Raw genomic sequence first — 246,088 nt, 5'->3', positions numbered from 1 at the left:
AAAGCCTTCAGGATATGGGGGAGTGGTGGGGGTAAGGCCCCCTACTATACTCCCCGTAGGATCATAGAGAATAAACCAAGAGGAGTAGAAGATGAAGGCGCCTTTGAGGTTTCGATTCGATTTCTACTTCTAGTTAGGCATAATAAATAAAACAAAATGCAGGACTTCTTAAACTGGAAAATGCCTTTTGATTCTTTGGCATTGAAGACTTTGAACTTTCTATTCCTTTTACCATATTTTCTTTGTTAGGAACAAGCATCTTTTAGAACAAAAAGGAGATGGGGTAGTATGAAGGTGGGTAGGGGCGGGGTGCGATTTGGCCATTAATGGATCGTAGTCGAACAACTTTCAGCGCCTTCTAAGGGACTCATCCGTAAACTGTCACCATCAGCCCATACTCCTATAAATTTCTCCTTCGACTCTCTCACTCTTTCTCTCGATAACACGCAGCTACAATCGTATATTCGCCCCCCCTCCATATATATACACTTCTTTATCAACCGAAAAAGACTTGATCCAGGAATAGCCGGAGAACATATACTCTATTTTCATTCAAAACCGTATTCACTAAAAAACATTATATACCTAGGAGAGAATTTTAAAAAGTTATTGATAATAATATACAGTGTGTTGGCATAAATTAAGGCACGATTTTGAGTCGTAAATGCAACTTCTATCTCCATTTTGCCCTAAGGGACACTGTTGTCGAGTTAACATTGCATGAAATACTTTACGGATGACCCCTTATATTTAATTAACTCTTAACTTAATTTGCTTTTAATAGAAGTAAAAGAATTCTTTTCATCTAAGAACAAAATACTAGAAATTAAATTAAATAAAAAATGCGCAAGTCAATAGTAAGGCGGAATGACACTTAACCCAGATAGGAAAAAAATAGTCCTTGACAATTAAGGTTATACTACAACCCATCTGTACAATTTCGCCTCGGACGTATCAAATGACGCGAGGAGGTTCTTCCGGTTTTTAAGAAATTTGATCGTGTCCACTTTGCGGTCATCTAGAGAGACCGAGCCCCCTCCTCCTGTCTTACTCCCATGGATATACTGACCGAGGCTTAGGACTTGGACGTCTCTTAGATGGGTTCCCTTTTTCCCAGGACACAGTTTGTCTTTAATCTTATTAAGGAGCCGTCTGCTACGTGACTCGCTTATTACAATCTGCCAATGAAGGGAGGGGTGCGTTGGCGGGGGCCTTGAGCCCCTCAATATTTTTAGTATCTTTTTCATCCCCCCAGGGGGTCGGGGGTCTATGCCCGCCTCCCCCTCTCTCTCAGGGTCCGAGATATATCAAATTTATTAAGTAGGGTGGCCAAGATATTCGAACCAGTATAGTAGCCCGGGTTCTATGGAAAATCAATTATGAGTCGAAAATGTAATTTCTATTACATTTTTCCCCAAAGGGCTACGCTAGAGAAGTTATAATTAGAGTGCTTTGAGGATGACCCCTTAATTAATTTAGGATTGTCTTTCAATTTCTTACTTAAATTTAAGGGGTCATCCGTAAAGCACAGATGGGTTGTCCCTTCGGAAGGCAAAATGTTACATTTTCGACTCAAAATCATTTATAGAACATACTGCGCTTCGGTTCTAACACCCTCTTTTTGAACACCATGTATAATATTAAATCAAAAAGTTATATCTAGTTTATTAGGGAGAAGGTATAAATTCACCACATTTATAATCTAGCTTTATCTCCAGTCTAAACGTAGGTCCGGAGTTAATCCCCGCCGCCTCTAAATTACAACCAGCATCTCATTGGTTCTTATAAACTCACATCAGTGCGACGCGAATGACGAAAATTACGTATTTTCCGACTGAGGAGAGGCAAAATAGCCCGGCCTCCTTTTTACGTCCCACCTTTTATTTCGAAAGGGGGACTGGGACTATATGGCGCGCGAATACTGTGGCATCTTATACCTTCTCCCTAATAAACTAGATATCACTTCTTGATTAAATAGAGCTTGAAGCGTTGATTGGTCGTACAATAAAAGGTACCAAGACTTGAGGAGTATGTTATAAATATCTAGGAAAACAAAACAATTACGGATTCCAGTGATTTCTGTTCAATTTTTTCTAACTATTAAGCCCAATTTCGAATAGCTAACCTAACCCGTATATTACAGAGTACAGCTTCCCGTCATGTTCCATGCTTAGACACACGAGTGTTTTCGATTAGATGGAAACTTTTGAAGGCTGCAGTAACTAGATAAGTTTCTCCCCAAAAAAATAGAAAAAACTGGGCGACAGATTTGATGGGAAAAATTTCAAAATATGACTCGGTTTCGTATAAAATGCAGTTTGTTAGTAAACTCACGTTTCCGGCGTAAAACTAACTGCGTATGATACATTAATTTAATTTAACTTAATTATTCAAATTATTTTCCTACATTTTGAATTTTTAACTATATACTTAAGTAATACCAGAACATGGTTTCCTGCACTAACATAGTTTAACAGTGAAAAAATAATATACTGTATAAACAGAACAGAATAATGCTTGCACGTGATTACACGGTTAAAGTTTGCTCGGTTACCAAAAGTTCAAAGGTCAAATATCGTCATGCCTAGGGTTTTTTCCCCCTCGCCTCTGATTCGAAATGATTTTAAACAAACCATTTCTTTACATAAAAAAAAAAAGAAAATATGACTGGTTGATTTAAACGAAGCATATCATCAAATAGAGGTTGAGCACACATCAACTGGGGGTCTAAAGCCCCACCAAAAACGGAAACTACATTTAAAGGAAGGAAAAAAAAATGTTCCCCAGTTTTGAACAAAAAAGAAACGAGAGAAAAATCATGATTTTCTCTTCTGAAACATTTTTATACGATCTGAAGCTTACGTCACATATTCGCTACTTGACGAGTAACGAAGAATATTGGTTCAGACTACCCCCCAATGTGTTGCTCCATCTTTAAAAAACTGTGGGGGATAGACTCACGCTGTGAAGGGGGGTTTTGAAATAAAAAAAAATTCAATTTCAAATTGAACCAAAAATTGCTGTTATCAGCGCAAAAAAGGGCCATTTCAGCTCTTGCCAAAGACTAAAGCGACCAAACAAAGGGAACCCCAAGGATGACGTACAGAAGGGGGGGGCGATCCCCCCCTAAAAATATCAAATGGAATTGTGAAGGTAGGAAAACTGCAAGAGGCAGTAAACCAAGACTAGCTATTTCTTTCTAGACTATTTCTGACTGAATAAGAATATAGTATAGGGGGGAAGGGGGTTCATCTTTTCTGTTGCAGCCGGAGGGGAACGGGGTGGGGGGGTCTGAAAAGAGAAATCGGTGGAGCTTTGCGAGAAGTAAACAGTCAAGGGGTTTTGGTTTGGCCCCGATTTGAATACAGTTTTTGGTGGAGACGACTAAGCGAAAGGGGCAAGAGCCCCACAGATAAAAACGAATCAATACGCGAGAAAAAGGCCTAAAAAGGCATGTGCACCCCGTACCCCCCGTCAAACAAGAAGTCGCGTTGATACAGAGTATGCCCTATCTATCTAGAGAGGTAATTCGAAATAATAATGAAGTTAACCCCTTAATTTATCAATGGTGTAACCCGAGTCCTGAGGAGTCACAAATGGACAGACAATCTTACGAACGACCAAATTCCATTTGACCACCCCTGAGTAAAAACTCAAGAAGGATAAAGTTGTTAAAAGAACTTGGAAAGCGATCGCCTTGGATTTTCCAAACTGAAGAGCATATATATATAAAGGCGCGTTTTCATTGCATTTTGAACTGGCGTTTTACATCAAGGTGGTGCTAAAACCATTCGGATATAAGATAAGATAATGCGATGTAAAGCCGCCTTAAGTGAAGTTAAAGGAGAGGAAATATAATGCACGGCGGCACCTTTCCTGATCTTACCCGGCATGCATTTCGCCGAATAAAAACTCGGGGCTCAAATCTGGGTTGGTTGCTTGAGAGAAGCCGCAGTCAGCCAGATGGAAATGGCTTTCCTATTCAAAGGAAAGCCAAAAATACTGGACGCAATTGACCCAAGGAATTGGAACTCCACAATTTTGAAATCTAGCTGCACTTTTAAAGCTAGGTTTTAAACTCTTATTTACTTCATTTGTTTTTCTTTTTTAGGCCAAACCGTTTTTTGGTCAAATTTTGTCAATGTACCACCAGGGAGAAAAGCGATAAGATGGAGCGGCATTGATGATGGGCGACTTGAGGCAATGTAAGTCTCCCAGTGCACCTCACGCACGCCCCCTACCCTTTGGAAGAGGCAATAGTTAAGTGCTGCCACGTAGCGCCATTGTATTTACACGAGAACTACAGCTTCTTTTTTAAAACCCAGGGGGCCTCCTCGACGTTTCCGTTCCTTACGACCCTACCTAAAAGCTGAGCATGCTAGGATGGCTTCGTTGCTGCTCCATAGATGGCGGTACAGACTGCAACGAGGATTGCAACGTTACAAGTATGGAGGTTCTACTCCATCGCTTTATCTCCTTCAAGTGGTTTGCTGATCATACTGGGATAACTTCGTTACTGTTCCATAGATGGCGGTACAGACGGCAGCGTTATAGGTATGGAGGTTTCTACTCCATCTCTTTATCTCCTTCTCCTTCAAGGTACCACTAACAATTTGAACCATCAATTCCTTTGGTCTATTATCCATGTCGTAAGAGATAAAAAGTCGGGATAAGAAAATGGCTTTTTCGCCCTTAAAAATGGGTACCCGAAGATTGCTTTGAGATAAAAAAAAAGAAGTTCAAATCTTTCTTGTGCCGGCCACGCAGCCTTTGCCATGAAATTTCTTCTACAGTACTTAACATAATTCTCTTGACGGATAACATTAATACCGTATGAAAATGGCCAAAGCTTCAGGCTTAGCTTTAAGATATTTTGGGGATTATTTTAAGGTGGCCCCTTATTTTTTTCTTGCTATTCATTTTTAGGGGGTCCAAAGTGGAACCGAGGAAAGCTAGATCGTTTCCCACCAAACCAGATTTAATCCTATTAAAAAAATAAAAAAAAAATCATCTTTTCTTTAAAGTGGAATATTTTTAAATCCCCTTAAGGTATAATCTTTTATGACCGTTGATAGTTGGGCTTAAGGGTCATATCATTTTATATCACGTAAAATATAATTGAATTTTTCTTAAACCTTGATTTTTATTCTATAGGCCTACATTTTATTTTTATTTTCTTAGCTATAATGCTTTAATCTAAAAACTGAAGCGATTTCATTGTATAATTTGACACGGATTTTTTTCATCTCAAAATAGACCATTTTCATTATTACAGTAGTACCTACCTACTAGCATGAATTAATATACAGGGTGTTTCTGATAAGTCTGCATTCATAAATTAAGAGGGTTGTTCTTTGGGAAATCAATTTTGAGTCGAAAATGTAACTTCTATCTCCATTTTGTTTGCCCTAAGGGACACTGTTTTCGAGTTGTGATTTGAGTGAGAGAATAGGGAGTCTCGATATCCGCGAGGCTTCCTATTCTCTTGAGTGTTTTAGGGATGCCCCCTAAATTAAATTAGAAATCATTGTCTTTTAGTTTCTTAATTAAATTTAAGGGGTCATCCGTAAAATACTCCATCCAATCTTAACTAGAAAACAGTGTTCCTCAGGGTAAACAAAATGGAGATAGAAGTTACATTTTCGACTCAAAATCGCTTAAAAATAACATACCCCTTAATTTATGCCTGACTTATCAGAAACAACCTGTATACTAGTAGGTACTACAATAATAAAATTACCAAAGGTACCAATAATATGAAATAGGCTGTCATTTAAAATTCGCTGCAAGGTACGCGGAAAATGTTTGCTTTTACAAAATTTATTTTAAAAATTAAATAAAAGTTTAACGTTTACTTCCGCAAAACGAGTCGAGGAAGTATAATAGAAGCGCTTCTTCCTTTATTAAATTATTTTCCCAAAAATCGAATCGGTCATTTGAAAAGCTTTAAATTTTCAGAATCGATTAAACTCAGCGGCAGTAGTACGACGAGGCGGAGGCAAGGACACGGTCGTCGAGACAAGTGTCCCGCTGTCGTGTCGACAGAGTCGTGGTTTGCGAGCTTAAGGGGGTCTGGACAACTCAAATCTGTAACCGGACTGTTCCAATATAAGCCAAGAGAGACCAGTAATTAAGTTCCTGATTGACAACCTTAGTAAACTGAAAAGCCCGACCTCCTTCATTGCTTCAACAAACCCCCCAACCCCGGTACTTTAATCCAATCAGCTACCAAGAATACGGGGCAGTGGCTCCCCAAAAAGCTATAAGAGCTTTTGCCGTAATTTGAAATTAATAAATAATTTTCAGATTGAAATTTTCCTGTCTGATTTTAAAAATTTTAAAATCTGTATTTTCTTAATTGGATTTCGCCCATATTATTTTTGAGGTCAAATAAATCCTATAGTTGTCAATATTAAGAGGGATTTTCGTTAAGAATATTGTTTGTTTGTAAATATTAGTCAACTCTTATTTTGGAAATAGATTAGTTCAACGCTGCTGGAACATTCACTGTTCAACATTGATCGGAATTTGGATAAACCCAAGAAAGTTTCCACACGAAAAACCAATTCCCTAATCCTTTTGGCCCATGTTTTCAACTCCGTCTTTTTGACCTACTTTTCAACTCCCTAACCCTTTCGGCCTATTTTTTCAATTCCCTGTCCTTTTGGCCTATTTTTTCCAATTCCCCGTCTTTTTGGCCTATTTTTCCAATTCCCATCTTGTTTGGCCTATTTTTCCCAACTCCCCGTCTTTTTGGCTTATTTTCCAATTCCCCGTCTTTTTGACCTATTTTTTTCCAATTCCATAACCAGATTTTAAAACCACGTACACTTCACTTACTGTCGCTTAAATATATATTATTACCTTATGTTGAGCGCAAGTACCTAAGCACCTCGTTCGTATTCATTGCATGGACAGAGTCATAAGTTTTATTTGCACTGGGTCCTCCATCCCAACCAACCAACCACCCAACCGGGAGCGGGTCTAAATATTTGATTTCGTGGTAGCCACTGGGCCCCCTGCACACCCAAAATCAATAATGTCAAAAGGGGCATATGCCCCCGACGGACGTTACCCTCTGTTTGCTCATAACTTAAGCGTTTCTTGGGCTTTCCAACAGTGTTGCTATGAGCTTTTCTTTCCGGTTGAGATTTCAAGGGGTAGAGAGGCGTCTATTTTTGGGGTTTTGGGGGGACGTGCCCCTCCTGTATCGAGATGACGTAAGCTTAGAGTTTTACCTTAAGAACCAATACTCCCCTCTCAAATCTAATACTAACCAAAAGAGCATTGCAAAACTATCTATATCCGAGTTTGAGAATGAATACAAAAACAGGGTTGCAACTGCAGATTTTTCAGTTCAAAATTCCCTTTTCAAAAACAGAAAAGAAAGTTTTTCCCTGAACTTGTGTCATTTTTTCTGACCAAATTTTTATTTCCCAAAATTTTTATTTGTAAGTACTTAGAAAAGTAAGAAATGATGTTTTGGTTTTGATAATGACTACAGTACCATGAATTAGGGATACATAACAGCTAATAGGAATTATCGTGTATTAACTTTTCTTTCTTTTCAACTGTATCTAGGCGGATTTTATGGGAAAAGCTATAGACTAATCATTATGTATGTCTTCCTGTTTTCCAGGAATATCCAGGTAGGTTGGTAACCCTTGTCAAAGTAAAAGTAGTACAGGGCTATATTTGCTATTTGGGATTCTATCGGTGATGCCGTGTATCCCTCCGCAACGCCCATTTCCGAGAAGAGCGTATCCAACTTTAGCCCGCACCAAATATTTTCTGATCGCGTCAAGGAGTTTGGCTTCCGTTCCCTTAAGTTGCCTTCTTAAGCCGTTGCCACATATTCGGTGTGGACTATTAGTAAAATTGTTTTGGTAACCTCACGGCTTGTTTATATAATGAGTTTACTGTTTTTGTCGACGAGACTCGGGTTGTATACGGGCGTTCAGTTCACATACCGAAGAGATTCGTTGTGTGTGTGTGGCTGCCTTAAAAACGGAAATAGCGCCAAATATTTATAATATTATATATAGATATAGTTTTGCTCCATCTTTCATCTCTCGAATCCATCCAATAGTAACACTCGGTTAATATTTATCGAAAAAGACTTAACGAGAGCGAGCAACCCGCATAACCATAAATTTTTATCTTCATCCACTTAACTGGACAACTGACCATGGATGATAGCTTACGATAAGTTAAGCTAAGCCTTAAGTTATATTTAAATTATTTACATTAAACTTAACCTTATTTAATTTCATCTGGAAAACAGACCTAGGATATCTGATGATAAATGAAGCCATACGCGTTAATTAAATTAAAACCAACTCATAATTAATTTTCTAAGCTTCTCTTTAAAAAAAATTAAATTCTTTCTTTTAAGATTTCCAAAAATAGAAATTATTTAAGAAAAATAAGAGTATCAGCACCCCATATTATTTTATTATATAATTATACAATTAAAGAAAGCGAACTGCCATTACTCTAAACAAACATAACCTCTTTCAGCTGAAAACGAGAGTCGGAAATTATAATCTCATTTAAAAAATTAAAGCCATCCTAACCATAATTAATACTTCAAAGGGCTAACGTTTCTTTTTAAAATTTCATAAATTAAAATTCAATTTGAGCTTTCCAAAACTCATTAAATTATAAGTGATACGAGAAATTAATTTCGAGTCTAAAATGTAACTCTTTCTATGACATTTTTCCCTAAGAACCACATGCAGTTCTGATTGGGAATGTTTTACGGATGACCCCCTTAAAATTAAGTAAGAAACTGAAGGAAGACAACGCTAATATAATTAAGGGGTCATCCCTAAAACACTTAAACAAATCATAACTCGTAAACGGCGTACTTCGATTTACTGTATAATAACAGAAGTATATAATAATTCTCTTCGAGAGAAGTGTACGACAAAGCGGGGTGATTGTAACGTCATCTTTCCAACATCGGAACACTTAGAGCAAGGTTACTAAACCGAATCACATCCACGATAAATAGTTCCCTCATCATTACTATATTAGCGTTTAAATATTTGGCAAGACGCGCTTGTGCATTTTGTCCCACGTCAAGACGAGGTTTGTGGGATGGTTGCTGGGGATTTAGTGCCAAACAACTATTGAATTCACCTTACAGGTGCGATGCCCATTTGTAGTTTGATGAGCGGGAAAGCAAACTAAAAGGGGGAGCCTGGGAAGAATGACGTTACATAACTAAAGCATTAAGAGGATACAGTGTCATCCTTCTTCTATTATCCCCTTCTGATAATAATAATAAGTATAGTCAGGATTGGCAGAACTCATACTCGGACTATAAGATCACATCTTCATTAACAATAAGTGAGCATCACACTTAACATTATAACATTACAGATAATTCCTTTACAAGTCCCTATGACGTCACTGAGTTTCTTGGAAAATTCCCAAGTCAAACAGGGGAGAAGGGCCAGAGAAAAGTTAAAAAAAAAAAAAATCAATCACGATATGTTGTTACAAAAAAAAGAATAAAAAAAAGAAAGATACTAAAAATTCCTTAAGCTTGTTTCTGTCCTTATTTCTTAGCCTTTGACTTAAGATGATAACATGTGGGGGGTAAGTTCCCCACGTTGTCAACCCCCTTTCCCTATCGATCACTTCGATTAAGCAATCCTTCAAGAAATCGTCAAACTTATCTCTCCCATATAACCCTCTCTTTGATTTTTTTTTTCAACATACAACATCTGGGGTTCGCTGGCTTTTTTTAAAAGTATATATACGTATACACTTCCCCCGGGGGGTAAAGCCCCAAGGGACGTGTCTAGGGACTAGGGACTAAATGTCATTCTTTGATAAAAAAAATGACAAGGAGGAAGTACGTACTCTAGTTTTGCATGTAACTTATATACTTCGTTGGAGCAGTGTTTTTTTTTGTGTGTGATTTTTGAAGGGGGCAAATCCCCAGGCGATATATCCATGACCGTGTTCCACACACGCCATATTTTATAGGGTATCGGGTTTTGTCAGAAAAACGGACCATTTTAAATAAAATTGCGCGCGCAAGCTATACTCCCATTTCAGGGAAAATGTTTGGAGCAATTTTGGTTACGACTGGTCTATTATTGACCTATTTCGTTTTTATCTCTTTCTAGTAGCATAAGTTCATAAGAGATGTTCACCATAGGTTTGTCATTGGTTACAAACTGGAGCTTGTCATGAAGTGAGTGAGGTAGGTCATAGATTCAGGGTAAAGCGACGCCTGGTGAGCCGCTGTCAAATTGGGGCTTAGTGCAGACTAAATAGGACCTAGATAGACTGCAAAATTAACCACCGAGTGTAGGACTTCAATTCTCGCTTGTCGTTCAATAACTAGCTCGAGCTGTAAGTCTCTATCATTACGAACTTGTATATGTAGTGTGATTCATACTTATGGAACATATCTTATAAACTTATGCTAGCAGCAAATTCACACGGAGTTGCCAGTCAATATTTTATTCAATATTCAAATTTGATAAACAAACATCAAAAATAATGGTTTGGGTTGTTTGTCCCAGTTATAACGAAAAGTTACTCCGCATACCATTTGCAAAAATTTCTTACTTGACATAACTTGAGAGAGAGAGAGAGAGAGAGAGAGGGGGGGGAGGGAGAGAGAGAGAGAGAAATAATAAAATAACGCTTCGATTGATAAGGGAGCATTTTTTCCCAAACCATTTTAAAGTCCCGAATTGACATAAATAGGTCAATCGTTTCAACTAGAAAGGTTTCGAGTTCCAGAGAAAAAGCAGAATGATCGTTACGAAAAAATATAAAAATAGGCCTACAAACAAGAAGGGGAAATGAAACCAACCAAAATGATAATTTACATAAATGGAAATGAGAATAATCTGTAGCGATTCCAAAAAACCTTAAGCCTTGGTTGAGAAACAAGTACGGGTCTTTTATTCCACCAGTCTTTATCTGTTTAATGTTGCGAATTAAAAACTTAAGCCTTGGTCCAAAACTTAAAAGCATTTTAGTTTTAGCAAAGCGTGCCCCGAGTTGTTATTCAAAACACTCTTATACATTTTCAAAGTATTATCATACTGACCGAGGCTTACTTAAGACAGTAAAGTTTATACTTAAGGAAAGAGAACGGCGTATCATAAAGTAAATCGCCTTCCTTTAAATAAGTCAAGCGGGCAATTACATTGGATCGTTTTGGTCAAGGACTCGTAAATCTAAAATATTGTCCAGTCATTTAAGTTTCGGCCAAGGCTTAAGAGGGAACCAAAAAACTGGGCTAAAGACAAAGTAAATAGATGGAGAGGGAGCCTTTAAACGGCGAACGCGACGGGATCTAAAGTATACGCGCCAGAAAATTAATGCCGAAAAGGGCTTTATCAAGTTAGAAGTCCTTTAAACCCCTTTGTAGAATAGAAATTACGATTAAAGGGAGGGTATATCAGATCGCTTCTAGTCCCATCTGCTGCATAGTGAAACATCCAGGAAATCTCTAGAAATGATTATAAAATTTGCACCTCCGACCAATCGCGTAAAGCCCTGCCTTCTTGTTAACACCAAGAAAATTCCCGTGGCACGTTCTAGGCCTATATTTCGCTCCACGATTATCACACGTATCGCGCGCAATTTCTATCAAATCTCGTTCTTAAATTTCATTGGAGCACGTGAAACGGGAATTCTCTTAACAAAACGACATTCCGTTACGCGATTGGTCGGAGGTGCTAATTTAAAATCATTCCAAGATATTTCCCGGATGGATATTTCACTATTCATGTAGGCCTTAAAATTAGTAGAAGAATCGATAAAAAAAAGAAATCACTTAGTTTCCCATCCTTTTCCACCGTCCCTTTAACTGTTAAGGCTGGGCTCGGTTGGGTGTATGTATATACAAAGGGATTCCGAGACAAGGTAAATTATGTCCGGCTATTAATAAAAGTGGCCGTCGGACGAGGGGTCACGAAGGACCATAAGGCTTAAGATGGAACGCCGCCGCTGCCACTGCCTTTCTCTATATAACAAGAACTAATTTAAGCCCACTTTGCGTCCCAAAGATATTATACAATCCCCCTATACCCTTCCAAAAGTAGCAGAGGCTCAGACTTAAAGGGTAAAAAAAAAAAAAAAAACAGGAATCCCAAACCACGAGAAACATTAAAGTTTTATGATAATTGTTAACAAGGGTATAGTACATTACATTACATTACATATATCTTTGGAGTTGCCTGCAGAACCAAGTTTGGGGGGTCATTAAAAAACAGATTTAATGGGCCCAAGTGGATTTTCCTACATTAGTCCAAGACCAAGTTAAAATTAGGTAAGACCCTTTGAAAAAAATAAAAAGCTTGGTTCGGCTTTCTACAATTAGACGTGGTCAATTAGGTTAGGTTAAATTAGATTCGATTTCATCGAGTTCAAATAGGTCAAATAATAACTTCATAATGCTAGAGACTTACAGCTCGAGCTATTTCGAGAACGACAATCGAGAATTGACTACACTCGGTTTTCAGTCCAACTTTCTATTTAGTCTGTACTAAGCCTTTGACAGCACCTCACCAGGCGTCGCTTTACCCCGAATCTATGACCTACGTCACTTCATGACAAGCTCCAGTTTGTAACCAGTGACAAACTTAAGGAACACATCTTATGAACTTATGGTTAGATCATAGGTTATTTCTGGTTAAATTACATTTTTAGGCCCCAAACCCTTGAAAACAACTATAGCTTTTAACATCCCATCATATCCTTAAAAAAAGGGCGTTGATTAAAAAATTGTTCCACATTTTATTAGTGTGTTTTTATGGATGAGGAAAGTAGTTGGGTCTTTCACACGACAAGAACAAGATAAAAAAGAAACCCTTAAAGCTAAGGGCATATATTCGGTAATGAACTAGAGCTATCCATTTTAGAAAGCGCCAAGTACGTTCAGGCCCCATATCTTCACTCTTCGGTTAAGGCTATAAAACGCATCGTAGTTTCGAAACAAGAAGCTCCTTAACGATAAGGCACCTTTTACGAATAACCCTAATTAAGGTGGATGGAGAAGGGGAGGGGAGAGACGGGGAAACATTAGGGGCGTCTGCTTTTTGCTGCTAAAACACTGATAAAGATATTCTTGTAAAACGAATAATTAAGCCTTTGCGTCGTTTCGTTTAAGATGACTAAACGCTTCTCATTTTCAATAGGGACTCGGACGCCATTCTGGTATTAATTTTTTTGCAGTAGCAGTTATTTCATCCCCTCTTCCGACCATTTTTTCTAGCTAGCATTAGGTTGCATAACGTAGTACTGCCAAGTCTCTATTGTTCTTACAGAATTAGGCTTAGGTTTATACGTGAGAAGTAGAAAATCAGTTTGAAAATTAGGCTTAACAGAGGCGTAATGTTTTTAAAGAATTAGACTAAGCTATTTACGTCTGAAGCAGACGACACTCGGAAAATAGGTCATGGTAGATTAGGCTTAACGAAGGGGGAATATTACAATCCATATTGCTTAGGAGACGACGTGCCACGCAATTAGACCAATTTTAGATCTAATCCAATGAAGGAGTAAAAAAAATTGCTTAAAATGGTGACACGCAGTTTTAATTCTTTGAAACCTTAAGCCTTGTCTAAACAAAATAAAACGCGGTAATGAAAGTTGGGCGTGATGTAAATTGCAAAATCAATTTTCCCGCTTTCCTTTCAAGCTTTCAAAAGCGCGGCTATACACCCGTACGTACACCATGCATGGGCTGAAACATCTCGTCAGGAGTCTAAAGCTAGGCATAGATTAATAGTAAAATGACCCCGAAAGGCTTAAAACCTCACCAAGGCCTAGATAGCGCGCGGCTCTGCAGAATGAATGCATTACAATGAGTCCCATCACCCCGTGAAGACTTTTCAAACTTTACCAAGCAAGCTGAGAACAAAGTTTTCAGGAGCTGCCCGCATTCATCACATACTTAATAGACGAGATGGTTAAGAAATATTAACAACATAATAAAAACGATATCAACTCATAAGTAACCTAATAACAATAGATAATTAAGAATATCCACTTTATATTGCCTGTTTGTTGTAATTCATTTCTTAAGAATTGATTTAAAAACGGATTTTGTTCAAGTCTAAAACCATCCGTATTATGCAGGACCTCAACGCAGTGGGTCCTTTGTCCAATTTTGAGTCGAAAATGTAATTTCTATGACATTTTGCCCTAAGGTCCATGCCAAAGGAAGTTAAGTTTGGAATTTTCCGCAGAAGAAATCTTAATTAAATTATAACTATCTTTCAGTTTCTTACTAAAATTTAACGAGGTCATATGTAAAACATTGCAATTTTCATAAAAGTTGCATATTCGACTCAAAATCGATTACCCATATAGAAACCCGTATACAGTTCGGTCTTACCATCCTGAATATTAAACCCTTTCTCCCCGTTGCAATAATAAGTAGTCTGAGCGAAAGATGCAGGGTTTAAACTTAACTAAATCTCAACCACCCATATATAGATTATATTTTTCTGTTTTTGCAGCTTTAACGGAGAATACGTAGTAGGTTAGGTTTTAAATTAAAACCAGAGAGAGTGAGAAAGAGAAAAAAAGAGAGAGAGAGAGAGAGAGAGAGAGAAATCGAGTTAAGGCGCTAAACATCTAGAAAAAGTCATCGTAATTCGTCCGAGAGCAGAAGAGCCCTCGCAATGCATGCTGCTTTCCAAAAAGCCCCGTCTATTGTAATCCCCACACATATTACATCCAAAACCCATCTCTCTCTCTCTCTCTCTCTCTCTCAGTAGATTAGGTTATTTTTAAAACGCCCCTTTGTTAAAAATGCGATGTTTCTCTGTGAAATGCCTTAGAAGATTCACCTTGGCGGATGATTAAAGAAACTATTTTCATCCATTGTACCAATCCGCTCTGAAGTTCTACTTTCGCTAGTTTCCTTTGAACGAGTCAATGGGTAGAAAAACAGTCGAAAACAACCTCGGAGGAATACAAACTATTTTACCGTCTAGATTATCCATCCAGGTTGCAAAAATCTCATTCTCCTCTCTTATTAAAGAGTGTCTGGTCTATTTGGAGTATTTACTAAAATTAAACTAATACCGTATAAAGGCGGGAACGATATCAGAATCGGTATATTGTCTTTACTCTTAGCTGTATTGGTTCCATTTTTAGTGACAAATTTAAGCGTGTCTGGGTTTTAAGTACAGCGTGGCACGGATTAATAAAATAACGCAGAAACATAACAAGGAGATAAATATTGAAATTAAAATAAAAAATTCATTTATGCGCAATGCGGACGTCACGTGAGATTCCACGAATATCCAAATCATTGTAATAAATATATTGACGCGTTTGATCCGTACCACGTGATGTAATTCTAGAATTGTATTTTCCGCGGAATGGGATACGAAAATTCCAGTAAAAAAAAGAACATACTTAAACCATAATGGAAAAGTAAATTAAGATTTCCAAGTTGAAATCACTCGAAATCTATTTACTTCAAAAATATTTAAATTAAATTTTAAACCATCCAATTCCCTTAATAATAGCTTAGCTTAATTTAATCTAGCTATATTTTAATTAAGAATTGACCTAACTCTATTTAAATTACTAAAAGATAAAAAAAACAATTCCCGTTACCAAAAAGATCTATATTGGAGTCGAACTTTTCAATATAAGTTACTGGGAAATAATGTACATTTTCTTCTATATTTTTTTTTTTCGTTTTAGAAGAACTCTAGTCTGACAATACACGAAGCCCCAGGAATCTCTTTCATTAAATTCAGAGAGGACACGAAGACAGTATCGAGGGGGAAGACACTATGGTCGATACAATTTCGAAAAAAAAATTGATTCAAATTAACACAACATTATTTTAAACGACATATCAACTTAACTCGGCATAGACATAAATAATTCAGGATTACATACATATATAAGGTAATTTGGTCTTCAATTTGATTCCAAAAACGTCAAAATCGGTACAGAATTCGTGAAGATACGAATTTAATAAAAATTGTCGTACACTGGTGTATTGCGGGTTGGAGTTTTACAGGGGCCCATAGGAAATACATTAGCGGTTTTACCCCTGGAGGATCGGCATCTCATATTTTGGTAAAAATCTTCAAAGATAATTAGTCTAGCTATTCACCCAAATCCGCCTAGATACGTAGATAAAATGCTCCACAATGAATCCTAATAGCTCTATGTATATTTGGTTATAGGGTCTTTGCGCGTGACGTCAAGTTACCTACCCCCTTTCCTCTCCCCTTGCCGGCTGCCCGCTCTGGCCACGTTAGAACGCCATGTTGACATCCCCTGAAAACCGGTTTTCGCCCCCTATTTCTTCTCCCTTTTTACTCTCGCGGAAACACCCTATTGGAACACACGTAATGTTACCCTCGACTCTAGTGTTTGTCCCCTCGGTAGTAACGTTAGGGATGCTTTTCTACTTCTTCTAGAAAGTCAATTTAAACCTTTTCTTTGAACGTAAACCTGCGAGAAGAGAATATCAGAAGAAGAAGAAGCTAGCTGCAAACGCCAAACTTTCAAATGAACTATTCGATAGACAGCTAAGCCTACTTGATACCAGAAAGAGAAGAATAAAAGAATGTTTAGGAAGAAACTCTTAAAAGTCTTAAGCCTTTGCGTCAAAACCTTAATACAAGTCAGCGCGTGCACCTCAGACTAAGCGACAAATAGCAAAAAGAAAAAAAGGTACACAAAGAACGTAAAAGGTACTCGTAGCAGACGACAAACAAGAAATATATGAGTAAAAAAATTTTTTTTTACGTAATTCAAACAGTCAGTCGTTCGTGCTGTTGCTAAGGTACCGTTAAAATCCCGTTTCATAATTTAAAATACATCCAATAGTTCTCTTCTTATTTTATTTCAGAGAATTCGAGATCATCATTATTATTTTCTAAATTAAAATTTAATATTGAAGAATTTTGAATTCGTTATGTTATATTAATGCACGCGCGTATTGCGGGTAAATGATTTACAGGGGCCATAGTAAATAACATTAATATATTTCAGCCTTAATGTCGGCTTCTCCAAAAATATTAATATTGAAAATTTTTAGTTATATTAATACACGCGTGTATTGCGGGTGAATGATTTACAGGGGCCATAGGAATAACATGATGGTACTTCAGCCTTAATGTCGGCTTTCCCAAAAAAAAAGAATAAAATTATTCTAATAAATTTAATTCAAAACTAATTAAATAAAAAAAAATTAAATTGCGTTAATTTTATCTCAATTAATAAATATAAGTAATTTAGGTGCATAAATAAAATGTAAAGAACGCAAAAAAATAAGTTTAATTAAGGTTACTAATAAAGTAGAAACAATTTTACTCGAATTTCCTAAAATTGCTGCTATATTATTACACGCGTGTATTGCGGGTGAATGATTTACAGGGGCCATAGCAATAACATGAAGGTACTTCAGCCTTAAAGTCGGCTTTCCCAAAAAATAATAATAAAATTATTTCAATAAATTTAAATCAAAACTAATTAAATAAAATTATATTGCCTTAATTTTATCTCAAGTAAATATAAGTAATTTAAGTGTAGAAAGAAAATGTACAGAACGCAAAAAAAGAATTAAAAGTTTAATTAAGGTTACTAATAAAGTAGAAACGATTTTACTCGAATTTCCTAAAATTGCTGCGTCAAATTTACAGTCTTCTCGTATTCGGATGAGCGAGATTTAACGATTTAAAATTTCCTTGGCTAAGGGGATGATTTACGAAACTGGGTAATACAACTCCCCTTAGTCTACACTCTCCGTTTAACGAATTAGAAGCAAAGCGTACGAAGCTAAGGAGACCCAATCCCAATCTCTATTGGCTTTCCCTTCATCTCCAAACGTGGCTTCACTGCGTGTAAATAAAAAAATTAAAAACAGAGCAGAGCTTCTCTTCGCTTTCCATCTAAACAAATACTACAGCCAAGGCTTAGTGCTTTCAAATGAGACCTTCGGGACCTTTTTAGAGCGATATACAACTAGGGAGCTATTGTTTGGCTACGCCAGATACCTCCAAGCCCTCTAAAGAAAGACAATTAATCGCGTTACGCTTTCTTCGCCGAGTTTCAAGCGAGAAATGTCGAAGAAGGGAAATGGATAAGACAAAAAAAATTAACCAACAAGATCCGCCCGTTTCAAAGGAGACCACCGCCATCTTTTAAAATGACCGCCGGAAATAACCTACGTCAAGAACCCATAAAATAACTGAGAACTATGAAAGATCTCTTGCTGCTCCAAATCCCTACTCACAGTGCACGTTCTCAGTTACATAAAACCAACTGTACTTCGGGTTCCACCACCCTGTAGAAGTAGCAAGAAGTGATATCTAGTTTATTAGGGAGAAGGTATAAGATGCCTAAGCATTCGCGCGCCATAGTTCCAGTCCCCTTTTCAAAATACAAGGGGGGAGGGGACGTAAAAGGAGGCCGGGCTATTTCGCTGCCTCTCCTCAGTCGGAAAATACGTAATTTTATTCGTCATTCGCGTCGCGCTGACTTGCGTTTTCAAGAACCAGTGAGATGCTGGCTGGTTGCAATTTAGAGGCTGGGATTAACTCCGTTTGGACTGGAGATAAAGCTACAAATGTGGCGAATTTATACCTTCTCCCTAATAAACTAGATATCACTTCTTGGTAGTAGTAACTAACTACCCATTCTATCGTCATACTCGCTTGGGATATAAATAATTTTAATGACGATATTAAAATTTTTAATTTCACACCTAATTAGACGATGTGGCAAACAAACGAAGCGAGCGACCAACACCTAAAAAAAGAACCTTAATTAAAATATAAAAGACTTTACGCGGTTTTTAAAAACCTCCCGTAAAAATGAAGTGGGGGCCCCATTTTCCCTACTGATTAATAGTCCAAAACACCTCCTTAGCTCGTGAATTCCCGCCATTAATTCAGAGCGTGTTAAGCCTTTGTTAAGGAGAAAGAGAAAGAGAGAGAGGAGAGAGAGAAAAAATTATGAACATAAATAAAAATTGTTTTGCCAGTCTCTGTTTTTGAAAGTAGGCTTAGCGTTGTTGTTTGTTGCTAGAGATAACCAACCGTACGTAGCAGGGAGATCTAAAATAGACGGGTTAAGCCTTGGAAAAAGAAAATAGAGTTCAGTTAAGTTAATTTACAAAGTTGGTAGAGATATTTTTCATTTGAAAACAAAAAGTTTAGAATTTTCCAAGCTGATATTTAAAACTATAACTGAGGGTCGTGTTGGGCTTAAGTTAGGTTATGGGTTCAATGGAAGGTTTGCCGTTTTCAAGACCACACATTTTAAATGTCCGACTCCTGACGTTTACAGTGGTAACCTTGATTTAACTAACCAATTGAAAATATTTAAAATTAGCGGAGTAATTTTCTTTCTTTGTCATAACTTAACCTTACTAGAGAGGCTCGTAAGGCACACACGATAAAACCAACTTAGGATGAATAGATGAAAAAAAGTGTATCTGAGCCTTGTTCACTCGCCTTAAGGTTTAAGGCATTCTCAGCCAGAAAAATGCATCGGAGAAAAAGAAATATACAGTCGTCGTAAAGAGGTTGCGCACGATATACAAACACGAATTTATACAATTATCGCGCAAGGTTTTTCACATAACGTTGCAGATAGCAAATTAAATTTTCTGATTAAAATTTTGTGTTTTGTTTTCATATTTAAATTATGTGTTTTTACAGTTTTTCAATGCCAAATAACAGGGTTCGTACTGCATTTGTAAAACCGATTTTCCTGATATTTCCGGGTTTTTACCAGTGTATTTCAATGATAATTCCAGGTGCAAAGTCGTGTAGTAACTGCAACTTGTGATTTACGGAGTAATAACTATACGGTATGTTATCGATTGGGCGTGTTATCAAAACAGCATTGTCCAAAACGGCTATTTCATAAACGCGTTTGCCATTATAGCCATTTCTCGTTTTAGCGCATTTTGATTACAGCGTTTATATCTTGAGCGTACGAAAGTACGCCTTTTCCAAAATATTGTTGTTTATCTTCATTGACTTCCCAAAATAATATGCCTTTTCCAAAAAATTATATTTTATATTTACTTCCGATATAACATTACTCCTTTTTGCATAATATTGTTCTTTGTTCTATATACTTAATATAATAGAGATTTCCCTCCCTATCAATCACAGTTTGGGCGGAAACAGCAACCGCTGTTTTGGGAAATAGCGCTGTATTGAGAAACGCGGAAACAGCAACCGCGGTTTTGCTTCCACGCGGTTATGCAAACCGCTGTTTTGGGAACCGCTTTATTCCAAAACGCTCTTTTGAAAACCGCTCAACTACCCGTGAACCTAACTATACAGGAGTAGTTATTTTTAGTCACAAGCAGTGATGGGCACTATCGTATCTTTTTTGAATCTGATACTTTATTTGATAGTTGGAAAAAAATCTACCTATCATTTGACCGATTTTGATAGTGATAGATCAACCTATAAATGATAGGCTTGAAAAATTGAGTTTGAAAGTTCCGATTCCTAAGGAATTTTTTTGATACTTTTCCTGATTCATTAGTTTTTAAGAATATTTAATTTGATTTAAATTTGATAGGTATCGCTACCTATTAAAAATATTTGAAAGCAAAAATGATATTTCTAATATATTTAATAAAATTTTAGTGAATTCCTTCCTTCCCTCTTCCCGGTAGGTCTGGAGAGAGATCTACCCGAGGCCGACTAGTAGCTACTACGCATCAGCGGTGCGCAAGTACGTCATCACTGACGTTAGAGAGAGAAAAAACCAAGTTTCAAATTTCTAAGCCTAACGACCCGCGCCGTCGCGACTCACGCGAGAGTAAATTTTAGCGGCCGACGGTCCGGAGAAAAAAATCGCGCATGCGCCTGAAAAAAAAAGAGCCTCGGTTAGGTCTCAGGGCTCTAACCCGGAATCTGCTAACTCTCGCCACCCCTCCCACGGTCCCACCCTCCCGGTGTGAACGAAAGTTTCAAGCGATGGACAATATGCCGAAGGAATGAAAGGCTGTAACTCCTCAGTTATTTTGAAGCTGTCCCTTTTCGCGGTATTTCTCCCTCCGAAGCTGGCCTGCAGATTCATTGGATTGTTTCCGCGAATCGGTTTATTTATTCTAGTGATCAGTCAAAAGAAATTACACATAAAATTAATCGGAAATTTCGCGGTAGTAAGTTAGTAACTAAGCTCCTTCTCCTTATGTCTGTTATCTATTTCATCACGGGAACTTGTAAAAACCTATCCTGATAGGTGCAAAATCCAAAATATTTTGATAGGTGCGAAATCCAAAATATTTTGATAGGTAAAAAATTGATAGGTGCGAAATCCAAAAGATTTTGATAGGTAAAAAATTGATAGGTGCGAAATCCAAAAGATTTTGATAGGTAAAAAATTGATAGGTGCGAAATCCAAAATATTTTGATAGGTAAAAAATTGATAGGGGCGAAAACAAAAATATTTTGATAGGTAAAAAATTGATAGGGGCGAAAACAAAAATATTTTGATAGGTAAAAAGATATATCGAAATAAATGTGCCCAACACTGGTCACAAGTAACCCCATTCATGGTAAACTTACTCAAGACTAGGAAGTTTCCCTGAGTTTTCCGTGAATTTTAGAAAAATTATACATTTCCCTGGGTTTTCCCTGAATTTTACTAAAAATTATACATTTCCCTGGATTTTCACTGAACTTTACGAAAACTTATTTACGACCCCGAGTTCTTCCTGAATTTTACTAAAAATTACATATTTCCATGAGTTTTACTAAAAAATTTATTTCCCTGTCATTTCCAGGTAATCCAGATTTGTACGAACCCTGAATACAGTGTTCATTTTGAATTGTACTTCAAGTGGCGAGTCTAGATTCCGGGTGAATTTAACGGATTCATTTCCCTCCTTGAATGGTAGAAGAAGCGAGTGAAAAGGTTAATGACGCCCTATTCGTCTTCGTTTGCGATAGATGGGCCATTCTCCCACATATATACCAATCTCCCCTAACACCTGTCACTAGCAACGAGCCTAGATAAAATCGAACCGAGAATAGAAGATACGGTGCAAAGTGACTTTCGTTGGGATAGAAATAAAAGATACTCTTTCAGGGGGCCGATAAGAGATTCAGGGCGGATTTTCCTGACTATATCTCTCTCCCCCCTCTATCTCTCTCTCTCTGTAGTCAGCGAATTATTGGCTGAAATGTCCTAACGAATTAAGGGCAACCATCAGGCTGGGCTCTCTCTTTAGGCACTACCTGTGGGAGCTAAACATGAGCTAGGCCTACTAGCAATGAAGAAAACCAGTCAGTTTTTTTTACCGACCACTACTTTAATCCATGGCGGAAGAATTATTCAAAAGGTTATTTACCATAAACCCCGACAACCATTAAAAAAACCCTGAAAAACATTTAAAAAAACCCTGACAAACATTTAAAAAAAGCCAGACAAACATTTAAAAAAACCCTGATAAACATTTAAAAAAAACCCTGACAAACATTTGAAAAAAAAACCTCTGACAAAAATTTAAAAAAAAAAACCCTGACAAACATTTAAAAAAACAAACCCTGACAAACATTTAAAAAAAAACAATGACAAACATTTAAAAAAAACAATGACAAACATTAAAAAAAAACCCTGAAAAACATTAAAAAAAAACCCTGACAAACATTTAAAAAAACCCTGACAAACATTTAAAAAAAAACCCTGAAAAACATTAAAAAAAAACCCTGACAAACATTTAAAAAAACCCTGACAAACATTTAAAAAAAAACCTGACAAACATTTAAAAAAACCCTGACAAACATTTAAAAAAGAAACCCTGACAAACATTTAAAAAAATCGCTGACAAACATTAAAAAAACCCTGACAAACATTTAAAATAATCCCTGACAAACATTTAAAATAATCCCTGACAAACATTTTCCAAATCCCCCTGAAAAACATTTTCAAAATCCCCCTGAAAAACATTTTCAAAATCCCCCTGAAAAACATTTTCAAAATCCCCCTGAAAAACATTTTCAAAATCCCCCTGAAAAATATTTTCAAAATCCCCCTGAAAAACATTTTCAAAATCCCCCTGAAAAACATTTTCAAAATCCCCCTGAAAAACATTTTCAAAATCCCCCTGAAAAACATTTTCAATATCCCCTGTTTTCGCAGAACAGTATCAACCCTGAAACGTGTGTTAATTTTCACTTTGGTACAGGAAGGACAGACAGACAGGGAGAGATGAAATAAATTCTGACAAATAGAATGGTCGGTGGGCATGCAGCGCCTCGTTTGAGATTTGAGTCCGAGTCTCGAAGGTCGCCAAAATTCCCCGGGGTTAGAAATAACACGAAATAGCTTTCAAGTTTTGAATCTCCTTCATAAAACACCGTTAAAAATATTACCCAGCACTCACTTTCCCCATATCATAGCCTAACATCCGCCGAGCTCTTAATGGAAAGTTTTAATTATTAAAAATTTGGCAAAGCGTGACTAGGAAAGCGCCGCTAATTAGTTAGTCACGAGTATGTTCAAAATTAATCTTCTACGTCATATCCCTTAGGGAAACGAATATTAAACCGTGAACTACAAAAGGAAAAAAAATAAAATCGCTCTTTCAAATCGCCGTTTATAAAAAAATAATTAGAAGTAAATAGAGTAAAGTCAGGGATAGATTTAATTTTAGAAGTAGGAATGGAGAACAGAGTAATCTGTACGCGTGTCAAAGTCCCGGACCCACTTCCACGGACGGGGGGGTATGAAAGAAGAGGCGGCTCATAGCGACAGAGGTAAAAAGGAATTAGGTATTTTTCGCCCTCCCCGTCAGCAACGTAATCAAAACGTAGTTTAAGTGAGCCAATAAGATAATTTAAAGTTTTCGTTACGTGTTGGAGGGGGGGGGCTCTATGCTGGACTGCGAGTCAGACTGAAGTAAAAACTAACCGTTCTCCATTCCTACTTCTAAAATTAAATCTATCCCTGGTAAAGTATATCAGAATTGGGATCATAACTTTGAAAAAAATAATTTTCAATCATCAAGCTAGGTTTTATAAACTCTACAGGGTGTTTCTGATAAGTCTGATTTTTCCAAGTTTCTCCTGAATTATTTAAAAAAAAAACGTGCAATTAAATTATGAACTTCGTCTCAAAAATAAACTACGATACGTTTTAGTATGAATTAATAAGACATATTCCATAAGTATGACACTATCAATACTTCTTAATGCTAGAAGAGACTTACAGAGATCTATAGTTCTAGCAGAACAAGCGAGAATTGAAGTCCTACACTCGGTGGTTAATTTTGCAGCACTTCCATCTAGTCTGCATTACTAAGCCTTTAACAGCAGCGCCTCACCAGGCATCGCTTTTCCTCGAATCTATGACCTACCTCACTCACTTCATGACAAGCTCCAGTTTGTAACCAGTGACAAACTTATGGATGCAGAGTATCTTATGAACCTATGTTTCTAGGGGTTAATTCTAGTCGAGGAGCCTTATAAGAAAGGGCAAGGCGACTCGGAAATAAGATTAAGGTTTAAGGGGAATGCCTTGATAAGGTTTATTGGACCCCAGAGTATCATTGAGGCCTTCGTGCGAATTCGCGTCGTCATCAGAGAAAACCGCTATACACCTTAAGAACGTTGTATAACCACGGTTTCTACCCAGATTTCTCCATTGAAAAAAACCGTATCAATTTTCAGTAAAACAAGAGGCTAAAGGACTATATAGTTATAGCTGAGGACTCGAGGGGAAGGAGGGGCATGGACAGAAACAATGATACTAGTCTTCGGAAATTACGATTATTGGGCTAGGGACGTCTTGGATTGGCATAAGGTTCACTTCCTAGTTTGGTTATAGTTGTCCATCCAGCAAAGTGGACTTCAGTATCATTCCATCTCTTTTAAAACGGAGCGGGGGGTCAATGTAGGTCAGGCCCCGAAGGAAAAATTTGAACCTTTCCGATTTACGAAGAGATAATTTTAACTTTCTCCTTTGATTTATGTTAATACTCAATGATGAAGACCTCAATGGGGATTTCAACGTCTTTTTCTTACTCCTTTTCCAATATAGAGGAATTAACGTAATGAAGAATAAGTTTGATTGCCGTTATGCTCAATTTCTTAAAGGTTATTTTAATCAGTGTGACGTCATTGGAAAAAGGAGAGAAATTGGACTATAACATACTCAAAGGATTTTGATGTATCTCTTAAAGATAAGAGTTAACAGGTACCGTGTAAATAGTCCTTGTTAATCCTATGGAGAGGAGGTCTATGAACATTTCTCTTTATTACTCAGGCCCTAATTGTCGGAACGCTATGTCTTTAGTACCGTTTGAAAGGGGAAAAATAGGGCTATAACATACTCAAAGGAAATCCAAGTATCTCTTATAGAACCAGAGTTATGAGCCTTCAAAGTGTCATGCCAAAAATAACCCATGATAACCCTATGGAGGGAATGTTTATGAACATTTTGCTTAATTACTCGGCCCCTGATTGTTGTAATCCTGAGTACATAGTACTCTTGACAGATTAAAAATAAGACTATGCCATACTCAAAAGATCCCCTTGTATATCTCACGGAACCAACCTCCAAAATAATGTCGAAACGTATTAAATTCAGCATGCAGTGAAATGATGTATATCCCTATAGAAACTTCAGTCATGTATACTTAAGCTCTAAATAAATGCCTAAAATGAAAACGAGGTAATAATCTATTTAAAGCCCTAATTGAAACATCTCTTCCTTCGTTAACAAATTATAGATAATTTTGTACAGCTCATTAATACTTCATTCATTAAAATGAACCCTTATACATTCCGACTAATTTCGAGTCAATATACAAAAATAACTAGTTTATAATGGCTCGCGAGCTCTCGCGCTCAAAATCAGAGAAAATTGTGTTTGGAATAGAAGGCACGTTAATTTCACATCGATGTCACGGTTTTGTTTCTCCATTGATTAATAGATAATTCGTCAAATAATTTGAGTATGCACCTAATAACACCTTGTTTTTCCATGGGTTTACGGTATTTTACTGTTTTTGTCAACGTCACACAGGGTTATACAACTTTTGGATAACCGATTTCTCTGAGTTTCCAGGTTTTTCCCATATATTTCACTGTGTTTTCCAGGTTTTTTCCCATATATGAAGTAATAACAACCGGAGTGGTTTTTATAGTTGAAGCAACACCTTCAGAGCAACCTTAAACCTCATACATTTCCTTGATCTCCTGAATTCTACTAAAATTCTAAATTTCCTTCAGTTTTAAGGTTTGCATGAACCCTGGTGTGATCGGTTATCCCCGCTGAACGCCGTCAACAAGTCACCGTCCTACTCTTTCCGTAAGTTATTTAGAAGTCAATTTCCGGGAAACACAATTGTCAGCTTCCGAAAGAACGAAACTAGTAAAAATTGATCTTATGAAATTTTTAGAATCATCTATTTCCACTATTACGTCATAACTGCGGTATGGATTGAAATTAACCGCGCTTTATGGTCTACCTTCTATTCCAGAGTACAATTTTCTTTGGTAAAATCGAGAAATTACCGAGTAGTACATTAGAAAGAATCATGGGAGTATATAGCTCTTAACGTGCTATTCCTAATAGGATTTTGCTATACTAATGGAGGTCGTAGTAGTAGTAGTAGCTTTAAATTTTAAAGCTTATCATCGGAATATTCCGTTCGACATTAGAGTATACCGTAACGTCAGAAACCATTAAACCCGGACCAGGACGCGAGCTTAATTAATCTCAATTAAATAGTTTCAGTAACAGGGGTAGAAACCTATTGGAGATCGAGGGGAACGACTCCCCCCTCCCTCCCCTCTCTGTAACGAGCTAACTAGCTAATTGACACTACTATAGTACCACTACACTTGTCACTTGTCCATGAAACGTTCAAATTGGAATATACAGTTTAAGTATCTTTACGTACTGAAAACTAACAATGTAATACGATGGTTCAATATGGATAGGTTATAGAGGGTTATGGGGATTGAATTACAAGGTCTAATATTAATTAATAAGTAGACCTAACTGAGATAATCTCTCAATAGCTAATCCCTAATTGTTCAGTCAGTCCATTATCAACAGATTTTCAAATGCTAATGCTTCATAATTGTTTCCCAGAATGCATTAAGGCGTGCGGATACTTAAATTTTCGTCTAGTTCTAGATTCGAGTGATTAAACGTGAAAAATACATTCTTCATTTAAAATTCCCCGATTTTTCAACAAAAAATAATTAAATAAAGAAGGTGAAGTTTCAAACCGATTTTCCTTGACCAATTTCAGGTAAAATAACCAAACTAATATGAAACTCGCTGAATTTTCCATAATACTCATTCAGGGTTCATACAACTTTTGGAAAACAAATTTCTCTGAGATTTCCAGGTTTTTCCCCACATGCTTCCCTGAATTTTCCAGAGTTACGAGCCTCCAAAGTTTAGTGTAACGCTATTTCTATGGAGGGGGTTGTTTGTTTACGTTTCGCTAAATTACTCGGCCCCTGTTTGTCGTAGCCCAAAGTTTTTAGTATGGTTAGATAGATGGGGGACAAATTGGACTAAAACATACTCAAAGGGCATCCCCGTATCTCTAGTAGAACCAGAGTTATGAGCCTCCAAAGTATAGTGTAATGTTAATCCTATGGAGGGTATGTTCACGAACATTTAGCTTAATTACTCGGTCCCTGTTTGACGCAAATTTCCCTGATTTCCCTGAATTTTACTAGATTTTCGAAATTTCCCTGAATTTTCCATGAGGTTTTTGTCAACTATTTATTTCCCTGATTTTTCCAGGTTTTCCAGGTTTGTATGAACCCTGTCATTAATTTTTTAATCTCCCGGACTTTTTCATGTATTGTGGCTTTGCGTAAAGAACAAAGATTCAAACAAACCAAGGTTATTTTTCAAACACATATAAATAAAATAGACATGCAATATTCCTGAAAGAATTAATTATATTCATAAAAGTCAATCCGCGTTTCTCTTTCATTATTGGGAATTCTACAGGGCCGGTAGGCCCTTGTAGATATGACTTGATACTCCTTTGTAACGTTAAAGCAAAATTCACATGCTTTTATCAATTTTCCTATGGAGATTAACATGGGGTTTTTCGTGATATTTAGCCACCTCTAACTGAAAAACTAGAGCGAAGTTACTTTTCGGAATACTTTTAATTTAACAATTAAGTATTCAGGGTGTGCCTTTTGCAAGTGTCATCAAAAACAATTAAGTCTAAGTATGTTAATTTTAGTTAATTCTGAAAGTACGTCAAAAAATTACTTTTGGGTCAGAAGTCAGCCTAACCTTATAGCGCGCTTAAACCTATTTCTTCATTTCGTTCTCGTTGACAACTAAAAGGGCCTAGTTTTGTGCGTGCTAACAAGTTACTTAATCGAGATAAACCTTTGAACTAAACTTAATCGAGATAAACCTTTGAACTAAACTTAATCGAGATAAACCTTTGAACTAAACTTAATCGAGATAAACCTTTGAACTAAACTTAATCGAGATAAACCTTTGAACTAAACTTAATCGAGATAAACCTTTGAACTAAACTTAATCGAGATAAACCTTTGAACTAAACTTAATCGAGATAAACCTTGGAACTAAACTTAATCGAGATAAGCCTTTAAACTAAACTTAATCGAGATAAGCCTTTAAACTAAACTTAATCGAGATAAGCCTTTAAAATAAACTTAATCGAGATAAGCCTTTAAAATAAACTTAATCGAGATAAGCCTTTAAATCAAACTTAATCGAGATAAGCCTTTAAAATAAACTTAATCGAGATAAGCCTTTAAATCAAACTTAATCGAGATAAGCCTTTAAATCAAACTTAATCGAGATAAGCCTTTAAAATAAACTTAATCGAGATAAGCCTTTAAAATAAACTTAATCGAGATAAGCCTTTAAAATAAACTTAATGGAGATAAGCCTTTAAACTAAACTTAATCGAGATAAGCCTTTAAAATAAACTTAATCGAGATAAGCCTTTAAAATAAACTTAATCGAGATAAGCCTTTAAAATAAACTTAATCGAGATAAGCCTTTAAAATAAACTTAATCGAGATAAGCCTTTAAAATAAACTTAATCGAGATAAGCCTTTAAACTAAACTTAATCGAGATAAGCCTTTAAAATAAACTTAATCGAGATAAGCCTTTAAACTAAACTTAATCGAGATAAGCCTTTAAACTAAACTTAATCGAGATAAGCCTTTAAAATAAACTTAATCGAGATAAGCCTTTAAACCAAACTTAATCGAGATAAGCCTTTAAACCAAACTTAATCGAGATAAGCCTTTAAACCAAACTTAATCGAGATAAGCCTTTAAACTAAACTTAATCGAGATAAACCTTTAAACGTAAGTAAAATTAAGGTGAAATTAACTCAAAAGTCAAAACACGATTTATTTGTTAAATTCATGGACACCTTATTTAATTAAAATTAAAACTACACTTATCTTTCACCCAGTATCAATTGTCCTATTTAATCTTTACAATTAAATGAGCACTTAAGTCCATATTTAACCGCATTTCAAGTCCATATTTAGACCCATTTCAAGTCCATATTTAGACCCATTTCAAGTCCATATTTAGACCCATTTCAAGTCCATATTTAGACCCATTTCAAGTCCATATTTAGTCTCATTTCAAGTCCATATTTAGACCCATTTCAAGTCCATATTTAGACCCATTTCAAGTCCATATTTAGACCCATTTCAAGTCCATATTTAGACCCATTTCAAGTCCATATTTAGACCCATTTCAAGTCGATATTTAGACCCATTTCAAGTCGATATTTAGACCCATTTCAAGTCCATATTTACCCCCATTTCAAGTCCATATTTACCCCCATTTCAAGTCCATATTTAGACCCATTTCAAGTCCATATTTAGATCCATTTCAAGTCCATATTTAGTCTCATTTCAAGTCCATATTTAGACCCATTTCAAGTCCATATTTAGACCCATTTCAAGTCCATATTTAGACCCATTTCAAGTCCATATTTAGACCCATTTCAAGTCCATATTTAGACCCATTTCAAGTCGATATTTAGACCCATTTCAAGTCGATATTTAGACCCATTTCAAGTCCATATTTACCCCCATTTCAAGTCCATATTTACCCCCATTTCAAGTCCATATTTACCCCCATTTCAAGTCCATATTTACCCCCATTTCAAGTCCATATTTACCCCCATTTCAAGTCCATATTTACCCCCATTTCATGTCCATATTTACCCCCATTTCATGTCCCAATTTACCCCCATTTCAGGTCCATATTTACCCCCATTTCATGTCCCAATTTACCCCCATTTCATGTCCCAACTTACCCCCATTTCATGTCCCAATTTGCCCCCATTTCATGTCCCAATTTGCCCCCATTTCATGTCCCAATTTACCCCCATTTCATGCCCCAATTTAAAACCCCTATTAATCTCATATCAAACTCCTGTTCACCCCATTTCAGGACCATGCACCTGATTTACAGGAATATTTATAGTCTTGTTCAGTGGGACTTCACTACCTTTCCTATTATGTTTGTACACGTTGAAGGCTCTCTTATTATATCAATCCTGACTGAACACGATTTTAAGTAAAAAAGTTAATGCCGTTAAAATTATCCAAATGAACTCTTTTGGGCAACAACTAATGTAATGGAGTCAGATTGGTTTTAATAATGAGCATGTTTTACTTTTTAAAACATCACTTAAAAACCTTTCTGAGGTCTGTATGCACAATTTTTTAAAAATACATGCTTATTGGAAAATATTTCATGGCATAAGAATTTTATTTTTATTTTACAAACCGAGATTAATATTAGGTCATTACTAATCAACTCGGGCCTTTTCCAAAAAAATCGTTTATTACTCAAGGTCCCTCAACAAAAAACGTTGAAAATATTGCTTGTTTTATAGGTCGGGTTAGGTAAGGCATATGTTATTTAGGTTACGTGTCATTGAGACACAAATTTCAAGCATTGTACCTCTTAATAGTAGACGTATTTATCCTATAAATGTTATAAATTTAATAAAAAAAAAGTTCAATAATAACAAACGTTTTATCGTTGACAGCGTTTAAAAATAAAAATATTTGCTTTTAATAATATGTGGTTTTTCATAGGCACTATATTACGTTAGAAAATTATTTTTGGGAACTCATTCTATGTTCAAACTTCGTTTAAGTTCGTTACAGTGTTACGTAATTTGACTTAAAAATTAAAATAAGAGAATCGCTTTATAACGGTGCATTTCTGCGATTTAAAAATATTTCATTCTTCTAAACTATAAATTTTGCTTAAAGGGAGGGTGAAGCGGAAAATCAAGTGATTTTTTATCGATTCTTCTTCTAATTATAAGACCAGTCTGCAGAGTCAAACATTTAGGAAATACTTCCGAATGATTTTAAAATTCAAATTAGGTTCAGATTTTAAGAATAATTTGAAGTATCCCCCTCCGACCAATCGCGTAACGCCCTGCCTTTTTGTTAACAAAATTCTCGTGGCACGCTCCATGTCTCGCGCCACGATTATCACGTCGCGCGCAAATTTTATCAAATCTCGCGATAAATTTCATTTGACACGGAACGTGCCACGAGAATTTTGTTAATAAAAAGGCAGGGCTTTACGCGATTGGTCGGAGGGGGATACTTCAAATTATTCTTAAAATCGGAATCTAATTTGAATTTTAAAATCATTTGGAAGTATTTCCTGGATGTTTCACTATGCAGACTGGTCTTATAATTAGAAGAAGAATCGATAAAAAATCACTTGATTTTCCACTTCACCCTCCCTTTAATGGTTTACAAAATAGATGGGATTATTGCTCCTTTTACATAACCACTGAAGTTAATCAGATGTTAACGGGCGTAGATAGAATTTTAATTTAAGCCAAGATGTTTGTCCCATTAGACCAAATCCAAAACCGCCAAATTGCGGTAGTTTTCAGCCGAATTGGAATTCGGTCGTAAGGCAGGCAAGCGGTTAATTACCATAGTACAATTAACTTGAAATGGGTCAATAGGGCCTTAAAACGGGGTAAATAGGGTCTTTAAATGGGTAAACAGGGACTTGAAATGGTGTATTGACCGGTTTGTTTTACACCATAAACGTGGTGCTAAATATGGAAAAAATAAATATTTAACAACTATTTCACTTCACTTGGTTTAATAATGTGACAGAGGTAGCGTACTTTTTCCATACTTTTAACACCATTAAACTAAGTAATATAGAAGTTCAACAGATTGCCTAACAAAGATGTTAAAAACCACTGTAAGTGGTGCATAAATGCCTAATATTTCCTTAATACTTACAAATAATATTAGCAAATGGCGTGAATTGATCATAAAAATGGGGTTAAAGTACACCCTAAATGATGTCTTTTTTGGCACCGGAAAAAACAGCATATATGGTGTTTGAATGCACAGTTATATTTTAGAGTGAAAATGTATGACGGTGAAGCAAACATGATTATTCAAAATTTAATTACATTAAGACTGAAGTAACAGATATTATAAAAAACCGTCTTGGTTTGGACCAAGGCCGAAAAAACAAACGATATGTTTGAGGTTTATCAATTGACTGAAGTTTCAGATATTGAAATTATTTTCTAGTTATTTTTATCCACTCAATCCTTAATCAATATTTAATTCAATCAACTGATTTTACTGTTAATCGATCTAGTCCCTCTAAATTAATTGAAAAAATTACATATCTACGCTTTTTCAAGAACAATTACATTTTCCGAAAACATTTTATCATGAAATTAATTATTTTAAAGGGATTTCGTGTCGATGCTAACTAACTTGTAAGCACCTTGACCAACATAGTTTTAATTGTTGCTGGCTTGACAAATTTTCAAGTTTGCACCAAAAGAAGTTTAAATCTGTTTTAAGTTGTTGATAAGACTGTCGTTTACAGTGAATGTCGTCTACTTAAGACAAAGCAACAAAGTTTATCCTGCGTGGTTAAGGGTAAAGATCACATAAACAGAAATACTTCTCAGTACCAATGACTTGTTATATACATTTCCCGCGGAGATAATATGGTTAAACACATCATTCATTACTAGTTTTGCCAAGAAGGTCACATTTAACTCCGACACCCCCTCCCTTCCTCTATTTTCCCAATATATTACATTTTATAATCACCAGTGGTTCCAGTGTATGGGTCATCTGAGCCGTCGCAACACACTATATTATATTACCATATAGATCGAAACCTTTTCACATTAGTAAACGGTACATGACACTCCGGACTTGCCCGCCAACCTTATTAACCTAACACTATAAAACATTCGTGTACATGAATGGTTATGGTTATGGCTTGACACTCGCTAGCGCCCGAACGACCGATCACTCAGTGTAATCGGTGTACAGTACATTTGTAAGTGAGTTTGGAAATTACATACAGAGTAACTAAAACACAGGTGTGATCCCGCCATTGGGGTGTTTTCTCTCTTTCATTTTCTCGCTCGCTTAGAAGCACCGCTATAGGCAGTGCTAGTTGACTAGCCTCCTGCCCGTAGTGAACTTTGGCACCGTCTGGCGATGACCCTTGGTGCGAGGGAGAATGCACCCCAATGGTGGCCTCGCCCCTGTGTTTTCCGAAATGATCTTTACGCTTGCTAAAATGATTACGCGTAATACGTAACCGGTGTAAAGTAGGGGGGTGACGTTTCAAATGAAGACTGAATTATGACCAAGAAATTCTAAAGTATGGAAATGGAAGTTCAAGTGCAACTTTACCTTCATAGAGGCGACAATAGAAATGTAGCATTTCGATATACGAAATTTAATGTATAAATTCGCGCAACACCCTGGTTTGGCATGAATTAAATATTTACATTTTCCTTTCGAGTTATGCCAAAGTTCGCTTGCTCTTTTTAGACATCCAGTAGAACATTTCAAATATTCAATACTGATCCCTCAACACGTACTCCCTAGAGCTCGGAATCGGATATCCATTATCGTTTGTTATTCACGTTTATGTCTACAAATTATTCGCGGTTAATTTACCCAGATATAAAATATAGTAGCTTCTATTTTATAGGTTGGCCTATTCGGTTGTAGGTTGAAAGATGTATTGTTTGCAAGCCCATATCAATCAACTGTATCCATTCGGATAAACGTTGAGTAAGTTACATTATGTATAGATAAGCTTACATATTACGTAACGTGGTAAGTTTTCTTAACTGTACATCAAAAACTAGTAAATGTATAACGTTCGTTTAAACTAAAACACTGCAAAGCATTAATATAATTGAGATAAGACCGATTGCCTATTAATCAATTATGAACCTGGTTTCAACATCTTATGTTAAAATAAGTATACAGTACAGTCATAATTTTATGATATTTCAACTTTGTGTCCTTGTTCTTGGCTAGAATCTGAAGTTATAAAGGACGAGTAAAGTACTATTCTCAATTACAGACGTACTTAAAAGTCATCATAAGATACTTGTACATGTCCCTCGAAGTCACAATTGTGCAGACAATGCCTCGTTAGTTCCTTTTCTGGTTGCTCTTCATTGCTAATTAACAATGTAATTGCGCAAACATCCAGTGAATTTATACATATTTATTTCAAAAAAACATTATTGGTTGTTCACATTAGTAATGTATTAACAAAAATACTCCGTTTCCACCACTATTAAATACAAGTGAAATATAAAATCCTGTCTGGTGTCATAGTAAAACGCTTCCAGAAAAATGTCCCTCAAAAGCAACTGACGACCCTTTAGTGAAAAAAATTCGCTTGCCATTTTGCTAACCGTTGGGTAAACTTATTTATTGACCCGTAATGGTACAGCTTGTTATGATATTATTCCACGACAATACTAACCTTAACCAGGTCTATACCTTCCACCATTCGAGTTTGTCGGTGTGAGGAAAAGGATGTTCATGCTTGTAGTACTTGAGAAGCACTGAGCCTTTGATTATCCTTCGAGATCTTTCGGATGGACGCTATACAAGTCGTCAAGGCCAGCGAAAGCTCCGTGAATATCCATTGTCGACGTTTCACTGCAATCATAGTATGCCTCCGCCCCCTTTTTACCAAACCTATAAGCTTGCTCATGGCCATGACAACCGCTGTGACCGGCACCCAGAACACCTGAACCCTTTTGCGGGCTGGCAGTCGCGCAAGCAGATCAAGGCAACTGTGCACCAGTTGAGAAGTTATCTGACACTGGTTCAGCGCTTCCAAGGAGGCCTAACTGTCAGAATAAATTCTTACAGTCCGTCCGGTATAACCTTTATTGACGCAATAGTCCGCGCAATAACAGATCGAGGCCATCCCCGTCTGGAACACACTTGCATAGGTGTCCAGACTCTCAGAAAAACCGACCTTTGTGGTAGTAACCGGCACCAGCGCCGGAATCAGCCTTAGAACCCCGGTACCAAGAGGCATCAGGTTAGTCCACTCGGACTGACTGGGGAAAGTGGGTGCTGAATGGCTTTGTAAAATCAAAACTGGTAACGGTTTTGTCAGAGCGCATCGTCAGCGACGGCTCAAGTGCGGCATGCTTCCAAAAGAGCTTGGTATGGCTGTGATCCCAAAGTCTGGGTACCCGCAAAAGCGATTTTTGTAGAGCCTGTACTCACCCATGACAGCCTCCTCCTCAACGAAGAGATGAAGAGGAAGCTTATCCAGGGTCGATCTCATGGCCCCCGTGCCCCAATGCAGGCCAGCCGGCACCGTTTAAGACGTGTATAACAAATATATTAAAGAGAGACTGAGTACATTATGCCTCTATATGTAATCTTTAAGTAATTTAATCCCAGAACTAGCTCAACTTTTCAAACTAAAGACTACAACCTAGAATAACTTGAATAACCGAACTTTAAGAGGTTATGTTCTTCTGCAATCGATTCGCGGAGATAAAGGTTAGTCTCCTAATATGCTAGGTAGATGGGGGTACATAGCACTTAAGCAACTGACAGAGAATATAGTATGCTAATAGCCCACTACATTGGTAAATCAAAGAAACAAAGAAACCTAAAGCTCAACTCATGTGCACGTCACTATGGTCAAATGTCAAAAAAACCAATTCTATTGGTACAGAGTAGACACCGAGAAGATTATAGTTGCATTTTACTTTAGCTACAGTATTGCCAATGCTTGATTCCAAGTTTGAAATCACAATGCCTTCAGGACCACATTTCTCTACACTATTGCAAGAAGGCTGGGATTTAGGGTGGTCATGTGAGCAAGGCAACTAATTCCATTTCCAGTTCAGAATCTAAGTCCTATTTGTGGCCTTATCTGGTCAAGCTTCTTCCTAAACCTTTTGTTATCAGAGGCATTGTCCACTGTAAAACATAATATTACTGTAGTGTGAACTAAGAGTGTTGAATAGTCTAGTTTCTAATGAATGGGACCTATACATGTTGTTTCTGATTAGTCTGCTATAAATTAAAGGACATTTTTCTAGATACAACTAAGTGGGACGTGTAAAAAAAAATAAGGGGTCTACACTATTTAGTTACGGATATATGGGCCTCTTAAACAATGACCCTTAAAATAGGGAAATAGTCCCACACGTGAAACAAGACATCATCCTGGCCTTCTGATTTAGAAGAAATACAGCACTTCGATATTACCTTTTGCGCTACAGCGGGCCACTGCTAACTAGTCTTTGTTATAACCGCGCCTTTGCTAGTAGCTATTAAGAGAAGCGTCACGTTTTTCCCATCTCGCTACAATGTTATTGAATCTTTATCTTGTAGAAATAAATGGATTGCAGTGTACTTGAGTAGGTAAAATGAAGCTAAATGAAAGTGTTGCAGTGTTTTAACATCTTTCAAAGACTTCTATCTCTTCTAAACAAGATGGGCAGGCTAGTACGTATTACTGCAAGTTTGAAACGTTTTCCTTGCTTTAGGGGCCTATGTTTGGGTGCCCGTATATTTGTAATTAAATATTGTAGGCGGCAGGTTCTAGGACATTTTGCTCTCAGTTTGACCGAACCCAGTAGAAAACTAGTTGGCCCAACACCAAACCTGATCAATCGGCCCGAAATAATTATCAGACTGTCGGTCTACAATACTTCATGTCCGAGCAATTTAGTAGGCAAGGTGCATTCCACGTCGTGTTTTGAGTTGTGTATCCGACTTAAGGTGGTTTGAAGACGTTTACCGACGTTTAACCGATTCGGACAACTAACCGCCTGTACCGACAATATCCGACTACAAAACGGATAGAAAATGCTACTAGGGAAAGAACACACCTTAAAATTTGCTCAAGAAGCATGATAAGAGATATGAGATCCTGATAAACAGCGACATTGAAGGCGCTTTTGCAGAAATGCGGTTGGGTACAAACAAAACAACCCTCAAAACGAATACCACGGAAACGGAAAAACAGGTGAAGATAATATGCGGGCTGTTGAAAGAATTGCCATATTTGAAGTCTGACGTTTTTAAACCTGTTTATGCACTGGATATGGACTTCTCCTGTTTATAAAAGTATGATTTCTATTCATCTATAGGTATTAGCTATTGCAATTCACCATTGATAATCGCGATCAGTATTATATTTGGGATGTTTCTTCTCAACGTGGTATTTCAAGTTCCCTGTCCTTATGTTGGTCTTGGATCCTTGGGTATACGACGCACTTTTGTAAGAAATAGTTACTAATTTTGCACATAATATACAACAAATAAGACGTTGGTACTTATTTATCACAGTGCAGTCATTTTGCAAATTGTTTTGCCATGGTAAGACTCTCGATATGAGATGTTGAAATGCCGCCAACAGTCACTTCACGTTTGTGCAACGTCAGGTTGCGACGATTCAGGTAAACTGAGTTCTGAAGAACAACCTGTAGCCATTAACCAAGGTCTACATGCACTAACATTCCGAAACACTAGTACCACCGTTCACGACCACCCGAGTGACCCGCCAGATCATTATAAACTGACAGTTGAAAATCCGTGTTAATGCATCAGCTTGCAGATAACGGATTAAGAAACGGTTAAAAATGGATAACTACAAAGCATTAACTTAACTCTGAATAAAAAATAGTATTGCAAAATCGGATTAGATAAGGTTGCTGGTTTTTTATCAAATTATATACACCTACTTTAATTGCAGATTAAACTATCCGGTAACAATATTATTTGTAAATAAAGAAACGTATTTAATTGACGTTAAAAATTATTATTTAATTATTTTATCTGTTAATTAATGCTCTTAAAACGTACGCAAAAGATTATGTCTACTCCTTTACGAATCCAAAATTACGCTACGAAATCATGAACGGATAAAATTACACATTTATGGTTTTGGTTTCGAATAAGGTTTTTGGAAAATATAGATAGGCTTAAATTATTTGAATGGATAGATCTGATTGATATTCAAGAGATCGTACCTAAGAAACAAAAGTTATACAAATTCCGAGCTCTAGTACTCCCTTCAAAATAATTAATTTCATGATAAAATGTTTTCGGGAAATGTAATTGTTCTTGAAAAAGCGTAGATATGTAATTTTTTCAATTAATTTAGAGGGACTAGATCGATTAACAGTAAAATCAGTTGATTGAATTAAATATTGATTAAGGATTGAGTGGATAAAAATAACTAGAAAAAAATTTCAATATCTGAAACTTCAGTCAATTGATAAACCTCAAACATATCGTTTGTTTTTTCGGCCTTGGTCCAAACCAAGACGGTTTTTTATAATCCTATAATGGTTCATCTGGATTGGATGGGTATTAAGAAAAACGCTGAATTTTGAGACGATTTTAAAAACTGTCTCTATCTCTCTCGCTCTCTCCTAATTTTGAACCGTGCTAGTCGTCTTCCTTCGTTAAAATTTGAGGAGATTTTGCGAAGGCGGAAACTGGCTTGTACTATATAGGCCTCGTGTTTCTAATGGGATTCTACGATTTCCTAGAATGACCACGTTGCCATGGGTAACGCGCTACTAAAATTGAGGATCACTATAGTACCCAAAAAAACATGGATACGCTTAGAAAAAATAAATAAAACAAAGCTATACTGTATATCTCTTCCATACAAATACGGGCCAAGGTTTTAAAAAATTTAAAATTGTAAATTCGGGAACTTATATTTCTTTTTCAGTATTCCCAGAATGCATCGCGTTACTTTATCTACCACCAAGGGGTTATACGACAGTCTCGATACATATCTTTATCGAAAGTTAAAAAAAAATTATCAAAGAATTGATGTCGATTATAAAAGAAATATAATTTGAAAAAATATTCAAATTATTTTCTCTGTTAGTGATCCTGACTGTCCAAAGTCATTTTCCCCCGACTGTCCAAAGTCATTTTCCCCCGACTGTCCAAAGTCATTTTCCCCCGACTGTCCAAAGTCATTTTCCCCCGACTGTCCAAAGTCATTTTCCCCCGACTGTCCAAAGTCATTTTCCCCCGACTGTCCAAAGTCATTTTCCCCCGACTGTCCAAAGTCATTTTCCCCCGACTGTCCAAAGTCATTTTCCCCCGACTGTCCAAAGTAATTTTCTCCCGACTGTCCAAAGTAATTTTCCCTGACAAAGTTTAATATCCACTTCATTTGTACGTAGAAAAGTCAGGAAAAATGTTACGAGTTCAAAGATGACTATAGTGCCGTAAATATATTACTTCAATCAATATGAAAAATCATTTTAAAATTTCCTTGAGAACCCATTTTAAGAAAACCCAAACAACCTTGCAGGATTTCCAGATACCATGGCAACCCTGCCTAAGATACACACGAGTTACCATCTCAATCCGTTAAGGCTCGGTTGGAATCTAGGCTTTTCTATATTTACAATATACTTAGCTTTTAGGGAAGAGATGATTTTAGGGTACACTTTGGAACGACAGCCGGAAAAGGATTGTTTAGACTAAATGATTGATAGAGTCAGAAATATCTACGAATATGAAGCATTAGCCTTAACTTTCAGTATATCATTTGAAATTATGTCATGCGCCCAAACCCAAAACGAACGTAACATTATTTACTCTTTGAAGGGCTCGGATTGGTTCATCTCAAATTGATTTTTAATTAAAAAAAATAACATTTTCAAATCAGCGTGTTCAAAAAAAGGACAGTGGTGATGGTTCTATGGGAAATCAATGTAACTTCTATGACATTTTTGCTCTAAGGGCCAAGTTAGGATTATAGTGTTTTAGGGATGACCCCTTAATTAAATTAGTAATCATTGTCGTTAATTTCCTTAATTATGGGGTCATCCATAAAACACTAAAATGTTTATAACTTGTAAACGGTGTCCCTTGAGGCCAAATATCATAATAGAAGTTATATTTTTGATACAAAATCGTCTACTGCACTTCGGTCCAACCAACATCCCTTTTTGGAATGTTCACCCTGTAATACTCGCGAGCTAAGGCCTAAACAAAGAGATAAATAGTGAAATAAAAAAAATCTGTGCATTTGTTTCTTATTTTCTTTCAGAAAAGACTAAAGCTAAGAATAAGAAGAAGGAGGGAGGAGTAGAAACTGTGGATATTAAGAGTTTCCCAGCAGCCTGGCAATCTATTCCGTTTGAAAAGAATAAAGAAGTCTATAGTGGGTGGTAGAAAGAAACGTTGGAAGCGGATCTTCTTGTCCAATGAACCGTTGGATTTCTTTCCTTGAGCTACGTTTCTTTTTCACGGGTCACTAGAAACCCCTTCCTCGGCTTCTCAGGGTCTTAAAACATCACTTTCGATATCCCTTCCCCCTTCCCTAACCCTAACCCTAGTTCCTACTCCCGAGGAAGGACTCTAAGGGATTGCTCTTGGTCTTCTTTTTATCCATATCCCCCGCTCGCCCATCGAGGATGGATGCTCGACTAAATTCAAGGACATTTACCAAACAGATATTATACGATAAAGCGTTCATTTCTAAACTATAACATGTATAATTTTAATAATTAAAACTATATTTCATAGACAAATATTTGGAGAAACTAAATGTATGAAGTTCTAATGCATCGATTTAATTAATTTATTTATTTTTTATTTTCAATTTAAAAGACGTGATTTGATTATAAAACATCAATAATTTTTAAAAAAAATTACTAATCGTCATGGGCGATTTTTAATTAACCAGAAATTAGGCAAATATTTTCAAAACAGTGCGTACATGTGAGATAATATTAAAAAATTAAAAGAAACCGTGATTGGAATTTTTCCCTTTAACGTCAGACCAGGGATAGATTTAATTTTAGAAGTAGGAATGGAGAACAGAGTAATAAAGGAGCACGTCAAAGTCCTAGACCCCTTCTTCGGGAAGGAGGGGTATGAAAAAGAGGCGGCTCATAGCGACAGAGGTAAATAGGAATTACGTATTTTTCGCCGTCCCCGTCAGCAACGTCACCAAAATGAAGTTTAAGTGAGCCAATAAGATAATTTAAACTTTTCGTTACGTGTTGGAGGGAGAGGCTCTATACTGGGCTATGAGTCGGACTGAAGTAAATACTAAATGTTCTCCATTCCTACGTCTAAAATTAAATCCATCCCTGGTCGGACATACAAATTAATTGGCACGCAAAAAATAGCCATGATACTTAAAGGTTTTAGAAACATTGGCAGTTATTTCAAAACATCTAAATTAATTAATTTTTAGAATTTCCTTGTCGCCAATATATAATGACAAAATAATTGCATTAAATCCTAGTGTAATGAGAATAAATATACAGTGTAGGCCAATACCTCTGAGACTGATGAGGTAGGTAACCTTGAATTTAAATTATAACCATACCCAAATCTAATTATAGCGATCACGCTAGATTTGAAATGATAACAAATTTACATTTGAGGCTATGGCAATGATAATTAACAGAAGTTAAAATTTCCCGAACCTTGAAAATTAATAAAACCATATCAGAATTTAAAAGAATAGATCAAGCTCGATTTCAAACTCAATTCGTACGTCGAACGCGATGGCTAACGACTACACCAGGTTTCCATTCACGTCTAGGAACACTATTTCCCTGTTAATGTCCATTTTTGCCATGACTTACTTTGGAACAGTCAAAAGAACCCACGTAATTACCACCGACCAATGGAATGATACGTACGATTACGTTATAAGTATGCTTTTAATTTTTTGTTTATAATTCGGGAATGATTAATTAAAGGTGATTAACTTTAAATACTTGGTTTATCAAGTCGGGGCGGGATCCGCAGGTTCTACTTTGGCTAATCGCCTAAGTGAAGATTCCTCAAATACCGTTTTGGTTCTGGAAGCTGGCTCGCAAGAAACGGTATTTAACGAAATACCAGCGGCCTACAGCCAACTGGCATTTACCTATCAAGACTGGGGTTATTTTACCGAACCCCAAGTTAACTCTTGTCAGGGACTGGCCGAAAAGGTTACACATTTTAATATAACATAAGTTCACAAGATATGTTTGTTTCATAAGTTTGTCACTGGTTACAAATTGGAGCTTGTCATGAAGTGACGTAGGTCATAGATTCGAGGTAAAGCGACGCATGGTTAGACGCTATCAAAGGCTTAGTAATGCAGACAAAATAGGAAGATGGACTGCAAAACCGCGTCACGTGTAGTCAATTCTCGCTTGTCGTTCTCGAACTAGCTCGAGCTGTAGTCTCTAGCATTACGAAGTATACGTAATGCGAGGGGGTAGACGCTCTAGATCTCTGTGTACACCTGAGTTCGAAAGAGTTCAGCTTTGACAGTGCATAGAGTTCAAATCCTTCGGAACTCAGAGTTCAGCTTTGACAGTACATTGAGTTCAAGTCATATTGTACACCTGAGTTCTCAAGTGTCTTCCCCCTCGACGTAATGTCATACTTATGGAACATATCTTACAAAATTACGATACAATTACTTAATTTCGATTATGGCGGTCATCTTATTTTAGAGGAGTTACTGGCCACGAGGTAAAGTGTTTGGCGGTTCGTCTAGCATTAATTCCATGATATACATACGTGGTAACAGACGAGATTACGATAACTTTGAAAGACAGGGTAACGAAGGATGGGCTTGGAAGGAAGTATTTCCATACTTCCTTAAGTCCGAGGACAATAGAAACATCGGAACTGTCGCCGATATTGGTAAGACTAGAGTCACTAAATTGCCATTTGACCGAAAAATATGCGCATGCGATCTTGAAAGGCGTGACGTAGTTAGTCCGATTAACTTCATTGGTTTAGACCCCGCGTAAAAAATTGGGTCTGCCGGGTTCCAGTCGTGGGAATCGACAAACTAAAAGACCAAAATTCAAGCTTGGCCAATAAACTAACATAACATAATTATAACCACGTTCTTCCAAAGGTTACCATAACACTGGAGGACCATTAACAGTCACTCAACCTAAACACGGCACTAGAATTGGTGACGTCATACTGGAAGGGGCCAGGTACATGGGGTATCCAACGCGCGATTTGAACGGCCTTAATCAAACGGGTATTTAATTCATAATTAAATTACAATTAAGAGTAATTAAATGGGAGGCGTTAGGTTTCAGTAGGACTCAAGGAACAATTCGAGACGGTTTGAGGTGCAGCGCCTCAACCGCTTTCTTGCGACCGGCTAGTTACAGAAAGAATTTGGACATTGTGTCAAAAGCCATGGTGACCAAAATCATATTTAATCAGCAGAAAGAGGCCGTAGCGGTTCAATTTGACCATGGAGGTACTAGTCACGTGGTAACTGTTAAGAAAGAGATCCTTCTATCCGGCGGGGCCATTAATTCACCTCAATTACTTATGCTGTCCGGCGTGGGACCCAAATCTCACTTGGAGAGTTACGGGGTAATAAAAATGTGCCTCACGCACACAAAGTCCGCGCCATAGTAAAATAATCACCAATTATAGATAGAGTCTGTCGTTGACCTACCGGGAGTCGGTGGTAACCTTCAAGACCACGTTAGTATACCGGTGGACTTTACGGTATCTAAAAAGGGTTATACCTTGCAGTTTGAAAACTCGGTAAACACGAACGAACTCGAGGTTTTATTTGGGAAACGTTCAGGTAAAATTTAAATTAAATTTCTGGGTACGGTAAAACCAAACCACCAAAAGTACTATAATAAATATTTCCCAGGTCCCTACGCGATGCTGGGAAGCGTGGAACTTGTGGGTTTCATCAAGACTAAATACGTTAACCAATCAGATGACTGGCCCGATATACAGCTTCACACGTCACCTTACTCCATGGGCAACGCCCCATTTGACTTCACGCGAATCTTCTCCGTTGATAAAACAGTGAGCGTTCATTTAATAATTAACACCAAAGACAAATAGAAATGAGACGGTAGTAAACATCACAATTACTTTTAACAACACGCGTTTAATTGCCAAAAAGGTCTTCCAAAATTACTACGAACCATTCGCCAAGAAATCTGCCTTTGGACTTTGGTTATTATTGCTACGACCGAAAAGTCGAGGGGTCGTAAGGTTAAAATCGAGTGATCCTTATCAACACCCACGAATCGATCCAAGATACTACGAAGACCAATTTGACGTTGATACCATGGTTGATGGTTGGTAAAAAAATAACTTTAGGCTAACCCTAATTAGGCTGTACCCTAATTATAACATAATCTTCAATAGGAGTTAAACAGATATTAGAGATGTCTAAGACGAAACCCTTTCAAGAAATTGGGGTCAAACCATTCGATCGACATATCCCTGGTTGCGAGCGTTACCAATTATGGAGCGATTCGTACATCGAATGCTTGATCAAACATTTAAGTTTAACTATCTATCATCCGTCTGGTACTTGTAAAATGGGTCCCGTTCAGGACATCGATACTGTCGTTGACGCGCGATTGAGGTATATTGTAAAGATTTTTGGAAAATAAGTCAACTGATAGTGTTTAATTTCTTGGGTTTATTTTTAGGGTTAAAGGGGTCAAAAGGTTACGAGTTGTGGACGCGTCCATTATGCCGACTATCGTATCTGGTAATACCAACGCCCCGACCATTATGATCGCCGAAAAAGCGGCTGATATGATCAAGATGGACAATAGATAATATTAATTGAAAATAATATTAACAAATAAAAATAATTACAAATAAAAGTATCCCTTTTGGATAAATAACAACATGTTGAATTTTTCCTTTGAAATTTCTACGATCTGAATGATATGTTCCATAAATTTGTCAGTGATTACAAAATGGAGCTTGTTCTGAAGTGACGTAGGTCATAGGTCCTGGTGAGGCGCTGTACAGACTAAATAGGAAGATGGACTGCAAAACCGATTGTAGTCAATTCTCGCTTGTCATTCTCGAACTAGCTCTCAGTAAGTCTAGAGCTATAGCATTACGAAGTATAGGTTGTGTCATACTTATGAAACATATCTTATAACCTTATGAATATACTAATTGAACGATTCTAAACAACACCTCAAACACTGTACAATTCCCATCTCCTATCATTAAACTGGGACGAAACAAAGACTAAAACTTTAAACTAACCAAGAACGGCGATTTCAAATTACATTTTATCAATCTTAGATCGTAAATAATAAGTTAGTTGACTTTGGTGACATTTCTATCATAAACAGCGACCCTATATACCCTTATGAAAAAGTAACCTAGACTGTCAGAACCTCTTGGACGCCAAAGATTAAGTTATAGAAAACCGAGCGAACAAAAAAAAAACCCCTCTTCAGGAGGCGAGGAGTCAATATGTTTTACGTTCAATTTATATGATGATCAGTTGCGTGTTCTTTTTCTCCACACACAGGACATATTTCGTAAGAAAGGTCCCGAGGCGACATGTGACATTTCAGTCTTTTTGTCTCCTAAATGGGGCTGAGCCAGAAAATGTTCTGTTTGACTGAAACCCTCGTCTCTATTTCTCCTTTTTTGAAAGGGTTCGAGTTCGTATGTCAAGAAGAAGGAAAGAGAGAGTTGTTTGGCAATAATGCCTTTTTCAGTGGACAGAGAAATACGCTCTGACAATATCATCTAGCTTACTATATTTTTCACACCCAAGAAAATAAAGAAAAAAGGATATATACTGAATCCCTGGTTTTAATATATATACAGAGAAATAAAAAAAGAAAGGTTTTTGAAGGGTCAGTGATATGAGAAAAAGAGGTCATCTCAGAAACCTTTAACTTAGACCTAAAAAAAATAGACCTCGACTACGAATATTGGCCAATTTTGAGCTAGAGGTCAATATTAGGGGGATTTTAAAGTTAATACAAAATGTTTTGGTGTAGACATAGATCAAAGTGTCCTGTATCCAACAGTACCAAGTACTTGGATTTTCTAAAGCAACCGGAGTTGTTCGAGTAACTATATAAGCTTTTAATACAAATTAATTTTTAGACCTTCCATGCCAAAAGGGTCAGTTTATAGACAATATTTGAGAGGACAGAACTCGGGGTATTAAAGGGGCTAACCGGCGCTGTTGGGGTGAAGTCCGCCCTTAGTTCAGGGGGAAAACACCCAGCTCTTTGGCCATAAGGAATGGCGCCACTGTCGCGGTGGGCGGGTAAGCAATATGCTAACCAACAGTTTGACCCCCCCCCCTTTCACCCCAACAGCTCCGGCCAGCCCCTTTAACATTATACCATGGACCAAATGGTCCTGTATTCAAAGGTACCAAGTACTTGGACCTAAATAAACCACAGCTCGAGTAATTCAACTTTTAACTTCCATGTCAAAGTGGTCAGTTTATAAACAAACTTTGAGGGGTCAGAACTTTGGTAATTTAAAAGGCACGTTTAAATCCCTTCGGAATATAATACACCAAATTGTCCTGCATTCAATGGTGCGTAGTAATTAGCCCCAAAACAAAAGGAACCGGAGATAACAAGCTTATTACGACTAACTCTAATATGAAAGACTATGGGGAAACATATCCATATCGAAAACATACAACACAAAAAAAAATAAATATATAAAGTAGCCAGCCGGCCTTTAGGCTATAAGAGCGGCAATAGGTAGGCTTTATAAAATGTGTCTTCATCCGAATAAAAATCCTGAAGTTGCTAGCGGAAAAAAGGTCCTGTATTTTGAACGTTAAGCCAAGAAGTGATATCTAGTTTATTAGGAAGAAGGTATAAGATGCTTAAGTATTCGCGCCGTGCCATAGTCCCAGTCCCCCTTTCAAAATACAAGGGGGGGACGTAAAAGGAGGTCGGGCTATTTCGCAACACTCTCCTCAGTCGGAAAATGTGACTCTAATTTTCGTCATTCGCGTCGCCGCGCTGACGTGAGTTTTCAAGAACCAATGAGATGCTGGTTGTAATTTAGAGGCGGGGATTAACTCCGGACAGGCTACGTTTGGACTGGAGATCAAGAGCTAGAAATCTGGCGCGAATTTATACCTTCTCCCTAATACACTAGATATCACTTCTTGGTTAAGCGAACGAGCATCCGAGTATAAAATATTGGATATTCCAGGGCGACGATATATAAAAAAAGTGTTTCAATATTGACGTTATAGAGCATTAAATTTTCACGAACCAATAACTTTTGGAGTGGGCTTCCAACATTTTTCATTCTCTGATATTATGTTAAGCCTAACACAAGGTACCTAACCCAACTCAAATTTATCATAATTCCAGCATATAGCTACGTCTCTAAAAAAAAATAGATCGACTCCCTAATTCAGAAAAATGACGTGTAATTTGCAGGTATCGAATAAGTATCCTATTTTCATACCTTATGACCGTATCTTATTTACACACCACCATAGTTTCAAACCATGATGACAATGACATTAACTTAAAACCGTAGCTTTAAATAGGCTTTTCCAACCTCAAGGCTAAGGTTTAGATAAAGTTTAAGACTTCCTGAGTTATATCGTAGGCTTATTTACTACCGTTGTTTCAAAACCACGAAATGTAACTTCAACTTCAAACTTTATAAACTAACTTACAAGTACTTAAACCATCACCAAATATCAAACTCTTACCAATTCCAAGTGATGACGAATCCACTGAAGCCCTGTGATCGCTCCATCCAATTTCTCAAGTGCACCAGTTGATACTTTTTACTTCACGAAGTTAAGCCTTGGCTATGATTTCCACACATGTTTTCTCAAATTTAAATACTTTTCCGTTTAAAATAAACCCGAAACGATACTCCCCGATTACTAAATATTAATATCTTAAACTTGAATTGTATTTAGTTATATTTAAATTAATAGAAAATTAGGATTAATGAGCCAGCGACGTTCCCTGTTCCTTAAACAGACTCACCCAACAAAGAAACCGTTGGCTGCCTTTGTTCCCAAAAAGGCGCCAACCAGGGGGCGAAACAGATCGCGCAATTTTTCCAAGTACTTTAAAATGATAGTTGAAACAAACTAAAATTTAATTAATTAATTATGAAACGGTAATTAGGCATATATTTTGAATATATTTTATTGCAAAAATTCATACGTTTCTAAATCTACATTAAAACAAACTTATGAACAAACACCACGAAACCATTTAAAAAAAATTATGAAAGACCAGAATTAAAATTAACTTTTAAATACCTTCTGAATATTTATGATTAAAAAGGTGGTTTACGAATAAAATTCCATGACACGTAGAGAGAGACAATTTCCGAACATAGAACAACGTTTAATTTTTTCAAAAACTCTTATTAATATACTTTTTACGTTAACTATCATTAAAAATGTGATGTTATTGTTAAAGATTTTAATGATTTTTAAGTACATAAAAACGTTATTTAAATTGTTTAATAAAATTAAAAGACACGAGTGATTGGCAGTCGTTCATTATGTTTAAAATTAAAATCTAAAATCGAACGTAGGGAAGTTAAATTAATGTTTATGTAACTATGTTTGAAGTTTTTGTGCATTATCAATAAATTTTTATGATTTTTTTTATCTCAGTCACGTTAATGGGTTTTATTTATTAATTTAATCCGCATTAACTAATTAGGGTGTTTTGATGTTAGTGTTAATTTCTCCGCTATATAATCTATACACAATCAATCTCTAGCCAAAATATTTTAGCTGAACGTTGATGTCCTCTAAATTCTAAATACTGGGTTTTCATTTTAAATTTCAAATTTACATTTTCCAATAATTTAATCCTCTCAAATACTTTTAATAATTTGTGCGTTATTTTTTTATTAATTTTTAAGCTTCATGGCCAAATTTCAATAAATTAAGTATAAAATACATGGTGTGTTTGGATTTTAAAAACCCCCAGAGTATTTAATTTAATCGTGATTAAACTTAATTAATCTACCTATGCTCTCTACTGATAACGTGGGCGTAAAAATCATACTTGCCATCGCAAACTTCCCCGCACATGTTACATTTCCAAGGATTATTATCGGAATGCATTCCTCTGTGTAAATAATACAATGTTCTATCTGGGAAAATGATTCCGCAAAAGGCGCATTCGATTGGTGCTGGTTCCGTCGCTTCACGCGAAAGTACCAACGAATTCCTACGTTCGTTGGAAACGGTAGAAGCCGTACTAACTTTACGATGCAAACAAGCGGAACCCAAGACGGGTTTAGCTTCCGGTACATCCCGTCCGCTGTTATTGCTGCCGCCCGATAGGTTACGAACGCTGGTCGACACTTTAGCGTCACCAGCTTCGCAACAGTGACCTCGGTGACAGGGTTTTCTATCCAAAACCCTTCTCCTCTCGTATTTAGAGCTTCGCGCGATTAGAGAATTTATTTCAGGCTTTCGTTCAACTCTCGACGATTCCGAGTCTTCGTTCTGATTGGATGTATCATCTTCTTCACTCGAATTGGCGTTATTTCTGGTAATTTGGCTGGGGTTACTCGCGGTGGGATTCGTTTTGTTTCGTAATTGAGCGGCGAAATGATTTCCAACTTCAGCGTCATCTTCGTCAGGGGCATTTGCGCTTAGTCGACGTTGAGGACAATTCTCAGTCGCGTCCATGGTACTAGTGGGTTGAGCTCCCGCGCTGCTGGAACAGGAATTATGTCCATCGTCAATGTCAATCGGTTCTTGTTTCAAATCGTTGTTCGAAGTCGAAATAGTGCTTGAAGTTGTAGTTGCCGTGCACAAAAACGGGCCTTCATTACTAGCTGGAAATATGGCGGCGCTCTTTTCTCTCATAGACGAAGTTACGTCCGTCAAGGTAGACGTTGAAGTGCCAGGGAAGGATGGATGTTCTATGATGGAACCTGTGAGACTTGACGAACATAGAGGTAATGGTAGAAACGAACTCGTCGTGGCTTGATAGCGTCTGAATGACGATTGATGCGTTGGGTTTGTCGTTGGTTCCCCGTTTGTATTATGGCTGGGGTTATCATTAGGAAACGATGAAGGGGCGGTCGAAGTAGGAACGCTGACATCTTGATTATTGAATGAGAAATTCTGAGATACTCTGGCCAAATCCATTTCTTCCATTAAATCAGCGGGGGTTTCCGTTCCCCCATCATTTTCTTCCGTCCCTTCCTCATCTCCGTGAGGATTGTTGATTTTCCCAGAGGCTGGCGTTGACGCGCTTCCATTTCTCAAATGAGTATTAGTATAATGTATTTTGGCTCCTGCTACTGTAGTGGCGCGAAAACCACATATTCTGCAAACTTTATCTTTAGGAATTCCCGAATGATCGGAAGCCAAGTGCGATTTCAAAGATGGTTTCATACTGTAGCTTTTAATACAAAACGGGCATTTATAGGGACGTTGTTTCGAGTGTTGTCTAACTAAATGTTCCATCAGATGATCGTTACGAGTGAATTTTTTGCTACAAATGCGACATTCGAAAGGACGCACGCCTAAATGACTCATGCGATGACGTTGCATGTTGGCACCATTTGTAAACTTCATTTGACATAAATCGCATTGAAATTCCTTGGGTTTTGATGTTGTCAGTAGGCCTCCCCCTACTAAAGCGGCTGATTTTGAATCGCGCGTTTCTCTGTCGACGTTATTATGAAAGGAAACTACGTGTTCAGTTAGACCTTCTCTATCGGGGGACTGAAAGCCGCAATGTCTAAAATGGCACGAATAGAGTAAATGTCCTCTAGCTGGCCTAGAATCACGGCCATCATCTTCTTTAAGTTCAATAACTTGATGGTATTCTTCCGCGTTCTCAAGGTTGATAGATAAAGGATTGTTTGATCTGTAGGTGCTACAAAATGTCTCCGTATCCATGGGAACAGCGGCCAATGAGTTTGAAGACTCACCGATAACATTTTCATAAAAGGTTACGTGAACTGGTATAGAGGGGACAGATACAACTTCCGCGTTTGAGGATGATTTGGAGACAGTAGCGTCTACCGGGGAGTTATTTATACTTTTATCCGCGTTGGTTGATTCCTCACCCGTTCTATTGTCACCTTCGTAAGAAGCCAAATCTTCCGCATCTGCCATCTTACGATGATGAGGCTTGGGCTTCTCCGATGCCCCACTCATTTATAAAGAGTTATACCGTGAAATTTCCCAAGACCAACCACCAAAACAATGAAACACACTTCATAGGAAGCTTTTCCGTCCTTCAGTTCATCCAAAAAAAATGATAAAATGGCTTACTTTCCGTGCATAAAGTTCTCTTCAGAAGTTGAAACAAAGTAAACCATCTCTAAGCCTAAATTTAAACTTCACATTTGACCGAGGCTTAGCGAAGGAAGGCGAAAAACATAACTTTTTTAAGTTCCAAAACACTTTTAAACGATTTTTCAAACGAAAACGGTATTAAATTAGTTTTTAAATGATATTTTACTCCGTAATTTATTAGATTTTGACGGATTTTAATTATTTATATGAAAACCCTTGGTGACGTGATGGCGGCGATGCTAACTACCGACGACTCGAGATAAGCGACTTCACCGTATTTTCATTTGGAGCTCGTTGATTGGTTATTCAGCTACTAGGGCTGTGCAAAAACTACGAATAGTACTTTTCTGTAGTATCTGTTTTCCATGCCAATACAAAAGTTTTCATACTAATCCGCCGTGCAAAAATATTATCGGTTGCGAGATATTTTTAGTTTATAGATATTAGCCTCTAAGACTGATTTAGCCGCTTAAAATTAGTTAATAATTTGGTCAGTTGTTTTGCACAGCCGTAGCTTTAAAGAAACACATTAGAGTAATGATCCAAGCCTATCACTGGAGTGGAAATATGGAGCAATGACACAACACAATAGACACTAGAGTGGAAATTTGACAACTAAAATAAAATTACGCAAATTACGATGAAATTACGCACTTTTTATTTTCAATTTTTTGTAAAAAACTTTAGGCAAAAAATGACGTGACCATTTTGTAAGTACGAATAAAAATACTAATTTCCTTATAATAATTTATATATATATATTAATTAATTACGCTTTTAGGCCTAGAATAATAATTAATTACCATTAAAAAAATTAAAATCAAACAAATTATAGGGTGAGTTATAGGGTAAGATTTCTCCGTTTTTAAAATGAATTAAAACGTTAAAATTGGTTCTTGTCTAATGTCCAATAAATCTTAAAAGAAAAAGAAGATCTTAAATAAGTAATTAATTAATTAATTAATTAAAAAGATAATTAACAAATGAATTAATATATAATTACCAGCAATTATATGATGCCAAGGCAGTGTGACGTATGTTAAATAAGCGTGCAAAGCGGGGGAACTGGCTCTCCGACTTTCTTTGTGAAAATGATAGGCTTGACTAAATCCTTTCATACTCCATAGTTGATTGTATGTTGTATCGTCCAATTCTGACGAGTGTGTTTCATTTATTAATTATTTAAACTTGACTGGTGTTAATTAATTAATAATTACCATCTCTGACATCACCGGCTTCAATTTCATTGACAACTTCTTCATAAGAATCGACTCCTTCATTTTCAGAACGAGATTTTTTCATTTCTTTTGAGCTTTTAAAACTCATTCGACTGCTACGAACGTAGTTATTTAAATTTGAACTTGGATCGGACATTCTACGTTGCATAAAAGCCTAAATAATTGATGAATAGATTAATTTTAATGCTAATTTTAATTAATATCTAGTTTTTACCGGGGGTTCTTCTTCCCAATCTAATTCCGTGATGGGAATTCCAGGTTCCGAAGTTGGAGTTTCGACACCGGCTCCTTTTTGTTTGGCTACTGCCATTTCAGCGTGACCTTTGGCTCCTGGGCCTCTCATACGAACAAATTCTAATCTCTGGCTGCCTTGATACCAACCTCGTGATACTCTCTGAGCCATTCTACTAGTTAAACTCGCCTACAAAATAAATAAAAATAGACTTAATCCTGGAAAAAAATGAATTAAAGTGGCCTAAAAATGAATTAAAGTGGCCTAAAATGAATTAAAGTGGCCTAAAATGAATTAAAGTGGCCTAAAAATGAATTAAAGTGGCCTAAAAATGAATTAAAGTGGCCTAAAAATGAATTAAAGTGGCCTAAAAATGAATTAAAGTGGCCTAAAATGAATTAAACTGGCCTAAAATGAATTAAACTGGCCTAAAAATGAATTAAACTGGCCTAAAAATGAATTAAACTGGCCTAAAAATGAATTAAACTGGCCTAAAAATGAATTAAACTGGCCTAAAAATGAATTAAACTGGCCTAAAAATGAATTAAACTGGCCTAAAAATGAATTAAACTGGCCTAAAAATGAATTAAACTGGCCTAAAAATGAATTAAACTGGCCTAAAAATGAATTAAACTGGCCTAAAAATGAATTAAACTGGCCTAAAAATGAATTAAACTGGCCTAAAAATGAATTAAACTGGCCTAAAAATGAATTAAAGTGGTTTAAAACTAAATGAATTAAAAATAATACTGACTCTAGCATCATAGACTCTTTTTAAGGCCTCGTATCTAATAGAACCTAAAAAGATGACCCCTTGCAATGTTCCTTCACGATCTTTAGCCACTAATTCCACACAAACCATTTCACCATCTCTCACTATAATATCTTGGAATACCTGAAATTAATCATTTAAAATTATTTTCAACTCAATTGTAATTTAAATAGAATAAAATAGAATAGAAACTAACTTCATCATAATTATCAACGGTAAAATAGAGATTTGGGTATGAGATTTCTTCAGATTCTCCTTTGTATTCCATACTTCTTCTACTAGGAGACGCGTAAACTTTCTATTTTAAGCCAATTAATGTTAATTAAATAATTAAGATTAATAATAGTAATGTTAATAATTACTTGGGAATGTCTTTTGAGTATTTGTAAATCTTTTGGACTAGTTCTTGTGCAAATTGCGCAACTTAATGTATATTCAAACTTTTTTTTTAAAAAAAGCCAAAATATTCATTAAAACTTTAATTCAAATTAACAGAATTAAATTAAACTATCAATTACTTGTTGTAAAATTAGATTTAAATATACAGTTTCTTCCCAATCAACATCGGTATCCCCAATTGGCAATTTTTTAGAGTCTTTTCTAAAGACTTGTACCTCAGTCTATGAAAGTGTTCGTAACTTTAATTTAATTTTAATTATCTTTAGTTAAACATACTTCAAACTGCGGTATATATCTAGCTGAAGTTTTCTTGGGCCTTTTTCTAACAAAAAATAACATATCGTCTCTCGAAGCATCATTAGTTGGATACAGAAACTGACGGATGAACAAATCAGTCCAAAATGTTGTTGGATTTAAAAGAACAAAGCCAGAGTCTGCAAAAGAAACGTTATAATTAACGATTAACTATAATTAAGGTAATTATAAACCTTCCATTTCAGCTCTGGCCATGTTTTTATAAGTAATAACTTCATTTCTAAATGATATAAGAGTACTCATAACTGCGTTAAATTTACTCTGACGTGCTCAGAAATTATGATCAGTTCCACTTTGGGGTGGTGTAAAGTTAAACGAAACGATAAGATAAGAAATATTAACTTTATCTAACCACTAATCTCCGATTTAATTAAGCTATTACACAATATTAAAGAGTAATTACCTTCTCTAGTGTATTGCCTTATTTCCCTCGTTCGATGATAGCTTATTTCAGATAACATCTGTTCTAATACCGTAGGCGTTCTATTCATTCTGTACGACATTCCGCCTCTGATTATAAATAAATTTAACTTAATCAACGCTTAATTAGCCTAAAAACTATAAAAATATCGTCTGAAACTTATCCCCTAAGCCTAAACGTCCAACAAACATGACCACCATTTTGTTTTTACGGGCGATTTGGAGAATCCGTGCCCGATGATGTCATTGAGAGTGACGTAATGCCCCTAAACAAACCAATTGATTTCTTTGGCGCTGCCGCTCTCCTCTCGCGCCCTTTTTAACCAATCACGTGTCTTAAATCTCTTTCAGCTGCTCCGATTGTGCTTTGCGCCCCTTCGTAAATGGAGTCCGAATAAATGTAAATAGTGGCGAAAACAGTGTTTAAAATCGAAAATAATTTAAATTTCTTTTATTTTTCGAGTCTTTTCTTTCTGTAAATTCTTTCTGGCACTCTAATCTATCAATCCTACAAATTTCCGCACCATTTCTAACGCGAAAACAAAGTGTAAGCAGGTTTCACTGTAATACTCGCATGCTAGCACGTTAAGCCTAACCACCTATCATTGTTTCGTACATTTATTTTGGTATTAAAAATTAATATAAACGGTATTTTTTGATGAAAACCCGAATTTTGTGTTATTTATTTATTTATTTATTTATTGATAATAATTTAACTTAAGTAAAATCTTATCTCCATCGGGTTAAAAGGTTAAAACTACCCCATGTATGAAATCCCACTCCTACGTTAACTTGGAAATTTTTCTATCGAAATATATAATTACTAGATAAGATCCAACCCCAGTAAAGTAGTTCGGGGTACATTCTTTAAAGAAGAAAAACCCATGACTTTGAACCCCCCACAATGTGACCTTCCGTGAACCTATTCAATAGAAGCCAGGTGTAAGGTTTTCCCCGCCTTCCATAACGCTTAGAAACTGAAGAGAAGCAAAGGAAAACCTAATCTGTCACCAAGATAGCCCATCGCTATACGTCAAAGTTACCTGAGGGGACTCACTCGAAGCCAAAAAGCCCAATAAGAATCCCCGCCTTTTCAAGACCGCTATTTTCCAAAGAAAACGCCAAAAATCCACCCCCTTACTTAGTGGCAGGTACATATCAATGCCTCCTGTATAAAATTAAAGGCCAAGATATTTTTACCCATTAAATATAAAATAAATTCATAAAAAAGGGTTAATAAAAATATGTCAGGTAGCCCTGTAATTCCATAACTACCTTGAAAAATATTCACCTCAGTGTTGCCAGGCCATTGGTGAACAGAGAAAAAAGCTAGCAGTTCAGTTTGTTCAACAAAAGAATATTTATACCAAATATATTCCTATATTATTCTATATAACTCCATTTTTTACCTATAAAATCCTATAAAACTGAAGTTAGAACGAGCCAATATTTTTTTCTGGGCTCCATGAGTATATGAAATACTTGGCCTTTAGTCTCATACAGGGGACACTGTTTTCGAACAAGTATTTCGTCAAGAGATGCAATGGGACAGGTCCTATTTATTTAATGTCCAGCGCCCATTCTATGCGAACGATTTCCGCGTGGAGAGGTCCGTAGTTTAAAACGTTCCGTCGAAAAAAACTAAAATTTTAAAATAATTTTTGACCATGGAAACGATGGATAAAGAGGATTTTTCTGATTTAGAATTATCAGGTACGTTAATCATTTAAGATTAATTAACTATAGTTAAGTTTTCAAGTACGATTTTGGCAATTTTTGTCCGTCCCTTCCAAGGTTTAACTTTACTTTTCTTTATATTTTACTACTTTTTTATTACGAATTGTAATATAACTCCCTCGTTAAATTTATAATACAAATATAACTCGTAATTTTACATAGTTAGATCATAAAACTTAAAAAAATATTTTAAAAGATAGTTTCAATTTGAATCTTCAGATACTACTTTTTTCTATTCGGAATTTAGTACTTGGTAGTAATACGCCATAGTATTAGTCCCACTGATATTTCGAAGTGAATCACGTTGGAATTTTGAATTCCACACCAAGCCCAAAACCAAAAATTCAACCATTTTGAAAAAAAAGTTGAAATTTATATTTTATGAAAAAAAAACCAAAATACTAGTCTATGATTTATATACATCATCCGTATTTGATTATAAATTAAAATTACAGATCATATTTTATCTTAATTTGCATAATGGTTTCTTTAACTTCATAATAAATTTCGAATTTTCCAACTATGGGCAAAACCCGACACGTGGTTAGAGTTCAAATTAAGATTCAAATTTGAAATTTGAAATTTTTTATAGGGAGCGGTACTTTGTTTGAATTTTAACTAACCAAATTATAGTACTTTAGCGGCGTGGAAAGTACCATAACCCCTAGGTTATATAGTTTTAAATTTTTTCTATATTTAGTTGAAAAATAATCAAACCATTACAATTAAATTTAAGTTTCGCTGAAGAAAATTTAAAGTTAATGTATTATAATATTTGAGCGGCGTGGAAAACTCGTGATAGAATCAGTACAAACCCTCGCGTCTGTGTAGGTTTTCTTTCTCTTACATTCTTTCCAATCCCCTCAAACCATAATAAAAACTTTAAAAAATTTTTATTACTTTATCAAAAATGTAAGAAAAAAATTTGAAAACCTTGAATAATATAATCGTGTGTTTACGAATATTAGGGGTTAATCGAGATAACGTACGTGCCTTTAGAGTCAATGCCAAGAAAATATTTTTAAAACATAATAGTAACATTAAGATACCAATTATTTTGGCAAGTAACGAGTATTTAAAATATTTAGTACAAGGTTACGAATATAAACTGGACTTTGTTTTTAATTATTTTAGGGATAGGGTTAAATTACAAGGCGCTCAAAGACTATGAGCGTCCTTAGAAGGGATTGCACGTGTCCTCCGCACGTGCGATGAGTAGGCGTATAGAGAGCTTTCAGTTGGAGGAGCTGAGTCTCGTGACATAATTTACGCTGCCATATTGGTGGGTTTAAAGCAGGAATGAAGCTGAGACCACCCAATATGGCTACCAGAACAGTGGTATGACTTGAGAGGGTGTGACGTACTACTATCCCATCTGAAAGCTCTCTATAGTCAGATGCTACGAAATTTCTCGTGACGTCATACCCTCCTATCTATTACCGCGGTTTTGGGAACCATATTGGAAGTCGTCAGCTCAGGCCATACAATTTAGACTACCAATTCATTGACGTCATGTCTCCATAGCTCCCCCCTCTCAGTACCACTCTATAGAGATTTGAGACTCAAGGGGTTTTCTAGGACTTACTACGTCATCAAAGCAATGAAAGAAAAATGCAAGAATCATTGGTGGTGGTCTATAGGTTTCGTTTCAAAACACACACACACCTAAATTCCCGCAATTAGCTACGCTTAAACTGAGGAAACGAAGTGTGTAAAAATATTTTTTGCATTCAAGACCAACAATAACACACAACTCGGTCCTAAGAAACACGATTTAGTGAAACAATGAACAAAGCAAATTAGGCTAAAGGTTACAATCGCAATAGAGTGGTACGGCGAGGGGAGGAGCTACGGGGATGTGACGTCAATATTGGTCGTCTATATTGTATGGCCCGAGCTGACGACTTCCAAGATGTTCGCCAAAACCGAGGTAAGAGATAGGAGGGTGTGACGTCACGAGAAAGTTCGTAGTAGCAGACTATCTAGAGCTTTTATGTGAGTTAGTAGTACATTATACTCTCCTAAGTCTTAACACGGTTTTGTCGGCCATATTGGTGGGTTTAAGCTTACCCCAGTGCCTTCAAAACCCCAGTATGGCGATGTAAATTATGTCACACATCGTAGCTATTCCTTCAGGCCTAACTGAAAATCTCAATTATATAAAAGTATCACTTTTAACCCCATAACAAATAAAATTCGTCAGAAATGACTTTTGACGGTCAGAGAAAGATGACCATGGGTCAAGCTAGTCAAAGTATAACATTTCAAATAACCTTCAGTGTAAGACGAATTTAATTTAAAAAAATTTATAATTCTCCAGTCAAAACAAGGAACCTAAGGTTGGTGTTCAATCATTTGCTTCAATGACAAATGTTACTTTTCTATCAAATTTACAAGTTCTCGTTTCTTGGGTGAACCGGTTACTAGAAAGATCTTATCTCTATCTCGAATTTACTCGAAATCCCCAAAACATATTGTCAAATTAACCACCAACCTTAAGTTTAAAATATCATTAAAAAAAAGTATATATTTAACTGGAGACGGAGGAATACTAGAGCCGCCTTACGAGGTAGAAAGTAGTACCAAGGATCTATTTTCTTCCATGACTTGAAAAAGTGAAAACGTCATGGAAAGTTGTAGTTGGTGGTGGGTAAGGGGAGGGCGGACCATGAGATGAAAAGCGTATTAAAAGGTTTTCTTGGCTTCTGTAAGGGTTAATTTGGGTTTGAGCTGAAGTTGAGGTAGTCAAGTCAGTCAGTTTCTCCCGTTTTTGGGAGCAAACAAAGTCAGGAGGTTTTTATTTTTAAGTCGGATTAGCGGTTAAATCAGTTGAACCGATTTTAAATTAAAACCAACAGAGTGTTTTTAATTGAATATATTATTTATTTAATTATTAATTAGTGATATATTTAATTATAAAAAATGGCACCTCATTCAGGTATGTAAATCCCTTATTGATTTATTAGTTTGGAGGTCGTTAAGTAGTTTAATTATTTAAAGTTAATTTTTTATGTTTTAAAAAAAGAAGTGGGTTTTTAAAAAAAATATAATTAAATGTCAGTTAATATTGGGTTTTCGTTAATTTTGTATTAAAACTTAATTTTATTGCTAATATAGCATTTGTTCCGGTGCATTTAAAATGACGAAATGGCAGAGAATGTTAGATTATCGCAAGTTTTGTACTAAAACTTCCATGGTATTGCCAATATAGCATTTGCTCCGGTATATTTAAAGTGTTTTGAACTTGAGAAATGGCAGTTAATGTTAGGTTATCGTCAGCTTTGTACTAAAACTTCCATGGTATTGCCAATATAGCATTTGTTCCGGTATATTGAAAGTGTTTTAAACTCGAGAAATGGCAGTGAGTGTCACTTTTATATTGTACTTTGTATTACGAACTTAAGGGACTTGTCAATACGCTGTCTTGAAAAGATTTCTGCACCTGACATTACTCTAGAAGTAGAATTTTCTTTAAAAATAAAACGAAAGGGAAGATAAATAAATGGGGCGGGATTTCCCGAGGGGTAGGATACTTAGAGAAAGTTAAGCCATTATGTAAATAATTGCTCGAATTCAAAAGTGCGAGTAGAGTCCGGGGGTTAAAGAAGGTGGTTGACTCCTCGGGTTTTTCCCTCAATTTCCTTGCCTGTCTAGCCAAGTACAAGTGATTTGTGATAAGAAAATTTATTTGTTTGGACAATCCATGAATCCAATGTCCTTGTGAAAGAATTTTTACCTTCGTGGTTAGAACCGCTGATAATAAACATTTTAATTCAAATAATATCTAATGCTAAATTATATGTCCCTAATTACGATTAAAATTGCCCTTAAACAAGCCTACACTTAGTCTGTTAGTGGCTTGGACATATTCCAGAACAAATTTTAGTAATTTCAACACCGCTTTGAGATGAGCTTCTAGAATCTGATAAAGGTGTTTGTGAAAGGTTTGTAAGAAATTAAGAGGTTGTTTTGCGAAATTTTGGAGTCTAAAATGTTATATAACATTTTGCCATCCAGGCCTAATTTCGATGTCTACTTTGTGTAGATAAGCCGACAAAAAGGGTATTATTATGGCACTTGAAGTAGTTTCAGTTGGCAGTATACCCAATATTTTCCCTCAAATAAATTATTAAAGTTTGTTAAAAGACGCAACAAATTTTTAGATATAAAATTTGGAATTCCTGTAATACATATTATCGAAGCGTGTAATTTAAAACTAGTTAAAGGTTATAGAAGACTATTAAATAGACTAGGTTCCCTGGCTTGCTCTGAGATATGTTTGAAATTCCAACCCACATTTTTTTATTTTTATTTGAAGGTTATATGTTGAAACTTAACTGACCGCGAAAACCGCGGAATTAATGCCTTTAAATCACAATTGCAAAAGTATACTTAGAAGTATATTAATCGGAAGTAAAAGAGTATACAAAAGCGTTTCCATAAAAGGAGGTTTTTGCCATTCCCCCTGAAAAGCTTTGTTACTGCATGATTATTGAATCGAAACGAATTATAACTAATTACTGGTAAGCCCCTTTAGTGCGAAATCAGCACTGGAGTAGTTACTTATAATAACGTCAGATTAAGTAACTTTTATATTATCTAGTCCAAACACGTAATTAAAGACATCGGGAAGGAAACAAGGTTAAGTGTAGTTTCACTTTCATTTTCATTATATTCGAGAAAAACCTTAAGATCATAAATTCATTATGAAATATTACCGTTATGCCCCTGAGGAATTGGTAACAATGGTAATGATATCGTTGTTTTGGCCTTCGAAGGACTTACGATACCGGGGCTTTCACCCGTTTATTTCTCAATCAAAATACTACCCTAGCGCAAAAATAAAACTAAACAGTTGCGTGTTTTCGTATATATTTATCATTAAAGACTTTAAAATATATTTTAATGTTCTTTATATCATGCAAATGTACGTCTAAAAGGCATTATTAATTAAATGTTTGAATTTTTCCTCGTTATTATCAGTCCTATAACGACTATACTTAATGATATTATAAAGATTTTTTGTCACATACACCTAGTTATTTTATTACTTTTTCTTTCTTAACATTGTGTCGAAAGAGCTATCTAGAGTTTGGTTAAAAACTAAGTTCCACGAATTGGCAGAAACGTTTTGGGCCTAGTATGTCGGTCTAAAGATTAAACTTTGGTTATATTGGGATGTGAAACGAATTGGCAATGACTAGTGAGTAACGTTTTTTCAGTAAACACGATTTGACGCGTTTTGAGCTCCACTAAAAGGGTTAGGAAACTGTATCGCTCATCGCTGACAAATAGAGAAATGACCACTTCAGTGAAATTTCATTGTCGAAAGTTAGACTTTGTAATAACATAAGTAACATAATAATATTATGTTACTTATGGTAATAATAATATTGAGGGTGGTTAGGACTGTGAGAAATCAACTTTAACTTTCTTTTGAGGCGAAAATGTAATTTCTATGACATTTTGCTATAAAGGACAGAGTTTATAAATTGGATTGTTTATGGATGACCCCTTAATTAAATTGGAAATCATTGTTCAGCTTCTTATTAAATTTTTAGGGGACCATCCGTAAAATACACCAATCATAACTTGCTTAGGGGTGACCCTTGCATTTCAGAGTCAAAATCGCCCACAGAACCCTACTATACCACAGGAATATCATTCGTCACTCGATCATTACGACTAGTATAAAATGGCTTCACCACTCGCCAAATAGCGAACCGATTTAACTAAAAATAAACTATTTCAAGTTTGAATTCGTAGAATATATAATATATAAGTCGCATTACACTTAATATTTAAAGGTCAAGTGTCATCTTTGTTATCAGTAAAAGGGGTGGGGAGGGGGGGGACATACTGATTGGTTCCTAGAAAACATATCAGTCAACAAAGAATAAAAATCAAAATTGGCATACAGGAATATAAAATCTGTTATTTTTAAAATATTTCAGACAAAGTGGATTGCAACGCAAGTTCGAGTTCGTCATCGACAACTTTCAAATCCAATAACAACATTCGCAACAACAAGTTCAAGGCCGAAATGCTTTCGGACGATGAAAATTCGCCAATTAATGAGTTCTTTAATGACAAGGGAATTTTTGTTACCGGAGCTACTGGCTTCATGGGGAAGGTAGGCTATTTAAACATTTCAATCAAAACTTTAAAATTACTTTTGAGAATCGTTACGTCAAAAGGAAACCAGTAGTAAAAACTGTCATTATATTTCCATTTTGATATGAATAAGAAAAAAAATTCAATTGTGAGATTGAAGTTTTCCATCAAAACATCTAGTCCTTGAATTATTTTCAAAAGAAATCTTGTTTTCGACCTTTACCTGACATATTTCTAAATTAATTACTACCCCTTTGGGCAAACTTGTTCGCGCCACCAAATGTGGGAGGAGGGATTATACACTTGAATTATATATATATATCATTATAATTCAAATCCCCATAGAAAAAACTGGTTTTTCCAGGTTTTTTATGGGGGGATTAGTAGTAGCTTTAGAAGATTGATGACCAAGCTGTATGGTTACTTTCGCGTTTTCGAATATCTGTTGGTCCAACCGGTTCCAACGATTTTTAGACCAAAACAATTGGTCAAGGGATTAAGGGTAGTCCGTTTGGTATCTTATCTAATAGTCACTGCCTATTAAGGTTTCTTTAGTTATGTCCCGGTACAGGTTTAAGTATAAGAGTGAATCTTAACTTACCTTGTCCAATTTCAAATGGTGATAGGTTTTGGTTGAGAAATTGCTCCGTTCATGTATTGGTGTCAAAAACGTCTATGTCCTTCTGAGACCCAAAAATGGACAAACAGCTCAACAAAGGCTCAATGATATGGTCAATGGAAAGGTAATATAAAATAACATCCATGTTAGGTCAACTGGAAGAGTTTTGCGAAGAGCGCGAGTATTTAAAAGGCCTTACCTTAAACTTAGGTGTTTGACCGAATTCGATTTGATAATCCCATTGCCTTGTCCAAACTGGTCCCCATAGTTGGGGACATATCCGCCGTCAATATGGCCCTAGAAGATTCCGATCTCGAAACACTGGTCAATAATGTCCATGTAGTATTCCATTCGGCAGCCACTGTTAAGTTCGACGAACCAATGAAGTAAGTTACCATCATGGTCCACCGCAAAATTTTTTTTTTTAATCTCCGTTCCGAACTTGTAAACAGAGCTTCGGTTAACACCAACGTCATCGGTACCAGAAGATTAGTGGAATTGTGTCACAAGCTTCCTCATTTAGTTGTAAGTACTTAAGGAATACTGACAAGGACAAGTACTTGACTTTAATTGCGTTCCCAGTCTGTAGTACACGTGTCCACCGCGTACTGTAATTGCGATCGGAAAGAAGTCGAAGAGATCGTCTACCCTCCACCATTAGCACCTCAACACATCATTGACACTGTCGAGTAAGTGCCGATTGGACATTACAAATTTTTTGTTCAAGTTCCAGTTGATGACACGGTTGCTTGTTGATTAGGTGGATGGACCAAGACCTGTTGACCACAATTACGCCAAAACTAATCAGCGGTCGACCAAACACTTATACTTTCACAAAAGCTTTGGCCGAGACCTTATTGGTCGAAGAATGTGGTAGCCTTCCCGTCGCCATTGTCCGACCTTCCATCGTAACGGCTGCCTTGAGGGAACCGTTCCCGGGTTGGGTTGACAACCTAAATGGCATGACCGGACTATTAGTTGCCGCCAGCAAGGGCATCTTAAGGTCTATGTTGATCACGTCGGGTATCAAAGCGGATTTCATTCCCGTCGACGTTGTTATAAACTTAATGATTGCCGTAGCGTACCACACGGCTACGCAAAGACCAAACAATATCATGGTGTACAACTGCACATCTGGTTCAGTCAACCCAATCACGTGGGGACAGTTAGAAGTCATCAGTTTCCCACTTATTCTTAAGATTCCAAGCGGCGAAGTCTTCCGTTATCCAGGGGGCAGTTTCAAGACCAGTAAAGTCATCCATAGAACCTGCGTGATGTTGCAGCATTATTTGCCAGCCGCTATCGTCGACGTCGGTTTGATGGTTTGTGGTAGGAAGCCAAAGGTGGTCAATATCTACAAGAAAATTCACAAGGCAGTGGCCATTTTGGAGTACTTCACCACACACGAATGGTTGTTTCATAGCGGGAATGTCACCGCCCTCAGCCAACAGTTAACTATTAGTGACAGAAAGGTTAGTTAACTTGTTTTCAATATAAGTTGTTGTCCGAGTTTGCCGTTTTGGATCTCATTTTGTAACACGAAGCTTCCTCTACACGCATCTGCAATGAAAATAACAAATAAATTAAAAGTCATCACACAAAACACGACCTTCCATACTAACCACGCATGTTTTCTTTAACTTTTTCGATTAGAACTTCAACTTCTCCATCGAGGACATGGACTGGAACGATTACTTAGAATCGTACTTGTACGGAATCCGTAAATTCTTGCTCAAGGAAGAAGAATCGACTCTTCCAGCCGCCAGAACAAAATTGAAGAAGTTGTACATAACTGGACAACTGACCAACTTAGCCATGATTGCCATATTCTGGCGTTTGTTAATATCGCGTTCGGTAATGGCCAGGCGATTATGGTTCTTCATTATTAAATTAGCTCTGAAATTTTATTCCTCGTTACCTTTACCGGCCATCGCGTCTTAATCATTTGAAAAACAAAACAAACCACCCATTGTCAAGTTTCCTTTTTAACGCGATAATGAAAACTAAATTACTTAACAATATCTCTACTACTTAATATTAATTTAATTAACGAACTTTTTTAATTATAACGCGACACAATCACCTAAAGTTCCCAATAAAGGAACCTCAACTAAACTACATATTGATAATGAAGTACGCGGAGTGTGCCAAAGATTGTTTTATTTTCGAAACTAAACTGATCATTTCTCCATTTTAAAGAAGTCTTAAGAATTGAACCCTTCATGTTCCATTTATGACTTAAGTCGGCGGTTTGCTTCTTTAATAATTCCCTATGGGAATTGAAGCTTAACGTACGAAGGGGAGGGTATACGTCATTCCTTGTTTTTTTTCACTTAATTTTCTTATAATTATTGTTATAAAGTTCATCAATAAAATATGTGTATTTTATCCAAAAGATTATGGTTTGTTTTTATCATATCTTTGTGACAAATTTCAGTATTGGACCTCTTTGGAAAAATATTGGCAAGTAGTAACCAAACCCATGTACGAATTTAAACGCTAGATTTGGCAAACAGCCAATGGCTTGGGACCCCATTTGAAGGCTCTAGTGTAATATACAGTATGCTCCACAAAGGGTAGGTACAACCGAAGTACTATAGTACGTTCTATGAGAGATTTTGAGCTGAAAACTTTCGATGACATTTTACCCCAAGGGTCATAGTTCTGATTATAGTGTTTTGAACTGAAAGACGGTTATTTGTAACGCTGTACCCAAGGGCAAAGTGTCATTGAACATTTTATGCTCAAAATCGTCCATAGAACCCAATGTACTAGGTAATAAATCTGACTTCAAAATTAAAAAAACACTGGCTAAAACCATCGCAACTGGACGCCTATTGAACCTAACCTAACCAAAGATATTTCAAACTTAACAATGAGGTGTCAGGTAGGTTACCTACCACCTTGGGCCCAAATATGGGGGCGCTTACCAACAAATGGACGGACCCTGACCAGTAAGTAGGAAAATAACAACCCTAAAAACCAAATTTGAAAAAAAAAAATAGGAAAAAATTTATTTTTGTAATAATATCTATGGACAAAAATGGCCATTTTTTTTATAACTTGATCGTTCGTTACACAAAATATTAATGGCGCGTTTTAAAAGAAAAACATTTAACAAAGGGGGGGGAGGGGTCAAACAATGAAAATAATGAAGGCGTTTTGACTAGGCCTAGAACAAAATTAATCCCCTACTAAAGTAGAATACAACACCTAAGGTGGTATCCTTCCTTAAGTATAATAATGGCCTAGTGTATAGGCCTAATTTCATCCTTGTATTTCAAAAGTCAATTAAAAAATCAATTAACGAAAAAAATAATAATAACAACATTCAAAAAAATTAATTCCTAATTAAATTTCATAAAAAAATGGGGGGAGAGAGAGGGGGGGGATGGAATGTAAAATCTACTAATTAACTTTATTCTTTAAACTACCTAAATTAATTATTTAATTAAAGGGGGGGGGGTTAATCCCGAAAAAACGAATTAAATCATTTTGATAATATTTAAAGAATAAGTATTTTTTTACTCTCTCTCTCTCTTTAAAACAATTTATCCTAATTAAAAAAATTAATAACGTAAAATATAATTAAAATAATCAACTTACCAGTAATGAGGGGGGAATGGGGTGGGGAACGGGGTCAGGAGAGTTCAATTAATTATTGCGACGATATTTGTTTGTTTTTTTATGATGAATACGAAAAGTCAAGTCCGAAAAAAACGTATTTAAAAAAAATATATATATGTATTCCATTTTCACGTAACATCAGTTCACGTGTAAAAATGAGATGGGGCGGGAAGTTGAGGGGGGTAAATATTTACTTAAATTATATTGCGTTACGTCACACCTGGTCACACACAAAAGGGGGACGAATGGCGTCATTCTAAGACGTTAGACTCGGGTTGGTTGGCCATAGACTGTCAAAGGGAATGGCGTTATATAGTCTGACCAAAGTATTAATGCCAAACCAGGTCAAACTGTTAACCACGGTTGACCTTGAGAAGACAAACTTCCACAAAGCGATGAATATACCGGCGTTGGCGATCTTGTACGCCAAAGACATTCTAAGGATAAAATACCCGATTTTCAAATTAAATTCCCTGACCTTTTTGGACAATTTTTATTAAATCCCCTGGTGTTTCAGATTGTCCCCGACGCGTAGTAACAACCCCGAGTCCAAAAACTGACCTTTTTAAGTGTCTCCTAGCTGCGGGAATGGTGGAGTTGTCTTCTTTCATGACGTATTGCCGAATTCCCAACATGTAGGTCTCCATGTATTCGTACCAATCCAAATCTTTGATATCGAAACTGAACATCTAAAATAGAAGGATGACATCGTGAAAAATTCTACTTTAGGTACCTCATGTCCGACGGGTCACTTACGTCTTTGTCAACTTTATTCATTTCTTGGCCGAGCGCCAAGACGTTCTTGCAATGGAATTTCCATTCGTTCATGGTGAAGTATTCCAAACTACCAAAGGCCTTGTGAATTTTGTTGTACAATTTAATCATACTGGCCTTCTTCCCGATGGCCAAACTGACCAAGTCCATAGCAGCCGCTGGGAAGTAATGGTGGAACAGGATGGCGATGTTGTGAGCCGCGCGATTGGTTTTTGTACTCCCACCTGACCAAAGACATTTGTAATTTCCTCACCCAACGGCGTCAGGTGATGAAGAGTTGGTTTCACTTACCGGGATATCTGTAAACGTCTAAACTAGGATATTTGTAGATAATTGGCAAAGAATGGTCCCTAATAAGACTCCAACTGAGGGCGTTGACGCAACCGGAAGTGCAGTTATAGACGATCATGTTATTGGGTTTACGAGTAGCGGTGTGCAAGGCCACGGCCAACATCAAGTTGATGGCTACGTCAACTGGGATAAAATCCGCGTCGCATTTACCATCCAGGATAACACTCTTAACAACGCCTTTGGCAATCTGAATTTTTTTGTAACCGAAGGTTATGTCTACTGAAATCTTGAATTAATAAATGATATTAATTACGGCGGTCAAGAGTCCAGTTGGTCCATTAAGATTGTCGATCCATCCTGGGAATGGTTCCTTCCAAGCAGCAGTCACGATGGACGGTCTGACGATGGCAACTGGTAATCCACCAGCTTCCTCAACCAAGAGGTTCTCGGCTAATGCCTTGGTGAACGTGTAAGTATTTGGTCGGGTACCCAACATGGCTGGGGTCATTTTGTTTAAGTTTTCTTCGTCAACCCATCTAAGTTAGTCAACCAACCAAACGGAAATCAGTACACTTAGTCATTTCAGAATAAACTTTCAGCTATACTGTGGCAACTATAGACAAAAAAGGACCCAAGCACTTACTCCGTGGTATCGATGACACTTTGGGGTGTGACGGACATCGGGTAAACAACTTCGTCAATCTCGTGTCGATCGCAGTTGGCATACGCGGTGGAGACGTGGATCAGGGCTTCCAAACGAGGCAACTTATGACACAGTTCCACCAGTCTTCGCGTACCCAAGACGTTCAACTCAACAGCGACCCTGAAAAGAGCCAGGTTTTAAAACGCTTGATCCTAATAGAATCAGATGGATTACGAAACTTACTTCATTGGTTCGTCAAATCTGACAGTGGCGGCGGAATGAAATACGACGGATACGTCCTTGATCATTTTCTTCAGGTCATCCTCTTCGACTCCTAACTTGGGTTGAGTCATGTCTCCACTGACAAAGACCAACTTATTGAAGATACCGATGCCATGTTCGTTACGAACTCGGTCAAACAACTATGAAGAAATAATAACGTTTTTTCTTATTATTTAACACAAACTTCCCAAGGTTAATTTAATTCTATAATAAATTTCGGTTTTATAAAAGATTTAAATATTAAAACTGTGCGGTTGTATAAAGCGGTCCTCAACGTCTTTTAAGAGAAAGTGACAGAATGGGGATAATTTTAATAGCTGATAAACAAACCAATTAAATGTAATTTACAAGTCTTTCGAAATTAGGTACCACATTAAATAATACTTTAAAACCGAAACGGGTCTCTGTCGCAAGATTATCCTATAAATTTATACAATAATTTTAATTTAATCTTGATTAATCTATCAAAGATGTCAAGCATATTGTAAGAGGGAATAAAAAATAACCACCGTTATCTACAAATTTTATTATTGTAATTTCGACATTATAATCCCCATTAATTATTAAATAAGATTAAGGTAATTCACGTCGAAATAAAATTAATTCTAAATAAAATAACTCACAATTTCACGACATTTTAAGTCAAAGCCTATAATCACGCAACTTAGCCTTACAAAATTAAAGAAAAAGATGAAAATGAAGTTGGGTTTTTTTATTTTATTATTATTTCCTAAATGTCCTTGCGAATGTATTAATATTTTTGACTTACATTAGAATTAACCAAGGCTTCCAATCTTTGTTTGGGATTTTGACCTTTCTTGCTTCGCAATAACATATAAATGTTTTGAATTTCTGGACAAGTACGTAAAATCTTTTCAATTAAAACCTACAAAAGAAAAAAAAAAGGAACAGGCAATTAGGAAAAAAAACTGGAAGGTGAACGAAATCCATTAAAATTTGCAATATTTAGTTAAAAAATACGAAATTATAAATTCAAGTCACAAATGTATCAAATAATTTACGTTTGGAGGTAATTCAGTAATTTAAAATTTTAAATAACAACAAAATTAAAAATTTCGTTTTAAAATGGGCGTGACCTTATAAGAGTGTTTATTAAAGTAGCCTAAAGGGAAGATGACATATTTTTAAAGAGAAATTTCAAGGGAATTCAATTGAGATAGTTTGTTACCTTTCCTAGAAATCCAGACGCTCCAGTTATGAAAATACTACGTCCTTTCAAAAATTTAACTATTTGAGAGTCCTTGTCGTCCTCATACGGATTATTGTTGTTCGAATCATTCCGCGCTAAACAACAAATAAATAAATAAACAAACAAACAAACAAACAATTGAAAATATATGTTACACAATTATTAAAGAATTAATTGGATATTGCTATTATTTTGAAATCAAGGTTATCATAAAACTATTAATTTCATTATTAAAAACCAAAAATTCTAGAATAAATAGAAATAATCATAAGAATTCAACAAACTTTTATACCAAGTTTTTTAGTATAAAAAGCGATAAAATAAAATATTCATATTAATGAGTAATGAAATATGTCTGGGAAATTTTCTTCTTAGTGTAATAAACAAATTAATTTGCGTTTGCGAAGATAACTATCGATAATTTAGAAAAAAACTATCCTTGAAATTCGGAAAAATATTATCGATACTAAAATTCAAGGTTTTAACCAATAATAAAAACCACACTTTAATTTTATTCAAAACGAGTTTCAATATGCAGGGTTATTCCATAAAGTGTAGTATAGATCCTACCATTCCTTTTAGAAATACCCAGCCTTAATTAGCCTATTATTCAAACGATAACTTATAAAGTAACCAGGAAGTTTTCCCATATACATACATACATAATCCTTAGAAACATAAAACGATAGTAAATCATTTAAATTTTCCATTCTTCTAGTAGTGTCTTCCCCCTCGAGCTTGGGTGGTGTGGTTTTTTGGTTAAAGATTAGCCGATTTGTTAAGCAAATAAAACCTAGCATCTTATAAGCGTTTGAAATGAAATTGAAAGTCGCCAAAGACGACCTACATAATTCTGACAGCTAAGTACTCGTTGCCCCCAATTGCCGTTCACACCTTAACTAAATACTAATTCCATTAACAAGTTATTCTATAGAAAATAATACAGACGATTCTTTCTCTAGAGTTCAATGTTGAGCTATTGAAAAGTCAATTGTATTACCGTACCCATTCTTGGTAATGCAATCATTTTGGCGCCTAAAGTGTGGGTGGATGCATGGATGGAGTTATTAGGAATAAGTCCTTAACAACCAGGTTTTCCCTATAACTACCTATTTCTTTAAATTTGAGTTCCTCAGTTTGTTATAAAACAAGTCAACTGTTAACTCGGAAATTACGTTTTAAAATACACAATGGAAAGGGTGTTAGGAAATCAATTTTTGAAGCTCAAAATGTATCTTCTATGAATGACATTTGGCCACAACCCACAAGGGAACCCCGTTTAAAAGTTATGATTGGTAGTGTTTTACGGATGGCCCCCTTAAAATGAAGTAAAAAATTCAAAGTCACTGCTAATTTAACTGAGACGGTAATCCATAAAACACTCCAACGTTCGTAACTCTTAAATGGTGTCCTTCAGATCAAAATGTCTTCGAAAAGAAGTACATTTTGACAATTGCCCACTGAACATCAGTTCAACAAAACTAACCCTTTATTTATTGCAAGGAAAACGGTAAACCCAAGAAAACTTCACACCCATATTTTGTTTATCTTCCATTACAATCCCAGATTATCATCCCAAAACCTCTTACAACCCCATTCGCCCACTTTATATTGGTACACACAATTTGGACGACGGGAAAATTTGCCGGAAATGGTTTTAATCTCGAATACACTCCTCTTCTTCAGAATAATACGCTCACAGGGGGAGGGGGGTATAGGCTTTTGTTGCAATGCAATATTTTGAAAAAAGATCAAAATTGAAAAATAAGACACTTGAAATGTTTTTATACTTCTATTTTCAATTCAACTTAAGCGCATTTCATATTTCTAAAAAGAGAAGAGGGGCTTTTCTTATATAGGAATTTTTTTTGGAAAGATCTAGTCGACCCTTGGCCCCCACGTTGATCGATACTCACTCAAAAGAACCAAAGTTGACCCAAAGAGAGATAAACCAATAGAAACTAAACCATGATTTCTTTGGCGGATTAGTATACATGGATTCTAATTTCTAACAAACAGTTACAATTCACCTTCTCTTTATGCCAAAGATCCAAAACAAACGCGTTCAATACAGATGACTAGTCTAAATATTATTTTTTTACTCATTATACTTTATCTTTTCGTTTGAATTCCAATAAATATAATTTAATTTCCCAAGAATGTAAAAAACATTTTCTCAAGTACTGAAGTGTAGGCCTACTAAATTTATCTTCAGAAAAAATTGATTTCGTTTATTTTTGGTATTTAAACTTTCTCTCCTTAAAAAATACGTCTCATATCGACAAAACCAAACTAATTTTAAGTATTTCTAAACTCTTTCGATAAGTTAATCTAAAAGAAATAAACCCGCGGTATCAAAGATTAAAAAAAACCCACAGCTTTCAAATAATGGTATTTAATATTTTTCTTAATCACTATTTAAATAGGGTACGTTTATTTGTTAACGATGTAATTTTTAAGTAGGCTAGCTCAATTAACTATAAAGTCTTAATTAATATTGAAATTAAGTCCCGTTTTATTTAAATATTAAAACATTAATATTAAAATTCATCTTAACGTCGCGAATCTTTTAATCAGCTTTAATTAATTTTTAATTGCAATTAAATCAGGCTATTATAATGAATTTGACCTGGTCAGCAAGCCAATTTTTAAAGTAAAACACAAGTCGTCAAACTGACAATTGAAATTAATTTCAAATTCAAAGACACCACAATTAAAACAATATAATTATAAACCAACTGAGATTTAAGTAATTTAATCCAGAATTAATATGACAAAACTATACTCCTGATAACGTGAAATAATATAACCTAATTACTCAGACCTGGTCAGACACTGACACTGATTTAAAATTAAATAAAAGCAAGTGACCAAGCATGAACCAAATGACCATTGAGCCCAAATAATTATTATTTTCATAACGGTGAAAGAACTAATACTAATACTAATCCTAATAAAAAATAAAACAAATGCAGCTTACATTTAGTGAAAACTGATGAACTGACATCAGTTTTATCGCTGATATAATCGGACATCTTTAGTTTAAAAGAACTAATTGCCACGAAATCAGATTGCAATTATAAATAATTCCTAGACTTTAACACCGATCTTTGAAATACCAACTGTATAGTGGCACTAAATACTTTAGAATGAACTAAAATATACTTTAGCGATTTTATTCCCCGACTGATAATTAGCCGCGTTCTTAGAGAAGACTGAAGATTGAAGAAGTTAGTATACTCTGTAGTCCGTATATAGTATACTTTCCAAAAGTTTGTTTTCACTGATATAAGCTTCTTTTTACTACAACGTCAATCGACACGCTAGTAATATAGAAAGGGGGAAGTATCCCCCTTTCGGGGGTGAAATCTAAAAGGGGGCAAGGTTAACATTAAGACTCTTGAGTCCCAGTATTGCGAAAAAAAAAGAAAGAACCGTACGCATTTGTTGAACACCCCCAATCCAACACTTCTTACTAACTCAAGGTGGACCAATATATCTTTCGGGTTTTTTTTTTTTACACCAGGGTTAACACTCAAATTGCGTGCGTTTTTTGCGCATGACCAGGGGATTGGTAACGCGCGAGGTTTAGCCACTTGTGATTTATACCATCATTATTGTCACAATAAATAAGTTATGTTCCATAAGTATGACACTTCCTATACTTCGTCGTGATACTAGAGACTTACAGCTCGAGCTAATTCGAGAACGACAAGTGAGAATTGAAGTACTACACTTTGTGGTTAATTTTGCAGGACTTCCATCTTCCTATTTAGTCTGTACTAAGCCCCAATTTGTCAGCGCCTCACCAGGCGTCGCTTTACCTCGAAACTATGACCTACGTCACTTCATGACAAGCTCCGGTTTGTAACCAGTGTCAAACTTATGGAAGCTATCTTACTTATGTATGTACTTCCCTAAAATGTTGTATAATTATCGTAATGCTAAACAGCAAAATCAGAGCTAAATTTCTACGTATTTACTCTAGTTTTAATTGGCAACAAAAAATTGTTTAACAAGTTGGTATTGGCGAAAATCGTTTAACACTGAAACTTTGAGTTAACTTTGGAGTGTCATACTTATTGTGCCGTTAGGTTACTTATGTTTCACCCTTTGTAATATCCCTATTCAATTTATCAACTTAAATTTATGGTAATTGCGTAATGATAAAGAAAATTAAATAGAAAACCTTTGTAAAACAAACCGGGTAAGATGAGGAAGATTTTAGAGAAATTCGTAATAGACATAGGCCCTATTGTCAATAATAATAGTCTAATATATAAATAAACTATGATTTAAATTTAATGATGATTAACGATCTTAATTTTCAGGCTTGAAAAAAGGTGCCAAATAAAAATCGATAAATAATTGTTCCTTTGACTTTGAAACGTATGATTACTACTCTAGCTTTGGAAACTCCTTGGAGATATCGTAATCCTTACTGCCACCTACCCAATTATGCTAAACATTCGGATTTACACACAGAGATATAATTATTTTACAATTAAAACAAGACTACAAACAAATGTTTAAGCCAAAGTCGATCTTGAACTTGGAAACATGGCGACCACTTTTCCTTGACCTTCTTATGCTTAACAACACTTTGTTCTTCAGCAAAGGGGTCTTTGAATAGTGGACGCACCGAAGTACTGTACTATTTTTGGAACCCCACAGGACCTTAACCCCGACTTCAAATCGAATCTACACCTTCCCTTATAGTATGTCATAGACACGTGCCACATGACCTTGAAATAATGATCTTTTCCATAAATAAATATAAAACTACCCTTTTTTTAAGACCTTTTAATTCTACAACGTTAAATCAAACCAAAGAACTGAACTGAACCGAAAAAAGATGATAAACGTTAACACTTACCTTTATCAAAATTATTGTTGTTTGTCAAGCAACACTTGCGGGGTTTCTTATAGCACTGCATCGTTTATAAAACCAAACGCAGATCGTGTCGGGCGAATGTTTGTTTAACTTGTTGTCGCGAATATTACGATTTCAGCAAAAAAGAGTTGTTTTATTTTGATTAAAAATCTAGATGAAAGATGACGCGATTGGACGGATGAACTTGAAAATTTCTTGGTTTGTTGGTAAGCAGTCTCTTCCTAAGCTCATGCACCCTTTTTAAAAATGAAATTCTAATTCGAAATTAGGGAGTCACGGGGCCAATAAGGGTCACACAGTTTCTACGACTCCGATCCTGCCACTCTGAAAAGTAAAAGAGAGAAGAGACATTTAAACCGAAGCCAGGAATATTTCTTTGACTAATTACAGTCAAACTGAGACACTAATTGCGTCGTGAACAAAATAGGGGGCGTGCTGTTCATACCAGAGAGTGTGTGTGTGTGTGTGTGTGTGTCTGAATATGGACCTTTTTCTAATATAGCTGTTCACCCAATTTTAAACTGAAAGTATTACATATTTATTCCCCATGTCACTTTTATAATAACCCGGTAGGTATTTAATGGGATAATTGGATATTTAATTTATTATTGGGGGCAGTAACCCCTCCCCCGCTTATTTTAAGAGCAGGTTACCAACGAAAATTCCCAAAAACAACTTCGGAATATTATTTACAAATCATATTTTAATTTATTAAAAAATTAAATTTCAGTCATATCTGCTTATTAGGCATTTGAAATTAATTAAGATTTAAAGTTCAGAAAAAAGAGCGCTAAATGACTCGACTCCTTTTATAAAAGAAAATACCATAATTACGGTCGGGAATTAAAACTATAAAATTATGACAGCTAATCAATCACTAATTAAAAATGAAATAATTTTTTTTTTTGAAAATCCTAATAAAGAAAAATTCACAATGGCGGTTTACCCGGCATGCCTTGGGGAAGCAAGTTATCTTATACTTTTATTTTTTTTTCTGGCGTATATAGTAGTAGTAATTTAGTTTAAGGCGCTATTTTCAATTTCCTTAGAAAAAATAACGGGATTCTTTCCGTTTCTTTATAAAACCTCGAAGCTATATACCTCAAGTTGCAAAATACTAAAAAACATCACCGAAATATATAGGAAAAGAAACTTCGGAAGTAAATAAAAAGCTAGGAAGAACGACTATAACTTACTTCTTATTTGAGGGATGTTATATTTATTTATTTATTTATTTATTTATTTATGAAAAATTCGAATTTAAAATGTTACCATAAATAAAATAACACAAAATAAGTGTGATATTCACTCAATTTTAATTAATTAGGTGTGTTAATTTGCTTGTAAACTGATTTCCTCCAAACCAATTTTAATTTGTTTAATAATTTGTTGCCAATCGAGGATTCGTTAAATAGTTATTAGGGGGGGAGCCAAACGCGTAGTGGTAATTAACAAAATTTAATTGCTAGCATTTTATTTAATATTTTATATAGATGCACTCAACGTTTAATTTTAATTAATTGCGTTAATTTGCGAGTGAACCGATTTCCTCCAAACCAATTTTAATTACTTAAAGAATTTAATTGCTAATCAAGGATTCGTTAAATAGTTGGCAATTAATAATTGTTATTAATGGCAATTACCACACAAAACTTAACTACATGTATCTCCTTTAATATTGTAGATAGCAACATGATTCCAATTTCGATATATTAATAATTTTATACGCTATTTCGATTAAAACCGAAATAATCATAGCCCCAGATTAACCCCTTTTAAGAAATTAACAATATCTCAATTAATGGAAAGTGAATATCATACTTATTTTCGTTAAGTTTACTTATGACATTACTAGGACGATATTAAATTAGGTACGACACCAGTTGCCAAGTCTTAATTTCATTAGAAAAAAAAGAACGCGATAGTAGCGCCTTGACGCCAATTATAAGCGTAATAAAAGGCATTTCATTGAAGGTTTAACTAAGCGTAACGGAATTGTATAAAGACGCTAAGTGTTTCACGAGTGACTAATACCCAAGTATTCAACAAGAGACCCTTTTCATTTCCTGAGCCATTGTTTAAGAGGCGATGATTTTGCCGATTTTCTTAAAAGATCTAATTCCAATCTAATAGATACGATGCAGATACATATTTATTAGACCTAACCGAGGGGACAGACACTACAAGTCAAAAAGTTAAGATTCGGGGTTCGGTTACACGCGACATTACACAGAACATTTTGTTTTTAATTTTACTTATAATTAACTCACCGACGGTTAATTATGGGTAATTAACTTATAACGCTTCTATTATAGTATTTGTGGTAAGACAGTTCAAGAGGAAATGAATTTTGAATTGAAAATGCAAATTTTATTATACTTTGCCCTAAGGTACGAAGTGTTTTGTTTCTAATCCCATAATTAAATATAAGCATTTTATTTTTAAGCTTTTAACTTAATTTTAGGGGTCATCAGTTAAGCACTCGAATCGTAACTTGTGAAACGGTTGCAATAGATATTACATTTTCGACTCAAAAATTTTCACCCGTGCAAAACACTGTATTTGGGTCCTCACACCATTTATGGAACACCTCTGCATATATTAAACTGAAAAATATTTCAGGATGATTGCAATAGATATTACATTTTAGACTCAAAATTGTTTGCCGATGCAAAAACTGCACTTTGGGTCCTAAAATCATTTATGAAACACCCCTGCATATATTAAAGTGAAAACCGAAATAAACGTTTACAACTTCAACGTTGAGATAAAATAGTTAGTATAACTTAACGATTATTAAGCACGGGTTAATAAATTCACGCGTTTCGAATTCAATAGCTGTCCTTGAGTTATATGATTAACAATTGTAAGTAATCATTAAATAACCATATTCATGTCCCATACAAATATAACAAGGAAAATTTATAGAACTAAATTTTTAAACCAGCGATTGTTATAATGAGATTCATCTCTCTTTCAAACATAATAAGGAAAATTTGTAAAACTTAATTCTCAAAACATGGATAATTATAACGCAAAATTGCATAATATTAATTTTAAACTGAAATTTAAATTAAGGTAATTATAGTGCAAAAAAACAAAATCATTTAAAACTCATAAACGAAGAAATTTCAAATGAACATATAATTATACAGACTTAAAAATCCAAAACCATTTAAAATTCATAAATGGACAAATTTCAAATGAACGTAATTATAGACTCAAAATTCAAACCCATTTAAAATTCAAAAAAAAAGAAATTTCAAATATCGCCTAAAAATATCAAAGTATGAACATACCTTTGTTGTTGAGTGTTTTCGAAACAAACAAATTTCAGGAAAAAAAAATAAAATAAAGAAAAATAAATAAATAGTTTTAACCACAACACGTTAATTTAACGCGAGTTTAATTTAACTATAATTAATTAATTAGTTGATTAATAATAATAATAAAAGTGACCCGCGAAAACTATACGTTTTTTTGAAGATGGCGACCGTCGGGGAGTTTGGGTGTTAGCGTCTGGAAGGACGGTAATAATTTTAATTTCCGGGGTCAAGTTACAAGTTAAGGAAAGGTCAAAGGTTAAGGGGGTGAGAGCGACGGGATTTCGAACGCGCTAAGCAAACGGGTGAATTCGAAATGGAAAGCGATTTCATTCGGCAAACGAATAATATCCGAAGCGAAATTAAAGGCCGGACTCGAGAAGAAAAAAAAAGTGTGTGTATATTTTGAACTGGAGGGGCTTCCGCCAACCGAGATTTCTTTTTCTTACTTTTTTTTTGACTTTATCCGCGACTGTGATGCTAGGAGCCAAAAAATATGTGGGTCATAAAAATGAATTGAACCAACTTTAAAACAACTCCTCCCGCCGCCCAGACTTAAACCTAACACGCCACTATAGACTGTCAATAGAAATATATTACCCGAGAAGTTACATCATTAACGAAAAATAAAGTTAGTTCAACCAGGGATAGATTTAATTTTAGAAGTAGGAATGGAGTCTAACGGTTAGTATTTACTTCAGTTATTCCGACTCATAGCCCACCCAGTATAGAGCCCCTCCCTCCAACACGTCGTAACGAAGTTTAAATTTTCTTGGTGGCTCACTTAAACTACGTTTTGATGACGTTGCTGACGGGGACGGCGAAAAGTACGTAATTCCTTTTTACCTCTGTCGCTATGACCCTCCCGCCTCTTCTTTCATACCCCCCCCGTCCCGTGGAAGGGGGTCCGGGACTTTGACGCGTGCCCACATTACTCTGTTCTCCATTCCTACTTCTAAAATTAAACCTATCCTTGGTTCAACAAGAGATGATTGCACTATGATTTAACAGATTCCTTATTTCAAAATTTTGAAGAGACTTTTCAATGGAAAGAAAAAGTTTTTACTGTCCGTTTTAGAGTTATTTTCTCCGACCAAATTTTAATTTCCCTTCTACTTGTAAGTAGAAAAATTAATATTTATGAACTTGTGGGTCTAAAAGTGACCCATACCATGAACTTCCACAGTATGTTCCATAATATTCTGGTAGGACAGTGGGATGATTCTATGCGAAATCTATTTGAGTCTCGAAAATTTACTTCATCCCTAAACAAGTTACTTAATTGAACTTCGCGTTAATTTACTTCTCGGACAAGGGAAGGTAAGGGGGGGGGAAGAGATTAGTTTCACGTTTAAAAGGAGAATTTTTTCACATTTCTATATAAAACCAGGGATCAGAGAATAAGAGAGAGAGAGACTCTCTCGCATATTCGCGTCATAAGCTATTTTCCTGGTAGACCTATATATATCCACCAACCGGACATACAAAAATACGGGAGTCAAGCCGAGCTAATACCCAATCACACACAACACACACACCACCACCCACCCAGAAATTCCGAAGATTCATTGAAAAACGTTTGAAACGTGAACTTTCTCTCAATTAAAATTAAAAATTTCATTTACTAAGTCGGAATGAAATCTACCATTTTAATTTTAAAATTTACTACCTAATTAGCTAACCGGCATTGCCCTTGGTGTTTAAAATGACTAGAAACCGGGAAGAGTTTCCAGTCTATATAGAAATTAACCACTAAGTAGTCTTTGGACGCATCCCCTAAGAAATAATCCACGTGAAAGATTTTTAAAAGTTGTTATTTTAGAACTTTAAATTTTTTTAAAATGATGCGAAATTAGTGGTTTGGAGTCTCGAATTTGACGTAATTTACTGGCTTAATGGTTATGGATTCGCCGGGTTAACCTTGAAAAAAACTGAAAAACAAGCCCGTCCTAATGAACCCCAATATCCCTAGTGTTACTGCTATCAATCACGCAGTTTGCAAGATGAAATTAAGTAACAAATTGTGTCTGTGCCTAAATAACAAACATGCAAGCAAACAAACATCTTAATTAAAAATACGTAAGATTAAGTGCACGTACACCTAAATCTCTTTAAATATTACTCCATAGCATATTGGCAGATTAATTAGCAGCCAATTAGTTGACGCGCTTTGGTCACGTGATTACTTTTGCCGAAAAAAATTCACCAAACAAATCAGGTCGTTTGAATTTTTACCTGGAAATTGATATCATCCCGTTGCTGATACCTCTGGCTATGTCAACTACAACATAACCGGGGTATCTTCTCGGTATTATATTATAATTTACCTATATGACTAATATAATTCATAAATAAAACTTTAAAGTTATCTTAAGGTAAGGTAAGAAAAGATTTTAACGAGATAAAAAAAAAAACTGCGCTCCCGGCTTGTTTACATATCGAACTATATTTTGAGTCCCGTTAACCGGTTCCGTATTTAACGAGAGAAAAAAATGAATGATCTATTTACCCTTAATCGACATTTATGTAAAATATTTTAAGTTACGAAAGACTATTTAAAATAATTATCCTACACAATACATTGTTTCGTTTTCAGGCTAGGAGGATGCATACCATTTACACCAGGATTCCTATAGCTACTTGGAGGACAAAGTCTCCATTTTTATCCTCCAACTTTGAATTATAACTCAGATCATAAGTTTATAAGATATTTTCCATAAGTATGACACTACCTGTACTTCGTAATGTTAGAGACTTGCAGCTCCAGCTAGTTCGAGAACTACAAGCGGGAATTGCATAACTACACTCGGTGGTTAATTTTGCATTTAATCTTCCTATTTACTCTGCATTACTAAGCCGACCGTTGACAGCAGCGCCTCACCAGGCGTCGCTTTACCTCGAATCTATTACCTACCTCACTCACTTCATGAAAAGATCCAGTTTGTAACCAGTGACAAACTTATGGTGAACATGTCTTATGAACTTATGCTCCGATGGATACATAGTTTTCAGACTAGAAGGATTGATACCATTTACACAAGGAGGCCAGGCCACTAGGACAAAGTGCAGTGCCAAATATGGCCTGAACTCCTGGTGTAAATTGTATCAATCATCCTAGTCTGAAAACTATGTTATAATAGAAGATAATTAGTTACTGGGTTTAGATATCTTCCGTTGACAGTTCATTATAGCGAACTTAAGACAAAACTAAATGAAACTAAGCATTCCGACCTCTTCAATAGATAGTTTTCACACATGGAGGATTCATACCATTTACACCAGGAGGCCAGGCTATCTGGAGGACAAAAGCAGACGGGTTTTTGTCCTCCAGGTAGCCCGGCCTCCTGGTGTAAATGGTATGAACCCTCCATGTGCGAAAACTATCAATACTGAATAATTAAATCAAATACCGTAGGTTAACACACTTCCGAATACACACGATATATACTTAAGACGTTAAAAATATACATATTAGTGTAGTCGTACCGGTACAAGACACCATAATATACTAGAGGTTATAGGTATACGTTATTTTTGGAGGAAAATTCGACCAATTTTTTTTTTATATTCTCGATTGAAAGGTAAGGAGAGGAGGGGAGGGTGGAGAGAGGAGGAGGATGGGGGGGGGGCTAAACTTTCCCATTAAAGAAAGAATGTAAAGTCAGTTTTGAAACTTTCGTTTTCTACGGTGTAAATATATAAAAAACCTAAATACGCCCTATGGTGATCTTTTTTTTCTTTCGGCTTGTCTTACAGAACGAGGCTAGTGATTAATATATTATAAAAATTCAACTTCCGCCATCAAGCTTCCGTTCTCAGCTACGACCCAATTTCCAAAAAATTCAAATATACCCCCCAAAAATACCCAAAGACATTTTGGATATATTGAAAAGAAAAAAAAAATATCATCGATATTCGATAAAAGTTTCTCTCAAAAGTGCAAAAACTCTAGAACATCGTTTTGAAAATGATCTTAAGATTAGGTAGGGGGGGAGGGATTCTTGAAGGGTATGACACGATGACGTTTAATTGTCAATTGGTACGAAATTTATTCGCGTCAAAAGGACCGATACCAGACGTATAAAATCATAAATGTATCTTTTTCTGTTTATATGGAATTCCAAATATAATTATTTATATTTAACCTATTGCATCACGTTTAAATACGCAATTAACAACACTTAAAAGGGAAAACCCTTAAGTGTATGATAGGCCCAATGGTCCTTCTCTACACAAAGATATGAAATTCGCGATAATACATCAATAACATCTCGAGAAAAATGGAGGGGCTAATCACTCTTAGATTTATCGTACAGCGATTACACTTCAAAAATAAAGACTTTACCTACCTATTAGAACAAGTACAGATACAGGTACAACTCGTACACAGATTCAAAAGTTAGTAACTAACCCCTCGGAGTAAATAAATATTCTAGATATTAATTCCGATCCGCTTTCTTAGATTTTAAACAAAAGACGGACGGATAAACGGATATACGCTCCTGATGATGATATCAAAGAATGATATCAAATCAAATCTAACATTGACTTAAACGCTTAAATGAATTTTCAGGTTAACTTTTACGAATGGGAGACACTGTCTCTCCTGTAGGCAATTTAGACTGAACTGTCACGTTGCGGAACATGTGTGTAGAACTACTCTAGACAAATTCATCACGTTGCGGAACATGTGCTTAAAGTCCTCGGGCTATTATTTGACCCCAAATAAATTTAAACAAATAAAATTGAAGTTAATTAATTTGAAATAGAACCCTTTTCGAAAGTTGACTCTAAAATATTTGACCCATTGTCAATAATACCAGTTTTTCTTAGTAGACCTAATAACCTATTCAATTTCATTAAAAAAACACAACTGAAAGTTCACTGTATCTATCAACAATATTTAAAAAAAAAAGAAATTATTTGAATTCCAGAGTTCGTTTTGACGCCCTAGGTCACCAAACCAAACTCAATTCCAATGATTAACTAAATTACATTCGTCCGTTTTTATAGTGAAAGCTACTAAACGGGTTTTGAATTTTGTATTAAAAAAATATGAGTGACTGATTTGCAATATTATTACGTAATTGGGTCTTTAATTACGGATTAAATAAATCTCGATAAACACCTTAAATCTTACCACACTCTAATCGTACAAACGAAATGCCTTGGTCTAACTGTTCATTTACTAAATAATTTATTTATTTCTAATTCAACAAGACATTAAGCCTAATTTGAATAAAGACGAACTAAATCCTTACCAGATAAATAACGCTTTGGAATTCCATTTCATTATGCCCGACTAATTAGAATAAAGTTAATTTTAATTATTATTGCAATTCGCGAACTCTCACGACCCCGGAATAAACTAAACTCAAAATTAAATTACGAACTCTCCGACGGGTCACGGCTAAGCCAAAATAGGTGAAAATAAATTTTGGTCTACTTTACACCGGAAATAAGATTAAAAGACCCGCTCGAAAAAAGCCGTATAAAAACACGGATTCTTTCACGAGTTTTATGTCGCCATCTATCGGCAATAAACTGAACTGAATAAAAAAGGCGGGAAATTTCCAGCGGGAAGTTCAAACTGCGAAACTGAGTGACAATTTTCTTTTAACTTTAAAACGATTCTTTTAACGTTTAGGCTTAGTTTTAATTAATAAAATTATTTATATTATTAATTTTAATCAAACGCTTAGTGTCGCTAATAAGTAAAATACGTGTCCGACGGTATAATTATTATAAAAAAAATTCCTTTGAAAACTTGAAAAAAAAATTTCTCGACGGGGTAGATTCCCGAATCCCTAGCGCGTGAAAATAAAACGTTTCTCTTCCTGTTCCGCTATTGGCTGATTGAAACGATACGGTCACGTGGTTACCAGTACAAACATAAAATTACAACCTGTTTTGCCATATTTCCACGCTTCTTTCAAAAAAATAGAAAAAAAGAAATAGCTCCTAGGGATGATTTTATTCGAAATCAAATGTTAAAAGCGTTCTGATCAAAAAATTACGTTGCCTTTGCCTTTATCGATTCATCCTAGGAACTTTAATTTTAATTCCAACTTGAACTCTAAATGAGTAGTTAAGTTTAATTAATTTTAAATTAAATCAATAATGTCCAAATCGTGGGCCGTTGACGTAAAAAATTCCAAATTCTACGGAAATGCATCCAAAAACGGTGAGTTTGATAGATTTTAAAATTTCAAAAGTTTTAACATTTTTTAAAGTGAAGTCGCGGCTGTTTAATACAATAAGGAAAGAAAATACTATTTGTCAGCTGTAGTTTAATCTACTTTGAAGAATAATCTAATCAGGGTTAGTTTAGTTTAAGTTAGGTTAGACACGAAAAACGTTTGAAATTTTTCATAGTTGGTTTTCATTTTTAAATTTTACCAGAAAAATAAATATACATATTTTTTTTGTGGCATAATTCTAACCATTAAAGATGTTGAGCATCGTTGGTGGTGACGATTCAAGGTCTTTTAAACCATGGTTAAATTGCATTATAGATTTATGGGTAAATTTTTCAACTATAAATCATGAGCGTATAATTTTAAGTTGCAACAAAAATAAATGGTTTCGCAATAAACAAACCGGGCTGTCACCGCTTTAACTAAGTTACCTTTAACCGTACGAGAAAATAACATTGAATGCCGGTTCTCTATTACGGATAAACCCGAGTATGACTAAAAACCTAAAGTTCAAATGAAATTACATTTAATTGATGTGAAATTTCTAATTAAAGCGCAAATTTCCTCCATACCTCTGCGCGATAAATAGACCTATGATCTTCCATTAAAAGGAATATAAACCTATTAATATTAGTAATAAACTTAAGCGTGTATTCGTAGGAAAATTAAACAGATTCATGGTAGTAGTAGTTGTAGTATTATGTCTAGTAATGGCAACGCGCGTTATCTTTCTATAGAATCTAATACACTTTAAGGTAAGGATCTGTCATTAATACAACTATAAAAAAAGAAAAAATGACGGTGGGTCGTCGGAATTTCAAGGTTCATTAACCTTATTTAACCTAGTTTTAAATGAGTCCACGTAAATCCAAGGAGCGTATATCTATCTGTTTAATCCTCCTAAAATCGGGGTACCAGGACCGAAAATCAGGAAAAACTATAGCTTTTAAAAAAATCTATTTAACTTTCTCAGAAAGACTCGAATATTTGTCCGGAAAAGAGCTTTTATATTACTCTAAAGAGGGCTTTCGAAATTTATATTGAACAAATATATTTCCAAAAAATTCCCCAAATATTTTTAAGTACTTTTCGAGTGATTTGAAGAAATTTGAAAAGAAACGTTTGTTTGGTGGGGGTACTTTCCACTTTTACACGAAAACAAGTTGGTTATAGTAATATAAGCGTTTGTTTTACCTTGCTGTTTTGTTGGAAAGGTTCCCCTAATGATGATGACGAAATAAATCAAGAATTCGGAGGCGCTGAATCGTCCAGAATGGGTTTAAACGTTGATGAGAGTTCGGCCATCGCTAATTTTTATAAAGACAAAAGTGTTTTTATAACGGGTGCAACTGGATTCGTAGGAAAAGTAAGTTTAAAAGCCCAAATGATTGAAATTTACCTGTTTTAACGCCTGTCATAATAAAGTCTAAATCATTATTAAATTCACCTTTTTCATAGGTATTGCTAGAAAAATTGTTAAGATCATGCAGTGGTTTGAAGACCGTTTACGTCCTGCTGAGGTCCAAGGAAGGTCAAGATTCGAGGCAGAGACTGGACACCATTTTGAGCTTGCAAATGTTCGATAGAATCAAGAAGGATAATCCGACCATTTTGACCAAAGTCGTGCCAATAAACGGGGACATATCCCTGCCCAATTTGGGTATTAGCCAATCGGATCTGTCCTTGTTGAGCAACAATGTGGCGGTCGTCTTTCATTGCGCGGCCACTGTCCGTTTTGACGAACCTTTCAAGTAAAAATACTAACTTTATTAAGCTTAAGTTAATAGTCTCAAGATTTAATGTTTTTAATCATTTTTAGAACGTCTGTCGATATCAATGTTGTGGGCACCAGAAGGGTTTTGGAAATCAGCCATAAAATGACTCAATTAGCGGTAAGTCGTTTTGCCAAGAGTCACAGTAACTTTTGACTAGTAATAGGCATACAGAACGATATTTCCCGCCTTTAACAGTACTAACAAGTTAAAGTGAAATTCATTCATATAGGGAGTAATGTCCCCGAAAATTTGCATTATTACTTTAATTATTATTTTAAACCTTCAAATAATGACAGTAATTTAAAGACACTTAATTTTTGATATCCAATATTATAATTTTTCTTATCCAATATTATCTGCCAAAAACTCTTTAAATTTCTTACATTGTTATAAACTGTTTTTCATAAGGCATTAATCCACGTTTCTACTGCGTATGCCTTCTGTAATCGAGATGACATCGATGAAATTGTTTATAACGAACCCGTTCCACCCCAAAAAATAATAGACGCATCTGAGTAAGTGGCACATTTCGCGACCTAACTAAATTCAAAAACAAGTTGGGCAGTATCGATATAAAGGGTATTTCACACCCTACAAAAGAAACCAATTCTAACATATTTCTACAGATGGATGAACGAGGACTTGTTATCGAGTGTGGTTCCCCAATTACTTAGTGGTCGTCCGAGTAATTACCATTACACTAAAGCGGTAGCCGAAAACCTCCTAATTCAAGAGGGTGGTAATTTACCAATGGCCATAGTTCGACCTTCAATTATTTCTGGTTCTTGGCGGGAACCATTACCAGGATGGGTGGATAATTTTAACGGACCGAATGGATTTATAGTGGCTGTAAGTACAATAATTCTGTAGTACTTAATTTAATTAAACTGAATAACTTTTGATTTCAGACTGGTAAGGGTGTACTGCGTACCATGGTGGTCCGAGGCGATATCGCGGCTGATATGGTTCCAGTTGATATAGTTTCTAATATGTTAGTGGCTACCGGATGGTACGTCGGAACCAGAAAGTAAGTCTTAACGAGTCGCTATCTTAAGCCTTGGTTTATAAAATGCTTATTTACGTAGACCAAATAACACCATGGTCTTCAACTGCACGACTGGACCATTTAACAAGATAACTTGGGGTGATATCCATCGCATTTCCTACCCCGTCTTATTGAGATACCCCAGTATGGAAATCTTCCGCTACCCTGGTGGTAGTTACAAAACTAGCAGGTTCTACAACTCAATCTGTCAACTGTACCAGCATTATTTACCAGGGTACATCGTTGATATGTTAGCGCGTGCCACGGGACATAAACCAGGGTAAGTTTAGGGATAGAACAAGCTTACCTAGGCCTAACCTAACTTAAACCTAACGCACTACAAAACTAATACTATACTATGTTCAAAATGACTTTGTTACTTGCCTGATAATAGAATGGTTCAACTTTATCACCGAATTCACCGAGCTTTGGGTTTCTTGGAGTATTTTACAACAAAAGAGTTTACATTTCACGCCAATAACGTTGTAACGTTAATGAACGAACTTGAAGGTCGGGATAAAGAAAATTTCACCTTTGATATCCGCGACATTGGCTGGCACGAATACGTCAGTAATTACGTCAAAGGGGTCAGGAAATATTTGCTCAAGGAGGACGAGTCCACCATTCCCGCAGCTAGATCCAAACTGAGAAGGTAATTTGAGGGGGCGAAGTTGAAAAAATCGTTAAGCCTTAGTTATTCAATTTTTGAGACATTCTTTTAAGCCTTAGTTATTAAATTTTTGAGACATTATTTTAAGCCTTAGTTATTCAATTTTTGAGACATTCTTTTAAGCCTTAGTTATTCAATTTTTGAGACATTCTTTTAAGCCTCGTTTTTCAATTTTTGAAATTACGCGCGCTTTAATGTCACGTGATAACTATAATTCTTGGTTTCAGAATTTACCTGGCTGGAAAATTACTTCAATTTCTGGCCATCTTAGGTACTTTACGTCTAATTTACAATAATTCTCGTTTTGTTCGTCGATGGTATTGGAGAATGTTCTTCCAATTGGCTCAATTACTTCAAGGACCACTTTCAGGTCCACTTTCCTACATTTTGGGATAAAACTTGAAAAAAATCACAAAAATAATCAAAACTAAATGTTAAAATAAATATAAATATAATTGTACTATTTTCTTTATCATAATTATATATTCTATAATAAAATATATTTTCTTACCAACGAAGTCCATTAATTACCCTGTTAATTTGCAACAATAATTAAAAGCAACAACCACAAATTTGGTAGTAATGATGAAATTCTTTTCTTTTATTTTTTATTTAAATGAAGATGTCATACAAATGTCGTTAATTACTAGGCAATTAATTAATTTCTTTCGAATTTAATTTAAACAACTGGAAGATTGAGTAATTAATTTAATAATTACTATTAATTAAAAATTAAAAGATGGCGCGGGTTTTAATTTAAAATCTTTATCAAAAATTATTATTCTGGAGGTTCTTTTTGTTTTTGGTACTCTTTTAAATTTGGCACTTTATAATATTAAATTACGGTTGATTAAATTTAAAATTAAATTCAATCAAACATATTTAATTAAAATTTAATTTAGAAATTCTTGGGGGGAAGAAAAAAAATAATAATTATAATTTTCTTGTTTATTCTAAGATTGCGTTTGACTAGGATGTTTAAAGGGATTTAAAAATGATCCCTTTCAAGTCTGCAATTGGAAGGTAATGTTTTTTCTTTTTAAATTTCTCATTTGTTATTTCAATTTTTATAATAAATATATTTCTGTTTTTGTTTTGTTTTTGTTCATTTGTTTTTTATATCAATTAAAAAATATTGAAAATAATTTGTTTTTTTTTTTTTTGAAGATCAAGATTAAACTAAACTATTTCGTTAACTAGGATATGATTTCTTTTCTTAACACGATTGAGCTATAGTAATTAAACGGTTTTTGTTAAAAAATAGATGAAGTAGGCCTATAAACCCTGAATCTCGAACTTCTTAAACTCACGTATGAATGATTTGAAAAATTAAAAAAAAAAAAAGAAAATGTAATTAACAACTTAACGAAAAACAAATGAAAAAAGAATTTCAAAAGAATTGTTTGTAATGATAAGAGGGGTTGTTTTTGTTTTTTAACTGCCATAGGTTGATTAATTTGTTTAATCAAATGGGTCTGGATTTGACTAGTTCCCCTGTATTTAATCTGCGACGAGGCAAATCACCAAACATTTCCTTATCATCCCTAGAAACCATGGCCAAAGCTTTCATGCTAGCGGCAATTTGTTGAGGGTCTGGACTAGGCTTTTTCTACAAATACAAAATTGTTTTTTTTTGGGTGTCATAATTCATAATTTTGGCCTATTTTATATAATTAAGTCTCCAAAAATATTTTGACCTATTTTCTATGGTTCTCCAAGAAGAACTTCTTCTTTTAATTCCCAGGACCTTTTTGGCCTATTTTCTTTTAATTTCGCGGAGCTTTTTTGGCCTATTTTCTTTTAATTTCGCGGAGCTTTTTTGGCCTATTTTCTTTTAATTTCGCGGAGCTTTTTTGGCCTATTTTCTTTTAATTTCGCGGAGCTTTTTTGGCCTATTTTCTTTTAATTTCGCGGAGCTTTTTTGGCCTATTTTCTTTTAATTTCGCGGAGCTTTTATGGCCTATTTTCTTTTAATTTCGCGGACCCTTTTTGGCCTACTTTCTTTTAATTTCCGGGACCCTTTTTGACCTACTTTCTTTTAATTTCCGGGACCCTTTTTGACCTATTTTCTTTTAATTTCCGGGACCCTTTTTGACCTATTTTCTTTTAATTTCCGGGACCCTTTTTGACCTATTTTCTTTTAATTTCCGGGACCCTTTTTGACCTATTTTCTTTTAATTTCCGGGACCCTTTTTGACCTATTTTCTTTTAATTCCCGGGACCCTTTTTGACCTATTTTCTTTTAATTCCCGGGACCCTTTTTGACCTATTTTCTTTTAATTCCCGGGACCCTTTTTGACCTATTTTCTTTTAATTTCCGGGACCCTTTTTGACCTATTTTCTTTCAATTCCCAGGTCCTTTTCTGGCCTATTTTCTCTTAATTCCCAGGACCTTTTCTGGCCTATTTTCTCTTAATTCCCAGGACCTTTTCTGGCCTATTTTCCGGGACCCTTTTCACCCTATTTTTTCTATTTCGCCGCGCTGTGACAAGTTGACAACCCTGTTTCTGTTACTTACCGGTTCATCATCATCTGAGAGATCAGGATGATTAAAGGCAGACCATAAAGGAACAGTTATAGGGAGAGATTTTGCGCAACTCTGATCATTACGCCGACTTCTACTCATTTGTGGAACTTTATTTCTCCTCTCAGACTCTTCGACGGTACTATCTGTAACATAAAATCAAACCAAGTCAAGAATACCTATAAAAAATAGACCAAAATTACCATCAGTATCAGCTTCCTCATCATCTGAAATAGGGAAAGCCGCCGGTGGTTCATCTTCTAAACCCTCCATATCAAAAATGGCTATAACACCGGAAGAAACAAATTTTAACGTGTCAACCTCGTATTGTTGATTAAAATTAATTAACTCACTGTTAGAATCGTAATTAGTGGCTGTATGAATGGATTGAGCTCTTCTACGATTAAAAATGCCAGTGGAATTATTTTCCTCGCTGCGTTTCATTATGTTTGAAGCCATGGCGCTATTACGCGATAATATTCCTTTCTGAGTTGGTGAACTGACGCTTCTAACGTAGTTTCTTCGTAAGGAATTGTCAAGATTAGGGGTTTTAACCGTTTTCTCGCCAGAATTCTCCGGTGACGTTGGTGGAGATGGGAATCCCAGGGATAAGGGTAAATTCATCATTTTCAGGGGAGAAGCGGCCACGGCGTTACGACCATGAATTAAATCCATTAACGTCTGTTTTTCTTTCATAATTTTACTTTGCAAGTTGTTGTATTCCGCGTATTGATTCTCCGTAAAGATACGGATCCGTTCCTCCATTTCTCTCTGTTCTTTGCAAAGGTATTCGTTTGCTAGTTGCCAAATTGACTCAACTACATCCCCTAAAGCGTAGTTTTGTCTGCCGTGATCTATCCAAATAATACCTAGTTAATCGCGATTAAATAAATAAATAAATATTATTTTATATTTTTTACTGAAAGAGGAGCCGAAAACGTTGGGGTTAGCTAAGCTGTTTGGAAGAATAATTTTGTACAAATTGGAATAGTTATCCAGTTCTCTTAATTCTTTCAGTGTTTTGGCATCTTTCTATAAATGTAAAAATAATTATTTAAACTCAATTACACGAATTAAGCTAAAAAATTACATAAAGTATAATATAAAACTGAAATAAAGTAGAAGCTAAAATTCACATAAAGTATAAGCTAAAACTTACATAAAGTATAAGCTAAAATTCACATAAAGTATAAGCTAAAACTGACATATAGTATAAGCTAAAATTCACATAAAGTATAAGCTAAAACGCACATAAAGTATAAGCTAAAACTGACATAAAGTATAAGCTAAAATTCACATAAAGTATAAGCTAAAACGCACATAAAGTATAAGCTAAAATTCACATAAAGTATAAGCTAAAACGCACATAAAGTATAAGCTAAAACGCACATAAAGTATAAGCTAAAATTCACATAAAGTATAAGCTAAAACGCACATAAAGTATAAGCTAAAATTCACATAAAGTATAAGCTAAAATTCACATAAAGTATAAGCTAAAACGCACATAAAGTATAAGCTAAAATTCACATAAAGTATAAGCTAAAACGCACATAAAGTATAAGCTAAAACGCACATTAAGTATAAGCTAAAATTCACATAAAGTATAAGCTAAAACGCACATAAAGTATAAGCTAAAACGCACATAAAGTATAAGCTAAAACGCACATAAAGTATAAGCTAAAATTCACATAAAGTATAAGCTAAAACTGACATATAGTATAAGCTAAAATTCACATAAAGTATAAGCTAAAACGCACATAAAGTATAAGCTAAAACTGACATAAAGTATAAGCTAAAATTCACATAAAGTATAAGCTAAAACGCACATAAAGTATAAGCTAAAATTCACATAAAGTATAAGCTAAAACGCACATAAAGTATAAGCTAAAACGCACATAAAGTATAAGCTAAAATTCACATAAAGTATAAGCTAAAACGCACATAAAGTATAAGCTAAAATTCACATAAAGTATAAGCTAAAACGCACATAAAGTATAAGCTAAAATTCACATAAAGTATAAGCTAAAACGCACATAAAGTATAAGCTAAAATTCACATAAAGTATAAGCTAAAACGCACATAAAGTATAAGCTAAAACGCACATTAAGTATAAGCTAAAATTCACATAAAGTATAAGCTAAAACGCACATAAAGTATAAGCTAAAACGCACATAAAGTATAAGCTAAAACGCACATAAAGTATAAGCTAAAATTCACATAAAGTATAAGCTAAAACGCACATAAAGTATAAGCTAAAACGCACATAAAGTATAAGCTAAAACGCACATAAAGTATAAGCTAAAATTCACATAAAGTAAGCTTAAAATTACTAAAATTAAGCCAAAACTTAATCCCAATGTCTTGAAATCTAATAAATTTTGACCCCAAAACTTTACATTGTAATCAAAATATAAATGATGCAATGCTAATTTCATAACACCCTTTTATCATCTACAACATCTAAGCTTCCTTATGATATATTATAAACATTATGTTCACCATTATCTAATCAAGGAGGTTAAAGAACTACTATTTATCTAAGATAACAATTAAAACCTTTCTTATTTTTTTACTTAACCAAGTTAGGCTTAAAAATATTAATAATAAAAATTACCTCTAAAGTTGAATTAATTAGGAGTTTGTCATTATCAAAAGTCGCAAAAGTTTCTTGATCACAACATAAACAAGTTGTGATTAAAACTGACCCAATTTGTCTCTCTCTACATAAACTCGGTTGAGCCTTGACGTATAAAATAGTGTAATTTCTAGTTAATTAACTTAAATTAAGTCTAAAAAAGAACCATTTCCTACCAAATTAATTTCACACAAATTCCTAAGTGTCTCTGTTAATTTTGTTCTAAAGAAAGTCTCATTTTGATGCAATGGCAATTTGCTAATATCAACTGGTTCCACTTTTTTGGCGTTGATAGTTATGTTCAAGCAATTACAGGCAAACTGGAACATTGTTCTTCACCTTCCTAACTTCCTAAGGAGAGTTCTAAAGTAAAATAACAATGGAAAATTTATAAAAACTCCTATCAAAAACTGTTGTCAAGTTTTCTAACTTAAACATTAATCAACCCTAATTAAAATTAACCTCTTTACAACTCTAGAACAGTAAGTTTAAATAAAAACAAATCTTGGGTCATTTTTTTTAACTATAGCTTGTTGCTAACGGACCAAAACGTGATTACTAATTGATTAGGCTTGTTGTATGGACCAGATTTACCAAAAAAAAAATTAAGAAACAAGAGTAATCGGAGAAATAAAATAATACAGTAGAAAAATTTAACTTGATACTATAAAAAATGTACTTAAAATATAAAATTACTCACTGACAACAAAGTACAACAGTTGTTTACTAGAATTTTTAAAAACACGCGACTATTTTAAGCTCAAAAACAAAGTAGTGTTTTTTTATGTTAAGCCTAATCTACTAGTAGAGTAGATCATGAGAGAGACGACGAAAGCCAGCTGCGAAATCAAGACAGTTAAGCCTTGGACTCGAGTCAACAAAATAAAATTTTCTTCCCTTCTTCAAGGTCTTTTAAGCCGCTTTAAGATATATCGACTTTTGCGATAAAACTAATTGGCGATAACGTTTAGACATATGTAAAACTATTATCTCGATAACTTCGTTAATTTAATTCAATTCGCTAAAATTAACTACTAAGCTTAGCGGGCAAGCGACGAAAATATTTTGACAGACAATCGGGAGACAGACAGCGTGAGGGGAAACGCGGCTACCTGATTGACGAAAACAAGGTCACGTGACGAAACCCCGCGTTTTCTCTGGCCAATTTCCCATCATCCGACCTTGTTGCAACTTCGGACCAATAGGAAGCCGTGATTTCCTCTTTCAGCTGGTTCCGACTGGTTTTTAAATATTTTCGGATCTATTTATAGCACGTTGTTGTTACTATATTTCAAGGCCGCGTTAAACTTAATTAAAATTAATTTCTAACAGGGATTTTGCCTATTTTTTATTTATTTATTTATTTATTTATTTATTTATGTACCTTAAACTAAAGCTACGTAAAATGGGGGAAAGGGACAAGTTTTAATCCAATGAAACAATATTTGTTACAAAACTCTAATAAAAATTGGTTTTTTTTCTCGTATTTTTTTTTCTTTTAACATTCAAATATTAATGAGGCATACGAATACATAATGTGATCAAAAAATGGGGAAATTCGGGGTCTGGGATTAAAAAAAAAAAAAGAGCGTGTAATCTTAATTAATATCTTTAAATCCACTTGAAGTCTTCTGAAAATGTTGGTTAATCCACTGGTAGATCCACTAGAAGGGTTTCCGAGTGGTTCTTCCATCCACAAAATGCTTCTTGCTTGAGACAGTCGAAGCGCGTTTGATTACATATTTTGAAAATGACAATGAGGGTGTAACGATTACTAGGGAAGGTTATTTTCTTTAATTACAGAGCGAATAAATGAAGGTAACGATAATAATAGCTTGTAGAGATGCGTTTTTTTCTATCCAGTATTTTCATTGAGAGCGCCTGTTTAAAAATGGGAATACAGAAGGAAATCGTCTAAATCAACTAAGTTAAACTTTAAAACACAATTCATTTTTAAAAACTTAAATAAATAAACAATCAATGTAATATAATTAATTTTAACGTCATTTGCCAGTCTTAAAACAAAAATTAAAACCTATTCTTCCATTTTAATTTTTAAACTATTCTAAATTTTAATATATTATTTTTAACTTATTAATATCAATATAAGTAACGTTATAACAATAGGTACGACACTTTTTTATAGACCATTCCCCGATGTAACTAAAGGGGGAAAGACATGGGGGTAAAAACTGCCCTCCGTCTCGGGATTTTGGCGCCTGCGCTGTATCATGGGATTGAGCAGAGAGGGAATGTATCCCCCCCCCCCCGCGATACTGACGGTTGCCTTCCCGATGTAACTAAAGGGGGAAAGACATGGGGGTAAAAACTGCCTTCCATCTCGGTCTCGGGTTTTTGGCGTCTGCGCTGTATCATGGGATTGAGCAGAGAGGGAATGTATCCCCCGCGATACTGACGGTTGCCTACCCCCCTTTTTACATTCGGTCTCGGGTTTTTGGCGCCTGCGCTGTATCATGGGATTGAGCAGAGACGGGAATGTATCCCCCCCGCGATAATAACGTTGCCTACCCCCTTTTTTACGTCGGGAAAAGGACCGTCTATTGCTGTATCTACATTTCACAATTAACAAGCGAGTTTCATACTTATTGTTGTCAGGTTTAATTTTTGTTCTACGCCTTTGAAACATTTAAAAAGATTTCTTTTTTTAAAAATATAAATAACAAAAGATAAAAGATACCAGAAGTGCAAGAAGAGTATTTTCTTTACAACCTTTTAAAAATAGATTTTTTTTTTGTATTTTGAAATGTATGTTTAAATAAATTACTGACCCTTCCATCCCAAAATTGAAAATTATTATTTTTATGTGTATTTTAAATTAATTGTCAGGACGCTCAAAAAAGAAATGATTAATTAAAATTACTAAACGAGGGATAGGATATATTTTAATCGTTTTTCCACTTTTTTAATTTTGTTTTTATTACTAAATTAACGCGGGATCTCTAAAGAGACCCGAAAATGGGGTATATTCCTTTCTATAGCATGTATGCTTTAGGTCAAAGGTCGTTTAATGTTTTTTTTTTTTTTTTTTTCCCGATAGGTTCATGAAAAATCGGGTCCCTTTAGAGAACTAATTAGTAATTACCAGTTATTGAAATTACTCGGTACCCAGGGGGATATCGCTCATTAGACTTATTTCTAATTGCCAATAATTAAAATTACCAAATCAGGGGTATATTTAAAATTATCAGGGATGACCACAGAAAATTGAAAATTAATTTAAATGAAATATAGAAAAATTATTGGTGATAAATATAAGAAGAAATCGATACCTATTTTATAGGAGAATATAGGAAAAAATTAGGAAGAGTGGTCACTCTGAATTATTTAACTAATCTTTGAAAATTTATAATTACCAGAACACTCAGGCGTCTAATTACTAATTACCAAGCGAAGGATATATTTAAAATTATTTAAGCAGTCTTTGAGATTTTAAATTATATAACTTTGTCCAAAATATTTTTCATAAACACGATTCTTTCCAATTTTAGAAATAATTAAATGCAATTAAAGTGTATTTGATATAAACTAAACGTAGCAACCCTCAATTTTGTTTCTATATAGATTCTTTCAATGTCATAAATAATAAAGTATAATTAAGTTAATTATTCAAAATTGAATACCTTTTATCCCTCAGACATAGAATTGTTTGTTACCTAAATATTTCTCGGGACTGTTAAGATAATTATATCAATATTTGACAGAATATTTGGAATTATTTACAAACGGCTGGGGGCAACTCCGAGGGGCTAGCCACCCCAGGAATGCGTTATGTAGGGGCGTTGTCAAGAACTATATTTCAAAGTAGTTGTCACTATTTAATTTCAATGCCTCGCTGATACATTCAAAGGGGGGGGGGGGACTCAGCACGCTTAGTTTGATACAGGACCCGCCCCTACATGACACATTGTGTACAAATAATCTAAGAGTGATTAGCCCCTCAGTTAACCCTTTAGACTATTTAAGTTAATTCAATTTAATTTTAAGTTATAAGTTATAAATTTTATATATATAAAAAAAACCACTAAGTTTTTCATCTTTAGTCGTTATTTTAAACGTAAGTAACATAATAACAATAAGTTTAATATACAGGGTGCTACAAAAAAAGTAAGGTAGGACCGAAGTACAGTGGGTTCCAAGGTCTCTTGTAAAGGGAAACAAGTTATGATTGGATGATCCCTTAAATTTAAGCAAAAAACTGAATGGCAAAGCAAATTGAATGAAGGGGGGTCATCCATAAAACACAAATTTTCATAGAAGTCACATCAGAGTACCAATCCCACTGTACTTCGATAACACCACCGTTTTTGGAACACCCTGTATAACGTATTTCACCGAGAACTCATTGTTTTTGATGTTACTTATGAATGATTTAAATTATTTTTCCCACTGAATCGATTGTAAATAACATCATGCACCACCACCCAAGTTACCAGTAAGTAATCTCTTTTAGGTCAGATTTACATTTTACACAATTACGAAGCGCGCCTAATTTAATAATAGGCTAAATTCGTTGACCGTTTCATAGGATAAGAAAAACTATTAGAGAATATGAAACATCGACAAAGAGGTAGAGAAGTGTAGTCTGAGTAAGTTCATAAGAAATACTCTACAAGTTCGCCAAGGCCTAAATAGAGAAGGCGTTAGGTTGTAGCCTTACAAAGCAACGTCGCTCTTATAGAATATTTCTTATAAAGTTACGGTTTTAGCAAGAAGCGATATCTAGTTTATTTGGGAGAAGGTATAAGATGCCTAAGTATTCGCGCGCCATAGTCCCAGCCCCCCCTTTCAAAATACAAGGGGGGGGCGTAAAAGGAGGCCGGGCTATTTCGCTACACTCTCCTCAGTCGGAAAATACGTAATTTTCGTCATTCGCGTCGTGCTGATGTGAGTTTTCAAGAACCAATGAGATGCTGGTTGTAATTTAGAGGCGGTGGGGATTAACTCAGTACCTACGTTTGGACTGGAGATAAAGCTAGAAATGTGGCGAATTTACACCTTCTCGCTAGTAAACTAGATATCACTTCTTGGTTTTAGTTTATAGCACAATATATGTTCCATAAGTTTGTCACTGGTTACTTAGAGCTTGTCATGATGACGTAGGTCATAGATTCTAGGTAAAGCGACGCCTGGTGAGGCGCTGCTGTCAAAGGCTTAGTAGCGTGTAGTCAATTCCCGCTTGTCGTTCTCTAGCTTTATAGTGTCATACTTATGGAACATATCTTATAAACTTTATGTTTATATTAAACAATGATTCATGCTCGCGTATAAATAATAATATTTCCGCTCTTAATTTGAGGTGAATAAATAATAATGTAGTACAAATTTTAAAAAACTGCCTAATTAATGACTTAATTAAATAAATTAAATTTAAATGAATGAATGAATGAGATATTTTGGTTAAGCATACAAGGCTTTAGTCTAAAATATTACGGATATTGGAACATTACTGCCTACAAAGATATATCCCTGATTTTTCAGGTTCCGTGGCGGAACCCGCCTGTATAAGGAGCTAACAACTGGCTAGGGGGAAGAGATAGTCTGACGTCACGCAGCCGCCCTCTGGTTGGCATTTTTGCGCGTAGAACACTGTTTCCAACCGTTAGGGGGGATGAAACTGCAGTAAGAGATAGAAGGGTGTGACGTTTCAGGGTCAGAACTGTTAGCTCCCTATTAACAAATTTTATCTTTGCAAGTAGCAATGTTTTAACAATATCCTTTTTCGTTTTAATTCCATTAAAATTGAAAGCTATTAATAAACTCGGGTGTTTTAACATTCTTAAAGAAGGTTTGGTCATTTTAAATTGAATTTTAAACAAATATTCGCGGTTCACCAATATATTTAAGTAACCTAATTAAATTTTCCGCCAATTACAGCGACTATTGATAACCATAATTAATATTCCCCCCTCCTCAATAATAATTATTATTATTATTATTATTAATTATTTAGAATAATAAATACAATTAATTAATTAATTAATTCAACCTAGTTTTGTAGTTAAAATATTTTGATTGTTTGTTTGTTTGTTTTAAAAAAAAAATATTAATTTCTTTTCAGAAATATTAATTAATTATAATTAATAATTAAATACCAAATTTTTGGAAATAATTTCCAATTTACAGCAAAATAAACTTACCAACCAATGATTATATCTTACCAACACACCCGATTGTTGGAGAGAAGAGAGACAACTCAAGCTTACCATGATCTCGGAAATGTACTTTGAACCTCAATCAATGAAAACCTCATTGCAAACGTTAAAACTAATCCAAAATTTAGAACTAAAGCTACACTACCCCCCCCCAAAAAAAAAATATTATTTAAGTAATCCTAATTAACCTTTAAAGCAATTTAAATGATTTATTACTAATAATAAATTACTAAAAGTTAATTAGGACAAGGAGCATTAAAAAAAGGAAAACTGAAAAGTAAAGCAATCTTAATTAACCTTTAAAATAATTCAATTAATTTATTGCTAAATTAATAAAAATTAATTAGGACAACCTTTAGATAACCCCAATTAAAGTACAACCTCCAAGGAGTATTAATAGAAGATGGAGAGGGGGTTTTAAAAACTGTTCTTTCTTTTTTGACTCACCCAACGTAGACTCTTAATGCCGACTGCTTCTGTGTTCGCGTTCCCTGTCCCGATCTCTGTCCTTTTCTCTGTAGCGTTCCTCGTGGTATCTGTCCCGTTCGCGGCTGCGATCTCTGTAGTCTCTTTCGCGGCTTCTAGAGCGATCCCTCCGGCTGGATTTTTCCCGTCTTGACGACCTTTCTCGGGATCTTTCTCTTTCTCGAGATCGAGCTCTATCTTTGCTTCTGACCCAAAGACGATCGCGAGTGTTAAATGCGCCCTTCCACGAGGAACTAATGACGATAGGCCTGAATAATTATGATTACCTGGAGCCGTAAGATTTGGATTCGATCCCGTGAAGGGTATCCTGAAGGGAACTGATCAAGATTTTACATCTCTCGTCATTGACGACTTTGGATTGCTTGATCAGGGAGATGGCCGTCACTAAGGTTTCAATAGAGGCGGCGTAATCTCCGGCGCTAGCATCAGCTACCGCGCGCGAAATTGCGCTACTAGAAACAGTACGGTTTCTACCCATAATTTCTTCAAATTCAGCTTCACTGATGGGAGGATTGCTCTCGTGCCTAATTTAACCATAAAACAAAACGCAAATGGGCTACATCCTTCACGAAAGAAATTTTACCCACAAAAACAAATTCCCCGACCTTCTTTTGGCCTATTTATAAATTCCATAACTTCATTGGGCTTTATTTCAATTCCATGACTTTTCAAACACGTATTTTGTACTATATTATAATTGCCCAACTTCTCAGAAACCTAGTTTGGACCATTTTATATTCCCCCAGGGTTCATACAACTTTTGGAAAACAAACTTCCCTGAGTTACGAGCCTCCAAAGTTTAGTGTAACGCTATTCCTATGGGGGTTGTTTGTTTATGTATTGCTAAATTACTCCGCCCCTGTTTGTCGTAGCCCTGAGTTTTTAGTATGGTTGGATGGGGGACAAATTGGACTATACCATACTCGAAGGACATCCCTGTTCTCTAGTAGAACCAGAGTTACGAGCCTCCAAAGTTTAGTGTAACGCTATTCCTATGGAGGGGGTTGTTTGTTTACGTTTTGCTTAATTACTCAGCCCCTGTTTGTCGTAGCCCTAAGTTTTTAGTATGGTTGGATGGGGGACAAATTTGACTATAACATACTCAAAGGGCATCCCCGTATCTCTAGTAGAACCAGAGTTAAAAGCCTCCAAAGTTTAGTGTAATGCTATTCCTATAGAGGGGGGTTGTTTCTTTACGTTTTGCTTAATTACTTGGCCCCTGTTTGTCGTAGCCCTAAGTTTTTAGCATGGTTAGATGGGGGACAAATTACACTATAACATACTCAAAGGGCATCCCCGTATCTCTAGTAGAACCAGAGTTAAAAGCCTCCAAAGTTTAGTGTAATGCTATTCCTATAGAGGGGGGTTGTTTCTTTACGTTTTGCTTAATTACTTGGCCCCTGTTTGTCGTAGCCCTAAGTTTTTAGTATGGTTAGATGGGGGACAAATTACACTATAACATACTCAAAGGGCATCCCCGTATCTCTAGTAGAACCAGAGTTAAAAGCCTCCAAAGTTTAGTGTAATGCTATTCCTATGGAGGGGGGTATGTTAATTACTCGGCCCCTGTTTGACGCAAATTTCCCTGAATTTTACTAAAAATTCGAAATTTCCCATGAGGTTTTTGTCAACTATTTATTTCCCTCATTTTTCCACTTTTGCGTGAACCCTGTCCCTGAATTTTCAAAGGCCCATTTTCCATTCCCCGACATTTCAAAGGCCCATTTTCCATTCCCTCACATTTCAAAGGCCCATTTTACTTTCCCGGACATTTCAAAGGTCCATGAAGATGGGACACTATTTTTTTAATTCACACTCCAGTGAACAATTCCCTATAAATTTTCCAGCAAAAGAAAAAAAAAAAAGAAAAGGCACTGGACACGTGTGCTATAAGAAATTTCTTATTTCCAGCCCTGATAAGCACAGGACCACCAATAAAACTACTTTCCAGCCCTGATCCCAGACATACTTCCGCCTACTTATTAATTTTCCCTGACCTATGATACATATTACAGCCTAAAATAGTTTTGAATCCTTACCTGTCCGATGGTGGACCTCTGACTGACCTCTCAGGAGGTGGTCCTCTATATTCGGGATATTGTCCAGGGGGAGGGCGACCATAAGGGTCACCTGATTGAGAAGATTGAGGGGGACCAGGGGGAGGTCCTTGATGAGGGGGGAAAAACGCGGGGTTCACGTGAGGAGCTGGTGGATGGGGCCCTTGCGGAGGTCCAGAGTGAGGGGGTCGCGGCATTCCACCTTGAATGGGAGGTCCAGGGGGTCCAGGAGGATGATTAACTGTGAAAATTAGTCAATGTAAGGAATGATTAAAATTTGACCAGATAATGATGCAATCTCCCATTTTTTGTGATCAGAAACCAAAGCAAAGCGGCTCAAAACTCAACAAAAAAATGTTATAAATCACCGGGAGGTCTATCCCAATCAGGAGGCCCACCTCGAGGATCTGGCGGCGGACCACGAGCTCCCATTGGCGGCGGAGGTCCTCTAGGAGGCGGAGGCTAATGTCAACAAAGTAAGCAGAAAAGAAACCCCGTCAAATTTAATTATAAATAAATTAATATTTTCACCTTATTCCTACTTTTTTGAGAATTATTTGGGCCTAGTTTAATATATTCTAACATTAATAGAGATTCCTAAGCCTGTTATAGTTTTTATAAGAAGGGCCGGAAATAAGCACAGGTCCGATTAAAAAAAAAAAAAAAAAAAAAAAAAGAACTGGACACGTCCTATTATAAATTTTCCTTATTTCCAGCCCTGGTTATAAAGTATACTTATAAGCAGGGTGGGAAATAAGGATTTTTTTAAACTGGCCATTGGGCCAGCGACCCCTCTGGCCTGGAATAAATAAACTGGTCCATGACCAGGGCGCGTCGTCTGCTAAATTGAAGAAGTGGATAATTAAAATATATTAGCTAATGTCTGGACTCTGGAAACCCTTGAATTTTCTTAGTGGTCCAGTGGACCACTGACCCCCCTCCGATTTAATTTTTAAACTGGTCCAGGCAATTTTTAAACTGGTCATTTGCCCTGTACCACCGCCTTATTTCCCACACAGCTTATAAGCCTATTTCTGTCAATTTTTTAAGCCTTAACATTGCCTAATTTAATTTTTTTAGGGTTAATTGTCTTTGCTAGGCCTAATTTCATCTATTTAGGTTTAAGTCTTCCCTAGGTCTAATTTCATCTATTTTAAGATACATTAAAGCTAAGCCTAAAATATGCAAGACATAAGAAAAAAAAAACAATTGCAAGTACATTACTTGCACAGTCCATAATTACCCCTAATTTGTATCTGGATTCATTTACGAGTCTCATGGGTGGTGGGCCTGGAGGTCCACGAGGTGGGGGTCCTCCTTGCATTCCAGGTGGTGGGGGTCTAGGAGGCATTCCGGGTGGACCACCTGGTCCAGGGGGCCCGTGATGGTGAGGATGATGGTGGTGGTGCATTGGAGCGGGTGGGGGGCCTGAAATAATTACAAAAACCATTGCCATTAATAAACGATTTCAAATTGCAGCTAAATTCATTTAAGAGCATTTGTATTAAGGAGGATTTACGGTAATAACCCTGATTATAGCCAGGAGGGTGGCCATGATGATTAGGTGGTGGTGGACCCATTGGAGGTCTTGGTGGAGGGAATTGACCTCTGCCTCGACCTATCATAGGAGGATGACCCATTCTAGGTGGACCCGGGTTTCCAGGGCCAGGTGGACCGGGTGGAGGACCAACTCCTCCAGGTCCTGGGGGTCCATATTGACCCGGAGGTCGACCCATACCAGCTGCTATAATTATGAATTAGTTTTCACCTATTGTTTTGTCAAAATGGACAAAATATTGCCAGGAATACTTACCAGCATTTCTTTTATTTGACTGCATTTCAAAGTGATTCAAATTTTGTCTACTACATGAAGTGACTACAGGATTTTGTCCGTGTAATTCCCTTTATGATAAATTTAATTTAATATTTAATCAAATTAAACATTACTAGGAGCTTACTTTCTAGGTAGTTTTTCCATAACAGATCTGAAAGAAGTTTCAGAGCCAAGAGTAACAACGCAGAATCCTTTGGATTGGCCGTTAGCTCTGTTTTCGTAGAATTTAATATCTACCACGTCTGTCACACCCAAACTAGTGATTGCGTCTGTCACGTCCTGGTCAGTCGTCCACCAAGTTAAGTTTCCTACGTAGATGCAAACTCGCTTTGAAGCCCCGTGCGCAACGTTATTCCCAAGAACTGATGAGGATGAATTTGGTGGAGAATCGTCGTGACCAAGGCCGTACTAATTGGCAAAAATTCATTATTTAAGGGTCAAACAAAAATAATAAGGGAGAATTAATAGGCACCTCGTCTCCCGAATGACCGTCGCCTGAAGGAGCGGTTATGACGTCGTCATAGAGATCAACATTTTGATCATGATTGAATTCTCCATCCTACAGTGAGTGAGTGAACAATGTTAACGGAAAAATTCGCGTTTTTAAAATTAGAAAGGCCACTTGCCTGGTTAAAATCTTGTTCTAAGTCATCCGCGTATAAATCAATGTCAATCGCTTCTGCCATTATTTAATTACGCACGATAAATGATCCTAAAAATATTAAATTATAATATTAAATATTAACCACCGAAGAGTAACGGAGTAACGGCTTTGTTTAGCTAGGCCTTGGTCAAATGATTTTTGGCTTTCGGAGGTTTGAAATGTAATTTAAGAGTTCGTCTATTGCAATATCTCAATGATTTTATAATATGATTAAAAATGAGTGTTACCTTCGAAAACAACGTGTTGATTTCGAATAATTAACAAAAACTACAAACGCGGTCCATAATTTAGGCTTAATAGCTCGACGCGGAGCGGCACGGCACAGAACAGCCCATTAACGCCGCAATTATGATGGCGGCAGAATGCGTTCAGTATAGTAATCTGAGACAACCAGTATTTGAAATTTACAAGAAATGTGGTTAATTTGGTTCACCGCTCTAAACGAAACCCCCCGGGCCCGGAGGATGCTCCGAACTTTTTCAACTTTCCGAAATAAGCGTTATCATGGCATTATTTTCAAACTGGCCCTTAAGACTTGTGACATGAATAAATAAACTAGTCCAAAGGGCCAGTTACTCTCTTGTCCTGCAATTTTTAATCTAGTGACCAGTGAGACACGTGGTTTGAAATAAAAAAAAGTGGTCCGATTGAAAAAAAAACGTTTTGAACAGGACCATTGACCAGGGCCGGAAATAAGCACAGGACACTGTCCGATAAAATTTAATAATGTCCCATAATTGTTTTGAAAACTAAGAGGGGTCGGTCACTGGACATTTGACCAGTAAATTTCTCTGAAGTTTTGATAGTTTGACTATGAAAACGCGACACAATTTTTGCGCAGTCCAGTGGACAAAGTGCTATAAATTTTCCAGTCAAAGGGGGTATCACTGGACACATATCCCATAAGAAATTTTTCTTATTTCCGGCCATTGACCACGCATTGACAGGACTTAAGCCTAATTTACTTCATGTAGGCCTACTTTTCCAAAAACAATCGTATACATTTCTTTTTGTGGGATTTTATTTAATCCGATAAACGATAGCTCATCAATAATACAAGGATGCGCTTAATTATTATTCTTTCAAAATTCATAAACCCTAAACAGTTCATCAATCTAAAAATTCAACTTCCAAAAATATTCTGTTCGTGGAAGGCAGGAATGATTGGTTATTTTTGCTTGTAGGAATTATTTTGATCAGATTCAAAATACATTTTCAAACAATTCTAAACATTAACGAGTCAAACGTTAAAACACCTTAGAACTAATTAACTATGGAACGGAAACAGCACCGATATGTAACGATAATAAAAATGCCTTATTAAAAAATTTACGTAAACGCCTCCCATATTATTTTGTTTTTGAGTAAATCAGTTAATTTTTTTTTTAACCAGCCTTATATACAGTCAATAACTATTAAAAAAAAACAGACAAAATAATCGTAACAACTAGTTACGTTAATAATTGAGAATAACTGGAGTTCTTAACTATAATATTCATATATTTACACTAAGACGCAGTGAGCAAAGGCTTAATAGCAATCATCGAAAGGTTTTTTTCTATTGTTTCCAAACTTTCAAGTACTTGTTTTTTTTTGTTTTTGGTATAATTATTTAGATTAAGAGAGATTAAATACCATTAAAATTAAGTAATTAATTAAGGTAAAAAAATCTCTGTTAAAATTAGAAATCAATATTTTAGTTATAAGATGTGTAATACTAATTATGCTGTTAAAATTAAAACCACGTCAATGTTTTAAACATTTAGAAATAAATGAGATTAAATTAATTAATAAAAAATGAGTAATGTTTTTTTTTTGAAGTTTTGGCACACCTTAATTTGGCATGAAGACCTTAAGAATGGTATAACTTTAGTTGCCAATGAAATATAGCGACAATTGAGTATAAGACAAAGATAGCAACCTTAGTTGAATGTAATTGTAAGTAGCTTGCTTGTTAAGTTAAAATGAGGTACTCATTCAAATAAAAAAACAATTAAAATGATTGAAACTGAAACAACGCTTTTTTGGTTGTTACAGAGCACGCCCCCTCCCCCCCTAAAGTTGGGACAACCCCAACCACGCACGCCCACTTTCTAATTATTATTAATTATATTATTTTTTATTTTTTTTTTCACGTTAAAAAATTCTCCCTTTGTTGTCTAAGAGGTAAAGGGACATCGGGGCTGCGAATATCTTCTTCCAGTTGCCTGCGTCTTTTGGCTTCTTCCCTGATCTTCTTGGGGTCTAAACGTTCCAAAGTTGCCACAACTATGGATATGGAACGGGGCAAATTTTTTTTTAAGAGGGGTTTCGTTTAGAATTAGGGAAATATCAAAATGTCACTTTCCAGAACCAAAACGGGAGCCATAACCAATTAACCAAAAACAATGTTGATGCAATCTCTAAGCCTTGGTTAAACTCTAATTACAGAAATACCATGGATAAAGAATGCGCGTGAGGAAATTTGTTTTCACTCTACAGGATAGGCAACTCCTTATCTCGAACGACAGCTTATTCCGTATATACTCTGTTACAACATCGGTTGTCAGCACGCGCAAAGCTAGGTCTCGATGTAACCTAGCTTTGCGCGTGCTGACAAGAGACAAAAAACTTCAGGATATTTTAAACGATTTTAAATCCTGAAGATCCTGAAGTTTTTTGTCTCTTGTCAGCACGCGCAAGGCTAGATTACATAGAGACCTAGCTTTGCGCGTGCTGACAACCGATATTGTAACAGAGTATATACAGAATATTCTGTCGTTCGAGATAGGGAGTTGCCGATCCTATAGCGTGAAAACGAATTTCCTCACGCGCATTCTTTATCCATGGAAATACCATAAAGATACGATTGAAAATAAACATTTCCCATGCATTTTTAATTAAAAACACTTAATATTTAAATTAAAACTAATCTACGGAAAGTATTTTCTTAATTGAGAAACTTTAAACAGCACAAAGCATATTTTAAACTCACTATAAACATGCCAAGAACATCTACAGACAACATAAAATTCAAAAAGAGTATTTTTCATAGTTATAGTTAATTCACGCTGTTAGTTAAATAGTTAACTAATTAATTATTAGTACTATCAGAAGTCCACCACCAAGAAAAATTATTTTCTCTTCCTTTAGTTTTAATTTCTCTTTTAAAAAATAAAAAAAATAAATTCCAATCAAACCTTAGTTGTTACTTGGCGGTGGTTCCGGACTAGTGTGAATTGCTGAAATAAAAACAACACTATTATGATTACATGCGTGTAAAACAATCCTCTCACGAGTCACGAGGTGCCTTGCATTGACGCCATATTCATTAATTAGAATTAAGGGAATTAATTTCGTACGGCAAAAGGATCATAAAATCAGATAATATTACGTTAAAGAATCAGCTGGGTTGGAACTAATTCTTACCAGCCACCATTTTACTTCTTTCCATGACTTCCTTGGCGATTGTATGATTAAGTGCCAATAAATGCGCGCGTTTCTTCTTCTCTTCGTCTAGTTTTTTCCGCAGAGTTTCCGTCGGTCCTTTTTCATCAGCTATATCTTCGTAACTGTGATTCAAACTGATTCTGAATTAATTTTTAAACCTTACTCAAAAACATACAGGGTTGACAAAAACTTCTTCCGATTCCCTAACCTCTTTGGCCTATTTTTAAATACCCCGACCTCTTTGGCCTATTTTTAAATACCCCGACCTCTTTGGCCTATTTTTAAATACCCCGACCTCTTTGGCCTATTTTTAAATACCCCGACCTCTTTGGCCTATTTTTAAATACCCCGACCTCTTTGGCCTATTTTTAAATACCCCGACCTCTTTGGCCTATTTTTAAATACCCCGACCTCTTTGGCCTATTTTTAAATACCCCGACCTCTTTGGCCTATTTTTAAATACCCCGACCTCTTTGGCCTATTTTTAAATACCCCGACCTCTTTGGCCTATTTTTAAATACCCCGACCTCTTTGGCCTATTTTTAAATACCCCGACCTCTTTGGCCTATTTTTAAATACCCCGACCTCTTTGGCCTATTTTTAAATACCCCGACCTCTTTGGCCTATTTTTAAATACCCCGACCTCTTTGGCCTATTTTTAAATACCCCGACCTCTTTGGCCTATTTTTAAATACCCCGACCTCTTTGGCCTATTTTTAAATACCCCGACCTCTTTGGCCTATTTTTAAATACCCCGACCTCTTTGGCCTATTTTTAAATACCCCGACCTCTTTGGCCTATTTTTAAATACCCCGACCTCTTTGGCCTATTTTTAAATACCCCGACCTCTTTGGCCTATTTTTAAATACCCCAACCTCTTTGGCCTATTTTTAGATACCCCCGACCTCTTTGGCCTATTTTTAGATACCCCCGACCTCTTTGGCCTATTTTTAGATACCCGAACTCTTTGGCCTATTTTTAAATACCCCGACCTCTTTGGCCTATTTTAAATAATAAATATAAAACGAGTTTAAACTTACGTCGTAGTTTCCGATAACATTTTTCTAATAGTTTCAGCTTTAAGTTTCCTTCTGAGTTTCTCGGAAGCGGAAAGTTCTTCAGGTGGTTCCACTTCGATGTAACGTTCGGGAATGACAATTTTTTGAGGCAAAGAAAGCTAAATATGAAAGATAATTAATTAATTAATTAATTAATATAAATTAACTTACAATGAAAACTAATTATTAGTCTTACTTCTCTTTCAATGAGTTTTTCGTCAAAAACGTCAACTTTCTTAATGGTACTTCTAACAATATCAGGGGTATTTACGGTTCTCAAGCATCGTTCCATATCCATATCATCGCGGGATCTCAAACCTTCCGTGTTTTTGATCCAATTTTGTTCCATACTCGGCTGACTCCCAGAAATGGTGTAGTGACGACGTTTGGCTTTTTTGAATGGAGCTCGATAATCTAAGGAAGACGCCGTGCTCGTTGTAGTTGTCGTTTGAGTCGTTGGCGGGTAATGAGGTTTGTTGAGCAGAAATAATGGAGTTATTGGGGTTCGGAACTCCGAAGAGGATGAAGAAGGACTGCAAATTGATGTTTGGCCCCCGAATAATTGCTCGCGAGCGCTCGGGAATGAGCTCTGAAAAATTATTATTCAACATTTTTCAGATTTAAGTTCTGTCCCTGACAAGGTTTTTCCCCGTATTTCTGTTTAAGTTCTGTCCCTGACAACGTTTTTCCCGTATTTCTATTTAAGTTCTGTCCCTGACAACGTTTTCGCCGTATTTCTATTTAAGTTCTGTCCCTGACAACGTTTTTCCCGTATTTCTATTTAAGTTCTGTCCCTGACAACGTTTTTCCCGTATTTCTATTTAAGTTCTGTCCCTGACAACGTTTTTCCCCGTACTTCTATTTAAGTTCTGTCCCTGACAACGTTTTTCCCGTATTTCTATTTAAGTTCTGTCCCTGACAACGTTTTTCCCCGTACTTCTATTTAAGTTCTGTCCCTGAAAACGTTTTTCCCCGTATTTCTATTTAAGTTCTGTCCCTGACAACGTTTTCGCTGTACTTCTATTTAAGTTCTGTCCCTCAAAAGGTTTTCCCGTATTTCTTAACACCAAAATAACATTCGCTGACACTTCACAGTTTTCCTAAACCCATGGCAAGGTAACTTACTTGAACTTGAGGTGGAAAGAATAGAGTCGTTGGACGATTTTGAACTCCAGGAAAGGGATCGTCTTGAAACACTCCATCTTACCACCAAATAAAATGTGAGTACTGTAATTAAGACTCCTTGAAAATCATCATTAATTACCATCAGTTTCTTCGCCTTCGCTTAGCAAAGTGTCAGGTTCCTCAACCAACCAAACCAAGGAATGATTTTCATCGTAGGAAACCTTTTTCCTGACGCGACTTCTGCGTTCCGATTCCCTTTTGACTATTCGAACCGTTTTAATTTCGGAAGGTTTTTCTCGCGGTAGAATCCCGTAGAATCTTTTCATTCGTTCGTCGGCTTCGTTGATATCGTTCGATTGAGAATTATAAAAATCATCCAGCATTCTATCGGCTTCCGCACTCTCCAACGACATTAAAACTGTTTTGTTGTTGTAGTATTCCGCTTCGGGCGGAGATTCAACACTACTTTCGTTACCATTCCCGAGTTTATCATCCTTAAAATTACGTTTCTATTATTAATTCCCTAACCTATTTTAAATTCCCTGATTATTGCCTTAACCTTTTAGACCTATTTTAAATTCCGTGGCCCGTTATTAGAACCCAAATAATAGTAAAACACCGAGAAAACCAGTTTACTTACGTTAATTTCGTCAGTATTAACGTAGAGTGGCGCGTCGTTTTCGCGTCCAAAATAAAGCTGACTGGGAATTCGGGCCAAATCTCTGGTTTCCAGCGAATCTAAATCCGTTTCCAAGTAAGTAGTTTGACATTTACGTCTAACTGGTAAAGGAATTGAACCGGCGACTCCAGTGGGACTGGCGCGAACGGGAGAACCCAAGAAAGTCGAGGATCGTGAGGCGACGCTTTGTTGAGATTCTTGTTTCAAAGTTTCGATGGAATTGGCCACTTCCGTTCGTTGATGGGACAATTCTTCGATGACCGATTGAACTCGGTTTAATTCCGATTCTAAATTAGCTCTGGCTAAGGGCATTTTGTCTAACGACGTGTTTTTCAAGGCGTGTTGTACTTTTTGTTTCAAAATTAAGATCTCTTTCTCTTGTTTGCCATTTTCTTTCGTTAGTTCCTCGATTTTCTATAAGAACACAAAGTTCATAGCGCCAACGGGGTACAAAGAAGGCTTAATTACTTACAGCCGCGCTATGAGACAGTAGATTATGAACCCTGTTCAACTCTTTTTCCAACAACAACTGTTGTTTTTTCAACTTTTGTACCAACATGGCGTTATCGCCGGCGCCGTTAACTTTGCCTTTAACGCTATCGAGGGTCCATTCGAGCATATCCTTGTCTTGATGCAAGGACATCAAATTGGCGGACTCCGCGTGATATCCACGGTTTAATTCGTATAGGTTATAAATGCCATGATTCAAATTTGAACGCGTTTCACCCTCGACGACGTTATTGGAAAACTCAACCAAATTTTGAGAAGGTGTATAAATTTGATCTTGACCAACGTAACTCTTCAATTAAAACTAACGATTAATAACCGTACCGTACTAACTGGCTTACGTCGAATCGTGGCGCGTGCCAGGGTGATGGGTTCGCGCTACGATCAGACATAAGCGAGGGGGGTTTAAATAATTTTACCAGGAGTTTCGCGGTAGACGCTGCCAAAGTACGTTTCTCATGCCCTCGATAAAGCGAGCCAAGTTTAACCATATTTTCCACTAAATTTACTAAAGGTTGCGTCATATCGTATTGTTTCTCTAATTCCTGGATTTGAGCTTTCAGTTCCTCCCAGTTTTGAAGAGATTTATCCCTCCTAATTATTTGAATTAACAGTTTAATTAAGTCCGTTTAATACTCGTTAAGAAAAACAAACTCGAGCTTGAAAACCAAAAACCCAAAACGGAATTAATTAAAATGAAAACTAACGTTCGATTAATTAGTTGAGCACTCTCTAATTGAGCATGACATTTTTCTCTGGTTTTAGCGACACGTGATAGTGTTCTTCGCAATTGAATTAGTAACAGTACAAGTTCTTCATGCTAACAAAACACGTCACGTTAGTGTTGGCAAAAAAACAACTTAACTCATAGTTAATTAGTTAATTTTAATTAACATTAATAACTCACGGATTTTTCCAGGAGATCCCCGGCCGAAATGCTAAGTCTTTTGCCTTCGCGCGACAATCCTTGAGATCTTTGAATAAGTCGTCTAACTTTCGAAGACTTTATTCGCGCGAAAACATATATTTTAATTAACCGTACTAACTAACTAGGGACTGATTAGTTTCGCTTACAGTTTGTTTATGAAGTTCGGAATCGGACGAGTTTAAATTATCTTTGGAAAGAGCGGCGATCTGTCGCAAACGTTGTCTACCCATATGTTCGTCCGATACGCTCGATGTTCCAATTATGGAATCGCCTAAGTTTTAATTGTCTTTAACTATCGAGTAATTAACCTCGCGCTTAAACTAATCTATGTTAAAATGAAACCCCTAATTTACAAGAAATGCCTTGTGATTACGGTTACGTTATGGGTAGGTACATTAAATCCAAAATTAAAATTCTTCGAAATTCATACCTAGGGTTTTACCGTCTTTATGTCCCGAAGACATATCCGAGGAGGAATCTGTGGACAAATACCCAAAATATTCGGGGTTATTCCCTGGAGGAGCTCCTCTAAACGTCTCCACGATGTCAACGGGGTCACTAATCCGAGGTGGAGTATGATGAACATCTTGTTGTAAAGTCGTCTCCAATTGCGAGATGGTACTTGTTGTTATAAGATTGGGGTTGGGGTTTGGTACGATAATGGCCTGTTTTGGCGAGAGAGAGTTCCCCTTGGGACTGGTAAAGGCCCCGACTAATGTCTTCTCGCCCAGGCCTTGCGCTAAAAAATGACGCTGACTTTCCCTTCTCAAAATATTTTCGTCCAAGTACTCCGAGTCGGAATCGCGTTCATCACCCAGCGAGTTAAGTACAAGCGTCCGTCCACCGTGATTGTGGTCAAGAACATTATGGTACTGAGTATTTTTCATCTTCAGAGAGTCTACATCTTGTTGTACTTGCACTTCAAGCACTTGCGACGAAGCCAAAGATCCTTCAAACTTGTCGTTAATTGTTTCGCGGATCTTTTCTTCGGAGCGAATAAAGATGATATTTTCGTAAAAAGGTTCCTCTTTATCCAGAATGGGTTGAGACGGAGGACATTGCTCATTTCTATCGGTATTTGTAGCCAAATCTAACCACTCATCCCTACCGTCGTTAAAAACGGCCGGTGGTGTTTCTGATACACCCGAACCCAAGTCTATCAAACCCTCTAACGACCGCGATAACCGCCTGGTTAGAGTATTCCCCGACTGGTTTCGCGTCGCCGACAGATTCTCGTACTCTGGTTCGTTACTTCGGTACAGATTATCAAAATCTGGCGTGGAAGAGCGTTGCTTTTTAAGTTTACTAAAAGTAGAGGTATGGTGAGTTTTCTCCAGGGTATGTCCAGCTTCGTATTTGTTTCGTTCAGCGTCCAAAAACTTTTTAGACTCGGAAGAAAGTAGCTGTTCCAAAGACGCTCTCAATTCCCTAGCCATGGAAACTGAGGCACTTTCCTCGTTAACGCCGGCGTTATTTAAAACCACGGGGCTTTCCTGGATCACGTTTACTTTACGGCCAATGTCCCCTTTGGCGTGATTGGGACTGACATCCCGTACGTTGTTAAGCAAAGCTCGACTACTTCGAGGTGACGGAGATACGCGTAGAAGAAAATCCTGATTACTTCGCGGCGCTGGTAATCCATTCGGTAACAAATCAGAGTAGTAATACGGAGCTGATGATGAGGAATTTCTACGATGCGAACTCTCACCACCGGGAACCACGTCGGGTGTCGTTTGGTACGTAGGTGTGGAATTATCGTAGGAAGAACTTTTTGCGTGAAGTCCAAATTGCTTCGAGGGTGTAGAGGTGTATGAGGTATTTACACTTCCACGCGCTTCTGAGATACTTGAGGAGACTATGGCAACGTCACTGGTTGTTATGGTAGGGGTGGTGCCGATAACTGTCTCGGCTTCGTCACTGTAACTGTGTAACGGTTTTACGTGTAAGTGTAATTGAGATTCTAATTGGGAATCGAGTGATAATTTTGGTTTGCTTCTAATTAAACCAAGATCAGTCGCGCCACCATCCTGATTCGTATTTTCGTTCGGACTAATTCCCAAGCTACTCGCGGAGTGCGAATAGAATTTTAACTTCCCCGGTTCCTTGCCTTCTTTGTAAATTCTAACCTGCTTCAGGTTAACGGTGGACGAAATGGAAGTGCCCTTTTCAACCGCGGGTTTAAAAACGAATTCCGTACATCGCCTCTCGTCTTCGTAGACTTTAAAATGTTTGTACTGATCAGGTCGAAAATCGTTAAATGAATTTGGACCACTTTCATCCGTCGTGCTGGTATTTATCTTTCGAACCATGGGTTCAACCATAGCTAAAGTAGGCGCCACTTCCTTGACAATAGAGTCAATTTTTGTGGGTTGTTTCTTTTCAAGTACATTAGTTTTGATAACACTTGTTGAAGAGTACTTGGGGATGAGTGGCAAGGCTCTAGATTGGTCAAATTGCGAGTCAGATTCGGTTAAGGAGTGTTCCCCCATGAGTATCTCCTTCTGGTACGATGGCAAACCATTTCTATTGTTACGCGGCGTGTCAAAATCACGACTGGCTTCGTCATCCGCGTCCGAGGCGTCGGTATCCTTGCGACCACCTTCTTCGTGGTGATTCAACAAATCGGGGATCGATTCTTCAACATCTTGATGATGATTTCGCGCGGTGTCTATCCCTTGAGCCGCCGTTACGTCCCACGGTCTGTAAGGCGTCATGGAATATGGTTCTTCATAAACTGGCGGTTCATTCGGATATGTTTTAATATGGTCCTTTTTCCAATTAGGTTTTTCGTAAACATTATTCGAATCATCGTCGTCCGAACTGCTGCTACTATAACTATCCCGCGATTGTTTTTGATTATAGTTCGATCTTGGCTTCTGTTTACCAAAGATATCGTGTAGGAAACTGGAGGGTGGGGTAACGGGTTCATTGTAAACTGGTTCGATTTTGGGTTCGGCTTGAGACTCCGGGTCTACATCCATGGCGACGTACACGGCTTCCTCATCTTCCGTTGTCTTCCCTTTGGTCATGGTTAAGTACTCTTCCTCCTGGTTGTCATCCGCTTTTAAACTCTCCTCCGAGGCAAACTTATCTAAATTTATTTCTTTACTTTCCGCTAAACTTAATCTCAAGGCACCCTTGGTAATGATGACTTCGTCGACGGTAGCTCCGCGTTTTTTCTCCTTTTTAGTGTCCGCCGTTCGCCTCAAATCCGCCAGGACAGAAGACAATGGCGATAAGATAATGGGAGCGGATGCGATTGAACTATCTTCGGTTGTCGAGTTGGAATCCTTTTTGCACAAACTTCTACCCACATCGGAATCGCTACAAAACTGTCGTCTTTGGAACGAAGACTGCCAGTTGTGTTTGTCTAATGAAGATGGACTCGGACTGTCTTCGACTGACTTGATCATCTTCACATCTAACTTATTATCCTCTTTGTGTTGAGGCGGGGACACCGTTTCGAATGATAGTTCATTTTTGACACTGCCACAAGGCGTTGATGGAATTTTACGAATATCTTCGACAATTAAGTAACTGTCCGATGATACTGAAGAATTAGTTCCTTTAGTTAATAGTTCCCCGATTCCGATGGCCGGAGGTGAACCCTTTTTACACGAAGCGTCATCCAGCGCCTCGACTGACGTGGATTCGAAATGTTTAATTCGCTGCGAGACGATATTGGCTGGCGGAGCTTCCCGTTGTCTGGCCAATTGCGTTCGCATTTCTTCGAAACTAAAATTATGTTTCAAGGTCGAGTTCCCACTACCACCATTACCGGAAGTTCGTTTGGACTCTGAGACGTTTCGTAATGACGCCTGTCTGTGAAACTCGCCACGCGATTCGATGGTATCTATCATATCCGTACTGGACGACCGTTGCAAATGAACGTTCGTGACCATATCTTGATGGCTCAGATCGTAATTAAAGTTTTCTAGTTGACAGACGTCAGGCGTCCTCGGGTTCTGGTTATTAGAATCGGTGTAAAAATTGTCCCGAGTCGCCTTTCTCGGTAAGCTTTGACTTCTGATTCGATTATCAACGTATTTGGGATGTTCCCTGCCTCTAGTAGGCGCCGATTTTGAAATAACGGGTAAGCCCACCTGACTGTACCGATAATCATTCAAAGGCGTGCCACCACCATCATCCAAATTAGAAGTCGATGACTCGATACCATCCCCGAGTGACCGTTCCTCCATGGAGTAATCGGTGAAATTTCTATTAAAGTCCTTTGTATCTTTGAAATCGCAGGCGTCGTACTTATTGGACGGTGACCTAACTTTGTCCTTTGAGGTTTTTGGCGACTTGTTATTAGTTTTAGCGTAAAATAACTGAGAAGCGCGGTAATAGTCCTCGCGTCTGATATAATAATCTTCGTTTTCATCAGCCGCGTTATCGTTCAAATTAGTTTTACTGACATTCTCGTATTGTTGACTAGAAACATTAACCTTATGACGTTTCTTGACCATGTTAAGATTGACATAATCGGGGGAAGGCGCTTGGTTTGGACGATCTAAGTCATCGGGGTTAACGTTTTTACATTTTGATAAACTGGACGAGGCTTGAGAAGGTCGACGCGATCGTCTATTGCGTTGCTTAGTTTCGTATTCTTCATTTTAAGGTAAATTTAGAAACCGCGACAGGTAATTAAGAAAATAAAAAAGGGTAGAGATAGATAACAAACACAATGGGGTAAACAATAAATAAATAAAATAAATAAATTTGTTTTCAATAGAATTAATTTTTCATGCGAAATTATATAGTTGTTTAGCGGCTTGGTTTCCTCTTCCTACTCGGGGAACCAAGACGCTGAAAGACTATGGGGGGGGGGAAAAGGAATCATGCTAGCTTGGTTTCCGATTTGTATTGATTATAAGCTGAAGATAGTGGAATGACGTCATTCGGGTAGGTAACACGGCGGGTTAGTAATTAAGTGTACGTGGTTACGAATTTAAAACGAAAGACCAATCAGTTTTAGACAAAATGTACCCATCACAAGACATGACTTATTATTTAAACGCAAGTTATGGAAAAAAACAGTATTTGATAATTTTTATCTTTATCAATTCACCGCAAGAGTTACCCCGCAAGATAATTTTGATTACCAACACCGTTAGTTATTATATATTGTTAAGAAAAGGTAATTAAGGTTAATTAACTGACCTTCGTCATCCGAAGAGTAACTAGGATGTTGACCCATTCTGTTCATAGATGATTTACGTGGATCTGAAAATTTAGCGATGGAAATCGGGTTTTGAAGCACGCAATTGAAGGGTAATTAGTCCCCCATTGACCGCGCAATTAGTTCTCATAAAAGTGGCGTAATTCATCCCTTAGCGATTAATAGGGTTCGGACTAAATATTTATATTTAAATCCCTGACTTATCCCTAACTTTTCCCCCATTGCACAAATTCCTGACTTATCCAGGTTTCCCAGGTTCCGTACGAACCCTGATTAAGTACTTGGTTCCTGAATAAATTTCAATCGAAACAAGACTGACCTTGATTCCTAAACTGTCCGTGGTACTTGGGCCCACTTCCTTTATCCACATCCGTTTTCCCATCAACTTTAAAAGCGTCCTCGATAGTAGCGTTGCTGTCTACAGACGTATCGACATCCTTCACTTTGACCGGCGTCGATGTGACCGCGTCATGGATTAAATTGGGCATGACTATCTGCCGCGAAGAAGTCTTGCTCAAAACCTCCTGACCTTTATTGACCTTTTCGTTGGAATAAATTAATGGCGGCGGTTGATTCTCGACGTCACGAGCTTTCATCAAAGCAGGGGGAGGAGTTCCGTAATCAGCTCCGTAACTACCGGAGTAATAATTACGGGGGGCAACAGAGTCCGGAGGTAATTGAGAACTCTCTTGAATTCTTAACCTTGCTTCGTGGTTTTCCAAATCTTGAAGTACTTTTTGACGGTATTCCTCGGGTAAAGGTGGTCGAGCCGGAGGACTGGTCGGGGTGACGGGTGAAGTTTCAATTGGAATTTGAACGTTAGATCGCCCCGAACTATGAGAAGGACTCGATCTTGGCGACTGTTGAGATCTGGGACTGTACTTTCGGGTTAAAGGGGATTGCAGCATTCTTTGTTTCCATTCCAATAAACGTCTCATGGACTCCTCGCGTAACTGCACCTTCTTCTGATCCCTATCGCACATTAACTCCTCTTGTTGTTGGTAATTAGGATGTTTAGTTTGGGAGTAAGCCGGGTCGCCTAACTTATACTCGGCTGACAATGGTCTGTTTCGACCATGATGATCGTGCGATGGTCTTCGAACGACAACCTGATCGGGCGGGTTCCGAGGCTCCGTGAAGTACTTAGGATCGACAGGGTATCCTGGATGCATCGTCGGCCACTTTGTCAATCCCGGTACTGCCACGGGTACTTCATTCGCGTCTTTCGGGATTAAATCGTTCTCGATCAGCTTCTTGGGGTGATCTGGAACTTCGGGAAGACCGTAATCGTAGGGTAAAGGTACTTGATAAGCCGTTTGCGTCCCGCGCAACGTAGAAGAAGGGGATTGGCTATAAATCGAGGAAGAGCTGTTGTCCATGTTTCTAATGGCGTAATCGGACGTTCTCCTGGGCGTGTTCCAATGATCCCTGACAGCTCCGCCGAGATCGGGCGCTACGCCGGGGTTAACTTCGTAAGAATAATTATGGCCGTGGTCCGAAACTCGCGGACTCTCATCCTCCCAGTAATGCCTTCGATCGTACTGTTCCAAACTACTTTTGGGTCGTTGCCGAGCCTTAACTTGTTGACTATTTATTTGAGGTGGAGCGTAATTATCCACGGCCGACTGTCTCTCCAAGAAATCGGCGGAATGCGGCCGAGGAGGTTGGGCGGGCACGTGACCTACGTGATAATGGGAAGCGCTCGGCGGTAACTCAACCTCGTTTCGTACCGGAACTCTTTCCCGATCGGAAGTAGGGTAATATCCTGACCCGTAGACGTAGTTATCCTGGTAGGGCATCCCGGGGGGCCAATCGGAGCTATAGTCCAAAGATTCGCGTTCGTGAGGAGGAGGGGCTTGTCTATACGAAGACGACGACGTATTTCCGGCGCTACCGGGATAATAATCAGATATCTGCGAAGAGTCCGAGTATTCTAATGGAAAATCCGATCCGGAAGCTCCTTGGTCGTGAGGATAACTTCCGGTTAACCTTCGTGGTTTTGGCGGGGCGTTAGCGTACAGGGGTTGACCAGGGTGTCGTCTAGGTGTCGGGGTCGGACCCCCGTCGCTGGGCGTTCGGTATTTTACGTTAATTTCCCCGGAAACGTATCCATTTTCGAATTCGCGCGAATGTCTCGCGTTCTCGGGGTAAACGGCGGCACCCGGATGTGACCTAACGTGGTGACGTTCCGATGGATGGTAATTCATAGCTGGATGATGCTGTTGAGGAATCCTACGAGCCCTATAAGACGAAAACCCCGATTCTTCGTCGTCTAATAAGACAGGGGAACCGTAACCACGCTCGGCCAAAACATCACTGCGGGGAATCGGAATACCAAATATAACTAAAACGACCCTCATTTTTATTAAAGACGCTAATTTCAATTTACCAGGTGGTGTCTTTTTGCATAATTGTCGCCAGGGACATGGCGTTCATCCATTGAGATAAGCTTTCTTTAGAATCGGACGCGAAATAATAGGTTTTCATGTTGTGATGTTCGGCCTTAATAATTTAATAAAACAATATTGGAACTCGCTGAAATATGAACCCGGAAACTTACGTTCCATAACTTTGAAACGACATAATTCTCGCCTAACTCAATCAACCCAAGGAAGTCCCTTGCAGAAACGGTAGCCCTAATTGTCCTCTATACCAAACGATACTAAAAACTTGGGTCTAACTAAATTAGGGTTTGAAAACTTTCCCATCGCGTCAATTACGTCAAGATCGGGGTTATGGAACATTAGCTGTCTATTCGATACGTTGTATTACGCACTTTGAAGGCAAATTTCTTCGAGATTCTATCCTCAGAAATGCAAGGATTAATTTTATAACTCGGTAAGAGAATGGAACCGAGAAGTTTCTCTTCGTCGGAGTCCTTGTAGAAGAAAAGGCAAAAATCGGCCAAGACAAACCACCGTTTCTTCCATTGCTTCATAGCCAAGGATCCCTCCAACTTGTAAAGCCATCCCCGAATGACTACTTGCGAGTGTTGATCCCGTTTGACCAGCGGTGACCGAATACCGCCTCCGAGACCTCCCCCACCACCCATACTTATTTTCTTTTTCCCTTGAGAACCAGCCTTAATTAAACGAATTAAACAAAAACTTAACGTTCCCCTCTTTGGTGCCATGTACAGGGGGTAGAAATCTTACCCTTCGTCCATCCATGTTAAACCTAGCAGACGGAAGAATACTGCGGTATTCTTCGACTCTATTCAAATAAATACGTAACAATCATAAGTGAAAACGCTCTTCAAACTTAATGTTGTTACGTCACTTATGACGGAATAAAACTTTTCTACAAGGTGTTCCCGAAATACAGTGGGATGGTTTTATGGGAAATCAATTTTGGGTCGAAAATGTAACCTCTATGACATTTTGCCCAACACGCTACCCTAAACGAGTTATGATTGTAGTATTTTACGGACGACCCCTTATATTTAAGCATAAGTTTATAAGATATGTTGGAACCATAAGTATGACATTTCCTATACTTTGTAACGCTAGAGACTTACAGCTCGAGATAACTAGTTCGAGAACGACAAGGGAGAATTGAAGTCCTACACTCGGTGGTTAATTTTGAAGTTAATCTTCTTATTTAGTCTGTACAGCGCCTCACCAGGCGTCGCTTTACCTCGAATCTATGACCTACCTCACTTCATGACAAGCTCTCAGTAACCAGCGACAAACTTATGATTTAAGTAATAAACTGAGAGACAATGAGTAGGGATCATAAGGGATCATCCGTAAAACACTGCAATCATAATTTGTAAACGGTATCCCTTTGGTACAAAATGTCATAGAAATTACATTTTCGACTCAAAATCGCCTACAGAACCCTTCATAATCACCCGAGTACAAAAAGACCTCGCGGACAAGAAGAAGAAAAAAAAAAGTAAATTATTTTGCCCTAGGTAATTGTATCATAGCGTCAAATCCAAAGACGATCGGGAGGTTCAAGGACATTCATTTCAGAGTAATTACCGACGTTATGCTTCGATAAGTTTTATCTCAATAATAAAAGAAACGGAACTACCTACCTACCTGAGTACCTTATCTAATATTATATAATAAACAAAATAATAAACTATCCACGCAAATTTGAAGGTATAACTTTACCGAAAAGATTTTTTTTTTTTAAAAAAATGAATAATTAAATTTATATTAAGGAATTCGGTACGACCTTCATTACGCCCGTCTGTTAATGTCAGACAATGGTGGGTGTTAACTGCTGCAGATAGGAATTAAAAAATGGCCACCCAATCACCGAGAAGAGGCTAGGAGGATTGATACCATTTACTCCAGGAGGCCAGTCTATTTGGCGGACAAAGTACAGTACCAATTAGCCTCACCTCCTGTTGTAAAACGTATTAATGCTCCTAGTCTGAAAACTGTGCATACTATCTTCCCGAGAAGTGACACTCAATACTATCTTCCCTTATCGTTTAATACAGTCAAAGACAGAGCTCTGCCACTATTCAGTACTAACAAATATCAATATTTTCTTTATAATGAAACAAAATAACTTTGACAAATGTCGGATTACTTTCTTAATAAATTTTTGGTTAAATCATTTTTCTAATGGTTCTAGGAATATTATAAAAACGTGAACCACGGCGATGGTAGCGGTTTAAAAAGAGGTGCAAGTACAAGTACCGCCAGTGCGAGCATGATTCTCGAGTAGAAAAAAAAAACTCGCCTAGGGCCAAAAAGGGGGAAAAACGAAAAACTAGCTTTAAAGAACAAGACAAGATACTCTAATACCACCATACTGAAAAAAGAGAGTCAACAAACTTGATGGAATTCCAATTGCCGGACAAGTACTTTAATTTAAGTGTCCGTCGTATTTAAAAAGGACTCAACAACATTCGCGTAAATTAATATTTAATTAATTAGTATTAGTTAAATTAAATTAAATTAAAACTAATTTTTTTCCATCTTTCACTTTCCATAAAAAATTGGGTCAAAGAATTTCTAGTTTTTGAGATACATCAAAGAAAAGAAAAAATTATAATAATAACCGGAAATTTATTTCCTGTTTAGGCTTAATTTAACTACAAAACTTGATTCTTTTTTATATTTAAATACTTAAATACTTCTATTTTATTAACTTCTGATTTTAAACGAGAGACGTTTTAAAGCAATAAATCAACGAAACACTCACTAAAAGTTTTGTTGCTTATTCGTGATTGGATCTAAGTTTAAAATAGAAACTAACCTAGAGTGGGGGTTAAAGGTCACCATGTTTTTCCTCCCAAACCATCTGTTTTCCACTCACGCGCGAAACTACTATCAAAACTCGCGCGCGATATACTAAATCACGTGACATCTCAATAGGGGGGAAAGTGGGGGCCGAAAATTAAAATACGAAAACCGAGAAGGTAATGATATAATTGAAAAACAAAGAAAAATACATAATTTTTAAAAACCAAGGCTTACCGTTGATGAAATAGAAACGCATCTGTGGAACTAGGAGGCGTAACCGCGGCGGCGTTGGTGGTGGTATTTTCACTGATGGTACTTTTTCTTCGACTGATTATTTGTTCGCAAATTGGTTCGCAAACAGATCCGTAACTCTCCGCCCCGTTACTGTGCCTAAAATTGAATTAAAAGAAGATATTGGACTGCTAATTCTCACAATATATATTTTCCAGTTTAATCTATCATTATTTATGCCTTTGTTTTATGAACGAAGTCGCGCACAAAACTCGGAAATTCCAAGTGGCGTTAAGGGGTGGCTTTACCTAACTTTCCTCTCTGACTTTGTGAAATGTAGTAAAACCTAACGATCGGAACGAGTCTTTCTCGAGACCAGTTTCGAGAATACGTAACCTACCCTTCGCTTCCTCCCTCCCTCCTGCTTACGTCCCGAGAGAAAACGCTCCTCAACAAGGGTGTCAAGGCGTCAAGCAATTACTTTTTCAGTCGCCTATACTAACTCGTTTCTTAACAGAATTAAGTTTGAGGAGCCGCCACCGGGGTTCAAAAGAAATGCGTAACTTATTACGTAAAGGTATTATTAACTTATGGTTACGGATAATAATCACAATCTGTTCCGTTATAGAATCCGATTTACCAATTTTATTTTTGACTCTTAGAGAAGCTCAGAGTATATTTCATACTTTTTGTTGTTACGTTACTTATTACTAATATTCTTCGTTATGATATACAGGGTGTTTGAAAAAGGGTTAGTAGAGGATTGAAGTTCAATGGATTTGTTAGTTTTAAGGGAAATCAATTCAGAGTCGAAAATTTAATTTCTATAACATTTTGTTTCAAGGGCCATGCGCCGTTTACTAATTGAGATTGGAGTGTTTTAGAGATGACCCCCTTTATTAAATTAGCATCGTCTTGTGCAGTTTCTAAAGTCAGTTTAAATGGGTCATTCGTAAAACAATCCTGCAATGTTTCATAGAAGTAAACATTTTTATACCCAAATCTCTCTCACGCAGAACCCCCTGTACTTCATTCCCATACCACCTTGCACATTTTTTGCAATACCCTGTACTCTTCGGTATGATATAGTTTGGCAAGTTACCGAATAACCAACCCGCCGCGTCTCTCGTAATAAATTTGCATCTATAAATAAACATTTTTTGCTAAGCCTAAACGCGTAAATAATAGAAAGAAAATGCAGTCAGTAACGTTGAGGTTTAATATAATTTTTTTTTTACAGTACAGACTCGCAAAAGTGCGTACCGAATATGGATTGTGTTAGGAAAGGATGGCTCCAAAGCCCCCTTAATATACAGGGTGTTTGTGAAAAGTCCATCAATAATGAAAGGGCGTATTTATTGGGCCATTTTGAGTCGAAAATGTTCTATGACATTTTGCCGTCCGAGCCACCGTTTTCGAGTTATGATTTGAATATTTTAGGGATGACCCCTTCATTAAATTAGCGCTGTCTTTCAATTTCTTAATTAAATTTAAGGGGTCATCCGTAAATTACTCCAATCATAACTTGAAAACAGTGGCCCGAACGGAAAAATGTCATAGAACATTTTCGACTCAAAATGGCCCAATAAATACGCCCTTTCATTATTGATGGACCTTTCACAAACACCCTGTATATATATATATATATATAAATTTTTTTAATTTAAGTATATATTTCCTAAAACACCGTTTTTCTAATCTAAGCCCAGCAGAAAATGTGTTTTAAGAAGATTAAACTGAAAAGAATAATCAATATTTTTTTTTCCATTTCATATTTTATATTAAGGGGATTTGGCCTCCACTCCGAAACACCCCTCGAACGAAACACTCGTAAAATAAATTTTTTTTAAACCTCTCGAATTTCTTAGGATTTTAAAGTTAAAAGGGTTTTTGATTTACTCATGCGAGAGAGTTCAATAGATTCTGCAGAGTGGCAGAAACATTAACTTTCCAAAGTGCTAAAGATTCAACCTTAAATCATCAATTTAAGTTGTCAGAAGTCTGGTTTTATAAGAGATACAGTAAAATCCTTTGAGTATGTCATAGTCCTATTTATCCCCTTTTCAAGGATACTAAATATTTGAGGTTATCACAATCAGGACTCGAGTAATTAAGTTAATTGCAAAGGTTTGAGTTCTTTCCATCCCTATAGTCCTCATTTATAGACCAATTTGGAGAGGGGTCATAACTCTGGTTCTATAAGAGATACGTTGAAATCCGTTGAGTATGTCATAGCCCTATTTATCCCCTTTTCAAGGATACTAAATATTTGGGGTTAGTACAATCGGGGTTCGAGTAATTAAGCTAATTAGCAAATGATGGTGCTCTCCATCCAAACAATTTATTTAGAGACCAATTTGGAGGGGTCATAACTCTGGTTCTATAAGAGATACGTCGAAATCCGTTGAGTATGTCATAGCCCTATTTATCCCTTGGGGTTAGTACAATCAGGGCTCGAGTAATTAAGCTAATTAGTAAAATATAGTGTTTTTCCCATGACTATATTTTAGTACTCGTTGAAGACCACTTTGAAGGGTCATAACTTCCGCTTCAATTAAGTGGGGTGGCGTAGCGGTTAGCGCTTTCGCCTCGCAGCAAGAAGATCCCGGGTTCGATCCCGGACTGTGGCACCGGGTGAAAAATGTGGGAAGAAATCCTTCTGCGTAGAGTTTGCAAGTTCTCTCCCCGCTTGTTAAAGGAGTTTTCCTCCGCGGTCTAACCCGGTTTCTCCTTTCCATCAAAACTTGCAGAGGTTAACGGTAATAGTTAGTATAGGGCGCTGTCGGTTAGCTGTGGCATAGGGGCTAGCCACCACCCCTCTATGCATTGTAAAGGCGTTAGATAAGTGGCAATAAGTCGCAAGATGACTTGGTCCAATTAGCTAGCTGAACTAGCTCCAGTTGTTGTTATTATTAGAATGACGTCACAGTCTCTACGTCGAGTTAAGGTTAACAACACTAGGTAAACTGAGCTTCTATTTCCAGATAATTTAAAAACCGGTAGACTTTTGTCACGAAATGACAATTTGTAATTTTACGCTAGGAGAAATTCACACAAAAGAGAAGAAAAACGTTTTGTCAAAGAAAGCTTTTGAAGAAAAGTGTGAGAAAATATTTTTCCCCTGCACCTCGAAGACGCGAACAAAGATTAAACATTGGCAGATGCCACCGTCTGTCTTATTATTCTCTATGGTAAAATAACGACATTGCCCCCCCCTACCTCCGGTAATAAATCTTTTGGAACTGATTAAAATAATAATTAAAATAATAATTAAAATATTAATTAACCTTATAGAGTGGAGTGACCGCCGGATATCCCCACATACTTCCCTGAATTTTCCAGAGTTACGAGCCTCCAAAGTTTAGTGTAATGCTATTCCTGTAGAGGGGGGTTGTTTCTTTACGTTTTGCTTAATTACTCGGCCCCTGTTTGTCGTAGCCCTAAGTTTTTAGTATGGTTGGATGGGGGACAAATTGGACTATAACATACTCAAAGGACATCCCCGTATCTCTAGTGGAACCAGAGTTAAAAGCCTCCAAAGTTTAGTGTAATGCTATTCCTATAGAGGGGGGTTGTTTCTTTACGTTTTGCTTAATTACTCGGCCCCTGTTTGTCGTAGCCCTAAGTTTTTAGTATGGTTGGATGGGGGGCAAATTGGACTATAACATACTCAAAGGACATCCCCGTACCTCTAGTAGAACCAGAGTTAAAAGCCTCCAAAGTTTAGTGTAATGCTATTCCTATAGAGGGGGGTTGTTTGTTTACGTTTTGCTTAATTACTCAGTCCTTGTTTGTCGTAGCCCTAAGTTTTTAGTATGGTTGGATGGGGGACAAATTTGACTATAACATACTCAAAGGACATCCCCGTATCTTTAGTAGAACCAGAGTTAAGAGCCTCCAAAGTATAGTGTAATGTTAATCCTATGGAGGGTATGTTCACGAACATTTTGCTTAATTACTCGGCCCCTGTTTGACACAAATTTCCCTGATTTCCCAGAACTTTACTAAAAATTCGAAATTTCCCTGAATTTTCCATGAGGTATTTGTCAACTATTTATTTCCCTGATTTTTCCAGGTTTTCCCGGTTTTCCAAGTTAGTATGAACCCTGATATAATCTGACATAAGGTCAGCCGGAATCAAAGGTCAAAGGGGAAGAAATGAAATAGGAAAATCGATTGACCCTCCTATACCCTTTTTCCCAGCCTTCACGATCTCAATAGGAATGCAAAGCTGGCTGGATTATGGTCAATGCTTCGTTGAACACGCTTTTTATATCAGAAAAAGAACTTTATACTCAAAATTCCAGAATATTCGGCTTCAAAAGAACGATAACTTAAAACTTTTCAACGGATATTTTTTTTACTGTTTCCAAGAATAAGATCGAGCTTAACATATTTAAAAAAATTAACGCCAGAACATCGTGCTTAACAAATTTCAAAATTAACTTAATTGTTATAGTTAATTATTACCCTTCAATCCCATTTAAATCAACTATACTTGTACCCTAAACTAATTGATTTCAAACTTTTCGATTAAAGTCCAATTATAATACTGAAGAAATGGCAAATCCTCGCGTTAAACTATATTAAAAATGTAAAAAACTCAACAGTGGTTGCCACTACGTATTTTAAAATATAAATATTGCAGGAGAAATGGCAATGGTAAAAGTGTTCCAAAAGGGATGACCCTGAAGTCGAAAATGTAATATTTATAACATTTTGCCCAAAGTAACACCGTTTACAAGTTACGATTGGAACGTTTTAGGGATTTGAATTAAATTAGAATTGCCTTTCAATTTCTTAATTAAATTTGAATGGGTAATCCGTAAAATACTCCATCCAATCTTAACTTGAAAACGGTAACCCTTATGGCAAAATGCCATAGAAATTTATTACATTTTCGACTCCAAATTACCCACTGTACTTCGGGGGTCGTACCACCCTTTTCGAAACACCCTGTATTATAAAAACTAACGGAAATTGAGACCGCCAGCTTTTTCAAGTAAAAAAAAAAATCCTGTATGATTGAAGTACTTAGGTGAATCCCCACAACCGGGGGAAAAAAGCGTGACACTTTAGGGGATTTCTCCCAAGTGGTCTATAAAATTGCAACCGCTAAGAGATCCATATCGCAATAATTATAATGACCCCGTTATTGATGACGAGGTATTTATAGCCCCCAACCAGAACGCCAGAGAGAAAAGGTGCTAGATTATTCATTATAGCTCCAGTGTTGCGGAGAGAAAGGCTAGGATCAGTTCAGTTTAACTCAATACTTAACCAACTTGACTCTCAGAGCGTCTGACAACACTGCACTGAAGTTTAAGCTGATACCGAGGAGGAATTTTATGAAGCCCCTTGTAATGAAAACTATCAATTGTGTAGGTGGTGCCTAAGGTGGTTGTTTGGTTGGTTATAAGCAGAGATATGTATGGGCTTAATTAAATTAACCGCAGTGTAATTTGATAAGGTTTCCTTTCCTTCTCATTCTCATCTTACAAATAAGGGAACTTCTTTAAAGGTTCAGTTGTCTCGTATCGGGTTACTACAACTCCAGACGAGTCATTCGTCCTAACGTAAGTTTATAAGATACGTTCCATAAGTATGACACTTCCTATACTTCGTATTTAACGCTACCGACTTACTGGGAGCTATAGTTCGATAACGACTTTTCAACAACAGTGGAGGTGTCTGTCAAAATTATAAATTTATGTATAGGTCCCCAAACGTGTCATAAATAAAATGAACGTTGGTAGAGGGAAGGAAAGGGGGGAGGGGGGACAGTTCCAAATATCAAAAACCGTTAGGAACATCCGGACCATAAATAAAATAACTTCCGGTTGGCGCTGACCTAGTGGGCGGGTGAGATGGAGAGGGTTGTCAATGACAGTGGCCCAGGCTAACTGAAAACCTTTCCCGCCTACAATATATTGAATGGAGCCCATTTTTCACAGGAGGGGGGTCCGAGATAAAAACACAATGAATATAGTTTTTGAAGGATTTCTCACCTCGATGAGGAGGTCTGACAGCACAAGGCACCCGTCCACCACATCCGTTGCCAATAGTTTGTCATTTTAAAGCTATTTAAAACAGCAGCTAAGCCTAACGCCGGTTTTACACAGAATTCTCGCGCCAAAAGCCATCGATGGAAGCCGGCCGGCTACGCTATCCCGTCAAGATTTTGCGGGAAAACTCCGGGAAGCGCGCCTGCCCCGAGCTGGGCTTTTCTGGGTCGGACCCCGGGACCCCGAATGTTGCCGCTTCACCGCAAAACGTCACAGTTCCTTCTAGTTCTCTTTATTTTTTCTTTTCCGTATATTTTTGGGACCAGGATGGAATCTCATTGGTTATTACGTAACACGTGATCTCTGCTGGGGCGCCATCGATTTAACCCTAAGAATAAGACGTCGCGTCTATCCCTGATAATACATTGTTGCCACAATTTAAATTTTCTCATTTAAAATCCTAGCTGACTTGTCCCTAAGTAAACCCAAGACATATTTACGACTAAAAGCAAATTCCATGAGTCATAAAGGTTTTTTTTCCTGACACAAAACTCATCCTAAATACGTATGACAGACGAGGAATGGAGGTACAATAGGAACTCTGAAACCAATGTAGAGTCCCGTTAGCCTATGGAGGGGAGGAGGAGGGTGGGGGTTCCATCTTTTTTTGACGAGCGAAGAGAGGCACTAATCCCTTTGGTATGGGTCCCCAACAAATGATTGTGGCAAAAAAGTAAAAGAAATGAACGACAATGGCCTGACCTAAAAGGAACAAATGGTCGGGAAGAACCCCCTCTGAACTTTAATAAAGACAGTTCCTTTCCGACGCCACAAAGACATTATCAGCTCAACTTGGTTTTATTTCACTAATGCTTTTCCATTGACTTTCCCACTACTAGGCGTAATATACCCCTTACGAAAGTAATTTAGGAAGAAATATATTTTTCTAGGCAGTTGATGGAATTTATTTACTTCGTGACCTTAATGCCCCCAAAAGGTCACTTATCAAAAATCAGGAGCATTGTGTTTTTATACATGGTCCCGAATTATGATTTCATATTTATTCACTTTAGGAAGCACCCCTTTATTTACAATTTATAAAGTTCACGCAATATTTCATTTTCTTGTCAAGGATTCGCTTTGTTTATATTTGACCTCTACTCAACTATTTTTATAATTGTGTCAAATTTAACTTTAGTAAGCACCCCCAAAGATTTTACAAAGGTCATCCAAAGTTTAACTTCATCTATATCTTGAAAATTCACTTCCAACCCCCACAAACTTTTAACAAATTTATATGATTTAAAGATACAGGTGCACTTTACTGTTTACACTTTCTTTGAGCATATATTAAATAAATGTCAACTTACCAGTATTGTTTTCCTTTTCACGTCACTTTTGGGTCCGGTCAAATAACCTTAAAACTTCGTTGGAAACTTTCCAAGAAATTTTTTTCTTTCGGCGCCAACTCCGAAAGCCGAGGCTTAGGAATGACACTCACTTTAGTTGTTTATCCAAATTGAAACACGCACTCCCCGATTTTAACGCTTCACTTTACACGAATTAGGCTTAATTTTATGGATATTAATCATATTTAGGTTAAATTATGCCTGACATTTCATTTTAATTAGGTAAAAATTTTATCCATCAACCATCGACCAACATCGCGAAAAAACGAAACCGAGACACAATGAAAGGAAATCGAAGCTCGCTATTGGTCAAAAACAATCACATGACATTTTTAGTCGTACCACAATTCAAAAACAGCGTAACTTGCCGGGTTAGGTTTGTTAGGTTTATTACCCATAGAAATTATTACGTATCTTAGTTACATGGCTTTTGAATCGAATTTCGAAAGATAACCTAATAGGCTAATCACGAGTGTAAAGTTGGCTTCCCAACTAGGCTTAGCGCACCTAATTTGAAAAGTTTGAATTTTTAAATAAAGTAAGGCCAAAATTAGTGGTTTAATCAATGTATTTAAGGACTAAAACAGAATATACGTAAGTCTAAATCGTTTTCTAACGTAATTCCGTAAGTTTAAGCTTAATAAAAAACCGTTAAGGCTAATTATACACCCCAGAGCAAATTAAGTCTTGCACAATTTAATTAAAGCGTCCCAATTTGAGTTACTAACCTTGAAATGGAAAATTTATATCAGAAATAATCGATGATTGTAACCGAAAATGGAAGAAGAAACGTGGGATGAATATGGTTTTGCTATTTTAAAAACGAGTCACATTGGGGGTCAACATGGCTTTACCAAGAACGGAGACGAACTGGAAGACGATCGGTGCCACCAATACTCCACTTCCATCGAAACATCCTCCGAATTATTACAAGCGTGGCAAGCGGTCTTAAAAAGATGGGGAAAGTACCGTAACTCGGTCAGACAAGAAAAAGTAGGTTGAAACAATCCTTTTCATCATTGTAAACATTGGGTCGAACCTGGGTAAGTTTCTTTTAGGTTCGAAATTTGGTTTTAAAAGGCGTTCCATCAGGTTGCCGTTCTGATTTATGGAGAAAAATGTTAGATCTCCCGGGATTACAAGCTTCTTCGTCCTTTAATTACGAAAATCATGTTCAAAAGCTACGGGACAAGATGGTCAAGTTTGGTGTAACTGAATATAATGTTCAAAAAGCTGAGCAACTTTTGGCTAACGTTAAAATCGAACAACGCACGAAAAAGAATAAATTAGACGTTCAAGCCATTAGACAAATACTTTTAGACGTTGGTGAGGATTAAAAACTGGCCCTAATTTGGTCTAAATTGACACTAGCTGTAACATCTTGGCAACTGAAAAATGTTTCAGGACGAAGTTACCCTACCCATCGCAATTTTTTCGTCAATAACGCGGATGGAATTGAAGGAAGAGCCATGCTCTTTCGAATTCTAGCCGTTTACACGATTTATAATCCGGCAATTAATTATTGTCAAGGAATGTCTTATTTGGGAGGCCTTTTACTCATGTTTCTTCAAGAGAAGGAAGCGTTTTGGGCTCTGGTGGCCCTCCTTGAAAGAAAAAAATACCTTTTTGGCTATTACGATTGCAAGTTAGAAAGAGTACAAGAATTGGCCAAAGTATTCCATAAAGTTCTTGAAAGAAAACTTCCCCAAATGGCCCAACATCTCGTAAAAAAACAAATTAAAAATGTTTAATTTCAAATACTTAAAGTTTTAAAACTTAATTATTATTTTTTTTAGGATAATTTGAGAATTGATCCATTGATTTTTGTTCCAAAATATTTCCTGTGCTTGTTTACAAATTTACCCTGTTGGGATTCGGTCTTAACCATTTGGGACCTCTTCCTATTAGATGGTAAATACTAGTTAATGAATTAGGTATAAAAATAGATAATTAATTAATTATTTTTGATTTTGTAGGAAGCGTAGTTTTATTCCAAGTAGCTCTGGCTATTCTGTCCTTATCTTCAACCAAATTGCTCAAAATAGACGATGTTAATAGAGTCATTCCAAGTTTGCAAAAAGTGCCTCATGAGTTGTGAGTTCAATTATTAAAAATCAGGGAAAAACCGGGGAAAGTAATTCCGTGATTAATTAATTAATTAATTAAAATACTAATTAGTTGCAATCGAGAATCATTGGTTTCTACAATCAAAACAATCAAGTTTGAAATCTGGGAGATTGAATGCATTCAAGCCATCATTCACGAGGAAGCCAAAAAGGAAAGAAAGTTGAATTCAAAGAATTTAAACGTTTCTTCTTCTTCTTCTTCAGCGACCACCAATTACGCGCGTAACAAATTAATGAAGTCTAGTCCTCCTAAAAGCGTTCTACAAAGATTGGGTCGCGTCATCATGGGAAGATACGCGTCCTCCAACACTTCCTCCACTCCCAAGAAGAAGGCCAGTAACAACAGTTCCGATAGCGAAACCAGTTTCGACTTTTCATCCGCGCACAAGTCAAAGAGAACTCCTTTTAAATCGGTCACCAATGCCTCACCAATACACGCCAATGGCATAAAAAGAGGCGCCAATCTGAAGAAATTAGTTGGAAGGTAGGTTAAGATTAAGACTTTAGTCCTCCTTGGAAGTCGGTAAGTGTAGTCCTACACTAAGCTTATGTTTCTTTCCTTCAGCTCCGCCAGTCTTCAACTGGCCTTCCGTCAATTCCAAACTCCATTATCGCGTCACGCTAGTCCTTGCGGAGCTGTGACGCGAAACAGCAGCGCAAATCGCAACTGCTTAAACGTTTCTCTTCCCCCAACACCCAGTCCCATGAGTCCCTTGGAATTGCAATCCTTTTCGGCCAAACAACGTCGTTCCCGTCATCGTACTCGCAGTTCCCATCAATCTACGGTCGCTTCCAAAACCCCTCAAAGGGCTTGGAGAAGTCCTAGTCCTTTGGAATTGCGACCTTTAGGCTTAAGAAGATCGGGGAGATTCTTAACTCCCTAAAAAAACTAACAACTAAGATCCTAAGCGACAATATTTTTTTACTTAAACGCCCAATGAGAAACTTTGTGCCAAAAAAAAAAATGTCTTAGAATGTGACGCACAACAATATTAACAATCATTTCCCCCCAAAAACGTCGCTAATTTCATCGTCAACCAAATAAAATGGCTTCCATTTTTAGGCCTAGGCTAAATTTGGTGGCAGCGTGGCATCCATTTAAGCCTTGGCTAAATTTGGTGGCAGCGTGGCATCCATTTAAGCCTTGGCAATCCCGGGTTACGGCACCAAAAACCAAAAAAAAAATAATTAAAAATAACTATTCTTCCGCTGAAAAACAAACCTTTAAAAACATAGTATTTTCATTACCATAAAGAAAAAAACAAAATTGCCTATATAAAATTAAATAATCTTTGATATAATATTTTATATCAAACTCTAGTAATTAGTAGACCTTTAACTAATTAGCTTTTAATTTAAAGAAATGCTTTTATTTTTATCCCCGCAAGTTGTTTTTAATTTAAATGACCGCCCCTCTCTTTGTGCCAAACGCGAAACTAATTAAAGCCCATCCATAATTGTGCCAATTAGTAATTAATTAAGTAATCTAGTATTTATTGCTAAGTAATTAATCAGCTTATTTCTATCGTGTGTATCCCAAAATATTTATAGAGCTATCAGAATAAAATTTTACCAAATACGTGAAATGTTTGTAAATAATTATTTATTATCCAAATTAATTAACCAAAACAAACAAACAAACTCTACAGAAACAAAATACGCGTCATTTGACTCATTTTCTTTTCTTCCTAATCTAACACCGAGATTTTCTTTAAATATTTAAACCTTAATTAGGAGTGAGTTAATTAATTAACCGATTGAGCTCTATTCTTTTCCGCATGCAATAATTGCGGGTTTTCAATCAAAGCCTTGAAAACTTCTAAGAAATCCGCGGCGTTTTGTTCACTAATGGCCCTTGCGTCATAAGAAAGGGTCGTGGTCATTTCAAGACCCTTTCCAGCGGCTGTGGCAACCGCTCGAGAAGCGCCAATGGCTAAAATGGCCGCTTGAGGTGGATTTATAACGGCGCTGAATTCCGCCACTCCAAACATACCCAGGTTTGAAACACTGAGTGGAATGATTTGCAGCCGTTTTAATATTTTTAGGCCAAAGGGAGGAAGTAAGAATGGGGTTCAAAGTTCAAACCTGAAAGATCCTCCTTGAAATTCGTGAGGTTGTAGTTTCCCTTGACGGGCTTTAGCCGCCAATTCCTATAAAAATTAATTTAAAAATAGTTCATTTCTGAACTGGTGGACGCCATCTTGAATTTAATTTTTGGTGTTACCCACCCTGACGTTCCTGGAAATGTCAGGAACTGATAAACGATCGGCGCTTTTAATTATTGGAGTAATTAGGCCCGTATCAGTGGCTACAGCTATAGCAATATCAATGCTCGACAATGGTTGGAGTGAGTCACCATTCATATTGATGTTAAGCGCGGGTACATGCTAAAATCAATGTGTTATTGTTTGGCCTATTTTTTGGGGAGTTTATTTCTTACTTGTAACGCTCCTGCCACCGCTTTTATTATGAAATCATTGACGGAAACAGCGATACCATCCTCTAAAAGTTGTTTACAAAGTTAAGCCTATTTTAGTCTAATTTTTGTCTATTGTTGTTAAGCCTAGTTTGGCCTATTTTTAGTTGAGCTTTTATTATAAATTCATCGACGTAAACCGCGATACCATCCTCTAAAAGTAGTTTACAAAGTTAAGCCTAGTTTAGTCTAATTTTGGTCTATTGTTGTTAAGCCTAGTTTGGCCTATTTTTATTTCAGCTTTTATTATAAAATCATCGACGGAAACCGCGATACCATCCTCTAAAAGTTGTTTAATGAGTTAAGCCTAGTTTAGTCTAATTTTGGTATATTGTTGTTAAGCCTAGTTTGGCCTATTTTTAGTTCAGCTTTTACTATAATATCATTGACGGAAACCGCGATACCATCCTCTAAAAGTTGTTTACAAAGTTAAGCCTAGTTTAGTCTAATTTTGGTCTATTGTTGTTAAGCCTAGTTCTAATTTTGGTCTATTTTTGTTAAGCCTAGTTTGGCCTATTTTTTAGTTGAGCTTGTATTATAAAATCATTGACGAAAGCCGCGATACCATCTTCTAAAAGTGGTTTACAAAGTTAAGCCTAGTTTAGTCTAATTTTGGTCTATTTTTGTTAAGCCTAGTTTGGCCTATTTTTTAGTTCAGCTTTTATTATGAAATCATTGACGAAAGCCGCGATACCATCTTCTAAAAGTGGTTTACAAAGTTAAGCCTAGTTTAGTCTAATTTTGGTCTATTGTTGTTAAGCCTAGTTTGGCCTATTTTTGGCTAAGCCTAGTTTGGCCTATTTTTGGCTAAGCCTAGTTTGGTCTATTTTGAAAAATCATTATTACCTTTCATTTTGAGCCTCAAGTCGACAACTTTAGCTACATCACTGTTAATATTCATATAGGCGTGAGGTATAGTTGTTTTTGATTGGGTTAATCTTTTAGCTATGACTTTCCTCATGTTAGTTAAAGGAATATCAACGTAATCTTGTTCAGGGGCTGCTGATGGTGATGCAGAAATGCTAGAAACTTTAGTAGTTGGTGCCCCCGCGTTCGCTGATGCCATTTCTTCACTAGTTTTTGGGGTTAGTTTATGCATTTCAATGTATCTCAAGACATCACTGTACAAAATGACAATTAAATTGATTTTTTCCCGTTAAACCCTGAACTAAAAATATTTCATACCCTTTCAAAAGGGCGTGATTAGGTCCAGTAGGCTGGACGTCACTAGCACTAAGTCCGTATTGTTGTAAGATTGTCCTAACAGCGGGCCCTAATTTCCTGACATTTTTTAACATTCTTTTAGATTCCGTAAAATCTCCAATTTTCTAATGTGTTTTATAAATTTACCCTTGTTTGTGATCTCCCACACTTTTTGGGCTTTGAGTTTGAACTGGAGCTGGGGAACCGGAAGGGGCAGCGGGTTGGGCTTCAGCAACGGGACTAATTACAGGTATTTCAACATCCTTCCAATCTTCTCCGGGTTCAACCATTAGAGCAATTAGAGTACCAATTTTTATGTCTTTAGTTTCGGAAGGCAATAAAATTTTAGCTAATATCCCTTCTTCTTCAAGTTCCAGAGAAACTACAGCCTTGTCCGTCTGTACTTCGCATAAAGCATCGCCGGGAGAAATGCTATCGCCTGTAAATAAACATTATCGAAGGGTAGGGGTAGGCTTCCTTCCGTCTTGTTCAATAAAGTTACAAACTTACCTTCATTCTTTAGCCAGGTAATTATAGTTCCTTCTGTCATAGTGGGTGATAAAGCTGGCATTTTTATTTCTACACCTTTAGTACCTTTAAAATTAAATATAGTAATTAATTAACTCAAGGGCATTAGGGTTACGAACGTTTGATTTCAATACAGATAGACCCGACTTAACGTTATTATATGGCCAAGGCTTACCAAAGACGATAGACTTTATGGTCCTTTTTGTCACAAATATTTTAATTGAGCTAAATTAACTTACCTAAAACGTTGGCTGAAGAATGAATATACCATTTTAAGGATTTATTAATAACTAAAGGCCGAAAAGATCGGAAAATCGCCACTTTAGCGAAGGAAGCGGCTAACGCTGCCATTTTAAAAATTAGAACTTGGCTGCAACTTTTCGTCTGCACTTGACTCTACCTTATTGGTCAGGAAAAAAATTAGAGACTCCTCATTGGTCAAAAACCAAATGATCCTTTACTATTAGCCAGTTTATACAATACAGCTTTTTAAATTTTAATTATAATTTTTTTTTCTATTGTCGTAACTCGAATACAATGTATGAAATAATTTTTAAAATTATCCCCTGCTAAGAATGACTTCGTTACGCTTCTGTTCTACGCATTTAACAAAATCAGAGACTAATGAAGAGCAGTTTAAAGATAGCTTGGCATTATCTTGGTAACATTTTAAGACTCCAGACTTGATATCCTCACAAACAGGGGCGAAACTTCTTTGCATGGATTTTTCCTCCACTTCAGTGACGGCAGCATTGAGCTTTCCTGTTACTATCTTGTACAGCTCTTGATTTTGATGTTCCAATTCTTCCAATTGAGACTTCCATTTGCTCTCAATGCTTTTAATCTCTTCCTCTTTTTGACGCCTGATTTGTAGGCTATCTAGTGTAGTAATACGATGGTGGCTTGGTACTTGTCCGGGTGACTCGTCGGAAGTGGCGAAATTAGGCCTAGTAGTAGTAGTTGCAGTTGGACTTGTTGTAGTTGCCCTTGACTCATTAACACCACTTTGCCCATCGCCTTTCAATCGGTTTACGACTGATTCGGAAACTTTAATGACGCCAACCGTATCTTCATTAATAACAGTAACTCTCCTGGTACTCGGAGAACCTCCCATCTTTATCTCGAGCTAATTATTAATTAATTAAATCAACTCAGAGTATTAACAACTTAACAATTGCTTTCGATAACTAGGCCTCGGTCTCTGAGTCTGGCAGTAAAAGCAGACGCTGTGTCGAGGACAGGGTGGGAAATAAGGCACTGGCACAGGGCATATGACCAGTTTAAAAATTAAATCGGAGGAGGGTCAGTGGTCCACGGGACCACTAAGAAAATTCTAGGGTAACCAGGGTCCAGACAATATCTTAACTATTCTAATCATCCACTTCTTTAGATTAGCAGACGACGCGCCCTGGTCATGGAGCAGTTTATTTATTCCAGGCCAGGGGGGGTTGCTGGCCCAATGTCCAGTTTTAAAAAAATCCTTATTTCCCACCCTGGTGTCGACTCCATAGAGAATAGAGATAGTCGACTCGAAGAGATTAAGACTTCTTATTGGCTGGGTTCCAGCAAAGAGGTTATAAAGCATAGGAGTAGAAGCCAAAAAGGAAAATTCCATGGAGCAATATTACAGGAGAAATAAATAAAACAAGAGACTCGATATTTGTTTGAGTATATATATATTTTGACATATTATACAATAGAATATGTGCTATATACATTTCCATGAATCATTAATTAAATTTAATTTAATTATTATTTATATTGTAATTAAATAAAGGAACAGTAATTTTGTTTTAACCTAATTACCTGTGCCATTAATTTTTTTGTACAAATAAAGAAATGTATCAATTCAACTTTAACCCAACCATAAGATAATTTTCACATAAACCACATATTTATTATTTATTTATTACTTATTTTTTTTTCTAAAACCTTATTTATTTTCATAATTTTTTGTTTGTTTGTTTGTTTGTTTGTCAAAAATTTAAATAATCCCATCTACTCTAAACTGCTCGAGAAATAGTTTTTTTTTTGAAGGATTTATAGTAGGTTCTTTAGAAGGAATTCCACTGTTATTTAGGAATGGTAGAATTATTTTAGTATTATTATTATTTCATTAGGAGGAAACCTACCGATAATTTTTAATTTAACTAATAGTATTTTTAATTAATTAAAGCAATGACTACGTGTGAAAAAACACTTAAATTCAAATGAAAATGATATCAATTAATATATTAGCAATTAATTAATTAATTATTAAAACCCTCCGTTAACTTCTCAATTAAATTTACCCGAGAAAATGAATTAAATTAAATAAAGAAGAAATATTTTGGGGGGAATAAAAAGGTTCCCAGGGGGTGATTTGGGGGGGGGGGGCTAAAAAAACCACATTTCTCTATGGAAATTGATAGTTTTATATTGGGGAGTATCATAAGTCTGTTTGTACGCTTTTATCACTTGTTTCTGGGCTGGTCAAGCACCTAATTGACCCAGCCGCGATGCTTATCTTCAAGAGCTCTCTTAAACCTTTGTTCTCCGTCATCAGCTGAGTTAATTTTTCCCGTTCTTGGCAATAGCTATTGTCATCTATTTCAACAGCTTTTTTCATGACAGCTGCCATTTCACATATTTTGTCAGCGCTCTTTTGTAGTTCCTTTAAAGAAATTGATGGTAATTGGGTTATCGTTATTGAGTGACTTCAGGGGGGTAAGGTTAGTACGTTTACCTTGGAGTTGTCTAATTTAACGCAAGCTTCTTCCACTTTGTTGGTCTGAACGAGTTTGGTGACTTGTTGTCTATATTTGGTCATGATGAGTTCCAGCGTGGATTGATGTTCTTCTAAGAGAGATCTCAATTCCCGGTTTTCTTGCTGTAGCTCCCTGATGTGTCTATTTTCTTGTTGAATATTTAAAATGAGAGCTGATCTTGGTCTTTGATTGGCAGCCATATTTAACTCGGCTAATTCCTCATTATACTAAAAGGATCGGGATGGTGAAACGCGGTTAAGATTGGGAGGCCCAAATAGTGGAGGTGTTTGTCGTTCAACAAACCTGTTTCATATTTTCCACAGTTTTGTTCAATGTTTGCGTTTGTGCTAAAAGAGTATCCGCCGAGTTATCGTGTTCCCTGAGCCTGGTCACTAGCCTCTTGGCATCACTCAGGATCTGCTGCACCGTTACTGACATGTTGCGCCAACCAGCTAGCAGTACTGCCATACATTGATGGCTTTAAAGCTTTCTCCCATCAATTAGTGTCTAAAAACTGGCATAATCTTACCTCCCTCCTGTCCCCAACCAAGCGCGCAGCAGTCGCGAAACAGTTTGTTTGGCCTAGTTCCTCTATGTTTCTAAAAAAACTAAAAATTGCCGAGCCTGGGTGCAATTTTTGTAACTCTTAGTTGAAGACAAAGTTTCCAAGGTTTCTTCCCTATTTTCTGGCTGGATCCTCATTAGGCCATATCTAAATTAAGGTTTAAAAAGTATATCAAGGTTTACCCGGCCTTTAAATTACTTTAAACCCTTTAAATACTCCAAATATCTGACATTTAAGCCTAATAGGTCAAGTACACAACAAGGTACACTTCCTATTTGAAAATTTAGGCCTAATTTCTACAACCCTAAAATTTTAATCGTAAGGCTACTTACTCGGATGGGATATTTTTTTTTCAGTTTTAATTACAATTAATTATTAATTTAAATAATAATTAACCGGAAAAGGTAAATAATTACTTCGAACAATTCCCGAACTCCAAAGTCCAAACTATAGGGGGCAAGAAAAAGGGGAAACGATGACGTAAATAAAGATCAAAGGTCAATCATCATCGCGCGCGCCATCTCTTGCCGTTATTTTAGATCTAATATTCTCTCCGTCTTCTCCATAGCGTGTTTATTGTAGAGCGTGTCAATACTTGGGAAACATGGTGAGTTATAATGCAAATCCTTTTTAATCGAGATTAAAATTAAGGAAAATAATAATATCTAATGTTAAATACAACTTAAAATAGTTTATTTACGTATCGAAAGATATATTTCAACCTTAAAATATAAAATATTCGTAATGATCGCGATAGAAAAACGCCACGCTTAAGCCTTGGACAGATAGATTAATTCGCCAGTACTTTGATTAAATACGATTTTAATTATCTTTTTATTAGTCAACCGGCAAGAAGAAGACCAGGAAGCTTCGTGGACACGTCAGCCACGGTCATGGACGTATTGGAAAACACAGAAAACATCCCGGAGGTCGTGGTAATGCTGGTGGTATGCATCATCACAGAATAAACTTCGATAAATAGTGAGTTTATTTTAACTTAAACCCCGTTAACTTCAACTTTGAGCTGTAGAACTTAATTTCTGATCATTTTACACCTAGCCATCCTGGTTATTTCGGCAAGGTTGGTATGAGAAACTTCCATTTGAGAAGGAACCAAAAATTCAAGCCTGTTATTAACTGCGACAAACTATGGACATTAGTAACGGAGCAAACTAGGCTAAAATATAAGAATGATAAGGAAGGAAAAGCTCCAGTTATTGATTGCAACCGAGCGGTAAGTTTCATTTAAATAATATTTTGAATATTTAATATTATAATTCTAATATTTGGGATCAATGTGACAGGGTTACTTCAAAGTTTTGGGCAAAGGAATTTTACCCAAACAACCCGTAATCGTGAAAGCAAAATATTTCAGCAAGGAAGCGGAAGATAAAATTAAAGCGGTTGGAGGATGTTGCATATTAACTGCGTAAAGAAACAATTTAATTGTGTATATATTGCCAACCGGAATTAAAAAAAAAAATAAAAAAACTCAAACATATATGTCAATTTATTTTTCACATTTGTAGTTTTGCACATAGGCCTATATTAAACTAATAATTAAATTAGCTGCTAGGGTCAACTTTGGGAATAACTTTGAAGATAATCATAGGTTGAATATCATTAAATAATTATTAGAAATCAAATAATTCATCTTAGCATAGCTTGTTTTGATACACGAACCTACCTGGGTGAATATGGTCGCCAGATGTCGCTATGGCTGGTTTGTACAAGCCTTGGCGCGATTTTTCAAACGCATACGCTACACAACTTGCTTCCAAACACACTAGTTTTAGTAAGCTTTACACATAGCGTGAAGAAACACATTGAGAAATTCAGTGAAAAATACATTTTTTAATACATTCTTCGTGTTTACAACAGAATAACATTCTACTATTTAGGTCATTGTAGCAACGAGCGTTGGGAAATATTTTGGGTACAATTTCAGTTTACCGGGAACTAATTTAAATTTAAAACTAAGTCTAATCACCCTCAAATTAGTCAAACAATCCAATTTCTATGCTGAAAAAAAGACTTCATTAATGAAAAATTAATCATTGAACTGTTAAAGCCATTAATTTCGACTATCAACCCGCCCTAAACGACTTTCGGGAATTATTTCTGAGTTATTAAGCCTAATTAGTTTAATTATAATCAATAAATAATAATTATATTAATTACTGTTTAAATATTCTACTTATGAGGGTGTTTAGCACGAATATCTATTTCATTTTCTATTTAAAAACAGTTCCCGCTAAACTGCATTTGTCCCAAAATTTGTACCGTTGCAATTATAAATGTACTAACAGTCACAAGTAAGACAGTGACATTTAAGTTAAAAATTAACGCGTAATCCATGATAGTTAAGTTTTCTTTAAAAATAGTCTCGCTTTTAAAACGTAATCTTGTACACGCACCATACCATACAAAAAGAGAAAACGCGGTCACTCTTCATCCCGGGAGAAAAGAGGTAAGATGGAGTTGAAATGATGATGGGCGACATGCGGCAATGAAAGTTTCCCAGTGTACCTCGCGCACGCCCCCCTACCCTTCGGAAGAGGCGATTGTTAAGTGCTGCCGCGTAGCGCCAATGTATTTCTATGAGAACTAGCTTCTTTTATTGAAGACACAGGGGGCATCCTTGACGTTTCCACCGTACGACCCTACTGAAACGCTGAGCATGCTGGGAGGACTTCGTTGCTGTAGATGGGGGCACAGACTACAACGTAATAGGTAGGGAGGTTTCTACTCCATCCCTATCTCTCTCTCTCCTTCAAGCTTCATCTGTACCTTGCGAGATAGCCTACCGTCAGCTGCAGAGCCGCTTTCACCAAAGTTTCAGGTACTGATGATGATAATTAGACTTATTTGCAGTTTTGGCAGATTCAGCGCGCGCGGTAATTATATAAACAAGATTTTCCTTTATGAATTAATTATAACCTAAAATATAAAAGAAAATGTCTCCTTATTATAAAGAGAGGCTTCAGTAGTTAATTGCGAAGAGAAATATTAAGTACTTCAAAAAATTGTCATAGTAGGCTTGATATTCTTGGGCAATCTACGTCGTCAGCCTCCGTTAATCGAATCGAACCTCGCCTCCGAACAGTTCTGTTTTGAAATTGGAAATAATTATATTTTAAACACTAGGTAATGCCATTTTTAAAACCTCCATGTCGCGAAAATAATTGCCTCTATTTCCTGGCATGAACTAGAACACTAAAACTCTAGGTTTCTTAAGAAGGCAGGGCGTTACACGATTGGTCGGAGGTGCTACTTACAGGACCAGATTAAAGGGGGGGGACGAAGGGGCACTGGCCTCCCGGCGCAAGGTTTGTTGGGGGTTAAACTATTCCCCCTTAGCAACATTTGCTGTTCTTTTTATTTCGGCATAAGGGGGCGCATATTATCTCGGCCCCTGGCTGCAAAATAGCTTAATCCGGCCCTGCTTAATTAAAATTATCTATGAAATATTAAACTAATTTGAATCTTAAAACCATTCGGAAGTTTCACTACGTAGCTTGGTTTTATAATTAGTAGAAAGACTCGATTAAAATCAGTTGATTTTCCTTTTCACTCCCAGTTTAATCATCTACTCTTATTTGCACATCAATTAAAATATGGATGCTTGGGCCATTTTGATTCTCCCTTGAAATTTTCATCCATCCAAGTCTTTGGAATGTTTTTTTAATTTTTTAGGCACTTTAGTCTGGTACCATTTTAACCAACGACCACGTTTAACGTCATTTGCAATTCCCATCGAAATTGCTTCAAGCGCGTTCAGCCTTTAGGGGATCTAAAGTGCTTTTGAAAAATTTAACCGAGTTAAGGTGTTGCTACCAAAAAGATAAAATGCTTCTATTTTTTGAACCCGGGGGGGGGGAAGAAGGGGGGCAATATTTTAACCGTAATATTTTATTCATGAAAAAAAATCAAAGTACAAGCTTTATCGGTAAAGTTTCTTGTCGCCCTTGGACAAATTAAACACGGAGATGTAAGTCCCATTATTATAAAAATAGATAAAATTCGCAGCTTCGGTTGTTTGGTAGTTTATTTAGCATTGATGGTGCTGAACTAAACAATGTTAATAATATATTTTCACGGATTTCCTTGAGAGTAGTGGCAATAAACGTGAACTACACGTAGAGAATAACGCGGTCTAGCGCAGGGACGTGCCAACGCTCTATAGGCCAGGCTTATCATAATATTTTTTTGTTCTTGGCGTCTGTTTTTCGGTTTTGTCTTCGGGAAAAAGATAAGGGAGAGTATATACAAAAAAACGTTATTTTTATCGGAATTTGTTTTCTTAAGAAAATCGCTTTGGGAAAAAGGTAGAATAGACGAAACAAAAGACAAGAAAACGCAACACAATAAAGTGTAGTGTGGTTGGTTAACGCTTCACTGACGATGGATGCTGCCGCTTAGCTTTATTGATAAAAGGACAACGATATCGCACCTATAAGACCCCCTTCTAAAAGAAAATTCTTAGGGGAAGGGGTAAAGAAAATAAACAACGTGTTTCTGTTTATGTAGAGATTTTGAAATACGTTGTAATATTAATTTGACAATTAATTATTGCCTTAAATGGTTGGGAAACAATATTGTTGGGTTCACCTTGGTTTTTGTGGTCGTAGTCTAGGTTCGCTTCTATGTCTTGCCCTTCTTTGTTGAGCTCGACTCGGTTTGTAACCAAAATCATGTTCGGAATCGACGAAGAAAGCTCCAATGTCCGTGGTTGCAGCGTTTCTAGGACGGTCGCAATATTCAGGCGGCAACTCTACAACAGCTTCTAAATTACCAAAGGAAATAGATTGCCGTTTTTCGGGGTTTTTGCTCTATTAAAGCCTATTTCATGTTAATATCATTTTTTGTTTGCAATACGCATGACGGATCGCGATTCATATCAAAAAGACTTAATTGGAATTTCCTTCGTGCACCAAGAACATAAGTTTATAAGGTATGGTCCATAAGTATGACTCTTCCTATGCTTCGTAATGCTAGAGACTTACAGCTCGAGATAACTAGTTCGAGAACGACAAGAGAGAATTGACTTCACTCGGTTTTTGCAGTTCATCTTCATGACTATTTAGTCTGTAACATCGCCTCGCCAGGCGTCGCTTTAGGAGAATTTATGACGTTTTAACCTACGTCACTTCATTAAAAGCTCCCAAACTTATGTAAAATATCTTATGAACTTATGCAGGAACGAACTTAACATTTTAAAGTAAGGCTAGCATTCCCGAAATTTCAACGAAATCTCAAGTTTACGTATTTACCTTGAAGGCACAGGCGTTCTGTTATGAAATACTTCTTATCTATCATTCTATCGGATATGCTACCCTGTGCGAAAGAAAGAAAAACAAAGAGTAATATGAAAATAGTTGCAATATTAATATTGAAATGAATGGTTTCCCATAGACTACCGTCTTCTCTATGTGAATATACGTTGTGTAATATTTAGTACAATGGTTTCCTATATAATATAGACGGGCTTTATGCCTTTTGGGGTTCAATTTGCCGCCATATTTTAAAATGGCGGCCAAAAATGTAATAAAAAATGTTCAAACGCAGCGTGACGGGCAAGGCTGGTAGTAACACTACATATTTTAAGGTTTGCAGTTTAAAGAAATACTAGCTATATGTCTGAAATTTTTGGAAACATAATATTCAATTTCCCATTTCTTTTTCCGAGCCGGAAGAAAAAATTCGAAAGCTTCCGAAAATGTATGTGATAAAATCTTTACGCGGAATTCGGAAAGGAAAACTGATATTTTTTTTTTCGGAAGCTCGGTTTTTCTTCCCGATTTATCTTTCACTGACAGGATTCTTTGAATAAATGGTTAAATACTAGAAAGGACAGCTACTGTCACGGAGGGAGACACGTCTTTAAAATTAAATTAGAAGAATCGCGACAACTTAAACCATAGAAATTCCTTAACTATATTTTCAAAGAACTCTAAAGAAATATTTTTTCAAATAAATTTAACACTTAAGAAATTCTTAAGCAATGTGGAAACTCGCTGTTAAAATGCACTGAAGCCAAAGTTATGCTTTTATATTAAGTAATGTAACCCATAGAGAAAATAGTAGTTCCACACAAACTTTCGTACCAAATTTGGGTACATAAAATGTTGTAAATTTTTTATGTCGTTAATTTATAAAGAATATGACAAAAATTTATAGCACGCAACAAATTACAAGGTTTAACTTGAGAACCGAGATCTTTTTGATGGAATTCTTTCCACTTTGGTATAGTTAAAATGACAAGTGACCATATTTATTGTTATCTGGAATGGGTGGTCAGTTCGGCTGGTGTCAGTGAACGCGCTCAATCAATATAAGTAAAAGACCCCGAGGTGGTAGTTTTCAAAATAACGCCACGCCTCTCCTCGGTCACGTGGTACCTCTTACGTATTTAAAATAATTCTTACCCATGCACCGGCAGATTCCTTTTTTATAGTCCTTTTAAGACGTATAGCTACATTCTGGGTCCCTTCGCCGCTAATTATTGGAAAGTAGTCGGTTCCCAAGCCCCTAAGTTTGACAGACGACAAATAAAAATGAACCCGCTAGACACCTCACTTGTTTCTGAAGGCACGTGGTGTTGGCGTCTTAAAAATGGAACGTCATACATGTGTTCTATTCTCTCGTGTGTTGTATGTTGATGACCAAGCGCGTTCTGGGCCTTCCAACTTAACGGATTATCCGCTACCGTAACTCTGCCGTCACCAACTGGGACACCATCACGTGTCGCCTCGTACTCGGAGTACATTGAAAGTCGACCCGTGGCGTAAGGCGACGGGTAATATAGTTCTTCCCTGCTCTGGGTTAATATTCGACCATCCGCCGTTGTCCGTGGATGTTTCTCCCATACGGTCATCGGAACAGTGTCCAAGTTCTTACTAACCTCTTGGTCTCTGACGTCATCACCTGTTTGATTGGGGAGAAAAAAATCGCAATTTACCATGGTATTGTACACGGTAATTTGTCATAGTAATGTTCACGTTAATTAGTCAGGGTAATTTAAACGGCAATTTACCATGGTAATGTAAACGGTAATTAGTCAGGGTAATTGTAATTTACCATTTTCCCTGGTTATTTACGAAAACGCTAATCACAGCAGTAAAAATCGAGTGTTTTTTGGTTTTTGTAAGATTTACCTTGCTGGTAATTGTTAGCGTCGGCGTAGGTGTGATTGCGTCTCTTGATGAGAATGACGCAAGAAACGGTGACGATTAGAACAAGAATAACTGTGGTGCAGACGATGGGGATTATAATCTTTAACTGTTGGGCCAATTCTCTTCCTGGATCTGGAGACATTGCCAAAGGAGGGACGGTCCCTGTTAAATGAAATTGAAAACGGTCATATTTTACGGATAGCCCCTTAAATTTATTTAAGACAAGGATTTCTAATTTAATCCCTAAAACACTCAAACAAATCATAACTCGAAAACAGTGACCCATGTGGCAAAATCAAATTTTCATTTTTGACTCAAAATCGCCCAAAGAACATCCCCCTTAATTTATGTCAGACTTATCAGAATCAAAAGTTATTAGACAGAAAATAGCAATTAAACAATTTACGATCTGTATATAAGTTCTGGAATTACTCGTGTCTTTTCCCAGCTGCCTTTGCGGTAACTTCGCTTTCCTTAGTTTCAACTTAGGTCTGAATTTATTATGTTTACGTGCTATTAAACACCAAGTAACCAACACATTAAATTATGTAAGAAATTGATGAGGCTTATAAATCATTCAACGAACGTTAAAGTTCCCCAAAACCGATTTTAGGAAACTTTAAACTTTTGCAAAATATATATATTCGTTATTTTATAATGCAGGCAATTAACCATTAATGGACGTGCAGGGAAGGCCGGCCTCCGATCTAATATATACAATGTTAATTACTTTGTAAATTACGGAAGATGGATAAACTAGGCTTTTGTATAGTCGCGTGTTAAAGTTTCGAAGGTGATTTCGACAAAGTTTAAATAGAGATTTAATAAATCAAGAACGTGCTTTAAAAGGCGTGCGATCTCAAGAATTGGGTTTCAATCAAAGGACCAACGACACTAAAAACATTAAAAATTTTCTGAATCGAGCTTTAAATAAAATGACTATAGACAATCAATTTTTAACGGTTTTAGACTTATAATGCAGGGTGTTTCTGTAAAAGAATCCAATATTAACTCGAAAACAGTGACCCGGACAGCAAAATATCATACATAGAACAATTTCAACTCAAAATTGCCCGAAGAACATTCCCCATTAATTTATGGCAGACTTATCAGAAACACGTATTATCGAGAGCTTTACGATAAACCTCTACGTTTTATTGTAATTTAAAACTAAGTTATGTTGAATATTAATAAACGTACCTCCCGCTAGAGTTAATGTTGCAAAAAGATACTCCGCTTCGGTCGAACCAGCGTCGTTATGAGCAGTCATCAAGAGAGCGTACCACGTGGCATGGCTCAGGTCACCTATCACTACGAATTTTTGAGCGGGTAATATATTATTGGATAGTAGTATCCATTCTCTTTGGTCACGGGGCTTGTACTGCACCACGAAAAAGGTGATGGGACAAGTTGAACTCTCCCACGAGGTCAGATGAAGGGTCACGGCGCTCGAGTTACTGGATAACAGATCTGATTTGTCAGGAGCCAGAGGAACTATTATGGATCGAGACAAAAATAAACCCCAATGAATTATGAATTTAGAACAACTTAAACATGAATATTGATTAAACTTAATCGGGACTCAAGACGAAATTTCGGGTAGGGGACGTAAATAACTAACGGAGAAGGAAAATGGTAGCTGTTGACAAAGACTAAATATATATTTCCATGAATATTGATTGGACAAGCAACCCTTGTTTTGCTTTTTATGGCTTTTAAGAATTCTTAGCCTGGCATCCCTGTAACTTCCCGTTTTAGAATATTAATGGATACAATGTGTTCAATGCGCAAATATCACATTAATCTGTTTTATTTTGGTATCATATTTAAAATCGAACTTCTTAGTCTAGCAGCTCTGATACTTTGAACTGCATTAAATAGAAATGCGTTCAGTGCATAACATTACGTAAATCGATTACATGTAAGTAATTAAATTTCTGTATTAAAGTTCAGGCTGAGGCTGCCCCTACTCTATGGGTAAACCAACCCAAGTTTTCTAAAATTTAACGGGATAGAGCCGAGCATGCCATTTCGTCTCCTTTTAAAGTTACCTCCATGCTGTTAACAACGCTCGACCGCGTTTTAAAAAAAATCAATCCTTACCATTGCCGTCGGTTTTGGCGGTGACGACTTCGCTAGGTTGACCCCTACCGGCCGAGTTAAAAGCCACGATATACAGTTGGTACCTTTTACCGCATTGCAAATTTTGAGCGTAGAAAGAAGACCTCTCAGCGGGGATGGTCACTTCGTCCCATTCCGAATCTTCCGTCTTGTGAAATAAGATGTAACCTAGACGGTCAAAGATGGGTGAAGAGAGATAAAGGGGAAAGAATCGTGTACAGTGTTACTGACTCAATCGTGAAAATTAGTAATTAGATCCAAGAGGGATTCGAGTCTTTCATGGAAATAAGTTGTTACCCTCTTTGCTAATTGAGTTAAGATACCCAACTAGTGTTTAGTCCTTTCCTTTGAACCGTCTCAGTACGTGTATTCGTGCATTTCGAGACTGGTTCAAAGAAAGGGTTTCAGGGTGTATCAGTGTTTCCCAGACGCTAGCTGTGTCGTGAGATTTGAAAATAACCAAAAAACGGGTTCATAAACAAAATAACTGAATAAATCTGTAGCACGTAGTTGGTACTCGTTCATTAACTCTTTTATTGACTTAAAATAATTATTGACTCACTGTCTCTAGGAGTCTAATCTATTGACCTTGTTTAACATAAAAATAAATAATGGTCGTACAGTAAACATTGTTCAAAATTAAGTCCTATGAAATGCAAAAACTTGACGTGAAATTAAGATTTGTTATATATTTTATTGAATGGATACTATGAAACTATTTTGAAAGGACATTTAAAGAGTAACTGACAAATTTTACCTCCAACTGGCTCTCCGTCCTCTTCGAGATTGTCCCACTTGACATGAATCGAAGTTGAGGTTGTTGACACGACAGAAAGGCGTGGCGCTTTAGGCGGATCTAGAAAGGAAAGACAATTCAACCCACATTATTTATTTTCCTAATAAATCTAGTAGAGATCATTGATGAAATCAGGAACAAAAGTGACATGATATATTACTGAAAAAAACGTGTACGCCGTACTGTGACGTAAAATTTGATCCCACGACAAACTCTGGCTGTACGCGTGCAAATATCCTTCCAATTATGCAGGGTGTTTCCAATAAGTCTGGTATAATTAATTGGGCGATTTTGAGTTCTATGATACTTTGTCGGCCTGGGCAGTGTTTTCGAGTTATGACTTGAATTCTTTAGGGATAACCCCTTAATTAAATTATAATTATCTTTAAGTTTCTTAATTAAATGTAAGGGGTCATCCGTAAGAAACTCTACTATTAAATTGAAAACAGTGACCCGGGCGTCAAAATGGAGATAGAAGTTACATTTTCGACTCAAAATGGCCCAAACAACATCCCCCATTAATTCTGGCAGACTTATTAGAAACACCCTGTATACTTATTAATATTATAATAGGGCTATGCTATGATATAGACATTTCTAAAGATCTATCCCAATCTTTGAAAATGCCTTTAAAAATACCTCACTTCTTTTGAGTGTTTGTGAAGAAATGAGACTTATTTTAAGTGCTAGTGGTGGTTTGGTTAAGAAAAAAGAAAAAAGAAAAAACACTCTTGAAGTATCTAGGAACTCCTTCTTCATCCCTGTAATTTTTTTCCAGCTGATGAAACTACGGATAGTCATTTTCTTTTGGGTTGAATGCGTTTTTTCGCTCGACGGTTTTATATATATGTATGTACGCGAAGAACCGACTAATCGAGGCATTTGCGAAAGGAGAAATGGAACGGTTGAGAGACTTATTTCAAAAAATACCGAGGGGATGCATTACAATTATTTTTGTTTAAGTACGCTAGTTTTACAGGTTTATTGACTGCCGTATTTAAAAAATACACCCTTTAGAAAATCTGGTGGCGAAATTTCAAGTGCCGAACCTCCAGGGGTAAAACTGATAATGTATTTTCTACGGGTCCCTGTAAAACATTTGCCCGCAATACTTCAGTGTACGACAATTTAAAAATATTCATATCTTCCTTAATTCTGTACCGATTTAGATGTTTTTGGAATCAAATTGAAGCCCAAATTACGATCTACATTTACTGATAAAAATGTCACGTGAAAAATATAAAAAAGCGCGAAACTTCGCCATTTAAAACAAGGCTTAAGAATTTTTGAATGCACTTGTTACCCTCTCGGTAAATAAAGGAGCCTTTGACTCCATTAACGAGACGCTCACGAATGATACTAAGTTCTTTTTCGGACAGAAAAGGGTACATTAATAATTTATATCAAAGTTGGCGTCACTCGGGAGCTGACCAACACCAACAAATATTTTTATCCGTTTTTACGGGATAACCCCCGGTACCGTATTTAGTCCGTGGGCTGGGACCTTTTACGTGTAGGAGTAAATGAAGTTGGGGAGGGTACGTATTGTAACAGCTTTTCAGACTGGAAATCGTAATTATTAGCTCCAATAAGGGGAGAAATGGGAGTAAACTTATCACGTGGCCAGTGCCACCAGATTTCCCGCAAACTGCAATCTCGCAAGAATATAACAATACTATACTTCCTTAGGAAATATATTACTCGCGTCTGGTTTAGTAATCCTTAGCTGACGGACTACATATAGGGGAAGACTGGGTTCGCAATGACACGAGGGTTTACGAGCTTTTAACTTAAGTGGCATTTGTTGTCTCTTACCAAACTCCAAGGTTTCCTCGAGGATTTCTGCGGATGTCGGTCCAGCCCCTTTGGCGTTGAAGGCTTGAACGACCACGATGTATTTGGTGTGCCGTTCCAAGTTGTTTATTTCGCATTCCTGCGTACCCGTGTCCCGTACTTCGACCGTTTTGTAGCTGAAAGGTTCGGTGCCCGCGAATGGCTTTACTCCCACGTAATATCCCTGCACCGTTCCCTGCCAGTCCTTTTGAGAGGGAGGCTAAATCAACAAAATTAAAACCGGGAAACGTCGATTAAAACTGCTGTTGAATTTAGATTCGGAACCGACTTCTAAAATTAAAGTAACGAGAAATACATAGGATCGAACTACAGCCCCGCTTGTAAAAACAGATCAGGGAAAGACTGGAGCTTTAAAAATGCGTTTAAATGAGCAGGGAATTTTGAAAAATAGGCGAAAATTGGCAGGGAAACTCGAGGGATTTTGGGTGAAAATGGGCCGGCGAATGTTTTAACATTGTCTCATTTGCTTCTATATATTTCAGCTGTTAAAAGACCTAGGTTGAATTTGTAATGCGAGTTAGTTTAAGGGCCGAGGCGTTAATGAGGATTTGAAATGGACCCTTAGACTTTTCCCCCTCTCGCTAAAGAGAAGTAATTTTCTTTTTAAATCATTAAGAAGTAAGTTTATTTAAGGAAACTCAAACACTAAGGAAATAGGAATTTAATATTACAACTAAGGAAAAATAGTAATAGTATTCTCGCCGTTCCTTAATTCAAATCAGTTCTATAGATACCACAAATGTGTTATAGATCTCAGAAAAAGGTTCGTTTTCTTTGTATGTTTGTTTGTACTTTATGATAGTCACAAATCGTTACAGAATTTGAAACAATCTAATCCTTTGTTTATATCAGTAACACTAGGGGATGGTTCATTAAAAGTGGTTTGGTTGAGTTCTAATCAAGGTTGGGATGCAGCCAAACCCCAAGCCATTAAGACTGTTAAGAACGTCATATTCTAGACCACCGTAACTATTTAGCTTTATGAATGACCTCTAGGCTAACCAGGGAGAAGTTGAAAAGGAGATGATTTGTACTCGTTTTTAGACCGACAACAGTAATTCTGAACTCCCATAACGCGAGAAAAGAGGGCGAGGGGACTTGGTTATCGCTTATCATGTTGCAAGGGGAATCAGTACAGAGCTCCCTCTAAATCTAACTACAAACTGCCCTCTCGTGAGAATCTTGATAATCAGAATAAAAAGCGTCGGTTTGCGTGTATTTGTGTGAGTACTAGCTTCGTTATTAAGACACAGAGGGCACCTGTATCGTACACCGAGGATGTTTGGGGGAGAAACATCGTTGCCGTTGAAGGGGGTAGAGAGGTAAAAGAGATTTCCTCTCCATCTCCCTCTCTCTCTCTCTCTCTCTCTCTCTCTCTCTCTCTCTCTCTCTCTCTCTCTTCTCCAAAATGTAGGTTCATCGTTTCGCCTTTTATTAAAATGCTTTTTGCTATTTCCGGCCCGACTGTTTTCAAGTTTTATATTAAACAGCAAAAAAAGGGAGTCGAAAAGATTGGAGAAACATAAAGATAAGCGAAAAGAAAAAAAAATAAGAAAAATAAGGGAAAGAAATTGCATTCAGGAATGGAACGAAATAAGAGAGTAAAAAATCGATATAGTGTAGAATTATATTTACCTTCCAAGAAACTTGCAAAGATTTGGAACTCGTAGCCGTCACTCGAATTTCTTGCGGAGGTCCATTGGGAGCTGCAAAGAAAGAAAAAAAAAAAAGACGCAAAAATCAAATATAAAACGATAAAATTATTTGATAGATAAATTGTAAAAATAAAATAACCTCCGAATAGAATCAAAATGTTTTAACTGAAATTCCTTTTGAGTTGCGCTTAAAAATTGTGTAAATAATTTTAGCCGAACGTTTATAGTTAATTTGTACTAGGCCTACTAGGCCTTGTGCTCTGCTCAGCGTAGTAACCCGGTGTTTGCTGACTTGCTACTAATTTTTGTGCTGGGTAAAATTATTTACAAAGAAACTATAATGTTTTCCCTGCAAATTTACTAACATTAAGTAATTTTATGGGAGTGATAATGAGATTTATACATCAAATATTAAAAATTCCGAGTTACGACAATTTTTCTTCCATTCAAACTCAAAATGTCCCCATCCCCCTTTGCGACAAGAGTCTTTTTATGGGAGATTTGGGAGAAGGGGGGTTGGGAAAAAATTTGCATGTTCATCCGGTATAAAATTGTCATATAATTCCGGAAAAGAAGGCAGGGCAAATGACGGAAACGGAACGGAATCGAGTAATCAAATTGTGTCTACTATAAGGGATAAGACTCTTCTTTTTTAATATGCTTCCGCGGTTTCATTTCCGGTTGCATTTAGAGGAAATGAAAGTGGAATTTGCTGCTGCTGGATTCCAATTCCATTTCAATCAAGAAGAACTAGTGTACTATACGAGAAAATATAAATATCTTTTCATTTATTTTAGATTATTTTCTATTCTTTTTATACAGGGTGTTTCTGATAAGTCTGCATCCATAAATTAAGGGGGATGTTCTTTGGGTGAACGATTTTGAGTCGAAAATGTAATTTCTATCTCCACTGCTTTCGAGTTATGATCTTAAGAGTGTTTTAGGGTTGACCCCTTAATTAAATTAGAACTCATTCTCTTTCAGTTTCTTAATTAAGTTTAAGGGGTCATCCATAAAATACTCCATCCAATCTTAACTCGAAAACAGCGTCTCTTAGTGCAAAATGGAGATAGAAGTTACATTTTCGGCTCAAAATTGATTTCCTAAAGAACATCCCCCCTTAATTTATGAATACCAGACTTATCAGAAACACCCTGTACATATAATTACTCATAATGAGCGCCCAGGCCAAACTCAAATTGTTTTACCAAGGAAGCAAAACTTGTTTCGCAGCTACGTTAATTTTAAACTAATGTGGCCAAACAATATTTTCCTAGAATGATATTTGATTTATTTCTATATAAAAAAGGGGATTTCTTATAATTTTAACGAAATACGATTTCAATCCGATCGAATGGAAGTTAATGAGTCGAGATTTTTAAATTTCTTGAAATTTGAGTTCAAGTGATTTGGTTTTGGAATTCCCGGAGGATGAAGATTCAAGATCCCCCCTTGACTGATTTGTTATTCAAGTTTTCGATGTGGAAAATGGGGCGTCGATCTATACTCACTGTTTTCCCAATAATTTCATATATATAGGCATAAATTTGATCAATATTTTCCCCGTTTCCTTTATACCATCGAGGATGAGCGGATATTACCATAGTTACTCGACTTAAATGGTTTAGGAACTCTTAATATTGATAAGGGTTAGAGAAATTTTCTCATTACTTCTTTTAACTTTAACCGCATGCCCTTCAGGGTTGCTACTAATTTGTTATTGGAGTATCTTATAGGTTTGGAACTGTAATGATCACTGAATCGAACAGAAAACTACAAGCTTTTAAATTTTAGAGTGTTTTTATTGCGATGGAATTGAACTCACACAAATAACTGGCAGGCAACACTTGTTAGCACATTTTCAATTCATAATAATAATAATCGTAATAGTTTGGTTTCCATCACAATTTCAAATAATTTTCAAATTCAAATTCCAAACTGCAAGATTTTCCTGTGTTTAATTCGATGACCTAATAGGAAATTTGTCATTGATAAGAGTATATTTAAGAATATTATTTATTATAAACAAGTCAATACTTAATTTGGAAATTATTTAAAAACATTTATTGTTTAAAACTTTGTATTGTTCAACGTTGCAAAAACATTTCCTATTCAGAAATCAAATTCCCCAGCATTTCCCTGATATTTTAGGTTCATTTCTACAATTCCCTGACCTTTCCAGATTGACCTGTGAGGCTCTGACAACCTTAAAAGTGTAACATATAGGGAGTAGGTCTTTCCCTTAACCATTTTGTTCAAGGAACCATGGGTCCAGCTTATCAAATATATATATTCTTTATTTTTAAGACATGTTTCTTTCTCCAAAAATCTTTCGCATTTTCGTTGACGCCTGAACGCGTTTTTGATAGAAAATTCTTTATTGATTATATAGAAATCTTTTTTTTGGGCCCCTTGGAACGGACTCAGTTTAAAAGCAGCCCTACTTACCGTCGAATTTCAAATAGATGGATATTTTTTCAACTATATAAGCTTTTTGTTTTGCAAAAAAATAGCACAAACAGTTTAATGGTTAAATAAATGGCTAATAAACTTACTGGTTTGCGATTGCTTTCATGAATAAATAAAGAAATGTGGTTTAAAATTTTACTTTCGTCAGGAACACATACAGCTAATTGGAATAATATCCTTTGTTTAATTTCTATGCGGGTTTTTGTGGGCCGGCCTTAAAAACTTACTATCCGTCATGCCTCACAATTCTGACGTTTCTGGATATCCGCCATTTCATAATTTCAAGATGGTTATAACGGATTGGGAAGAAATATTTCTTAGTGCGTAACTACATACTTAAGAATAAACTAACGTTATTGCAAAATTACTAGTGTTCAGCTTTCTAGCTGGGTAAAGCAATTTTGACTGTACGTTGATTATCAGTCAAAATTAACTTATTAGAAGCAAATTTTAAATTGCCTACAGATGGTAACATTCCGCAATTAATATAGGGCATGCCTCGAAATTTCCCAGCATTCCTCTGACTAATTACTATACCAAAAGTGAAAATTAATTTTCATCCGACATTATTAATGATATCTCTTCATAATATTATAATAATTTTAACTGCTTAGCAATTCAAGCTTTATGACAGAAATTCAAGAGTAAATAATTAGCGAACAAATACGTTTGATTGGTTAAAGAGTATAATTAGTTACGAATCTTAATTGTTTAATTGAGAGTTCATCGTCACGCCGTCGGTGAATGCTTCGAACAGATCTCAGATGATTTTGATGTAAGAGATTTTGATTAATGATTTCAGCGGCTGCTGCCCAATATATATTGATTTTGTCCCTTCCAGTAATATTTAACGGGAATTTATAGGTATTACCTTCTACTATATTAAAGGTATAATGAAAAGGTCAGAGTTCGAAATTAAATTAAATTAGCTCAAGTAACAATGGTAACAAAAATGTTTTGTAAATTTATCATGGTAAAATATAAATTACTAAATTACAGACACTAAATATCAAACACGTCCTATATGTTACGCAAGGAATATTTCTAATTTTATAACTGACATAATAAACTACAAAACAAATAAAAATAAATATTACCCTCTGTTAAAATCCTAAAAGCAACAAGACATCCATAATTAAAAATAATATAAAGCAACGTCAGTTAATTTCCTTGTAAACTTTCTAACACGAAGTTAATTGCGTTTTTCGACTCCCGCAATATTCCTTCCTTTAGTACACTGATGTTCATTCACGTACATTTGTACAGCGCTACTTTCATTCTAATGCCATTTTACATTGCAAATCCTTGCGCCTTACCTTCATTAATATTCACAAATTTGCTTGTATCGAGTCCCGCAGTCTTACTTCGTTTAGTATATTAATGTACAACTAAACCTACTCGACACTACTTTCTTTCTTATGGGACTTAACTTTGCATATTCTTTCGCCTTACCTTTCTACGTATTAATAATTTCGGTTGCATACGAAGATTTATCTATTTGCTTCCTCGCTTGTCAAACTTCTAAATTAGAAAATTTTCCCTTTCGTAAGTAACATGGACTAGGTATTGATGGACAGTATGCTTTGCTTGCATTTTGGTAACAATACAGGGTGTTTATGATAAATATGCCATAAATCAAAGGGAGTGTGTTCTTTGGTTCAAACTGAATGGAAAGTCTCCAAGAACATGAGGTCTACAACATTTATTTAAAGAGATATGGGTTCCAAAACATTGATTTGCCCCCTAAAACAAGGATATGTGCATGTGGAGTAATTAGCTTTACACTACGCACACTTCTACTCATTTAATAGTACACTTCTGCTAGATAAATGCTCAAAAACATTCTCAGATTGAAGAACTGATATGCCCTATGAGAGACCCATACTTACGAAGTATAGGGTTATGTCCCTAACATAATTAGGCCATGGTAGGTGAACCATCTAACGGCTGTTGGATTATTAGTATAGTTTTGGAAAAATTGGCGTTGATTCGAGTTTAGACCATAGAACCGTAAAAGCAAAAACGAGAGAGGCAAAAGGTCGGTCTTAATCAAAATCATTAACATCTGGTTCCGAGCATTTTTGTTTGCAAAGTGTGATGCCGCCTGTAACTCACAAACTAGAAATAAATGACGCCTATCTGTTGAAATTAACATCCTCGGGTAAAATATTGGTCTCTCTTGATTAGTATGACCAAAAACTACAACTAGAACACATGAACATAAGTAAATCACCTGATTGAATAACAAACAAAAAATGAGCTGGAGGTCAACAACTCTCACCGGGTCCTTTTTCTTAGTATGGTTTATAATGAAGATTATTTGCGTTTCATCATACCAATACAATATTTATGTAAAATGAAATGACAGTAACGGTTATTTCATGGGTGCTTTCATTTACATCTGTTTTCCTTACAAAATACACAAGGGGTTTGGTTCGGTGCTAAAGAACTTAACAAGATTAAAACTAGACCGAGGCGAAAATCGGTGGAAACAGCCTTTGGAATGTTTGTCGTGTACTATACCGCGTGCCGTCTCCGCAAATTCCTCTTCTTGCCAACCAACCCCACGCGCCTCTCCCATCCTTACGGAAAATGCAATTGCGAATTGCTTTAACAAGAAAAGGAAGCCTAGAGTACCTGACGAAGTTTTCGAATCGTGCCTATGTAGGGTAAATAAAATTTAAACCTTATTGCTCGACCCAAGAAGATAGAGTAAACCATTTCGAGACTACTATGTCGTGAACTACGACCCTTACTACTGAAGGCTTTAATTGATTCACCTTTGCACTTTCTGCTTGCAATAATTTTATACCTAGCTTTATTTATTATTAGTTTAATATTAACTTTAAAATAAGCATTAATTTTTAGGGCGTATTTCGACTATACCGTATTTTAAACACAGTTCAGTTTTTTTAAAGTATAACCTTATTTTAGTTTGGAAGTTGGTTCTTTACAACCTGTTATTTATATTAGAGTTTCGATAAAGTTTTGTACATTTATAATCAGTTATTTAGAGCGGCGACTGAATTATCCTAGAACCTAAAGTTTTCGCTTCGAAAACTATAGGAGAGTTTAGAAGTAAATTGTAAATTGCTTATTCGCATCGGGAAAGCTTTATATATTGCTTTAATTATCGGGACCAGATATATCGCGCTCAAAGATATATGTGCCAGGGAAGTTTGTCGATTTCAACGAACTTAGTATATACGATTTCAGATCGCTCTATTTGAGGATAAGTTTAATTGCTAATGATACCTCTTAAATCAGAAAGGCTTTTAATTTTAGTTTATTGAATGAAAGGGTAAACCTATATATATATATGTTTTAAGTACTTAGATATACCGAGTACTAACAATTAAATATAATTTGCGTTTAGGGTTTGGGCTGAACTTTTACTTATATGTTCAAACGATACGTTCACCATAAGTTTGTCATTGGTTACAAACTGGAGCTTGTCATGAAGTGAGGGAGATCATAGATTCAGGGTAAAGCGAAGTCACCTGGTGAGGCGCTGTCAAAGGCTTAGTATAGACTAATAAGAAGATGGACTGCCGAGTGTAGTCAATTCTCACTTGTCGTTCTCGAACTAGCTCGAGCTGTAAGTCTCTAGCATTACGAAGTATAGGTTGTGTCATACTTATGGAACATATATTTTAAACTTATGCTTATATGGACTAAATACCTAACACTACCTGTATTTCTGTCAGATGTTTGTGAGCAAAGTTCTTTTGTCGTTGGCATATGCTACGAAAAGTACGGTTCGATACACATCTTTTAACTTATCTCAAGTAGAAGATACGAAAAATATCCTCTGGATCGCTTTTTTTGTCGTCGCACTCAAAAACTTTGTAAATGTTTCAATGATTTCCTAGTAGGGTATAGTATGTTCCAAAATAAAAATCCAAGTTACTTGACGTGTAAGTTCAAGAAGACAAAATATCTAACAGATGTAAAACAAAATAAACCTTCGCAGCTGATCGACCGAACGAGAAACACACTCGAGGCTTCAGTCTTCTGGCCCAATAGACAGCCAAGTATGAGAAAGAAACACTAGAGAATGTTTTCCAAAGAATTTCCCCTCTCCGAAAACGTAGTAGGTTTGGAGGGAAAGGGTTGTTTTGTGAACTAGAAAGTTTATGCATGTATACTGTATAGTGCGCGCTTCTTGAGGTTAGGTGTGTTCCTGCGCTTTCGACGTCAACCTAGAACCAAGGATGTAATATACACAGAGTGGAACGGGTCAGAGGAACACTTAGTTTTGCGTGACCCGCCATTCGTCTAGACCCATGACGCCAAGTATGACGCTGTGTTTAAAGCTATGACGCGTGATACAGCGCCTCAAAATTTGTTTTTGTCTGTCCCACCCTGTATAGTCAAAATTCCTGAACAGGTTGTATACAATATATATTACGGGTACACGGATATTTGAAACTGGGCATAGCATAGGGACTTTGCATATTGACGGGACTAAAATCTGGAACCCACCTTGAACAGAATTTGAGCCTGATTTAGAAGTTTCGTACTCAACACGTTCTTTGTTGGAGACTTACGGTCATTGCTGACATTATTCTAGTCCCATATCAATAAACAGTCTCTTGTTCGAGTCTTTCTCCGAAGGCATAGCCTCGAAAAGGAAAACGGTACAACTGAGCTTTTGCCATACAAAGCTATGTGCTTATCAGTTGGAAACACACACCTTAGCGCCAAGGCGTACAGAGTTCCGTGTATGCCTAGCTTGGGCGTGTTGAATGACTCCCTGGAGGGGTCTTTCTATGACAAGTTTGGCCCTCACGTCGAAGGAACGGTCTCCAAACTCCTTCACTTCCCCCGTTACGGTTCTTCAAATGAACTCTTCCAGAAGCACTTGCAGTTTTCTACACTTTTCCAGGAAAGTCTTTTCTTCCGGAATAAAGACCTAAGTTTTTTCACGCACTTCGGTAAGGCGCAGCGATACACGATGACGATGTTAAAACTCATAAAGTAGTCTTTATCGAGTGTGCGGCTATAGGCCTAGACAATTGGGAACAATTTCTCAGGTGAACCATTCTTATTGAATAACTAGCGGAACTTTTTTATTGAGTGACATCCCAAATTGGTTGTTTTTATTGGTGGTCGTTCGTGGTTGGTTTCCAATAGCATTTTATTTGAAAAAATCGTCTTCTATAATATATCGTTTATCCGTTGAAAAAACCACGGACGTAAATGAAATTGCCAGGAATTCCTTCCGTACCGTTTTAGATTTTGGCGATGAAGATCATTGAATCTTTCCCTAACCGATAACTGTGCCAGAAGCTGCTCATAGACAAAATATTACATTGGGTAATGATAAACATTTAATCGTGAGTGGAGACTCAGTAGTGCGAATTACGATTAAGTTTAGGGAAGAGTACGTTTTTGCCGAACACGCGTGTGAGACGACAAGTTATGATATGATAGGAAAACGGTAAGACCATGATACGGTGAGTGTCGACTGTCGAGTGTGGCGTCCCTATTATAGGGCTCATAGACATTGATTGGTCTGATTGTTATTTTGTCTGTGAGTTTCGTAAGTAAGAGGGAAGGGACGATGTATACGTGAGAAGTGGTGAAGTCAAGGAACGGTCGTCCATCTCTGCGGGAAATACAGGCGAAACTCTTATCGACAAACCGATTCCCTACACTTTTCAGTATCATATCGAACCCTTTTTCGTCCCTCTTGTGACTCTTTGAGATTGAACCGAGGGGATGTTCTCTACTTTTTCCCCATGGTACCGGATTACCGATAGCATTTAGAGCATTTCACTATACTTAAACGGATAAGAATAACTAGACGTTTCTATAACACAAGTTTTAGCTTCCTAGGTAAGGGAATTTAGGGTTCAGTCAGCAAATTTTACTTATATGGATATAGATTACCAGAAGGAGTAATTTAATAACTATAGGGTTGCCCCCACTAGTGATTAGCCCCTTGGTAGCATTGAACCTAACAGGGTTGCCATACAAGAAAGCCGAGGGTGGTGTAACCAATGAGATAGAATATATATATGTCTATCTCATTGGGTGTAACGTTCTTCCACAGTAAGTTCTCTATAGAGTAGTGGAGTGGAAAACGGGAGAGAAATTCTGGCGTCCTCAGGAGGGAACGACGGAGCAACTCGATAAGGTTTTAATGGAGTTGGGAAGAGATCGAAGCTGCTTGCTTTTTTGAAACCCATGAAAGCTCCGAGTTAATTGAAAGAGATTGTATCGTACTTGCCAAGTAGATTAAACCATTCGTTACCCCGATTCCCGTGTCAAACGCCGCTAACACCAGAGAGCCCACCATCCAGGGCTGCCCATGCTTTTCCTAGCTGTGATATATCTCTATATACAGTCTAGGGTTCAGCTTTGGTTCAACGGCTGTAATCCTCGTTAAGAGCTTTAGGTTTGTAATAGGTTGATTGCGTAGGGAACAAACCGAGGACATCGGTCTTTTTGCAGTTTACCTAGAACGGTTTTGACTATTCTATCATTGTTGGGCCTATATTTGTAAAGCTGATGTGTAAGGTACTCGTGGGAAATGATAAATGTCATAAGAACAGAACAAATAATGAACTTCCTTCTACTCCAGTATTGTTTTCCGTGTTAGTACTCTTTGTGTAAATGCTTTATACTTTGGTCTTTTAAAATTTCCTCTTTTATATTATGGAACCTTATTTCTTAGAAATATTGGGAAAATTTCTAATTTCTCCGAAAATCAGGCTTACTATAATCGTAATACTAATTAAAAATATTAGTTAACTATAATTACAGTACTTGTTAACGGTTTTTATGATTTAAAATATTTTTGGTTTTGCTTATTTCCAGCAGCAGCTAGAAAGTAATCGCCTGCTACAGTTCTACTACTTCAAGTCGCGTTACTCAACTGTCAAGTACGGATGTTTCATCCACGTGTTCAATTTTAATTGAAAGTACCGTGTTTTAAGTTTGAATAACTATTTGTGCGTGTACTCCAGTCTTCGCGGGAAAGGATATCCAAGTTTCAGGACATCCCTGTAAGTTTTTATTGTAATTTTAAGCATGCTAATACTTGTGTTTTTTTTGGCGGTAAAATTTTGACCAAGGCCTAAACCAACTCAACAAAACGCTTGCTTCTAAGTAATTACACTTTGCGAGGTTCAAAAATTCCGTGTAATTTACAAGGGAACGTATTTGCTAATTTGATTATAAAAATTCTGAGGCAAACTCGGGCTATTTACTAGCCAATCAGTTGCTAACTACATACATTAACAAGTAGAAATATTTTTTACGGATAAAAACAGATAGGGTACTGCGGAAATGGATTTTTTTTTCAACTTTATAAATGATTTGTCGATAAATTTACTTTTTTCCTAACCGCGCGTGATTGGATTCCATTAACACCAGCATTTTCTAATTTAGATCCCTATCAGTAAAGTGCAAAATATCTAACGTTTTGCAACGTTTCTAGATAACGATATCAAACATACTCTATCATTAAGAATTAGTTTTAATTCACTAATGAATTTTCTTGATCAAATATTAATATCGATGGACCATTACTACCTTTTACTTCTAAAGACTTAGAACTCTGAATTCTAGTAACTTTATGCGAAATTTCACAAATATTCAGTTGAAATTTATAGTTACTTTCTGTTGAAAGGCCTATTTACTAAATGAAAGAAAGGCAAGTTGTGTTTTTGGGCAAAATTGATTATTCTTAGTAATATTATCTCAATTCTTGCTATCGTTCAATTTTGCGAGTTGCGGTCCGATTTTTTTTTTTGGGATTAAAAATATTTTTTTTTTAATAAAAGTAGGCTAGATATGGTAATTAAGACGAACTGATAAAAGTTTCGAAAATAGGGTATGAGATGAAAAAAAAATCAAATTGTAACATAATGGATCTAAAAAGGATATGTGATTAATATGCCATCTTGGTATTATAAACTGTTTCATAAGTAACACCCAAGACTTAAGTGAGTAAAAGGAGTTGTAATTTTGCACGTCGACAGAATAGATTAGAGAATAGCGACTTACCTTCTTCTTCTGTCGTAACTGTCATGAGTTCGCTAGCTTCCCCAATTCCAAGGGCATTTTCGGCAAACAAACGTACACTGTACGTGGTCTGCGGTATCAGATTTTGAACGGTGAATTCGTTTACGGACTCTTCCACATTCACTTTCTTCGATTGTTCCCATGGGTCTGTTACCAACCAAGGTCCAAGCACGTTCATAGCAATTTTATATAGTGTCGTTGACCAGTCCAGACAAACGGATGGTATAAAAGGAAATATATAGGAAATTGGTGGTGGTACAGAAAAAAGAAAGAAAGAGACAAGAAAAACCAATTATATTTGGTTGGTATCGAATTGTTCCCCAATCCGTATCCATCTTGATAAATGGCGACCATCCTGAAATGTAACCTACACCTTCCTTGGGGATTAACGTTGATCGTACGTTTCAACTGTATATTTTTAGTATATTTACTGGTTGATAGCTATATCCTTGATGGGGTTTATGGTAAGTAAACGTTTGGGGTTTAAGGTCTTTCGCCATTTTTTAAAATGTTGGCCGGGTCTCTTTGCTGCTAGCATAAGTTCATAAGATATGCTCCATAAGTTTTTGTCACTGGTTAGAAACTGGAGCTTGTCATGAAGTGAGTGACTTAGGTCATAGATTCGAGGTAAAGCGAAGGAGCCCTGGTGAGGCGCTGCTGTCAAATTGGGGCTTAGTGCAGACTAAATAGGACCTAGATGGACTGTAAAATTAACCACCGAGTGTAGGACTTCAATTCTCGCTTATCGTTCTCGAACTAGCTCGAGCTGTAAGCTAGCATTACGAAGTATGGGTAGTGTCATCCATACTTATCATGTAACGTATCTTATAAACTTATGCTGCTAGTATGTTATAAACACAAAACACCCAATAAATTTTAAAGTTCTAATAGTTTGTTTTTCTTCTTCTAATTCGCGGTGCGGTCTATAGAGAAGAATGTTCCCAATTCTTAGTAAATAATTCGATAGCGCTTTCGTAGGATGTTAAGGACGGGGATTTTAAAAGGGCTTACCTGTATTTCGAGTGTACTCGAGTATGTAGGCAGATAAAGGGCTGTTTCCGCTGTAAGGGTGAGACCAAGAAACGGAGAAACTTCGGCTTCCTTTCGCCAATATCGATGGATTTCTTGGTTTGTCGGGCGGCTCTGAAAAATCAGGATTTTTTTTTTCTTTTTTATTCGTAAGTGCAAAAAGTGTCGGCAGGGAAAACGAAATAGTCCGGGAGCTATGTCTAAATATATAAGTTAAAGTCCCGATTGAGTGTCTGATACGACCAACCCAAACCCAAATTGCTTTACTAGTGCATAGCTTGAGGCCCATTCAGGCTAGAGTAGGATCTTGCGTTCTCGTCGGTGCCATAGCTCACTCGATCACGCCTTTCTGACACAAGATAGAGTTAGCTACGCTTAGCAGACAATATATGAAAATTTTCATCCTTCTTGGCGTGGTATTTGTTGTCATTTTGGATTCGACTATTTTAGTATTCAAAAGTCTTGCTATCGCCATAAACGCGACCCGTTTTAAGTAGTCTGCTCTTACGTCTGAACATGGAAATGATCGTACCGACGCGACCGAAACCATAAGTTTATAAGATATGTTCCATAAGAATAACACTACCGATACTTAAGTCTTTGGCAGCTCCTCACCAGGCATCGCTTTACCTCGAATCTATGACCTACGTCACTTCATGACAATCTCTAGTTTGTAACCAGCGACAAACTTATGATGGAACATATCTTATGAACTTACGCCGAAACGTAAATAAGAGAGGCGAACGTGGGCTGAAAGTCAACACGGGCGGGGTCCCTTAGTAATAATTCTTTGCCCACGGACTCGATACTTTCGTGTTTGTCCTCGTGTAACTTTTCATGACAATGTAATCTTCTTTCCGTAAATCCAAAAAAAAAAGATCGCGTTGTCAGTTGTGACTGACGCACCCTGTAGAAAGGCGCCCATGTCAGCGACTTTTTTTTTCTATTTTCAAACCTCACACTCTAAGCCATTTCCCAAGCCTTCGGACAACAACGCCTTGAAATGTTTATACACTAAACAGATTTTTTTTTTACTTCCTATGCCTTACCCCAATGTTTGCATTTTACGTTCCCACATGCTAGCTACCTATTCTCAAATTTCCACCACCATCCAGTCATCCTAAGAGATTTACTCGCGCGCCCAAAAAGACACGAGGTTTCAAATCGCAGTGGATTTCTTTTCTTTTTTTTTTCAACCTAAAACTCCAAAAATATTTTAAAAGTGTAATAGGTTACTCGTGTTAAGCGAAGCCAGAGGGTGTTACACCGTGTTTTTAAAGGAATTGGATACCCGGAAGTGTTTCCTGTCCATGTAAACACGAAACACCAAAAAGTCTTTGGACCGGAAGTATTTGTACGATGTTGTTCTTTTAGAAAGTAGGCCTAACATATTTTATTATACAACCAGAAATAGATTTAATTTTAGAAGTAGGAATGGACAACAGTTAGTAATTACTTCAGTCCGACTCATAGACCACCCAGTATAGAGCCCCTCCCTCTAACACGTAAGGAGAAGTTTACATTATCTCATTGGCTCATTTTAACTACGTTTGGATGACGTTGCTGGCGGGGACGGCGTAAAATACGTAGTTCCTTTTTACCTTTGTCGCTATGACCAGTCCGCCTCTTTTTTCATACCCCCCCCCCCTCCGTCCCGGGGAAGGTGGTCCGGGACTTTGACGCGCGCCCAGGTATTACTCTGTTCTCCATTCCTACTTCTAAAATTAAATCTATTCCTGATACAACTTTCGAATTAAAATAAAACCGGTGTCTAATTAGGAGTTTCTTATATAAATTGAATCTTTTCATTCTAATTATGAGTTTAATTATAAAAGGTAATTAATGTGGGAATAGGTCGTTTTATAATATTGAAATTGGTATACCTTGAACGATAACTTGATAGGTTATTTCATCCTTGCCGTAGGTATTTTCCGCAACGCAGGTAAAAAGTGCGGAATCCCGTCGGTCGGCCGATGGAACGCGAATGACGGATTTTATCGCCTCTTCCAAATCTTCTTCTTCTAAGATGTATCTGAAAATAAGAAGTAATTGAAAGGTTTAAAATAGTTAGTGGGTGTAGCAAGCGGGACAATAATGAACTTCAATTTTTAAATGGACATTTGTAATGGTTTACTGAAGGAATGACTAAGGAACTCTTTTTTTCTATAGACTGTACATTCGCAGTTAGGACATAATTTGCTAAGTGAAATCAATTTTTTTTTTTTTGAGGAAATTGATAAAGTCAGTCACGTGGTATTTGGGGTTGAATATGCCCACTCCCCTATGAAACAACGGTTAGAAAATTAGAAAACATGGGCTAAAAGAAAGTAAACAACACTCATTGCTGCCGCTATTAGAATAGTAATTCGAAACACTAAATACGTACTTCAATTATATAAAAATATTTAATTATACAGGATGTTTCTGATAAGTCTGCATTCTTAAATTAAGGGGGATGTTCTTATGGTGTACGATTTTGAGTCGAAAATGTAACTTCTATCTATGACATTTTGCCACAAGGGACACTGTTTTCGAGTCATGATTTGTTTAAGTGTTTTAAGGATGACCCCTTAATTAAATTAGAAATCGGTGTCTTTTGAACAGTTTCATAATTAAATTTAAGGGGGTCATCCCTAAAATACTCCATCCAATCTTAACTCGAAAACAGTGTCCCTTTTGGCAATCAAAATTGAGATAGAAGTTATACATTTTCGACTCAAAATCGTGCACCCAAAGATCATCCTCTGTAATTTATGGATGCAGACTTATCAGAAACACTCTTTATATTTAACTTATATTCACGATACGACTAAACAAATGGGTATAATATTAATTTGTTTTTAATTCCCTACCGTCAACGCTCGCTTAAATGGCTGGCAAAATTGCGATCCTGGTATACAATTAATTAACGCTGAGAAATATATTTGTGACAATAATTTTCCCTTTTCCGCATCTAATGACGCTTCAAGCCAAGAGCGAGAGAGAGCGAGCGAGTCGTGGTGTCCTTACCAATCTAATTATTACGACGTAGAGCTAGCTAGGTCTAACCTGGAGGATGGTGGTATATACCTTGTCGTTGAGTTCCTTTCGCTTCTAAGTACCGTACGAAGAAGTAATACAAAAGCAATCATAATCATTGAGTGTAGCTAGGCCTAACTCGAGACCATATTCGGCTTAGAGCGTGCAGGCGTTGCCCAAAATAATAAAGCTTCATTATATAATACGACCAGAGGGACCTGTATCCATGTATGAAGTGGATGATAATTAGTAGAAGATACCATCTTAAGAAAGTATTCGTTGATAACGCCAAAGAACCAGTCACTTTAGATTGGTATTTTCAGTTCTATAGAGTAATTTTCTTGGAGTGACAACGAAAGTCTCTTTAAAATTGCATTAAATGCATCTATGTCTAATTTAATATTGCTCCATTGTGGCATGCAGGTCGCTAGCAGCAGGGATAGATGTAATTTTAGAAGTAGGAATGGAGAACAGAGTAATGTGGGCGCGCGTCAAAGTCCCGGACCCCCTTCCACGGGACGGAGGGGTATGAAAGAATAGGCTGGCAGGGCTCCCAGAGTACCTATAATACCTATAAATACCTATAATTCTGAGATGGTCCTATAAAAATTCCTAAAAAATTCGTAAATTTATCCTATAATACCTATATTTTGGATATGTTGGTTTTAAAACACTGAGAAACTTGGTCTCCAACAAAAGATGCTAGAGAGAAAGAGATGAAGGCTTGGGAGGCCGCACATCATCATACTGGGCACTGCCTCATACCCTCATTTACTGTTATTAATATTTATTTATTTATTAAAGTTGGCTAAATCTGTTTAAGTATCATTTAGAGTTTTGGAAGATACTGCATGATGTTTAACTATTTGAATTTGTTACGATGCGAATTTTAATAACAATATATTCTAGTGTTTTTACTTCCATTTTGCGAGCTTTTGGTCGTTATAATATTTTTATAAAATCCGAGCACAGAAAAGTACCTTCTTAAATTAAATATAGAGAGGCGTATATTATTAATATGAAAAGGGTAATTCGAGCGAAAAGATGCAGCAAAGTAAGAAGTCAGGCGTGCCTAAAGGTACCTTTTCAATTTGTTATTCCGTTCTTATAATGAGTTCTATTTAAGCTAACCCGGCTAGCTTTTCCTGGGTTTTTTTTTAAAGGGAGTGGAAACCGGGAAGTTTTCCTATACAATAAACATTAATTAGTCCTTGGTTCCACCCAAATGAAATATACACGTGATGTTGTTAAAAAAAAACTACTTTTTCAAATATACAGGGTGTTTCTGATGAGTCTGCATCCATAAATTATGGGGGATGTTCTTTTGGAAATGAAGTTTGAGTCGAAAATGCAACTTCTATCTCCATTTTCTTTGCCCTAAGGGACAAAACGTTTTCGAATTTTGATTTTAAGAGTGTTTTAGGGATAGTCAAAATGGAGATAGAAGTTTCATTTTCGGCTCAAAAACGTGTACCCAAAGAACATCCCTCTTAATTTATGCAAGACTTATCAAAACCACCCTGTATATGGCCTATATATTTGAATTTTTCTTGTTTTCTCTATCCTGTGATTGCCACCCCCATACCCTTCGGGATAAGTTTCAAACTGAAGTAGTTTCTTTGGTAAAGAAAGAGAAATTTGTTTTGTAAACGCGCCTTTAAAAGAATGGGGGGAGGGGCGTATGCATATTTATGAATATATAAAGATTTCCCCCAAACATAAACTTTAGAGCGAAGAGAACGCAATTAAAGCGCTTTGAAAAGGCCAGTGTGTTCCTCGACCACGCCTCTCTAGTCTTTTACCTTCTGTGTCTTTAAGCCAACGTAATCCTTGTTAATTGCGTTTTAGAATTTTATGCCTGGGAGAGTTGAAAGCATTTTAGCCCCAAACAACATCAACTAAGCGAGTCACGTGGGATAGTGCGTGAAAATTTTAATTTGGGCCAATGCTAATATACCTTGAATAGACTATAACCTTATCATCCCTTCCTTCAGAAGTTAATAATATCTACCGCTGTGAAGTACGTTATTGAAATATGAAAACCACGACTTAAATTTCAAGGTATATAATCTTCAGTGACAAGTCTATAAATCCCATTAGTTCAAATTATTATGTTGAAGAAAACTTAATTGCTTACCTCGACTCTGTGTGAGGATCAAAACTGTGTCTGTCCTTTGTCCAGACTATCGTAATTGGTTTTTCACCTTTGGCCTCGCAAGCCAACATGAGCGCTTCTCCTTTCCTTATGCTTTGAGCTTCGAATCGCTTCCCGAAATGAGCCGCGACTAAGAAGACATTGAGTAAAGCTCTGCTCTGATTGGATAATTCCAATCATACGTCTGACTGATGTACTTACCGTGGACTTTAAGGTGTACGACGGTGCTTAAACCGGGTCCAACACCGTTGGTGGCTTGGCACATATATGAGCCCGAGTCTTCTTTGTTGACTTCGCGAATTGTCAGAGAACCATTTTCCCTGATTTGAATATTGGCGCTACTGATAATCACTTCGAAATTCCCCTGACCTAAGGGGTAAAATACAATATTTATTTTACAAAATTATGTATGGTAATTAAGGTAAATACGTCAAAATATTTATGGATGTTGGAAGGACTAAAGGAAATTATAGAGAACACACGGGGAAATATTATTGTGCCACTAGTGTACTTGTGACGTAGGAGGACCTTGTATCGACGTCAACGTGGCCTTAACTAACTAATTCCACTTTCAAGTGTCAACTCTACAGTTTTTTGGTCGGACTAAAGGAAATTATAGAGAACATACAGGGAAATATTATTGTGCCACGAGTGTACTTGTGGCGTAGAAGGACCTTGTATCTACGTCAACGTGGCCTTAGCGTTGCCAACTAACTACTTTCACTTTAAAGTGTCAACTCTACAGTTTTTTGGTCGGACTAAATAAAAAAAAACCTTCAAAAAATGGGAACATAGTATAGAAGTTTAAGTACGTTCTTAAACAAAAATTTTGTAATGAGATCTGCAGGAATTGTTGAGAGTCTTTTTAATTGGTAAATGATAGAGTTGTTGCTCAATTATCAACGACATTTAATGATAACAGATAAGCGTCAATTGCGCGTAAAGATGAAGATCATTTTACGTGTTTTTTTATACTTCGGTTTCGCCGCCACTATCTAATTGCTGACCATCTTGAAGATGTTAATATCCTCGACCTGATTATTGATTTTCTTTAAAAGCAATTGAAGAGTTTTTTCTTTCTTTCTTTCTTCAGTCTAGTCCTAGATCTTTAAGACATGGGTGGTCTAAACCCTTTAATACTGACGCCGTGACTAATACCGTTCAGGAAAAGACAATGACTTTATGGTAAAAGGCGTACACCCCGGAGGCGGCGGCGGCGGCTGGTGCCGAAAACCCGGGAGACAAACCATTACTTAGATTCTTAACCTTTTAAAAGAGAGCTCGTAGGCTATCATCATCGCTTAATCAACCGTTAAAAAAGAGGCCACGCGATGCCTTTAAGATACTTCTACAATGTAGCGGTAGCATAGCGCCATTCACTACAAGTAATGTAACAAATATAAGTATTACAATACGGAGCTAAGGAAGATGCTTAATTGCGTGTTGTCGTCATCTTAAAAGATAACTTTTCGCAAAGTTTTTTGAATTTAAATAAAACGATCAGATAAAATTCCACGACTGTAGCCCTATATCAAGAATAAACATTTCAACCAACTGCTATCTGAAATATACAGGGTGTTTCTAAAAGGACTTATCAGAAATAAAGGGCATTGTTCTTTGGACTATTCAAGTCAAAAATGTTTTATGATATTTTTCCATCCCGGCCAGCACCGTTTTCAATATAAGATTGGAGTGTTTTACGGATGGCCCCTTTAATTAAATTAGAAATAATTGTCTTTTCAATTTCTCATGTTAATTTTAAGGGGTCATCCGTAAAACGCTCCAATCTTACCTTGAAAATGGTGTCCCTTTGCTACAAAATATCATAGAACATTTTCGACTCAAAATAGTTCGTACAAAGAACATCACCCCCTTAATTTCTGGTAGACTTTTCAGAAACACCAGAAAGTTCTCTTATATTTGAAAATTAGCAATTTTTCTGGATCCACGTCATACTTATTAATTTTATGTTACTTCTAACGATGGTAGGTATAGTATTTTTGCGATGCTGCATGGGCCAGTGGAAGAGAAGATAAAAAATTAATTACCTGTCGCTCTTTTCCACCTAATTACGGGGGCAGGGAACCCATCCGCCTGGCAGTCAAACGTCACGGATTCGCCCAAAACCGCTGATTTATCGTTCGGTTCAACCCGCCATTTTGGAGGCACTGCGAATATATATAAAACGGTAGAATATTACGCCTAGAATCTTCCTTCCACATTAAAAGATGTAAATTATGGAGAGAATATAGCTTAAGACTCCCTTATTTACTAAGCACCATTTTACAAGTAACAAAGATACAATTTATGGTATTACTGGTTAAAGCATTACGCGAGAGAGACCCGGCCGCTTTTAACCCATTTTCGGTACATTTCAGGCTAATTTTAAAATAACACTTGTGTATGCAATCAGGGATAGATTTAATTTTAGAAGTAGGAATGGAGAACAGAGTAATATCTGGGCGCGCGTCAAAGTCCCGGACCCCCTTCCACGGGAGGGGGGTGGTTATGAAAGAAGAGGTGGATCATAGCGAAAGAGGTAAAAAAGAATTGCGTAGTTTTCACTGTCCCCATCAGCAACGTCATCAAAACGTAGTTTAAGTGAGCAGCCAATAAGATAATTTCAACTTTTCGTTACGTGTTCGAGGGAGGGGCTCTGGGTGGTCTATGAGTCGGACTTAAGTAAATACTAACCGTTCTCTATTCCTACTTCTAAAATTAAATCTATCCCTGACGCAATCAATGCAGAAGTTTATATGCCATAAAACATGTCTCAACCTTATTGGAGCGGTTGAAATTAACGTACAATCAAGGTTTTCGCCTAAGGCTACATTTCTAGATGGATGTCATTTGTCTAAGAAGCAAAGAAATTGTAAAAATTCCTCAATTTTTTTTTAAAGATGGAGATGAATTTAGTCTCTATTTATTTTCAAATACCCCGGGGATTAAATATATTTTGATAATATTTTGTAGGCATTCCTTTATCGAAACCGCTTAAGGGCCGAATATGTAGTAGCTCTATGTAGCTATAAGTAAAATTGATGAGGAGTAAAACTCCCTAGACCATTATTTAAAAGAAGCATGCCTCGTATAAAAGCTAAGCCTTGGAAGGGAGCGGTCATCAGAGGGGGAGCTTATAAATCTTGACTAATAGAAAAAGCCAAGAAAAATGGCCACCCCTAAGCTTTGTACTTTTATCCTTAACACGCTTCCTGAAAGTCGTACAAAACCTTTCAGCTTTCTTATTTTATTTTTTTTTTCTTGCCACATTATCCAAGTCTATTATACAACGTAGACAAATAAGTTGTCAACGGGCCAGCCAAAACAATTGATAAAATGTATTTATTTTTTGCGAATTGTTTGGTCAAAGATCAGGGAGACTCTAGTCGCATTACTAGGGCGCGCGTTAATGTCATAGTGGTTTTGAGTATAATTCATGCATTATCTAGTGATCACAACGTTGCTGGTGAAAGTGGCCGGTGTGGTGTCCCCCTTGAGAGAAACTGTGTTAACAATGATGACTTTTTTGTCTATTCGTTTACCAAGAACAAACCAATCAAACGAAAGTAGGGCAAATATACTAGGAGCTTTGATTGACTCTTTATTGCATCTGGCTGAAAGTTCTACAATAAGTTACGTGTAAGATGCCGAAATTTAAGGTCCTTGAGCCCTGCTCTTTGACCTTGAACACCTTGGCAACGTTAAGGGATTTGAATCCTATTCCGTGACCTTGGGTACCTTCGTAAGGTTATCGTAATTGAATTTATATACTAGGTCTATGTTTTGTTAAACGTTTGTATAAGATTGCTTTTGAGCCATTGAAACTTACCGTGAACCGTCATGGTAGCCGTGTAGTTCGCCGACGCAACGGGGTTACTAGCGATGCAAGTGTAGCGTCCGTTATGCGACTGTTGCACGGTTGAGAAAGACAGGAATGAAGTAAAGTCATTGGCGTTACTTATAGAAGCCTTCAATTCGTCCGCTAAAGTTTCTCCGTCCTTGACCCAACGCATGCTGATTGGTAAATCCCCCGCTGATACGACGCAAGCGACGCCGGCACGTTTTCCTTCTGTTAGATCCTTGGGAAAAGCGAATGGTTCCACCGCTGGAGGAACTATATTCCGTACACCACGGGGAGGCGTTGTCCCGTTTGAAACCAATTAGATGGTGGTGACCAGGGCGTCGAGGAATCGCCGAAATATAATTGAGAAATGGTGGGAAAAGGGTGGACGAATAATAATAATGGAGCTTTCTTTAGTATAAGGGATTGATTCTTTTATGGGTTTTTGGTGTCTTCAATGTCTTGGAGATACGTTTATTGTTTGAGCTTCGCCTAATCTTTGGCCTGACCAATTTTGGACAAAGCCTATCTTTAAAAGTCAACTTAGGCCTAGGAATCTTAATATAAAAATTGAAATTGTGACAGCCCCGCAGTCTAGTCCCGGGTTCCCGAAAAGATTACGTCCCTTGTATGAATTCTGTCAACATCCCAGAACTCAAACTAAAGTAATTGTAGCGAGCCATATCCGTTGGCGCATTCCTCAAAAAATCTCAGACGGGAAAACCCTGTTTTCTTTTTTTTTTCTTTTTCTTTTTGGCTGAGGAAACTTTTCCCTTCGCGTGTTCAGTTTTATTTTTTTGGGGGTGGGCGAGATTGCAACTATCTTTTAAGAAACACCCGGATGTCTATAAGATATTGATATTGGTTAGAGTAGCTATAGTTGAGTTCTTTGTAAAAATAACTGACTGCCTTCGTTCGTTTCTTGGCGCGTTCAAATCGAAAATACTCTTCGCTCAATAATCTCAAATCTCGCTTCTATACTTGATCAATGTCACACGTGGCTTTTCCCCACCTTGGATTAATTAAATAAGGGGAAACCACGTGCCATTAGCTTCAAACCAAATAGGCAAAAATTAAAATTATTTCTACAAGCTCATTTTACTGTTATCGCCATTTATAAAACTTGCTAGGTTTACGGTGTTGTTGATAAGTCTAGGGGGTAAATTAAGGGGGGTGTTTTTTGGGCTATTTTGAGTCGAAAATGTTCTATGATATTTTTCCGTTCGGGCCACTATTTTTAAGTAAAGATTTGATTGTTTTACGGATGACCCCTTAAATTTAATTAAGAAACTGAAAGACAATGAATGATTTCTAATTTAATTAAGGGGTCATCCCTAAAACACTCTAACAAATCGTAACTAGAAAACAGTGACCCTTTGGTACAGAAGGTCATAGAACATTTTCGGCTCAAAATCACCGAATGAACATCCCCCTTAATTTATGGCCGTTTTTCACTGGATCCTCGGGTTCTCCGACTCTAACTCGACTGTGCGCTTAGGCAATTGCGTAACACCACTTACTTAATTGCTTGTTTTGAGAAGAGTTAAAAAATACAGATTCATATTGAACTAAATTAAGAGATTCAAGGATGGGTTTTTTCTTCATTCTTAATTGAATGCAGTCTAAGAAATAAACCCGTCACCACGACTCCAAACCTACTCGTAAAGTGGTTTCAAATCTCTAGCAAAATAACCGATTCTGAGTTAGATTGAATCTCCTTACATAGTTACTCCACGCTTTGTCTGACCCCTTCTAGTATGCTCTCTGGGCAAACAAAGGTCAAGGGAGGGAGGGGAGGGGAGGGAAGGGTGGGTGGTGCGCGCGCGAAGAGGTTCGACCCTTTAACATCAAACGTGCTCAGTCGAGTAAGAAATTAAATTCTTCTTTTTCGTATATAGTGAAAGATTTTTCTAAACTTTTTCCTAAGGCTAGTTTTTTTTTATTATATTCTTTTTCTTTTCTTTGAGTTATATCGAAAATTTGAAATACTTCTATAATATAATATAATATTGCTATAATATAAACTGAGTTTGATTTGAATGAAAAGTTTTGTAAATGTAGCCTATATAACTTGAAGCGGTATTTCCAGATACGTTAGTTATTGTTATAAAACTTTCCAATCTCAAAGAGTTGAGTAAGGAAAGTTTTAAACAAATGTATATATTTTAATATCGCAGGGTTCATACAAACCTGGAAAACAGGGAAAACTTGGAAAAATCAGGGAAATAAATAGTTGACAAAAACCTCAGGGAAATCAGGGAAATTTGCGTCAAACAGGGGCCGAATAATTAAGCAAAATGTTCGTAAACATACCCTCCGTACGATTAACATTACACTAATCTTTGGAGGCTCATAACTCTGGTTATATTAGAGGTACGATGATGCCCTTTGAGTATGTAATAGTCATATCCCCCCTCCTTCGTTAAAATTTGCTCCATAGGATACTCCATATAGGGAAAAACCTGGAAATCTCAGGGAAGTATATGGAGAAAAACCTGTAAATCTCAGGGAAATTTGTTTTTCAAAAGTTGTATGAACCCTGTATCATTTTCTTAACATGATGTTATAGATCAGTCCATATTTAGGGTGTTGTGTTTCTGTGTTCTGTGTAAGTCTGTGACAACTAATGGGGGAGTGTTCTTTGGGCGATTTTGAGTCGAAAATGTTCAATGACATTTTGCCCCAAGGTCACCGTTTTCAAGTTATGATTGGATGGAGTGTATTAAGGATTCTGATCCTTAATTAAATTAAGAAACTGATCTAGACACGATGATTAAATTTAAAGGGTCGTCCGTAAAATACTCCAATCGTAACTCGAAGACAGTTGACCCGGACAACAAAATGTCAAGAACTCAAAATCGCCCTATTAAAGAACACTCCCCTAAATTTTTGACAGACATTTCAGAAAAACCGTGCACAGTTCAAGGGGCATTATCGTGCCGTGCTGTTGTGTATGAGGAAAGCTGCCATATAGGATTAAACACCCTAATGCTTTTCTGATAGAACGCCTGTAGAAATGTTTTCACTGCCCAACAGATCGGTTTAGGGGGAAAGCTACCATATAGGCTGAAACCTACTTTATTATTATTAATTTTTTTTTCAATTGAAATTTATTTAAAACTAATTAGAACTCACTTAAAACGCTAACGTGAACGTCTCGCCTTGCCGTTCTTCCTTGTTTATCCGTGGCAAAACACGTGTAACTTCCGCTATCAGAAGACCGTAATACTTGCTTCAGAAGTAACGTTCCATTAACAAAAACGTGTTGACGGTGACTTTGTGGCAAACGTCGACTGTCTTTAAAATTCAATTAAAAAAGAAAACAATTCGTTTTTAAAATTAATCAGGGGTCGGTAAAAAACCGGGTTTTATTTAAAATAAACCAAGTCCACTGGGTTTCATTGGGTTTTTAATTTTTACAGTTGCCTGAACTGTAGTCATTCAAAATTAACTGCTTAGTAAAAACAATCTTAAAATGTTTCAAATAAAATATTAATGCTTTTGAATTTTTAAACTATCCTCATAAATTAATTATTATTATTTTTTTTGGATTTAAATTCATGAAAGTTGAAGATTTTAGTGACGGGTTTTATTAAGCGAGTTTTTTTCTTGGTGGGTAAAACCCAATAAAACTCGTGGGTTTTTATCTGAAAGGGTATTTGCTAGGAGTACGAAATAGATATATTTAATTTTTTTTTCATCTAAGAGTGCGATTCGAGTTTTATCCGAGACTCCATCTAGACTTAAGTTTTAATGAGCTTTGGTTGGTATAAAATTTCCCAGTTTTTAATTTGTCCTTCCTTTTCATTGAAATTAATTAATTTTAGGAGCTTAATTCATTCAAGCGTGTGTACAGTACCTCGAACACTCTGGCAATTAATTGTAACGAGACCTTTTGTGAGAACGAAACCTTTTTTCTTGTTTTTTAAAAAAGTGTGCTATCATTTTTATTGCAACGGCCTTCCAATCTAATTTTTCTTGTCACCAAAGTTTTTCTAGGTTAAAAAACGTAGCCTTAAAATTCTGCCAAGAATAATGTATTGTTTTTTGTTTTTTAGAACGCTCTAGTTTTAAAATTTTTCAACTATGTTGAAGTTACTTTTCTTTATCGTTAATGAATCTGAAATAATGTGTTGTGGAACATTATTAATTTTTAGGTTACCTAACATTAGCTTGGTGTTTCCCAATAGGTTAATTTACATGTTCCGACAATTATTTTGTCTTAATTTAAATATGTGAGAATCTTTATTTCCACGTGAATTTTTTTTTATATTTTAATTTCACGCAGAACTTCTTTTTTCGAACAATTTTTACTGCACGATCAAAATGTTTCGTGAAAATATGACTTTGTCTTAAAGAAGGTCCCTAGACTAGACTTCTAGAGACAGTGAGCTTACGTGACTGTCTGTAGGCCAAAAATAGACTTATTGAACCCTATTTACCCATATAGTCAATTTCGACCACAAAGACATGAACCACATTTACCCATGTGGTCAATTTTCACCACGAAGACATGAACCCCATTTACCCATGTGGTCAATTTTGTCAACGAAAACATGAACCCCATTTACCCATGTGGTCAATTTTGTCAACGAAAACATGAACCCCATTTACCCATGTGGTCAATTTTGACCACGAAAACATGAACCCCATTTCGAATTTGAGTCGAAAATGACAACTTGGTCTAAATTTAAATTGGGATAAGCATTATGCTAATTTTGGTTGGTACTTAGTTAAGGTTAGATTAAGACGAATGAAATGGTGTTATCGTTTACCTCTCTCCCAGGCGATTTTCTCAATAGGGTAACCAGCAACTGGACAATGTAAGGTCACTTCTTTTCCAGCTAAAGCTGAAACGTTCTTCATTGGGCGAATATAAGGCGGTCCGAATATATTAACTCTAGCGGAATGCGACACTTTTCCGACGTCATTGGTGGCGCTGCAAAAGTACGTTCCACCGTCCTCGACAGAGGCGCTGCTAATGTTGACGTAGCTGTTGACTGTGTATTCGGTACTGACGTAGTCGCCAATGCGAATATGGTAGGCTTCCGGTACGCTCATACCGTCAAGTGACCACGTGATTTGAGGTAATGGTTTACCAGACGCTGAACACTTCAGGGATAGCGGTTGACCCGGACGAGTTGTAACCTCGGGAAATGTGCTAGTAAATACTGGGGCGTCCTCTGAAATACAAATACAGGATATTTGAAAAGTTTGGATGGTTGCAAGGGCTTCTTGGAGGGAATATGGGTTTCTATTGTGATCGCGGGGGATTATGGGAGAGAAGAAGGCGTTTTTTTATTATGATTGCAAGGACTTCGCAATAGCTTAATTAATTTCAGCTATCCTTAAATTTAATCAAGATAATCTTTTATCTACAGTTTCAAATATGAAGTAAAATTTTGGGTGTAAAAAACGACACAAGTTGTTATAAGTAGTCCAACCATTATTCAGTGTCAACTTCTATGTACTTTGAATATGTTTCTGATATATGACATATGTTCGGAACCTTTTCGAATCCAAAACTTAAGGAACCGATGGTAGATTGCGGAAACAAAGAAAAATCTGGCAAACATTTTTCGATTACTTAAATCCAAGTGATAAATTCTGACAGTAACATTCGACGATTTGTAAAAAAAAAAAAAAAAAAAAAAGATTTTGCTCGCTGTGACCCCCTTTATTTGAATAATCGATATTTGACTTAAGACCATACATCAAACTTTCTAATGTAGAAGAGTTTTAGTACAAGGGATTTTGCCTTATTGCGTCACTCCGCCTCGACTCGTAACTACGCGTTATACAGTTGTTTGAAGTGTTTGAAGTTTACTTGAAGTGTATTTAATACTGTAGACACTTTAGTTTAATATATGTCGTAAAATTATGTTAAACCATAAGTTTATAAGATATGTTCCAGAGATATGACACTACCTAACCTTCGTAATGTTCGAGACTTACAGCTCGAGCTAGTTCGAGAACGACAAGCGAGAATTGAAGTCCTATACTCGGTGGTTAATTTTGCAGTCCATTTAGTCCTATTTAGTCTGTACTAAGCCCCAATTTGACTGCACCCCACCACTTCATGACAAGCTCCAGTTTGCAACCAATGACAAATTTATGAAACATATCTCATGAACTTCCGGTTAAACCAATGAAAAGGTTAGGAATTGAGTGCAAGTCCAGTATAACTTACCTCCTATATTTATCTCGGCTGTAGCTTGACTCGATTCCAATTCATTTATGGCCAAACATTGATACATTCCTTTGTCTTCTCTCTGTACCGTGAATATTTGCACTACGTCCCTGCTGACCAAAGTGACCCTACTACTGAAAGAAAGCGCTCTTCCATCCTTGTACCATGTCACCGTCGGTAATGGGTGACCCGTGACCCTGCAGGTTAACGAGGCGCGACGACCCACGTCCGCTAATTGAGTGCCTGGTTGAATATGAGCCGAAAGGGGCGCTTATGGACGCCGCGAGTTAAGAAAAAGAATCGTATGTTCGTTAGAACTTTACAATTATAACTTGAAGCTAATTAGTAATTGTAGTTGCGCGTTGTCCTAATTGACTGAGAAGAGCTTAGCCGTGTAGTTAGATATTAATTTTAATCGGGGGGTCATATATTCGTAACAATTATTGAAATATTTCTTTGTTAATTCCATAGATTATTGAGCAGGCCCCCGGACTGTATTTCTCCCATTCTCTCATTGCAGTTTCCTCGAAATATAAAAAGCCATTTATCTCTTTTGAGATTTATTTCTGGTAACGGACTGTTGGCTCCCTTTAAAAGGGAACCGTATATCCTAAACCCCGCCTGAGGAAAAATAGGAAAAAAGTACCAAGAGAGAGGTAGAGAGTAAAAGAGTAAGAGAGAGAGAGGGAGGGAGAGAGAGAGAGAAATAAACTCTAGTGGCAGGGCTCATTTGATGCCAGGAATTCTTGCGGATACAAAGAGTGGCAAAGCAAAAAAATTGTTGGGAAAATAAATGAAATATGGGCCTTTTTTTCCTCTTCACGGCTACGACTCAATAAAATACAAACGTTACGTCACCTTCAGTTTGAACGAACTACTTTCTCTCTCTATGATTTATAATATTGTATTACTACGCTTATCTCTACCCCAATGTGTATTTTACCGCTGATACGGTACGGAAAGGGTCTAAAAGGCCCTTTACACCCATTCCAAGCTAAAGTGCTTTTGGTGTATTGCGTATTAATACATAGTGATAAGCCTCGTAGAGATTAAAGTAGTGTTTAGTTCTATAACGCATGAAGTTATTCGGTTCAATCATGCATTGAAATTCGGTTTTGAAGTTGATTCCCACATCGCTAAATAAGGCCATGTCATAGCACCATTAAGTTGTTACATGGGCTACTTCTACTATTTGAAGTCCGATAAATTTTCCTCAAAATCCGTTAACTTTCCTGGAAATCTATTAAAGTCTCCTCGAAATCCGTAAAATTTTCCAAGATATCTGTCAAAGTTTCCTCGAAATCCGTAAAATTTTCCAAGATATCTGTCAAAGTTTCCTGGAAATCCGTTAAATTTCCTCGAAATCCGTTAAATTTTCCTGGAAATGCTTTAAATTTTCCTGGAAAACCGTTAAATTTTTATCGAAATCTTATAAATGTTCTGGCAGTTATAACGTTAATAATAAACGTCAATTTTAGTATCTGTTCCTTCAGTCAAAACCTTAAATATACATTTAAATAATGACAAAATGTCCTTACCAGTAACGACCAATTCTGTTGAAAACTCTTCCCTTCCAACTGTGTTATTTACAACGCAAATATAGCTGCCACCATCTTGAACTGAGACTTTTCGAAAAGTTAAAAGTTCGTGATTTCCTCTGTGAGTTTCACTCAACGATCTGAGGGTGTTGCCTTGTTTCTTGTACCAAAATGACATGGGTTTCGGAACACCCTGTCCAACGCAAGGCAAATAAACTGTCTCTCCCACTTTCGCTCGACGTGGTGATCGGTTTTCGACAATTTTGGGTGATAACGAACTGTGAGGTTCTGAAATGAGACGCGAAAGAAGGAGGTAATTAGCGTGAAAAATGATTCCATTTATTCCGATACTGACAAAAAAAGAAGCTTCATTTTCTCTTTAAAGGGAGCATGAAGTGGGTTCAAATAAATTAATTGGGTAAGGGTTTTTATCAAAGGTAAATGGAGCAGGGATAACCTTGAACATACGGACTGAAAAGGCAGGCAATATACACTGGATGCTTCTGATTAGTCTGCCAGAAATTAAAGAACACGATGAGGTCTACATCATTTAGTTACAGTTCATAAACATTTATTGCCCCTAAAACAATTAAGTAAATAGCCTAGCATGTTGAGTAAGACATCAGCCTTCAATAGTCTTCAATCTGAGAATGTTATTGAACCTTTATCTAACAGATGTGTACTATTAAATGGGTGAAGAAGTGGGCGTACGTTGGTAAAGTAAAGCTAATTACTCCACATGCATGACTAGTTCCTTAATTGTTTGAGGGGCCAATCAATGCTTGGGAGCCCGCATATCTTTGTACAACTAAATGTTGTAGACCTCATCATGTACTTATAGAGTCACTTTAAACTCACTCAGTTTGACCAAGAAGTGATATCTAGTTTATTAGGGAGAAGGGATAGATTAACCGAACTTCCAGCTTTATCTCCAGTCCAAACGTAGGTCCTTAAGTTAATCCCCGCCTCTAAATTACAACGAGCATCCCATTGGTTCTTGAATACTCACGTCAGCGTGACGCGGATGACGAAAATTACGTATTTTCCCACTGAGGAGAGGCAGCGAGATAGCCCGGCCTCCTTTTACGTCCCCCCTTGTATTTTGAAAGGGGGACTGGGACTATGGCACGGCGCGAATACTTTGGCATCTTATACCTTCTCCCTAATAAACTAGATATGACTTCTTGGTTTTGACCCTAAGATTAACACACCCTTTAATTTATGGCAGACTTATCAGAAACACCCTGATTGATTCATTTCAACCCTTTAAAACTCTCAGTTGCCCTTGGATACGCTCGCGAGTCCTCAATTTTCTGTTTGATTTAAGAAAACGTTTTTCTTTTTGAAGAATCATTGAAATGGATCAAAGGAAAAATGTTTGAATAAAAATGGGGGTGGGTTGCAATTGCGAAAGGAAAACGATCAATTATGGGAAATAAAATTCAGGTTACGTTTCTTGTCAAATTGAGAGCTGGTTTTATTTATCGCGATCTCTCCTTAAGGCTATTACACCCGTGAGCCAAAACGACACAATTCCTTATGTAGTACATCACTTTAGAACGAAAAATCTCCTCCATCCATATCCTTCATCGATTTCAAGTGTCTATAGGCCTTCAATGCTGAGATGTATTTATTTATATAAACACAACTGGCGGCAAAGTGACCCACCCGGCGTTTCCCGAAGAATTTCACCGTTTATTATGATCTAAGAATATAGAACTATCTCTATCGCTACGATTTCTATTGAACAGGGTTGCCAAAGTTCAGGGAAAACCTGGATATGTCAGGGAATTCAAAATGGCTCAAAAAGGTCAGGGAATTTCAAAATTGGTCAAAAAGGGTCACTGAAAAGGCAGGGAATTTGAAAATGGGCCTAAAAGGGTGAGGAAAAAGTCAGGGAATTTTGAAAATGGGCCAAAAAGGTAAGGAAAAGCCAGGGAATTTGAATATGGGCCTAAAAGGTCAAGGAAAAGTCAGTGAATTTCACAATGGGCCAAAAAGGTCCGGTAAAAGTCAGCGAATTTTAAGAATATCAACAAAGTTAGGGAATTTGGTTAAAGAGGCTAAAATATCCGCGGTTCAACCATCCATTTGGCTGAAGTTTTAAACGCCGTTTTAGCGAGATCACGTTTGATCAGGCACCGAAATCGGGGAGCCCTTTGCTCCGCATGGTTTTAGAATAATAACAATTGAGCCTAAAAAACGTCACGGAAAATCGTAAAAAAAGGGGTCAGAGAAAACCAGGAAAAGTCAGTGAATTTGAATCTGAAAATTTCGTTTTCAATGTTACTAATTTTTCAGTAAGGCTTAAGCTTTGAAGCGGTACTTTTATGAGATCCAAAATTGCTCTCTACCACTTCGACTGCACCAAACTTCGGTATAAAATGTAGTTTGTTTTGTCATAAAGGAAAACCGACTGTAAAGTAGCCCTATTTCCTAGGGAAGTAGTATTTTTTTTAGTGGAAGCGATACTCTAGGCTGTTTCAAAACGGAACCGTTAAATTTTTCGTAGGCTCGGTGTTTGTGTTACTTGCCCAGGGATGGAAAAAAATATAATTTATGTGGTCGGTTCTTCTTTGGGTCTTGGCCGTAAAAATTGCAAGGACGCGATTAGGAGAGTCTTTACTGCTTTATTGCCTTTCCCGTGAGTTATATTCCTAACTCCCTGTCTTGCTCTACCCCTATCCCTGACTCCCGCGCCTAAACTGCTGGCGGCATCATCTTTACATTGAGTTGCTTTTACTATATTCATGAAAATTGTTTCTTTTTCCAGGAGCCATGAGAATATGCTGGATCGAGTTCAAAGAATGGTTCAAGTTTCCATGTTGTCCAGGGACTTGCACCGTGACCATGGATCAACTTTACCTGAAGGCCAGGGACTTGCGTTGCGACAATGAACCAACTTTAACTGCTGTCCAGGAACGTGCGAATCGACCATGAACCAACTTTAACTGTGGACCAGGGACTTAATCCCCGACAATGGACCAACTTTCCCTGTGGTCCAGGAACTTGCGAAGTTGCGCCGCGACAATGGACCGACTTTCCCTGCGGTCCAGGAACTAACGCCGCGACAATGGACCGACTTTCTCTGCGGTCCAGGAACTAACGCCGCGACAATGGACCGACTTTCCTTGAGGTCCAGGAACTTACGCCGCGACAATGGACCGACTTTCCTTGAGGTCCAGGAACTTACGCCGCGACAATGGACCGACTTTCCCTGAGGTCCAGGAACTTACGCCGCGACAATGGACCGACTTTCCCTGAGGTCCAGGAACTTACGCCGCGACAATGGGCCGACTTTCCCTGCTGTAAATTGACTTGCGCTGCGACAGTGGACAAACTTTAACCGCTGTCAAGGGACCAGCGTTTCGATCAATGGAACCATGAACGTACTTGGAAACTGGGTATGTAACTTGTCATAAATTCATTAGTAGTGTTTATCGCATTCTACTATAATCCGATTATGGATTATTATTCATGGGTTGATAGTTTAACTTCAAAACTAGAACTAAGGGTGTATAGTTGATAAAAACGGTATTTCATAAAAATGTTTCTAACCATTATACGGGAAAAATATCGCCCAATTCTTACGGGTCCCTCACTCTACGACCAACGTTTTCCACTAAATTCCCATTTCCTAGAACGTTCACTTCCGCGTTTATGTAATATTTCTACGCTGTGTCCCTTGGGGATTTTTAGCCGGCTTAGTTTTTATGGTAGATAGACTCTATACCTTCATTTATTCTTCACTAGCTATAGGATATACCCAGGCCCGTATGAAACATCTGAATTTTTTAAGAAACCTTCTTTTTAATATCAATAAAACCGTTCTTAATTAGAGGTTTGTCATAAAGACAGCTAAATTGTTACGAGTCTAGAATAGTTCGGTCTTAATATTCTTAGTGTTTAGGGGTTAATTCGCAAAACCCAACCTTTTGAGATTCACATCTTGCCATTTACAATTTTTTTAGCGAATTCATACAAGCATTTACATCACGTGACGAATATCACGCTTCTCTTTGTTTTCCAGGTGGGTTTGACGCATGCGCTAGTATTGGGTTAATCAAATAGTCCTCGTTGTAATTGTATTTAGTGAAATATTCTTGGTTCCAATATTTTACAGCGTATTGCTACTCCCGACCTAATTTAATCCTCCATGGCACATCCTTTAATTTAAAATTTAGTAGCGAGTAAAGCATTTACATCCTGTGAAGTGCAAACTCATCAATTATTCGTTAAGCTTTTGTCTCCGTCTTTCGTTTCGTGTAACCTATGACTTAAAAAATACTGGAATTTCTGGTCTTTTGAATTGTTTTCTGAAGCTTCTACCCTACCCAACTACAGCGACATTTTCTTCTGAACGGCGTTTTGTCACGGTACCTTAGCAAAGGAACCAGACGAAATTCCCTCAATACGAGCAAACCTTATTTAAAAGGACTATTTTAATAACGATGGCTTCACCTGTTACTATAACGGATTAGCTCGCCATACTCCTACAGCGTCGCGTTTTAAATTTGTTTTAGTCACCAAAGCTTCAGAAACTGTTTGGAATTGTTGGTACAGATAAATTATAAAATAATAGATAGGCTTAAGATGCCAGCAAATCGTAGTGAAATTAAATATATAAGCAACATTTCGACGATGATGTTTCATAGACTGATCGTTTCTGTCATTAAGTGACTTTAAACAGGTGTTACCACCATCACCGACTGTTCAGTAGAATGTAACAGTCTGATACGAAACAAATTCCAAAATCACTCTCTGATGACTACGACTATCATGATAAAAATACCATTATCAAAGCTGATTTAAAAAATTTGAAGAAATGTACTTAGGTGGAGACACATCCCTAAACACTCAAATCATAACTCGAAAACAGTGGCCCTAACTGCAAAATGGAGATAGAAGTTACATTTTCGACTCAAACTTGATTGGCCAAAGAATATCCCCCTTAATTTATGCATGCAGACTTATCATAACTATAGTGTTTTCTTTCCTATATAACATACTTATCATTATCATATAACTTCTGGCCCTGTATAGTGATTGGCTGGCACTAAGCCCTTTTTATTGTAATTCTACTTTAGAGAATTCTTGAAAGTTATATTTTTTTTTCCTTTTCGTTTCTAGGCTAAGATTTTAACTGTAGCTCGTAAGAGAATCCTAATTATCGTTGTAGCCAGGAAAGTACCACCATAATCTTTAAGAGTCTTAAATTTTTGAGGCCAGGCGCCTCTCGAAGTGTAAAATCAGCTTAATTGAGGGTGACCTTCTTCGGAACTATTAAAGACTCCCGAACGCCCCTCCCCCCGCCCCCCCCCGCGCCATAAGCCCCCTTCCTTATACAGGCTCTTAAAGATAAGCTTAGTCAAGAATTCACCGACTTTCCTGTTTTTATTTTTTAATGAGCATATGGTCTTCCTTTTTTTCCTTTTTTTTAAATTTGCAAAATCGATTTTGAATAAAGGTAACATGCCAAGGGCTCACGGTTTCCTAATGGGTTTGTTTAACTTGGATTGGAATAGGTTATGTTGAGTTGGGATAGCTTATGTTGGGTCAACTTGGGTTGGAATAGGTTATGTTGAGTTAGGTTGGGTTGGAATAGGTTATGTTGGGTTATTTTGGGTTGGAATAGGTTATGTTGAGTTAGGTTGGGTTGGGTTAACTTGGGTTGTAATAGGTTATGTTGAGTTAGGTTGGGTTAACCTGGGTTGGAATAGGTTATATTGAGTTAGGTTGGGATAAGTTAGGTTTGGTTATCATGGCTTGCGATAGGTTATGTTAAGTTGGGTTGGAATAGGTTATGTTGAGTTGGGTTGGGTTAACTTGGGTTGGAATAGGTTATGTTGAGTTGGGTTGGGTTAACTTGGGTTGGAATAGGTTATGTTGAGTTGGGTTGGGTTAACTTGGGTTGGAATAGGTTATGTTGAGTTGGGTTGGGTTAGAATAGGTTATGTTGAGTTGGGTTGGAATAGGTTATGTTGAGTTGGGTTGGAATAGGTTATGTGGAGTTACGTTGGGTTAACTTGGGTTGGAATAGGCTATGTTGGGTTAACTTGGGTTGGAATAGGTTATGTCAAGTTAGGTTTAGTTAACTTGAATTGGAATAGGTGTTGTTTGATTTGATTATTTTATGTTATGTTAAATTGCTTTACGTTAGGTTGTGATAAGTTATGGTAAATTGGGTTACGTTAGGTTGTGATAAGTTATGGTAAATTGGGTTACGTTAGGTTGTGATAAGTTATGGTAAATTGGGTTACGTTAGGTTGTGATAAGTTATGTTAAATTGGGTTACGTTAGGTTGGGATAAATTATATTAAATTGGGTTATGTTAGGTTGTGATAAGTTATGGTATTGGTTATGATAAGTTATGGTATTGGTTATGATAAGTTATGGTATTGGTTATGATAAGTTATGGTATTGGTTATGATAAGTTATGGTATTGGTTATGATAAGTTATGGTATTGGTTATGATAAGTTATGGTATTGGTTATGATAAGTTATGGTATTGGTTATGATAAGTTATGGTATTGGTTATGATAAGTTATGGTATTGGTTATGATAAGTTATGGTATTGGTTATGATAAGTTATGGTATTGGTTATGATAAGTTATGGTATTGGTTATGATAAGTTATGGTATTGGTTATGATAAGTTATGGTATTGGTTATGATAAGTTATGGTATTGGTTATGATAAGTTATGGTATTGGTTATGATAAGTTATGGTATTGGTTATGATAAGTTATGGTATTGGTTATGATAAGTTATGGTATTGGTTATGATAAGTTATGGTATTGGTTATGTTGGGTTAGCTTTGGTTTGGATAGGTTTTATTTGGGGCAAATTTTAATTTTCCGACAAAAATACGTTGTACTTAACTTTAATATCGACTTCAACTTCAATATAAAATAGTTTCCGATAAATCAAAGTTGTTCCTAACTTTACTAAAGCAATTAATAACAATGTTGCATTGGAACTTTAAACAAATCCGTTGTTCAAAAAAACTAAGCTACATTGGCCTCCACTTTTATTTTTAGAAAGAAAAAAAAAAGGCAATTTGTAAAGTTTTAAATAATTTATCAACTTTTAGCGAAATTCTATTAAGGCTGGGCCAATTTTTATTGATTCTCTACATAGGTGTATTGTATTTTTACGCATATACTTATATTTATACTCGCTTATATTATATCTATCTAATCTGTAGCGAGTATAGTGGAAGTTGCCAGTAGAAGGGGCACGTTTGTTGGTCGATATTTCTATAGGGAACTATAAAGGAGACGTTTGTAGTCTTCTATAGATAGAAGAAATTCCAATAATCAGGGCAAAAATCAGTGGTAAAAGAAACAGAGAAAAAGAAAAGTTATAGTTTTTCTTGCCACGAGTTTCATATTTCTTGCCAATTTCTTTTACCACTACGTTGCGGTTTTTGATTCTCTCCACGATTATCATTACTGATCGTAAAGGTCTAATGAAATGCTTCTTTAATACGGAGTTAACACGGTCAAAGGACAACTCCTTCTTATACGTCGAAATCATCTGAGAGTCTCATCTCTATTAGGTTGAATTCAACGACAAATACTATTCTTAGAATAGGCCTAATTTATGTGGGAATCTGATCTCTAGAATAGGTCTAATTTATGTGGGAATCTTATCTCTAGTATAGGTCTAATTTATGTGGGAATCTTATCTCTAGAATATGTCGAATTTATGTGGGAATTTTATCTCTAGAATAAATAGGTCGAATTTATCTGGGAATTTTATCTCTAGAATAGGTCTAATTTATCTGGGAATTTTATCTCTAGAATAGGTCTAATTTATGTGGGAATCTTATCTCTAGAATAGGTCTAATTTATGTGGGAATCTTATCTCTAGAATAGGTCTAATTTATGTGGGAATCTTATCTCTAGAATAGGTCTAATTTATGTGGGAATCTTATCTCTAGAATAGGTCTAATTTATGTGGGAATCTTATCTCTAGAATAGGTCTAATTTATGTGGGAATCTTATCTCTATAATAGGTTGGATTTATGTGGGAATCTTATCTCTAGAATAGGTCGAATTTATCTGGGAATATTATCTCTAGAATAGGTCGGATTTATGTGGGAATCTTATCTCTAGAATAGGTCGAATTTATCTGGGAATATTATCTCTAGAATAGGTCGGATTTATCTGGGAATATTATCTCTAGAATAGGTCGAATTTATCTGGGAATCTTATCTCTGGAATAGGTCGAATTTATTCTACGAATCTTATCTCTGGAATAGGTCGAATTTATTCTACGAATCTTATCTCTGGAATAGGTCGAATTTATTCTACGAATCTTATCTCTAGAATATGTCGAATTTATTCTGGGAATCTTATCTCTAGAATATGTCGAATTTATTCTGGGAATCTTATCTCTAGAAGCGGTCGAATTTATTCTGGGAATTTTATCTCTAGAATAGGTCGAATTTATTCTGGGAATTTTATCTCTAGAATAGGTCGAATTTATTCTGGGAATTTTATCTCTAGAATAGGTCGAATTTATTCTGGGAATTTTATCTCTAGAATAGGTCGAATTTAATCTGGGAATTTTATCTCTAGAATAGGTCGAATTCTTCGGGAAATTCAACATCCCTTGGTACCATTAAGTTTGTTATAGCGACACAAATAAAGCAAGGGATAACTCAAAAAAAAATAAAAAAATAAATAAGAGAAGATTTTAAGTAGAAAAGTTTCACTCCTTACCTGTAACTATAAGTTGTCCAGCGGAGGAACTGGTGATCAATTCGTTTGTCAGTCGATGACGCGTCTGGCATTTGTAGCCTCGAAAGGCGTCGTTGGGCTCTGTGTTCCTTATCAATAACTCACCGCTGTGAAGTACCGCGTATTTGTCACCTAAAACGAAAGAAAACGCGCGTGCCATCGTCAGAAAAAAGCAAAAGGAAACTCGGATATATCCTAGAGGATGAATCATTCAAGCTATCTACGTCCTGCAGAGTTTTATCCTTCGAGGAAACTTTCGCTCAAAGAAATAGTCGGCCCTCGTAACCCGTGTTTACGCCTCTATGTTCTTTGAGTTCGCTTTGGTCAAGGGAGGAGAGAAATGGAGCATTACGGTAAAAACCTAAACTATAAAGAAAGGTACCAAATTAAGGTGACTAAAAAATTGTCATACCTTGCATAGTGGTACTGAAAGGGGAGGAGCTACGGGGACGTTACGTCCATATAGTGTTATCTCAGTTGTGACGTCAGAGTCTAGGTAAAACGTCACTGGCTTAGCTTTGGCAGTCGGCGGCCATGTTTGGTACCGCTTTGGTTCTATGGGTAAATAGCATGGGTGACGCCACACTAAGACTTCTGAGATAGCTCTATTGTATAAATAGTCTAAATTGTATGGTCTGAGCTGACGACTTCCAATATGGAGGCCAAAAACCAAGGCAAGAGATAGGAGGCTGTGACGTCACGAGAAAGTTCGTGGTACCAACAAGCTAATCCTCTCTGCACTTTTAATCGCGTATTCAACCCCAAATGTTTACCATTAATGTCCGTCCCTGCAAAAGTATAGTGTCTTTCTTAGTAAAGCTATTTTGGCCGGGGTTTTGGGCTCCTCTATTTTTTGTATCAGTCATCCATTGACAAGATAGTTTAATTCTAGCAGCTGGTATCACGTATGGCTTCGCGTAAGGGTCGTGTTAACCCTAAAATATCCTCATTACCGTCAAGTCAAGAACTTGTACGTGTAAAAAAAAATACCGGAAAGCGAGAAAGAGCGATAAGGATTCGCTAATTACTCTTCCAACGAAATCTAGCGTTAAAAAAAATATAGAGATAGCTGAGTAACTTCACTAACGGCATAGGGATCTACTTCCTAGCAAAAAAAAATATGTACTCTCTAGGTAGCTTCATTGAAAAAGACTTCAAGTTATAAAAAAATAAACCAGGGATATGCTCTTGAACCAAAGGCCGCCTGTACTTTAGGGAATTCAGTTTGAAATGTCAGTACGTTGAAAGGTCGTAGCCCTTGATGCATATATTAATTTGTGAGTTTTAGGTGCGACTATCTCTTTAAAGATACTAACGCTACATTTAAAGTTATGTACAATGCGTCATGTAGGGGGCGTGGCAAGAGCGTTACTATTTCCTGGAGTAGTGATTTAGCGTGACAACGACTGCTGATAATGTCAACTGTGCTGCCAATGGCAATTCCCAATGCACTGATAATGCTACGAAATTCACGCATGCCTAGTAGAACTCTATTTGATGAAAGATAAACTTGATATAGGCCCCGCCCATAATTGTACTACATTCCCTTAATTTTTATTGGGTATTCATCCGCCTCTAAAGAATCAATTGGCATTGAAGGAACGGATATTATTATGAAATTTTAATGGACTTAAAAATAATAGTTCTAAATTATACTTGTTCCGAATATAGACCCCTGGTTTACCCCTTTAGCTATAGTTCTTCGTTCAATATCACTCCGCGAACGCTGATGAAAGGCCGCGAAAGAGGATGGATGAAGATAACTAGGGATGAATCTCGAAACTGATGATCATTCTCTTCCGTCTCTCGTATAAAGATAAAAAAGTGTGTCAGTTTTTGCAATCGCTTCATCTTCAAGCTTCCTCTCAGTTGGAAAACGAGGCGAAGAAGAAGCCTGGGTGTATGGATACATAATGTAAACGCGCCGTAGAGCTACCTCAATACGCGTTGAACAACTTTCGAGTCTTGTCAGGGGTAAATTACAGTTAACGGGAAACAAGGACGAAGGGATAGTACAGAGTATATCAGTTTGGTTGAAGAAAATAGTTCAGAATATTGGAGATGAGATGATAGGGTAGACTCGAAGTCTCCTTTCCGTTTTTGGTTTTTGGAAAATGACTAAAAACGGGATGTTGCAAACAATCTCCGTTTCCTTTTTTGCGTGGAACTTCTTAGTTCTACTTTCAGTTCGAGCATAGAGTATTTAAATCGGGACAGGGATCCTGTTAATGTAGCGGTGTATTCCAAACAAGCAGGATTTTCATGTTGAACTTTTAAATTTTTCGAGTCATAATCGTAAACAGGCTTCAGAGGCAAAATTAGCATAGTGTGTCATTGTCCTATAGACGGGCTTTATTACTTTCGGGGTTCGATTTGCAACCATATTTTAAAATGGCCGCCCTAAAACTGATAAAAATGTTTCCTCAGATGCCATTGCTAGACGCGGATTTTTATGTTCAACCTTGAAATTTTTCTGGTCAAAATCGTAATAGACTTCAGAGGCAAAATTAGCATACTGTGTCCTATAGACGGCCCTTATTACTTTTGGGTTTCGATTTGCAGCCATAGTTTAAAATGTCGGCCCGTTATCTAATGAAAATGTCGGCCCGTTATCTAATGAAAATGTCGGGGCAACGCCGGATGCCTTTGCTGCTTATAAGATGTATTTTTAATTGGACAAAACATGCAAATAGCAACTTCGAAATTAAAAATTTTGGAAGCTCTAAACTTAAGGGGTGTTAACGGCATGACTAAGGTACTTGCTAAGGTACAATATATCAAAAGTAGATCCCTGTCATACATAAAACTTTGTCTATGAAAGGTTAAAATAGGATATAAAAGTATATAACCGGTGATCTAAAAAACCTCAGAAACCTACACACATACTATATGGAGAAGAAGATATAAACGTTAGGTATAGAAAAGTATAGCGACTATTCTTTTGGAAAAGCATAATCTCAATCCATCTAGTTGACAGTTGACGATATATCGGCATTCCGTGTTCGGGCATAAGGTTTTCTTCATTTGGCTCGAGCTAGCGTCCTTTTAGTTTCAACCGAAATTTAGTATATCGCCTTGAAAGTAGTAGATAGGTTCATGTTGTTGTAGTATTAACAACAAAACGTAATTGCTTGTATCTTTTTTAATATTGTAGATAGAAACATGGTTCCAATTGAAATATAAATTATTCTAAACGCTCTTCCAATGTGTTCGCCTTCATCCCAACATTGAGAAGAACTCAACAACAACAATAAACCACCCACTTCTATAGCGAACCTTCTAGTAGTGTTCATTTAACCCCATGCATGGTACATAATGAACAAATTTCTGAAATGCGGTTAAAATTTTTTAAGTATTTATCATTTTATACGCTACGTGTCGCTTCACGCGTTCCCACGTAACCGAATGATCGCTTGAAATGAATCGCCTTGCTTCTAGTAATGCGGGCTATACTAAACTATATAGGATGCGGTGTAACGAGAACAGGGCAACTGACATCAAGTTTCATTTATCACGGACTGAAACAAGCTCTCTTGTAAAACGAGGGTGTATGGGGGTACAGGCGAATGTACCAGCACACACACACACACCACAATTTATATATATATATATATATATAGCTTGGTTGCTCCGCACCACGACCGAAATAGTATACGAGGGTAGAAATCTGAATTTCAAATTGATGGTAATATATATTTCGTGGCTAAATCCTCCTCCTTCCCCCCCCCCCCCATTCTTTCCCGCCTGTTAAAATTTAAAAGAACAAAAAAAAATGGAAAAAAGAAGAAGAAAACCCCTGGTTTTTAGGTAAATTCGAAACGGACCTAGTCCGCGAGCGAGATAATTTTTGCATGGAGCTCGGCGGTCCTGTAATTCCTATATTATCCTGTATTTTCATAAAAGGGACTATAATATCCCATATTTTTGACTTAGTTTGGGATGTTTTCGCATAGTTTAGCATCAAATTTATCAAAATTTAGCTCGTTTATCGAGATCACATTTGTCTGGACACCGAAATTGCTGAACTTGCTCAAGATTTATTATTATATTTTAATTAAGTTCCTCTTTTCAAAGTAAAATCCAATTTGTAATTTTTTAGTCCTATATTTTCCTATTCACCTATAAAATTCTATAATTCTTGAAAAAAAGAAATCCGTACTTTTCCTATAAGAAATTAAATTTTTTTTTGGTTGGGCTCCCTTGAAAGTATCCCAGTGTACCTTGCGCACGCCTTTTCCCTTCGGAAGAGGCGATTATTAAGTGCTGCCGCATAGCGCCATTGTATTTATATCAGGGTTGTCTGATTTAAATCAGTTTGATTTAAATCACTGATTTAAATCATGATTTAAATCAAGCGATTTTTTTAAAAAAATCATTTGATTAAAATCAAGAATATATTTTTATTTTTAAAAAATGTTTTCTAAGATTCCAAGGAGTATTTTAAGTAACTCGAGAAGAAACTTAATTAGAAAAGACCTAAAATTAAAAATAATCGTGGTTTTGGTATATTTCAATCTATGTTTTTCCCAGAACTCCAGTTTGTCTTGCTGGAAAGGCTAGGAAATGAAATAGCGGTCAAGCTAGTCTTTTTATACAAGCATTTGAATAGTAATAATATCAAATAGCTGCTTAAATGTCATGATTATTTTGCTTTTGCTTAATTTTGACTCAAAAGTTTTCATGTTGGTAATTTACTATCTATTAGTTCAATAAAAATCAAAAAAATCAAATAAATCAATTAAAATCAAAAAAATCCGATTTAAATCAAAAAAATCGCCAACCCTGATTTATATGTAAACTAGCTTCTTATTTTAAGACACAGGGGGCATCGTCGACGTTTCCGTACCGTCTAAGAACCAACCTAAACTCTGAGCATGCTGGGAGATGGGGTTACAGACTGCAACGTTATATTTATGGAGGTTTCTACCCCCCCCCTCTCTCTCTCTCGTTCAAGCTTTTAGGCTTAGCCTCGCCTCCCGGACTAATATTGAGAATTCGCATTTTAAATACAGGGATTTTGCTTAAAGGGTTTTTTCCAGCTTGGTGCTTTTAACCGATAGTGTTAAAGGCATCGATGATAAGGATCTTGGAAAGGTTTTTCTTTAAGGTTTCGCTCTTTTAAAAACGCATTAGTCTCTTTTCCTTAGCACTTTTCCTTATATACCAACTTAACGGATATTAAACGCGAATGGTTTGGAAATATTATATTTAGTTATACTGATTTATTTTCCATTGAAGCTAACCATTTGTACAAAAACCCATACTTAAAATCCTATTTTATTTTGTGTTGTTGTTACATTGTCGAGCGTGTAAACTGCTCGATGAACTCTTGTACTGTTCGTATTATTACCAAACCATTTGTTCGTGTAACCATTGGATCACGTGCGAGGAGTAAAAAAAACCTCTCGCGCTTTTGAAACTTCTTTTGTATACATAGTTTTAGTGTATGTGATTCTTCGTTATTTGCAGTCTTTAAAAGAAGTAAAATTCGTCTATTGAAAGATAGAGAATTATGGGCAATTCAAGGTTGAATCAAACTTCATCCCCCCCCTCCGGGACTCAATATCGTTCAGTTTTTAACGACGGATTTCGCTTTCAACTTTCAAGATATGTCAATGTTTAAAAAAGGAATTTTTGTTTCCAAAAGTTAAGAGTAAAAACTACTTCCCAGAAATTTGACTTCAATGTCCTTGGGGGATAAAAGTATTCATAACCCTATATTATTTTCCATAAGTATCGGTCTTCATTTTGAGCCAATAACATCGCCGGAAGTCAATGACATTATTGAGACATACGATATCTTTACTTCGTCACTATTCGAAATTTAGTTGTCTATAGACACGATCTGTTTACATTTTATTTATATTACAAATTGTCTATGGACTGCAAATTTTGAATATTAGCTAAATCATAAGTTCATAAGATATGTTGGCCATAAATTTGTCACTGGTTACAAACTGGAGCTTGTCATGAAGTGAGTGAGGTAGGTCATAGATTCAGGGTAAAGCGATGCCTGGTGAGGCCCTGTCAAAGGCTTAGTACAGACTAAACAGGACCTACATAAACTGCAAAATTAACCACCGAGTGTAGCCAATCAATTCTCGCTTGTCGTTCTGGAACTAGCTCGAGCTGTAAGTCTCTAGCATTACGAAGTATAGGAAGCGTCATACTTATCATGTAACATATCTTATAAACTTATGGCTTAATATATACTAGGTGGCCGGAAGAGGGCGTACACATTTTCTTGTATCATATTTCAACCAAGCCTGTCCCTTCCTCTCTCTCTCTCTCTCTCTCTCAGACTCTCTCTCAGACTCTCTCTCTCTCTCTCACACACACTCTCTCTCTATCTCTCTCTCTAAGATAAGCGTATGGAAAATGTTTATATAATTGGCAACTCTTGGTAAAAGAACTTACCATAGTATATCATATTCAAACGCAACCACCATGAACTGAATGAACCTCGAGTCTATGTTTTTAGATTTAGTTTATATTTCCGTGCTGAGGGATTTATTTAGTTTCAGTATTCAAAGTTTGTTTATATATATTTAAATTATTCATATAGTTTTTCTGCCTTCGCACTCCCTTGAGAATCTATGGACTATTTTTTTTTCTTTTCTATTACTTACATTACTTTCAGGAATGCATAAAGCTATTTGGAATATTTGTGTCCTCATATATCCCATACTAATTTCTATGCGGGTATTGAGGGCCGGACATATTAATATCCGTCACGTCTCATAATTCTGACGTCTTTCTAGCTGTGATTTAATTGGTTGGTCGTGCAGCGAGATAGAATATTCGCTATAGGTAAAATTAGTCATACATTATGATTACTCTATAGCTCTTCCCACAAAATCCGCCTGGATACGTTGAGTGAAATGGTTTCGCAATTATTCCAAATAGCTGTATGCATTCCTGTCAATACTTATAAAATGTAAAGTAATTTGGTCTTCAATTTGATGGCAAAAACGTTTCAATCGGAATAGAATTTGTGAAGATACGAATTTTATAAAAATTGTCGTACACTGGTGTAGTGCGGGTCGGAGTTTTACAGGGGCTCATAGGAAATACATTATTGGTTTTACCCCTGGAGGTTCGGCATCTCATATTTTTACAAAATCCGCCTAGATACTTTGAGAAAGTGTCTACTCAATTATTCCAATTAAATGTATGCATTCCTGGTATAACTCCACATAGAATTAAGTCTTGACTGACTGACTAATAATCACTGTCCAATCCAAACTCAAATTTCTTAACCCATAAAGGAAGCTGAACTGCACTAATTACTAATTTACCCTTAAGTGGAAGCTAGACACTTTTTCCCCAATCCGTTTTTTTCATCTTACATTCATTTGCAACCTTAATTTTTAATTAATATTTAATTTTTCGTGTCGGTACTTGCGTGTTTACTTCTTCGGAAATGGTATTCAAATTTTAATGAAGTAATGTCGTTTACGCACGAATTTTCCCTCTAGTAATTAAGGGTAAATAAATGATAATTAGTTTATTTGTTAATTAGCCATAGCTTTACACCTGACGCACCGCACGAATTAAAAACATGGAAAAATAAAACAAAAATACGCTTTTACAAAAATTAATGTTATGTATGGCATCTCGAGCGGAAAAAATTTCCGAGAAAGATTTTCTTGTAAAAGCTAAGAAAGATCTCGTGCCAGAAATCTCGAGCAATTTTCGTACCAGTTTGAAATTACTATACGATAAAGCTATAGCCTCTTAATTTGGGGATAAGCTAATAGTAGCTAAGCTTTTGCGCGTATTGTCAATTCAACCTGATACGTTATCTCTGATGAGCGTGTAGATTTAAAAGTAGACAAACTGCGTCAAAAGAACAATGATCAACATTTGATTTGGCGTGATTTTAAAATGACATTTATTACACTTGATATCTTTGATTTTATGAATAACTATATTATTGAAGTTCCCTATTTCCACTCCAGCCTTAATCTTCCTTGATTTTACGAGCTATATAATTTTTACATATAATATTTAAATTTTTAGAAATAGTTTACATTAAGATAGAAATTTAATTAATGATTATACAGATAACGCAGCTTTTGCTTAATGTTTTTTTGTATACTGAATTAAGCAGCCCAAATAAAACACTGCAAAACCAAATCTTTAAATATTAATATTGATATAGGGTACTTCTAAATAATTTAACGGGCCAATTTATCGAGGCATCTAGGTAAATGTTAATTAATATATTCACAGAGGTGAACATAAATACAGACGGTTTAGGATGATATCCATCACAAAAATTATTAATATCTTCAACTTATGATAGATGACGTTTATGCATGTCCTGGTACAAAATTACTTTCTCTATGTTTTAATATTAATGTAAGTTTTTATAAGTAAAATATCTCGAGATTCCTGGCGCGTGAGTTAAACGAAAAAAGATGGCTTCCTAGGATGGAGACTCGCGCACTTTTTTTAACCCTTCTTTCTTTCATAAACGCACGCTTCTTTTATAATGTATGTAACCCTCCGCACTATGCCTGGCAATTTAAATGTCTCCATTGATTTTTGCATACCAAAAAGGAAAAAAAATCACCCCGAGTAAGAAAAACGGTCCCTTGAAGAATTTATATTAAACACTTTTGAAATAATTAAGACGCTCATGTTTTCCCAGCTAAGCGTTTTTTTCTAAGCGTTTTTTTTTTATTATTTGGAACCTAGTATAAGGTTATTTCTTGGATGTCCCTATAAGTCTTCGATAATAAGGTAAAAATGCTTTAGGCTTAAGGCGGTAGGGAGTTTGGTAATGGATTTCGGTTTTAATTATCTCTTAATTGGAAAGGGAGAAATAGGGTTATAACATATTCAATGGATTTCCCTGTGTTTATTATAGATCCAGAGTTAAATGGTGTCGTGTAAATAACCTTATGGAGATGGGGCCTTTTCACATTTTGCTTAATTACACGGACCCTGACTGTTGTAACCCTAAGTATTTAGTATCCTTGGAAAGAGGGGAAATAGGGCTATAACATACTCAAAGGATTTCTCTGCATCTCTAATAGAACCAGGGTTAAATGGTGTTTTGTAAATAAGCCCATGTTAATCCTATGGAGAGGATTTTTATGAACATTTTGCTTAATTACTGGAGCCCCGATTGTTGCAAACCCCAAATATTTAGTATCCTTGGATAGGGGAGTAATAGGGCTATGACATACTCAAAGGACTATCCAGTATCTCTAATAGAACCAGAGTTCTGACGCCTCAAATAAAGATAATGGACTTGGGAAAATAGTTATACGTAGTAGCACACATAACAATGTTCTAAGGCAGTACTAAAACGTGGCAATAATGTATAAAGAAGGAGAGGTTCGTGTAAAAAAGTTAAATTTACAATTTTTCCATTTTCTAAATTATGTATTTGGTTTCTGTTGTAAGGTACCTTTTCTTAAACCAGAGTTATTTGAATAATGTGGTTAAGCTTACACCCAGTCAATGGTACAGCGGGTCCAAAGACTATGTAGAGTTTTGTGTTTATAGATAGCAAACTCTTTTAAAGTTTCTAATCCCCTAAAACACCCGTGTAGCAGCTCATGCATCAGATTTCACTGATCTGTGTATTTATCGCGTAGGACATTGAAGTTCACTGACTTTTAGGGGGAATTTAATTTCCAAACCATTTGAATCAAGTAGATATACCGTAACGTTTCAGGCAAAACAAAACGGAAACCTATTTTTTTGGGGGAGATTTGTGTTGAAGAAAATTGAATTCCTCTCACGGATTTTTATATATATATTCGTATTGAATTACAGGCGGATTTTTTTTTTTTTTTTTTTTTTTTGCCGCTTCTGTTTTCGTTCTTCGTTGCGCTCAAAAATAAAATAAAATAAAATATAAATTGAAGAAATTTGGTGTCAAAGAAAATACAATAAGGAATTTAAAAAAAATTGCATTTTCCCAATGTGGTATTGAAAATTTAAATTTTCATAAAATCTTTTTTATAACAGATTTGGTGAAGGCAGGGCTTTCTATTCCTTGCCTTATATTTTCTTTGATTCAAAAGAAAATTAAAATTGAAAGCATCTTTACACTTTTGCCTATTTTTTTTTCTTGCTTCTGAATTTTTAACAAATTCAGGTAAAATTGCTTAATATTTAAAAAAAAAATATATTTTCGTTTTAACTTAGGCCTTTGTATATGGTTTCCCTCATCGTATCAGAATTTATGTTCCTTTAGATTGAAATTCTTTCAATTGAAGTTTAAATGTACGTTTATCTTAAAGCCTTATAAGGAATGAATGGCTCATGTCGTAAACGTTAAACAAAATAAGATTTCTCAAGATGCCATGCTTCTATAAAGAAAGGAGTTTGATAGAACCTTGGAAAAAATAAAAATCGTGAAAGGACATGATGTTGTTTAACTTGTTTTCCTACACTTTGTTACATTTTAGTAACTGTTTTATTAGTCCAAGCAGTAATACATACAGCTATTGGGAATCATTGTTCCCTCATTTTCCCATGCTAATTTCTGTGCGGGGATTGTGGGCCGGGCTTGTGATCCGTCACGCCTCATATTTCTGACGTCTTTCTAACTGTGATTTCATTGGTTGTTATAACAACGCGAGATCAATGCAATGTGCAGCGAGATAGATTATTCGTTTGGTAAACTTAATCATACATAATTATTAGTCTAGCTCTTAGTTTTAATAATAATTGTCGTACACTGGTGTATTGCGGGCCGGAGTTTTACAGGGGCTCATAGGAAATACATTATCGGTTTTACCCCTGGAGGTTCGGCATCCAACATTTTAGATTTAATTAGTCATAAGTAATGATTATTCTAGCTCTTCCCACAAAATACCCCTAGATACACAACGATCCCAATTGGCTGTATTTATTCCTGGTCTAAGAGAAGTTAGGTTTAGACCATTCCTTTGAAAATCCATTTGGTCCTTTGGCCCACGTGACCTGGCCTTCGGCTTTGCCTGTCGCATCGAGAATGGTTCTCGAGGAAGGATTTGTACAGTAAACAAACGTGACGGCCATTTATTTGGGGTTCTTGCAGGCTTTGGAAGAGAAACTCTGAAAACACTCGCTCAAATGGGAACTAGTTCAATTAAAGAAACACGTAAATACACGTCCTGACATTTTAAATAAATAAAAAAAGTAAAGAACTTAAAAGAAAAAATGTACAATGTCAACTGTCGCAACAGCCCATATTCAACGACTCGGAACTAAACCGAGTTGAACACAATCCATTTAGAAAAGTTGCCTTACTTGACCCAATATATATAGCTCCTTACTGTCAATTTCACTCCCATCTTTAGACTGTTTCTCTTCTTAAGAAGAAGAAACGTAACATCTTACTAATGTTGCTGTTAATCTTACTCAAATTTCTTAAAAGTAACTTCAAAAGCATTATTTTCTAGCCCACGCTTTAGTGTTTACCTGCAACCATTTTAAAAGGTGCACGGAGGTTGTTGGGCACGTTCAATCAGTTCAAAAGTTTGTTCATTATAAAGACCGTCTATATGAATCAGTGTACTATACAGGGTGTTTCTGATAAGTCTGGCATAAATTAAGGGGGATGTTCTTTGGGTGCACGATTAGAAAATGCATAACTTCTATCTCCATTTTGCCACAAGGGACACTGTTTTCGAGTTAATATTTTAAGAGTATGTTACGGATGACCTAGCTCTTAATTAAATCATTAATAATTGTATTTCAATTTCTTAATAGGGAGCTAACAGTTCTGACCCTGAAACGTCACACCCTTGGAAACGGTATTCTACGCGCAAAAATGCCAACCAGAGAGGGGCTTGAAAACGGTGTCCCTTGTTGATAGAAGTTGACTCAAAATTGATTTCCCAATGAACATCCCCGTTAATTTATGGATCCAGACTTATCATAAACACCCTGTATGGTAATAACTGATTGGGGGAAAATTCTTCCTTACTTTGTGGAAAGATACAATACTTCATGAGAGTAAATTAACGTTCCGCAAACCTATACTATTCAGTAATTTGACTTTGGTTTACCTTAATTTGTCAAATACATTTCGGGGATCAAGATTAAAACCCAGGCGTAGGAGCAACTTCCGACTTGTTTGTTTATGGTTGAAATTACTCTCGTAGTGTCCGCGAGTTATATCATTATTTCGGATCTAAACTTCCCTATACCTGGAAGAATTGGTCGGTCGGTCGGTGGTCGACTTCTGCAGGAGCTTTAATTTGACCCCTTCTCCTATAAAGCTCGGTATTCCGTTTAAAGATGGAAATTTAAATGGGACTCCGAAATAAATTTCTACTTTTACAGGAAATTCCGGGACGGGGTTTTGGGAATTAGAGATTTACGTTTATACGCCAGTTTGAAACACAAAAGACTCTCAGAAGAGACGCCGACAAAATAGAAAATTATATATTTCACTAAATCTTGTTTAAAGGGGTACTTAATATATAATTTTAAATTTCACAATTATAATCTTTAGTTAGTGCGCAGTGAATTACGTAGGAGTAAATTCACCTTCAAGTAAAACTATAGTCTTCAGCTTCCTAAATAGGTAGCTGGGAGCCCAGCGGTCCTATGAAATCCTATTTTTTTAACCTGTCCTATATTATTTTATAATTTCATGAAAGGTCCTAGAATATCTTATATTTTGGACTTATTCGAAGTTTTCGTATAGTTTAGCATCAAATTTATTAAAATTTAGCGCTTTTATCGAGATCACATTTGACTAGACACCGAAATTGCGTAGCTCGCCTCGCTAGCTCAGGATTTTTTATATATTATATGTTAATTAAGTGTCTCTTTTGAAAGTAAAATCCAATTTGTAATATTTTTATTGAGAACTTTCTAGGTAGTTCAATCCAAAATAGTATTATATCTGAACATTTTTTAGTCCTATATTTTCCTATAAAAACACGTTTTTCTACTATATTTTCCTATAAAAACACCTTTTTTTCTCCTATATTTTCCTATAAAACACCTTTTTTTCTCCTATATTTTCCTATAAAACACCTTTTTTTCTCCTATATTTTCCTATAAAAACACATTTTTTTCTACTATATTTTCCTATAAAAACACATTTTTTTCTACTATAGTTTCCTATGAAAACACATTTTTCTCCTATAAAATCCTATAATTCCGAAAAAAATTTCCTATTTTTCGTATTAGAAATTTAAATTTTAGGCTGGGCTCTTCAAGTTTTGGTCTGAATGTTCATTATCATTCAGTCAGTCAGTTAAAGTTAACTTTTACTTGAATAGATATTTGTTGTAAGATAATTATAGTTGCCCTTTAAGGTTGTTTCGCCCCCCCCCCCTCCCTGGCCGAATATAGCGAGCCACTGGGGAACGGATGCTTCCAGTTCCTCTGTTTCTAAAAATCAATTAGCGATTTTCCATTTTACGCTTTCGTAAATATTATCGATTGATTAGGAGTTAGGGATGCCGGTCCCTCGACGTTAAGCCTTGTACGGGAAGGAAGGAATGCGTCTGCTTTAAATCCCTTTTGGGAAAATGAACGACTAGAATTATTAGAGCGGCAGAAGCGAGGAGCTTAAGCGCTGACGTTGCTCTTTTCAATTGTACTGTTCCATTCTCTGACAGTTAACCGTGTTTCGACTCCGATCCGATCCTTGTCTGCTCGACCCGAGCCTCTAGCCCTGTACTAGTCCTCTCGTTAGATATTTAAAGTCGGACGCAATCACTATCAACTCTTGCTTGACCAGGGTGGATACGTTTTAGTATCAGGGAGTTTTTAAAAGTAGGCCTAAAATAGTAAAAGGTTAGGGAATTTAAAAATAGATCAATGATGTCTTTTAAATGCGAGGGAATGTAAAATTAGATCAATGATGTCTTTTAAATGCGAGGGAATGTAAAATTAGATCAAAGATGTCATTTAAAAGTTAGGGAATTTGAAACTGGAACAAAAATGTCATTTAAAAGTTAGGGAATTTAAAAATAAACCAAAAATGCCAATTGAAAGTTTGAGAATTAAAATCTGGAGCAACAATGTCATTTAAAAGTTAGGGGATTTAAAAATAGAACAAAAAATGTCATTTAAAATTAGGGAATTTAAAATAGACCAAAAATATCATTTAAAGGTTAGGGAATTTAAAATAGACCAAAAATATCATTTAAAGGTTAGGAAATTTAAAAATAAACCAAAAATGTCATTTAAAAATTAGGAAATTTAAAATAGACCAAAAATATCATTTAAAAGTTAGGAAATTTAAAAGAAGAGCAAAAATGTCATTCAGAAGTAAAAATATTCTCTTAACATTGACAATTAACATTTTCGGCGTACCATCTTCAAAACTAAAAACAATGAAGTTAGTGCATTTCAGGCGGCGATGACAATTGTCCTTCACGCCCAAGTAAATCCACCCACTTTAGTAAGCTCTATTTTTTTAGTATTCAGTTCCAGACGTGCGCTCAAGTCCGGTAATTGTCGTCCCAGAAAAATAAAGATTCTGGCGTAATTTAGAGACAGCTTAACTAATCTCTTAAGTACTAAGTAGGTAACAGGTTACGCCTAATTGGTTCCATGTATACTAAATTATGACTAGAGCTTAAGAAAAAACCAGGAACACGTATTTGGGAAATGGCCGAGTGACCATTTCTCTTTTTGGTCTTAGTGTCCCAAAGTAGTTGTTGAGACGATGTTAAGCGACTGCTGCAAAGGGTATATAGTTTTTTTCGTGCCAACAATGGTTAATGGTGATTTTTCTAGACTAATTTCGTCGCAAATTCCTTTAGTCTGGTTGAAAATTTACTAAATTATGGCATCTTTTTTAAAACAAATATAGACTTCTATCATACGTACAATACATGATCAGTTAACACGCAGCGCTGCATTAACGTTCAACGTTGCCATTTCCCTAAACTAAAGAAATTTTACATACTAAAATCAAATTCCGTAAATTTATTAAAATTCTCTGAATTTCTCTGACAGTTTTTGGTCTATTTTTCAATTCACTAATTTTTCGCTGGATTTTTGGCCTATTTTAAATTTCCTGACTTTCAAATCACAATTTTTTGGCCTATTTTAAATTTCCTGTCTTTTAAATGACAAATTTTTGGCCTATTTTGAAATTCCCTGACTTTTAAATGACTATTTTTCAGCCTGTTTCAAATCCCCCTGACTTTTAAATTACAATTTTTGGCCTATTTTTAAATTCCCCTGACTTTTAAATGACAATTTTTGGCCTATATTTAAATCTCCTGACTTTTAAATGACAATTTTTGGCCTATATTTAAATTCCCTTACTCTTTCAACCTGACCGGTGGCCACACTATAACCTCAGATTAATAATATTAATCTGCGATATAACCAATTAAACCACCCACTACGACTGGACCAGCTGTCCTCTTCAATTGCACCATGCAATTCAATTTCCTTCCCCATTTATTGACCATCATCACACGCTCGTCTGTAATAATAACTTCCTTGTACTACTTGTACTCGATTGTCGCTTGCTGGCCACACGCTATCTTTAATAAAAAATGTGAATCACGCTTATAGCGAGATCTAGCTCTGTATTTAGTAATAGTCTTCCTCTGACGTCCTAACTATCACCCTGTCAAGATCAGAAGCACCATAAAGAAACGATAATCACGGTGGGCTTTCCGGACCAACCGACCGAGCGAACGGTGTGGGAAAAACGACCCAGTTCTTTTTTACCAGTACCTCCTAACAGACCCGCAGACTTATTTATACCTCTATGTTCATTTGAGTTTTTTAAGTTTTTTTTTAGATCACTTTGAGTTTCTGGGCGTGGTTTTCTTGTGAACCGCTTAGAACGTTTGGTTGTATTTAACAAGCTCTAATCACCCGCGGTAATCGATTCTTGTCATGGTTCTGTGAATTCGAGAATTTCATAGCCGAACTTAAATTTTATCATAAGTCTATGAGATATGTTCATCATAAGTTTGTCACTGGTTACAAACTGGGGCTTGTCATGAAGTGATTGAAGTAGGTCATAGATTCGAGGTAACCGAGCGACGCCTGGTGAGGCGCTGCTATCAAAGGCTTAGTACAGACTAAATAGGACCTAGATGGAAGTCCTGCAAAATTAACCACCGAGTGTAGGACTGAAAATTCTCGCTTCCGTCGTTCTCGAACTAACTCGAGCTGTACTTCTCAAGCATTACGAACTTGTACAGGTAGTGTCATAGTTATGGAACATATCTTATAAACTTATGGTATATAAAGTGATTGAAGTAGGTCATAGATTCGAGGTAAAGCGACGCCTGGTGAGGCTTTGTCAAGGCTTAGTAATGCAGACTAAATAGTACGCTTTTTTAATTGTGAAGATTCTCACGAGAGGGCATGCAGTTCGTATTGCGAGTTAGCGGGAAAGTTGATGCTGGTTGCTACCAAGGTTCGTGGAAAAGGCAAAAATTGCTATAATAGGTTGGCTGCTCTGGCGCGTTTTCTCTTCAAGTTTTTACGATTTTTCATTGGCTGTTATTTTTACGTCATCACGAGCCCTCGTTAGCAGACGAATTTTACGATCTACACGGAAAACTATTAGAGACTATTAATTTTAGGCTTCCAGCCTGCACCGGGCTCGTAAATTTCGATGCTAGACGCCGGAAAATAATTAGTAAGATAGTAGTATTTTTATTATTTTGTCAAGTGAAGCTTTTGTACGATTGTGAACTGAATGGTTTTAAATAATTACATGAAAGTCAAAGCCAACCATGACAAAAATATTGTAAACTTATTTCTTAATATGTGTACAAGATCTTCCTTATTTATAGCAGATAATAAGACTGTTCTTAAAGTATATTTATGTTAATCCAGATTAATCTTTGAAATGCCTGGAACAAGGTGTGGGGTAGCAATATGCAACAACAGTTTAGAAATAACAAAAAGAAATCTGACATCTCAGCACATAAAATACCATAAATTCCCTAAAGACCCCGAAAGAAGAAAGTTATGGATTATAAGGTGTCACAGGGAAGATAAGTTTAATCCAGATACAAGTTTCATTTGTTCTCAACATTTCATAACTGAGGATTATGAAAGAGATTTACGTTCGGAACTCACAGGCATTCCAAGGAAAAATCACAAACAAGTTCTTACGGAATTGGCCGTGCCATCTAGAAATTTGACCAAGCCTATCCATGAATCCAGAACTCTACAACATTTTGAAACTAAAACCCAAGATCGAAAATCTCGATTGAAACGCAGAGAACAAAAGAAAATTGTGGATACTATTCTAACAAGTACCGATGTATGTCCACCTGGAGATGTCTCGGCAAATACCACAGAGATTATTGCTGTTAGCGATAACTCATTTCCATCAACTGCAGCAAATACATCTAACATCACTATTTCAACGTCATGCGACCATGAAAGTGAATTAGCAACATTGAAGAGACTTTATGAAAAATCCGAAAAGGGACGAAAGCTAGCGATTCGACGATATAGCAATTTAAAACACTTATATTTAAAATCAAAACGAAAATTTGTTGATTTGAAACAAACTGTGGCTGTAAACGCTCTATCAACACGTAGTTTAGTAAAAGAGCTTAAAACACTTAAGGCTCAAAAAGCTAAAAAGGACAAACTTGAAGAAAAATGCAAGTTAATTTTAGAGAGTGTCTTCACTGAAAGTCAAATTAAACTTTTAATGGGGAAAAAGAAAGTAGCTTGGGGTCTAGATGATTTAAATAGAGCTTTTGCTTTACGTTACTTTAGTAAACGAGCATATCTTTTTTTGAAAAAAGATTTAAAAATCCCCCTTCCTGGTATTTCAACTTTAAAACAATATGCTTCTAAAATTAACATGTCTGGTGGAATTTTAACTGAGATTTTGAAAATTATGAAAGTAGTGGGCACAACCAAATCTGAATTAGAAAAATTGACTGTGATAACCTACGATGAAATGAAAATCAAATCGCAGTATGAATATGATACAAAGAGAGATCAAGTTGTCGGGAAGCATTCCCAAATGCAGGTTGTGATGGCAAGGGGTTTGTATGCCAATTGGAAGCAACCTGTTTATATTGGCTTCGACCAAAAAATGACTAAGTCACTTCTCTTTGACGTTGTAAAAAGTGTTCACGAGTCAGGATATACAGTAGTCGCTACAGTCTGTGATATGGGTGGTGGAAACCAGGGGCTATGGCGTGAATTGGGGGTCAATATAAACAGAAATTGGTTTAACCATCCAGAGTTAAAGGATGGGAAAATATTTTGTTTCGCCGATGCCCCGCATGCCCTTAAATTAATTAGAAACTGGCTTATTGACACCGGATTTATTCTAGACGACACTAAAATAAGTATTAAACCGTTAGAGAATATTTTAAAAATAGACAACAATGAGATAAAAATGTGCCACAAATTAACTAAATATCATCTAGAGTGTAAAGGGCCCCAAAGACAAAACGTTAAAAAAGCTGCTGAAGTTCTATCTAATAGCGTCTCCCGGGCTATTGAGTACCTTTTAAAAACTAAAGTATTGATTTTATCTAAAGAAGAAGAATATGAATATCAAGAAACAGCAGCTTTCATAAAAATTGTAAACGACTGGTTTGATATATTTAACTCGGGAAAAAAAGATAATTTAATTCCAACTAAATGTGCTTTTGGCACCCACCTGACTGAGCAAATGCCAGCCTTAGAACAAATGTACACCGTGATAAATGATATGAGCTGTATTGGGAAATCTTGTAATCAAGTGTTTCAGAAAGCCATTTTGATCTCTATTAAGTCACTTAAAGATCTATTTTTTGATTTGAAGTACAAATTTGATATTAAGTATATACTTACCCAAAAGCTAAATCAGGATTGTCTTGAGAATTTTTTCTCTCAAATACGCACCCGTGGTGGGCTCGATGACCACCCAACACCCCTCAATGCCCTTAGTAGGATTCGCGTGGTAGTTATGGGAAAAAATCCAGGAATATTGAGCAATAACTGCAATACCGTTGACCAAAACTGTGATGAGTATTTAGTATCAAAAGCTCTTAAATCCGTAAATTTACAAAATGAGTCACTAGTAGAACCTGAACCGGATGCTTTTGGTTTTTCTCAGTCTAGTGAAAATATAGTAAGAAGTCCCCAAAAGGCAAATCCATTGCAACCGCTTAGTGCAAGTCATACGTCCATTGATAGTAACATTATTTCTATTTCTAACTCAGCCGCTAATGTTAAAAGACCCATCGACTCAAATGACAATGAATTACTAGAAAATGAATACACTAATTTAGAAGAGAATGGGTTAGAGTACCTAGCTGGTTGGGTAGCTAAAAAGCACAGCAAGAGTTATCCGAATTTAGATCTAATAGATAAGGAGAAGGAAGACCATACGTATACCTTACCATCGTGGGCAAAGTTTTTATCATACGGTGGATACACAGTACCTTCTACATTTTTTTCGAACCAAATCCAGAAATATAACTCAATATTCCTAAAGTATTTGCCCAATAAGTCATTAACTAATAAATGCAATATTGTAAAAAACATAAGTCAGAAAATCTTTCAAGAAAATGATCACATTCCGATAGAAATTATTCAAAGCTTTGTAAAGCTAAGAATTTGTATCAGAATGAAATATCTGAACAGTATTAAACCAGTTCCTAATTCAAAAGAATGTGATGACAACATTAGGAAAAAGGCCAAAAAGATGAAAAAAATTACAAAATAAGCTCAAGAGATAAACTGTTTTGTTATGATAACTTATGAAGATGTTTATGACAAATCTTATTTCAACTTTGTTATAAGTTCCTATATTTTAATTAGTTTGAGAATAAATAAAGATTTTGAAGTTTTAAAAGCGTGTTCTAAATTTATATTGCAGCCGAAGAAAACCAAATATTTAGCTTATCATTAAAAATCCCACAATAAAATAACACGTAAACAAGGTTTTTTTTTATTTTTTCGTAAAGCGCGCCGTTCGGAGGGCTCGTGATGACGTCACACGTCACTGGGAAACGAGAGAGGAAAAATTTCGGTAAACGAGTTTCGCGATTCAGCCCCCCTTGGGTTGCTACGTGATGAGCGATAAACAAGTTCCCCCTCCCATTTCTCCCGTTATGGGAGTTAGGATTTACGGTTACGAGGTTTAAAAAGAGCCCAAAATCCGTCTCATTTTCATTTTCTACTGTACTTTCTGCTTGTCGCGGGTGGCTAATCAATAACTGGAATTTAATTTCGCAACAATCGTTTAATTTGAAGTGCAAACTTATTTGCGTGAATGTTAATACCAATTCCTTTCATAAGGTATAAAATTAATTCCGAAAACTAGAATATTTAATTAAAAGTTTCCGGATGTCGGATTTTCCTGAAAGCCAAACCAAACCAAAACCAAACATTTATTGAAATGCACCGTCACATTTTCCTGGATTATAAGGCAACCGTGTTGGACAGTCTCACTAAGCAAATTAACAAACAACGTTGTTTCCCCCCCCCCCCTCCCCTCAGCTTTAGTAGTATTAGAAAACCAAAAGTTTGTGTAAAAGGATACGTTTTCATTCTAGGATTTCCTAAATGTTGTGCTTAATTAACTTTCGCCAACTATCTTTATAAAGGTGCGAGGAAATGTCTTTGTGAATATCAACTATTGTTGTCAGATTCGTAAATAAGGAAATATGGGGTTGCGTCACTCAGTCAGTCAAAAATAACCTTTTATGACTTTGAGTATAGAGGTGGACAATGTGCAGTGTACCAAGTACCCTCACCTCCTGTTGTAAATGGTATAAATCCTCCTAACTAGTCTGAAAACCGCACCGTTTTCGACTTATGGTTAGAGTTGTTTTACGGATGACCCCCTAGTTAAATAGCAACGACTTCTTCAGTTTCTTACTTAAATTTAAGGGATCATCCCTAAAACCTATTTGAAAACATTGGGTCTTAGGGTAAAATGTCATATAAGTTTAACATTTTCAACTCAAAATTGATTGCTATCTGTACTTATATATAATTACCCTTTGTGTAACGTTCTGTATAAATGTAGATTGAAATTAACATTTTTTTCGAAATAGCAATTTTAACTAAAATAGCGGAATTTTTCTTTTTAAATGGCGTCGAATCTCCGCGTCTTTGTCCTTTACTTCCTTAACTTTTGATTGGTCCGGAGTGTCGGAAACACTCGGCGTTTTCAGAATTATGACGCTGGTATTTAATAGGCTCATTGTGAAACTGGTTTCCATCCAAGCAGCAGCCACGTTTCCTCGAACACTTAGCAATAAAATAACTAAACAAACTTAAGGGCAATTACCAAGGCGAGCCGTGCTCGAGCTCTCTGCCAATATTAAAATAGCTTCCTTTAATGTTTAATGGTATTATATCGCCCGCTTTTCCCACCATCACGTAACGCGTTTAGCAATTCCACAGCCGCAATTCGAGGCTGCAAACTTTCGGGGGAAAACGGTTTTGCAGTTTTACTCGAATTCTTTTCTTCAATTTCGATAACATATTCCCAACTTTCTTCCTCCCTCCTTGTTTCTTAACGGCTTTATCATTGTTATTTGAAGAAAATGGGTTGGTTCTATCAAATCTGAAAAATTATACGACCCATTTTAGAGAGCGCTTCTGTAGAGTGGTTCCAAGAAGAAGTGATATCTAGTTTATTAGGGAGAACGTATAAATTCGCCACATTTCCAGCTTTATCTCCAGTCCAAACGTATAGTAGTTCCGGAGTTAATCCCCGCCTCTAAATTACAACCAGCATCTTCTCATTGGTTCTTGAAAACTCACGTCAGCGCGACGCGAATGACGAAAATTACTTTGTATTTTCCGACTGAGGAGAGGCAGCGAAATAGCCCGGCCTCCTTTTACGTCCCCCCCTTGTATTTTGAAAGGGGGACTGGGACTATGGCACGCGAACACTTAGGCATCTTACACCTTCTTCCTAATAAACTAGACATCACTTCTTGGTGGTACTGAAAGGGAGGAGCTGCGAGAATCTGACGTCAATATTGGGAGTCTAAATTGTATGGCAGACAATAGGCGTACGATGTCGTGTATTACTGATCTCAGGAAAGCGGGTATTTGTGGTAAGATGACCATCGATTGGGATTATAATTTTTATCCATTTTTTGAATATTAATATGGGGTATAATTATATTTCGGAGAACTCTATTTTGAGAAATTTCTACAGCGTATTTTGTCTCTGCCTTATTTGACGGTGAAATAATTGGTTATAAAAAACATTCTTTATAGTCTGTATTTAAAAAAAAAGGTCACTATGTCTAGACTTCTATAGAGACCATGTGGGAATAATTATTTTTAGGTTAATAAAAGTAGTAAAGAACGGTCCACCCACGTGACCTAAATTTTTTCAGTTACGTCAAGAAGTTATATCAGTATCTCAGAGAGAAGATATAAATTCGCCAGATTTCCAGCTTTATCTCCAGTCCTAACGTAGGTCCGCAGTCAATCCCCGTCTCTAAATTACAACCAGCATCTCATTGGTTCTTGAAAACTCACGTCAGCGCGACGACGCGAGTGAGGAAAATTTCCGACTGACGAGAGCGAAATAGCCCGGCGCCTTCTTTTACGTCCCCCTTGTATTTTGAAAGGGGGACTGGGACTATGGCGCGCGAATACAAAGGCATCTTATATCTTCTCTCTGAGATACTGATATAACTTCTTGGTTACGTATTATGTCAATTTTTGTCGTTGGACCGTTTTTATAATAACTTGACTGGAAATTTTGAAGTTCATCTGCGTTTTGGGAAATGTTGTTATCATCGCAACCATAATTCAAATAACCATGATAGAAACTAGTCGATCCCCATTTCGGCCATTACAAGGGGAAATAAGCCGAGTTCCTGAAATTCCTGCTGCATAAAACTGTCTGAAATTTCAGGCATTAAGCAAAATTCCTTACTACCTTCTCCTCTGTACCGAAACCTCACTTCAAAATCTCCTTGCAAATCAACAAGAAAACCTAGTGTAGTATTTCTTCTAGTTTTTAAAGGAAACCGTTTTCAACTGAGTGTAATAACATTTCCTAAACGTCTCTCATTTTACAAAACTCCCTGATACCTCTGTTCGTGAACTACGAAGTAATACAGGATTAGGTACTAAGTTACAATATCAAAAGAAGTCCGTGAATGGATACGGAAGTAAAAATGTATGTTTTTTTGTTGAATACCTTTGAACGTTTGTATGTATTTATTATACGACATAGACGGGCTATATGGTAAACAACATTGTTTACACAAACCTGGAAATAAATAGTTGACAAAATGTTTTAGTATTTTTTGGTATAGTTCAGGGAAATCAGGGAAAGTCAGGTTACAGGATAAGTTTGCTCTGAAGGGGTTGACTGCTTCAACTATTGACCCACTCCGTTCTTATTACTCTATATTTATTTGGGAAAGAACTGGAAAACTCAGGGAAATCGGTTTTCCAAACCCTGAATTGACTCACTTCCGCCGCCATCTTTCAAAAATGGCGGTTATATAACTAACAAAACAGTCCCAAAGATCAACAACACCTTTAGTATGCACTATCCTTTGCTCCTGGGCTATGAAAGTGATTCTAAACTAACAGTTTTCGTTATTAAGATTCTCGGAAAAGGGGGGGTTGACGAAATTTACTTCCACCCCCCTTTTTTTTTGCCTTACTTCCTCTCCTCTCCTAAAAACTCTGAGACTTTTTTTGAACGTAGGAAAATTCATCCTAATCGCGTAGCGAAGGGTTAGGAAGTAAATAGCCTCTTTACTTGACGCTAGCTACTCTTTTTATGTCCCGGAATGGAATAAGATGGAATCTCGCATTAAATCCGAGCTATATACAGAGGAACTATTCACTCGGTGTAAAAACTTTTCATACAGGGTGTTTCTAAAAAGCCCTGTCAGAAATTATGGGGCTAGGTTTCTTTGGACGACTTGGAGTCTAGTATGCATGTTCAATGACATTTTTCCATGGGGGCCACTGTTTTCGAGGTAAATTTAACACTAGAAATTGAAAGACAATGATTTCTAATTTAATTTAGGGGTCATCCTTAAAACACTCCAATCTTAACTTGAGAACAGTGATGTCGTATAACATTTTCAACTCTAAATCGCCCAAAGAACATCCCCCATACCTTGAAGAAACACCCTGTAGGGACTGCAAAGAAGGAATCGGCGGGTGGGTAAAAATTATTTGAAATACGTCACAGACATCACGTGATGCCATGATACTAAGACTCCTCATGGAGTGAAACTGGACATCTAGTCCTTGTTTTTCGCGAAATAAAACGAACTAAGCTTCTTTGAAACACGCCTCTCCTTGGTCACGTGCCTCTGACGTATTTCAGAAAATGTTTACCCACCCGCCGATGCCTTCTTTACAGTCCCTTTGATAGAGAAGGTTTCACTAATGAAATTGACGTACACTGTACAAGGAGTCGTAGTTGATAGCCCCTCGAGAGAAGCAAATGACTTTCCAAAGAGTCCCCTTCCTCCATTTCTAAGGAATTTTGCATACCTGAAATATTTCTGCGGCCGCGTTTAAGATGGAAGCAATCTTAACCAAGTAAATTTCAAACACGAATTCTTGAAGGAAAGGAATACCGTACTATAGCCAAAGTTTTAGTACGCATGCGCTTATCAAGTTCAACAACCGAAGGTACAAGCTTTATAGTAATTTGTACATCAAATGGTTTCGGTTTTACTTTGTTCTATTCTCTCTCACTTTGTTCTATTTCTTTTATATTAAGAATAACATTTGCATATCCGTATAGGCCTATATGGAAGGAGATTAACCGCTCGGATTCTTAAGGACCATGTTACACTATAGCCTATTTAATACGTTTATGAGGAAGCTAGTCTTGGCCCCCATCGGAAGGTGGCGTTAGTGACGTTAAAAGTCGTACTGTCTGTAATAAAGCCAGATTGTTTCGTGTCCTTTTAAGCATACACTCCCCTCTCTCTCTCAGGCTTGTAATTGAAAATTAGCTCTTATAAATTCTAATTAAATCCGCGACAAGGAAATTATCAAAAATATGCACATAGAAACAGGAAATTAAGTCTGGGAAATTACTTCCTAGGGGTCGGACATTTGAAATGAACCATGCAGTAATTATATACTTTCTGAATGTTTATATATAATGTTCTCCCCCCCTTAATTTTCCCCCTTCTTTTTTTTGGCATAGCTCTATAAAATAAAATTCTTTAATTACACGTACGCATATGCCCGTAAGTTATTAATTAATATTTATTAATTAGCAAAGTTGCTTAAATGTTTTTTTCTACTTTAATTAAAAATTTAAAAACCATTTCCACTGATTCTCAAAGAAAAGGAAAAAAAAAGTGACTATTATTATTTGAGAAAAGTTTCAGATTGGGACAGAAATACGCTGTTTATTATAACCAGGGATAGATTTAATTTTAGAAGTAGGAATGGAGAACAGAGTAAAGTCCCGGACCCCCTTCCACGGGACGGAGGGGTATGAATGAAGAGGCGGGTCATAGCGACAGAGGTAGAAAGGGATTACGTATTTTTCGCCGTCCCCGTCAGAAACGTCATCAAAACGTAGTTTAAGTGAGCCAATAAGATAATTTAACTTTTCGTTACGTGTTGGAGGGAGGGGCTCAATACTGGGTGGTCTATGAGTCGGACTGAAGTAAATACTAACCGTTATCTATTCCTACTTCTAAAATTAAATCTATCCCTGTTATAACGTACACTCCAATCTTCAATTAATACTCCTTGCTTTTATATTTTGTTCTAGAGTGAAAATAATTAGAGCTCTTTTGAAAACGCGCGTGCCATGAACCTCTGTAGGCTTTTTGTTCACTCGAAATTCCTTATCAAATCTTACCCTTCGGCCAATTTATGTATTTGAGATTTTAATTACGAACATCGTGTAGACGCAACATTTGGAATTTCCTACTGATTACGGTAATAACTATTTTATGCCAGCGCGAGGTTAAGAAAATTAGCCAGAGAATTGGATTCTCTTTATAGACGTTAAATATCTAATACGGAACAAGGCGAAGGAGAATTAGAGCGGCGCGTTCGAGCAAAGAGAATGTGATATAATATAGGACAATTGGGAAATCACGCTGAGTTTCAATTCAGTCATCAATATAAGCCGCTTTACCATAGTCCGTGAGCTTGGGATTCGAGAGGGATGTACTTAAACTTAATTGTTGAAATAGTTCCCCGAAACAAGGAACATTGCGTTTTTTTTATCCGCGTCTTTTTTGACCTCAAAAAGAAATTACCGCCAGGTGGTTTTTTGGCGTCAGTATGCTTTTATACACTATACTATACTTATACCAAAAGTTTATAATATATGTTCCATAAGTATGAATGACACATGACACTACCTATTCTTCGTAATGCTAGAGACTTACAGCTCGAGCTAGTTCGAGGGAGAAAGACAAGGGAGAATTGAAGTCCTACACTCGGTGGTTAATTTTGCAGTCCATCTTCCTATTTAGTCTGCATTACTAAGCCTTTGACAGCGCCTCACCAGGTGTCGCTTTACCTTGAATCTATGACCTACCTCACTCACTTCATGACAAGCTCCAGTTTCAAAGTTACCAGTGACAAACTTATGGTGAAAATATCTTACGAGCTTATGCTTACACTAAGTGCAGAGTATTTTGAACTTCTCTGATGATGGCGAAAGCTCCCGGACTTAAATGTTTAAGCGTGCAGGTGGTAGGTCTAATAGATACGAGAGAGAGAGAGACAGAACTTTGGTATGCAGGAGCAGCGAAAAGGGCCTTGGCGTGCCGGTAACAGCAGCTGGTCGAGGTCTCCCCTTTCCTTAATTTCTAATTCATAGTACGACGAAATTAGTTTAATGCCTTCGTAATTAATCCCTCGGTTCGGCCCTTCAATCTATCCCGAGTCCCCAACATGAGAAGTTCAGCCTCGTGTAAATTAGCGAGTGCCTACTACGACGAAAAGGGACAGCCTAAACAGAGAAAATGTACCTACAGGAACGGGAAGCTAAACATTTCAAAAGCCTAATTAAAATGTACCTTTGAGCGAAGCTTCGGTAATGCCCATTCAGACTGTAGACTAAAATTGTACGTTCAAGTCGGGTGAATTCGCTTTGCTCGTAGACACGTGTCAACGACTATGTAAAAGATTCCCGGGTTTAGTTTGAAAATTTTAAATTTCGTCAAGGGCACTGCCGAGATGGCGCTTTTTTTCCATAGCCATAGCTGACTCGATCATGCCTGACGCGTGATCGAGTCAGCTATGCTTTGCAAACTATATATATGAAAGGTTTTAGGATTCTTGGGCAGTATTTTACATTTTTGATTAGTTCGACTATTTTAGTAATCAGAAGTCTTGGTTCAAAAATCACCACTCGTTTTAAGTCGTCTGCTATCACGTCTGAACAGGGAAATTAAGGTACCGACGGGACCTAGACGAGCGACGGGAACGTAGTATTTTAACTCTGTAGTCTGAATGGGCATTTAGGTACTGTACAAGCGATTTGGGTTTGAACTGGACGTTGTATTAATCAGTCAGTCAGTCAAAATCAACTTTTACTGGTATGTAGAATTGTTTAACGTTAGTTGTCCTTTAAATCAGGAAAGATGGTATGGCTAGCTGTTCGGGACTAGGTTTAATAATGACTCGAGATGGTCGGGTTAAATCCATCTTGACAGAAAGCGAGTTGGGATCCTCCAGAAGAGCGTTAGCGTTGGAGTTGGGGGAGACCCCCCTAATAAGTACAGAGAAGGATATCGCGGATTAGTGAAGGACGCTCGCGCGCTGAGCCATCAGTTCGAGACAAGGGGTTAAATACTCATTAGGTCAACCCATAAATATCATTACAAATTTTCCTTATAATCATCTTTTGACATAGGACAATAGAAAATGGACTGGAAATTTATGAGATTGAGTTTGTTTTGCGGAATTTAATTGTTTAAATTTTAATAAATCGATTGTTAAAATAATAAATTAGGAAGGATAATTATTTAAGTTAGGTAAATAAATTGGGTAATTATTTATGTATGTCAATTATTACCGTATGTTTCGATAGGGTCTACGCTGATTAAAGTAGGTTAAGGTTGTATACAGTATGTTTCTGATAAGTCTGCATGCATAAATTAAGTAGGATGTCCTTTGGGTACACGATTTTGAGTCCAAAATGTAACTTCTATCTCCATTTTGAAAAAAAGGGACACTGTTTTCGAGTTATGATTTGTTTGAGTGTTTTAGGTATGACCCCTTAATTAAATTAGAAATCATTGTCTTCAGTTTCTTTATTAAATTTAAGGGGTCATCCGTAAAATAGTGCATCCAGACTCAACATCGCACAAAGAACATCTCTCTTAATTTATGACACAGTTATTAGAAACACCTGTATACTGATAACAAATATTTGCAATTTTCTTTTTCTTTTTTTCTTCAAACGTGTTTCGTTGTTTCTTGCTATTTTGAGGACGCTGAACACAAATATCGAGTTGGTTTTTAATTTAAAAAAAAAGTTTTCGGTAAACTATAGAGTAGTTTTTCAGTCCATTTTAATACCTCCTTGTTACAGCTATGGATGTTTGCTTGTGGATGGGATGGGAAACGATGTGTTGTTATTTTTAGGGTCGTAGAAATGGGCCTGACACCTCCCCCGTTCCCACAATTCCTCGGAGCTGGCTGCCATTAATCGTTTTCTCCTTTGACCGCGGGCCCATTTCGAAAGCCGTTAGTCTTAATATGTTTTCTAAATATATACGATACAACCCGGGCCGGGGTTTGGACACTTTTAGAATGTGTGTGTGTGTGTGTGTGTGTGTGTTAGTGATGGTAACTGATGTCCTCAGGTTGAAGGTAGATGAGTTTAAGCTTATCTATAGTAACGTTAATTCAATTTATGACCGTGTTGTTTATGGGCTACTGAACGGTGTTAAAGATTATACCATCATTTTTAGTCTTAAGGAGGTTTTCAACGCTCCCCTTGCACCTAGGAGCCTTCATACATAATGATTAGTCTAGCTCTTGCCACAAAATCCGACTAGATACGTTGAAAAAACTGGTACAGAATTTGTGAAGATATGAATTTAATAAAAATTATCGTACACTGGTGTATTGCGGGCTGGAGTTTTACAGGGGCCTATAGGAAATACATTATCACTTTTACCCCTGGAAGTTCGGCATCCAATGTTTTTGCTAATCTTTCCAAAAAAGTTATTAATTCATTCAATTAAACTTACTCGAAATTCCTGGAGGTCCGATGGTGATTCCATCGTCACGGACCCATAGTACGACACTGACGTAATCTCTGACGACAGCTGGCACGTGACATCTCATAATAGCCGTGTTACCTCGTGGCACGAATTGGTCGTAGACTCGAATGTCGTACGGTTGCAACAGAACTGGTGTTGGTTCGCATTGGCAATGCATTGTGGGTAAAGAGAGAGAGAGAAAAAAAGACAAAATGGTTTTAGTATTTTCTTTTTTGTGTGAAAAACACAGTATTTTAAAATGAAATCCATAGAATTTTGGGTGAAATCACGATTTTAAAATGAAATTTATCGGATTTTAGGTGCAAACACGGTTTCTAAAATTAAATCTATTTAATTTGGTGTGAGAACATGGTTTTTAAAATGAAATCCATCGATTTTTGGGCGAGAACATGGTTTTTAAAATGAAATCCATCGACTTTTGTTTTAAAACATGGTTTTTAAAATGAAATCCATCGACTTTTGTTTTAAAACATGGTTTTTAAAATGAAATCCATGGACTTTTGGGTGAAAACATGGTTTTTTAAATGAAATCCATGTAATTTTGGGTGAAAACATGGTTTTTAAAATGAAATCCAACTAATTTTGGGTGAAAACATGGTTTTTAAAATGAAATCCAACTAATTTTGGGTGAAAACATGGTTTTTAAAATTAAATCCTTGGAATTTTGGGTGAAAACATGGTTTTTAAAATTAAATCCAACTAATTTTGGGTGAAAACATGGTTTTTAAAATGAAATCCAACTAATTTTGGGTGAAAACATGGTTTTTAAAATTAAATCCTTGGAATTTTGGGTGAAAACATGGTTTTTAAAATTAAATCCTTGGAATTTTGGGTGAAAACATGTTTTTTAACATGAAAACCACAGGATTTTGAAACATAACCTGGTTTCTAACATTTGTTGAACATTTTCATTTCCAATAACAAATTCTCTCCGATTTTGGGTGATATTACCTTTTACCTATTTCTAAGTAACGAAGATACCTTAGATATTTCCACGAATCAGAAAGAAAGCATATGCGTGGATAGTTTTTTCTTTCAATATTATCATGGTACTATGAATGGTTATAAGGTCTATGGGATTTCTTTTGTGCCGCGAGATAAGACTTCTTTCCTCTCTATTCCAACAACTATTCCTTTTTCCGTATGTACCCCGCTTCTTATACCTCGCCTCGAGGGGCTACTCACTCTTAGTACCCTGTCACGCGTTATAACTGTCAAGAGCGGGGGCTTTTAAAAAATACGCGAATCTATTTAGTACAGCGCTGAGTGAGGGAGGAACCCCTCTATTTTGCCCACCAAAGGCAAAAAAATCGGCGAATAATGTTGGAGCTTCTGTGTCAAAGAGCGAATGCAAATTGAAAAAGACATTCAAGGAAACTGTAGGAAAAAATGAGATTTCTTAAAAAAATCTCTCCAAAATATCTATTTTAAAAGTCATTTCAACTCTTTCCTTAAATCTACAGGGCTTCTTTTCAGCATAAGTTTATTATACTTTCTGTCCAAGATAAGTTTTATTCATTCAATGGATATTTCTGAATCCATTTTTCAAGATTCACGCTGTACAAAGTTTTCGTTACTGAAAATCCCGAGGTCACTTGTAATTCCGGCGACAATTTTCGAGTTATGATTAGAGAGTGTTTTAGGGATGACCCCTTACAGTTCTTAATTAAATTAAGGGGTCATCCGTAAAATACTCCATCCAATCATAACTTTAAAACAGTGTCTCTTAGGACAAACAAAATGGAGATAGAAGTTATACATTTTCGACTCAAAATTGATTTCCCAATTTATGGATGCAGACTTATCAGAAACACCTCCTGTATAACCTTATAAAAATCAACATAATTTACATATTTGATAACAGTTAACCCACAAAAGACTATTTAGTATTTAGTGTCTACATAGACAGGAAACTCTTGTATGTTTCCAGGTACACCTTAATACACCTGGGCACCGCCACGTACAGCTTTAAACAGGGATAGATTTAATTTTAGAAGTAGGAATGGAGAACAGAGTAATCTGGGCGTGCCTCAAAGTCCCGGACCCCCTTTCACGGGACGGAGGGGTATGAAAGAAGAGGCGGGTCATAGCGACAGAGGTAAAAAGGAACTACGTATTTTTCGCAGTTCCCGTCAGGAACGTCATCAAAACGTAGTTTAAAGGGCTCCACCAGAGGCTTGCGGGGTCTCTATCCTTACACGTGCAAACGGCAGACTACCTTTTGTCTCTTCCAAAGCTACCACGCCCGCAAGCCGCCGGTGGAGCCCTTTAAGTGAGCCAATAAGATAATTTAAAATTGTCATTACGTGTTGGAGGGAGGGGCTCTTTACTGGGCTATGAGTCGGACTGAAGCAAATACTAACCGTTCTCTATTCCTACTTCTAAAATTAAATCTATCCCTGCTTTAAATTAGACATAACACCGCTATGGATTTAGGTACTTCGCAACAAGGCTGGCAAACAGATACCAGCAACCCAATACAATCTCCAATGTACTCCGAACACAACCCCCGCTAAAAAACCTAACTTAAAATAAATCGACACAGAGGCAAAAAAAAACTCCTGGTTAACAATGAAACCAACGGGGTATGGGAAAAATTTGCTGAAGAATGGGTATAAGGAGTGAAAGAAAGTGAAGGGGAAAACAGAGACTTAATGCCTCGCTTGCAGCGTCATAATTTGCCTCCTCGCGCTATTGGCTATTTGCCAAACCCTAAACGAAAAGCAATCGATGGATCATCTTCTAGAATCGCTTTCTGTTTATGTATAAGAAAAACCGCAGAAGGGAAACGTGCGTGGGGGCGGGGGTACGGAGCAGACGATGCAAGAAATAGGGGACAGCGTATATAACAAGAAAAAGAAAACATCCCATTCTTCTGGAAGAGTTAAGGGGGACGTTGCTTTTAAGGACAGCTAATAAAATAGATAAGCAGGGACGTTTAGAATCCGCGTCTTTGATAAATATCAGCTTCCTTTAAAGAATTCGAGATGGCCAACAAAAAAAAATATGCAAACTATGACGACGTGATTAGTTATACAGGGTGCTCTAAAAAGGGAGAGTGCATCGACAGGGCCCCAGAGTACCTATAAGTTCGTAAGATATGTTGGTCATAGGTTTGTCACTGGGTACAATCTGGAGCTTGTCATGAAGTGACGTAGGTCATAGATTCGAGGTGAAGCGACTTCTGGTGAGGCGCAGTCAAATTGGGACTTAGTAAAGACTAAATAGGACCTAGATGGACTGCAAAATTAACCACCGAGTGCAGTCAATTATCGCTTGTCGTTCTCGAACTAGCTCGAGCTGTAAGTCTCTACCATTACGAAGTGTATCAAGTGTTATACTTATGGATCGTATCTCATGAACGTATGATAATATTTATAATTCCGAGATGGTCTTATAAAAAACCTTTAATTTGTGAAAAATAGTTTTTTGATATTTCGGTTAAAGAAATACTGAGAAATTTCAAAAACCATTCCTAAATTTTTTAATTATTTTTCAAAAGAGGGGCGTTTTTGGCGAAAACCAATACCGTTACTAAGTTTCCACTCCTCAATTAAACGAGATTGGTATTTTTGCCATGTCGCTGTGTGAAACTCCAGCTAAGCTAATGTTTTCTCTTGAATACATAATATACTTCCAGTAAAACTCCAATTAATAATTCGAAATTTTAAACATATAAAACTAACATAAGTATATTAACATATAAATTGATCAAAATTTTAGACCTACAAATATCCTATAATCGTGGCATTTTAGATCTATAATACCAGGTAATACCTATTTTTTTTTTCAAGCATTAAGCTCTGGGAGCCCAGCTGCGGCTTTTCGAGTCGAAAATGTGTAGGCCTACTTCTACAACCGTTTTTGCCATAAGGGACATGGACATCCCCAAAACAAGTTACGATTATTGTATTACGTGAAGCGTGGAATTTTTTTCGTTTAACAAGTGTCCTTGCAAGCCAAAACGATACCGACTACCTTCCAGGAATCTAATTCCTTGGGAGATCTTTTAACATTATGTAAATCGGAGAACTTGCCAGCATCCTGAGAACAACGGGGATGATTTTTTTTTTCGCATACTATATTTAATGTTATTCCAAGGAAACCGTCCTTGGTCCCAAGGCGTATTAATAGTTTGTCAAAAAAAAAAAAATGAGATTTTAGGGCAGTGAGCGGAATAATTTTGCGGTAGGCGGAAAAAAAATTGATGCGAAGCGGCAGAAATTATTCTTGCGTTATTTCTATAACGATATCTCTCCCCTAACCCTTCCCTTTCCCCTAAGGAAGGCTTTTCCTATGGGAACAAAAAACTGTGCTTCCCTGGGATTCCTTTCTTCATTGAATTTTTTTGAACCTTTATGTTCGACCCCCTCCCTCCTTCCCCTCCCCCAATGTAAGCGTAACCCCTATAAGAATCTCGTGGAGAAATTAATTACGGATGTTTACGAGGTCCAGTCAGAAAATTCGATACCTTAAAGGATATATCTATGTAAATCGAAGTCCTGACTGACAGACTGACTGATAATAAACGCACAGCCCAAACCGCTTGCCCTAGAAGGCTAGAAATTTGCAGGAACGTTACTCATAAGTAGTAGGCGCGTACTAACAAATATTTTTCCAATCCGCCACCATCTTAAAAAATGGCGCCCAGAAATGTAAAAAATCTTCTCTATGCAACAAAGTCCGCGCGTTTCAATCGATTTCGCAAATATTTACTACACTGGTTTCCTTTAACCTATAGACTGATTGAATGGTCTTTCGGGTTCGATCTGTTGCCATCTTTTTAAATGGCGGCCAAAAACTTAATAACCCTTCTTTAAAGAATAATGTCCGCGTAAAAAATAATAAAAAAATGTCCCGACGGGCTGACGGGCAACGCCGAGTGCCTTCGCTCCTAGGGTGCTACAAAAATATTAGTCATCAGTAAAATGTACCCATTCTTTATATCATTTTGATTGTAGTTCTTATTACACGCGAGCGACACCGCGGATAACAGCTAGTATGAAATATTTATAACTACGATCAATGCGATTACCAACTCGCGTAGCAACATCACAATATAAAGAATATATCTCCTTAGTTAAATACGTCCAAGATTCTTGTGCCCAGGATCTTCCTTAATAATGGCGGAAATATTATTCCGATCCGAAAGTCGTTAAAATTTTTGTCATTTCCTTGGACTCTTAGAGACGCGCGCGCGTTCATCGCAGTTTAGCATAACAATTCCTGCGAAGCATCGGGGTATAAGGAAGACAACCTTCCATACCCTTAAGACAACTTTTTCCAACGTATAATGAATTTATATGAAAACTCCCGAAGAAACTTTTAACAACTCTGAAATATTTTACATATTTATATTATACTACAGCAGAGGCAAAGGGAAACGGTACGGTATTGCTCCGCTGATCTTCTTTAGCCGGTCACTATAGTTCAAAAACATATCTGGGCCGGGAGCACGTTCAATCAATTCAAAAGTTTATTTATTTTGTTTAAATAAAGCCCAGCTATAGGATACTACATAGATATCAAGCAGTGTCACTAAATATTAACGGAAGGGTTGAAATTAACGTGCAATTAATGTTATTCCATAATTAAGGTATAGGTTTTACGTTTCTGAATAGGGATGGAGTGGGAACCCTCAGACTTCTAACCCCATGCCCCTACGGAACGGCACCGAAGTCATCCCAGCATCCTCAGCGTTTTTGTAGGGTCGTACAGTACACAATCGTAAAGGGCGTCCCCTCTGTCTTAAAAATAGAAGCTAGTTCTCGTATAAATACAATGGCGCTATGTGGCAGCACTTAACAATCGCCTACCGAAGGGTAGGGGCGTGCTCTAAGAGTTACGGTGCGCAGGTCGCCCATCTTCATTACGACTCCATCTTACCTCATTTCTCCCTGCTTTAGTTGTATAGATATTGCTATGAAAATCTAATATTTTCTATCTTAGATGGCGCTGCAATCTCTGAGATTATTTAAAAAAAAATATTTCGCGTTTATGTGGGTACCCATACTTAATTATTTAATTATAGGGTTATGGTTATCGATCCGCTGATGGCATTTAATTTCGTTGATAAAAGCAAACGTTCCGAGATTGGTTAAGATTCCTTTAACGACTCTTTTTGTAAAGAGTTGAAGAGTTTTGAAAAAAGCCAGCCGCCGTCGAGTTGAAGTCTTGAAGAGATCTTTTAAAATATTCATATCAAGATTAAAGAACACCGGGCTTTTATTCATTCGTTTGAAGACTTCAGGTCTTTCTTCCTTCTCTCGTACGTGGGAATGTTAGTCTGCTGTAGAGTTTTTAGAGAGGCGCTAGAGGGAGCTGCTGTATACTCAGGTGTCACGATGATACGAAGGAATCTCGACCAAGGCTTAGGATCGTGACAAGAACACTTGCTCATCTTCCTTAAGGATTGACTTCTTATATACTTTTAGTTCTTCCAAATAAAACTTGTAAATTCCCGCCCAGGCGAAATTGCCTTCTCAATAGATTCGCTAGTCGTGCGTGGGACCAACTTTGAACGAGATGTGAATATTAAGTATCGAAGATAATACTTGTATAACACCAACAGCGAGCGAATAGTGTTAAAAAATATTTCAAATGAAATAGCCATAGTCCAACCTGAACAAGATTTTTTTTATAGGCTGCTGAAAGAAAAACGCGAATTACGTGAACAGTTTGAAAAAAAAAAAAATAACGCTAAAATGCCAAAGGGTAGATGTTTCTATTTTAAAAATGAATTTCCAAAATTCGTGTTTTAATATAAAACCCTCGGTGGCTTTAAGTCATTGTCTGTGGGTATGTTCGTTTGGATTTTAACTTTTTTTTTAATGCACACCTAGATATTAGAATCGTATTTTTCTATGACCGTGTCTGTGTGTGTGTTTGTACATTTACACACGGAAAACTAGTTTTGGTTTAGGAACTACTTAAGAAAATATCCGCTAGCATGAGGATTCAATCTCCTATTGGGATAGGATTGGTACATTTCACTTCGACCCAAATTCCTTGTAATTCATTAAGTACTAGTTCAAATCACTTGAAATTTTAATAAGATGTGTAAATTAAGGTCTTTTTTATTGACTTGTGTAAAGTAATAGAAGATTCCCCTAAATTTTTTAAAGAAAAAATTGAAACGGAAATTATAGTCATAATTAAGGGATTTTAGTCTTCTATGGGAGGTGGTTTCTTTCGGTCTCACTGCTTCATATCTCTTGAAATTTTAGCGAGAGGTGTATTGAACTGTTTTCAATTATCGTGCAAAGTTTCATAGTTTTAAAACCACTAGTTATATCCCTTCTTCATTGTTTATGGGGGTACTCTAACACACGTAGATATTACTATTACGTTTTTGCACAATTTATGTATCTTGTTTTTTCTCTCCGAAAATAAACCTCGCAGGAAATTGAATTAAAAGAGTTTCGTGGAATATTAATTGTTTACGTGTCCAGGAAAAGGTCCCGCTTGCTTGGTTTGTTTTAAATTTCAGTTTATTTTGATGCATACACCCAAACGTTGCTGAAAGAGAAACATATAGGAAGGTAAAACTAGCTCTGATTCCAAATTCCGCTTCCCGAATATTAAAATTTGAAACTTCTATCTTTAGCCGCGTGTAGGGTTTCTCGGTTACTTGAGTCGTATAACATAAGTTTATAATGTAAGATCCTTATAAGTAACTCAAAATTCGTAACAAAATAAGAGTCGATACTTATTTTTGGTCAACATCGCTCACCCAGTTTGTGACCCTTAACCTTTGACACTATTCGGTATAGGCTGAGCAATAAGACACTGGCCCTGGACAAAAATTAAGTGCTTGACCGTGTGGACACTTAATTAACTAAAAACCTTCCTAAGTGGCCAGTGGCCAGTGTCCAGTTTTTTTAAATAAAGTTCTTGGACTCTACTGGCCACATGTCCAGTTTAAAACAAATCCTTATTTCTCAGCCCAGATTACTGTGATGGGGTCATTGAACTTAACCTATTAACCTTTTACCTTCCTTAATCGCCTAGGTACTTCATATACTAAGCGCCTATTTCTGCTAATTTTAATTATTCATTAGATGCCAGTTCTGTTTATGATGAATGCCTTATCAAGTTAATTTTCTTCTCATTTGACAGGAGATGAAGAGTTGCTTCAGCTTGGCAAACGAAAGAAGAAATCGATCCTTAAGCCTTGGCAAGTATAAAAGAGCAACCAACGTTTTGAAAACGCGCTGAAAACTAGGAGAAGGCCTTGGACTAACATCAGGGTGAGTACATTTTTCATTCTTAATTGAAAAAGGGGCCAAGTTATTCTTCCATCAAAACGTCATCGCCCTCGAGTTGTCAGATGAGAAATAAATACATTTTACAAAGCGGCAAGCGGCAATTCACTTTGGCGATGTTGTAATATAATATTGTTGGTTCCGTATTTATGTACAGTGTAAGATTTCCAGTTCGCGGAAAAGGGAACGAAATGGTTTAATGTATGGAATTGGATTCTTGAAGACATTTATGTCTGAGCTAACGCTACTCCACAAAGTAAATAATAGTTTCTTGTATCATATATGCTTTTGACTCCAAGTTTGAGAAATAGCGTATGAACTTCAAGACAAATACGTTGAAATTATTTAGAATATTGTAATTTAAGCAATTTATATCCAAGAAATTATAGCCGACAGTATACGTTATTTAAAGTGGGCGTGTCCTTCAAGAAAAATTACGTCACTAAAATTTTCCTATCCCCAAACCTAGAGTTGTGCGGAAACAAACTCATTCTGTTACTTTTTAGCCACTCCCATTTTTACCTCGTAGAGAGAGAACACGCCATCCTATAGGTGTAAATACTACTTCCTCTTAATTCCTGTCGATTGTAGCTCCTCCCATTTTGTACCTCCACATAGAGAAAGAGAATAATACCCCTCTTGCTGTCGATATCTATCGGGAATTTCTAATAAGCTCAACACCTAAAGTTTTCCCAACCTAACCAACCCGAAAACGAATTCCTGTAAACAATGGCCGAGAAAATTGAGTTTGTAGCGAGCGAGCGAGATGAGAGAGAGAGAGAAGGAGAGAGAGAGAGCAAACCGTGAAAGATCGAGTATACAAGACTCTTAAGCAGTTCTTTATTTATTAAACTTAGTTCGAGGAAAAGCAAAGAAGGGAACTTTGTCGTCAGCTTACAAATTGAAAAGTATAGATTTTTCAATTAGCTCTCAATGGTCGGGTGTTAAAAGTGTAGCAGGTATGGCTATGGCTATAGCGAGCTGTCTTGACGCCCTTTTCCCCATATTGCATTAACGAGACAAGGCGATAGATAGATTTTGTTTAAGCCGAGACGTACGGATTTCGATTATAAATGAGCTTCGATTCTAAAGCGACCAATTTGAAGAAGGGTTAAACGTAATTAGCAGTCGACAATCGACAACGCCATAGAAATAAATCAATTAGCTCGAAGAGAATAAGTTTTAGAACGTATGTTTCCAGTTTAAGGAAAACGTGTTCCTCTGCGACTTTGATGGGAAAACGTGTTCATTGTTCCGCGAGCTTGATGGGAAAACGTGTTCATTGTTCCGCGAGCTTGATGGGAAAACGTGTTCATTGTTCCGCGAGCTTGATGGGAAAACGTGTTCATTGTTCCGCGAGCTTGACGGGAAAACGTGTTCATTGTTCCGCGAGCTTGACGGGAAAACGTGTTCTTTGTTCCGAGAGCTTTGACGGGAAAACGTGTTCATTGTTAAGCGAGTTTGACGGGAAAACGTGTTCATTGTTAAGCGAGTTTGACGGGAAAACGTATTCATTGTTAAGCGAGTTTGACGGGAGAACGTGTTCATTGTTACGCGAGTTTGGCGGGAAAACGTATTCATTGTTAAGCGAGTTTGACGGGAGAACGTGTTCATTGTTCCGCGAGTTTGACGGGAGAACGTGTTCATTGTTACGCGAGTTTGACGGGAGAACGTGTTCATTGTTACGCGAGTTTGGCGGGAAAACGTATTCATTGTTAAGCGAGTTTGGCGGGAAAACGTATTCATTGTTAAGCGAGTTTGACGGGAGAACGTGTTCATTGTTACGCGAGTTTGGCGGGAAAACGTGTTCATTGTTCTACGAGTTTGATGGCAAAACGTCTTCGTTGTTCCGCGAACTTGATGGCAAAACATGTTCGTTGTTTCGCGAGTTTGACGGGAAAACGTGTTCATTGTTCCGCGAGTTTGGCGGAAAAACGTTTTCAGCGAATTTGGCTAAAAAAACATGTTTTTCGAGTTTGATGGTAAAACACGTTCCCTTCAAACTTGCAGAAAAATATATATAAACATATATAAATTAAAAATCTACAAAAAAAAGATAAACACATATGAAATGAGCAACCTAACAATTCCCCATAGGTATATAAAACTATATTGTGCAATAATATTGATTAAGGCGTCCCTGACACATTAGGAAATCAATCAATCGATACATTCAATACAAATTATCAATAAATCTCCAATACCATAAACTATAATATATTATTAATAATTTCGGTTTCGTCTGCCTTTGAGATTGAAAGAAAAATATATCCTTTGTGTCTGAGGACGCGGCGTCTGCGAGGGAATTCTTTTTTAAATAGCGATCTAATCCTTCTAGGTTTCTGGTATCGAATTATTAGTAATTTATCACGGAGATTAACGACAACTCGTTCAGTAACGCGTTAGTTTGCCGCCGCGAGCTTCACCACCCTGGAAAATTTCCCTCCAAAATCCATTGTTAAGAAAATTGGAACGGGAGAGGGGGTGCATGGGGTTTCGGATGGCCGTAAGGAGATCCCGCTCTAGCAATTAGAACAATTGTCCAAACTTAATGATACGGAATTCTAGATAGCCACTCGATAAAGTTTTGCAGCCGATACGACGCAAATTGACCGAGTCTTATTCGCACCTATACTTCAAAACTCAAGTATAGTCTAGCCACTGCCTTCTGTAATACTAGGCCTTGCGATTGGAATAAAAGGGGGTGGCAGTTAGGATTTCACAAATGGCACTAGATGTCGCTTTTCTGAGGTTATAAACTGGCGGCAAATTCAAAACTATGGGAAATTGTTAGCAACAACGAAGTGTAATCTGCTAAGTTCGTCTCGAAAAAGAAAGCAAAAAACCGGTCAATAAACCGGTTCATGATGCTGAACGGTTTCCGAGTTCGAAAAATACTAGTTTCAATTTGGTGTATGTTTTGACACGTGTCAATGGCGTCTGCAAGGAAATTTCAACCCATCACAGCCCTTAAGATTTTCCCACAAACTGCCACTGCCAATGAAATACCTTAAGTTTGATTTGGATTGCCCAATGAGCTAGCTTAGGAGAGGTATGAGGAGATTTCGGACACAGACATTATCTCCAATATTTTAATAAATCCACTTCTCTAGTTTAGCAGACGATGTGCCCTGGTCAATGGTCATGGACCAGGTTATTTAGTCCAGTTTAAAAAATCCTTATTTCCCTTCCTGGTCCGCCATAAGCGAAAGACGTGACGTCATGCGAGACTGCGCAGTACGAATTTACTTTCGTCATCGCGAAAATTCGCCTCAGAAAAGAGCCATCTAACGGTTACTAAGCGCAAATTCAAAATGTCACATAAAAAATGCTTCTGTTGTACATTTCAAGGCCTAGTATTAGAGAAGGCAGTGGTCTAGCCAAGTATAAGGCGAAGAAAAATTTCGAAATTGTTCTTAATTCAATTCCATAGAAAACCCCTTCACATGGAAATATGCACATGCATGGCTTATATTTATAATAAGGCAAAGTATAAGATGCGACCTAACTTTGAAAACTATGCGAAAACACTTAACTAAACGGGGTGTTTTGATAAGTCTGCCATAAATTAAGGGGGATGTTCTTTGGCTGTTGAAAACGTAACTTCTATCTGAATTTTACCACAAGGGTCACTGCTGTTTTCGAGTTATGATTTTAAGAGTGTTTTAGGGATGACCCCCTAATTAAATTAGAACTCATTGTCTTAATCAGTTTCTTATTTAAATTTAAGGGGTCATCCGTAAAATACTCCATCCAATCTTAACATGAAAACAGTGTCCCTTAGGGCAAACAAAATGGAGATAGAAGTTATACTCAAAATCGTATACACCCAAAGAACATCCCCCTTGATTTATGGCAGACTTACCAGAAACACCTTGTATAATTCAGTTATATTTTTGTTGTTTTGCGCTTGGTCTATTGGGAAAGGCTGATGCGGATGAATACACAGCGTCAATAAGAAAGAAAGTAGGGTTTGTATCAAATGCCGTGCCATAGAAGCTTATACAATACATAAATCTTGTTTGCGAGGTAACGCGTTTAGTCTCGAGGTTGCCTTGTCTTATCAAATTACGTATAACAACATCGGCGCCATCAGGTAAAAGTCAAAGGTTGCGTAGGTTACGTACTTCCTATATATATGAAACCAAGACAACAAATTTCAAAGCATAAGTCTATCACCGTAAGTGTTCAACTATAAAGGATATAACTTTACATTACGTGTTAGTGAGGACAGAGCTGAGTCTTTCCTTCCAAAAATGTTTTCATCTCCGTGGATTTTTCCCCAAATCGACAAAGAGGGTAAACATATTTCTAGTCTGTTTTTTAAAACTCGGTTACGTCAAGCGCATGCGCCACCGCATCAGACGACGCAGCAGACAACGCTCTCTTCAAAATTCCAAAGAGCAAAGATGAATAGGTTGTCTACACTGCTGGGAATCTACATCTACTGCAGGCCTCGTGTCTAATCCTAACCCCTAGTTAAAATTCAGAAGGATAATTTATCGAAGCACCTATTAACGTAGATAGGAGATAAACGAGGAAATTTCTGTACTCAAAAATTCTAGAAGCGAAGGAACTTGGTCTTGACGTTGCTGATTTTCAATAGATTTTTGTTATTTTTTTCTCTGAGCGAATTTAAAATATGGTGGAACTAGACATATATTCAATCATTTCAAACGTTTCTCTGGACCTTTCTTCCATTTCTTCAGGCATCTCATTTAAATAAATACAAAAGTAGTCAGGAGGACCATTTACGGGAAACGAATATGAGACACGTTTCTGGCCCCATTGGTTTATAAACTTTAATTCGAGTAAACTTTAACTTTGTCATTTCCCCGGAGACACGAGATGAGAAATTTAGTCTTGGCGGCGGTGGTGGCTGAAGAGCTTTCTAACTTAACATAATATCCAACAAAACTGGAGTGGGTAATAAAACGCGAACGTGGTCAACGCCACACCCCTTCTCCCCTCCCTCCCACTCTCTCCGCTCTAAATCCTATTTGTATTCAGAGTAACGAACACTTGGAAAACTAAAAAACCTATGAAGAAACAACCGAGCTAGGGCTAAACGAATGATCTATAGAAGTACTTAGAAATTCATATGTAAAAGTAAAACACCCAAAATTTGTTCCTTCCTTATACGCAGTTGCAATTTGTTCCTTCCTTATGCGCAGTTGCAATTACTGCCCTATTATGTGCAGTTACAATTACTGCCCTATTATGCGCAGTTACAATTACTGCCCTATTATGCGCAGTTACAATTACTGCCCTATTATGCGCAGTTACAATTACTTCCTTATTATGCGTAGTTACAATTACTTCCTTATTATGCGTAGTTACAATTACTTCCTTATTATGCGTAGTTACAATTACTTCCTTATTATGCGTAGTTACAATTACTTCCTTATTATGCGCGGCTACAACTTCTTCCTGATGCTCATTCGCAATTTGTTCCTGATGCTCAGTCACAATTTGTTACCGAATTAGATAGGCCAAACTGCGTGATTGATATCAGTAATACTAGTGAAATTAAGGTTCATTAGAAGTGGTTTGGTGGTTGAGTTCTCAAGGTTGAAACGGAGGCGAACAGCTAAAAATTAAGTCTGTTAAGAGCTTCCTAAGTACATTTTACCTTTATGACTAACCCCTAATTTTAGCATCGTTTAATTGAAATTGTTGGCTATCTAAGGATAATCGGCGTAAACCATATCCACAGAGGTCTTCCGAATCTTTTAAATTAAGCTTGCATGACTTGACGTGTCGTGTTACGATATTTTTCTCGTCTCTGTTTAATTTCGGCGTCATTGATTGATTTAAATTTGATGTATATCTCCTCAGGGGGAAGTTTAAAATTAAATTCTATCAGCCGCCGGACGCGGACGGACGGACGGCTTGAAATGCAACGCGAAACCTGATTAAATATCGAATATTTAACGTTTAAATTTCCTCAAATTTGGTTTGGCACGCTATATACGCTATGCTATGCATCGGAAACGCGCGTTCTAGCGTTGCTCTCTCCGTACATAATTGATTAGTTCATAGCCAATCTTAATCTCGAGAACCCTACGGTACTTTACTTATACCAAATTAGCGTTAGAAAATGCTGGTTTAGCTTCCATGCTCGTTTTGTTTTGCAAAGCGTGAGAAAAAAATGTTTTTCCCAATATCAATTAATATCCCAACAATTTGAAATAATTTTCAGATTGAAATTCAAATCCTCTGACTTCCCTGGCCTTATTTTACACCGAAATTTAAACTACCTTAAATTTTGGCCTATTTTTTTATTTCCAATGTTTCAATGTCATTTTTGGCCTATTTTTTAAATTTTCAGTGACATAATTAGCCTATTTTTAATTTCCCTTACTTTTGAAAGATATTATAACCTAATATTAAATTACTTGACTTATTAATGACCTTTTGTAGTCTATTTTTATATTACTTGGCTCTTCAATGACCTTTCTAGCCCCCCCTCTCATATTAAAATTCCCTAATTTTTTCCAAGTTACCACTGTCAAAAGCCCTGACCACGCGTCCATTTGAAACCGAAACCTTTGCTCGAGATTGAGATTGGCTTTGAAATTAATTTCCATATTGAATTAAGTTGTATTAAAACTTACCGGCTCTGACGTGTATATCTCTGCTTCGAATGGTGCCAACAGAGTTTGTGGCCAAACATCGATAAACGGCGGAATGAACATCCTGTCGGTACCTTGTCGGTCTAAAAGGCGGGAAGACCAATGTCCCATCGGGTTTCAATTCGCGTAGACCCGACACGGTTGAAACGGAACCTCCATCCGATTTTTGCCAAGTTATGATTGGAGGTGGGTTACCTCTGGAAGAACACACAACGGAAGCTCCGGAACTGTTCGTGAAGTCCACACGAGACGATGGCTCGTGGATAAAGTTTGGACCTTGGTGAGGCTTACCCGAGCAAACTGAAATAAGAGAAAATGAATCGTTTAATATTACTTAATAATCTTATCTACTGTACATTTGAGAAAGTGGCTTCTTTGTAGGTATTTATTTTTTGAAACCGGTTTCTAGTCCCTTATACAACACGACGTCTGCCTTAGCAGGGATATATTTAATTTTAGAAGTAGGAATGGAGAACAGAGTAATATGGGCGTGCGTCAAAGTCCCGGACGCCCTTCCACGGGACGGGAGGTATGAAAGAAGAGGCGGGTCATAGCGACAGAGGTAAAAAGGAATTACGTATTTTTCGCCGTTCCCGTCAGCAACGCCATCAAAGGTAGTTTAAGCGAGCCAATAAGATAATTTAATATTAACGTTACGTGTTGGAGGGAGGGGCTCTATACTGGGCTATGTGTATGACTGAAGTAAATACTAACCGTTCTCCATTCCTACTTCTAAAATTAAATCTATCCAGTGCCTTAGCTATAGTTAGAAATGTTTTGCTTTAGTTTTATCAAATTTTACTCGTAATTAAATAGGGTTTAAACTGCAGGGAAGTTTTTAGGATAACTTCCGGCTTAGTTAGTGACCATAAAAAAGATCGTTGTAAGATCCACTTAAGTCTAGTCTATCTTAAATTTCCCTTTCAATATTCGTAGCCCGCCTGCTAGGCTACTACTACTACTACGTAGACATCCCATATCCGAGGATATATCCTAACTATGATAAATTGTACTTTTAGCCCATCTTATAGATCTAATCTTATATGGTGTCAAGGTATCAGAGCCCCTATGGCCTCGCTGTCTGTCCGTTCAGGTCGAAGCTATATTGATCCATACATCAATTTAAGAGTTGAAAGGGGTATCAACCTTTTGGTTTTTATACTAGCCAAGGCTTGATGGACAATATCTCGGATATGATAAAGGCAGACAAAGTTTGGAAGTTCGCTAGGTCTATATCTATCTATGTAATTTAAGGCGAGTTTCATCAACTTAAGAGTTAATTAACGTCCCTGCAAAACTATTTTCAGCAAGGTGTTTCTGATAAGTCTGCCATAAATTAAGGGGGATGTTCTTTGGGAAATCAGTTTTGAGTCGAAAATGCAACTTCTATCTCCATTTTGCAGTTAGGGCCGCTGTCTTCGAGTTATGATTAGATGGAGTATTTTACGGATGACCCCCTTAAATTCATTCATGTTTTATTACTGGAATTCAGTTCTGGTGATCATTTCTGTATCCCTTTTAGTCTAAAACTCCGTTCTATCTGTCAATGTCATTGTATTTTATTCTGAACTGTAAGAAAAATAGTCTGTGTGTTGCAAATTCTTCAAAAAACTGAGATGATAGTTCCGATTCGGATATTATTTTCCGAGAGAGAAAGTAAAGTTATTAATGGAGAGGTCTTTGCCTCTCAACGCCACATGCTCTGCTCGCGTAGTCGGCGCGTTTCCCTCCGGGAATATTCATTTTCTCATCAAGAACTAATCTCGTACCATTCGCGAAAAGCAAATAAGACTCTAAAAGTCTTTAGTCCCGGAAGTCTTGGAAATATTAAACAAGGACAATTTCTCCTGAGCAAACCCCATACCTACATATAGGTCTTTTAGACGGAAAAAAATTGGTAGACAGCCCTCAGTATCGGGATGTATGTACAAGGCTGTTGATACATTGAAGTCTCTGCGTACTCTCATGGTACAAATAGAGAGTACAGCGCTGGCGCCAAAAAGCGAGATGGACCCATACCTACATGCAGACCTTTTCGACTTAATAAAAGGGGTAGACAACCCTTAGTATCAGGACGCTGATACATTGCCATCTCTGCGCACTCTCATCGTACAAAAAGACTGCAGCGCAGGCGCCAAAAAGCGAGATGGAAGGCAAAGTTTTACCCCCCGTGTCTTTGCCACTTATTTACATTGAAATGGTCTATTAATTAGTTCTTCCATTGCGTGCTCCTAGGACCTCGCTTTGTACCAACCAATGAAAGCACAGTTAGAAAGACGTCAGAATTATGACCCACACAATCCGCCCAGAAATTAGCGCGGGAAATATATGTAGGCACAATGATTTCTATTAGCTTGAAGTATTCTCTAAATGATTTAGCCCTAACTCTATTATCAACAAGATCGCAATTTATTACACTGTATCCCTCCGCCATATAAATGAACTATTCTCTTATCAACTCCTACGTTTAATTGCACTAAGTTTTAGATTAGCTTGAAGTGGAACGCGTACTTGGTTTTATTGCAATTAACATAAACTCGGTTTGAGAAATAATATTTATGGAAATGATTCGTACCGGGTAATTCACTGACATTGTTTGTGTCTCCCGGGAATGATGGGCTCACGATTCGCTTTTGCCCGAGTCTAGAAGAAGGAAAGTTGAAGTTACTCTTTCCGGTTTTATTAAGAATAATGTCTTTTCGCGAACTATACCACCAACATTCGACTCCCAGACACCCAGACCTCTTTTACCCTCGTGCCAACCCAGGTTTTGGTTTCATTTTCAATACGTAATGGCCTAGGATTTAAAAGAAGAAACTACTACTCGTTCTAGTCCGGTAGCCATCAGCTGAGGTATACAGTCCATTGTCACCGTTTTAAAAGATAAGGAAGGCGAGGGACATGTTTAATCATTTCAAAAGTCCATTTAATTACTATAAAGCCCGTCTGTACACACTACAACTTAATAGTAAACTGTCCCTTTCGACCGAAATCCCGTTGGATCGAATATAGCCAAAATGTGCGGTTTTTCTACCTTTCGTCCCACATAACCGCCTCCCTTTGTACCGAATCCCACTGAACCTAATCCCATTGTACCGAATCCCACTGAACCTAATCCCAAATCCCACTGAACCGTATCCCATTGTACCGAATCCCACTGAACCTAATCCCAAATCCCACTGAACCGTATCCCATTGTACCGAATCCCACTGAACCGTATCCCATTGTACCGAATCCCACTGAACCTAATCCAATTGTACCGAATCCCACTGAACCTAATCCCATTGTACCGAATCCCAATGGACCGCAATTCGTAGAAAACTACTTCTAGCCATTAAGCTAGAAATCTAAAAATTCTATCGAATGAGATTTCGGTTCAATGGCACGATAGCTAAACGCACGTCCCTGTAAAACCAGTCTTTGATTTTGAACTCATTAGCGTTGATTATCAATCAATCAACCAATCACAACTGTTCCCTCTATAGATATAGGTCATAATTTTCTTTTCTCCCGAAGATGTTGAATGCGATTGTACCTGACTCCCGGCCTAGTTAGGGACAGGTTTTAAAAAACTGCAACAAGAACACAGAGGCGGTAGTAATTGCGGAATAATTCTCTTTTCTGTGAGGATTTTCTTTGTTGCGGGACCTTAATTTCCGTGGAAGATTTCTTTCCCTTTTTCTTCTTTCTTCCGCTGTGTTTGTCACTAAAGAGCCAATGGAGATTATAGGCTTGACGAAACGCTTTGTACCCTTTTTTTAAAGGAATATGTCAAAATGAGTGAATGAATGAAGGAAGGAGGATTTTGAATAAAGTTGCGACAGAGTAAGTTTCAGCTTACTATATAGAATAGAGATCACATTGATCTTATGGTCCATAATCATTTTATTAAATCAAAATTTGGAGCTAGTTAAATCCGGTTTCAGTTTTATAATAAAATACAATAAATAGGATTTAGCTACGAAGGATGCGCAGTTTTTCTAGACTGTCGTCTAATAAGAATCATTGTGGCTCCATACATTCCATGTTAATATCTATGGGGGTTTTGTGGGCGGGACTTTGAGAACTTACTTTCCGTCACGCCTCATAATTCTGACGTCTTTCTAACTGTGATTTTATTGGTTGGTAGCTACGCGAGTTCCTAGGCGCGTGCGTAAGATGCAACAGGCATCGAGGTAGATTATTCGCCAGGTTACGTTAGTCAAACATAATGATTAGTCTAGCAGCTCTGAGTGAAAATGGTTACACAATCATTCCTATAAGCTGTATGCATTCCAGATGATACTGGTGGTTTTCTCTAAACTCTTGAAATTTGACGAGGTAGTCTTATTCCTTTAATGTTCCTCTTTTGGCCCTGTTTCTTGACTGGGTATAATTGTAAAGAGTGAAAAGATAGTTTTGGCAACCTGCAGTCTTAGGAGCTATTTTTTTTTTCGGTGGGGCTCATTTTCTTTGTGTTCTTCTTTTGTGCGCGCGGAGAGTTTTTGGTTCGTCACGGCGTCCTGCGTTCTTTTATTTCACTCTTATTACCTTTCCTTCCCTCTATGCTTTACACTTTTCTTGACTTGACCAGGATTCCTTGAATAAATGGTTGGAAGAAAAGCCCAATTGATGCCCAGCCTTAAAAATCCAAGCTGCAACGTTGATACAAAATGGTTACGAAAAATCTAGAGTAATGTTTCCTAAACGGTTTATCGCGGGACGTTTCTGTGTGGTGAAGTTTTAAACCTCAACCATTTCTTCAAAGAAGCTTGCTTTGCCTTCTTTCATAGCATGAATCAATTAAGAAAAGTGACTCGAGCAAAAGACGTGACAGAAAGATCTTCTTCTCGTAGAATAATTACCAAAACCTCTTTTTCTCTATTTTTCTCTTCTTTTTTTTCAACAAATTGAAGGTACTTCGTTTTGAGGACGTATGCCTCAATTGGGAATTACAAGTCTTTTAGTCTTTCTTAAATTGCATTAAGTCGCCTAATTAATAGCATCCGTTAATTTTTTTTCTTTTCATTCATTTTAAGCTATTAGCAAAGTATGCATATGTATAGATTCGATATCCACCAAGCAACCAAGCAGCCCGGTCTCCTTTTGTAAATGGTATGAATCCTCCTAGCCTGAAAACTATGTATGCGACCACGAATAGCCATTTTCACAACGTATCTTTCTAGATTGATTTTGTAGACTAACATTATACAGGGTGTTTCTGAAAAGTCCATCACAAATTAAGGGGCGTGTTTATGGGACCAAACTGAGCGGAAAGTACCAAAGAACATGGGGTGTACAACATTTTGTTACGGAGATATGGCCTTCCAAACATTCGCCCCTAAAACAAGGAAATATCCAAAAATGAGGAGTAACACTTAAGACCGACTAACCAGCTTGTTTAAAATTACTAGACAATTTCAATAGCCTTTAATCGAACAATTGATTCCTACCTTTACTAATCAGAAGCGTATAAATGAGTAGAAGTATGCCTACGGTGGTAATGTAAAATTAATCCCAAGTGACATGATGTTTCAAGATCTTCCCAGCACCAAGTAAAATGGTTCTGATTGAAGGGACTTTTATTAGCACAGCGTAAACAACGTTATTTTCAGGAATTAGTCCAAATGTCCACGGGCGGCATTACAAAAACGAGGCAGTCTTTCGAATGATACTTGGACATGTTGGAAGATCCCTGGCTTGTTCCTGTTATCTCAAACCGTAAAAAGCTACGCAAATCTTCATCATCACGGACAACACTCTTGTACGTTAGGTATGACCTTGAGAAAACCTAAAAGGACATCTCGAATGTATTTGAAAAACCCATCTCCAATTAAGGGGCGTGTTGTTTGTTTCCAACAGAGTAAACTCGCCCAGAGAACAATTACAATGCAGAGCCACGTTTCGGCGTTAATGGCCCACAAAGGTGGTCCCAAACAAAAGAACAAACTTTAATTTGTTTCGTTCAGTAAGTGTTTCATGTGTCATAGATAAAACGCCATGATTAATGCACAAAAAAAATGTTATTGACAAGTTTTCGGACCGCGATGCTGAAATGTGGTGGTGCACCATCGTGCATGAACCACATTCTGTTTATTAAACCTAAGGGTACGTCTTCGAGTAGTTCTGGTAAATCGTCCCGTAAGAACTACAAGTAAGCCACACCGTTTAACCTGGGCTCTAGGAAATATGGCCCAATTAAATTGTCACCCACAATACTACACCACACGTTTAAGCTGAATTGTACTTTGTGAATTCTAACGCAAGTTGCGTGTGGTTTTTTCTTAATCAGCAAACCAATTGGCGGCTGCTTGTTTTTGGATCGTCCTCGAAAATAGTGAGAACTTCGCCTATTCTTAAAAAACAGAGCACTAAAACAGAGCACTATGTTTTTTAAGAAAGGAATAAAAGAGGTTTCACGTACATGTGTTTGTTTTATTAAACTCATAATTCAACGAAGTCTGTTACAATGCCTTTCTTCACAAATGCCGAATATGCGGATATGCACCTAATGTATGGACTAGCCGAGGGGAATGCCGCTGCAGCTGTACGCTTGTATCAGGAAAGATTTCCGCAGAGGCGACTACCAAATCGACTGACGTTCGAGGCTGTGGACAGACGTTTGAGGCAAGATGGACGAATCCAACCGGCTGGACCTCAACCTAGAGCGAGAGCCATCCCAGAGGCCGTAGAAGACGAAGTTCTCACCATTTTCGAGGACGAGCCTGAATCAAGTACCCGCCAAGTTGGTCGCCGATTAGGCGTAAACCACACGCTCGTGTGGAAAATCCTCAGAAGCCACCGGTTTCATCCTTTCCATGTTCAAAAAGTTCAAGGTTTGAATCCAGCGGACTACCCACGACGCACGGCGTTTTGTCAGTGGTTTCTGGCTAAAGTAAACGATATCGATTTCCCACGGGATTTGTTGGTTACTGACGAAGCTAACTTTTCACGGGATGGTATTATTAACTTACATAATAAACATCAATGGTCCCAGCTAAACCCCCACGCAACTTGCGTTAGAAGTCACCAAGTACAATTCAGTTTAAACGTGTGGTGTGGTATTGTGGGTGACAATTTAATTGGGCCAAATTTCCTAGAGCCCAGGTTAAACGGTGTGGCTTACTTGCAGTTCTTACGGGACGATTTACCGGAACTACTCGAAGACGTACCCTTAGGTTTGGTAAACAGAATGTGGTTCATGCACGATGGTGCACCACCACATTTCAGCATCGCGGTCCGAAATTATCTTAACGCGACCTTCCCTTTGCGGTGGTTAGGTCGAGGTGGACCTGTGGAGTGGCCTGCTCGATCACCCGATCTGAACCCTTGTGATTTCTTTCTTTGGGGCCACCTGAAAGACTTAGTTTATCAGACTGAAGTGCCCGATGTTGAAGAGCTACGTCGACGAATAATTCACGGCTGTCAAACAATTCGCGAAACTCCAGGCATTTTTCAACGTGTAAGGGAATCATTTGTAAGACGTGCTAATGTGTGCCTTAACGCGGGTGGTGAACACTTTGAACAATTTTTGTAACTAGTTGCAATTAAATGTTAAAACTTGTCAATAAATTCATTTTCTTCGTGCATTAATCATGGCGTTTTATCTATGACACATGAAACACTTACTGAACGAAACAAATTAAAGTTTGTTCTTGTTTTTGGGACCACCTTTGTGGGCCATTAACGCCGAAACGTGGCTCTGCATTGTAATTGTTCTCTGGGCGAGTTTACTCTGTTGGAAACAAACAACACGCCCCTTAATTGGAGATGGGTTTTTCAAATACATTCGAGATGTCCTTTTAGGTTTTCTCAAGGTCATACCTAACGTACAAGAGTGTTGTCCGTGATGATGAAGATTTGCGTAGCTTTTTACGGTTTGAGATAACAGGAACAAGCCAGGGATCTTCCAACATGTCCAAGTATCATTCGAAAGACTGCCTCGTTTTTGTAATGCCGCCCGTGGACATTTGGACTAATTCCTGAAAATAACGTTGTTTACGCTGTGCTAATAAAAGTCCCTTCAATCAGAACCATTTTACTTGGTGCTGGGAAGATCTTGAAACATCATGTCACTTGGGATTAATTTTACATTACCACCGCAGGCATACTTCTACTCATTTATACGCTTCTGATTAGTAAAGGTAGAAATCAATTGTTCGATTAAAGGCTATTGAAATTGTCTAGTAATTTTAAACAAGCTGGTTAGTCGGTCTTAAGTGTTACTCCTCATTTTTGGATATTTCCTTGTTTTAGGGGCGAATGTTTGGAAGGCCATATCTCCGTAACAAAATGTTGTACACCCCATGTTCTTTGGTACTTTCCGCTCAGTTTGGTCCCATAAACACGCCCCTTAATTTGTGATGGACTTTTCAGAAACACCCTGTATAAAACGAGTTTTACTTAAAATATGTGATGCCGAACCTCCAGGGGTAAAACTGATACAGGTTACAGGTTTACAGGTTTATTATGACGCCGTACAAAGTACACCCCTTTAGAACGGGGCGGCTCTCCTGTTGGGAGAGCTCAGCAATGAAGAAAACAAAAATATATACATATATACAAAGGATATGATACAGAACTAAAAACATAAAACAAAAATTAAAATCAAACTTCAAAACGAAAAGCCAAAATTAAAATTTAAAATTAAAAGTTAAAATTAGACTTTAAAAGTTAAAGTTAAAATTAAACCTCAAAATTAAAATTAAAAGCCAAAATCAAACTTGAAAATCAAAAGTTAAAATTAAAATTAAAGGGAGTGGCACACATAGTGAGACCAAAATGTTCGTATAGATCCAAATTAAGTGGAGGATGGCGCGGGATGTCCGGCATCGAAAATAGCATGTGCATCGGTGAGATTAGCTCGTCTCCAGGCTTGTTTCTTCTGCCACCATAGAGAGAGTATTTCACGCACCACCTGGGGGTTCCAAGGAGCGCCGGTTAGGCCAAGGACATCCTCCAAGGAGTCCCCATAGTGGTTGGTACGCCATAAGTGGGCGTCGGGGCCACCCAATGTCTCGGGACAAACCAGGAGGACGTGGGAAACATCTGCGGTCGCGTGGCCACACAGACGGCGGTCGCGTGGTATTTCCTATGGGCCCCTGTAAAACTCCTACCCGCAATACACCAGTGTATGACAATTTTTATTAAATTCGTATCTTCACAAATTCTGTACCGATTTAAACGTTTTCGAAATCAAATTGAAGACCAATTACTTTATATTATATAAGTATTGACAGGAATACATACAGCTATTTTGCAATCAAATTCAAGACTAAATTTCAGTTTTCATTGACACCAAATTGTCTCTCACCCAATTTTAAATTCTCACAATTTTCGGACACCCAATCGTCGTCACCCAAATGTCTTTCACCTAATTGTCGTGCTCCCAATCATTATGTATTACGAATTTAACCTCGCTCATAATCTATCTATAACGCGTCGCGGAGTAGGTTAAACACGGGGTCAAGGCATAGGTGTCTTCCCGGGCGTATCGTTTAAGTTCTTCGCTAATAATAAATAGAACAGAAAATGAACGTTTATTAATCATATGTTAGTGCATGGCGCTTCGAAAAATTAATACGTTTTATTATCGCAATTAAGACAAAAGTAGTATTAGCCGTACACGTAGAAAACATTAGTGTAATTAATCGGAGCTACACACCACTATGCCCATAAAAAAGTATCGTAACAATAATAAGTATGACATGCATTCAAAAATTTATTCGGCTGTAGGGTACTTAATTCCTAATCAAACATTATTCCTCTACTAACTGTTAATGTTTTACAAGGAATACATACTGATACCAGGAATCATTGCGTGCCCCTATATCCACCCCCTCCCCGTGTTAATTTCTACGCGGGTTTTGTGGGCCGGGCTTCAGAACTTACTATAGTCACGCCTCATAATTCTGACGTTCTTTATAACTGTGATTTCATTGGTTGGTTCTTAGCAACGCCAGTCTTACTTAATGATTAGTCTAGCTCCTCCCCCAAATTTCACCTAGATACGTTGAGAATATGACTATTAGCCATGTATTCTGGTTACCAATTAAAATCATAGCTTTTGTAGATGAAGTTAGCCGTTGTTGACACAGAGCCAATAGGTATAAAAACAAGGAGTAAAATACAGTTTTAGAGTTGGCCTTCCATCACCTGTTTTTCAGATAAAAAATATGCCATAGGAAGTTCGTAGCATACTTATTGTTACTATATTTCTTATGATACTTTTTTTCTTTCTTTTTTTACGGAGTATTATAAAAGAGCATATAATGCTTCGAAACTTTATATTAGTATAACATAGTTTTAAAACTCACAGAGAATTGTAACAGTTACTCACCAGCGTTTAGAGTTAAGATGAAACATCCAATGAGGAAGCTTTCTTGATCCATCGCAACCATTGGAAAAATTTGGAGATGAGTTTACGAAAATCCTATAAGCACTCTCTTATAACAACGGTATACAAAAATATTAATTAACACGATAGTAAAAACGTTGGGCAATTGCACACACGCACAGCGATAGTCGGTTATTAAAATACAAACACCAATATTGTATCGATATACTCAATTTTAAAATTGCATTCAAATATCAATGGGCTTTAACATTAAGAGATTTTTCATTCCTGTGGAAGATTCGTTATAAATAGACATTTTACAGAACACTTAAATTTAATTTAAATCTCTATGGGCTTGGAGTCACAACCTCAAAATTCCTTAAAATTCGCGACTCTATAAATTTCACTCGGAATTAGCAATGTTTAAAACGCGAATGAAGAATAGGTCAGAGGTCACGTATAAAAAAGCTCTCTATTTTATTTCGTTAAGTGTCGTGTGGCATCGAAGCTTTCAGTATCTCAGTTTCAATCGGAAGAACTCTAAATTTGTTGATTAAATCTAGGGAACAGTAACGTGTAATAAAACTCCCCGAGTCTTCAATCAGTTCTAATTCTCTTTTTACCACCGACTGTTTTTCAATTTGGAAATCAGTTAACACTGAGAGATGGTTGTGGCATCAAAAGATAACACAAATAAAGAATATATTACGTGGTCCCTTAGTAAGTTATTAATAAAGTTGCTCACGTTTTGTACCACCGACTGTTTGGTTAATCAACTCGGAGTTGTTATTGTGGCATCAAAACGACACGATTCTGATCTGAATTTCACTAAAAATGTTGTTTAGTACAACAACCCTAGTTGGTTTTTACTATGCACCGAATGGTTCGTTTCTCAAACTTGGAGAGAAAGAGAGATTGTGATTTGGAAACGCGAAACAACACCAACAACACACGGAACTTGGTTGGATCGTGGATAACGAGGGAACGGAGAAATAGTTGACGTTACTGGAGCGTTCGGCAGTCGAGTACTTCCTGCCCGAACACGAGCTGCACTGACCAGCATCGCTTGGAATACAACCGTCGCTTGCTCTATCGCTGAGGAGCAACGGTGATCACGAGGAAGTTGGAACGCCTGCGCGGTATGGATTTCTATAGCTCTTCAGTCTTTGGAGCCTCTGGCCTCTTCCGACCTGGAGGAACTAACCTAAAGGAATGGTTAGGAACGATTCCCATCCGAAAGGGCAAACATATACAGTACAACTGATTGATACAAGACCCAACCCAAAGCCAAATCTCCTGAACACTATACTTGTGCAGGACGTTAATTTGATCTTAAATAGTAGTTAC

General features: G+C 36.8%; 15 protein-coding genes across 33 annotated transcripts; 5 read left to right on the top strand and 10 right to left on the bottom strand.

The window, feature by feature from the left end:
* Positions 1-41,158: 41,158 nt before the first annotated feature.
* Positions 41,159-45,045, top strand: LOC149673573 (glucose dehydrogenase [FAD, quinone]-like). The gene is made up of 11 exons (XM_089840013.1): positions 41,159-41,252; positions 41,810-41,850; positions 42,063-42,296; positions 42,810-43,002; positions 43,223-43,354; positions 43,409-43,701; positions 43,765-43,921; positions 43,994-44,154; positions 44,255-44,432; positions 44,503-44,725; positions 44,793-45,045. The coding sequence occupies exons 1-11, from the start codon at positions 41,159-41,161 to the stop codon at positions 44,923-44,925; spliced, it is 1,839 nt and encodes a 612-aa protein (XP_089696139.1). The 3' UTR covers positions 44,926-45,045.
* A 3,205-nt stretch (positions 45,046-48,250) lies between these two features.
* LOC149673572 (uncharacterized) lies at positions 48,251-51,685 on the bottom strand. The gene has a single exon (XM_089839157.1). The coding sequence runs from the start codon at positions 51,269-51,271 to the stop codon at positions 49,112-49,114; it is 2,160 nt and encodes a 719-aa protein (XP_089695283.1). The 5' UTR covers positions 51,272-51,685; the 3' UTR covers positions 48,251-49,111.
* A 362-nt stretch (positions 51,686-52,047) lies between these two features.
* LOC149673571 (uncharacterized protein KIAA0930 homolog) lies at positions 52,048-63,380 on the bottom strand. Of its 3 annotated transcripts, none has more exons than XM_089839179.1 (10): positions 63,241-63,380; positions 54,330-54,487; positions 54,173-54,274; positions 54,017-54,094; positions 53,851-53,952; positions 53,637-53,777; positions 52,865-53,071; positions 52,630-52,804; positions 52,416-52,565; positions 52,048-52,328 (listed from the first exon to the last, which is right to left on the bottom strand). In XM_089839179.1, the coding sequence occupies exons 2-10, from the start codon at positions 54,390-54,392 to the stop codon at positions 52,288-52,290; spliced, it is 1,059 nt and encodes a 352-aa protein (XP_089695305.1). In that variant the 5' UTR covers positions 54,393-54,487; positions 63,241-63,380; the 3' UTR covers positions 52,048-52,287. The 3 variants fall into 3 exon arrangements, with proteins under 3 accessions (XP_089695305.1, XP_089695302.1, XP_089695304.1); XM_089839176.1 differs by lacking the exon at positions 63,241-63,380 and adding an exon at positions 54,772-55,392; XM_089839178.1 differs by lacking the exon at positions 63,241-63,380 and adding an exon at positions 54,542-54,754.
* Positions 56,341-65,653, top strand: LOC149673570 (fatty acyl-CoA reductase 1-like). 2 transcript variants are annotated; one of them, XM_089839167.1, is made up of 8 exons: positions 56,341-56,501; positions 62,480-62,658; positions 63,266-63,382; positions 63,469-63,644; positions 63,711-63,783; positions 63,841-63,947; positions 64,019-64,730; positions 64,912-65,653. In XM_089839167.1, the coding sequence occupies exons 1-8, from the start codon at positions 56,456-56,458 to the stop codon at positions 65,197-65,199; spliced, it is 1,698 nt and encodes a 565-aa protein (XP_089695293.1). In that variant the 5' UTR covers positions 56,341-56,455; the 3' UTR covers positions 65,200-65,653. The 2 variants fall into 2 exon arrangements, with proteins under 2 accessions (XP_089695293.1, XP_089695294.1); XM_089839168.1 differs by lacking the exon at positions 56,341-56,501 and adding an exon at positions 59,268-59,463.
* A 598-nt stretch (positions 65,654-66,251) lies between these two features.
* Positions 66,252-75,245, bottom strand: LOC149673569 (putative fatty acyl-CoA reductase CG5065). Of its 3 annotated transcripts, none has more exons than XM_089839169.1 (10): positions 74,962-75,245; positions 70,065-70,180; positions 69,645-69,761; positions 68,837-69,015; positions 68,594-68,773; positions 68,264-68,486; positions 67,951-68,197; positions 67,642-67,883; positions 67,447-67,574; positions 66,252-67,322 (listed from the first exon to the last, which is right to left on the bottom strand). In XM_089839169.1, exons 1-10 carry the CDS (start codon positions 75,020-75,022, stop codon positions 67,142-67,144), a joined length of 1,674 nt encoding a protein of 557 aa, XP_089695295.1. In that variant the 5' UTR covers positions 75,023-75,245; the 3' UTR covers positions 66,252-67,141. The 3 variants fall into 3 exon arrangements, with proteins under 3 accessions (XP_089695295.1, XP_089695296.1, XP_089695297.1); XM_089839170.1 differs by lacking the exon at positions 74,962-75,245 and adding an exon at positions 73,066-73,374; XM_089839171.1 differs by lacking the exon at positions 74,962-75,245 and adding an exon at positions 71,091-71,109.
* Positions 72,452-88,503, top strand: LOC149673568 (putative fatty acyl-CoA reductase CG5065). 3 transcript variants are annotated; one of them, XM_089839166.1, is made up of 10 exons: positions 72,452-72,476; positions 85,714-85,865; positions 85,958-86,250; positions 86,319-86,391; positions 86,683-86,789; positions 86,901-87,123; positions 87,183-87,301; positions 87,360-87,599; positions 87,714-87,971; positions 88,217-88,503. In XM_089839166.1, the coding sequence occupies exons 2-10, from the start codon at positions 85,773-85,775 to the stop codon at positions 88,383-88,385; spliced, it is 1,575 nt and encodes a 524-aa protein (XP_089695292.1). In that variant the 5' UTR covers positions 72,452-72,476; positions 85,714-85,772; the 3' UTR covers positions 88,386-88,503. The 3 variants fall into 3 exon arrangements, with proteins under 3 accessions (XP_089695292.1, XP_089695289.1, XP_089695291.1); XM_089839163.1 differs by lacking the exon at positions 72,452-72,476 and adding an exon at positions 84,170-84,486; XM_089839165.1 differs by lacking the exon at positions 72,452-72,476 and adding an exon at positions 85,482-85,628.
* Positions 88,504-88,561: 58 nt separating this feature from the next.
* On the bottom strand, positions 88,562-94,396 carry LOC149673567 (uncharacterized). Its single transcript, XM_089839175.1, has 8 exons — positions 93,849-94,396; positions 93,325-93,511; positions 93,128-93,253; positions 91,434-91,545; positions 90,867-91,367; positions 90,717-90,797; positions 90,508-90,659; positions 88,562-89,598 (listed from the first exon to the last, which is right to left on the bottom strand). Exons 2-8 carry the CDS (start codon positions 93,475-93,477, stop codon positions 89,455-89,457), a joined length of 1,269 nt encoding a protein of 422 aa, XP_089695301.1. The 5' UTR covers positions 93,478-93,511; positions 93,849-94,396; the 3' UTR covers positions 88,562-89,454.
* A 158-nt stretch (positions 94,397-94,554) lies between these two features.
* Positions 94,555-104,743, bottom strand: Cpsf6 (cleavage and polyadenylation specificity factor subunit 6). Of its 4 annotated transcripts, none has more exons than XM_089839159.1 (12): positions 104,590-104,743; positions 104,325-104,410; positions 104,171-104,257; positions 103,823-104,106; positions 103,678-103,766; positions 103,384-103,608; positions 103,108-103,292; positions 102,233-102,326; positions 101,847-102,105; positions 100,074-100,331; positions 99,769-99,992; positions 94,555-95,029 (listed from the first exon to the last, which is right to left on the bottom strand). In XM_089839159.1, the coding sequence occupies exons 2-11, from the start codon at positions 104,382-104,384 to the stop codon at positions 99,782-99,784; spliced, it is 1,752 nt and encodes a 583-aa protein (XP_089695285.1). In that variant the 5' UTR covers positions 104,385-104,410; positions 104,590-104,743; the 3' UTR covers positions 94,555-95,029; positions 99,769-99,781. The 4 variants fall into 4 exon arrangements, with proteins under 4 accessions (XP_089695285.1, XP_089695286.1, XP_089695288.1 ...); XM_089839160.1 differs by having other exon boundaries at positions 99,769-99,989; XM_089839162.1 differs by having other exon boundaries at positions 102,263-102,326.
* Positions 104,744-105,365: 622 nt separating this feature from the next.
* LOC149673565 (uncharacterized) lies at positions 105,366-130,416 on the bottom strand. 6 transcript variants are annotated; one of them, XM_089839143.1, is made up of 21 exons: positions 128,717-128,961; positions 122,712-122,867; positions 120,426-120,483; positions 120,047-120,352; positions 119,660-119,772; positions 117,590-119,586; positions 117,252-117,314; positions 112,519-116,697; positions 112,235-112,359; positions 112,068-112,163; positions 111,868-111,980; positions 111,580-111,754; positions 111,126-111,452; positions 110,615-111,067; positions 110,114-110,468; positions 109,975-110,051; positions 109,046-109,438; positions 108,832-108,968; positions 107,771-107,931; positions 107,542-107,583; positions 106,492-106,630 (listed from the first exon to the last, which is right to left on the bottom strand). In XM_089839143.1, the coding sequence occupies exons 1-20, from the start codon at positions 128,779-128,781 to the stop codon at positions 107,543-107,545; spliced, it is 9,390 nt and encodes a 3,129-aa protein (XP_089695269.1). In that variant the 5' UTR covers positions 128,782-128,961; the 3' UTR covers positions 106,492-106,630; position 107,542. The 6 variants fall into 6 exon arrangements, with proteins under 6 accessions (XP_089695270.1, XP_089695266.1, XP_089695267.1 ...); XM_089839144.1 differs by lacking the exons at positions 107,542-107,583; positions 128,717-128,961 and adding an exon at positions 130,084-130,416 and having other exon boundaries at positions 105,366-106,630; XM_089839140.1 differs by lacking the exon at positions 107,542-107,583 and having other exon boundaries at positions 105,366-106,630; positions 128,717-128,962.
* A 93-nt stretch (positions 130,417-130,509) lies between these two features.
* On the top strand, positions 130,510-133,834 carry LOC149673564 (small G protein signaling modulator 3-like). Its single transcript, XM_089839158.1, has 8 exons — positions 130,510-130,716; positions 130,875-131,115; positions 131,181-131,448; positions 131,527-131,846; positions 131,919-132,033; positions 132,099-132,216; positions 132,301-132,732; positions 132,814-133,834. The coding sequence occupies exons 2-8, from the start codon at positions 130,900-130,902 to the stop codon at positions 133,130-133,132; spliced, it is 1,788 nt and encodes a 595-aa protein (XP_089695284.1). The 5' UTR covers positions 130,510-130,716; positions 130,875-130,899; the 3' UTR covers positions 133,133-133,834.
* LOC149673563 (pyruvate dehydrogenase protein X component, mitochondrial-like) lies at positions 133,830-136,851 on the bottom strand. Its single transcript, XM_089839174.1, has 9 exons — positions 136,695-136,851; positions 136,438-136,521; positions 136,075-136,366; positions 135,910-136,005; positions 135,571-135,845; positions 134,689-134,750; positions 134,477-134,635; positions 134,334-134,398; positions 133,830-134,255 (listed from the first exon to the last, which is right to left on the bottom strand). The coding sequence occupies exons 1-9, from the start codon at positions 136,804-136,806 to the stop codon at positions 133,994-133,996; spliced, it is 1,407 nt and encodes a 468-aa protein (XP_089695300.1). The 5' UTR covers positions 136,807-136,851; the 3' UTR covers positions 133,830-133,993.
* A 38-nt stretch (positions 136,852-136,889) lies between these two features.
* On the bottom strand, positions 136,890-137,683 carry Chchd3 (Coiled-coil-helix-coiled-coil-helix domain containing 3). The gene has a single exon (XM_089839180.1). It carries the CDS (start codon positions 137,567-137,569, stop codon positions 137,015-137,017), a length of 555 nt encoding a protein of 184 aa, XP_089695306.1. The 5' UTR covers positions 137,570-137,683; the 3' UTR covers positions 136,890-137,014.
* A 431-nt stretch (positions 137,684-138,114) lies between these two features.
* On the bottom strand, positions 138,115-140,234 carry LOC149673561 (FGFR1 oncogene partner 2 homolog). Its single transcript, XM_089839137.1, has 5 exons — positions 140,100-140,234; positions 139,732-139,914; positions 139,506-139,663; positions 139,181-139,429; positions 138,115-139,108 (listed from the first exon to the last, which is right to left on the bottom strand). The coding sequence occupies exons 3-5, from the start codon at positions 139,638-139,640 to the stop codon at positions 138,884-138,886; spliced, it is 609 nt and encodes a 202-aa protein (XP_089695263.1). The 5' UTR covers positions 139,641-139,663; positions 139,732-139,914; positions 140,100-140,234; the 3' UTR covers positions 138,115-138,883.
* On the top strand, positions 140,234-141,264 carry RpL27A (ribosomal protein L27A). The gene is made up of 4 exons (XM_089839139.1): positions 140,234-140,374; positions 140,609-140,748; positions 140,827-141,001; positions 141,072-141,264. The coding sequence occupies exons 1-4, from the start codon at positions 140,372-140,374 to the stop codon at positions 141,198-141,200; spliced, it is 447 nt and encodes a 148-aa protein (XP_089695265.1). The 5' UTR covers positions 140,234-140,371; the 3' UTR covers positions 141,201-141,264.
* Positions 141,265-141,557: 293 nt separating this feature from the next.
* LOC149673559 (cell adhesion molecule Dscam1-like) lies at positions 141,558-244,861 on the bottom strand. 4 transcript variants are annotated; one of them, XM_089839135.1, is made up of 26 exons: positions 244,745-244,861; positions 234,409-234,726; positions 219,495-219,656; positions 190,369-190,518; positions 181,643-181,930; positions 180,105-180,374; positions 178,690-179,097; positions 177,050-177,211; positions 173,903-174,187; positions 172,122-172,241; positions 170,275-170,442; positions 170,056-170,203; positions 166,784-166,932; positions 164,883-165,014; positions 163,854-164,018; positions 153,349-153,419; positions 151,675-151,912; positions 149,821-149,919; positions 149,046-149,231; positions 148,143-148,436; positions 146,925-147,104; positions 146,342-146,694; positions 145,041-145,104; positions 144,379-144,553; positions 142,785-142,875; positions 141,558-142,707 (listed from the first exon to the last, which is right to left on the bottom strand). In XM_089839135.1, the coding sequence occupies exons 1-25, from the start codon at positions 244,803-244,805 to the stop codon at positions 142,797-142,799; spliced, it is 4,725 nt and encodes a 1,574-aa protein (XP_089695261.1). In that variant the 5' UTR covers positions 244,806-244,861; the 3' UTR covers positions 141,558-142,707; positions 142,785-142,796. The 4 variants fall into 4 exon arrangements, 2 of the variants coding, with proteins under 2 accessions (XP_089695261.1, XP_089695262.1); XM_089839136.1 differs by having other exon boundaries at positions 144,379-144,541; XR_016366878.1 differs by lacking the exons at positions 141,558-142,707; positions 142,785-142,875 and having other exon boundaries at positions 144,495-144,553; positions 146,347-146,694.
* Positions 244,862-246,088: the final 1,227 nt, after the last annotated feature.

The sequence above is a fragment of the Phalangium opilio genome, unplaced genomic scaffold (genome assembly GCF_054372755.1).
Source record: "Phalangium opilio isolate 3A_F unplaced genomic scaffold, DU_Popi_V2 ptg000048l_1, whole genome shotgun sequence".
NCBI classification, from domain to species: domain Eukaryota; kingdom Metazoa; phylum Arthropoda; class Arachnida; order Opiliones; family Phalangiidae; genus Phalangium; species Phalangium opilio.
This window is presented reverse-complemented; position numbering and strand designations above follow the sequence as displayed.

Coding starts and splice junctions, on each gene's coding strand:
- LOC149673573 (XM_089840013.1), top strand. CDS start 41,159: ATGGAGAACAGAGTAATAAAGGAGCACGTCAAAGTCCTAGACCCCTTC. Junction 42,297..42,809: donor GTCAGGGACTGGCCGAAAAG/GTTACACATTTT, acceptor ATCTTATTTTAG/AGGAGTTACTGGCCACGAGG. Junction 43,922..43,993: donor TTTATTTGGGAAACGTTCAG/GTAAAATTTAAA, acceptor AATATTTCCCAG/GTCCCTACGCGATGCTGGGA.
- LOC149673572 (XM_089839157.1), bottom strand. CDS start 51,271: ATGAGTGGGGCATCGGAGAAGCCCAAGCCTCATCATCGTAAGATGGCA.
- LOC149673571 (XM_089839176.1), bottom strand. CDS start 54,871: ATGTCGTACAGAATGAATAGAACGCCTACGGTATTAGAACAGATGTTA. Junction 54,275..54,329: donor GATATATACCGCAGTTTGAA/GTATGTTTAACT, acceptor ACACTTTCATAG/ACTGAGGTACAAGTCTTTAG. Junction 53,778..53,850: donor CCGTTGATAATTATGATGAA/GTTAGTTTCTAT, acceptor GATTAATTTCAG/GTATTCCAAGATATTATAGT.
- LOC149673570 (XM_089839167.1), top strand. CDS start 56,456: ATGGAAACGATGGATAAAGAGGATTTTTCTGATTTAGAATTATCAG. Junction 62,659..63,265: donor CTACTGGCTTCATGGGGAAG/GTAGGCTATTTA, acceptor AAATGGTGATAG/GTTTTGGTTGAGAAATTGCT. Junction 63,784..63,840: donor ACAAGCTTCCTCATTTAGTT/GTAAGTACTTAA, acceptor TTGCGTTCCCAG/TCTGTAGTACACGTGTCCAC.
- LOC149673569 (XM_089839169.1), bottom strand. CDS start 75,022: ATGCAGTGCTATAAGAAACCCCGCAAGTGTTGCTTGACAAACAACAAT. Junction 69,762..70,064: donor CGTCTGGATTTCTAGGAAAG/GTAACAAACTAT, acceptor TTTCTTTTGTAG/GTTTTAATTGAAAAGATTTT. Junction 67,575..67,641: donor TGAATAAAGTTGACAAAGAC/GTAAGTGACCCG, acceptor CTTCTATTTTAG/ATGTTCAGTTTCGATATCAA.
- LOC149673568 (XM_089839163.1), top strand. CDS start 84,423: ATGTCCAAATCGTGGGCCGTTGACGTAAAAAATTCCAAATTCTACGGA. Junction 85,866..85,957: donor CAACTGGATTCGTAGGAAAA/GTAAGTTTAAAA, acceptor CCTTTTTCATAG/GTATTGCTAGAAAAATTGTT. Junction 86,392..86,682: donor ATAAAATGACTCAATTAGCG/GTAAGTCGTTTT, acceptor GTTTTTCATAAG/GCATTAATCCACGTTTCTAC.
- LOC149673567 (XM_089839175.1), bottom strand. CDS start 93,477: ATGTTCCAGTTTGCCTGTAATTGCTTGAACATAACTATCAACGCCAAA. Junction 93,254..93,324: donor ATTTGTGTGAAATTAATTTG/GTAGGAAATGGT, acceptor TTATACGTCAAG/GCTCAACCGAGTTTATGTAG. Junction 91,546..93,127: donor TAATTAATTCAACTTTAGAG/GTAATTTTTATT, acceptor TTACATTTATAG/AAAGATGCCAAAACACTGAA.
- Cpsf6 (XM_089839159.1), bottom strand. CDS start 104,384: ATGGCAGAAGCGATTGACATTGATTTATACGCGGATGACTTAGAACAA. Junction 104,107..104,170: donor ACGGTCATTCGGGAGACGAG/GTGCCTATTAAT, acceptor TTTGCCAATTAG/TACGGCCTTGGTCACGACGA. Junction 103,609..103,677: donor GTCAAATAAAAGAAATGCTG/GTAAGTATTCCT, acceptor TCATAATTATAG/CAGCTGGTATGGGTCGACCT.
- LOC149673565 (XM_089839140.1), bottom strand. CDS start 128,781: ATGACAAACTATTGGCAACGGATGTGGTGGACGGGTGCCTTGTGCTGT. Junction 110,052..110,113: donor CGAAGGCGAAGAAACTGATG/GTAATTAATGAT, acceptor TTTGGTGGTAAG/ATGGAGTGTTTCAAGACGAT. Junction 107,932..108,831: donor ATGTTATCGGAAACTACGAC/GTAAGTTTAAAC, acceptor AAATTAATTCAG/AATCAGTTTGAATCACAGTT.
- LOC149673564 (XM_089839158.1), top strand. CDS start 130,900: ATGGAAGAAGAAACGTGGGATGAATATGGTTTTGCTATTTTAAAAACG. Junction 131,847..131,918: donor CCCAAATGGCCCAACATCTC/GTAAAAAAACAA, acceptor TATTTTTTTTAG/GATAATTTGAGAATTGATCC. Junction 132,733..132,813: donor CTGAAGAAATTAGTTGGAAG/GTAGGTTAAGAT, acceptor TCTTTCCTTCAG/CTCCGCCAGTCTTCAACTGG.
- LOC149673563 (XM_089839174.1), bottom strand. CDS start 136,806: ATGGCAGCGTTAGCCGCTTCCTTCGCTAAAGTGGCGATTTTCCGATCT. Junction 135,846..135,909: donor AATCACGCCCTTTTGAAAGG/GTATGAAATATT, acceptor CATTTTGTACAG/TGATGTCTTGAGATACATTG. Junction 134,399..134,476: donor ACATTTCCAGGAACGTCAGG/GTGGGTAACACC, acceptor TAATTTTTATAG/GAATTGGCGGCTAAAGCCCG.
- Chchd3 (XM_089839180.1), bottom strand. CDS start 137,569: ATGGGAGGTTCTCCGAGTACCAGGAGAGTTACTGTTATTAATGAAGAT.
- LOC149673561 (XM_089839137.1), bottom strand. CDS start 139,640: ATGTCAGTAACGGTGCAGCAGATCCTGAGTGATGCCAAGAGGCTAGTG. Junction 139,430..139,505: donor CTGTGGAAAATATGAAACAG/GTTTGTTGAACG, acceptor CGATCCTTTTAG/TATAATGAGGAATTAGCCGA. Junction 139,109..139,180: donor TTAAATTAGACAACTCCAAG/GTAAACGTACTA, acceptor ATTTCTTTAAAG/GAACTACAAAAGAGCGCTGA.
- RpL27A (XM_089839139.1), top strand. Junction 140,749..140,826: donor AGAATAAACTTCGATAAATA/GTGAGTTTATTT, acceptor TTTTACACCTAG/CCATCCTGGTTATTTCGGCA. Junction 141,002..141,071: donor TTATTGATTGCAACCGAGCG/GTAAGTTTCATT, acceptor TCAATGTGACAG/GGTTACTTCAAAGTTTTGGG.
- LOC149673559 (XM_089839135.1), bottom strand. CDS start 244,805: ATGGTTGCGATGGATCAAGAAAGCTTCCTCATTGGATGTTTCATCTTA. Junction 219,657..234,408: donor AGATATACACGTCAGAGCCG/GTAAGTTTTAAT, acceptor AACCAACACCAG/TTCTGTTGCAACCGTACGAC. Junction 174,188..177,049: donor CGTTCACGTTAGCGTTTTAA/GTGAGTTCTAAT, acceptor TACGGAATATAG/TTCCTCCAGCGGTGGAACCA.